Here is a 288,358-nt window from a genome sequence, read left to right as displayed (position 1 = left end):
CGGAGTCCACTGACGTTTTAAAAAAAAAAAAATTGTTATTCTCTTGATAACTTCTTTCAACAGTTCCGTTTCATTTGTAGACATTATACATAATCAACTTCAATAAGTTCTAATTGTTCTTTAATACTGAAGCATGAGGATTATGACTTCTGATTGTCTAGACTGCGCCATGATGTCTCAATTAAAGTGGAGACACTTCGGGAGGAAATGTATTATTGTCTGTATCAGCTTCTTCTTTGGTTTGTCTCTTCTCTTTGTTGTTTTGTTTGTTTGTGTTGTTTTGTTGTCTCTTCTCTCTTCGTGCTTTTACGCATAGGCTCAGTAACTCACACATAATATAAAGATAAATGCAATTAAAGCAATTTGGCTTTGTTGCTCACTCACATCCAGTCAAGTCGCCAAGTCCTGCCAATTGTCCTTCTTAAATACTTTCCATCTTTGTTTCATCTTGTCCAACCACCCTGCCACTGCATTGGACCAAGGTCTCAGCCCTTCCTGTCTGAACTATTGCCACAGCTTTTTTTGTCGTCAGTCATTCTCTAGGCTTTTCCACCCATCCTCTACTTAGCCACCAGAATGAGCTTTCTAAAACTCAGTTCAAAATTTATTAATTGCTTTCACTACTCACCATTACCTATAAAATAAATTTTCAAACTTTAACCAGGAAAGGAAGGCTCGGTATATCATATAAGACTTCCATAATTTGTTCTCAGCTCTGGCCATTCTTACCATCTTCAAACCCAAACAAACTGCCATCTGTATTAGTCTACTAGTGCCTCTGTAACAAAGCACCACACATTTGATGGCTTCAAAACAACAGAAATTTTTATCATCTCACAAATTCAGGAGGCAAAAAAGGCAAGATCAAGGTGTTGGGGGCCATAGAGAATAATCTGTTACAGGCCTTTATCCTTAGCTTTTGGATGGTTGTCTTCTTCCTGTGTCTTCCCACTGTTATCCCTCTTTACATGTCTGTGTCCAAGTTTCCTCTTCATAGAAGGACACTGGTCAATATGGATTTCGGTCCACCCTAATGACCTCAGTTAAACTTGATTACCTCTATGAAGACCCTGTTTCCCAATAAGGTCACATTCTGAAGTAATGGGGATTAAGACCTCAATATATGAATTTTGGGGACACGATTCAACCCATAATGTCACCCCTCCAGTCCCTTTCATACATCCATGTTTTTGTAGATGTTGGTCCATTTGCTTGGAATTCTTTACCACCAACTGTCTAGTTTCTATAAGTAAATATGATCATCTAAAGTTTGCGTTTCTTCTCCTTGTTCACTATTTTCTTGCATTCCTCATAGTCCTTCATTCAATGAATGAATGATATTTATTTGTTTCCATGTCTGTTTCCCCACATGTCTATTGCCTTCTCTATTGAGAGCAAAGATGGTGTAATTTGCCGTTTTGTTCTCAGTGCCTAACACAGTTCCTGGCACATAGTAGGATAATTAAGTCCTTGAGGAAATCTGAATTAGAAATGATGAACCAAAGGAAATGACACGTAGTCTGAGTCCCAAGGGAAGTCTAAAAATTATCCAAATGAACCAAATGAGGCCTGTCCAGAGAAGCAAGACAATGGTATATTTGTAGGACTATTAATATATAAAGTAATGAGTTCTAAAATTATAAGAAGTATGGTTAGAAATATAGGCTGAGGCAGTTCATGCAGGGTCTTGTGAGTTAAGGAGTTCTGTCAGTATCTTATACTTGTTCATTCATTTATACACACACACACATATGTATGTTATTTATTTACTGACTTACTAGCACATCATGTTAAATCATTGAAAAATTTTAAGCAAGAAAGTGACATGTCACATTTGTTTATTAGAATATTAATTTTGACAGCAAAGTAAAGATAGATGGAAGAGAGTTAAGACTGGAAACAGGGAAGCCATTGGAGAAACATCCCAGTCCAGGCCAGGGATGATAAGGGAATGAACCAGGATAGACATCACCGAGATTGAGACGAGGGGGTGACTCACAGTAATACTTAGAAGGTAAAAGTGGATACATTTGACGATCGTTTATACAAGGACGTAAGAGGGAGGAAGGACAGAAGGATAAATCCCTGGTGTGGCTGGGTGACCGAGTGGATGAGAGAACGGTTCATAGAAACTTCAAAGACAGAGGAGAAGCATGTTGTTATGCTGTTAGGTGTCAGGTGGGCTAGGGGATAAGATGTGGAGGAGGACAAAAGGTTTAGTTGAATTACAGGTGTTCACGAGATGTCCAATTGGAGATAGCAGATAGATAGATAGCCAGTCTCGGACTTGAGAGAGATGTTAGCTGAAGATGTGGATACTGGAGTCATCTGTATAGAGAATGTAACTGAGGTCATGGAAATAAATCCCATCACGCAGGGAAAATGTACAGAGTGAGGAGACGCGGGGACTTGGGATGGAACCCTGGGCCTGGTAGCAGCAATTCAACAGCTTTGGCCCTGTCCTATTTCTTGGTACCCATCTATTTGGAAGACCACAGATTTTCCAGGTTCATATTGAATATTGCTATCCAGGTACCCTTTAGTTTATGAAAATAAGTGCAGTCAAATCCATGGCTACAAAGAGTGATAGCAAGAAACTAGCCTTTGGTGATCCCACTTTATTCTCGTCACTTATTCTGCCAATTTTATTCTGTTTATTATTTGCCACTCCAATATATTAAAAATATAGCCATTATTCATAAACCAAATATACCCTAAGAACTCATGCAAAATTATAATTGCAATAATTAAGTTGAATAAAATCCAGCAGATGAAGTTTAAAATCTTCCCCTTCTCTCTGCCACCATGAAAGAAAAATGGAAGTCAATCTTTAGCTGGCAGAAATCCCACCCAACCAGCATACGAAATGAGAACACTGGGATCCTTCACTTTTAGAGATAAAAACCTGGAGATCATTAATGGGCGTGTCACAGTTGATCCTCATTACAAGTCAGCCAGTTACAGATTCTAGTCCATCAAGCTACATACCTGTGTTCCCTGCTCTCTCACCTCTTCATCCCTCCTCCACTGTTATGTGCAGCCATCCAGCCTAGAACATGCAAGAATATGGTTGACAAGCCTACTTTTCCTTAACAACACCCATGGCAGGTGAAGGCTATTAGTCTATTTCTTACCTGTTTTTGTGTCTGTTCTTAAATATCCTCTCCAAATTTTCAGTTTTTGATCTATAAAATGGAAACTGTACTGATTTTCCTACCCAATACTTTTGCATTACAAGTTGACTTTGGCTTTGACTGTTGTTCCCCTAGTAAGATAGATCATTAGTATGGTTGCCCTGCCAGATTAAGCCTTTCTACTTCCAGTGCCTTTGGTATCACAGTACCTTTGACCCCAAAACCCCACTTCACATTATACAGAGAAAATAATCCAAAAGAAAGAATAATTTGTGCCAGCGACATTCATTGAAATATTATCTATTATAAAAAGATATCTCACAATAGAAGATGAATTAAGTAAAGACGCATTCAGCAGAATTTCATGCAGCTCTCACAATGGCATTTTTATGAAGAAAGAACTAAAGGGAAAGTAGAAGAAATACCAAATGATATTTCTGTAATAATCATAGCTGTATGAAAATTATGTAGTCATGTAGATAAGAACTTTAAAGGCACTACCATAAATTTTTTTAAGTCAAATTTTGTAGTTACCTATATATATATATATATATATATATATATATATATATATATATATATATATTTGCCTTCTACTTTTTAGCTAAGTGACTTTGTGCAAATTACCAAGTTTTATATATATTTAAATTTTTCATAGAATTCCTATGTGGTAGATGTCATCATTGCCTTTTTCATTTAACAGAAGAGGAAACTGGACTCAAGAATTGCCCAAGATCATGTTGGAGTAGCAAGATTATGAATGGATTGTCTCCTCTGTATTTTGTTTTTCATGAACAATGTTGAATGATTTTATGCAATTTTTATTTTAATATTTGCCAGAAAGAAGAATAGAATAATGAGCTTCCTCTTGCAATAAATACCAAAACCAGTTCGTTTTAAATTCTGTGGTTAGAAATGTAGACTTTAGAATTGGGCAGTCTCCTTATTCCACTGTCATTGTGGAAAATGCCTTCCAATTTCTTTTCGTGGTGAACACCTCCACTCTCCATCTCCCGGGTTCTCAGATGGAGAACTTGTCCCGTAATCACTGATGACAATGGCTGAGAATCTCTGCTGATCATTAATTGGACACAAGAAATTGTGTTGAGCCATCACGTCCACTGAAATTGTGTCACTGTGGGCTTGTAAAATGCAAGAAGAAAGGAGCCCCATGGCCCTATCTCAGTTGGCTCCAGCCCCTTTAAGATTGCTAATGCAAGCCAGCTCAGTGCATCACGGAGAAAAGACTTGAAGACGCACTTAAATGACAGACCTATTTCTGGGCTCTCTGTTGTTGCGAATTACAAGAATATACTGTGTGCATTTTCAGGTAATTTGATACTATTACCTTAAAATTCACTGGTTCCGCCTCCCCCTTCCCTCCCCTGTTCAAATGGAATATCTGACCTTTTCCCTTGGCAGCCGGCTTCTCTTTTCCAGGTAACCGATGATGATTTTATACCCTGGATGATAATCAATATGTAGAAGCTGTCTTTATTGATTTGGATAAAACCACCAATTATGGCTATTTTGAGCAGAGCTCAATGAGATTAGATGTGATTATGGCCATGGGGTGTGAGCCCATTGGCTACCAGAGGCTGCTATGAGGCTGTTTAATTGTTTCAGATGAAATGCAAATAGGTTCCCGTAACCAGTGTCCATTCGGTGGGCACTGACTCCACCCTTCATAGGGCAGAACCCTCAGGCTGGGCCACAACATTTCAGACGACAAATACATAGGAAGGACCCCATGAGCCTGTGTCAGAGACAGCAAAGATAGAATGGCTCAAAGAGAAGCGATGGCCCACGTGAGTCCTGTTTACTCCAGTGTCCACCATGTCATTTACCCAGAAATCAGAGGCAGTCACATTTCCAGGAACATCATAAGGCAGCTCAGTACGAATGTCAGGAGGCAGTAAGAGAAAACACAGGCGCCCCTAGATCAGGCAGACGTCTTTGGCGGGGAAGTCTTTTCCCATGATCCCCACCCATCCTGATCATCCTGGAGTCAGACACCTCCTCAGAAGACTCTTCTTCATGTTGTCTGGACGACGCCATGATATTAGCGATTTGGAGCATGGGCTTTGGAGTTAGACTTTTACTTTTTAGTTAAGTGACTTTATGCAAATTTGCAAATCTTTCTCTGCCCTATTTGTAGAAGAGGGACAATAACAGAAATACTTAAAACTGTTCTTGGCCCTCTCTCCCTGGCATTCTGTTTGCACAGACAAAGTAATAGAGTCAGAGACCTAAGTGCATGCCTCTGCTCTCTACACTTACTGGCTACATAGCCCATGCCTATATTTTTTCACCTGCAGCAATTACAAGATTTAGTATGTGTGAGGACCTCAGCCCACAGAAGGTACTCTACCTGATTATTCGTTTATTCCTCTCAGTCAGTTTCTGAGTAGATCATCTGGGCCTCAGGCATCTGGGGACACGCTTGTCCTCCAGCCATTGAAGATTTCGTAGCACAAAAATGTTACAATAATGATAAAGAAAGAGCCATATTCCACTCATTGATTCATTCATCCATTTATTAAGTCAAGAAGTATTTACTGAGCATTTACTGTTACAAATGAGGCCCTTTTCCGTGTGTGGAGTACAGTACTGAGCAAAACAAATGAGGTCTTTGAAACAGTGGAGCCTACATTCCAAGGAGGGGGGAGAGTTAGTAAACATATGTAAACAAATAAACGGAACAAGGTAATTTAAGTGCTGTGGGCATAAAGAGCAGGATTATGTGGCTGAGAGTGACTAGTGCATGGGCATTGAAGAAAGGCTGCTAATTTGATTAGACAGTGTCTCCCTAAAGAGACGACATTGAAACTAAAACCTGAAGGCCAAGCAGGATCTCTCCAGAAGATCTGGGCAGAGCTGCAAGCAGGCCATGAGGTGGGAACACCAAAGCTAATCTGGAGAGTCTGTGCTAAGCAAGGGGAAAGAGTCTCCTGGAGCAAAAATCCCCAGTGCCTCAGTCCCCACTGAAGTCATTCACTCCTATTTTGGGGTTCCTGCAATGACTCAGGAACCATCATGACTCAACTTCTGTCTCTCTTATGGTGACTCTCCACAGAGTCATGCTGAATGTGGGGCCCAGTCTTTTTCCTGCAGCTCCTGCTACATTATACAATATCACCTGAGTTGGTAGAGTTCTAGCTATCACCCTGGCTAAAAAAGCAAGAAGAGGAATGCCTCTCTGGGTGGCAGAAATTTCCCCCTTTCTTGTGTTACACTCAACTCTCAGCCTAGCTGTATTCTTGGTGGTCAGTTCCCCTGCCAGCCCAGATAGAGTAGAGCCTATTTATGTGATGATGTCTTCAGTTCATTCAGGCTACCTTAGGAGTAGCATCTAGAACCTTCTCACCCGGTTTGGAGTCCAGGCCATTTTAAAAGGGTGGAATAATGCTCCACTCTGCATCACTCTTTTCTCATGTAACATGAGGGTAGGAACATAGGCTTTAAAGTCAGGGAGACCCAGGTCCCAGGCCCCTCTTATCTACTGATTAGATGTATGAACTTAAGCAAAGGACATAATCTCCCTATGCCTCATCTTCCTCACCTGTAAAATGGGAAGAATAATGATAACTATATTGTAGGTTATAAAACACCAGCACAGGGCCTAGCATAGAAAAAGACACAATATTTTTTTTTTTTTTTTATTTTTTTTTTTTGTCATTGTTACTTCTGGACCAAGATGTACACCTTGATTTTCTTTTAATGACAGTTCCTTCCCCACTTCCTGTGATGCTAAGATGTGATTTTATTCCCCATGGTTTGGACAAGACTCAGCCTGGGAACTGGCCATCCGCTCAATTTTTGAGTTACTGATTCCTCCAATGAGGATACCCACATTCTCTGTTAAGTAGAAATCTGAGCACCTGCCCAACAGTGTCTGAATTTAAAGGAGATAAACAGCCTAGACCCTTTCTCTGAACCCCTTACTGCTGCAGGAAACATAAAGCTCAGACAATACTAGCCACTCTGATTTGTGCACACACCTGGGTCTGCATTAAATTCATAGTGTCAGAAAACAAGCATGGAAAACCCACTGAAGCTTCCTTACTTTTTTTCTTCTTGCTTTTCATGTGCCTTTGAGTTGCCAAAGAACATTCTTGTTATGTCAAAAAAAAAAAATAAATGCTAGCATAGTTTGCTTTTGGAGAGAGCTTATTATACAAGCTGCAAGCTTTTGGGGCTGAAAGACAGAACAATTGGAAACTCTAAGAGTGACTTCTGACCCCATCATTTAAAGCTAAATTCTCCACTCTGAGACACAGTGATGGTCTCCATTGCATAATTTAGACTCCTGCCATGCACTTAAGTCCTATTCATATGAAGAGCAGCTCAGCTTGCAGCAAAGGTGGAATATGCAATAGGCTCTGTGGTGTTGTTGGAACAGAGCTGATGAGAGAGAATTTTCCTGCTAATCTTCTTTCCATTCTGACACCAGCCTGGCATTTGGGAGGTGGGAGGATGATAGAGGTTAGAACTACATGGGGTGAACAGAGATATGGAGCAGTATATAGGCAAGTCTCTCTTCTCAGATACAAGACTGAAAAATGGATCACATTTTACACTAAAATTTTGCACTGCTCCTTAGCATCTTGCCAAGAGCCATTCAAAAGATAGTGAATGTATTAGGATTACAGGTCTCCAAGCCTGAGAAGAATGGGCCCAGCCATGGAGTAGGTCAGCACTTCTGAGAAAGTTGTTTTCACGTTTGTCTCCATGTCATTGCCGAGGCAGGAAATCAACATTTAAAGAAAAAACAACAACAACAACAACAACAAAAAACTAATTTTGGCTATTTGACCATCAGATTATACAATCACTGAGATTCAACATGCTACAACTTATCTCAGCTACAAAGATAGCAAAATACAGCATCTTAAAAATCTACAGATCTTGAATTGCATAATGTCTGTAGCCTACCAAACCGTTTTCCCATCTTCAGCCTGACAAAACCAGACCACTTAGTACTCATTAGGTGATGTATATGGCTACTGAGAAAGAAAAAATGTCCATCCCTTGCTTGGTTCTCTTTTCCCTCTTCCTTTCTTTATTCATTCAAATTGTTTCCAACTTCATTACCACAAATGAATTCATTCCAATATTTACATGGTTTCAGCCACCACTGATGCTAATGGCAGTCCTACTTCCTCTTCTGACCTCCAAATGTGTATTGCTATCTACTTGATTGTCTTACAGTCACCTCAAGTCTAACTTAACACATCGCCTTCCCTCCTCCTCTTCCTAAATTTCAAACTGATGAAATACTGTCAGCACGTTTTGCCCAAGCCACAAAAGTGGGGGGTAATTATTAATTCTTCCAACTCTCTCACTAACCTTATGCAATTGGTGGATAAAACTAACTCATTCTGCCTGTTACTATCTCTTCATTCTGTGTCCTTCTTCTATTGTCACTTTAGGTCAAGCCAGTATGATGTCTTAACCTGGATCACCATGTCAGCTTCCCGTCAGTTCTCCCTATTTCGATTCTTGTACAGTTCCAATTGACTCTGTGTATGTATGAGTGATCTTTCTGAAATGCTTATCTGATTGTGACATTCACTGTTAAATCCTTCAGTGGCTCTCCTAGGCCCTCAGTCGAAGCTCCTATGTTTGGCTTTAAAAACCTCCCATAATCGGACCCTTTCTGACTGGCCCCATCTTTTATCAGTCTCTGATAACTCTCTTCTCTCTCTCTCCCTCTCTCTCTCTTTCTCCTCTCTCTCCCTCTCTCTCTCTCTCTCTCTCCCTTTCTCTCTCTCTCTCTTTCTCTCTCCCTCTCTCTCTCTGTCTCTCTCTGTCTCTTTCTGTCTCTCTCTGTCTCTCTCTCTCTCTCCCTCTCTCCCTCCCTCTCTCCCTCTCCCTCTCCCTCTCCCTCCTCCCTCTCCCCCTCCCCCTCCCCTTCCCTTCCCCCCCACTCCTTCCTGACTAGACTGTGGTCTCCTCAAAGTCAGAGCCCATCTCTTCCTCATTTCAGAATCTACAATTCCTAGCACAGAGACTCTCACACAATAAGAGTTCAAAGTTTGAATGAGAATCTTGATTTCAATGGACTAGAGTCAGAAGGGCAGCTTTAGAAGCAGCTCACCATCTTGCTCAGAAAACCTCAGAGACTTTATGAAAAAAATACCCCCCCTGTGTCCTCCTGGGTTCTCTGAGTCCTGAAGTGGGACGTAAATAGATCCCCATCAGTCATAGGCTATGAGCCAAGCCAACCTCTCACCCTTCTGGAAGCTCTCAGTAGTTCTGTTTTCACCTTGTAGGTGGGGTAATCAAGGTAAGAAGGTTGATGGCAAAAAATACCCTCATAGTCTTGGTCCCGTCTTCACATGTTATGATCTGGAACTTAATGGAAACATAGGAACCAAAAACTTGATTTACTATTGAAGAAAATGTCAGTATATTTTATCAGAATTTAGAGAGGAAAGACAAACAAAACGTCGAATGCTAATCAATCCCAAATAAGAATAAAATAAAAAGAGTCATAATAAAGTTACTATTAATAAAAATATCTCACATTTATCTCATTTAATCCTTACAACAGCCCTTTCAAGTAAGTGGTATTTCTACCCCATTTATCACAGGAGGGAATTGAAGCTCAGAGAAGTTCAATACCTAGAGCATGAGCAGCAGACTCAACATGTGAAGACAAGTCTTCCTGATTTCATAAATCTATATTCTCCATCATCAAGCTATATTGCTTCTCTAAAAAGAAAATTGAAACATTCAGGATGATTGTTCCTTCACATGTAGCCAGTGCAGTATATAGTAATCTGTTGAATGAAAATTAGTGAGTGAAAAATCCAGCTAGAATTCTCTGCTGGTTCATTTTCAGATTTCTTTTGTTCACAGAACAGACTCATCAGGGGTCCTTAAGCTAAATTGACAGCATCTCTGGAGATTTTTTAAGTAACAGTCTAACCATTGCCCATATTGGACAAGAACAAGATGCAAGTACATTGTATATATTGGTTCTGCAAATATCTGAGGCAGCCCTGTAAGTAAAATTTAAACCAGACAGCCCACATCAGGAAGTCTAGATGGGAGGGTTTCCCTCCATACCTCCTCTGTGGTAGCTGTGGTCACTGTCAGTGCAGAGAAGCCATCCAGAGGTGCACTGTGGGACAACATGAAGGGCTCTGGGGAAAAGTACAGGAAATGTAGGTGGCAGCTAGGAAAGGAAGAGGGAACCTAAAATTAGGTAATGGGGTCCACCCTGTACTAGGCAGGAGGTAAGGAATTTTACATTCTTTCAGTCCTCACAACCACAACCTGTACAGTAGGTATTGATAGCTTCATTTGATTTGTGATAAAACAGTCTCAAAGAAGACCAAAAACATTGCCCAAAGTAGTACCGCTAAGAAAGCAAGACAGGAACTCTTTCCATGTTACCCATCTGCTTCTATGATGATGGGTGAAATTCGGTGTGGGGTCATGGGAGAAGGAAGTAAGGGGGCCACCTGCTCTCCTTCTCAACTAATGAGAAGGTGGACATTTGGAGAATCATTTACATTCCACTGGCATCATCATTAGGATTTTGTGGGGAGGTGAAGGTTGTTCTGTTTTGCTGTGTTTTGGTTGTTGTTTTTTGAAATGAAAACTAAAGGCACCACATATTTTATCAAAATAACAAAGCTATTCCTTGTGATAAGAAAACTCACCACACCAAACCATTTCTATAACAAAATTCATTAAAGTTGCAAATTATTTTTTATTTTGCCTGAGTATATAAATTACTAAACTTTTCTGGTTTCTCTAGTAAGTGTCCTGTCAGTGCTATCATCTTGCCTTGGTTCGATGAGTCTTATCTTAAATATCATCTAACATTTATAGCAAAAAAATCTAAATAAAAAAATCTAAGGTCAGGGGGAGGAAGGTTGTCACTGTGTGAGGGATACAAATGATAAATGTCTAACTATTACATTGCTTTGTGCACCTGAAACTAATAAAAAAATAGTCATAAATAAATAAATAAATATAAAAGTATTACGAAACATTCTTAGAAAGTAAATAGTAAAAAAATTGAACATTAAAAATGTAAAAAAGAAATAGATGAAATGAGTTTTTAAATTGTATTTTGTTTTACTGATACACTCAAAATATCATTTCAATAAACAATCAATACAAAAATTAAAAAAAAAAAATCTACAGTCAATATTGTGCTGAAAGCAGACACCTGGCCTGAATGACCATGACCTCAGGGATGGTCAGTGATTCTCTTGATGTCTGCATTTTTGAGTAGAAGAAAATGGTTTGGTGGATTTCTATGTGAATTTTAAAATAACAGTAGCCGAGAGGCAGATCTCAAAGGCCTGATGTTGTCTTGGATCCATACTTTTTCCTCGGATCTATGCATCAGGTTCTGGGGATACAAACATAAATAGGACAGACATGTGAACCTGCCTTTTCAGAGCTTACAGTCTGGTAGGGGAGACCAAGAAGTGAGGGAAACACCGCTGGACTGACTCGCACAGCAGTCTGGGAGGCCTTTGGTATCAACTAGGAGAGTCACAGAATCCCTTAATCCCCGCTGAATAGACTTGGTCTTCGGGAGGTAGGATCATGAGTTGTAAACGTAAGTCCAGTTTTGCCCGTAATCCCTTGTGCGTGCATCAGCAGTTGGCCGTGCTCATCCACACACACTTCTCTTTCCTAACCCTTATAAATACAGATAAGATCAACATTAGCTGCTTCTCAGCATCTCTGGGACAATGCCAGTAGAAAAAAGAAAGAAAAGTGTTTTGAAATGTAAAATATGTTATGCAAATGCATGTTGCTAGTGTCACTATTTCTCTGGTCTCCAGGGATCATATTATAAGCAGTACTGATAACCTCCTGCCAGGGAGACAGCAGAAATGACTGCTCAGAACGATTTGTGGACAATGGAAGATGGGGGTAGAAGGGATGTGAGTATAGGCCATGTAACCACAGAGACCTGAATTCAAATCCTGCCTTCGCCATTTGCTACCTGTATAACTGTGGACACAACAGAAACTTACTTTAGGCCTGTTTTCTTACCTATAAATTATATCTAATAATATCCATTTCCTCAGGCTAAATAAGAATAAAATTCAAGAGTTATTACAGTGCCTGGTACATAGTAATCATGCAATAAATGGCAATAAAGATGATTTTAATTATGGCTGTCCTTATTTACCCAAGATAATAGAAGTAGTGTTACGGAATCAGGGAATTATAGAGCTAGAAGTGACCTCAGAAAGTTTTTTCTCTCCCTGAGAGTATGGTCTTCCAGCATTCCTCAATCCAAAAGCTGTGATCCTGTTTGTGCATTACCAAATTTCTTCTTAAGGTTAAGCCCATTTTGTCTTATTTAATTTCTGAATACAATAACAGGAGTAGAGAAAGAATCAGCTGGACAAGACCAAGACCTAGAGTGACCAGTTGTCCTAGTTTGCCTGGGACTGAGGGGTTTCCCAGGACACTGGACTTCCAGTACTAAATGAGGACAGTCCCTGGCAAATAGACGGTTGGTCTCTGTATATCACTTAGTGCAGTTTTCATCTCTGGTTAAGCTAGAAAAGCCAGACACTGTATAACTCACTACATTCTATTTCCTGCTATAAACAAATGCATACAACTATGAATAAGAAACAACTAGAGGCAAAAAGCCCCATGTAGATCAGTGTGAACACTATCACCTTTCTCCCTTAATTAAACATTGTCTTTTGATCAATCCACTGGAAGCCTTGACAGCATAGATGCACATTGCCAGAACTCTCTATTTTTGCAGTTGTTGTGACCTTGGAAGAAAGGTGGTCTTCCCTTCCCTATATCTCTGATGCTATTTCAGGTGGTGAATCTGACAACTCAGTGCCAAAGGGTTTTTGAATGAACCGATGTCTATAGTGAGGGGCCTATTTTCTGTCCTGTCTTATCAAATCTGGATCAGAATGAAAACATGGCAACCTCTTATTTCAGTGACTGCACATGACCTTTGTCTCCACTGGTTCAGGCTAAAGTCAAGTTCTTCTGTCAGTGTCTCTGCATGATTAATGGACATCCTCTCTTCTTTGGCTAGGATGCTGTAAGCACTTCACTGTGTGGCTTGCAAACCAAATATGGTGGCTGAAGGTGTTGCACTCTCCAAGATGTCTTCTGGATCTTCCTTCCAAAATTCCTGGTTCAGCTGAACATTATTTTTCATGAACTCAAAATAACTTAGGCAACCATTTGTTTGCTTTGAGATTTTCTTTAATTGTTCTCACAGAGACAAGCCTTGAAGTCAAGGAGCACCATGATTGGATACAGGGAAAAGGAGAAACACTCTCTCTGGAATGCCCTAAATACCTCAGAGAAACATGGGAAATGTGCCAAGAATGTCCAAGGCCAGTCAGTTTTTCCAGTAACTTGAATGACCCACAGTGGCATAAACCAGGTCCTGGTCAAGAAGTATTATACCAACCCCTTGTAACGATAAGTAAAGCTCCTTCATGAAGTCGTGCAAACTCAACTTTCAGCAGCAGCAGCAGCGACATAATCAGGGTCATCTTGAAGAACCATCTGAATTTTTAAAGCATTGAAAAACAGACCTTTTAAAAACATATCTGTAAGATATTATGACAAATAACAAGCTGCAAAGAAATTTGCAATACATATGACATACAAGTATTCTGATGTCCTTAATATATATAAAGCTCTTATAATTCAATAAGAAAAAAACAACTCAACAGAAAAATAAATAAAGGTCATGAACAGGCTCCTTCACAGGCTGCCCAAGTGGCACATAAGAATTTGAAAAGATGTCCAACTTCATTAAAAGCAAGTAAATGCCAATGAAAACAGAACATTTTCACCTTTCGGTGGGCAAACATTTTTTAAGTGTTACAATACAGGAGGTTAGTAAAAATGTGTAAGTACTATCTTGAAATCTTTCTTAAAGTATTAAGAGCAGAGCCACTTCCAAAAGGAAGATAAATATTCAAAACCTGTAAAGAAGCAATAGTAGCAGTTTATTTTATAATGAACTTGTATTCAAAGCTATATACAAGGATATACACTAAAACATTTTTAAATGGAAAAAGAATAGGCATCTACTAAATGTTCATCAATTAGAAATTATTAGGTAAATGTCACATACTGAATGTTTGTGTCTACCCAAATTTATATGTTGAAATCCTAACCTCCAATGTGATTGTATTAGGAAGTGGGCCTTGGGGAATTAATTCGGTCTGAGGATGGGGCCCTGATGAATGGAAGTAGTGCCCTTATAAAAAGAAACAAAAGACAGCTTGCTTCCTCTCTGTCTCTTCTTTCTGCCATATGAGGATACGAGGAGAAGACAGCCCCCTGGAATCAGGAAGAGGGCCTCCACCAAGAACCCAACCATGCTGGCACCTTATCTTGGACTTTCCAGCATCTAGAACTGTGAGAACTCAATGTTTAAGCCACCATATCTATGGTAATTTGTTAAAGTAGCTGGAACTAAGACTGTTATATAAAGAGATACAATGATGAAATACTATACAATTACTATAAAGAATGAGATAAATCTAGATGTACTGCTATGGAAATTGTTAGACTAAATTTTTAAATAAGAAAACCAAACGAAGAAGTATGTATATAGTATGGGGAATATATAAATAGATAGAGATATACGTTATATTCATACTCGTATGTACTTTTGTATATCTAGAAAATGCTGTGATGACACAAGAATATGTTGTAAGTTATCTTTTGGAAATTAGAATTTGGGGTCAGGGTGAGAGGGAGACTCCTTTCAATAGTATATTCTTTTATACTCACAATTTTTGATCCTTTCTGAAAGGTATGAAGATAATAACACAAACAGAGTGAACTTCTATGTTACCTTTAGTCATAACCATGAATAGGAACTATTTATAAGTACTAAATACCCAGGATGCCTTTCTTGTATTTTCTTTATATATTACTCTCCATGCACCCCTGATTGGTAGCACGTATCGCCCTATATAGTTATTGCATGTTGGAGGTCTGCTTTCCCCAGTGACCTGTGATCTCTAAAGGATAAATTGGTCATTTTTCCTGGAATGGGGTGGGGTACTGATCTGGCTTCCAGCTCTGCCAACTTACGTATCATAGTTCCTGTTTTACAGACGAGGAACCTAAAGTTTAGGGAAAGGACAGAGTAATTTTTGTCTGAAGTCATACAGCCAGTTGAAAGTCACACAGTTGAGTCATGACCAGAATATAAGGCTCCTTCCTCCAGGCTCATTTCTGCTTTGGAGTGACTAAGGAATAACCAAAGCTTTAGAAGAAACATTGACCTGACGTTCAACCTGGTATAAGAATGGAGATTCAGATATTCCTTCTTCAGGAGGGATCATCTCATAACCCTTCCTCAGTCCAAGAATAGACTTTCACAGATCAGTGCTTGGAGTGCTTATGTTTCCTTTATTTTACTTCCACAGATGCTAAATAGGGTTACTAAGGTCTTGTGTTATGGGACAAGGCAGTATGTTTGGCAGAAGTACTAGGGAGTCCAAGACTAGAGAATGAATCTAGGTTCCGCCACTTTCTTGCTCTGTGACTGTGGACAGGTCACTTAACACTCCTAAACTTAAGATTCTTCCTCTGCAAAACAGGGATACCAACAGTACACAGGGTTTTCAGGAGATTCGGATGAAATCATGCAAGTGACCTGCAAACTATAAAACACTATCAAAAGTGAATTTAATGAATCATTTGATAGACAATAAGTATATCTACTTGTCTTCGTTGAATCGTGGAGAGATCCTCCATGGCCATCCTAGGGTCAAATCTGGCCCACACTATGTATTTAAAATTTTGAGAGTTGTCAACATTTAAAACTCAAATTTCAGAGTTTTTTAAAAGTCTGAAAGATCTGGCAAACTTGAGAGCCACATTCTAGGGTGATAATAATGCCACGAGAGTGGCGCTGCCTCTTTCAAACTGGACTTCTACCCTCTAGCTGACCACAGTCCCCACTGCTCCCTTTGGTCTTAAGCTTCACTCATTTACACTTTCCGTCTATAGGCCATTGCGCTGCAAATCTGCAGCTAGTTTAACAACCATATTTTTGCAAAAGAAACAGCTGCAGCTCAGTAGAGTATAGTGTCTTGGCCACCATCACACACCAAGCACTCAAAGTCACCAACTTCCGCTTTAGAGTCCGTTAATCTACGATATGTGTATGCCTTACACACTACAGCAACTGTGGAGCTCTGTGCTTATCATCAAGCCCATTTATTTTCTTCAAAACAAGAGAGAAAGGCTCACTTCACCCCACAGCTGATCTGGACTTCCCCTTACTGAAAAAAAAAAAAAAAAAAAGCTAGGTTTCAAAAGACAATCCTCAAATGAAAGTCTGTCCTGATTTCCCTCTTTGGCTCAGCCACTCTTGCCCTCCACGGTTTCCATTACACAGTTCCTCTCCTGTAGTTTCCATTACTGCATGCTCACAGGCCCAAACAGTTTATCAGACACTTCACTTCAGTGGGGAGGTAACATCACATGGCAATAAATCCTGCAGGAGCCCTGCTACTGTAATAGAAACCTGCTCAAGACTCTGAGGGACCTTCTAGAAGACGCTCCTGGACTGGATTTCCCTGTCCCACAGGATCCAAAAGACCCACAAAATAAGGGTGTGTGTGTGTGTGTGTGTGAGAGAGAGAGAGAGAGAGAGAGACAGAGAGACAGAGAGAGAGAGAGATTTATGAGTAAGTATATTAGAATTGCTCACACAATAAGTAAGCAAATAGGATAAAAATGTATCTCCACAACTCCTCTACCCAAAGAATATATCAAGAGATACATGGGTTGACTCAGTCAGCACTGAAAATGTAAGTTGGTGATTTATGAAAGCACATAAATTACTATAGCACAAATATGTTTTTAAAAATATTTTGATAACTCCAATATTAATGCTTTCTTTTTGTTATTCTGTGTATTTCGTTTTGTACATTTAAAAACATTAGTCTGAAACAGTCTTTTGTCTTCTCCAGATGGCCAAAGAGGTCCATTGCCACAAAATTTTTAAGAATTCTTGCTTTTAGAGAAGTGGTTCTCATGCAGGGACAATTTTGCCCCTGTCCCTTGAGGACATTTGACAATGTTTGGAAACAGTTGCTACTGGCATCTAGCGGGTAAGGGACAGGGATACTGCTAAACATTCTACAATGCACAGGAAAGCATCCACATACAAAGAATTATGCCCATTTGTCAATTGTGCTGAGTTTAAGAACCCTGTACAACAAGAGGCCAAAAAGTTGCTAGTCTTTCCATTCCCTAACAGCCATTTACGTTCATCTGTTTCGATCCTCCTGCTCTCCCTTTGAGAAATCACGCAGATGAAGTAGGTTTGTTTTTGTTTGTTTTTGTTTCTAATTCTTGCACCCATTTCATCTCCAAGTATTACAAGTTGAGCCAGAAGCTCTGGGTAAAGGAGAGTTACGAGTGTTGATGAATTTGCTGGAAATGTAAGCAAGGAGTCTGTGTCCCATAGACAAAAACAAGATGGCCCCAAAACCCTCTATCTAGCTAACCAGGCCTTGTATTAACTATGATTAATTCAGTGCTTTCCACAAAGGGTGGCTTCTTAAAATGCAGGGCTCCTTTACAAGCCTGTGAGGGCAGCAGGAAGGGTGGAGGAGATGAGGGTATCCAAAATCTTCTCCACATGGGGACCAGTAATCCAACATAGAGCACAAGTGAGTCAGCCATCTTCTTCTTCCCGTTTTCCTCTCAGTAATATCTTCATCTTCAACGAAAAATCCTTCTGTGTTGATTTTTTTTTAATTTCTCAAATGGAAGAACAAAAATTAAAAACTCCAGGAATTAAAAAGAAAAAAAGGAAACCAGTACAAAGGGTAGAACTTCGAATAGTGGTTTTAAAACTTTTAGAGGAGAACCCTGGGCAAATACTTCATTTTCACTTTGGCACATTGTACATTACCTATCCAGGCTGTGAGTGACATTCCTTTCTGCTTAGAGGTTCTGAAAAACATCTGGCCCGGTCTGACATAGACCAGCCATGCTGGGAAATCTCTCTTGTTATGTAATACCAAAAAGATGACAAGTAACTGGTGGCCCAGGACGGATAAGTGCAAAAGATTCATCAGGGACTTTTCATGAGTAAACAGTTCAACTCCAGGTGTGCTGGTGTGCTGGTGAATTTTATCTGCAACTTGATTGGATTACAGGGCTCCCAGGTATTTGGCTAAATACTATTTCTGGATGTGTCTGTGAAGGTGTTTCCGGATGAAATTAGCATTTGAATCATTGGATTCAGTAATGCAACCTGCCCTCCCCAATGGTTGGGCATCACCCAACTTATTGAAGGCCTGAATAGAACAAAAAAGTGAAGGATGCTCAGTAAATATTTGTTAGATTAATAAATTCTCTAATGAAATCATGAATTTACTAATGGATAAACAAATCACAGGAAAGATTCATTTCCCCATTTTGCAGATACAAGAAGTCAAGGAATGCAAGTATGCTTGCCCCAAATCACAGAATTTCTAATAGACTAAGCCAGCACTTGAGTCCCAGGTCATCTGACAGGAAACACCTTACCCTAGACAATACTTTTTCTCTTAGGGCTTTATTTTAAGAAGGACTTAGTCTCAAAACACCTTGAATGGGCTAAAGAATTATCTGGCTAGGGCATCAGTCACACAACAAATCATCAGCATTGACAGCAATAGATAGCTTGGGAGATACTATGTTCAGCAAAATTAAGCAAGTTGCTTTACTGTAGGACTTATCAGACCCTTTGCTATGCCAATACATGGCAGGAATAAAATGTACCATTTCCCAAACCTAACTGAGGAGCACATTTTGGTTAGAACATAAACAAAAGCTGGGGAATACTCCTTGTGAGAAATATGGGGTAACCATTTTGACTCTCATCCTTGCTACCTGATTGGATGGTGGCCAGAATGGAGAAATCATCTCACTTCATTTCCAGAACCAATCTGGGGTGGCACCTGATCACCACCATCTGGGTATGAGATACCAACGTAGAGTATTTTCAGAATGAGGACCCCGCCCCACGGTCATCCAACTAACCAATAGCCAAACAAACATTTTTTTTTAAATTTCCTGTGGTAATTGCAAGTTGGGAACAGAACAGTTTTCTGGAAGGCTGAGCAGTGCCCGAATGCATGCTCGTCATCAGTCTGACACCAGCCGTCAGAGCACTTGATCAGATACATACGAACAAATGAAGTTGAAATCGTCTCTCACCTACGTTGCCCTCAGTGAGAAATGTGGTGTGAAGGACATTCAAAATGCTGCCAAGAACCTTATCAAGGTCTAACTGGGGATTGTTTGTGGCCTGATTCTTTCATCTTTGTTATGGGCAGAGATCATCTTTGAAGAGAGAGAAAAATGAAACTGATATAATGTTTATATGCCTGCCTTCCTGCTTGGCCCGAGGACTTTCAAGAAAATAAGAAGTCACATTCCATGATGTATGTATTAACTTCAAATTTAGAACAGAAAAATGTTTTCCAACAAATAGATACAGACCAAATTATTTCATAGGTTTTTCCTTTTCTTTTTAAAATTTTGATAGAAAGTCATGTCACTTCAAGGTATAGTCTCTTTTCAGATGTCATGTCATGATGCTGTATTGTCTTTGGAGGAAAATATTTGAGGAATGGGCATCTGCCTACCTAAAGCAATGCTGAAAATGCCCCCTGAAACATAAATCCGTTGGAGGGAAAGAGTAATCATCAGAAGTAGCATTGAAAAGGCATTTCAGAATAGTAAAGTGGTAAATAGTAAAGGTTGTGAGATTCAGAGTCCTAATTCAATCATACTTAGTATAGCATGGCAGTTAAGAGCACAAACAGGGAATCGATGTGAAGCCCAGTTTTGTTACTTGTAGCAATAAATAATATACTTATAGTTGTATAACCTTGAAAAAGTTATTTAAACTTTCTATGCCTCAGTTTCACTGCTGAAAAATGGAGTAAGAGTAATAGCTACCATATAGGATTATGGACTCAGAATATGTAAAATGCATGGAACAGTGTGCGTGGAACAAAGTAAACTTTCTATTAATGTTAGTAATAATGAGTATTAGTAGCTGTATGACCGCGAAAAGTCAATTCACTCCTGTCAGTCTCATTTTTTCCATCTATAAAATTGAGATAATCATAATTATATCCTAATATGATAATGAAGATCAAACAAGAAGAAGGACAGAAGCCAAAGTGTAAAACATCACCTCACAAATGTAAGGAAACTATTTTCCTGCTATGATCTGATGGTTCTTTTTTCCCCTCAGTGGAAGATATTTCCTCTTCTTGCCAGGGCCGCAGATTTCCATTCGGGACACTGACCTCTCTAGCGTACAAAGGGGTACACTCTTGGTCTGTGTGCTAAGGGAGAAACCCCTGGTCTGTCATCAGTCCTTTCTTCTCAGTGAGTGGCACCATCCACCACCATCCAGTGGCTGGAGTCAAAACCAGGGTGCCAACTCTTTTGCCTCACCCCCTTAACTCAGTTGATTGGCACTTCCTCTTGTGTCTACCTCCACCATAGATACCTAATCCTTCTACTTCTCCATGTTGACAGCTGCCATCCTAATGCATGTCACCATCATTTCTTGCCATTAATAACCTCCTATACTCCCACTTCCACACTTGTCTGATCCAATCCATTTCATCCTCCCCAATACAGATGGGGAAACCTTTCAAAAATGTCATTCCAATTATTTCTCTTCCCAGCTCTAAATCCAACAATGGTTTCCCATTTTCATATCTCTCCCCAGGACATAGTGCTCAACAAGCGCCCTGCCAACTTCTCCAAGTTTATCCCACACCATTCCAAAATCCCCAGTTCCTGCCCCTGTCACCCACTTATTTCTACACCCTATCCCATAGGCCTTTCTCAGCGACTCTTTGAATGCACTTAAGTTCTTTCCTACCTCAGGACCTTTGCACTTGCTCTTTCCTCTCCCTGGCTCCTTTGCATCCTTCATATCTCAACTCAGATTTCATCTCCGTAAAGAGGCCTTCCCTGGCCACCCCCAAATGCCCATTTTCATAGTATTTACTCCACAGTGTTACAGGATTAAATGAGAAACGCCTGTAGAAAGTGTTTGGCACAAAAGAAGTACTCATTAAAATTGTAAATCATCATCATCATCATCATCAGTCTCTACCTCAGTAGCCTCTTAAATTGCATTTTGCACATCCGATTGTTAGTGCCATATAGACCTTGTCTATTTTGTTTTCTGGTGTATCTTCGCCTCCCAGCAAACCAGCCACAGAGGAAGCTCTCAAATATTTACTGAGGAACGAATGGAAGTGAGTCTCTCTTGGCTGTCAAAGGAGTACAAATTGCTGAAACCCCATAAGGACCTGGGGCAATCTCACCTTCAGGGCAGCCCCACATCTGGCTCCAAGGGAATACTCCCTCCCTCCTGCCACCCACCCTGCCTCTCCCCTACACATCCCTGTTTGTATTCAACGTGTCCCTGCTTGTGTGAGAAAAGCAAAAGATCCCACAAAATTCTTTTCTTTATACTCTTTCCAGAAAAATGGGCCAATTCACAGCTGCAATCTTTGGGAGAATTTCCTGTCTGGAAGTCTGGAAACTGCCAAGAGTGGAAAGCAGCAGCCAGCCAGCAAAGGCCTCTGTTGTCATTGGCCCAAACAACAACAAAAAACAGCCACCACCACAACAACAACAAAACATGCCACGTGTGCGCAGGCATACACAAACACGCCCACAGAACCAAACCAAACGGACAAGGCTTCAGGGAAGCGCTGCTGGGATGCACACTCCGGCAGCGAGGCAGATCCCTTGGCACCGTGCCATGGCAGCCCAATTCCCAGCCCCCCCCACCACCATCTGTCATCAGCATTCTGCCTACTGTAAGTGTGCCGACACAGTACACGGAGGCTGACAAGTAGCAAATGGAGGGGAAGAAAAAACAAAGCCACCACAGTCAGTGGGGGAAAGGTGGCTACGGCTTTGACATAAACTGACAAAAAGCCGGGAAATTTAAACTGAAAGTTTGCCCTAAAGACCTTCAGCTGTGAGGGTTGGGCTGGGGGGAAGGGTGTGCGGTGAGTGAGGCTGGCGGTGTGGGAGAGTTGAGCAGGCCAGCTTTTTTCAGACTCTATGAACATGAGACATTATTTATAATCCGTTCTGACTGTTCATGGATTGCCCAATAAGGCTTTCTCTTACAAGAGAAAAAGAAAAAAAAAACTTTTTCCAATAAAATTTCTGAAGGAAACATTTAATCAGGGGAATCACATTTAATGTAATGCAGATTACTACATTCTCCATCAACTAATCATTCAAATTAATAACTTTCAAATTATTAAATTAATTAATTGTAATCTATTATAATAATTAATAATCTATCAAATTGGGATAACTTGTCCTTTCCTTATTGTCAAGAAGTTGTGGGGTTAGTTTTATGTTCTCATTAGAGAAACTTTTGGGGGGGGAAAGTTTTTGTCAAAGTATTTGTCATGTTTTACTGTTGGTAACAAAAATACTTTTATGAACCTATTTGTCTACCAAAAACTGCAGCAGCGAAAGAATTCAAACCAGCTAAGGTCCCTGCTAAAATGTCTACATTTTTGCTTGAGTGGGATGAGTTCTGTCCACACTTGAATGGACGATTGTCTTGGATTTTCATTTTTTGTCATGAAAAGCAGGGACTCTTTTTCATAAAAGTCTTAAAAAATATGGCCCCAGGTTACTAGGCACTTGATGTCCATTCCATATGCTTAACATTATTCTTCTTATGTTAGACATAAAGAAACTGAGGCTGAGAGAATTTAAAATACCCAATGCTGAAATGGCAGAACTTCAAAATCTTCTGACTTGAGTCCCTAGTGTTTTAAATAATGAGATTCTGCTATGCTGCTATGATTTCACTTTGTCCAATTAGTTTTCACCACAAAGCCACAAATACTCTAAATGCAAATTCCCATTTAAAAAAATATATTAATTAAGCAAACAAAATTGCAGTAAGTTTTAACCAAGATGACCAGAAACAAACCAGCTTTCATTCTATTTGCTCATCAGTTAAATGTTATTATTTGATCACTCTTAAAGAGTTGATTACCAAGAAATAAACTCTGGAAAAGAAGTCTCAACCCCTAAATAATTCTGACTGACAGCATAATAACTTGGCTCATTATCTCTAATCGACAGAGTACATATATATTTACAAATAAAAACACACACCAGATGTATTTTCATCCACAAGGTGATGCTGTCAACTACAATAGGGAATGTGCACCAATGTACAGCACCCATCATTTTTCACACAGATTCACCACAAGGTCTCCCACTTCGTGATGCTTGGATGAAAGCCTGTGTGTGCATGCAGGTGGCTGTGATATTGCCATGTTCACAAAGATGCAGTGAGGTACTTTAAAAACCACCAGCTCTAAAGTCAGGATAATTAGCTTTGAGTGCAAGCTTATACTCTTATGCCTAGGTGTCTTCATCTGTGAAATGGGAACAGTAATCGTATTGGCAGAATTGTTTTACACACAAAAATGAGATAGTGGACATGAAAATGTCTTGTAAATAGTAACATACTTACTAACATAGGTCTCCTTTTTTTCATATTTCTCCATTCCCTTCAAATGTCCTTCTGTTTCTTCCAAATTGATCAGTATTTAAAAGGAAACAGTACTTCTCCTACCTCCCACCCTCTCTTCAGACAGTAAAAGTCGGTTTGAAGGTGGTCTTGTAATATTTTGGTGGCCATCCTGACACTCTACATCAAAAACCCATTTTGAGTTTCACCTGGAGAGAAAAGTACATAGAAATAGCTTCATTTCCATTTCCTGTGGAATTTAATGGAATTTTCAAAAATTTTACAGACAGGTCTTCTAGGAGCATAATGAGTAAAGTAAATTTCCAAACTGTGCTGCATACATGTCTGTGAGCAACCAGTGTGAGTTAATACCTTATATCAACATCCATAACAGTTAATCATTCATTCATTCGTTTGTTCATTCATTAAACAAGTTTATTGAGTGCCTACTTTGTAGAGAGCAGTTGGCCAACTCCTAAGGTAATAGCAGGAAACAAATAGACTCAATGGGGGTCAGTGGCATGGTCTTGTCAGTAGATTTTCCTATTGTGTAAAGAAATAAGTTTTCAGCAGTATTTTAGAATTTTTAGAATGCTTTTGAATTTTTAGAAGATTCCATTCTTGTAAAAGAGCAATAAAATAAGAGCTTAGGAATCTGATTCTCTTCCTGACTTTACCAATATTTGAGGCCTTGAAGAGTCACTTTCCTGTTTGGGGCAGTTTCCATACTTTCCTGACCTTAAAAGCTTTTCAACCTCTTCTCTCTTTGTATTCTGAGTTAGTAGAACTCCTTCACCAAGAATTATTTGACTAAGAAGCTAACTTTGGGGAAAACATGTTTCACTCTTCTGAATTGTGCTTTTATCAAATAGAGTGTCATGGCAGGGAACTGGACGAGGATATAGTCCAACTGAAGCCTTTGGATGGGAACAACGAGGTGGGACTTAAACAAAAAAAAGAGCTTTCCAAGGCCTTTGCCAGGCTGAGGGCTCCACGAGGACAAAGACCAAGGATGACTTATTCCCCAGTGCAACCCTCCCTCTCGTTCCTAAAATGGTGCGGGCCTGTGATAGGCATTCACAAGTATTTGTGGAATGAACCTGTGAATGAATCAGCTTGTTATGAAAAATAATATCATAGCATAGAATAGTTGATATAAAATAAAATATTAGCTTATTAGAAAGCTTCCCAACTGCTTTAGCACACCTGTTTGCAACTCCCCTGAATAAAAAAAAACGTGATTCTACATGGCTGCAGTTGCCCACTGAGGCAAAGCCATGGTCTGTGCAGGAGTAAGGCTGATGGATCCCTTATGCTAATTAGCAATATCTCAAGACCCTTCAACGGTATCCATTCATGAGTTAGAAGATTGGGATAGGGTTAAAAAGGCACTTTCTGGAAGTCTGCAGTCTTGAATTCTGATCCTGGTTTTTCCCTCACTAGCCATGTGGCCTGGAGCAAATCCTGTGCTTCTCATGACCTAAGTTTTCTCGTCTGTAAACAAGAGGTTTAGATTTCTAAGGCTCCTTCCAGGAATAGGAATTTAGGAAGAAAGTAGAAAATTATACACATGTGGACATTTTTTTAAGTAGAGCTTCACCATCCAAAATGCCTCTGTTACTTTATTAACTCCATTCCTGTTCTGAGCTTGGAAAATTGGCAAAATGAGTGCAACTGTTTCAGAAGTTAATGTTGTATTAGATTAACATAGCAAATAGACACTTGCCTAGAGAGTAATACCTTTTGCCAGAAATGGGCTGGCTCCGAAAAACATTGCCCTGAAAAGCCCTGTCCAGCACACAGCTCTGCCTCCTCACAACTCAACCGGCCCCCTCAGAACCAACCTGAATTGGGGTTAGAGGTACAAAGCAGGGGTAGTCTTTCATCAGATGACTCAATGTTGACTAACCTTCTCTAATAGTTCAACCATGACCTGGTATGTCAGTTTAGATAACTCTCTTTCACCTTAACTCTTCATCCTGAGTCTGGGGAAAATTGGAAAGAGTGGTTTATTCATGTCATGTATTCATTTCCAAGTCCTTATTAAGTCCTCAGGAAGTGTCGTCTCCCCTAACTCATCCCTTGTGTACTGGACTCCGTCTCCCTCTCTCAGCAGGCCACCATGCTGTCCTTACTCACCTATTGCTCAACTCACTTCCCTCAATAATAACCCTTCTGCTGGCTGTTTCACAAGAGGAAATCTTGACTGCATGTAATTGACCTGGCCCGAAAACATCTGAAAACATTGACATTTCCGTACCTGGTTAAATATGATTTATTTGGACCTGGTGAGTAAGGGAAAGGCAACCTTCAGGGAAAGGCCAGTTGGTACCAAGCCGCAGCCTAAGGGTCATGATTTCATTTCTTCAGAGACTGCAGACTGACTGTAGAAGACCTCACAATGGCTAGGAGTCATCACCTGGAACTTAACTATTATAGTCCTGTAGGGAAAGACGCTGATGTGTTAAGGTTTTCTAATCAGTATTATTGTGACTGGCCTGCAGGCCCCCTGGAGCCATTAGAACCTTGATCCTGTTAGAACCTCACCATCACCATCTTCGGGAACTAGAGCTCAAACCCTGACCTCTAGTCCAGTAGCTTGGACCCTACTATCCATTCTCGATTCCCACTAGACATCTAGATTTTGGAGTATCACTTATTCTGTGTTCCCTGCTCATCCATCAGAAACCTTGTTGAAATCTTCTTAGATCGTTGATTCTCACTGTTTGCTCCTATTTCACCTATTATCTATTACCATATTCAAGAGCTGCTCAAGGAAATTGGCTGAAACTGGGGAATGTCATGCCCATGCCAAGGAGGCCTAAAGCAATGTATCTGAGTGAAATGAAGTCTTATAGAAGGACAGTCAGCTGGAACCGTAATACCCACCATCAAGTCCAAAGGGCAAAGCAAGTGGAGAAACAAAATAATAAGCACCAACGTTACTAGCAGGATGGATCCACAGCAAGACAGCATCAATGAACAACTGAGAGCAAGTGGTTGAGACTAAAACGGTGGATATGGGTGAGAGATGTCCTCTTGATGAAATATCCAGTACATGGGGCAGGCAGGAAAGCTTTCAGGAGGCCATGAGAGCTAGACATGACTATGCTGTAAGCCTTGCTTTTTTGCTGCACTGAACTTTCTTGCAGCATCTGTGGATGTGGCCCAGCCTCAGAGAGGGACTTATCCAAGCTGCCCCGTCTCATTGCAGTTTATCAAGCTGAGCCAGACTAAAGCTTAACTTATTTGATGCTGATAACATATTTGGTTCTGAATTTGTTTCCCTTTCTCTGAAACAAAATTTAAGATAGTGGATAGAAACCTCAATTAAGTTTTGATAAAACTGTACGTGTTTATTTGTTTTTCAGAAGGCAGGGGAAAATATTTTCATCTACTAATAATGCACTTTAGGGAAAGTAAGACTTGCTTTCATGGCTCATTCAAAGTGAGCAATAAGGAAACTCCGAGATCATTTGCCTCCCCCTATCCTTTTACAAAGGCAGTATTAAGGAGCAGAAAAGCTTATAACTTGTCCTAGATCCCACGGGTAGCTAAGGTTGGAATTAAGAAAGTTCATTTCTTATGATTGCCAGATAGTCTTGTTTCTCTGGTTCACTTGGCCAAGCTGGTCGTGGTCTTTGTTTTCAGAAGTATTTGTGCAGAGTGTATCCTCCAGTCGCAAACACAGCCATATTCTGCAAGATCAAAGGCGGAGTTAAAGGAAGTCATGCCACACAGAAAACAGTCAACTCAGAAAATTTTACCTCCATGGAGATTCATCAAACCCCAGCTGTTTCATGGTCAACCAGAGCCCCTGGACCCCACTGACTGCCAAGAGGCCACACCCGGAGGTGACAGCAACTCCGCTACATGTGTACAGCCCCATGACTAAAAGTGTGTGGAATATAGTGGTTGGTTGAATGGCTTTGCCAGTTTGTGCCTTAACTTTCTCTAGACTTTGGTTTCATTTTTCAATCCCTCCGCGGCATAGAACCATAATGCAATTTTGTAGAAGCTAAGCAAAAAGGAATACATTAGTCTCGTCACTTGGAACTGCTACCAGAGGAACCGTGTCTTCAACTGTTCCCTCATGAGAGTGTGTAGACTCTTACAATATTGCTCAGGGAGCGAAACAAAGAGGAAGAGAGAGAGAGAAGGGTCGTGCTTATTATAATTTATGGGAAGCTACTTATGTTACCAGAAAGCTGGTGTCTGGGGTTTTCCTCTTCCCCAGAGGAGCTGAAAATGGAAAGGGGGAAGGGAGGGTTATCTTACCAAGTTTCTGTAGCCAAAATCATCAGGGCCAAAATTCCTTCCTAGAAATGTCAGTGACAAGATTCAGACAATTACCACCAGTTCAACAACACCCAGCCCTGGCTCATTAACATCATCCCTGCCATTCAACAGTAATGTCACTCCGCCCATCCCCAAGGAGCAGACACATCTTAGAACCTCTTGCCTTAAAGCCATTCTGATGGGAGGCATCAAGGAAGGACACCCTAGTGTTAATATCTGGCTGCTGTGGTTTCTAAGGAGTTTTATTGTCCTTATTCTTCATCTTAGAGAATGATGAGGTTTCAAGTCTTCCAGTTAAAATTCTGTCCTGTGACGAAGGAAAACAAATGATATGGTGTGTTAACCAATTCTCTCCAAGGGTTATGATTTCTGCTAACTTCCATTGATTACATTCTGTCATTAAATGAGTGTCTTACAAAATGTGATTCCTGGAGTCACGGCACTCGTCAACATGGCTCCATCCCTTCCCTCCTCTCTGTATGGGTTCCATGACACAAAAGCCTGGGGCAGGCTAATGGCTACTCCTGAATGGATTGCCTTGAGGAACCCTATCTCATTCACTTTTGATTCCCAATTCCACAGCCTAGTTCATGGTACAAAAGACAATGTTGAATGAATGTCACTATGAGGTACAACGGAAAGGAAGGCTAACCACTTCTCTGTGCTTGTTAGCTCGAAAACTCACAAACTGGAAAGCCACCTGTTGGCTAGCCCATACCCCGGCACCGAAACATACAGGTTGTCTATACCAAACTAATCAATAGAAATGAAAATGCTGGTGTGACAAAGTTGCCCTGGAGAAAAGAAGTAAAGGGAAAATGGAGTGACTCTCTGCATAGGCAAATGTTGTCACCGTGAAGATGCACTAATGAGCCTATCGTAACACTGAGCTATGGACCTTTAAGTGGCCTGACCAACTCACCCAATTGTCTACACCCTGATGATGACCTTGCCAGTGAAATCCATCCACAGTATCTTTGCTGAGTGCCAGTCCGTGACCCTGAAGCATGTGGCCCTCATGTATTTACGTGAAGCCCTTCAAAAGTAAATGCAAGTTTATCCCAATTCCCCACCCAGTGGCTTTTACCCAAGAAAGCAAAAGGGCCTAAAAGTGATATAATTATCTTATTATTATAGATGAACTTGCAGGCATTTTTAAGTTTATTTATAAATTTATGAATGTTAATTTTGGTTAATAAATTTGAATGTATTTTTTTGCATTCATTCCCTCACTTCTCAACTCCCTTGACACACCTGTGGTCAGACTGTGAATCTCAAGGGTCCCATAAGTAAAAATTCTGCTCCTAACATTCCCCCTTTTCATCTTCTTTCCACCCAGCTTGGGAGCCTTTGCTCCGCTTTCCAGTTCTGGCATGGTTTCTACCCCCCCTTGAAATATTTGTTAGATTACTGTCATTTCCCTCACTCAAATTTCAGCACTTCCTAAAAATTTTGGCTCAGACTCACTTTCTGGTCCTTTTATTTCTGTTGTTTTTCAATGTGATTCTTTTCTCCTCAATATCCCTTCCCCACCACACACACACACACACACACACACACACACATACACATCATGACATCCATGCACTCAGGCCCCAGACCTAATCACCAGTGGAGGCAAGTACTTAACGGGCCTCAGGTGACCCAAACAAAGCAGGGTTTGGATACTACAGATGTCACAGGACAACTGCTATTTCATTCTACTGCCAGATTTCATATTCAAATCTCAGGAGTGAACAGGACTTGAAAGCTCATCCATGCCTCCGCCTCTGATTACACCAAAATATTAGCCATTAAGGAAAGATTAGCATTCCATGGCGTCCTCGGAGATCTCAGAAGTGGATTCCATCGCCTCCCTTAGTAATGCATTCCAGAGGCTCATCGCACTCAGAGATTTTCCTCATGCCGAACCTAAATCCTGCTGGAAGCAATTTAAACCATTCCCTTTTGGCCTGTCTTTGTGTGGAGAAAGAGGAAAGCTCTTTGCCACTGCCCTCGCAGGGTCCCTTCACAGATTCCTTGGCTCCCACAAGCACTTCATTTACTGATTGAGAGGAAAGCCGGGGCGGGGAGAGCAGGAGAAGGAGAGAGAGGTCGTGGAGAAACACTGGCCTTCCCCTCCTGGTCAGCTTTTCAGAAGAAGCACTGAGGGCAAGAGGCCCCAGGTTTAACCCAGTTCTGGCTTCTCATTTTCCCTGGTTAAGTTTCATTCCCCTTTTGCCGCGTTGTGACCTACTTTCATCATAAGCGAAGTTCTCCCCTTGAAGAGTGTAGATAACATGCAGCCTGACACAGGGTGATGCGGCTGAGCTGCACAGCTACTGTGACCTTGTCCTTCATCTCCCGAGTAACATGAAGGAAGAAATAAAGACGATCAGGTTTTCTACTGGCGAAATATGCTTTTCTTTCCCAGCAAAAGGACACTAGGAGACAAAGTATATTCTTCCACCCAAGACAGTAAATAAAAGAAAGAATGCTGTGGGTGTAGAGGACGCTTGGAACATTTCATTTTTGTAATTGTGCATTCTGACCAAAGAGCCACCACAAAAGACCAGTCTTTGGAAATCGAGGGGATTTGTGGTTGTCTTTTGGGGCTTGCTGGCTAGCCAGGATTCTGTTTCCATTTTTCCCATTAATCCTCAAGTTCTAGAAGAGGCCCCAAGATCCTGGGGCATCTGACCAGAGGCTGCTGCCAACATTTTCCCATGATGAGTACTGGAATGTGAATTAGCTGAGCACAAGGTGTTTGTGAAGTTTTTGATCCGTTTTTCCACCTGGATTGCTTTCTGGACCCAGAGGTTTATGGACTGCAATGTGCCACCAGGAACAAATGGAACAAATACTCTATTCGCTTCCTTGGGAGCTTCTTTTTTTATAACTTTTTATTTTTAAAATGTTCTTGCTCACTTCACTTTTGTTTCCTTTTTCTCTTTTCCCCCCGCCTCTAGTGTCTCTGTTTACACAGTTTAGAGATTGGGAAGATTTTGGGTAGTTTTCCAGATGCTTACGCACAAGTGTAATTGAGTCATTTATTTTTAGTGATGTCAAGACTTTGAGAACAGAAATAAAAGGAACATTGCACACTGACTAACGAAAATGTGAGAGAGTCCTCATTTGGGGAATGAAGATACAATGCATGTGATTATTTTCAAATGGAAAGCTCTCCTCTCCTCATTTCAAAACTAGATTTGGAATATAATGTTTTATTTTCAGCTTGTGGGGTCTCCAGTATCAAGTGAAATTATTCTATGCCCTTCTAGGGTGGGTGACTACCTGGTCACTCCTTCATGGAGAAGCCTCACATAAAGCCTGCCATTTTCTTCCCCTTTAAACAAGAGAGCCCTACTTGGATTATTTCCTGGATGGAAAATATGAGGCTTGTATTAAATATGTGTGGGACATCCTGAGATCCTCATAGCAAAAGGTCACTGAAACATCATCTGTCATTTAAAACAAAACAATTAAATAGATGCAATAACCTGTGTGTCTGATAGCTAGTACATTCCAAGCACATCAAGTTACTCTTCTATGCACCCAAATTTATTTTGATGTAAATCAAGCCTGGAATTGGAGAAGTATCATTTGTTCTTTACAAAGCTGTCACAAAGTGTTAATGGTATGAACACAGACATTCTTTACTTTCCTTTGATTCTCCCACCTTCCTCCTCCTCCCCCTTCCAAAAACAATATATAAGACAAGTATTAAATTGGCACAATATAAAACAGTATTTGCACATAAACTTCTAATTTATAAAATTAGTTAGTATCAGTTGAGTGTATGTTACACGCTAGGCACTGTTCCAAGTATTGTATATATCAAGGAGAGAGCACTAGCCCAATTTATAGATAAGGACAGAGATGAACAAAGATCTTGAGGAATTTCTAAGTTGTGCTATGAACCCAGAGAGTGCACATCTGGTGTCCTTGTTTGTACTCCCTGCAGTATGTGCCTCTCACAGCAATGAAACAGCAACTGACAAATGGAAGAAACATACAAGAGAGGTGGCAAACGGATATTATACTTAATACATGAACAACATTTGCAAAACAATGAGGACCAAAGCCAGATGCCTCCATAAAAAAAAAATGGGCAAAAGACTGAATGGATAATTCACACATAGAAACCTCCAAAGGGTTAATAAACTTTTCAAAAATATCAAATCATAGTAAAATCAAAGAAAAATAAATTCACACAGCGATCTATATTTCCTATTAAATCAAGTAAGATTATGAGAAAAAATGCTGTTCATTGTTGACATGGTGTGAGGAAACAGCCCCCCTCAAACACTACTGGTATGGGGTGTAAATTGTTGCAGCTTTTATGGAAAGCAAATTTTCAGTATTAACACAAATCTTTAAAATAAGTTTAATAACTCTACTTCTGGATATTTACTTCAAGTAAATAAAAAGGAGCACAAACATCCTTGTATAAAGATGCCAACCTTAGCATTATTTAACATAATGGTGCATCTTTATTATAAAATAGCAAACCATCACCAAAAATTATGCTTTTAAGGAAAATTAATAGAAATGGAAAATGCTCTTAATATATTATTAAATAAAAAGGGACTTTATATAATAGACTGTATAATTTGATTGTAACATTATAAAAAGCGTATTTATGCATAAAAGAAACACTGGAAGTCCAGAAAGTTAACAAGTGTTATTCCTCATGATGAAACTACTCAAGTATACATTCTTCTTCAATAAAAATGTATTATTTTATAAGCCAAACAAATGTATAGATTGTAACATTGGGGTAAATATAAGAAAATATTGATGTATCTATAATGAATGACCTCTTGCAAATTAAATTTGAGCCCTGACTTTAGCTCTAAGAGTCCTGAATCTTCAAGTGGACTAAACAACTCAGACAAAAAGGGAAATAAATTGCATATGTCATTTTTTTTTTAATAGAACACAAATTCATGTTTCAAAAACTTTTTTTCTCATATTAAATTCAAAGAGGATCTTATTGTCCATATTTATATAAGAGACATTGGGTAACATTGAGTGATGCCTTCGCTTTGCTGCTGAGAAAGACACAGGAACTTTGTGCAAATGCACAGCCTTATAGCGGCCAACTAAAAAGGTCAGCACTGAGGAAATAAGAGTGAATAACTCAGAAAAGACATTTTTTTTTTCAGGGAAGTAAAGTAATATAGAGAACAAATTTTCCCCTAGAATACCTAACCTCTTTATATAGGGATAGTTCTTAGAGAACCCTGAGGAACAGTCTTAGGTTGAAGAACAGTGTTTTCTCCCCAAAGTCATTTAGAATAGACAGTGTTAACAATGCAATAAACAACATTGTTCGCATATCAACAACTCAAAGTTTAATAGAACAAAAATTATAAGATTTTGGGGACTCAGAGAATCCTCTAGTAAAAATGTTTCTACATCCTATAGAATTAGCCTCAGATTAAAGTGAACAAGTATGAATTAAAGGGGTATGTGCCAATCCTTCTCCCTATAAAACATTTATAAGTAAATCTTACTACCCCCCAAAAAATAGATAGAAAATCAAAGAATGATAAAATGTTCAAACTTAAAAAGCCTATAGAGTTTCTATCATCCAGAAGTGATTCACTACTGGGGAGTCATAAAGTTCTTTGGAAATCTAATGAAAGCTATGAAGTCTCTCTCCAGAAATACACGGACTTGCACAAAATTTTACATAAAATTGAAGTGTAGGATTGACCTCACATTCATCCATAGTTCCCTAGGATAAGAACATTTGCCTAGTTCAACATTGTTTATCTGAGAGGACTTTAGAGCAAGATGCAGCTTTCTGCCTAATTAAAATTTCTTCTTTTATAAAATTAGTCCTTTCAAGTAAGTGAAGTAACTTACCCAAGATTATAAAGCAAATTAAATGGCAGACCCAGGATAGAAATAAATTCTTCTAACTCCCAGAAAACAGTCTTCGTTCTCCCACGTCCTTTGTTCATTTAGATTTTAAAACCTTGGTTTCCCACAATCCTGGTTAAAAAAGAAATCTCTATGACACACATCTATACAAACATTATGGAAGATTGAGGTATCACCTGGGAATACAACATTCAGGAAATACTTGGAGTAAATTTAGGCTCAAAGGGATATGACAAGTCACCAATACCCTGGTGTTTCAATGGACCAGAATTCATGACAGATACATATTTATTTTAGACAGTTTTCTCATTAATAAATCTGGAGCTAGCTTCTGATTATGGTCCAAACGTCCGAAAGTCAAACATGTCTTGCGCTGGTTTTGGAAGCAGCAGCAAATACAAAATTCTCCAGCAACCCCAGTAATAAGAGTGATGATACGCCTGAAAATTGGAGGGGTGGGGCATACACATCAACAATACCAAAGCCCTACGACTTATTTTCATGATAGTAATTGTTATTTTCTTTATTCACAAGGAGGAATATGTGACTCATGAGCAAAGGAGAACTGTAGGATGCTTTGGTGTCTGGGAACACAGACGGAAAATTTAGACCTTTCCTGTTACTTCACCAAACAACTGGACTGAATGTTCCTATCAATTGACTGCATGGTTATGTCTGTACACTGGTTTGGCCCAGAAAAATCCCTCTGAAGTGCCCTGTTTATTGGAGTCCTGCTCATCCTTACATACTCCTCACTAGATCTTACTGACTGCCTCATGAATCTTGTTTCCCTAACTAGATCATAAGTTATTCAAAGGCAGGAATCATGTTTCCCCTGCTACTTCAAACTGAGCATACTGCAGGTATTCAAAAATTGTTTGTTGATTGACCGATTAAAATGAGAAAACAGCCCCTTCCACCTGAATCCAGTCCAGCAGCATTCTGCTCGGACCAGGGTTAAGTTTTCCTGCCTGAGGAACCCCTGCTGATGCTTCGAGATCAAGCTGCAAATACCAACTCCTCTGCAACAGCCCCAGTAACAGAAAACTTCTGAGAACTTTTGGTGAAACCAAATAGCATGGTTCTTCTGCGGAGTTGAGGAACTCCCAGATACCTGGAAGGACAGTTCCCTCTACCCTTAGGAAGATTGTTTTAAACCAAAAGTACATTTCAAATGGTTCTCAACATTATCCTACTACCATCTTTACTTAAGATATAAGGAAGTCAGTGGAAATTCCCAGAGTAATAAGTTACTCTTAAACATCATTTTAATTAAATTGTGGGCCACCTGTATGATGAAATACCACACAGCCATTCAAAATAATAAAATATGTGGACTGATATGGAATTACATCTAAAATAAACTTTTACATTGAAAAATTAAAAAGTTATACATAAACATCGATTGCAATTGAGTAAAATTGTGAACGTACATATATAGACACATACAGGTGTTATATACGCATAGGAAATATTTGGAAGCGTCCATGAAAAAACCATCAATCATGATTCTCTCTGGAAGTGGGATTTGGAGCCTGGAAGAAAGGGAGAACTAGAACTTCAAGATTTCACTTCAAGTATTTGGTACTGGTCTTTAGATTTTGCAGTAAGCATTACTTCGATTACTTATGTTGTTTTAGAGTCAGCAGTTTTTATTTTTCCAAAGAGTCATGAGTCCAAGTTTTCAGCCCTCTGACCTCACCTGCTTCTCAGCAACCCCGATGTTCACTGGGCTCCTACCACCCACGGCAGGAATGCCTTTTCTCCATCTTACTCCTGCCAGTGCTCTTTTCTCTCAGGAATGACAATTCCTCTCTTATTTCTCTGGTGAACCCCCACTTACCCTTGAAGAGCCACCCAAAATCCCATCTTCTTTGTGACACTCCAGGGATGAAATAATTGCTTGTACTTCTGTGTCCTCAGAGCACTTGATACACATCTCTGCTAGAACATGTATAAAATTATATGTTTGAAAATTGCATCCATCTCTCCCCCTAGAGTGAGCTCCTTTAGGCCAGGATATGTCTGTGTTTTGTTCCTCTTTGGGTCTCTAGCACTTCACACAGTGCCTGGCACACAGTGAGTCCTTACAGAAGGGTTTAATGATTGCAAAAACTGCCAATCTGAATCCTGAGATCCCTTATATACAACCCTGAACACTCCAAATGTCCAAACAATTTTAGGTAGCAATCTGGTTGCTAGTACTCTCAAAAAAATGTCTTTGCCTTCTAGGCCAAAAAACAAAACCCCCATTTGTATCCCGTATGTTAGCTCCGGATAGTGATTTGATGTTACAATCTATTATAGGTCAACCCAAGGCAATCCCTTTGACTGAATTAAAGAAATATAATCAAAATATAATTTCTTATTTAACACATCACACAGAGGATCCTAGGAAGCCTTTTAAGAGAGGTTTCTTGAATCAACTTGATTAAAGTTAGGGTGTAGTTTCCATTAAGTTCACACGTAACAAGTTTTCTTTCCATGTCAATATTCAATAACTGACCTGATTTGAATGAGCTCCCTATTCCCAGTTACATGTCGCCTCTGAGAACTTCATGACCACCAACCTCCAGTGTTTACTCGACAGAAATACGGATTCCAGGAGTCTTGCCACTGAGCCTATAAACCAACAAAAAATAGTCTGAAATGAAAATAATAACTACAGCACACTATAGAACGTACTCTGTCATGTTTAATTCTTATAACAGCTCCAAGAGGTAGGGATTATTAACCTTGTCTTATGAAGGAGAACACTGAGGACCAAAGAAGTTAGCTGATTTGTCTGAGGTCACACAGCTACGAAGTGGCAGAGCCCCAATTAGAGCCACATCACTTGACTCCATTTCCTCGATTCTTCCCATGAAGCCATTTGGCCTCCCCCTAAAAGAGGTGCATACACCCAGTTTCAAACAGGAGACCTTTCGTAGTCAGTAAGACACCAAAACTGGAGGATTTATTTTTGTTATAGCAGCCACATATTTTTCTTCTTTTGTCATCAGCAACTGACCCATATGCTTATCTACTCATTAAACACTCAGTGAGAACCTACTGTGTACCAGACACTGTGGCAAGCACTTGGATGGAGTGTACTCCAAGCGATAGATAATATGTGTTTCTGTGTCCCCAAGGCAAGTTCATAGATGATCTGGTGATTAGAACTCATTGACGAGTATAACTATGTTTATCTCAACAGCAATTTTTCTATAAAAAGGACAATTGCTATTGACATGTAAATATTAATAAAAGTCAACATTTATTGAGGACTTACTATCTTTTAGGCATCATTCTGAGAGCTTTACATATACTGACACATTTAATACAACAACTCCGTAAGTTTGGTGATTTTTATTTCTCCCATGTGACAAATAAGGAAACTGAGGTACCAATGTGTTATCCAAAGTCAGATAGGCAAAAAAAAAAAATGGCTAAGCCAGGATTAAAAACCAAGCTGTCTGAAGATAGAACTTAACCGCTATTCTCTACAATCTCTCAATTTAATATATTAAATTAATATGTTTAATTTAATATATTTAGTATATTAAATCTAGGGTCACCAAGATGAATAAGGCATCATTCCGTCCTCAAGGAATGCGTGGAAGGAGACAAGTAGGTCGTACAATACACACTCTACAAGGAGCCGTAGGAGCACAGGGACGGGGGTCTGAGCAGCATCTGCAATAACCCATATGCTGCCTTCCTATGGGCAGAGCCCAGACTTCTTCTAGGTCCTGGGGCTCATTCACTGCCCAGACATCCTGGTAGGAGAAAGATGGGAGAGGGAAAGACAAGGGAAAGGATAGTGGGAAGAGGAAAGAAAGGAAGGGGCTGATAAAGGGGATGCGTGGAAACATGGTTGCCTAACCACAGGCATTTATTTCACCTTCTGAGACATTTCTCTCTCTCACAAAAGGTTAGAAGATAATATGTAAATCTGGTCAAATGTTAACAGAGATAGCGTCTGCGTAATGGGTTGTAAATGATTTTCACTTTTTTTCTTGATATTTTTCTACTTTTTTCTAACTTGTGATATCATTCATGTATTACTTTAAGACAATGTAAATTTGCTTTTGAAAAAAAAAGAAAAAAGAAGTATGAGCAGCCCCAAAATACACTCTTCAATATCAGAAGATACAAAGAATCATGAACCCAATTGTCCAGAAGAGGGAAAAAAAAATCTATTTCTGACCATCTGAAAAAGCAAGTTGTATGGTAAGGTCCCACCCACAGCTCACAAAGTTCATTTGTGGAGGTCTTTCCTTGAATGCATGCGCTTGTGGTTAGTAGGTAGAAGGACTTCCCTTCCCCTGCCTTATTTATTCTCTGTGTTTGCAGAGCCCTGACGTAATCTTATTTACATTGTGTCCCAGAGCTTTTTTGCCTAGACCCTAAGCCCTGTGACATAGTACTCTTAGGCAAGAACATAATAGGTGCTCATTGTGTTTATGGAAAGATCTAGCACCTCATGGAACGTGCATTTGACCTGGTGGCCACGTCTAAAACACAATCATATCATTAATACCAATAACAGGGAAATTTTAGATACACTGTGATGTCCCTGCAAAGCATGAAAAATCCCCAGTTACACATCGCATTGGAATGCACCTCCCCACTGTGGGTACACAGGAGGTACTAAACTTGAGGAAATACTTGGAAGCCATTCTCTATGTGATTCTTTATCTTCAAACAGAAACTCAGATTACAAGGAGTAACTAGTCCCACAACCAGCAGTATCAAAAAAGTTTAAGTAGAATATATAACATTTATCAAATGAAAACAAAAAGAGCTCCCACTTCTAGAATATTTATGTTATGTCATATCTTTACAGGGGAGTTTATGCATAGTATCTCATTTCTTCTTCACAAAACTCTGCAAAGTAGGTATTAGAATATCTATCCATTTCACGAGGAGGAAGGTATCACATGGTGTACTCGTTTGCCCCATTTCACACACCTAGAAAGAGGCAGAGTTAGGAGCTGAGTTCCAGGCTAATGAAGTCAAATGTCACAAGACAGATGCAGCTCAGATGAGTTCTAATCTGTGAAATATTAGAATCAAAACACTTAAAAAGCTCAAGTTGCAGCCTGCAGAGGCAACATCCTTTGGAGATGGTTTGGAGTGAAACATCAACTAATTTCTAGATCAGAGAGATGTTCAAGCCTGCCTACCTGTCGCAATGGAAGTGTGCGGTGAGACAATGAAACTACTTGTCTCGCGCTTTGTATGACACTCCCCTGTGGTGGGATGTCCTTAACCACGTGCAGGGATTCCAAGGTTTATTTGTACTTTTAAGTGGAATGCTGCAAAATTGAAAAGTTGTTAAACAGAAATAATGTGGTAATAAGAATGCAGACTCTGGAGCCAGAATTCTAGCTTTGCTTCTTACTAAAATATACCCTGGGACAAATCGCTTAACCTCTCTGTATCTTAGTTTCTTCATTTGTAAAAATTGGAATAATAATTTCGCCTACTTCATATAGTTGCTATCAAAATTAAGGGAGTAAATCCATGTAAATGAGTGAATTCATGCTTAAAACCATGCCTACCACATACAACGCATTTTCAGCCAAAGAAAACTGCTGTTTTTATTTTTTTCTTTAGTATATGTCATTCACATGCTCAGAACAGGATGATTCGTTCGGGATAATTAAGAAAAAAGTCTGCTTGAATTGTTAAAAAATGTGGATTACAGATTTTTTTTAGAATCCATTATGCTACTTTCAAAAAAGATACAGGTATTTAAACTAAACTAAATTAACTAAAAGGTATTACTGCATGAAGTTTTGTTGGGAACCTAGTTTAAAAATGTATGTTAACAGTCTGCTTATAAATGAATATGTCCTTTGGAAAGTGTCTTCTATTAAATAGTGTAAGTATTCCATCACATCACATTATTTACTTGGCTAACTATCACTTTCCTTACAAAAAGCAATTTCGTAGATTAAAAACAGCATTGAAAATCATCTTTAAGATAACTGATGTCAACCTTAGTCTGACCAGAACCCCAAACCACCCACACTTCATGTCACATGGATTCTGTGAAGAGAACTTATATTCTCATTTCAGTCCGTCTTTAGAAAGTGCTTCCTCAGATTGGGCCGTACTCTTTCTCCTTAAGCCGTTCACTCTATGTCACTGCTTCTTGGAGTCACGCTGAATGAGTGTCATTCCTCTTCTTGCTGATAGCAGTTTGAGAATCTGAAGATGGCTATTGTATCCTTCCCTGAAACCTTCTCCCTGAAAAACATCCTCAGATCTTTGGACTATTTTTCATTGGCATGACTTTAAATACATTATACACCTTGTTCATTTTCTTCTGGACTTTTTCCTTTTGACCTTTTTCCTCCTCTATTGGGATTACAAGAATTGAGCATGATATTCTAGGTATAATCTGATCAGAGCAGAGTAATAAGTAAGGTATTGCTTCGCTTCTTCTGGACCCAAGATTAATCTTGATGTTTTGATAGTCGTTGACTCTCTAAACTTATACCAAATTTAGCATCCTTCCACTCTTTTTCTTTTTTTGAGTGAAGGAGGGGGCGGTATTAGTCATGGTTCTCTGGGGAGATTGTAAATATATAATATAATATGATAATATAATATAATATAATATAATATAATATAATATAATATAATATAATATAATATAATATAATATAATTATAATATAATACAATACAATACAATATATATACATACATATATATAGCCAAAATTGTATGCACATTTTAAGAAAAAAACTATTAAAATTGTAATACTCAATATATACTGATAACAAAAGATGAATACAAGTCACGTTTGACTTTGCAATTACAAGAGGTGCTCAAAGTGGTTACCATCAGCATCCAGACACTTCTGATTACGGTGAACTACTGCTTGAGCAACGTTGACCAAAGTGTCCACTTGTAAACATTTTTTTGGTATCTCCAGATACACACACACACACACACACACACACACATTTAAATTTATATATATATATAAAATATATATAAATACATATATAAAAGGACTCTATAGTCTTTAGTGAAGTACAGACACATCAGAAGAACTGAAACCTTGATATACTATGTCTATAGTATTTCCCTTGTTAACCAATTTTGCAACTTTATTGAAAACGAAGTTAATCCATCATGACCAGGTCTCTGTGGCCCCATCTGGTCCCTAAGGATATGTGCGGAAGGAACTTGCCTTTGGGGACCCTCTGGTCCGTTCGCTTGCCTACAATTCTCTTCTTGCTTTGGGACTGATCTCAAGACTCCCTAACTTTCCTGCCTTTGCTTGGTTAAATATTCTTGACACTCTGACCCATTTTCTTCATTTCCTGGTTGGTTGATTCTCTGGCTGGTGACTTATGCTTCTTTAAATTGGATTATGGTCAAATTGGCTTTCCTTCTCCAATCTTTGGTAGCCATCTTCCACCATGAAGGAAAGCATTTCCTCTCCTGGCTCAGAACATTCAGTTATGCTCCCTCCCAACAAATGAATGCCAGCAATAACTGCCCCGTCCCGATGGCTCCCATACATACTTATTAACCCATCCCAACTTTTAAACCTTCTTTCTACAAATGAATCTGCAAAATCAAGTCTCTTTATCTCTTCAAATACAAATGAGAATTGGATCAGAAGTACAGTCTGATCTCAGCCCACTGAATCCATCTAGATGTGCTACAATAGAACTGACTGGGTAATGATTTAGAATAACCATGTTGACTAAATGTCAAGACTCTGGAATGAATCCCAGTTATACTCTCTGAGTCCTTGGCAAGCCATTTCTTCTCTGCAAGCCTCAGTTTTATAATCTGTATAAAAAGATGGTCTGACCAGAAGGCCCCCAAGGTCCACTTTAGCTCTCAAATTCTATGGATCTCTTGATCTACTGTAAAGTTGCCCATTATTAACTCATAACATTTGTATGGCATAGCCTGACCCAGCTATTAGCAGTATAATCACAACTTTGGAGGCAATGAAAGGATAGTTTTTAAAGTAATCAAACCCACTTTCCTTTTCTCTCTCTCTACTTTTCCTGTTTGTTCTTCCAGTTCCCCAAATCTGAATGTATTATGGTGAAGGAGGTGCTCCTTTCTAACCTGAATGACAATGAGGAGTACTGGAAAAGTCATGACAACGCCTGTCCTCAATTGATCCAGCCAAAATTGCAGATGCAAGAGCTTCAGATAGTCATCCCAACTTCTGGGTGCTTATCCAAACCAAACCTCGGAGTCCTTGGATTTGGGCCCTTCTTTTAAGCAGAAATAAATTGAGAGCTTGCACTTTCTTTCTGTCTCAAAAGATCTTGGGAATTTGGGGGTAAAACCAAGCCATAAACACAAATAGATATGCTGTCACACACAATGCGCACTTGTATAGATGTCCATACACATCCCAATGATTATTGGAACTGCATCATAGGATCCCGCACTCTTCCAAAACATCAAGAAGAGGCCAGTTTTCCAGAATATGAGGATGTCAATTTAAAAGCAGCTAGAAGGATGAGGTCTCCAGGAGGCTGCTGAATATTTCCAATGATGGCTTTGGCTGGAGTGACCCACGGCATGGTTTTGCCCATGATCTGATTACAAAGCATTGTCTTCATTTACATGCTATGTTTGAATAGTGGAGGCAGTTTGGCAGAATTAGGAAGAAGAGATTTCATTGCCATATATCGTTTAACACTAATAGATTAAAAAAAATTTTCTATATAACATACTATATTTATGAGACAGTGAAGAAGTAGGGGTCTGAGAAAATGAAATGAGAACAGAATTAAGCAAGAGAACACCAGTAGGGAGCTCTGGCCTTGATGAGACTAAAAAAAACGTTTAATTCTGAATTCCATCATGCTCTGAAAGCATCAGTTGATTTTCCAAAAGTTTCCATTCATTATATTCTAGGGTATTCTGTAATCCAAAGTCTAAACAATATGTTCTTTTTTTTTTCTATTTCCACATTCATTCAGTAAATATACTTATTGACAATGTATTTTGTACAAGGCATTATTTTAAGCATTGTGGAAAGTATAAAGGTATATAAGGCATTGTTCTGTTTTTTTGTGATCTAATTGTCTAATGGGCAGACAAAATAGATATACATGTGACTATGTTACATTACTCTGCATGGATTATTAAAGAATTAATTAAAGAAGAGGCATTTAAAACTATAAATTAGGCTGTGAAGGAATGGAAGAGAAAACCACATGAGCATAGATGCAGAGGCAAAAAGTACAAAGTTATTGTTAAAGAGAAAACCATAGGCCCAAAATGGCATTACTCATGCTAAAATCCCACGATATCAAGCGTAGATTTAATACCTGATCTAATTGCAACTTCAACTTCTCCCTGAAACATAATCTTAATCAACCAGCCTGGAGTTTTCTAGTCAAGCACCAGTAAAGTAATCTGCCCGAGGGCTTGCTTCATCCCCATACCCAATAGAAAGAAGACGCAATCTAGATGATAAAAACGATCGCCATTCCTGCTCCACCCCAAAAAAAGATGTCCTGGTCTGAAAATAATCCTTTCTTTTCTTTTGTTAGTAGCTCCCTTGCTCCACCCTCTTCCTGCAAAAACTTGGCATTTTGTACAAGCCCTTCAAGCCAGTGCCCTTCTATTTGCTATTGTGTTTCCCTGAAAATAAGACCTACCCGGACCGTCAGCTCTAATGAGTCTTTTGGAGGGAAAATTAATATAAGACCTGGTATTGTGTTATGTTATGTTATGCTATATAAGACCCGGTATTATATTATATATTATATTATATTATATTATATTATATTATATTATATTATATTATATTATATTATAATATATTATATTATAGACCCGGTCTTATATAAGACCCAGTCTTATTTTAATATAATATATATGAGACCCGGTCTTATATTATATTAAAATAAAACCGGGTCTTATATTAATTTTTGCTGCAAAAGATGCGTTAGAACTGATGGTCCGGCTAGGTCTGATTTTCAGGGAAACACGGTAGATGAGGTGCTGCCCAATTCACGAATTACTTAATACAGCCAATTAGATCTTCAAATTTACTTAGTTGAATTTTGTTTTTTAACACTATTTTAGAGGAGGACTCAATCCGTGTGGTAGAATGTTAGAGGAATGGAGGGGGAAAGTCTTAGAAAGTTAATAGTAGGTTGGGGCCAGTTACAACTTTGAATCTTACACTGACAAGCCTGGCCTTTATTTACTAGAAATGGGAAGTCAGTGACGATTTGGAGCAGGGAATGATTTGAGCAGAGTGTTGCGTTCAGAACACTGATGTCCAAGTTGGGTGCAGGGCTGATTGGAGTCAAGAGAGCTTGAGGCCACGGTGACCAATTACCAGGCTCTTTCAGTCAACTCAATGCCAGATAATAATGACTTCGCCAAGGTGGGTGGAGCTTGGAAGGCAAAAATAACAACTATAAGAACAAATGCGGAAGAATTAGACACTACATATAGAATGAGAAAGAAGGCGATATAGAAGATTCTGGAATTTTAAACTGGGATGATAGAAACAATATGGTTCTATTGAGGGACATCCAGTGTATGAGGGATAATATTAGGTCAATTTTAAATATTTAAGGCACTTAAAATATTTATCTTTCACTGAGCTTGTGAGAAATCTACCTTTTCAAACATAGACTTGAAATGTGAAATAGTGAAGTCTGGTGATACCCCCACTTTGTTTATAAACCTATTCTGAATTCCAAGCAAGGGAAATAGGAACACTTCATGTTTTCTTTGTGTAGTCACCAATAAAACTGATTACCCAACATCCATTCACTTCTATTGCCTTATCCACTTTGCTGACAATAATCAAAACAGAACACAAAATGGGTCCATGAAGCATATTCATCCTTGCTTTCACAAGGCTGCAAGTGATAGCTTGTGAACAACCAACAACTGGAGAAAATGCGCCCAGTCCGGATTGAGAAGTCATTAGCATCAAACCCAGAAAAGGACTTTCTAGTATCAGTGATTGTGGGAACAAATGACTCCCCAAGGAAATGGTGTGTTCTCTTAATAGCTCACACATTATCCAGGTTAGTTTGATCAAGTGAAACAGAGCTAGCAGGGATACAAATTACTGAAATGGTGGCAAAGACAAGCTTCTATGGAAAAGAAAATTTGAGGTACAAAGGAGATTAAAAGTTAACTTTTTAAATAGAAACAAGGAGGGGGCTTACAACTTGAAATATGTTTGTTTATGTTCTTATTCCATTCCAATGCCCAAGTACCTAAAGATGAGGAATTTCTGGGGGGAGGGGGGGGTTAGTGAAAGCCTGTCTGTACTCTCTAATCTTGCCCTGTAGTAACCTTTGGGGGTAGAAGTCTTAGCCCGTATGTCTTCTGAGGGAGAAGGGTGTTAGAACAAACCCCGAGACGATGAGGGCTCTTCTTCACTCTGGCTATCCTTCAGCGAACAGCGTTCTGTTAGGGTCAGAAGCACACATTTCATCTTCTGTCTGGAGTCAGCAGTAGAAAAGAATCTGCACACATAGGCAAACTGTGACTCAAGCGCACAGTTCTGGTTTGGCATCAATGAACTCAATTGTCCCATATCCTCTGATCAGAAGACATTGTGGGGAGCACATCAGAGCTCTTCACTCAGATGCTGTCAGGCAGTCATGATCCCAAAATAGCCATGAGGGCCCCAGAGGATGAGAGGAACCCACATTTTCTATGGCCTTCTGACAATAGTCAGGGGGGTTTCAGGATGACATATCTCAGTAAAGACTGGAGCCACTTCAAATTAATTAATATTCATAATTATTAACACCATAATTATAAAGTCGGTCATTCATACCACTCACTCATTCAACATGGATAAGAACATTGGTGACTAATTACATGAATCCCAACTCACACTTGCGTCCCCGTTGATGGTGGACAGTGCAATCTCACAGTCATTGCCAGCATATACTCACCAACCAACACCTGAGTTCTCTGTTGATGTTACCTCCACCTATAGGGGAGGAAACTGGAGCTCAGAGAGATTAAATGATTGGTCCAAGATCTCACAGCTAGAAGGAGGCAGAACTTAGACTTTATCCCAAACCTTCAGTCTGAGTCCCTTGGACTTTTTTATCACTATCCTACACAGTAAGGAGGTCATGTGCATTAATTGGTACATGCATCAAATCTAAAATCCACATCATCTCTAATTATCCCAAATACACACCGCACACTGGGCGAGTTCCACTAGGGGAAAAAATCAGTGATGCGGTTTTTCCGGCGTGATGTGGTCTAAATGCCCAGTTGAGCTAAGGTTTCCCACCTTGAATGGATTTCTTGGCAGTAGTCATGTGTTTATTCATTCCATATAAATCCAATATTTCCTGAGTATCTACTCTGTTCTAGGTATAATGCTAATTACATGAATCACAACTCACATTTGCATTCCAGTTGATGGTGGACACGTATTCTTTTTTCTCTATATAACAGGTAAGATTATTCACTCGAGTTGTAGGTGTACTGAGAATGGTACTCCGCAATAGGCGATGGAAACAAGCTTATCAATAACCGTTGTGAGCCCCCTGTTTAAGGCTGTCCTTGAAGGTGTGCTGTAGCTTTCCAACAGGCCTAATGAGTGATCTTCTGCTAGCAGGGAGCCCCGTGGAAAGAGGAGTGAATAGTCTTTAGACATGGCACAAAGACCAAAATACACTGCTAAGAGATCAATAATGAAATATCATTGAGGACTTGTTGTGGAGCAGGGAGGCTGAACACAGGTGGGAATGTAGGCTGTTCCCTGGACTTGGAGTCAGAAGATCTGGGTTTCAGCCTTGGCTCTAACCCTTTTCCATGAAGAAAACTTGGACAAGTTACTTAACCAGTCTGAGCCTCAGTTTTCTCCTCTATAAAATGGGAATACTAATGGTTCCCATACAACCAAGAAGTTACATGAGATAGTCAACATTCTTTATATTCCAGGAAGTTCTAATGGGAAACTGTTCAGATAAGCTTAAATCATACTCCAACGTTTGCTCCCTTACATGTGAACTAAGAGTTTGGTGAGAACAGGATGTCACAGATATTGCTTTCTCTATCCTTTAGCAGAGGAACTGGTACACTGCTGGCAATGAATAGGTTTTTGTTAAACAATAGTGTGCATCTTTCGTTCTCCTTTTTCTATTTGCTGGTCACTTCACCTCCTCTTAATTATCTCCAGAACTCACAGTTGCTTTATTATGAGAAGCAGAGAGGGCTGCTTTGGAAGGAATCATTATTATATCCTCTTTCTCTGCTTTGCCCTCCCTCTGGGCTGGTCAGAAAGCTATCTTGGGCTAGTTGGATAAGACCTCTGAGTACAGGGCATTGATACCAATCGAGTAGCTAAATCCCAGGCCTCTGGCTTAAATATGGCTACTGCAATTCCTTACATAAGTGAAAATCTTGACCAAAAGAGAGCAAAAAGTTTAGCCTGGCTGCATTTGGAACCAACTATAAACTAGAAAAAGAAGGAACAGGAAGACTGTCCACGAGACTGTATCAATAGCCCTAGTGTGAGAAGGCTCAAAGAGTCTGGCCTAAAGCTTGAGCTGCCACAGCAGTGAAACTGTTTCTAATTTTAGAAATATTAAATAACTGATAATGACATGACCTTGTTAAAGAACCATGTTGAGAAAAAAAGGGACACTGTTAAAAATAGCATGCAATCTTTCAGCTGAAGGTTCCAGGTAAAATATGGGTTCACATCCATAATATAGGCTCCAACACCCCACATTGCTGCCAAATGTGTCAAGTCCGAGGCTCTTGTGTATTCTGGAAGGCATCCATTTTAAGCACCCAGGAGGGAGCCTTTTAGCATCCCTAAGGTGTGAGAGAAGATATAAGCTTTGGGAAAACAAAGAGAAATCGCACTGAGTCTTTGTTCTTAAGGAGCCGAAAGTCTAGTCATCAGCCTAGTGGCGACTCCACAACATCATAATTTTAATATGTGAGGCTGTACTGCAGCTCACAAAACCTAGCTGGGGAAAAGCAGCCCCATGCCTTGCCTGGGAACGTCTGAAATGTCGCTGCTGGCATCGTATCAAACAGGAATCTGAAATGCAAAACCTAAATAAAGCCAGCAGGCAGGCCCCACTCTGGGAGGACAGAGAAATAGAAGACGTGGCAGGTCTGGAAGGTGGACAGAACCCCAGACAGCGTCCCTAGCCTGCCCAGCACCGCAGATGTGCACCTCTACGGCTTGGCTACCTCGAGGATCATTAAATGCTTTTAGCAAAGCTGTCTCCTAGGAGTAACCAGCTTTCAAAGCCAAATTGAAAAAGGTCCATCTGATCATGTAATTGGAGAGAAAGTAGGATCCGTGCCATGATAACACATTAGAGGCATTTGGAGATGAAAGAAAGTAAAAGGTGGTCTAATAATTAGCAGGGGCCTGAGAGTGGGGAGATGTGGTGCTTCTGGAGGCAACACTGGAATTCATTTACCTTCAGATGCCAGCAGTCATTCCCGATGTTCCCCTAAACACAGGAAGAATTTGCCGAGCATACGTTGGTGGGATCTCATCTGAATTTCTTCTTATCTACAAAACCTCCAACCCTACAGTTTAGAGGAATGATTCTCAGCAGAGGGCAGTTTTGCTGCCACCCTCACCCCCACCCCCCTGCCTGGCCCGGGGACGTTTGGCAGGCAATGTCTGGAGACATTTTTGATTGTCCCAACTGGGAAGGGATTTTCTCTGGCATCCAATGGGTAAACACCAAGGATGCTACTAAACATCCCATAATGCAAGACACAACAAAGAATTATTCAGGCCAAACGTCAATAGTGCTGGGGTTGAGAAATCTGGTTTAGAATAATGGATGTTTTCTCACGTTTCATGCTTTGCAGGCTTATTTTATTTTATTTTATTTCATTTCATTTCATTTCATTTTTATACCTTGAAAGGCAACACCCATCTAAAACAAAGGAACGGGTTTGCCTTACCATCATTATAGTAATGAAAAAGTCCCAGCAATTAAGAAGATTCATTTCCCTTAGGGGTTCTTATAGAATGGAGAGCTTGGGAAGGGGGACGGGCTACTATAACATTGTCAATGTCAATTTCTTTTTGAGAATTTGAGATTTCATTTTGTTCCTGTATTTGACGGCAACAAAGGACTCACTAGATGCTTCTGGGACCTCAAACAATGATTTGGAAAAGCCAAAATGTGAAGATGCATGATTTTCTATTTGCTGGGAGTGGGTAGGACCACACTAGTGCCTGAAAAGATCTTCCTAAATGGCAGACTGAATCATGTCATTCTCTTCTTAAAAACTTCAATGGCTCCCCACTGCCCACAACACAAAATACTATGCTGTTCTCTTTGCTGTGGTTCCTACTGATCTCTCCAACCATATCATTTCCTGGATCTTCCCAACTCACGTCTTTTACCCTAGTCATTCTGAATTTCTTGTCTTCCCCAGAACTAACAATCTTACCCCATTACCTTTCTTGTTTTCACACATGGCAGCTTCCTTCTTCCTGCAAGTTCCTCCACTCTGTTTTTCATTTAACTCCTAGCATTCTCAAAAACTTATCTCAAATATTTGCTCACCTGACATACATCCCTGCCCAATACCCAGCCTGAGTCCGGTGCACCTCTGTGGCCTCCCAGAAGCACCTATACCTACCTCCAAGATAACACCCATCATTCTGAATTTCAAGAAATTGTACATCGCCTTTGGGCACTTTGAACAGAGAGAAGCCCCTGTTCATCTCTGCACATACACCAACCTCTCCATCCCCTCTCAGACCTAGTGCGGGGCTTGGGTCCCAAACAAGCTTTCAACAACAATTTGGGGAAAGGAAAAAAAAGAAAATGAGAGAGGGACCGAGAGTGACAAAGAGTGAGAGAAGAGAAGAGAAGAGAAGAGAAGAGAAGAGAAGAGAAGAGAAGAGAAGAGAAGAGAAGAGAAGAGAAGAAAGAGAAAGAGGGAGGGAAAAAAGGAAGAAAGAAAAAAGAGAAGGAAGGAGAAAAGAAAGACTGGGAGGGAGGGAAGGAAAAGAAGAAAGGAGGGGGAGATGAGAGGGGGAGAGAGAGCAGAGAAAGGGAAAGAGAAGAAAATAGAAGGAAGAACTCTGCTCTTGTCTCTTGTTCAGAAAAGATTTCTCTGATCCCTCAGATTTAAGTCAAATCCCTACCTTAACTCTTTTTAAGAACCACATAATTCTTTCATAGAACTTACCACATTTATCATTTTAGATGTATTACCACGAGTATTTATTACTACTGTGTTTCCCCGAAAATAAGACCTAACCGGACAATCAGCTCTAATGCGTCTTTTGGAGCAAAAATTAATATAAGACCTGGTCTTATTTTACTATAATATAAGACCAGGTCTTATAATATAATATAATATAATATAATATAATATAATGTAATGTAATGTAATGTAATGTAATGTAATGTAATGTAATGTAATGTAATGTAATGTAATAATATAATATAATATAATATAATATAATATAATATAATATAATATAATATAATATAATATAATATATATCCAGTCTTATTTTACTGTAAGACCAGGTCTTATATTAATTTTTGCTTGAAAAGATGCATTAGCACTGATTGTCTGCCTAGGTCTTATTTTCGGGGAAATGGGGTATGTTGTAAGCTCCATGAGGTCAGCATCTGTGTTTCCATGGACCATTGTACATCAGTATGTAGTTTGCCTATCAAAGTTATTTGCTTAATAAATGAAAAGGTAGGCAGACTGGTGAAGCAATTCCAGCAGCTAATTTTACTAATAAAACGTCAGCCTCTCTGTTTTCTTTAGAAACAAGTCTGGGAGGTTAGATTTGGTCTTTTTACCTCCACGTAAACTCGTCCATATTAAAAAAAAAAGAAAGACTTCTGCTTCTCGGTAGAACTGTTCAAAAGCATTCAAGACAGTGGCATACACATTCTCACTTTAAAAATCAATCCCAGGAGCAATTTATTACAGGGAAATTTCCTGGACTCCAAGAAGCACCTTGAAGTCAGGAGATGATTAATTTGATATAACTGAAGAGCTGCAAACATCTGCTCCCCGTTGACATCTGCCTCTCATTAAGTTACAGCCCTCTGTCTCCCTCTGCATTGGGGGGCTGGCTTGTGTGCTGATCTGGTAACTCTAATTATATGGTAAGCCTGGTGCTCAAGGCACTTGTGCCAGCCACCTGGTGGGGGCTCAATAAAAACTTGCTCTAGTGCACTGTACTCCATAGCCACCCGAGCACTCTGTAAGTCCTCCATCGCTCCTGAAGAATAGAAATACAACATTGTAATGAGGGTGGCAAGTACATTTTCATCTCAATGACCTGGTGAAGCTGTGTCTGGATAAAATCAAACCCTTGGTTGATTCAAATTAACAAATCAATTCCATGAGAGATCTTCCAAATCTATTATTTTGGCATCAGGTTTTATAAAAATAGCTCTTTAATTGGTGTCTTACTCCATTATCCCTTTCCCACCAATTCTGCTCCCAATGTAATTGTCCTAAAACACATCTGGTATACTGAGCCATCCTATTCAGAAACCTCAGAGGCTCTGCCTTACCCCTGAGCTCGTACCACCTTCCTACCCTTGACTTCTAAGGCCATACACCTAACCTCTGTCCTAGTGTTTCCCTCCAAACAGCCTTGACTTTCAGGATTCAGTCTCACTTCTTGCTTCCCAACCCTGCTTGTACTCTTCCCCCTTCATATCTTAGCTCATGGAACTCATGTAAAGCCCAGGTGCCGTATAGTGCCATCTGGATACCGTGCTGTGCCAAAGGAACATCAACCCAGACCAAAAATGTAAAGTTAGTTAACTGTTTAGAGCGATCTTTCATGCAAACACCAAAAGGGAGAACATGCTCGTAGCACATAGAAAAACATCCCCAAACCTGTCTTTTCCCATTCCGTGCTCTCATTTTTCCCCGTTTGTCAAGGCTCATCCAAAGTCTGTCTCCTCCCTGACTTTAAGCTCCTACTCCAAGGTTTCCTTTGAACCCACATTCAGGTCTTTTGTCTCCCTGCCTAAGTTCTGCATATCTACAGTAGTCCCCCCTTATCTGTGGGAGCTACATTCCCCATTGGATGCCTGAAACTGAAGATAGTACTGAACATATACTCATATATATATAATGCTTTTCTCTATACATGCTCACCTTTTCAGTTAAAGGAAACACTTTTCAGCTTCTCTTTGGCATCTCCTAATGGCCAGCTTCACTACTCTCGCACTTTGGGACCATTATTAAGTAAAATAGGGTTGACTTGAACAAGTACTGTGATACTGGACTAGTCCACTCGATAACTGATAAGACTTCTGAGTGACGAAGGGGTGGGGAGCACACCCAGCGTGGATACTCGGTCCTAGAATGTATCCACAAAGGATGACTCCTATCCTAGGCCAGACAGAGCAGAATGTCATGAGATTTCATCACACTATTCAGAATGGTGCACAATTCAAAACTTACGGATCATTTATTGCTGGAATTTCTTACTGAATATTTTCAGACTGCTGTTGGACATGGGTCACTAAAACATGGAAAGTGTAACCACGGATACGGGGTACTGCATGTATCATTTCAGCCCTTCTGGCTTCTTTGAATTTTCCTATAAGCCCCAGAATTGACCCACCAAGCAAAAATTCTTCCTCATTAGAAGACAGGGTAAAGGGAAGAGACAGAAAAAAAGAAAAGGTTTTTCATATAGTTTGTCTTCTTCCCGTCACATTCTTAGTGCTCACTCTGCATGGAATGCCCTCTGCCCATTTCTAATTGTCAATAATCTAATCAATCATCAAAGCCCAGAACAAAAAATTCTTCCTCCTTGAAGCATTCCAAGATGCCCCCTTGGAGAACTTTACACATTTTGTCTTGTCTTTAGCTTTTGGTTTAAATATCTTATTTCCACTTTTGAAAATTAGGACTCAGGATCATCTGGCAAGCCCCTATTTGCTCTTCAATCCTCACATAGATGTCACTTGCTGGGAAATGACTTTTCTCACTGTCTTTCCATCTTTGGTTGGCCATCGCTTTGATGCCACAAAAACCAGGATGCACTTGATACACCACAATGAAATTCAATAGGTATCTTTGTCCATTAGGGAACCTATAACAAAATACCATGAACCAGGGAGCTTGTAAACAACAGATACGTGTTTCTCACGGTTCTGGAGGCTGGGAAGTCCAACACCAAGGCTCTGCCAGCTTTGGTGTCTGGTGGGGGTGGACTTCCTGGTTCATGAACAGCTGACTTCTCACTATGTTCATAAAGGCACTAATCCCATTCAGGAGGGCTCCACCCATGTGACCTAAGCACCTCCCGAAGGCCCCACCTCCAAGTACCAACACCTTGGGGATTAGGTTTCAACATGTGAATTGGGGGGAGGGTGCTGTGTACAAATATTCGGTCTATAGCAGTGGACTTTTTACTTATCTATATTGTCTCCTCTCACTCCAAACTCATGTACACCTTGGAAACAGAGAAGTCTCTTGTTCATCTTACATCCTTAACTTTATCTAAGTACCTGGCCAAAAAAGTATGTTCTCAGAAAATGTGTGTGCAGTGACATGTTTGCTAGTTTGGGTATTCCCCACCATATCTAGTTCTGCGCTTTACTCATACCACGTGCTCAAAAAGTATATTCGGAATTGAATTCAGCATCTATGAAACTTTCAGTTTGATTGAGTTTCCTTTTTCTTGACATAATTCTGTATGGTGGTCTAAAAATATTTTCAAAGTTAAAAAAATGGTAGAGGGAAAACAAAGGATTAAAAATAAACTGGTTTGACCAGTTTCTTGCCCTCTGGATACAAAGCCAGGCTTGAAGCTTTGTTGGAGGAAATCATAGTCTCAGGCAAAGCTAATAGTCTGAGTGTGGGTCCTTCTTCTGCAACCTGCAAGGCTGCAAGACCTTTCATTTCTGTATTAGAATATTCTGTTATACTAGGCTCATGTGGCTCCTTTGGTTAATGGTGACAGAAAATGTGACTCCAGGGCCACATAACTGTGAATACTACCAGCCTAGAAGCTGGAACAGATTGATACGATTGGCAAACCCCACCTAGGCTGCTCTTTGCAAGATGGGGGAGAAAATACAGTGAATAAACTTAATCACTCTTATGAACTGTGCAATTAATCTCCAGCACCCCTGGACTGCTCTCCAGGCTCCATAACTTAGACCAACCCACAGAGACGGGCTCATTGACTATGCTTCCAACATAATGCATAATGGGAAAAATTCACACACCAGAATTTATTCTTTTGAAATGCAGTTCTCCTCCTGCAGTGGGGGCTTGGAGGAAAGAGGACATATTTTTTTGGCCAAGCTTTTGAGTCAGAAGTTCAGGGTAAAGGCAGCCTGGGGAAAGCAGATACTGTTGGTTGCCTCTGCATGTTCTTAGCTCCAGCCCCAGGGATGGGTCATGAACCCATTCCCCTTGACAGTAATTGGTTTAGATGGTGGCATGGATGTAATTCAAGCCAATGAGGTGTGAGAAAATCTGTTGGAGGATTTTGGGAAAGCTTTCCTTTAAAAGAAAAAAGAAAACACACATAGGAAAAGCTGGTCTCTTTTTCTCTCTGGACATTGTCATGCCTGGCTGTGATATTTACAAGTACAGCTGCCATCTTGCAACCAAGAGAGAACTGAGCCTGAGGACAAAGACAGCATGGCAGAGGTGAAAGATAAAAAGACCCTGCTTTCTTGATACTAGCATTGTGCTGCTGAATAACCAATGTTAGGGCCCCCTTATCCCTGGATTTTTTGTCATGTGGAATAATACATTTCTTTATTGGGTAAGCCACTTAGAATTAGGTTTCTGCTGTTACTTGAGGCCAGAATAATCTTAATGCATTCAGTTTACTGAATTGGATGAAACTTTTGAAGATTTTCTTTTTTATTAAAAAGCATAGCTCTTACACATCCTGCATCATAACAAACATGTAAGACCCAGTACCTGTTTTGGTCACTTTCCCCTCATGGCCCTAGTCCTCTGTCCCTGCTGTGGACAGTGTCACCAGCTTTCATCCTCAGCTGAGTGACCCACTGATTTAAGGTTAAGGTCTACACTGAACTACTGAATCTATGTATCCCCTTAATTTCCTGCCCAAATCCCATACCACGCTTCCCTTAGACTTAGAGAACACGCACTTTCTAAACCAGCTCCCTGACATCTCTTGCAGGAAAGGGAATCTAGACCGTACGCAGGCAGAGGCAAGCTATGTGATCTTTTCCATGTCCATCTATTCCGTTTATTAAGTTCCTGAACGCAGCCAGCACTTGGTTAGGCATTTAGTGAATTAAAGAGACAAGTTACCTAACCTCCAAGGGACTTCAAGCTCTGAAGCACCATCCTTCAAACAACCACCTAGGCGTTTCTATAGAACGCATCAGTTTATTTCAGTTTGTTCAGTATTTAGTGAGCAGTAAATGTATTCCATGCCTTCTGTTAGACATTGAAGATACAAAAAGAAATGAGCCCTAGATTCATTCAACAAACATATAATGAGTGTCTACTTTGTTCCACCCAAGCAGTAGGAGTGAAATTGTGATGAAAAAAAATATATATGCGGATCTTGCCCACAGGACCATCTATGATAGAGACAGAGATTTATCATATATTCACCCAAACACTAGCTGAAAGGGAGGAGTAGGACAAGAGAGAACATTCTACGCAGAGGGAACTGCATGTACAAAGGCACTGAGGCAGAAGGTGGGATGATGCAATTCAGAAAAATCAAAGGACAATGTGACTGGAGAACAATGAGCAAGGGGAAAACTGTTTCAAGGTGTGGCTGGAGAGGCAGGAGGCAAGAGCTAGGTCACAATGTGCTCTTCATAACATATTAAGGAGTTTGAACCTTTTCCTAAAGGTCTTGATGTGACACCGGACATTTTTAAACAGGAGAGTAAACTGACCAGACTTTTGCTGTCAGGGCCAAGCCTGGAATTAGGAAAACTAGCAAAGAAATAAACATGAAATGAGGAATGACTTAACAAAAGGCGTGGCAATGGGAATGGAGAAGAGAGGATAGGCAAGAAACATCAGGTAGGTGGGAACAGCTGAAGATAACGCCCAACATGCTATTGGAGGAGAAGGTGAGGAAGAAGGATGAAGACGTGCAATGATTTTCAGATTTCAGGGGGAGTCGGTTGGAGGAAGAGTGGAGGAATTACAGTGCATTTAGTGAGTGACATATTGTGTCCGAGATGGAGCATCCAAGTTAGACATTAAGATATGAAAGATCAGACAATTAAGTTCTCGAACTTTCCACCATGTGAGTGCACATGGTAAGTTCATGAACTTAATTGAAGCTCAAGAGGAAAACCTGGGCAGGAGAAATTAATTTGGGCTCCATAGCAAATGGATGGTATAAAGGCATGGAAATGGATATCACCCAGAAAAAGGATAGAAAGTAAAAGAGAGGTGTCCTAACAGGGATCCCTGAGGGCAGTATATATCTTCAGAGCCTTGGGCAAAAGTACCAGTGGAAGTTCCCATGCGTGTGGTTAAATGTCTGCAAGTGAACATCAAACTAACAGGGTACATAAAATGTTTAACCCTCCTACTTTAAAAATTATATCTTTATAATCACACAATTTTAAATGTATAAAACGATGGTTTTAAATGACTGAAATTTGGTGAGAACATTAGTAAGACGACTGAGTTCAGTTATTATTTTGAACGTCTGCATGTTCTGTTGGTGGGTCAGGAATGTGCACATGAGGGAGTGAAAAAAAAGTCACGTGTTCTTCAAGAATTATTACAAATGTATCCCATGAAATTTATTTTCCTGTCTTTATTTCTAAAAAATCACGAATTATGTTGCTATAATCAAGACTCTCATATAATTCATGTTCTTTTCACAGCAGTGCCAATCTAGAAAACCGAGGCATTTGCAATGGAAATGTGAAAAAAAAAATTGTTAAAGTAATACTTCAGTTCAAAAATGAACTATTCATTTTACACATCATGTTCATACATTGCAACATAAGAATGTATAGCAAATATTACAAAATATTTTAACTTCATTATCTCTTAGAGTAGTATCTAGATCTATAGAGAAATATAAAAACTCAGTATCATATTTCACACCCATTACATCTAAACCTGCATATGTACAAATTTAAGAGTAATAGGAGTGGTTCGATATTATACAATGTTTCTCTGCCTCTATTTGATGCTACTGTAAATTCCACACTAATTCATAAATATTACTAGAACTTTCAATCGGAGAGTGAAGAGAAGCAAAAAAAAATGGACAGTTGGTACTTTGGATAAATGATACTTCGCTATATAAGAATGTATTGCATTCATGTTATCTTTGAGGAAAGATTTGACACATTAATTAATTTGTCGTTTATCTGAGCACTTTTGGCGCTCACATCCCCCCTCTACTCTGAAGCAGTGTCCATCTTTGGCTTCCACAGCAGCATAACCCACACACTTTTATGGCATTCGGACTTAGAGACCTTTTGTTTAGAAGTCCTGGCAAAAGATGCAGAGAAGGATTTCCCTGGGACCTGAACAGTGTTAGTCATGAGAATAATTGTTTAAGGCTATGAGACACACTATGTCCACGCTGAACACTGGATCCCAAATGGCAGAGGTCCCCTGTGTCGTTCAGTAAACTTATTGGGAGGGTGTGATGTGTGGGGCCTTCTGTAGGATGTTGTTCTGGGTAAGGATCCCTGTCGCTGAGTCTAAAGGGTGGTACTGTCTGAGGAGCATCAAGAGCTAAAAAGTGATTGGAAGGAGAGAATCCCATGAGGGAATCTGAGGTGAAGGGGTCAGAGAAATAAGAGGAAAATCAAAAGTGGTATTGCAGAAATCAACAGAAGAAGGACTTGCAAGGAATTACCAACAAAGACAAGTGTTGCACAAAGGTGACAAAAGTGGGACATTGGATAAACATAATGTGGCATAGCTGTAAAATCAAATCTTATTCAGCAATCGAAAGGAAGCAAGTGCATGCTACAACACAGATGAACCTCAAAAAACATTATATTAACTAAAATCAATCGCAAAAGACCACATATATTGTATGATACAATTTATATATATTGTCCACTATTGACAAATCCATAAAGACAGAAATTTGTTTAGCAGTTGAAAGACACCTGCAGATTTGGAGAAAATGAGAATGACCGCTAATGAGTACAGGATTTCTTTTTGAGGCGATGAAAATGTCCTAAACTTAGATTATGGCGATGACTGCACAGCTCTGTAAATACATTAAAAGCCAGTGAATTGTACACTTTCAACAGTTGAACTTTGTAGTATGTAAGTCATATCTCAATAAAGGTGTTTTTAAGAAAGAAAAAAATAAGAGATATTCACTATTATTTAAGATCACGTCAGATGATCTTTGTCAGATCCACCACTGTCCACCTAACTGGAAAATCAAATCTTGGGAACTGAGGAAAATCAAATCTCAGTCTTAAACAATCTTGTTTAAGACTAAATAGTCTACCATGGTGATTTGTCATTTGCCCCAACGAAAAAGAATAAATCTTCTCTTCTTTGAAAAACAAAAGATGAGATAGAGGGACCCCTTCCTAATAAAGGTCTTTCACACTAAGGTAAACTTGAAAACAGAGTAACATTTATGCAAAAATCCATTTACTGTGTCAGTAATTTTCAGCATTTCCCCTGCTGTTATTGCAGATAATTGAGTAAAAGCTTTTTCTTCCCTACATCAAGCATCAGTTTCCAACTGATTCTCTTAGAAATTCAGTTTTGAGATTTCACTTCAAGATCATGACTGCAGAGTTTATGGGAAATGCATATGTGTTTGGGTAAATGGAACTATTTCCTCTTCTTGAGGCAAACACTTAGAACAACTGGAGGAAAACAGAAAGAGGGCGGAGTAAAATCTCCCACCAAATTTATCAATACAGAATCACAACTATCTTTTTTTATAATCGTCCAGTTGACTGTAGGTCTAGATTATGAATCCACAATTCCCATCTTTCCCACCCAACCAACTATTTCACATTGATGTGACTTGGAGGTACTAAATGCTAATATATTTCTGTTGCTTATGTTTTTAATGGACACACACATTAGTTCTAAAGTCTGTAAGCTGGCTAACATTCTCATTCTGGCAACCATGCTGCATTGAATTTATGCCTTCTAAGAATTTATTTCTTAAAACTACAAGTTGGAGCTAAGATACCTACAGATAAGTAATATCTAATGGGAAGATTAATAACTTACAGGGGACCTTATCGATCTCACAATAACAATTCCAGGTAATAGGACAATTAACATTTACAGTTTGCATGAGGTAGTCATATTACACTACATTGTTTGCTTTTTTATGAAATGGGAGAGCAGGTTTTACTATATCTCCATTCTTTAGATAGGAAAACTAAAGTTGGTCAATCCATTAAGTAGTCACCCCTTGCTAAATATTTCCAGAGTACCCTGTGTTTAACACCCACTCAGGTCTAATTACTTGACGCCTGTCTTTGCCTCTAAGCTTTGTGGAAGCAGGGACCTAGCACAGCATCTGGCACACAGTATGTGCTCAATAACCATCAGTTGAATTGGACTGATGAAGTTCCCACAGCTAGTAAGGCAGGGACAAGATGTCAGACTCCACATCACATGTTCTTCTAAAGTCCTAATAGTGTTTTATTTACCCATTGTTACTGTCAGCTCATTAACAAAAGAAAGAAAGAAAAAGATGCTAACTGACGCAGCTAGACCGGGATACATTTACTTGTATACCCAAAGCCACCTGTGTGGAGCAGCCTTTCTGCATATAGCTCAGTGGTCATGTACTGCAGTGGTTAGGAGTCAGAGGGCTGCGGAGTCAGGTCTCTACCCAAAACTTTGTTCTGTTCTCTCCAGCTGTGTGTCCTCCAGTACATCACTGAAACTTCCCAAGCCTCAGTTTCCTTATTTGCAAAATGGAGATAAAAATAAAAATCTCTCAGGATTATTGTGATGATGAAATGAATCAAATCTGTTAAGTATGCAGCACAATGCCTGGCACTGAGAGAATTCAATATCCATCATTATTATCATCACTATTATTATTCTTATATGTCCCTAACAAGAAAAGCAAAAGCCTCTTGTGTTAAACACAGAATCGTCAACAGCAGAAAAGGCAATTTGCTGATAACCAATAATTGATTTGGAAATAGAAAAGCTTTGAACTCAATTTCCTACAATAACAGTTGAGTAAGTGTTATTTCTGTCATGTCTTTCACAGGACACTAAAGCCACCAGAGGCAAGGATGACCTCTCCAGCTTCCTGGAGAGAAGTTCATTGACTTGCCAGTTGAAGAATCTGGGGAAAGACCTAGAATCTTCTCCTCTAATTCTCTTTTACCAGCTTCAGGTCATTTCATCTCTGCATCCCACCTCCATTGCTATGTGCAATATTTTTTTTTCTAGGCAACTACAATCCTACTTGATCATTTTAAGAAAAGGAATTCTTAAATTCCTTTGCAGCTCAGAGAAGTGTGTTCTTTCATTTGCACATACATCTTTCCCTTTACTGCTAGATGTTATTATTTCTGATTTCAGCTGCTTTTTATGAACACAAGGATTCCCGACTTGTGCCCTGAAGGGCTGTATTACCTTCCTCTCTACCCTCTTCATCAGAGCGTTCTCCTTCCCCCCCATTTTTCTGCTCCTCCTTGCACCTCCCTCAGCCTCTGAGACAGCCAGCAGTTCAGAATGTGGTTGAATCACATTTGCACAGACTGATACTTCATGTTTGTCTTTGTAGATACGAGAAAGAGAGGCCATTAAGAGTCAGAGACTTAGATGTGAACTCTAATTTAATCGTAGATTAGGTGACTGAGTTTTGGGCAAGCTATTTCATGTCTCCATACCTTGGTTTATACATTTATAAAATGGGAATAATAATAACACCCACTTCATTCATTTGTGATAAGATCACATCAATAAAAAATGCTTTGCAAAAGACATCATTCTTCAAAAAAGTATTTTGAGTACCTGGAATGATGGTAGAGGAAAAGAAAGGAGATGAAGAATTAATATGAATTTAGGGCCCACTAGATGATGGGTGATTTAAAACTTTTAAAACGTTACTCTGTTAATTTCTGGGTTAATGCATTCTCTCAGGCTGCTCCTCTATTTCTTTTTGTTCAAGAATTCTTCCTCGTTTCTACTAATGTAGATGTGATGGGCAATGCTCTCTCTGTATTCCTCTTCTCCCTTTACACTCTTTCTCTTGTGAAACGTGGCCCTGCCATTATTTCAACTATCAACTGTAGACAAATGTCTCACAAATCTACCTTGTAGACTAGGGAGTCATGAAACCATTAAAATCCCTTCACCTTTACCATATAATGTAACCTAATCATCGGAGTAACATCCATCATATTAATAAACGTGTGACATCCAACATATTAACAGTTCCCGCCCACATCCAAAGGGAGGAGATTATATAGGGCATGGACACCAGGGGGCAGGATTCTTGGGGACCATCTTAGGATTCTGCCTCACACAATCTATCATCTGCCAAGCAAGGGCCTGGCAGAAGAGATACAAAAAGAATTTGACGTGTTCTTTACCTTCAAAGAGTCACAGATTGGATGATAATCCTCCCTACCTCATGGAGCTAGATGGATAGGATCATATGGGGGGAAAAATACGTGTAAAGTGTTTATCACAGTGCCTGACACAGGAAAATTAGTGTTCAGAAAAGTTAGTTATTATCATCAAACAAGTGGAACCTAGTCTTAAGAGCTGTACGGAAGTTCTGAACAAAGCCTAAGTTGAGAGAGGGAATGCTCAGTTGTGGGGAAGATCATAAACGGCTTCAAAAAATAGAAACTACTTGACCTCAACCTTCCCAAAAATCTTATCAGATTGTCTGTATGAAACCCTTTTTTAAAATATTTGAAAACTGAAACTCAGTTCAGGAACTTATAGAAGGCCACCAGCTAGTAAAAGACAAAGGCAAATTTCACACCAGGTCTTCTGATTGGAATGCCTAAGTTTCACTGTCCGTGTGTGCATGTCCAATTTAACCATAGTGAGGAATATTGGGAGGGGAGGGGACTAGTGGAAAATGTACTTACACAGATAGCATGGGTTTACGTCACTGAGACTCAGGGAAGGGTTTAAAATTAAACACAACAAAAAGGCAGGTGTCTTTGACAGGAGAATTACCTACTAGCTAATCAGGCTGTTATTTTAAGAAGATTGTCCTGGCTTTGATGGGAAAGATGCATTATAAGGCAACAAGAAAATGCATGATGGGGGATGAGCCAATGAAGCTGCCCTGCTACCTCAGGCGGGAGGCAACTGAAACTAGAAACTAGAGCAGTGGAGAGGAGAGTTGGGAGAAATGCTAGAAATGGAAATGAGCAGTAAATAGGAGTTGAAAGAAAGGCCTGGTAAAGTTCAATCCCTCCTTCGAACTTGCCAACCCTTCAGGCTATAGGCTCTCTTCCATCTGCTGTCTCCTGTTCATGTATCATAGGTCAGCCAACCTAGACCACGCAAACTGTTCGCAGCACACCCTGAACTTAACATGCTGATATGTTTGTTCTTGCTGTTTTCTTCCTTGGGAATAGTCTTCCTCATTTCCCCCTTTGGCAAAATTCTAACCTTCTTTCCATGCTTATTGGAAGTGTCTGCAATTGCAAAGAACCATGTGATCTTTTCCCCTTCCCAAACTGATGTGATCTCTGGCTCCTCTGAACGCTTAAAAATCTGCACCGTCCTACTCAGCACTTCGATAGTGCCTTATAGTGATCTCGAATTGATTTCAACTCAATACAAAGAAGACCTTTCCAACAATTAGAGTGTTCTGACTGCCTCTGAAGAGATGAGCTGCCTCTGAAGGCAGGGAACTGGTCCTCATGAGAGTTTGCCTGCACTCGCAGTAATTGTCAGGGAATTGAAATGAATCTCCAAATCTGCTGTGGAGACTTTAACATCGAATGGGAATGTGGGACTGGGAAATAGTCGAGATCCTGTATCACTCAGAGATTACGGATTACGTATAGCAACGTATCAATAAACATCTTCTGAGTACCTATTTTGGACTTCAGTAGGAAGCACAAGCTCAAATGCCTACAGGTGACATTTGACTTACATGTAGGCTGAGTACTGGGGAATCCCTGGGGAGTAGTGAGGAGAGAGACACACTGGAGCAGACACGCTATGTTTAAAGGTAGTACTTACTCCTCAGCCTTCATCCGTTGTTGCTGAGTAGGAATGGAGGTTCAGTATTACCAGCCATTCTAATTATTCAAGGAAAACTTGAAAAACGGATTTTGTATGAAATGTCTAGATTTTAAAAATTTTGACCAACAATTCCTTTTATTAAAAAAAAAGAAAAGCAAAAAGCAAAAACACTGGGCAGGAGCAACCAAATGCGTCCAAGGGTTGGAGTCTGCCCTTGGGCACCATTTTGAGACCCAACACTAAATATTACACTAGATGCTTGGGATAACAAAGATAAACCTGACTTTGAAAAACCCCACACTCTCATGGGAAAGACAGGCATTTTAACAGATCATTGTAATAAAATGCACATTTAGAGTGTTTCAGGTTTTTCTTCAAACCTAAATGAAGTTTTTTGTGGCAAAATGAAGAAAGAGAGAAAGAATGAATGTAGAAGCGTGCCCTCGGTGTGCATGGGAGTACAAAGAAAACTTAGTGAGGGGGTGAGGAAAGTAAGAAAGCGAGAAAAATAAGAAGTGACTTTCCAGTAGGGGTGAATATAGACCTGACTCCTTGTGCTCGCATAACTGGACAAAGGAGCAGTTTTTATTTAAAGAGAAATATGATGCATTCAGATGAGAAAAACTTGCACTTGATGTAGTCACAAAACATCTGGAAAACAATGTTTAATTATCCAATTTCATATAGGGAGTTGGAAGGTTGAAAGAAAAATGGAAATGAGGGATGAGGATTTGGGGGTCCTCTATAGAGGTACAGTGTTTAAAGTCATGGATGTGAATTAAATCAAGAATAGAGGATGGGGCTCATATCCTAGGAGAGAAGCATTTAGGTACAGGTGGAGAAGAAGAAAGTCCAGCAAAGTGAACTAAAAAGAATATTGGAAAAGCAAAGAAAGGCCCAAGTCCCCAAGGCGAAAGCAGGGGTATTTGCCGAGAAGTCATTCTCCTTCCATTCCTCTTAAACTAGGTCATCCCAAAGTACAGCTGGTAGAAAAAAAAAAAGAAAAGAAAAACTGTACACTCTAAAACCAACAGGACGAGGATGGTTTCTAACCTGGGCAGGAATTGTTACCCAGTAGAACTGACAGTGAGTCTTGAGAATATGGCTGGGTGGCCAACTGAGCCTCTCGTTTCGAATTGTCACCAGGGGAATATTCTCTAAATGGCTGAGAGAAAGAAGGTTTCTTTTCATTTGAGAAGCAACAGATTTTTTTGCCCGGGACTCTGCAGGGGCAATGGAAGTCATGAGGAAGAGATTCATTATTTTCAACTGCAATCTTCCCACATTCCCAACACACACGTCAGTCCACACCCAGAGACATTCAAACCAACTTCAGAGCAGTTGAGCACATCCATGTTCTTAGGTTGCAACTATTCACCACAGTAAACTTTCTTTTTCTTAAGAAAAATAAATTCAAGTCTCCTGGGAAAAGAAAGAACATAAAACAGGCCAAATTAGGACTTTAGTGGACTTGAGATGTGAATTTTCAGATACTCCCTTTTCCCCCATTAATCCTTCTTTTTTTTTTTTTTTTTTTTTTTTTGTCCTTTATCCATTATGTGGGATTAGTTCTTTGTAAATTTGGATTTGTACTGATGAATTAAATTCTTGGCAACCGCTGTTCCTGCTGACTGGGTGCTTCTTTGTGGTCTTTGTAAGATCTATAACTCATTGCACCTGTTGCATCTGAATAGTCTTCTGCAGTTGTGTGTGTGTGTGTGTGTGTGTGTGTGTGAGTGTGTGTGTGTTTTCTTTAAAGCATTGTACACCATTCAATGTAAAAGGAAGAATTCTAGTAGATGAGAGGGGTTGCTAAACAGTAGACTGAATTAGGAAGGCAAGTTGTAGAATCTCTTTCCTTGGGGATCTGTTAAGAAAACTGCCAGAAAGAGCTCGAAGCAGCACAATGAGCATTTGGTGCTCATTTGGGGGCAAGAGGTCATAAAAGATGAATTCTGAAGACCTTCTCAGGCCTCAAGAGCTACTATATACTTTACACCAGCTATCAAGAAAGAACTTTCATGATACTCTAGTCAAAATGACAGTTTACGAATGGGGTAAGTCTAGGTCAGAGAGATGTAGGAGTAACTTACCCAAGGTAACACAGCCAGTTAGTGAGAGACAGGGGACCAGAATCTATACTTCCTGATTCCACCCCACCCCAAACACACACAGTCTCACTTTACACCCTTTTTTGTTTTTTGTTTTTTCAGATAAATATTAACCAACTGGTTTGCAAGGCCTTTGTAGAGAAGCTATTTTCATCAAGTTTCACATTTCTGAAAAATTACATCAGAATTTATGTCAGAAGGATGTTGTATTTGTTTCAATGAAATAGATTTTTTTTAATGGGAAAAAGAGAAAGTGGCCCAGGGTATATATCTTAGCAGCTGAATAAACAGGTCTACAGAACATGCATTTTTGGCTTTATGTGTTATATATTATTTATAATGCAATCATTCAATTTATTAAAGATTGGACCATTAGTTTCATAAAATAATACATTCTCTCCTTTTATTTTCCATCTAGAGCTCCTTCTGAGATGGAAGTCAGCCAAATGGAGTACAAGCATCTTTCTTGTAGGTTCTGTTAGACTTTCTTCTTTCTTATTTTTCCCTATTCCCCACTGCCACCCCCTACCACCATCATGTATAAACCTTTTCCCACACATGCTTAAACCCACCTATAAATTATCCATTGATTGTCTGGGCCTCCAGAAAGGTGGAATGGGTCTAGTTCTAGGGATGGGAATATTCTCAATATCATAGTTTTTAAAAATTCAACGGAGTAATTTCTCATCTATGTCTTCTAAACCCATTTCCACATCTCTTATGGGCAAATATAAAATATTAGTGGATGACAAGAATAAGAAGTTGAAAGATTTCATTATCGATTAAATCACCTGAGGGTCAGAGTGAAGATCTAAGAAAATGCTAGTTGAAACTTTCTAGCTTTCATTTCTTCCCTGAACATAGTCTGACTCAAGAACTTCAAATTCCCTTACAAGTTACTGTCTTCAACATGGAAGTTCAAAATGCAGGAGGTCAGATCCACCACACGTAAATCAGATTACATCTAAAGCCATGAGGGACTACACATTTGGTCCATGTTTGGTGGTGATGGTGGTGAAGAGGTGCCTATCTCAAGTCTTACCTCCTACGAGAAGCTGTCCCTGATAAAGGACAAGCTCTCCCACTTGACGCCTAGAGCACAGGATGTTACAACCACCACTTTGTCATTCATCAGACTTAAACACTTTATTGCCTTCTGGTTGGCCTCCCTGGTACTGCATTTGGAAATGATCACATCTTCATTATCTAAATAAACATGTGCCGCTACTCACCCTGAGTCTGCAGTGTAGAGTTGTCCACATAAGAAGCAGCTCCATTTCTATTCCACACCTGCATTTCAAAGCATCTTCCCTTATGATTTTTATTTTGGGCTTATATTTAAAATCAGTGATATTTTCTCTATCCATGCAAATTTCTCTGTCCTGTATAGGCTGACCATCCCAAATATACCGTCCAAGTTTGTTGAACATCTGTCTATATATTTTGCTTAACAGGATGACAGATAAGCAATAAATAATGTTCTTTATGTTAATTCAGAAATTAATTCATTAAATCAGAAAACACTATTGAATCCTTATTCTACGTTAGGCCCTATGCTAGAACTTGGGAGTGGGTGAGACAAACATAGTCCGTGCTGTGAAAATACTCGCTCACAGCGTCCTTGGCAAGTCAGGCAAATAACGAACTCACCTCAGTATAATATGAGAGCTGTAACCCAAGTGCAGAGCCCTGGAGAAACAGAGCAGAGAGGGCGATGGGTTTTGCCTGGAGCGATAGGATGACAGGCTTCATAAAGAAGGCAATGTTTGAGCTATGCTTATAGGATGGGCCAAAGTTTTCTGGGCTGGGACACAAAAGATGGACCTTCCGGGCAGAGGGAACAGTGTGGGAAAAACACATGGAGGCATAAAGCAGCTACTGTGAATTGTCCAGTGTGACAGGAGTGTGTCATGCATGGGTGAGCAGAACTGTTAGACAGGAACCAGGCAAGGGAGGTTGGGTTCAGATTATAAAAGGCCTTGAATGTGTCATTCAGAGGTGTTTGACTTAGCCCAGTAAGTATTGGCACCACAGAAAGATTATCTTGAAAGATAATTCTTGTGGCAGGGCTGAGAAAAGGTCCAAGGAGAGAAGTGGTTAATGAAGGTAGGACAACCAGTTGCTTACAAACATCCAGAAAAGTGGTCTGATCTAGAGATATGGAAACAGATTCCAGAGACATTTTTTGGATTAAAATTGCCAGCCCCTGTTGATAGGACAGATACGTACTTCTTTGTGTTCACCATATACATTTTGAGTGTACAAAAGTCCATAAGCTCCTTAAATGTTTAAGACATATAGTTCAATGAATCGATCCTCCAAGATTATAAATAAACATTAAGGTGCTAGGAGAAAACAACTCTTCTGGACTCTGAGCCATCAGTGCTTGGGATGGCATTCTGGCACTGACTCTCAGTAACTAGCTGGACGTTAGACAAGTCCCTTTATCTCTCTGAGCCTCTCTTGTGTCCCAAATGGAAGAGCTGGCTGAGATGACTTACCTCCAAGGCTTCCTCCTGCTCTCACATTCTGTGAGTCAAACCCTTGTGATAGAAGCTACCAGCCTTGGCCTTTCCTGAGCTGAGTCACCTCTGAAGCAGAGATTATTCTGGGGCTGACCCGGAAGTGTGAGTCCAGTCATTGCAGTAACATCCCAAGGTCCATTTGCAGGAGTTGGGGACCAGTAGGGTTTGTGTGAGGCTGGGGCAGATGTCAGAGGCAGCTCCCTGATCACACAGGCCTCTCCAGGCTTCTACTTTTCAAAGGCACAGCCAGACTGGGTCCGAGAGACCTGCTAGGGTCTCTACAGAAGAAAGATTCTGAGAAGCCACTTCTCATAAACAGCAAGACTTGCTCTTTGGAGCCCCAACCAGTAGTGAGTGCCACCTCTGCCTTGTTCCAGTGGCCTAACTCCTAGTGAGCACTTACTGTATGCCACCAAGCTCTTCTGCAAGTCAAGGATTCCACACAGCATCCCCACAAGGTGGATGATTGACTTCCCTATTTTAATGTGACTTTCCTATTTGACAAAGGAAAGGTGGCTCACCCAAGGCTGTCCTTCTAGGATGTGCCAAACCAGGATTCAAACCGAGTTCTGTATGATTTCCGGTCTGCTGCATTCCCCTTCCTATGACCAGCGGTAAGCTCTAAATAACATTATACCTGAGTGTGAACTGTTTGCAAAACCTCTAAGCACATCTACACCTGCTGTCTTTGTTACCCAAGGAAGGCACAGTCAAGGTTACTTCAGGCCAAGATACCAAAAGAGGGCAACAGGTCATAATTCGCCTAACCAAGGGCACTAATGTTAGAATCCAGGTTCCTTCCAATTTTTCCCAATAAAGTTGTGATTTACTGCTACCAGTCAGTTCTGCGTAGTCATGAAAATGAAGATACCCTGTGAATCAGGCTGCCAGGCTTTGAATTTGAATCCCCTTTATCACATACTAGCCAAACAACTTTGGCCAAATTACTGAAGCTCTCTAAGCCTCATTTTCCCGTGTGTAAATGGGGATGAGAATAATACTCCCCTCCTAGTGTTGTTATGAGGAGTAAATAAGATGATGCATGTCAAGTACTTAACAGAGTCTGGCATATGGCGTGAGCTCGATAAATCCCAGCCATTATTATTATCATAATATCTTTGTACATAAATCTATCTGCAGCTCTGATTGTTTTCCTAGGACAGAGTCCAATGAGTAAAATCACTGTATCAAAGAGTGGCTGTTCACACATAGTGCTTAATTATCTCCCAGAAACTTTAGAGGGATTTATACACCCAACACAAGTGCCTGCAGGAGTAAATGCAGTATCCTTCATAGCAGTGGATTCAATATATCAAATGCAAATGACTGTAATACAATAAAAGATGTTTGAACAGCCTACAGTTCTCACAGATAAGGACATAAACTTTCTTTTCTTTCTTTTTTTTTTTTTTTATTCCTCTTCAGTCATGGGCATAACCAAGGCCTGGGTTGGTCATCCAAAAGGCTTTTGATTAGAGTTAGGGAAAATGAGTTCAAGTCCAAGCTCTGCCACTTACTAGCTGTGAGATTTGGGGGCTAGTTTATTTTCTTCTCTGTACTTCGATTACTTCAACTGTTGTTTTTCTGGTTTTTTTTTTAAATAGGAATTATATCTGAGCAGTATCTTCCTCTTGTATGTATTGCAACTACATATGCAGAATATATGTGACTATGCCTGGTGAGAGCTGTCAGTGTTTTTTGCACATTTTCCTATAAATACATTGCACTTACAAACGCTTTTTTGCTTTATTATTATGTAGATAGTCCATGTGCCAATATCCATTGGAGTCTAAATCCAACTCCATTCAAAATTTTGCTGTGCAATCAATAGTAAGTGACTTCACCATTCTGGGTCACATTTTCCTGTCTTTAACCAGGAGAGCCTTGGTCCAGATTAGCTGCAATAGATAGCTTTGTTCCTAGCATCCTGTCTTCCCGTGCATCAAGTCTCTTAACCTTGGCACTACTGGCATTTTGGGCCAGATAATTCCTTGTTGTGCTGAGGAGGGGTGGCTATTTGAGCATTGCAGGATGTTTAGCATCCTTGGCCTCTGCTACCTACTGGTATCCCCACCCAAGTTGTGACAACTGAAAATGTCTCTAGACGTTGCTAAATATCCCCCAAGGATCAAAAGCATCCCCAGTTGAGAACTACTTGGATATACCTAAGGGTTTCAGGTATTGGGTTTTGCTTGAAGAGCCAGATTAGATGGATTCTAATATCCCTTCCAATCACCAGATCCCAAAGGCCAGTGATGCTGTGACTGACCTGAACGCAAACCCATCCACATGACCCATATTTGAGAGAGGCCCTTGTCATCTCTCACGCCTCTTCCACCTGCTGAATTACATGGAGGAGACTGACTCGGGCATCTACCTCTTCGCTAGCGGTGACAGGTGAAAGATCTCAACCACAGGCTTCTAGTCCATCTGACCCAGTGCACAGTCAGGTGTCACTGGGCAAACTGTTTAGCTTGTCTGAGTTCTTTCATACGTTAAATGTGGATGATACCTCAAAGCAATTTGGAAAGGACTAAATACGACAAGTGTGAGTATACCTGGTACCAAGTAGGAGGAGGAGGAACTCCAAATGTGAAGCTCTTGTTTTCATGTTTCCCTACAGACAATGATTAGCACTCAATCATTTCCCAGCCCTACGCTTGGGGTTTGGACCAGATTTTCTTTTGATTTAGGTGCAATCAGCCAGAATCAAGGAGCAGCTCCTGAGGAGTGGGGTTGGACAAGCGATCCAGTTAGCAGTCAGAGGAATGCTATGGACCAAGAGAGTGACTTCAATTCCAGCTGAAAATGTCAGCAGAGTGCTGGGAGAAAGGAATCTGTTTAGCAGGTGTGTTTGGAATCTGGCAGAGAGCACTGGGCCCCGGCCAGGACCACTGAGCTGGTCTGAATGCCTTCTATGTTGACTCCCTGGGAGTGAGACCCAGGATTTTAAGGGGAGAACGTCTAGGGTAAACACACAACGGCCAGACAGTGGCTAGAATTTTTCCTCAGGCCTTCCATGTCTCTTGCAGAACACCAAGAGGCCAGCAACAGGAGTGTGGCCTAAGTCCTTCACCCACCCTCTTTCACATCACCTGATCTGAAAACAGCTCCGAAAATAGCTCAGAATCTGGGCCTGCCTGGGAGAGACATAAAGATCCATTTACATGGGAAGGTGACTGCTCTGAATACCCACAGCAGACCAATCTATGCTAATGGCTCAGTCTCCCTCAAATCTGGGATTTATATAACTGGCTCCTACACTCTGCAGTTGCCAGCAAAAATGCCTGAATTATCTTAATTCCAGAATGTAAATTATTCCAATTTTGAGGCCATCATTTTAAAGCTGTCAAAGTCAATATTTTTAACAGCCTAGAAAAAAAATTACAACTGAAAAATGTCTAAACAAGTTGTGCTTGAGGTCTTGAGACAACTTCTGGCAAAAATCTGTGCTGAGATGGAGAAATACCCCACACTGACTCCACCACTAGGGAAAAGCAGCAATTCGTCCCATCACCAATTTGTCTGCAGGAGAGCCAATGAGTCAGTCTACTTGCATTGATCACTTTCAATCTGTTACCTTCCATTTATGAATTAGTCATTTGTCTTTTGGTCCTAAAATTTTTTTAAAGAAATTCATTCTCAAAAGAATAACATGGTTATAAAGAAAGGAGGGAGGCAATCCTGCCCTAACCTTTACCCATCCCAAGTTTTTATTTCATTTGTACTTTAATTCACTTTATCCATTATTCTCTGAGAGCCACTGTGTGCTGCGGTGAGCGAGAACTTCTTCAAGGTGAGGGAAGAAGCTTTCAAACAAACCACCTTACACTTGGTCAGGAAAGAAAAAGCAGTTCTTTTTTTTTTTTTACACATCAGTTTCCATCCAGTTGAATCAGCATCTCTACCTTATGAACTCTCCCTGACAGAAAGCTGGAAATGAAGGAAGCGAATGTGCAAGGAGAAAAATGTGCAAAGCAGAATCACAGTTATGGTTCACCTTTGGGGCAGAGCTGATTCATTAGCACCTGGAGAGTCAGCCAGGTTGGGAGAATATGGCCCCACCCAAGTGGGTACCTTTGCTCACCACTGGCCCGGACACCAGGCTGAGGGTGATACTCGTGGGATGGCACTGGAAAAATCTCTGTTATGGGCCCATCTCCTATTCAGAGGCTGGAAAACACCCCATTCTTTTAGCTCTGAAGCAGGATTAATTGATTGGTCTCATATGAACCTAAAAGCTGTTAAGAGCAAGGAGGATGAAAAGCAATTCAAATTGCTTTATTACCATTTTCTAGTAAAGTACCAGTTTAGTCCTCAGCCCTACTGTGAAGCAGCGGGTTTCCAGATATCGACTGTGTTGGCATGTGCTCCTAGAAGAGAGGAAATGCCTGGGTCTGAAAAGCAGAAACATCTGTTCAGATCTCCGGAGGGTCTGCTGCTGGAGCCATGGTGGGCGGGGGGGGGGGGGGGGGGAGGTCGGTCCCTTCTAGGTGGTGTCACTGCAAGCAGGAGATGGGAAAGCACTCCCCAGAAGGGAATCTCAGGCTGTGGGTGGGGTTCTTTCCCATTTTTTTCTAAAGACCTAGTCACTTCATGTAGGTAGGAGAGGAAGACATTATAAATGGTTTTATAAAGTAGTCTGTAGACTTTCTGACAGAGGCAGCCTAGATGATTAGAGTAGTTATAATGAAAATAATAAGAGTCATCATGTAGTGTTTATATATGCCAGGCACTGAGCGCTTTACATATCTTAACTCATTTAAACCTCAAACAACACTAGGAGGTAGGTGCTACTATAATCTCCTCTTTACAGATTAGGCCACGGAGGCACCTGGGTTAAGTAACTCACCCAGGTTTACCACCTAGTAAGTGGAGGAGTCATGTTTTGAACCCAGCAAGTGTAGCTGCAGAGTCCGGGCTCTTCATCACTACCCATGGTCATAATTACTGTACCGTGCATCATACTGCCACTCATACTGTTTTCTTTGGTCCTTATCAGATACCATGAGTCAGCTATTACTGTCCCCAATTTTCAAAAGGACAAACCATACCTGAGAGTTATGATTGTGCAAGGTCATGAGGATAAGAAATGGCGAAGCTTGGATTCACCCCAGGTCAAGCTCTTTTTACAATAATCTGGTCCCTGTTCATGACCTCAAAGTTTGAACTTCAGGTATGCTTTCTCGGGCAGGGGTGGGGGGAGGGGAGGGCGGGGCGGAGGGGGATCTAGCCCAGAATGTCAATAACAAATCAATCAGTAATAATATTGTGATTATTAATAATAGTTACCATTCATTGAGCACCTGCCATTTGATAAGCTCTTTCCTAGACATGAGTTTAATCTTCACAAATCCCCACAAGTAAGGTTTGTCTTGATTTTCCCCCTAAATCAAAAAGAGAAACCGAGGCTCAGAGATATGAAGTGATTTGACCAAGGCAACATAGCTGGTAAATGACTGCACTTAACTATGAGCCCAAATTGTTCTGGTTACTAAGTACAAGTGCCTACTAATTGTCTTTTTCTCTTAAAGCAAAAGAAAAGAAAAAGAAAGAAACTGAAGGGTTAATATTTGATATTTATTCAGTGCTCTAGGGAAATTCACAAGTCACAAAATATTTGCCGTGTCCGTAGAACACGAAGTCCACGTGAACAGGGATTTTTGGCTTTTGCATCCTCTCCTATAACCCCAGCCCCTGCAATGATACTGGTAGACACCTGTTGAATGAATGACTGAATTTACATTGGGTTGTGAAACGAGTATCTTAGGAAGCTCGAGCGAATCACAGGAGGAGAGTTTCATGACACTTCTAAGGACAAATTAATACTGGGCTACAACTAATACAAAGAAATAAGAGGTAGCTTTTCCAATAATGATTACCCCAAATGTGGCCATCTGATCTAAATATTTATTTACATGAAGAGAACTCAATCGGCCACCATCTCTCCAGTTGCTCAAACCAGAGACTTTACCCCCACATCTTGGACTATGCTACTGTCATCTCTGCCCTGAGCTAACACAAGATCCTCCCATTTTAACTCCCTGCTTCCACTTGATCTCTTTAATCCATCTTCCATCCAACAACCAGCTTATGCCTCCCAAAATAGAAATCGGATCACGTTACACACCCTACTGGAAAACCTTCCTATTGAGCTTAAAGTGAAATCCAAGCTTCTTCCACTGGCCTCTGCCTTCCGCTACCACCATTTTGAACCACCTCCCCTTACTTAGAATGCTCTATCCACATTGGCCTTCTCTCAGTACCTCTAATAAATGTCTTCTCGCACCCTGGACCTTATACATACTGTTTCTCTAACTGGGTTATCTTCCACCTGCTCTTCCTATTCCTGGCTCCTTCTCCCTTTTCTAGCCTCAGCTTTATGTCACCTCATGACCAAGATTTTCTTTGACCATCCAGTCAACCCCTCATTTTCTATTATTCTCTCCTATGGGACGCTACTCCTTCCATAGCTCTTGTGATGCAATATTCAGAGTTATATATTTACTTATTTATTTATTCTCCATCTCCCCTAGTAGGTTATAAGCTTGTGAAAGCAAAGCCCATGTCTGTTTTGTGTGTGTTTGTCAGAGGCAAAGGGCTGTTACCATTGTCAATTCAGCACCTAGCTTTGTGTCTGCATGTCTGGTCTATACTAGACATCCCAAAGTATTTACTGAGTAAGTTAATGAATGAGAAAAATTATTGGAACTGGAAAATGTCATAGATACCCATAAACTGTAAGCATCTTGGGAACAAGTTCTATGCCTTGGTTAGCTCTGTATTTCTAGCAACTTGCCCAGAAACTGACAGAGGTAGATGTTAAATGCATGGCTGTTGAATGACAAAATGGACAAGTGAACTAACATTTACAAACAATTACTATGTGTTCGAGGCAATCGATATGCATCATGTCATTTAATATGCTCCCAAACTGTGTGTAGTAGATACTATTATCTCTATTTTACAAATGAAAAATCAAGACCCAAAGAGTTTAAGTCATGTATCACAGGTCACCTAATGATACAATTCCATGTTCACCATACTGAATGAGTCACCTCATTCAACCTCTTATTTTTATAGATAAAACAGAGACTAATAAAAACAGTCAAGAAACTAGGTATATAAAGCAACTACCTCAACATAATAGCAGCCATATATGAAAAACACGTAGCTAACATTATACTCAATGGTGAAAGACTGAAAGTGTCTCCTCTAGATTAGAAGCAAGTAATGACTGCTTTGCCACCTATATTCATAATAATATTGGAAGTTCTAGTCAGAGTAATTAGGCAAGAAAAAGAAACAAAAGGCATCAAAGTAGGAAGGGAAAAAGTAAAATAATTTCTGCAGATAACACTATCCTATGATAGAAAATCCTAAAGATTACACATGTCCACGTGCGTGTGCGTGTGCACATACACACACACACACAAACTATTGGAACTAATAAACAAGTTCAGCAAAGTTGCAGGAGACAAAATCAACACACAAAAATCAGTTGCATTTGTACACACTAATAATGAACAATGAAAAAAGGAAATCAAGAAAACATTCCATTTACAATAGCATAAAAATAATAAAAATACTTAAGAAAAAAACTTAACCAAGGAAGTGAAAGACTTGTAACATGAAAACTGAAAAAAACATTGCCAAAGATATTTAAAGGCACAGATAAATAGAAATACATCTGTGTTCATGGACTGAAACTTAGTATTGTTAAAATGTCAATACTATTCAAAGCTATCTACAGTTTCACTACAATCCCTACCAAAATCCCAATGATGTTTTTTTGCAGAAATAGAGAACCCTTTCTAAAATTCATATGGAATCGCAAGGGACCTCAAATAGCCAAAACAATCATGAAAAACTAGAACAAAGTTGGACTTCCTGATTTCAAAACTTATTACAAAGCTACAGTAATCAAAACTGTGTGGTACTGGCATAAAAACAAACATATTGGCAATGAAATAGAATAGAGAACCCAGAAATAAACTCTTGAATATGTGGTCAAATGATTTTTCACAACAGTGCTAAGACCATTCAATGGGAAGAGGACAGTCTTTGCAACAAGTGGTACTGGGAAGATTGAATATCACAAAAGAATGAAGTTGAATCCTTACTTTATATCATAAACTAAGTAATCTAAAATGGATCAAAGACCTAAATATAAAAGCTAAAACTATAAAACTCCTAGAAGAAAATATAGGGGAAAAAATCTTTATGATGTTGAACTTAGCAATGATTTCTTGGATATGACACCAAAAGCACAGGTAACAAAAAATAAAACTAGATAAATTTAACTCCATCAAAATTAAAAGCTTTTGGTCATCACAGGACACTATGGAGAGTGAAAAGGCAACTCACAAAATGGGAGGATATATTTGCAAATTATACACCTGATAAGAGATTGATATCTAGAATATATATATAAAGAACTCCTACACTCATCAACAAAAAAATAACCTGATATAAAAATGGGCAAAGGATTTAAATAGAGATTTTTCCACAGAAGGTATACAGATGGCCAATAAGCACATGAAAAGATGCTCAACATCACTAATCATTCAGGAAATGCAAATCAAACCCCAATGAGATACCACTTCACATCCATTAGGATGGCAATTATCAAAAACAACAAAAACAAAAAACAAAACAAAATAGAAAATGACAAGTGTTGACAAGGTTATGAAGAAATCTTAACCCTCGTTCATTGCTGGTTGGAATGTAAACTGGTACAGCCGCTATAGAAAGCAAGATGGTGATTACTCAAAAATACAACATAGAATTACCATATGATCCAGCAATTCCACTTCTGGATATATTCCCAAAAGAATTAAAGGCAGGGATTCAAACAGATATTGGTACACCCGTGTTCATAATAGCACTATTCACAATAGCCAAAAGGTGGAAACAACCCAAGTGTGCATCAAAAGATGAATGAATAAACAATATGCAGTATACATACAATGGAGGATTATTCAGTCTTAAAATGGAAGGAAATTCTGATTCATACTGCAACATGGGTGAACCTTGAAGACATTATGCTAAGAGAAATAAGCCAAACATAAAAGGATAAGTATTGTATGATTACATGAGATACCGAGAATAGTCAAATTCATGGAGACAGAAAGTAGGATGATGGTTGCCAGGGACTGAAAAGAAAGGGGAATGGGAAGTTATTGTTTAATGGGCACAAAGTTCCAGTTTGGGATGATGAAAAAAATTGTGGAGGTGGATAATGGGGATAATGGGTTGCACAATGTGAATGTACTTAGTGCCACTACACTGTACACTTACAAGGGGCTAAAATGGTAAGTTTTATGTTATATAGATTTCACCACACAACAGAAATCTGAAACCAAGATGAGAAGACCTGTCTAAGATCACACAGCGAGCATATTACCAGCACAGCCTACACTAGAATTCCTAACTTGCTGAAGCTAGTGCTGTTCTTATCTTTGCTTTAAACTAAAATAGGACTTATAGTTACAAAGCATTTGCAAACACAGTTAAACATCAAGCAGCGTTAACACAATGAACCAAACTCCTCACTTATTGTTTTCCCTAGGCTCTCCAAGAAAAAGAAGAAACTCACAACCAAAACATAATTGGTGGTGGTGGTGGTGGTGGTGGTGGTGGTAGTGGTGGTGTTCATAACAAACCCTCCATGCACTGAGGCGTGGGCCAATGGGCATTGAACTCAGCTCCCTGAACTTTATCCTCTAACTATAAAAATATTCCAAGCCCCTTACTCAACAAACAGGCGTTATTTTTATTTTTACCTTGATAAGATGGGCCTAAGTAGAAACTCAATTAATCAGAAACCCACTGATTCCCTAGTTAATGGTAGTGTTGTTTTTCAGGTCCTGTGTAGTAATGTCTCTCTTAAACAGAGAAATCAAAAACTACCTGAAATCATTTAAAATTTCAGGGCTGGAGTTGGGTTGGCCTCCTTTTTCTTCTCTTCTCCTTTTTTTTTCTTTCTCCCCACTGTCAGATTGACACTTGTTAGGCAATGAAGATACTATTTAGGTCATGCTAAATACCTGTATTTCAAAGACAAATAAAATGAGTATATATGTTGTTTGTCGTAACTGTTTGATCACTCAGCCAGTGTCCATTTCTCTTAGTCAAGGTATAGGAAAAAGGAAACAGCAAGGAAAACACTTGTACAATAGGATTACAAGAAAAACTGGATCACAAACTCCAATCAGACAATTTTAAGTTAACACATACTCTTCTGGCACAGACCCTAAAGTAGTGCTTTCAGCAACACCCTTGCTGACATAATGGATTTGTGTCCTTATAAATGTCCAGAGTTATCAGAAATCCCAGCTATGACATACTTTCAATAAATAAATTAAAACATTAAAATCCCAATTACATTTTCCTTTAAGCCAAAAACAAAACAAAACAAAAGAAAAAAACCCTCAGGATCTAGCCTTATGTGAAAAGTGAATTTTAATTGTTCCATTTTTCCACAACAACCTGAATATGGTTATTGATTTTTCTTAAACTGGGTTTAAGTGTTTGGAATGATAAAATTGTTCCTGCCCTCCCCTTTCCACTTAGTCTCTGGATACTTCTGGTCCATTAGGGATATGCGTTAACTATGAAGAGCATTTATGTTATCAAAGTTGAAACTTTAGGGGAAAAAAAAGAACCTTGATTCATTTTTTCTTAAGTTCAAGGCCTTTTTATTGAAATTTAAAAGGAAAAGAAACTTTCATGTGTCATATAATTCCAACCAGTTATTATTCATCCCCTTCATCCCAAAGATGTGGATTGTTTTGCCCTTTTAAAACATTGACGTTCAAGGCCTTGAAAATCCCTTCTGACTCTAGGGATATTGCAACCTCCTACTCTTTATATCCATGAGAAACATCGGCTCTTAATTTCAGCTTTCCTAACTCAGCTCTGTACATTGTTGCTTGTGTCTACCATTGTTGAGCAATTAGGTTACCTAGAATCATTCTGCTAATGGATGGGAGAAATGCTCTCTGAGCCATTTACTATTTTGCAAAATGACAACCACAGTAAGGTTTGTTAACACATCCGTCCCGCACATAGGTACCATTTTTTGTGTGTGGTGAAAACTTTCAAGGTCTCCTCTCTTAGCAACTCTAAGTATATAATACAGTATTATTAATGATAGTTACCATGTTGTACATTGGATCCCCAGGACTTATTCACCTTATAACTGCAAATGTGTACCCTTTGACCACCTCCTACCCATAGACACCACCGATCTACTCTCAGTTTCTATGAACTCAGGTTTGTTTCCCCCCACATATACGTGAGATCAAACAGTTTTTATATTTCCCTGTCTGATTTATTTCTCTTCGCATAATCCTCTCAAGCTGTATCCATGTTTTCACAAATGGCAGGATTTCCTTCAGCAAAACTATACCTTGACCATGTGGGTTACATGGCTCTATTCACTTGTCAAATCATCACCCTGTACACTGAAAATGTGTACATTTTACTCTCTATAAATTACACTTCAGTAATGTTTATTAAAAATGTTTATATAATGATATATTCATTAGGAAATTCAAGTAGAGCTCCTATTAGTTCAATACGCTGGGTTTATTTTACTTTTCCCCTTCCCATAGCCTCACTAAAATGGTAGTAAGAATGGATAAAAGACATCCAAGGATAAGAAGAATGGGGCCGGGTGGAGGGGGAGGCTTTAGACGATGAGAATCCAACAGGTTTCAGAATTTAGCAAAGTTACAAACTCAATGTTTACAGGTGGGTGAAAAAATTCATGAGAAGTTAGTGGGCAATTTCCCCTGCAGAAACCCTGAAGGGAAAGAGGAAACTTAGAACTTGTGGGAGGCGGTTGAAATATAAAAATAAAAGCGTGATTAGCTAAAAGTCTGTATGGAGAGTAATGGGACCCCACCCCTCACCCCCCTGCAACTCCTCCTACATTCTAGGCAGTCAGATACTTACCCTTTCTTCACCTTCCGTAGTGGTAAGACAGAGGTTTGCTTCAGAGGACCTCAGACTCAGGGGCACTAGGCCCGATGGAAAGAAGGGGTGGGTGTAAAACTGAAGCAGGCCATTTATAAGTAAGTTGACCTACAACTGCAGCCCCCACAAGTCAGTCATCTAAAAAGTTACAAAGATCTATCTCTGGAAAAATTGAAAAGTTCTAGAGAAAAGGCCATGCACACACATCCCAAGGTTTCACCAATGGTGAGGCTGCCTTAGTTCTTGATCTCCCTAGACTGAAGCCCACCAGTTCATAAACACTCTCTCACTACACACACATAAACACACACACACACACACACACACACACACACACATCCCTTCAAGATAATGGCTTGATTTTAAATAAGAACAGAGTGGAGGATCATTAGGCACTTAAGAAATACCATCGACATGAAGTTTTATAAAAGAAACTTGGGGAAATACAGACAACATAAGGAGTTTAAGAAAGCTTCATCAAAAGAACCTTGTATTTAATATCTTCAAAGTGATAAGAGATGATACTGCATCCATAAAACAAGAAATGCATGTTATAAAAAGGAAATAATCAGAGAACAAGAGAGAGCTCTCCAGTATTTAAAACATGTTAATCTATCTAAGTAAAAGTTCATCAGAAGAATGGAAGTAATGAAAATCTCACACAAAGCAGAACAAAAAGACAGAGATGAGAAAGAGGATCAACCAGGAGGAACAACATCCCAATAATAAAAATTAAAGCAAAATAGAATCAAGAAAAAGGAAGACAAGAAATTATCAAAGAAATAGAGGGTATGAATCTTTGAATTAAAGGGGTCCATGCATACCTAGGACAAAAATGAGAACAGATTTATATAAATGCAAATCATAATGAAATTTCAAGATGACAAATATAAATAGAAAAGGCAAAAAGCTTCCAGAAACAAAATGCGGGTCACAGACAAGAATCAGATAAAAGAAGGCAACCTTGATTTTTAGTCAGTGAAACACGGTCTTGAAATTTGTGGGAAATTATATGACCTAGAAGTTTATATCAAGCTAAATTAGCATTTAGTTTAGAAGGAAAAACAGAGAAATTTTTATATATGCCAAGCCTCAAAAAGTGTTTACCTCTTAGACCTCTCTTCAGAAGTTACTAAAGGATGTGTTTCAGCAAAAGAATGATTGTGTCAAGAAAATGGAAGTTAAAAGGTTTAGAAATAAAGGAGAGTGGCAAACAGAATTTTATGATGTGGACCAGGCCTAGAGAGAAACTCATCCAGATTAGATGAGGGGTATTGAGAACTGTAAGAAAGAACTCCCCCGGGAAAATAATGTTGACTTGATAGATTTTTTCTTATGTGGAAGGTATGGAAAAATTACTGCTGGGTGTTTGATGTCGGCCTGTGTAGAAAAAAAAATAGTGTGTTACGTAAATAGAAAATTAAACAAATGAAAAAAAATCAAGGTAATTTTTAACCACAGGAAAAACAAAATTTCATAAAGACTCTATACTACATGGCTATCTATAGATTAGGTCAAAAATTGTTATATAATTATATCAGGAAGCTAGGAAATTAGAATGGGAAAAAATGGGTTTATAAGAGTGATAAATCCTCAAGTAACATAATAGAAATCTAATATATAATGTCAAAAATAACACAATAGCATATTATTTAGACATTTGAAGATAAATATCAGAAGAAACAGTTAAAAGAGTTTAAAGTAGCTCCCTCTGAAAAGTGGACTAGTTATAGAAAGGGTTGGGGCAAGAAACCATCATATTTTATACAAGCTATTTTATGTTGAAACTATGTGTATCACATATAATTTTTAATAGAAAAGAGAGGCTGTCTCCTGTTTTTATTATTCAAATAATACAAAGCACTTTTGCTTCCATTGTCTCATTTGGTTTTCACAAGAATCTGGTGAGATAGAATTTACTGTTAGCCCTGTTTTATAGATGGGGGAATTGAGAATCAGAGAAATGAGGTGAGTTGTGACAAATCTATTGATTCTAAATCCTTATGCTTTCCTCCACCCAAAGGTTAAATATCAATATTGTAATATGTGTATTAGCAAATTTGCCTGATTCCAAAAAGGTACGCAAATTTGCCTGATTCCAAAAAGGTACGCAATGTAACTTATGAGAATAAATGCAGCATTGCCAGATAAATTGAATTAAAAATAAATCCGTTGAGAAGTACATAGGAGAAGAAATAAGGATAGCAGATTCAAGAGCAAGATTAGTTTATTAAATGCAGACCAGCAAATCTTCTATATCACAATAGAAGTGAAACTAAAATTTGGCCCTGAGCTTTCTAGCAACCAATGCAACAAAATTAACAAGTTAGAAGATTCACTGTATCCACAAATTAAGATCAAATCAGATAGTTAGAAAACAAACAAACAAACACCTCATCGATTCTCAGTGGTAAGGGAGTACTTTCACCCACTAAGCTTCTTAAGGAAGAAACGACATAAGGTAATGAGCAATAGCCTCAGCAATGTTCTTAAAATAAGTCAGCGACAGGTAGAATTTGTGTCCTTTAATATAGACTAATTTCATCACACCAAAAACAGTTTGATTAAAAATAAATTTGCCGGGACAAGAGGAGGGGCATCAAAATAATGAGACCTAGGCATAAGAAAAAATTCAAAAGATGTAATGTTCCCATTAGCCCAGTACACGTGTACATATACACATACACATATAAACACACATATATATGACATCTGTAAAGAGTTTTGAAATAAATTCCTAGTGTCTTCATCAAGAGAAATGTATACAACCTAATGATTTATGCCACTTTTTGTATAGGATTATTCACCATAAATTAGTTTAAAATTGATTTATCTATTCAAAAGAGTAACGGTGGTTTTGGAAGGATTGATAGGCAGCTATTCTGTTAGAGACATTTGTCTCTTAAATCCACTCCTGATCCATGATAATAAAACTATCTCCTCTGTTAAATGTTGATTCTGGAAGAGAGAGGTTGAAATTACCTCTCCCGTTATACCCCTTAATTCTGTGTCAAGGAGGAGAGTTGTCCAAATCCTGTGACATTTCATTGGGACACAGTACCAGAGAGTGCTGATTTGATTGAGCCAAACTGAAGAATGTGTGTGTGAAAGATGAAAACTTTCTAGAGGATAGAAATGGATTCTCATTAAAACAATTATTTCAGTAGGTCTGGCTCTACTTGCTCTTCTATCACTTCTAGGACCCTGGGATTATTTTCATCATTTCTCCCAGTAGTCCCCTCACATGCACTCACTTCCTCATTCTGTCTGCTCCCACTACATACCTTGTCTTCCCTTCCTGGTCCAGAACAACACCCTGATGTCCATCACCTTCAGAGCTGTGTAAAGGCACCCCAATAATGTTGCTAGGATACACCATTGAAACACCTCCCATGGACCCACCAAAAATGCAGCTAAAGTCCTATTGTTCTGGAGTTGCCAAAGCAGCACTTTGTTTCCGTAAATCTTTACTGCTCTCAAGTCAACCTATCTCTGTGCAGAAGTGAAGGGGAAATCCTTTAAGTTCCATTATAATTGGAAGTATTATTATGACAACTATAATGAAGGTATATTTATGTTTATTTGCAGCTTCCTTTCTCTGGAGTTCAAATAGGAATCTACACAGGGCTGCCTCAAGGGAGAATTCTTTTTTGTTTGTTTGTTTGTTTGTTTTTTATTAAATACACAATGGAATACTATTCGGCGGTAAGAAAAGATGATATAGGAACATTTGTGACAACATGGATGGATCTTGAGAGTGTAATGCTGAGCGAAATAAGTCAGACAGAAAAAGCAGGGAGAATTCTTAATGGCAGACACCATGGGTGACAGTGGGTGACAGCGCACATCCTCACCAATAAATTCCAAGGCGTAAGTATGGGAATAACCACATCTAACTTTAGAAATGAGTGCTTCTTTGGAAGGGTCTTCCGCTGCACATAGAACACAGATGAGCCATCCCATCAGATTTCCAAATAAACCCAGCTATGCCTGGGTCTTAGGAGAAACAGAGATTTGGCTCACGCTGTCATAACAATACTGCTTAACAAGAACCTCTGTGCACTTGTGCTGATTCCTTCATTTAATACAAGAATCGTGGAAGTGGAATATGATTTTCTCCATTTTGAAGGTGAGAACTGAAGCTCATCTCTTCATGATCTTCTCCAGAGCTCTTCTCTGTGGCTCTGGAGGTATGGACTATGCAGGGGTCACTCCAACCCAATGCTGGAAACTAAGATAGGCCATATGGCAGGACCCAAATGTACCCTCAAGAAACTGTGACCATAGAAGGAGAAATTAAACATAGATAAATCACACTATAAATGGTAGAATGTCACATAATAGTAGATAGAATGTTGTAGCTATGCTGAGGAGGAAGTGGACAGTATGCCACACAAAGTAGTCGTGCTATAAACAGCCAAGTGATATTCATTCATGCATGCATCCATTCAACAAGTAGAAACTGAATATCTCCTCTGGTCTAGGAACTGTATTGGGCACTGTGAGAACACTCATAGTCTCATAGAGAAAGAATTAAATAGTCCCACTGTGTTAGGAGTTTCCTAGTACTGCCATAACAAATTGCTAAAATGAGAATGGCTTAAAACAACAGAAATGTATTCTCTCACAGTTCTGGGGACTAGAAGTTCAAAATCAAGGTGTTGGCAGGGTCATGCTCTCTCTGAAGGCTCTAGAGAAAGAATTCTTCCTTGCTTTTTCCCAGGTTCTTGTGGGTGCCAGCAATTCGTGGCACCCAGCCATTCATTCCTTGTAGCTGTGTCACTTCAATCTCTGCCTCTGTCTTCACCTGGCCTTCTTCCCTGTGTGTCTTCACATCATCTTCTCTTCGTGTCTTCATATGGCTTTTTTTATAAGAATATCAGTGACTGGATTTTTGCCCCATCCTAATCCAGTGTGACCTTAACTAGTTACATCTGCAAGATATTTCCAAAGAAAGTCATAGTCAGAGGATCCAAGTGCACATAAATTTTGAGGAGACATTACTGAATCTAGTACATCTATGTTTACTAAAACTCAACAAGTGCCAGTAGGAATATAGAGGGGACTATGACAGTACACAAATGGAGACATAACTCATACCTAAGAGAATCAAGAAAAGATCAGAATCCAGGAAGACAGTGAGTTGGTGAATGCCCAAACCAAGAGTTCATTTCTATGGGCCAACTTAACCACTTCTCCCCAAACACACCCACCGGTAACTCCTAAAGTCTTTCTATTGCCCTAACACCTCATTCGTCCAAGTCAAGCCCCCAACCTACCTCTCCACAAAACCTTTTCTGACTCCTCTCTGTCCAGATCACTTCTCTGCAACACTACAGCTTGCCACTTGTGACCTTGTTTAGAGAAATGGAAGCTAGTCCTCACTGAGTGTCTTCTATGAACCAGAGATGTGCCCAGCAATTCCCCTAAAGCAGATTCCTGATTTTAGAGGTGGAAGAACTGAGAGTTGGAGTTAAGTGATTCATCCAGGAACACACAGCTCCTTGTCAATCTGGCCCCGAAGGCCGTGCATGACATTTTGATGTACACACTTCCTGCATGGAGGACCTTGGTGCAGTCCTAGGCTTCTGCTTCCCTAGGTCTGAGTGAACCAGCTCAGAACAGAAATTGTATTTTACTCCTGTGGCTTAGAGGAGATGCTGCTAGGACACAGCTGAATCTCCCGTCACACTGAATGCCCACAGGGGTTATGAAGGTCCATGAGCTCACTTATGGCTCTCTGCATTCTCAATGCACCTCTAGCCAATCCTTCTTTCCTCCCAAGAGAAAACCAGATCGTCTGGGAGTGTTTGCACCAAGAAAAATCCCTCTCATAGCAAACATTCTTTCAGTCCCCAAGGATTCTTCATAAGAGCTTTCTACTGTACCCGCTCACAGGGCAGACAATGTGCTAAACCAGCTGTTTAACACGAGAGGCTCCCTGTCCCCAGAGACCTGAGACAAGCTCCTGAGACGTGCAATATGTCTCCATTAGCCAAGCAACCAGCTTTGGGTGTGTTTTCTAATTCCATGTTCCTGTGTTCTTAGCTGCAAGCCTGCCAGACACTCAAGGCTCATCAGCTTTTCCAAACAGAGAAGAGAGAAAAGTTTCATATGGTTTGCCTTATAGATCTGTTTCTCCTGGGACCTGGTGCAATAGTGGCTTGTCACCACCATACCCTGTGCGGACTTAGCTGCAGAGCATGTCCATGCTGAGTCAGCCGACAGAGATGAGGAAGCAGACACAGGCATGGCTGGGAGAGGGGCTGACCAAGCTGCGGGACAAGTTCTAAAAAAGATGGCAGTCATCCAAGTCCTGATGTCCAGAGTGAGCAAGAGGACAGGGGGAGTAGCACAGCAGGTAAGAGCTCGAACTTCAGAGTTAGACAGAACTGGGTTTGAATCCTGGCACTGCCACTTGGCAATTCTCTGACCTTGGGTGACTTACATAACGTCTTCTGCGCCAGAGGTAATAAAAGAACCTCCCGATTGTCCTGAGGATAGTATGAGACAATGCTTTTAAAGTTCTTAGCACACAGCCTAGCCCAGGATAAACTATAATTAATGCTCTTCGCAGGCTGATTTCAGTCTCCAAGGGAACAGAGTGGCTGGGCTGGTGGACGGTGACCTCGCATTAGCAGTGTCTTCACAGAGGAGGGCAGCTCCCTGACTCTGGGCTCTCCTTCCAGACTACAACAAGGTCTGAATTAACCAGTGTTGGGCCAGGGCCTACATCATCCCACGTGGTACCTACCAGCCACATGTAGCGATTGAGCATGTGAAGTATGGCTATTCCACATCGAGATGTGCCATAAGTATAAAATCCACACTGGATTTGAAAGGCTTAGTGTGAAAAAAATGCAAAATAGTTCATTAATACTCTTTCTTACACCACCTACATGTTGACATGATACTATTTTGGTTATGCTGGGTGAAATTAAATATATCATTCAAATTAATATCACCTGTTTCTTTTCACCTTTTTCAATGTGGCAGTTACAAGACAATTTGAAATTATATGCGTGGCTTGCATGCAGGGCTCGCATTGTCTTTCTGTTGGACCACGCTGGTGTAGGCTGGCAAATGTTCCAGCTGATAGGTTGGACTGCGATCCCACCTCCTGTGTTAGGAAAAGTGGAGCATAGTCAGGAAACCAAGACAGGTAGGGTTCTGAGCTAACACACAGCCTGAAGGTACCTGGGCCGGGCCCAGGTCCCCTGACAATAGAGATGATGATGATGATGATGATGATGATGATGATGATGATGATGGCAGCGAGACACATATGAGACCCACCTTCTGTGGAGGAGGAGCCCATGACAAAAGGACCAGTTCAGAGCTCACTCTGTGAAGGGGTGGGACTGAGTCTACGAGCTTCAGGACGTGCACAGGGCAGGGCTGAGGTCTCCAGACACATTACCATGTTTGAGATTATTTATAAACCCCGTCACAGGTAGGCACATCACAACACCTTGTGTTCCTCCCTCACATGTCGTTGGCAGAGATAAGGAATCAAGACACCTCACGCTAATGAATTCACATCCAACTCAGCATCCTGGGCAGGAGAGAAAGCCAGAAAAATCAGGGAGGAGGAGCAGAAAGGTTTGGGAGGGAAACTTTCCAAATACTGAGTGTGTCCTCAAGCCAAGTTCGCCACAACCAATTTCTAACACGGACATAATACGCCGTCTTGGAGAACTCTCTCTCTCTCTCTTATAGCCTCTTGAAAACATGATTGTAGTTAGAACCGTATGGAGGGTCTAACATGTGTAAGGAAACTCCTGCCTATGTCCTTCGATTGCTCAGTTCCAAGCAGCCTCTGAAATAGGATTAGGGGAAATCGACACTAAGTCTCCTCAGAGGCAAAACATGAGAACCTGCCGCTGAACCCCCAAAGTTACAGTTTTCCAAGAATATGTGCTGTCCTGTGTTGAATGAGGGTGAGCACTTGTCAAGTAATTTCTCCCGTTTAGAAACTGAGAACTTGAGCATCTGATCTTGCCTCCGTGAAGTATAAGCCAATGAGCTTAAACGACGGAGGCATGCAGAAAGCACTGCAGACTGAGAGGAACTAAGACGGCTTCTCAGCTGATGCAAACTCTGTGATACGCTGTGCTCTGGGCTGGGATTATTTTTAGGCTTTGGCACTAAAATCAGGATTACTGTTTCACTCCCTGGCCTCTGAAGACACTCATATGACTTCGTCTGTCTGGACATAGCATGTGTTCTGGTACAGGTTGTGTCAAGACCACTATCGGACTCCACGAGGCCGCCTCATCCCTGATATAATGTGCGAAAAGCAAGTCTGATCCCTGTGGATCATGCGGATTTTAGAGGGCCACGTGGCCATGACAAAAACAACAACAACAAAAACCAAAACCACTGTAAAACAAACTTCTACAAGACATACAGAAACCTTGAATAACCTCTGGAAACTACTGGAAGCCACCCCAGTGGCATACCTCCAACATGTCTTACGAAAAATCTACCACATTCGACCGTCATCCACGTTTTCGTGTTGCCTGTTTACTTCTACAGCATGGATGACTCGCCCCTGTAACGAGCAACATAATTGGCCCAGTTCTAACCAACAGACTGGGACACAGGTGAAGTGGGGTGGTTTCTTCTGTCCTCCCTGAGGCCGCTGAGCTCACCCCCTACACATACCTGTGTTGAGACTGTCCACTAACTCGACCCACCAGGACCCCTCGTTATTGTCTGCTCCATTTAACAGAGCCTGGCACACACTGGGCACTTCATAAAAGTGTGTTAAATAAAAAAGAATGGATTACTGCCTAAAACTCTGAGCTTCATTTTTCCCAGTGCACCCCTGCACTCTGCTTGCAACAAGGAGAAATAAGTCACTTAGCAATTCACTAGGTTATAAAGCTGGCCCCTAGTAAGTGCTGGAGAAGGCTGGGGGAGAGGCAATGGAGAGATGGGACCGGGCTAAGGGCATCTGAAGGTCAGTGTTGGTTAAGGAAACCAGAGATGACCAAATTCAGGGTGAGATTAAGAGGTAGAAATAGTCCAAACTCCCCAGGAAACACTTTCCTTATCATCATATTAAGGATGCTAATAATAATAACACTAAGAATATTCACTTACTCTTGTAGTACTGGTGACTCAAGTTGCTACAATGTTGCAGACATTGTTCCCAGTGTTTCTGACAGAGCTGTAAACAAAATAGGCCAACTCCCCATTCTGGGGGATGCAGGGAGCCAATGTAAAGAAGCAGATGTCTAATGGAGCACTTGAGAGGGAGTGTCAGGAAACGAGGGGCTGTGATTTTATACAAGGTAGCCAGGGCAGGCCTCAGCTGTAAGTTGGTATTTGAGCAGAGACCTGGAAAGAAGAGTTCCACGCAGAAGAATCAAGGAGAATGGACCTAAAGAAGCCTCGAGTCCTGGGAGGCAAAGTCAGAAGGTCAGCAAGGGGCACATCATGTAGCTTTTTCACAACAAGGCGCCCCAGTCCACTGCTTCCCACACTGAAAACAGATGATGGTGTGTCTCATGCTGTGTTATACAATTAATAAACATCCACTGCCACATCAGCAAAACTTCTCACCAAACCTAAGACCTTTAGAGGTGTCCCCTCTCAAGGCCTAAACAAAGGGACAAGAGTAATGTCAACACAGCTTTTTGTTTTTCTTTGTTGACACTTGGTAATAAGCATACTACTGCTGTAAAAAGTCTCTCTTAAACTCAAGATACCACCTTCTGTCCAGTCCATGGTAAACTACACACAACAATCCAGGTGGGCCTGGATGTTTCTGGACAGTGCTGGACTATGTCAGGCTTTTAACTCTTAACTTTCATTCATTTAAGCCTCACGATAACCCTATCAGGTAGCTGTTATCACTCCCATTGTGTCAGCAATAAAATGAGGCTCAGAAAAATGATTTTACCCCCAAATTACTCAGCTTATCAGTAGCAGCATCATAATTTCCACCCGGATGTTGCCATCCACTCTCTCTAGAGTCTTTGTGCCCTTCTGTCCTATTTCCCCAGCAGGAGGTCCCATGAGTGAGTGTTGGGGGAACTAGGCACAAGATTAGCCCTCTAACCTGGAGATTCAGAAAACTGCCAGGATGCATTCAGTCATTAAGAGAATAAGCCACAGGAAATGCGACTGTTTACTTCCTTGAGTGGTCAAGAGCATTTGTGGGGAAAAGGAAACTTGACAGAGTAACTTTGCAAATCAGAATGAAATAAGATTTTCCAAGATTACCAGGTATTAAGGAGCTGAACTAGGAAACTACTAAGTATTGCACTCTCCAGGCTTTTTCTTTCATTTATTCCATTCATTTGTTCATTTCATTTACTCATTTAACATGTATTGACTGCCTGCTATGCTATGTACTCACCTCCTGCAGCTCGAATCTCCAATTTGTGGCTTGGCCCCTGATAAACTCGCTTTTCTAGGAAAGACAGAATGGCATTGAACCTGCTATAGTTAGAAGCTGTGGATTTGACTCAGAAAGTTGTTGTTAGTAACTGTACAAATTGCCAATATCGTTCTACTTCTTCAGATGCTAAAAAATGATAACAATAGTATTAGTCCCACGTCATACATTTGTTGTAAAGATTTCCTAAGAGAAAGTGTGTGAGATCACAGTTGGAAATCAGGACATGTGAGCTAAATCTGAATTTGTGGGTAAATGCTCTTCTATTGGGGTTAAGGCTATTGCTGGTTTTTAGAGCAAATTCCAGAATGTGGCATTAAAAGAAATAGGATTGCAGAAGGGCAGCCTCCATTTCCCTAGCCCGCTCTTTGTGCGTGTGCTTGGGAGAGCCTCATCTTGATGGCACTGCCAGGAAAAGGAAAAGCGCCAGGAACCTCATGTGGTCCTGCCTGAGACTAGGGGCTAAGGCTGCAAAGCCTTGGTGAGAATGGTAGATGCTAAAAGAACCAAAGACAAAGCAATTTTCTTTTGTCTTGTGAGAGGCAAATGTTTGAGTACATCTTCAGTATTTTCCCTTTCTTCTGCAAGAGAAGCCTACAAAAATGTATTTGGTTATGCGAGTGTAATGCTGGTTCCTGGCCTCTGTTCTTGGAAACCAAGTTTGGAATCTCTTCACCAGCCAGCATCTAAAATAGAGATGCTTGAGAGCTGTATGTTTAAAGAGTGGAAATGTTTTCTACGATCTAAGAAATAGTCTATCCGGTTCTGTGCAGTAATGTAAATGTGGGGTATCTTTAGGCTGAGCTGTGTTTCTGCATGTCTTTCTGCTATTTCTTGTGAAGTGTTTCTTCTCTGGAACTGGTTACTAAAACAAGAGCTGAGATGGTCCCAAATGCAAAAATATGGAGAACTGATAAAGCCCTTACTGCAGGGCTTCAGACAGAAGATTCGAAACACGAGAGAATGCACGAGAACTGAGACCAACTAGTTTTCTAAGGGAATCCTGAATTTCTGGCAGGAGCGCACCACAACAACTGAGGAAGGGTAGAGCCTGCTTCCTCTGAGTAAATTATTTTATATAGCTCAAGCAGCATTTGAGTAACTGTCGCTTGTTCTTATGCGGTTGTGTTTGTTCTTGTGGAGGCTATGCTCACAGCGGGTACTGGAGCCAACCCAGAGAAATACAAGGGGAGGTACTGAGAGATCTTCCCCTTAGACTGGAGAAAGCACTGTACAGATGAACTGGCCTCCGATTGGTGAAATTCCTCAGACGGATGTTTTGATGTCCTATGCATGGTGCTATACAAGGACGGAGGATGTTTTTGATAAACTTTAAAATTGTAAGAGCTTGGTGATGGCCGCACATTATCTGTGAATACACTGAAAACCATTGAATGGTATGCTTTGGATTGGTGACCTATATAGTAGGTTGATTATGTCTCAATGAGCTGTCTCTTCGTGTACTTGAAAACGGAAGGAGGTAGCAAAGAACACCCCTGCCTACCCCCATGCTGTATACCAGGGGTGCCAAAAAAAAAAATGTATACACGTGACTTGTATTCATCTTTCGTTATTGGTATATATTGAGTATTACAGTTTTAATACAGTTTTTTCCTTCTTTAAAATGTACATACATTGTTTTGGCACCCTCTGTGTGTATTTCTTCTATGACTGGTGAGCTTGGTTTGATATCTTTGGTAAGGGCCATAGAGTAAGGTCTTAAAAGTTGGTGGAAGAGCCTGCCATTAAGCAAGTGACACCCTCCCCTCCACCACACACCCACCAGTCAGTCATCCCTGCAAAAATGAGGCACCTATTTGTATCTTGCCATGTTCCCTTGGTTATCCCTGAACCTCTAGTCAAGTCTTATTCGTGAATCATCTTCTTGTCAGCTGGTCGAGTACTCCTAAAACAAACAATAACTTACATTTATCGCGTCCTCACCTAGAACTTCATTATTATTTTCCCACAAGAGCTTTATTACACACTATTTGTATTAGTCTGCTCCGGCTGCCATAACAAAATACCACAGACTGGATGGCTTAAACAAACAACAGGTATTTATTTTCTTGCAGTTCTGGAGGCTAGAAATCCTTGATCAAGATGCGCACAAATCTGGTTTCTAGTGAAGGTTCTCTTCCTGGCTTATGGACGGATGACTTCTCACTGTGTCCTCACATAGCCTTCCCTCTGTGCTTTTGTAGAGAGAGAGAAATCCCTAGTGTCTCTTCCTCTTCTTAGAAGGACACCAGTTCTATCAGATTAAGGTCTTCATTTATTATTATTATTATTAAAGTTATGAACTCATTTAACCTTCATTCCATACCTAAAGGCCCTATCTTCAAATACAGTTAGGGTTTCAACATGTGAGTTTGGGGTGGGGGGAGCACATTTCAGTGCACTGTTATTTTCCCCATTTTACACTTGAGAAACTGAGGCTTAGAGAAATGATTTTGTCATTGCCAGAAGCCAAGAGAAGAACCCAGGGTATCTGATGGGAGAAACACATCTTTTCTACTTCAGTCATACCACTGGAGTGAATTATGTGTGTGTACACTTTGGCCAACATATTGCTAGGAACACAGGCTGGATGGTGCCTGAGAAATCGATAGGGGAAGAGAAATCTTAGCTCGGCTGAAGTCACGGCAACCGGGTTCTGCCAGCTTTCCCCACCTTTGGGGCAAAAGAGCCTTCCCCCTCCATTGCCAAACTTGGAGGTTCTCAGTCTGAGGTTTATTAAGAGAGATGACGGTTTGCCTTACATGATTCTTATAAAGAAGAAACATTATAATGCAGACACTAGAGTCCCCAAGAGTTTGGATGATAGCCACATGTCTGGTAGCAAAGTAAATAGCCCGTGGTTCAAAGTCACCCTGTTCCTTTTACCACTGAGAAGTCTCAGTTAAGCCACGGGGATCGTAGAGTTCCTTAGTATCGCCACAACTAGACCTAACCATCCTGTATGACCCCATGCTCCCAACTTTTTCTCTTTTCCCCTAACATCTCAATGTATTTGCTGCTCAGTGCCCTATTCCCTCTGCCTGGCCTGCTGGGTGAAAAATAACAATTTTAAAAATGCCCAGTGGTAATAATGGCTGAGGTGTCTTCTAATAGTATTTCACTGATTCATTCAACAAGTGTTTGTAGCCTCCCTACTGCAGATCAGATACCATTCTAGGCACCAGCAATACTAATGGTGAATAAGTCAGAAAAGACCCTTATCCTCCAAGCACACGTGTTTTATGAAGGACCTTATATTATTATGAGGATCTTAACTTTTATCTTAAGGAGAGCATCTCTACTGCTAAACCAGTCATGAGCAGTGGGGAAAAAATCAGCAGTCATGCTTAGAAGATCTGGTGTCAAGCCCCAGCTTCATGGCTTTCAGTTATTCATGTAACATCCTCTATGTACTAGGAATTTTGCTTAGTGCTAGTCACATAGAAATGACTAGGGGGAAGTCTTTTTCATACCTGCTGGGTAGGTAGGTATATTTTATAAATGATAAAAACTGAAGATCCAAACAGCATATTGCAGAGTCAAAAATACAAACGAGTTCCTCTTATTTCAAGTTTGACCCACCTTTTGCTATACCTCATGACCTCTCCTGCTGTTTTTAGGACAATATGTAGTCTTGCCTAATGTAACTCAGATATATATCACCTGAGACTTGACACTCAAGATCTAGACATTTGACTGGAATCCCATCTTAATGATTTGTGTAAAGTCAAATCCTTCTCCAAGAGTTTTGCAAATTCCCAGAGGGCTTATGAGCCCAAGCCTTGGTCTGCTTCCTGGAATCTTGATTCATTATTCCACAGTTATAAAATGGGAAAACAAAGGTTAAACTGAGCGCCTCTGCCAATTTCTAAAAGAAATCAACAACAACAAAAACTGCACACACACACACACACACACACACACACACACACACACACACACACAGCATTGGGTAAAGGGATCTGACAGCATTATCTTAGACCAAACAACAGAAAATACATTAGACATTTCTAGTCTTTGAAAGTCCTTTCAGGCCACTCCACCCCTAGGGAGAGTTCCTTTTGGGACTTATGTCCTACAAGACACCTAAATTCTCGACTGCCCCTAGCTTCTTTTTCCTCTTGCTCCTCCTGTCTCCCTCCTGGGTTTCCCCTAGAAATCCAAATCCCTGTCCCTCTACCATTCAGAACAAGTCAGTTCTCTCTAGTTCTCACTTCCCGACCTACATAATCAAACTCAGCAAGGCTTGCAGCCATCCATTTAACAAAACTACTCTCTTTAACAGTCAATTTTGGTTATTTTTAAAAGCACATCTCTGTTATGCAAACTTTTTAAATGTTTATTTTCAATCTTCCTTGATGTTCTGTATAGCCTTTTTGAATACGAATAGAGGACCAGTTTTAAGGCGATGCTTATTCCATTCTCTCACTCAGTACCGTAATCCACCATCAGCCACGTCTTGAGAACTGAGCCAAGCAAAGTAAAAGATGAAAAAGATCTAGCCCCTGACCTCAAGATGTTTACCTTAGAGTGGAAAATCCACGATAATGATTCATAAAATCTCCTGGAACTCTCTCAAGTTGTTATCTGCATAATAGCATTTGTGAAGGCAACGTGGGTTCAGTGAAGAGCTAATGGGGTTAGGCAAGGTTGCCTGGGGAAACTGGGATTTGAGAAAGGATCAAACGGACATGCAGGGTAGGAGAAATATACAAGATGGAAAAGTTTAATCAAGATAGTAGACAGAGTATGTGGAATAGACTCTAAGTCAAGACAAGCTTGTGGGAGACATCTTGGTGTGTGCTAGTGACATTTCACCCCATTCCCAACCTCTTTCTGGTCCACCATGCCTAGTGTCAGCTAGCAATCAAGCAAAGTAAAAGATGTATCAACCCAAGTGTTTTTACCTAAAGCCCAAGTCTCTTTTTCATGTCCCAGTAGTTCTCAAATAGTGATCTCCCAAAACAAGTTTATTGTGAGTTACACTAATGGGTTCTGCATCTAAAATCTGGTCTTTTTCTAATTGTTGAGGAAAAGTATTACTGGAAAATGTTTTGTTCAATTTTTGAGTTTTTCTTCTCCAAATTTTAAAATTCTTTTATTCAATTTTCCCCTCATTGACAACAAAACAGTAACAAGTTGCAAATAAGTATTAATGGGAAAAATAAGCCACATTCTAGGCTCTCAGTTTTGCTTGGTTTGTTTGTTTGTACTTTCATGAATAAGTACTCATGGAGGTAGCGACTCAGGCCTTGGAGCCATTCTGCTTAGGTTCACATCTCTGCCTCGCCACTTAGGAACTGCGTGTTCTTCCTTGGGCAAGTTGTTATATTTAAACTCTCCTTACCTCCTCGGTTTCCTCACCTGGAAAATTGGGATACTTAGAGATCATTTCACAGGGTAATGTGAGAATTAAATGAGTAAATTAGATATTATGTGCATTAAGAACAACCCTAACATCAGGAATTTTGATGGCAGTATAATAATAATAAGATAAAAAAATAATAGCTAACATTTATTAAGAACTTAGTATGTGTCAAGCCCTAATTAATTAATCAATAAACGACAGCTAGTACTATTATTATTTTTTTAATTATTATTATCATTATTATTATTATTTTGTCATCAGTGTTCCTGATGGCAGAGTTATTCCTAATGTGATAATGAAAAGCAAGAAATAATTATCGCACAGTGTTCTGAAATGAGCCCCATGACCATCTTGTTCTCTGCTACCTGAAAAACATTTGAGAAGCCCTACATTGTTCATCAAGGAGGTTGATGCAATTCTTCCTTCACACAGACTTTCATACCAATAACTTTCCATCCAAATTTCAAAATAGAACATTTGCTTCTAGTTGGACTAAAGTCCCTGTTCTGAAGCCAACAAGGCATCCAGAATTCATTGACTGTTCTGGTGTATGCTAAATAAGGGGGGTGGGGGGGAACCGTAGAGGAAAAGGCTTAAAATGTTCTACTATTGTTGTTGTTTGGAGGTTTCTTTATGTGTGTTACAGAGAGGGGTGCAATTATGTAGTTATGTAGTTCTCAAATGTAATGGATTTCAGCATTGGAATCATGGTCAGAGATTCTTTCTATGGTTTCAAATCCTACCATGTAATAACAAGACAAGTTCTTGTTAAAATAAGAAAACTGAACAAGATGCATTGCAAATCCATTTTAAGATTCTCCTGGTAAGCAAATTAATCCTGACATCACCCTGAAACAGAGAACATTCCGTGCTTAAATAGTTACCTGGACTATACTGAAGAGTTCTTGTAATAATCCTTCACAGAACTCATGGGCTGGGATGGTTTCATTCCATCCTCAAACGACCAGATAGACACCTTCCAGAGGTAAGAATTCTCATAGATTCTGCTTTACCTAAAGCGAGGATACAAAATCAAATGACCAGATGATTAAAGCAGCATTTTTCTTCTAACCATTAGTCATTGTTTAGAGATCGACGGTTTACAAATACAATTAACATCCTGCTGAGGGCATAGCTATTTGCATCACAGAGGTATCCCTTCTGCCTGAAGACTACTGATATGGGAATTTATTAATATACGTAATTCAAGATTATCCTGTTTGAAAAGACCACAATGAACCAACTCCTGTACGGTCTCGTGGAATTGGAACAGTATGGTCATTTTTAATGGCCTAGAGAAAATCTCTACATTATCAACAAGGCTGCATGATTAAGTCTTTCAGAAGCCAAGGAAAGAGCTTCCACAAGAAGTACTTTCTACAAAGCATAGACAAAAATCTTTTAATAACTAACTTACCAGAGCAAGGAAAGTACCCATCCCAGAATCTCTACAGTTAATTTCAGTTATAGCAAAACCAACCAAGCTGCAGAGACTCACATTAAAACTCTACTCACAGATTTAGCAATGTGAAGTGCAAGTTCTCCAAAAAGAAAATGATGTTAGCCGAGCATGGGCTTCAGAGTCCATTAGACTGGAATCCGGAAACATTGTTAGCAGTGCTCCTAACCTGTCATCAGGAGTTCTTGATTATTCAAATATAATGAATGCCAAGGGTTGGAGCATATCCAGGGAATATAGGTCATGCTGCTTTTGATAAATACTTAAGAATAGTGGTTACTAATGCTAAAGGCTTCATCTGAGGCACTTTCAAACCAATCTTATTTCCAACCCTTATCATGAATTTCAAGGTGAGTAGTACCATTATCATTTTACAAATGAAGCAAGTGAGGGTCAGTTGTGGTTGGCCATCGTCTGAAGGCCTAGGACAGAGTAATTGGCTGAGCCAAGGAAACTCAGGTTTGCTCAACTCCAAGTCAGGTGATTTCCCGATGTATTGAACTACCTCCCCAAAGTTTGCATAGCACTATTCTGTATATTAATTACCCCATAGGCTCTAGTCAATAGCTCTGTGATGTAGGTATCACTCTCCTTGTTTTAAAGAGAGTTAAACTGAGGTTCAAGAAAATACGTAGCAGGTGAAGGCCATACAAGGAGCAAGTGGCAATTCTCGTCCAGTGGTACCACAGTGCAACTGCCTGAGAATTAGCAACAGGACTCCATCATCAACCAGGAGGGTGAGGTTCAAATTGAACTGAGTTGTGTTAGGTCCTTAATCAGACACATTGCATTTAACTTTTTTCAAAATCTGTTGCCATGGTTGTTAAGACCAGCATGCAGCAAAATCTGTTGCATGGTTGTTAAGACCAGGGAAACCCAAAAAAAGGTAAATTTAGTTGATAGCAATTAGCTTCAGTGCCCAAGGCCACTGTTCCATTTGGAATTGTATTGAAATATTTTACCAACCTTTGCAATTATTATTATTATTATTATTATTATTGTAAAAGAAGTGTATGGTCTTTATAAAAAAATATTAAATATAATAAAGTAGAAGGCAGTTGGAAGAAAGCCCATAGTTCCAGCATCCCAAGTCAACTACAACTAACACTTTCTTTTCTTTCTTTTTTTTTTTTGCTTCTTTAAATGTGTATGTAGTTTTACATGTCTTTTATAAAGTTGTCATCATACTGGATATATAACTTTAGGTCTTACTTTCCAATGTATGTCTTACATTGAACATTATAACATGGGCATAACCAATACCAGGTTAATGTCTGCTTAATTATTTATTGAGCATGGCTATGATTTGTGCAATATTTTTCTCAACAGAATAGTCCTTTAAGCTTTTATTGATCTCTGTTATAAAGAACACTGCAATGGGCATCTTTATGCATAAAGATTTTATTTTTTAATTAGGTTTATTTCATTGGATAGACACTCAGAAATGAAATTAATCATTTTAAAACTCTTAGTAGATATTGTCAGACTATTTTTATAAACGTATGTATTTCTCACTTGTAATATCATTGGAATATCCCAAATTCAACACGTTGACAGAAAATCCCCCAAAGTATTCTCTGAAAACCTGTATCAGTTGGTGTCATTCATTCTGAATTTAGCCTTTGCACCTCACTAGCATGCTAGAAATAATTTTTGGCTCCAAAGAAAAACATTTTTTGATGACTTTCAATAGACAATCAGTTATCTTCGAGCCAGAACTGCCCTTTCTGCCACGCCCGTCACTTTACTATTGCCTAATAACTGGGCACTGTGGAGAAGGCAGCTGCAACCACAAACTCTTAAGCAGCACCATACACAGTATCTTAGAGGACAATCTGGTTCTGGGTGTTCTGGACAGTGGTGAGGACTTTGCAAAGCCTAGCCTTGTCCAAGTTGGTCAACAGCTGATGTCTGATGAAGCAATTGTCACTTATGAAAGGTCATTTCGGGCTACATGCCTTCCCTTTGGGAATTCTTTTCTCCATAAAAGTTTCCAGTGTTGGGATAGCTTTGAAGAAATAGATCGTACAAGAGATGGAGTTAGGGCCTCACTGAGTTTTCAAAAAAGAGTATTGAAGCAAGTATCTGTAAGGAGATAGAGAACTTTATTCACCAGAATCCTGCTCTGGGCTGAGGAGTAGGAGGAATATTCCCAGAATAGGAAAAGGAGCATCGTCTTGACTGGGAAAAGGAGAATGGAGGGGCAGGGGACACAGGGAAAGGGACAGAGCTTAAGAGAGGAGCAGAGATTGAATTGGAAACATAAAGAGGGGACATTTTTTTCATGTCTTTGAACAAATGGATGAGTGCAGAAAAATTTTAATGTATTTCAGTGATGATGTAATGTGTAAAGTTCTGGAGTAGCCCTTCAAGAAAAGATAGTAAAGATCTACATTATTTTCTAGTCCTTTAGAGTTAAATTTGTAGTGGTTTGGGGTGGTGGCGGTTGGCAGTGAATTGTACTTATTGAGCTGTTTTCTGTGCCACTTGGCAGAAGCAGGTCTAAGGTAACTTACCTATATCTAAATTATGTAATTACCTTGCAAAAAAAACCACTCTGAACTGATTGGGCTTTCACCAAATCCCATATACTTTATATGTTGATATGTTCTGATTAACTTTTACCTTACCCATTTTAACACCAACCCCAGGATTATGACTGTCACTTGGGAAATCTAGAATATCACTTTTGCTCTCCTGATGTTGATTTAAGCCCTGACAACTACTCCCAACTATCATCTCCATATTTGCTCTTCTCACTAGTATGGGCTTTGCTATTCTGTCTACCCTACGTGCACTCCCATAGCATTGCCAGCCCCACCTGATGGCTACTATTTGGCTCAGTAGTTTTAGTGTGGCCTAGGCAGCCAGCATCCCTTATGCAGCAGAGATAGCACACCAATCACACAATCAAAGGAAAACAAACTCATGAAAACACTTTTTGTTGCCATATATCATTTTGATAAATTATAAATCAGAGGGGGATACCTAGAAGTCAGATTGGAAATTCAATATCATCTTCTTAAGCTAGTACTCTAATACTCACCACTCAATAGGAGTAGAGTCACATCTTATTTGAAGGTTAGTTTCCAGTGTTAGTTTTAGGTAAAACATTCAATATAGTGGAAAAAAAAAATTACTTCCAAAATCGCTTAAAGTACCCATAAATTTTTATGTAATACAATACTTCAACAATTCTAGAAACCCCCCCAAACCAGTTTTTCCTCCAGCATTAAAATGGATTGCCAGTATTTCAAATGAGCACAAGAGAAAATCATTAGCATGTGTTTAGAGGCCTTGTATAAAAATATAACCTGTGTCTTAAACTCTTGACATAGTATCAGCATGACGAGATGCTCCCACTAGAAGAGAGACATGGCAACTTGGAGAGACATAGGAGCACCAGAGTCGCGGCTTCCAATTCACACTCACTCTGAGGTAGAAGCTCACTGAGAGGAAATACGAACAGAATAACTATGCATCGTAGTAGCTATGACATACCTACTCCTAGACTACAGCAAGGGTGTTAAGCCTTCTTAGAGTATTCATTCACTTATTTCAGAAGCACACACCGTATGATCACTCTGTACCAAATAGTATGTTGGGTACTATAGCACTTACATAAAGGAACATGGAATATTCTCCAGGAGCTCACTGTCTGGTGAAAGAGACAGATATGTGAGCCCGTATTGGTAACTCAGTCCTCCAACAGAAATGGAGGCATGAATTCATGGGACACAGTAGACGGCCTTGTTAACCTTGCCTTGGATGGGTTGTGGTGGTGATCACAGAACCTTCAGAGAAGAGGTTCACTGATGATGAGTTTACAATTCTCAGTGCAAAAAAAGTGGTGGTAGCTCCCACCCGAAAGGCAAAGAATATGTAATTCATGCTCTGGTTTCTCCAAAAGCAAAGCTTATGATCTTCCTAGTACTATTTATTCATTCATTCGTTCATTCATTCACTCATTTATTCACTTAATTTTTTAAGCACTGTGCTGTAGAGAAGAGTGTGGGCTGTAGAGTCCCTCAGACTACATAACCTGCGCAAATATGGTAATCACCCAAGCTCTCTAAATCTCAATTATCTCCTGTTTAAAAGGTGAACAATACATCTTGGAGTTTTTTAAATTAATTGAGATGATACTTGCAAAGTACTTAGCATAGTACTTGAAATAGAACAAATGGTCAATAAATACCCCTGTTATCAGTCACTGTGCTGTTTTTAAAGATGGCTAGGAGCTCTCTGGGGAAAAGTAGAGTGGGGATTCTAAGCCGAGGGAAAAGCTTATACAGACAGAATGAAGAGAACATACAGTGTGTTAAGGAAACAAGACAGTCCGTTTGATTGTGTAGAGTGTGTGGTTGCAGGGAGTGGCAAGTGATGAGATTGGAAAGATAAGTTGGGTCCAGATTGTGAAAGACATTATAAACCATATGAACAAGTTTGAACTTTATCCCGCTGGCAAGGAGTAGACAATAGAGGTCTTGAAGAAGGAAAACAACATTATAACTTTTTTTAAGGAAGAAAATTCTGACAGCAGAGTATATGAGAGATTGGAGAGAAGAGAGTTGGAGGCAGGGATATCAGTGGAATACGTTTGCAATAATTCTGGCAAGAAAACCCCAATGTCGTAGTAATGAGTGGGGAAGGAAGTGGAAGAATTGTATTTGAGGGATATTTCTAAGGTGGGATTAACATACCATAATGATGGATCGAATGTGGGGAACAAGAAGGAAGAGTCTAGAATAATTCTAGCTAGAATTAAGAAAGATAAGAAAGCAGTGGCACAATTGATTTTGTTGTTTAGAGAAGTGGTATGTGTATGCAAGACATACTAGTGGAACTGTTGAACAGGCAGTAGAAAGTTGGGTCTGGAGTTCATTGCAAAACTCTGAACTAAAGATATAAATTTGGGAGTCATCAGAGAATAGTGAGCAGTGAAAGCTCTGGGAATGATTCCAGGAAGAGGAGTTCAACATACCATCTTCTTAGTTGATTGCATTACTTTCCCTGGTATTCACTCTTCTGAAATGAAGTGAAGAGTAATCCATGTCACATGGTCTCCAAAAATAAGGTCTTCAAGCCATCCTAGAGCTATTCAACTTTCACCACATTTTTATTCCACAAAATGCATCCATGGGTAAGTCACCGCACTTTCCAATGCAGAGGAAGTATCCTATGGCATTGAATTAATGAAAAGAAACATGTTTCTTGGACTTTGGGGCCTTTACTACCTCTTGATGACAGATAGAAACCATGGCCTCGTATTACAAGTAAGTCGCCTTCATTTTGCTCAGCCACAAAATGAGAACTAAATTGCTCATTGTTTAGAAGGCAAGAATAAACTCATCTTCAGAAAGTAACTGCATACACATTGGCTATGAATGAAACCCATCTTTTTATTACAGAAATCAAAGTTCAGAGGTTCTTCTATCCCCTTACGATTTGTCTTCCTCTCAAGTCTTTCGGGGAGGGGAGGTATTTTTGTCTCTACATAAGCCCAATCTCTTTATTGTGTCCCAGATCCATGATAACTTTGCATGATTCTTCTAGGACAAGAAATTTTGATTGTAGAAAGTGTCTCTAAAAGGGGTTGTGATGATCCTAGTTCCACCTTAAACATCACCCCTAGGCCAGTTATTTGAAGCAAATGAATGACCAAACACTAACATTGTTTTTTTAAATAGTCCACCATTTACTTTGGCTTAGTGTAAAGAATTTATGGGCAGGAGCATTATTAGAGAAACATTATTCCTCATCACCCTCAAGCTAAGTGTTGGGCAAAAAAAAGGGTACAGGAATATAGTCAATGGTCTTGTGATAGCCACCCTGTTTCCCCGAAAATAAGACCTAGCCAGACAATCAGCTCTAATGAGTCTTTTAGAGCAAAAATTAATGTAAGACCCAGTATTATATTTTATTTTATTTTATTTTATTTTATTTTATTTTATTTTATTTCATTTCATTTTATTTTATATTTTATTTTATTTTATTTTATTTTATACCTGGTCTAATAGTAAAATAAGACCGGGTCTTATATTAATTTTTGCTCCAAAAGACGCATTTTCGGGGAAACACCATATGTACAGTGTCACATGAGTAGTAGACTTGTTAGGGTTATTATTTTGGGAGGTGTATAATGGTCTAATCACTATGTTGTTTGGTACACCTGAAGCTAACAATAAAAAATAAAAGGGTGCAGACTACTAAGGATGCCCGCACGCTGATGAGATTAATAAATGGACGAGATTAATCAGAATGGCGTGGTGGTTTCTTCATTGCTCAACATTTCATATCTTATTAACAATAAAAGTCAGTTATACCAAAGCACCAATGAAAGAACATGGAGTTAAGATTTTGAAACATCCAAGCTCCTACTTTGACCAAATCAATTAAATTTTTGAGGGGGTCAGGTCAGTGTCTCTATTTCTAAAACGCTAAAAATAGTACCACCCTTACAATTTATTTAAGTATTAACAGGATATGTGTGAAAACACTCAGCATGCTACCAAGTAAATAAAGACTTGCCCCAAATATCAATACTGGAACTGGATAGGAGCTTGAGATCTAGATAAGATCATGGCCTGCTTATACGAGGGCCTGAGTCTTTGCTCTAAAGACTTAGTGAGATGGAACTTTTGAAATCACAGATCTTGAGTCACGTTAGTTGTAGAGTGTAGATGACCCATCTTTATAGTAATCATCAGTGAACATATTCCTATTGGAGTCACTAGAAAATGTAAGACATTTTAAGGAGTAGTTGCTCTTCTGATTGTGACTTTTAAATAATCTATCAGAGAACATATATTTACCTCAACATTAAAAAGCTGTAATCAGCTGTCTAGACAACTGGTGAAGTGAAAAAAATTTTTTAGGTTTTTCTACACTTGCAGAACCTGAGACAGAAAACGTAGAGCACCCCTCAGATTTAGTAAAGTTTTGTGTAGAGAACTAGCTACCTGTAAGACTCTGAACTAGAGTTGCCTTTATATTGTAACATAATACGCATGACCAATACTGTACTTAATTTGCAAACTGATTTCTAATCCCTAGGGAATTTGACTATGTATATTTCTCTCTCTAGTATAAAATTTTGTAAGGGAAAAAGTCCAGAGAATATCCACTGAATACAAGAGATTGAAGAGAGCAAACTTAGCAAATAAACCAGCTCATAAAAGGTCAAAGGACATTTAAGGGAGCTTGCCAAGATAAACAGCATAGGTTCAAAGAAAAAACAACAAAACAATGAATTAATATTTTAGAGCTCTATCTCATAGCCTAGTATATGTCACGTTCCTTATATATTAGAATGAAACAAGTTCATATTTAGCAGATACTCACCAATGGGAAATTGATTTCTGGGACCTATCTGCCATTCACCTCACAGCTTGTTGCTGGTACAAAGAAAGATTAATGTACCTGGTCCCACAGAGCCAGTGGAGGAGGTTTGAGGTTGTGTCTTATTCATGACCAAATCCTCTCCAGCCAACCATGCGACTTCCTGGAACCATCTGTGAGAAGCTGTGGACTTTGTCATCCTGGGCCGTTTATCCAGGCATGATGTTTAATTAGTGCACACAAAGTTGATGTGAAAGGCTTGGCAGCTCATCCCCTCACCCCTGTTGGGTTCATTGCCTCATTAGAAAAGCCCTGGATGGCTGACCAGCTAGACAAAACTAACAAGCACATTTTCCTAACCATTCACAATAGCAGTAACTAATATTTTCATAAAGATTTAAGGTGTAGAGAATGCAATGCTCTCTGTCGCAGTATTGTAGAGCACCAGACTTGAATTGGGAAGTCTCAAGTCTAAATCCCAATTGTATCATTATGTGACATTGGAAAAAGTATTCTGTCCTCTTTATATCTCAGTTTTCTCCTCTGTGGAACACCTAACTTGGGAGTTGTTTAGATTGACTGAGATAGTACATGTGAAAATAAGTATACCTTTGGAGGTGTTCAGTCAATGGTTATTGTTGGGACTCAGTCTACGGCCTTCCAACTTCTCCATCCATTTAGTTTAAAGAACAAAATGGTCTGCTACACATCTGGCCCCAGAGAGACCCTCCGAATAGATCGGACAGCCAATAGACTCTAGAAGTTAACTGAGAAGACCGTAATAGGAGATTCAGGTGGGAAGAGTGTAGGGGAAGATAGTTTACATGTCTTCAGATAAGATCTCATTGGCAATCCAGACTTCCTAGAAATAATTTTCTAGCTAAGCAATATGCTTGTTGGTTGCTGACCCAGCATGGCTATGCAGAGTCCATGTGACCAAAGCAAACACTTTGGACAAAACACAGGAGACTGTTACAGTTTGACTCTAGAAGAAAGATCTTGCCTCTTGCATCTTTTCTTCCCCATGTTCTGTTTCCAAACTCCACAACTGAGTCCTAAGCTCCCTCAAGAAAAGGGGGCTGGAGCTCACAGAGGAACTGTATTTGAAGGAAAGCAGTGATTACCTCTCCTATCTTTCACAGTCAAATAAATATTTACTATGTAAGGACACACAGCATACATTAAAATTAATGCTTTGCACAGCTTTGGAAATGTCTGTCATATCTGTCAATGTTTCAATAGCTCCACGACTGTGAATGGCTCTGCTGTCTCTCAGTGAGAGCTGCCATTTTCCTGACGGTGCTCAGCAGGAGACTGGGCTGATTACACACTCAGAGCCAGAGGACAGGCAGCTAAGCAGAGGAAAGCCCAAGGGAGGGAGAAAGAGCGTATAAAGTTTCTGCTCAGTGAGGTCTGCAGCCGTTCTGCAATATTTTTGGAGAGTAATTTAATGGTGATTTCAAATAAAGAATAGGAGTTGCATCTAATAGGGACTGCGTGTTTATGGACTATTAACAAAAAAAACACTGGGAAAAACTGACAATCATCTTTCCTTGGTTAAATAGCCTATGCAGAGCTATGTCTTCTGTATGTCAAGTTGTCACCAGCCTAAGGGTTTAAGAAGGGACAGTTTGCACTTAAAACATATCGATGCACATGTTTTCCCAAGTGTCATTCACCCAACGCCTGTGCAGTGCGGCAATATTTGGACTTGGGTAATTTTATTTTAGTGCTTGCCCCTCCTCTAGGAACAGTGTCAACTCCTGACACTAATCTGGCTGCTGAAATGATGGCTTCCAGTTTCATTAATGGTGTATTCATGATCCCTTTAAAATGCCAGAGATCTACTCTTCTTGGAAAATATACACAACCATTAAAAAAGCCACATTTTTCAGCCATTGGTCTTTCCATTGGCACCTTGGGTCCTACTGTGGTTACAGTAACCAGAAGATGAAAGGAAATTTGACCAGCTATTTTGGGACAGTGAGAGCAACATATCTGGAGAGCTATAGAAATGGAGAAAATAAGAGGTAAAATGGGAAATAGCAATAACAGAGAGGCATGTGTTACTCAGTTGACTCCATTTTCCCAAGTATTCAGAAATGAATTAGTGACATTCTTGAATGTGCTGGAATGTCTTGCTTCATTCCAGCTGTGTTTTCTCTGTGACTCATACATTAGGGTCCCATCTCTTCAGTTCTAATACTTGAGTGATGCAGTTTAAAATTAGTGCTAGCTTCCTGGTTGTTGTTGTTGTTTTTTCTTAGAAACATACACTTCTTTTGTTAGGAAGAAAGCCGATCCTCTCAATCAATATATTCATCAATGGATATGCTTACCCATAAAAGGTATTTTACATCCTAAAAATGGGACTGGAAAAATCATTATGGGAGCTCTAGCTCTAAAACCTGTTGAAGTTACCTGGATGTTTGAAACATTGTTTTCATTTCAGTATATATTGCAAAGAAACTTGAATGCATAATTCCAAAATTCAGAATCAACACAGGTGTTAGTTTGGGTTCCCCAGAAGCAAAACCCGAGATGAGGACTCTTACAGGGGTGATTTATTGAGGAAGTGTTCTCAGGAGAAATTGGTAAGGGTGGGGAAATCGGGACAACAAAGGAAAAGAAGCCAAGCCTGGTGTCAGCTCAGGTGACGTTCCAACCTCAGCCTGAACCTGTGGGAGCTCTGGAGGCTAAATAATGCTCCAGAGTGTGTTCCACTTTGAGGCATGGGAGCTGGAATTTCATACCCCTGAACCAGTAAACAACTAGCTCCAGGATGCCCCTGAGAAATGTAAACTACCAAGCACATTCTGCTCTTGGAAGGTCTGGGCAGAGTACCCAATGGCACAAGGGTAGTTCTCTCAAGAAGGTTGACGGTCTGAGTTGTTAAGAGCCACATCAATGTCCAGGCGCTAAGGGACGGTCTCTGAGGGAATGTGTGAAGCACCAACAGCATCCACCATGATCATATGGTTATTTATTCACTAAGTAATCATTTAGTGCCTACTATGTGCCAGGTACTGGGACAAGTGCTGGACTTATAAAAATGAACAAGAAATGATTTCTTGAAAAAGCTCAACAGCAAGAGGAAAGGACACACATATGAAGAGGTCACAAATTATAATGTGCTTGGTGCTTACAAGGATAAAAGTGCTATGAAATCACAATGGAGAAGTGCATAGTGGCCAGGAGTGGATGTCATTCCAAACTTCAGAAAGGACATCATCTTAAACATCAGACACTTGAACAAATAGAACTCGAAATCTCATGGTGAAAGGATGAGGTTCTGCACACTCAGCTTAGCTGAACTTTGCTCACACCCTGCATTATTGTTGTTGCTTTTTTCTGAGACATTCGTCAGGTATTGACCCAGAAAACATTTACTGAGAACCTGATATGTTCCAGGAACGACAATGAGCACTGGGGAGACAGAGAAAAAGCACAGCCCAACCCAGGAAGAGCTCAAGTCCTGAGCTCTCCTTTCCCATGGAGAAATCCAGATTTTCCCATCGAAAAAATAAAGGTGTAAAAATTCCTGATACCTGTTTGTACCCAAGAATAATACATGAGAAACATGAGCTGCATGGAAGTGCTTCAAATAATTAAGATCTCAGAAACCTCCGGGGAAAAACAAAACAAAACAAGCAATTTTTCTTCTCTCACGTTTGTGGACGATGTGGGCACAGTTAGCCACAGACTTAAACTCAACTCTTCGAATAAGTGACTATTATCCCCAGTGAAATATCTAAAATGTCTTAATGTATGGCCAAAAAATAAAAAGTAAATGAATCGTGAGCTCCCTGAGATAGTCACTACCCCAGGCAGCCACACAAAATAAGAACATATAAGAAAGTGCCAGAATGAAGGATGGTGACACCCAGGGCCCACATGTGGACATGACTGTCAATACACAATGAAGAAGGGAAGCATATAAGGTGAAGGAAAAGAAAGTCCTAAATGATTCTTACCTCATGTTGTCTGCCCCAGTCCACCAACTATATGCCCTTCCCTGGCCAGTCCTAATCTTGCCCAAATTACCCCAGCTGGCCAGGTTCTACCTCTATTTAAACAACCTAAACACTTCTCTTAATTCAAACAGTTCCTGTGTCTACACCATTCAATGAACTCTTTGCAAATCATCTGGTCTTATTTCTTAACTGTCTCTTCTATCCCCAACAAGTATGCAACCACCTTGAAGGTAAAAAATTCTTCTTTTCAAGCTCTTCACACTGAGTGCAAGGTCAATGGGAGACATCAAAGCTCATACTTGCTAATGGAGGAACAGGCAGAGTGTCCTCAAGTTCCAAGTGCACCCTCCAATTCTGAAGGACAAAGAAAAATGTGGGTGCAGGGAGAGATTAGATATTGGCAACAAGGCAGATGAGTCATCAGACTTAGACAGATTAGCATGAAAATGCAACAGAGAACAGGCTGAGATCAGGATCTTACTCTGGTGAAAAAGCTCACAACCCTAATCAAAGGTTGGCAAAAAGCAAATGGCAAGAATCAATTTGAGGAATAAATCGAAATCAGATCTGGCAGAGGCTGAAAGGCAAGAAGTTAGGGAAATAAAATTTGGAAGTTAGATCTGGGCTACATTGTACCCACAATTCTCTGTGGACAGCAGCCTTAAAAAAATTTTTTTTGACATACAAAAGGCTGTACATAATGAATATATATAACTTGATGAATTTATAGATAAGTTTGGTTTGGTGAAACTAGCACTACAATTTATGCCATAAACTCATTCATCACCTCCAAGTTTCCTTCTGCCCTCTTATTAGTAGTATTATTATTTTGTGATGAGAACACTTAACATAAGATCTACCCTCTTAGCAAATTTTTAGGTGTACAATACAGCATTGTTAACACTATGCTATACAGCAGATCTCTAGGACTTACGCATCTTATATAACCAAAACTTCGTACTCTTTGACTAACATCGCCTTGTTTCACCCCCCAACCCCGCCCCAAACCCCTGTCAATCGTATTCCACTCTGTGCTTCTATTAAGTTTGACAATTTTAGGTTTATCACATAAGTGGTACCATGTAGTACTAATTTTTCTGCCTGCTTTATTTTACTTAGCATAATATCCTGCAGTTTCATCCATGTTGTTGTAAATTGCAGAATTTCCTTTTTCTTTAAAGCTGAATCATATTCCATTGTGCGTGTGTGTATGTGTGTATGCACTACATTTTCTTTATTCATTCATCCATTGATGGACATTTAGGTTGCTTCCATGTCTTAGCTAGTGTAAATAATGCTGCAATGAGCGTGGCAGTGCAGATTATCTCTGAGATCCAGATTTCAACTCCTTTGGATATATATTCAGAAGTAGAATTGATGGATCAGGTGGTAGTTCCATTTTTTCAGTTTTTTGAGGAAGCTCCGTATGGTTTTCCACAGTGACTGTACCAATTTACAGTCACACCAACAGTGTACAAGGGTTCCCTTTTCTCCGCATTTTTGCCAACATTTGTTATTTTTTTTTTTTTTTTATAAAACGCATCCTCACAGGTGTGAAGTAAATGATCAGCCTCTTTTGACGACAAAGCCTCCACTCAGTAATCGCTGTTGAATTGCATTGGCCTCCTTGAAGGATGAAGGATTACACGTCTTAATAGTTTATATGAAATTCCAGTTTCGAGAATAAAAATCTTAAGGACTACAACAACTCTCTTTCTTCAACTTAGTCTGCTGAAAAAATTATAGAAACTACGAAATGGCTATGCCCAAGGAAAAGAGCATGTGCTCCAACTATGTAAATAATTTAAGACATTTCTTTGTTTCAAATGAGTATCTTTGACATTTTTATTGCAATAAAGGTAGAAAATTGGTAGAAATTAGCTAAGCGGGGTGTACTTAAAATGGTAGAAAAATTGAATACCTAGGTCAGCACTGTTTATAGGACTTTCTGTAGTCATGGGAAACTTCTGTATCTGCACTGTCCAATCGGTATGGTGGCCACTAGACGCAAGTCATTATAAAGCAATTGAAATGTGGCTAATGCAAATGAAAAGGAACTGAATTTCTTTATTTTCTTTCATTCTAATTAATTTAAAGTAAAATAGGCACATGTAGCTAATGGATCCCACATTGGTCAGTGCTAACTTATATCTTATTAATAGAAGAATGAAGAGAAAACAAAATAATGAGGTTGACGGAAGAGGGAAAAAATAATGACTAAGATTGAAAAAGTGATGAGAATAGATAGCGAAGTTGGTCAATAGAAGGGAAGAAGGAACAAGACCATCTGGGAGATCTGTTTTTATTTAGAAGAAGATGTGTTGCTAGGAGATGTATCAGCCTAAGACCAGAGTTAAAATAGCTAAGCTAGGAGAGGTTAGACTGACAAGAGGCTTTGTCAGGAAACATCAACCAGCTTCAACAATCTGGAAAAATGTTGAGCTAAGAACCCCTTCCATGTCAACTTCCAGGCTCCTAAGTAAAGCCATGTGCAGTGTCTGTTTCAGTTTTAGATTAGCCCAAGGAATATCCCTAGAAGTCACTTTATTTGATGTTACTTCCCGAGGAATGGTAGCTATCATTCTTCGAAAGATGATTCTGACTGGTTGAGCTTTGAACCCCAGAAAAGAACATGATAGAAAAATCACACTAATCCTTGAGTGCATTTCATTGATTTGCGGAATATGTTGGTGTTTGTAGCACTTGGTCCATCATTCCACAGAAAAGCAGATGATCTCACTGCTCATTGGTGAAATGGGGAACTCTTCACACAGATCCATAGACCAAACTAACCAATCTACCTTGTTCCTGTTCAACCAAAGACATTTTCTGAACACTGGAAGACTCTACTGAAGTCACTAGAAATTTCAAGGGTGGGGAAGTTCCTGCAGGAGGAGAGCAAGAAGAAACATGCTTTCTGTCTGCACAAGGTTACCTAGCTGGTGAGTGGGAGACAGAGGGTGACCCAAATTTCTTTCAGCCAAATCTTACATTTGAGCACCTGACCCAGGGCCTGATCTCATGGGCTCCCTTCCTTTCTCAAGATCACAGAGGAAACAGAATCGATATTCCTTGGGCCAAAGGAGATTTTCCACACTACAGTACCTAAAAGTCACTAGCAGGTAAGGAAAGAGGCATCCATGCACTAAAATACTCACTGTTAGGTCCGCTGTATGTGAGACAGAGATGTGCCAAATCTTGACCAGAAGTAAGAGGAAAGATTTAGGCAAAAAATGATTTTTAAGTAAAAGAAAGAAGGTGCAACAAATTAGAAATTTGAGGTGGGCATTTTAGGTTTCATTAGTGGCTGATTAATAAAAAGAGCTCCCGTATACTTACAATGTTTCAAATAATGAGCTATGAGTTTTACAAATAGTTTCCTTAAAAAAATAAAATGGATTTGGTAGTAGTTGTGGTTGGCTCTCCAGTATTTATTTATCCTGAAATAGTTGGTCTGTGCCAGTTGTGCAGGTTCCGTACTTGTTACCACTTATTCCATTAGGAATTAGCTGCTAACCCAGTAGTCTTCAGGTAAAATTTCCCTCATTCTTAAGCAAGAGAAACTGGAAAAATGTGACCTTTATTTTCCCTCTGCAAGTAGTGAACCCTGACAATGATAATGTTAAAAGATGGAAGGAACATCACTGAACCATTGACTCTCACCGCCCTGGAATCTACTGTGCCTTTGAACATCTTGCAACGTGAAATAGCCAATTAGCTTACTATCAGAATGTCTGTTACTTGTAGCCAAAATTATCCCAGTTGATTTATTTCATTAGCCTCATTTAAAGACAAAAAAAAAAAAAAAAAATGAGGCTAGAAACATTAAGCAACCAAATTACAAAGGTAGTAAACATAATAGCAAAACTGGGATTTGTGCATTGATTCATCTGCTTTCAATGCCCAATCTTAAACAGAAAAGTAACTAGACCCATTTTGTTAAGTTTCCCAAATGTTTTCCACTGTCAGTCATTTTACCAAAAATCTCTTCACCTCACATTAGAAAAGTGCCAGACTTAACGGTTACCAAAAAAAATTACTTGACCAATTTCCTTTTTAGATCTACCAGCCCTAATTCTTATGCATTACTCTTTTCTTTTTCATTCAAGTGCAGATGCACACCCTCAAGAAACTCAGCATCGAGTACAGTAGCTATCGATTCTTTTTGCATTTGTGATGCACTTTTACATACTAAAAATGTGGGTGTGCTTTTGAAGGGATTGACTTTCTTCCATCAATCACAAAGTATTGTCTCACTGTTGGGTTAGAACTGCAGTCTGGCTCGACAATTTCTGGTCTTCATTCATTCTAGTCTGCTGATGACAGCTCTTACCTTTCCTTGCAGCACATAATACCACATTGCACAACAGGCTCGTCTCATCATACCTTCTGACAGAAGTCCCTGTATTCAATGTGTGTACTCAGTCGTAGCAAAAATAAACCTTATTCTTGGAGCAAATGTTGGTAGTACACCAAGGAACTGTTCATGAGATACCGGTCAACCTCGACACAATCGTCAAGGAACACCAATCAGGTTTAAAAAGACAGTTTTGTAAACAACTACTTACAATATAGTCTCAGGGAATTCTAGAAAGGAAAATCAATGCAGCGGATGAAACAATTCTTTCTAAAGTGTTACCAGAGAAGGCTTCACAAAGGTGGAGGCTCTTGAGCTGGACCTTGAAAGATGAGTAGGGTTATGTCTATCTGAGAAGGCAAGTTGGGAGGAATGTGGGGGAGAGGATGCCAAGAGGGAATAACATGGGTAAAGTCATAGTGGCTTGGCCTTTCCTTTTGTAGTCACAGAAGAGAGGGTTGCTCAGTGAAGCTGGGTATTGCTTGTACTAGGAGAAAGTCTCAGTTAGTTCATCCCCAACAATGAGGAAAGGAGAGCTTTATAAAGATATCTGTGAACTTCAAGATGAAATTACAATAATTATTATTACTGAACATGTAAAACACCCCACACTTTAAAATAAATATTACATACATTATCTAAGTTGGCATTTACAACTAGTATTATTACTATTTACCCTACACTGATGAGGAAACCGAATTTCAGAAAGGTTGGTGATAATCACATAGCAAATATGCAGCTTAAACTTAAAGTAAAATGCTCTTTCCCTCAGAGATCCAGCGTCTCCCCTCGAGCATCCCAGAAACTAAAGGTCATGGGGAAATTAATGTTCACTGATGCCAATGAACATAGGTCAATGACTGAGTAAATCAAGGAATTGGGAGATAGTACATTTTTGTTCTTCCTGGCTGTGTTCTCCAAAAACTACACTCTTCTAATGTGAAAACAAAAATTAGAAACACTGTGAGTACATTTAAGATGTAAATGGTGTTATTTCTCTAAATTTCAAAATTTTTCTTTGTTTTATATCTAAGAGTATTGCTTTCTTGACTACAAAGTGATATATACTCACTTTATAAAATTTGAGAGAGAAAAAACTCATTTTAATCCAATCACCTGTTAATATTTTGATGAGTTTTTTCTATGCATATTTAAATGAATGTATATGCGTATGCATGTACCTCATGGGCCACCAATTTCTTCTTCAGATTGCTCGTTTACTGAGGTGGAAGAGAAGACAAGCAAGCTATCTGAATTACCTAAAACCCTTCATGCTGAAGGAGTTAAGTTTAATTATTGGAGCAAATAGAGTATAGAAAGCAGAACTTGACCCAGTTCAACAGAAGATATCTGAACATTGAGAGCATATCTAAGTTACTGGTCCTTCTCAAACCAAAGATCCCAATTGGGTATACCAAAGCAAATAGTGTGGAGATCACTTTGAGACATGATCTAATAGGAAGTCACAGCTTTGTGGTCCCCATAAGGATGGACTTACTTCATGAATCTGAGACCTAAAAGCATAACTACCACTTGCTGGTCCCCACGATGTAACCTAAACACTAGGTCTACACTGCCAAAAACATACGGTCGTAATGTATTAAGATGCAAGTGTAAGCAGTGAAATCTGGGACCCATGAAGATGGTTGTCAGCACCAAGATAGTGGTCAGTAGGGAATTCAGAAACCAGGAAATCAGAAAAGATCCTAAGAATGGGACGACCCAAGATGTTTTACTGAAAGGCACATGATCACCACTTGAAATAAACGTTAATCCATGAATCATATCATCCACCTCAATTGGAAATACCACACCCTCCATTCCACCTGGATGGAAATAACTGCCACCTCCCTGTGTTTGTGCCACCACTAAGCTTGACCTAATTTCTGCAGTTAATTTCTTCCAGCTTCAGGATCTGGCTCCCACTCTTAATGAGTAGAGGGCCGAATCCTTACACTTCACAGATAAAATTCCCTGACACCAGAAGTTGTAAAATGAAACTATTTTCATGGGACTTGTCTGTGTTGAGAATGTTTTTTATCTTTTGTAGATGTCAGCTCTGGAAACATCTGAGGTTTTTCATTCATTCCTACATGATATTGTCAATCACTTAAGAAATATGAAGAAATGTATTGATCACTTATATGCCAAGTTTTGGGTAAAGTGAATGAATTCAAAGAAAGTTTACTCTTTCTGCTCTCAACAAGCTTGCAGCCTGTTAAAATATACATGAATAACCCAAAGTCAAGTGTGTAAGTCAGGAGGAGATATAATTAAATACTGCATGGTGAAAAGGCCACACTAATGTACTAGAGGAAAATAAGACCCTATGGGCTATAGGCAGAGGTGTCCAGTGGAAAACATCTGAAGTCAGAACCTAAGTCAAGTCTTGGCAGCACTACTTTCTAGTTGAGTGACATTGGGCAACCTCTTTGAGCCTTTGAACTAGATGGCTTTGTCTTCTTCCTGCCATAAAACTCTATAGCTCTCCATGACTCATCTTGAGGTACAATGAATATAGAAAATTTGTATAAGTAGAGGGTAACAAAAGGGCATTCAAGATATGAACAACATTAATCAGGAGAGAAATGAATTGAGTATGGCTGGGAAGACCCTAAGGCATTGACAGTAGTGCCTTCTGGATAGAGATTTAACAAATACAGACTATTGTCCAGGCCAGGGCTCCCATTTGTTCTCTTCTCCCAACCTGGAGCCCTCTCTTGATACTATCAGATCCACACATATCAAACCCTTACCCAGCCACACCTAAACAGCCATCCAGATGGCCAGAAACTACAGTTCAGAAGGGCTCCAGTCTGAGAACTTTAACTTTGTCAGGAATCATTTTGTTGCTTATAGTAAAACCCCATTCAAACTAACATTAAGTAGTGAAAGGTTTATTGAAATAATACAGGAGGATCCTATTAAATCCAACTGTAGATGTAGTAACCAGGCCTCACATGGGCTGGAAGGTCATCAGCGTCAGATACCTACTTTCTCCATCTTGCTCTCTGGGCCATGTGATTTCTTTCTCTATGAGGCATCTACATCATTCTCCCCTTCCCAGCTTGTTCATTCTTGTCCCATCCATAACATGGCTATTTAATGGAGTCTGTGTCTAACAGTTCATGAGTGTAGTGTCTCAGTGCCCAACATAGATAGGCTATAATTTTTGTAACTCATTTCTAATTCTAGGGAGAGCATCTGACCACTGGCCAGCTGATAGATTTATAAGTTCTCTAAAATTTGTCAAATTATCAGTGGCCAATAGAACTTGTTGTACCCAATTCTGGCTCTTTCAGGGCTTTGAGTGGAATAGATTAAGCTAGAAGGAGAATTTAGCTATGGCAAGCTAATCAACTACTGTCTTTGCTATCAGCTACTATTATAATTTAGACCTCTTGTGGGTTAAAAAGATTGTGTGAACTAACCTAATGACCTAACTATCACTCATAACATAATTTTAGAAGAAAGCATGCTTCAAGTTCCGAATTTCAACAAACTTTTGGGACAAAAGGTATTTTTAAGTTGGGGGCTGTTTCCATACAATGTCTACCAACTAAACATGACATATGAAATAAAGGCATTGGTCAGACTTTGTCTCAACTTGATTCCAAGGACATTCCTTCAAAATGTCTAACACTCTTGAAAACCCATCTGTGCCTTCATGTGGAGAATAAAGGCCCATCACTTAGAAAAGAATTTACTTTTAGAACGGTAGCTGAGTGGCTGGGGAAAAGGTAAGATGGCCAGCCTTCCTCCATGACATTAGGGAGAGCTTCAAAAGAAGGAAACTAACCTTTGTTGAATGTCAATCATATGCCAGAAACTATAACAAGGGCTAGACATGTATTTTCTTATTTAATTCTCATAAATCCTAAAAGGAGGCTATTGTTAACCCCACTATCCAGACAAAGGAACTGAAACTCAATGAAGACAACTAACTTGTACAAAGTCACAAAAGTTGTGAGATAAAGCCAATACTCACAACGGCCCATCTGATTCCAAAGTCCATGCTCACTCATTTCCCTCACTCACTCTAATCAGCACAGAGGTTATGGGCATGGGCTCTGATACCAGATTACTGGATTCCTACCCAGCTCCATCCCTGACAAGGCAAGTGAAACTGTGCCTCAGGATTGTTAGAAGAACTAAGTGAATGTAAACACGAGGTGTGCTTAGAAAAATTCCTGACACATCTCAAGCTACTCACCATTCACTTTGGTATATCCAACGGGGATTCCTGGGCTTGAGAGATACCAGCAACTTAGATATGCTCTCAAGGTCCAGATATCTTCAGCTGAACTGAATCAAGATCTCTTTGCATCCCCTATACGCTCTAATAATGAGGTTTGAGCAATCCTATTTTGTGGCTCATTCAGCACACAGAGCTTTTCAGAGTTTTTCCGAGTTTTTCAGAACTCAGATGATCTGTTTGTCTTTTCTTCAGCCTCTGTTGATGAACAATCTGCGAAAGAAATTGGTGGCCAATGAGGTACCTACATACATAGATGCGCAGAAGCAGAAAATGCATCAAAGCTATTGTTATTATTACCTACCCCAGCCCGACCTTCCCAGTTGTTTTGAAGCTATGATCCATGAGCAGATGGTTAATACTATGAAGGGGGGAAAATCATTTGTGTAGATTTGATTACAAGCACACACTAGTATTTGCAAACTAGAAGATATAGCAAAATGAAGAAGAAATGTAAGGAAATCCAGGAGAACATACTTACCCAAAGAAACAAGCTGAAAATCTGTCAGCACAGATATTTTAGAAGGAGGGTGAACCAAATACTGAAGAAGCAGAAGAAGGAATAAAATATGCTATCAGAGTAATCTTCAGTGCTGGCCCTAGGGGGATAAACTAAGTAACCTAATAGGTGTTTTCCATCTTTGAATTCTATGCCTAGAATAGCAATGAAGGTTTTAGCTCAGAATTGGGATGCTACAGCCAGCTTGGAAGGTCTGCAGAAAGAAGCTTTTATATTACCTACCCACACCATGTCTGGCTTAAACTAGTGCTGACTGATTTCTATTTTCCTAAGTGCTCACCTACCATAGCAACGTTTTCCCACACTATGTGCAATCATCGTGTACACATGCATGCAATTATGGCTTGAGATACATGAGCATTTGTGTATAGATAGATTTTGAAAGGTAATGTTCATTCCTGATGCATTGGTTCTGATTTACATTCAATACGTAGAGAATGAAAGCATATTTCTTATAGAAAAGAAAGAAAAAAAAACGGTAGCTGATGTAGCTTGGAATTTATGAGTCAAATATTAATTCTCTGAATATTTCAGTAAATGAGTATTATACTGGTAACTTGCAATGTTTATCAAGGATGATAGTGTGCATTGGGGGAAAGAGGCCGGCGGGGAGAGAAAGCTATAACTTGCTTCAGACTTCATTACCAACATGACTTGGACTACCTATTAAAATTGTTATGATTATATCTTTAAAGGTAAAAATATGTTCAAACTGATCATATTAATTTCCTTATGGTGGTAATGAGTTTGAGTTACAATGTCAAAATATTGAAACTAAATAACCATTAGAGCCCTTGCAAAGGTTATTAGAAGAGAAGATTTCTCCAGATGATCTAGAAATTATGCCAGTTAAATCATAGTTGAATAATGTACGGGTCAAATTCCATGTTCTTAAATTCAATAAAAGTATATTTTTATCATACGACTTTTTATGATAGTACATGAGTAGATGAATATAATATTAAATAAACAGATCTGGTGATTAAAATGAAGAGATTATCGTTACCTGGGACTTTTTTATCTTTTGCAAACAGGTATTTGTTGAAATGGAATCTGACCCACATAAACAAATTTATCTTTATGGATGTGAATCAGATATGGCAAAAACCCTTTCAAATTTCTATGCCACTTGTTCTTTCCATTACTAACCACATACAAAGATATGTTCTACGTGCATGTAAAAGTTATTTCCATTGAATATGGCATTGAATTCTCAATGAATCTCAAACTGTAGTAAATTATGAAATACTAACTGAAACTGTTCCATTTAAAGGTACTCATTGTAAAATATATGGGTGCGTGGGAAAATAGCTGAATAACTATGTCAACATTTAATTCCCTCAAAATGCAATCCTTCATTTGCAGATGATTGGTGCATATTCAGGCTTTTCACTTTTTCTTCCCCCATTGTAGTCTAGTGACATTAAAAATAACTTCCTTGCTTAGAGTCTCCCACCTTGGATTTTCCCCCAAGGTGCTTGAGTTTACCAAAAAAAATAAAAGTCCTAGGAAGCTTACTACATGGAGACGATCATTATACAATTTATCTCCAGATAGAATCCTCTTCTGTAGGCAACAGCCAGATACTGTGTTTAGAGTTGGTGCAACCCTCATTCATCCACACATTCTTTTTTTTCAACTAATAGTTACTGGTTGTGCCAGACACCATTCTGAGTGTTTCATGTGGCTAAAGACGGAATAACAGTCAAGGAAAGAAGAGAGAAAAAATCTTACATTCTTGAAGCAAGGCTCTGATTATACAGTACTTCCTTTGTTCACAATAATTGCTTGTTACCTTATGACACTATCCTTTAATTAGAAATGCCAATACGGGAAAACGTTAACTAGATCTCGCACCTATTATCAAATGTAAGATACGTCAAAATTACAAGCAGTTGTAGAACAGCACACTCATAATAACAATGATAATAGTAATATAATAATAATAGTAACATCTACCACTTATTAGTGTTTAGCATGTACTTGAGAAAATGGCAAACACTTTACATTTAACCACCAGACTGTTGATTCTCAGGGTAGGAACCATGTATATGTCTTGTTCATGGCTACATCTCCAGTGTCGTGCAAATTGTAAATATTCAAAAAGTACTTTTGTCAAAGAAATGCAATTAGATAAATAAATAAATCTATCATCTCATTAAATGCCTAAGAGATGGATTACAAACACACAATTGTATCATTACTTATCATTACAAGATGAATAAACTTAGGTACAGAAAGGTGAAGTATTCGTGGCAAAACTAGGATTGAAATGCAGCTCTGATTGACTTCAAGGTCTGTGGTTATAACTACTCTTCAGCAATGTCTCCTTGTATTGTGGGTCCCAAGTCTCACTTACTCATTAAATTAAACTTATTCCTGATTAAAACAAGCATACGATTCTCTTTTATTTGATAAATAGATTTGATCACCTACTATGTTTCTCATTTTTCATGCCATCCCTCTATAAAAACCTATTCAGACTTTTTTCAGACACCTCTAATTAACTTTCAAAATAAATGTACCTTAAAGCAAGTCTTCTTTGTCCCAATCCCAAGATTCAATGCTTGTATTACCAAAGGAAGACAGCCTCTCAGCGATGCACATATGGTTTCCATAACCCAAACCACTCCTCTGTACTTTGAAACCTAGTGTATGGTGAAATTAACTAGCACGCCGGGTAAAGCAAACCTGGGCTCTTGTCCTCATTCCACTACTTTACTAGCTGTGTGACTTCAATAGTTTGACTACTGTGAGCCTCAATTCTTCAAATGTAAAATGGGAACAACTGGAAGAAACAATGATATAATATCTGCAAAGTTCCTAGAACAGTATGGCGTATAAGAGGCTCAATAAATGTCAGATTCCTTCAGAGAACACATTAAAAAGATGCAAATAACAGGAACAATCAGAACGGACAGAAAACGCAGGTTCGTGGTGGTTATACCATGCTGGAGAACAACACCAAGGAGGCAGGCAAGAGGGTGAAACTGGGGGACTCTACAATGACGCCTGCTGCTGGCCCTGGTTTATGGACAAGTCAAAGCCATGACTTTCTCCAGTAAAGGTGCTCAGAGGGATGGTTCCAGTCCCTCAGGATGAAGCGTGGAAAGGGAGACTTGCCCACTGACACTGGGCCTGAGTTTTCCTCATTTGGAGAGTCCACTGTCATCTCAAGTAAGGGAATTCTGTGGAGCAGAAGGTCGTAGAGGATCTGACGTGTGGGACTAGGTGATCTCTGAGGTTCAATCCAGCCATTGCATATTATGATTCTAACTTCTGACCAATTTGCTAAAGTAATGTAAGTGATCTCCAATGGCCTGTGAGTGCACCAAGGCAGAACACCACAGTGTTGAAGGAAAGAAGGGGAAAAAAGGAAACTTCTCATCACCCAGAGTACAAAACCTCTAAATGCAAGAGAAATTATTCTAAATGGAACTAGGAAGCATAGTCTAGCTGACTTCAGAGAAGGCACTGCTCTCTCTCTCCCCAGCACCCCAAGAAAAATTCAGTCTGTGCTTATTGAATCTTCGTAAATATATGTGAGTGCAGCCTCAGACACAATATTCTAAAAGCATACAGGAAAAATAATCTATAAAATTTCAAATTGAAAAGAGAATGCTCTGCTCTCTAGGTTGGCAAAGAACATCAACAATATACTAAATACCTGATCTGTGCCTTTTACTGGAGAGAAATACAGAAACAAATATGAAAATATCATGTAATTAAGTGGGGAAAACAACACTCAACATGACAGAGGAAACTGATCACTAAATAGAAGGACAAATAATGTGCTGTGGAAAAACAGAGATTCAAGCTAAGAAACTAAAAGAGAGTTCCATGGAGAAAGTTCCATTGGTCTTTGAAGAATAAGCAGAATTTATAACAAAGAACAAAAAAACCCAGAAAAAAACAACCTCCCTACTTTAAAAAAATGGGCAATTTCTATGGACAAGCAATTTCCTCCAAAATGCAATATAAATGACAAATAAACATGAAAAAAGATTAATCTTATTATACTGAAAAAATGAAAATAAAATAATGCAAAATTATTTTTCATCTATCAGAGTGGCAAACATTTTGTAAATGATAATATCTAATATTGACACAAATAAGAATATTTTATATAGTTTTTATGAGAGATCAGGCAATATATATCAAGGCCCTTAAAAATGTTAATACAATTTTAACCAGCAAATCCAAATCTAATCCAGTCAGAAGGGACAAAAATTAAAGAGACACGTAAAGACATATATCAAGGCATTATTTATAAAAATAAAGTATTAGAAATTATTTAAATGTTCTACAATATCTATATAATAAATATGAGGCATCTATTACATATATTTTAAACAGATATTTAATGACATTGGAAATTTTTTATTATACATCAATATATGTTTTAGAAGGTTTCTAAATCATATATATTTATATGTATGTATATGTAATATGTATATATGCTTTGATGTAAAGACTAGAAAATACATAGAAAGATATAATACTATTTCTGAATTATGGGATTATGTATTTTATTTTATTATCTCTGTAAAATTCCAAGTTTTTAATTAAAACAATAATGTTATTTAAAAAATTTTTTTTAATGAATTGGATTTAGACAAGTGACATGTGGAAAAGTGAAAATGACATTTTAGTCCAAAGAACAATACAAGTAAAGACAAAAAGACAAATGTGAAAAGTGTTTTGGAAAAGGTAGAATAGAAGGAATGTAGCAGTAAATAGGACTGGAAAAGTGGTTGGAATCAGATTACCCAAGAGCTTGAATGTCATGCTCATGAATTAGTCCTATGAAGAGTGAAGATCCTTAGTAGGGTGATTGCGTGATCACATTGCTTTGTAGAAAAACTATTTGATTGACAATTTGGGGGGTGGAGGATGCATCAAAGGGAGAAAACAAGAAGAAGAGAGATTGTTGTCTACACACTATACCCTAGCAGTGGCTTCCAAACTTTTTAGACCATGCCACATAGTAAGAAATATGTTTTATATTGTGACCCAAAACACACACACACACACACACACACACACTTACCCCTACATATGGTTTAAACAAAGACTTCATGAAAAGCCATACTCTTACCTTATGAAATCTACTTTCTATTCTGTTGTGTCCTATTTCTTTCCACTTTATAACATTATATATACATATATATGTGTAAAAAAAATTTTTTTTTTTTTAAATTCTGGTCACAACCCATGAAAATGATTTCATGACTCATGATGTGACAACACCACTCTGGGAGAAATCCAAGCCTCCCTCTTCTCTCCCCAGCTCCATCCTTGAGGAGCAGACCAAACCCCAATAATGGGTTAAGACGAAGAACCCATACTGGGCCATGATACTAGAAGCTGGAACTTTCTGGCGAAGAAGCAAAGTGGGAAACAGCTTTTGACCCCACGTGGAGAAATATTGTGGTGGGGGTGGAGTGGGGATCTTGCTCCCTTGAGCTCCCTTTCTTCTTGGAATGCTTCTCTGTTCAGTAAATTACTTCCCATAGCCAGTGAGATAAGTAGGTGTGGGCCTTGTTTGGACCCTCCAGAATGAACCCCACCCACAGAGAGCCAATAGAAAATAGGGCTTAGCCTAGAAGAAAGGAGTCTGAGGCAGATGAGCATCTAGCCCAGATATAAGCAATCCTTTCAGCGGCATGTCTAATTCCTAATATAGGCATTTGGAACAAAAGCCCAAGCCAACAGAAAAATATGGTAAATTGGCAGGCTGCTCTTGGTATAACTTTCCTTTGGACACAAATGTGTAGGCAGTGACTGTGGATGGAAATTGTGCTTCCACCTATCCTGATAGAAAAGGATTCAATAGTCCTAGTAAGAGATGATCCAGGGAAGGTAGAGCTAACAAACAGGTGATAGAGTCAGCAGGATTTGAAGCCCTGTTGGACTGGGCAGGGGAGAAATGACAGAAAGAGAAGGGCTGAGGGCGGTGGAGAGTAGCTCCAACATTTCCAATTCGGGAGATTGGGATGGAAACTGAGTGTATTCTGACATCCTCAACAAAGATAGAGTTATGGGAAGAGGAACAGGTTTTACTGAGAAAATAATGAGCTGTGTTTTGGTAGAGGTTCATATCAGAGAAAATTCAAACAGCAAAGGGGCAAAGACATTATATTCTTCTTGAAGTGTTCCTATTTCTTATGGAAGAAGGCAGAAGAAGGGCAGTGAGCCAAATAATAAATCAATTCATAATTACAAATTTCTGGATTTAGAGTGAGCTAAGGTATACCCCACTTCGTGTGGCAAATGCAAACAGCAGCACCTGTACATCTAACCACCTTTTCTTGTGGAACTTTTCACTTATCTTCTCCTAACAAACCTCACAACAGGGACATGTAGGGGTCATTACTTCCAGTTTGCAGATAAAAAGCCTAGACACAAAGATTTCAATAGGCTTGCCTGAAATCACATTTAGTTCTGGCACTTTTTACCACTGCCTGTTCTACCCTGCAGCCCCCTCTTATTAAACAGTGAACCTATAAATTCGATCATAAGTAGAGAGGGGAAAGAGCCAACTGAAGAGGCCCAAATGGAAGAGTCATCTCTAAAAGAAATGTGGAATATTCCAGAAGCCAGGAGTAAAAGACATGCGTTACTCAACTTGGAAAGATAGAATAAAATTATTGAACATAAAACCCAGGCCATTAGAAAATGTTTCCATAATTTAATGCTAGTTATGTTATGAAATACAGCTCCAGTTGAAATCAATCTTATGGCTTTACACTAAAAAAAAATAATTTTAGGAAATGATAGCAAGGCAATTAAAATGTTTTCTGCTTTGACCACTCTGTTGTGTTTTAGCAGTTTCAGTAAGGTTAGTATGTATGAATTATGTTTTTTTTAACAATTAGTTTAATCCTTTTGATGTAGAACAATGAAGTCAAATTTTCCCCCAGCAAACCAGTGCAGTGGAGAAAGAACTTTGGATTTAGAGAGGACAAGATTTTAATTCTGATTCTACCACCTACTAGTTTGGTGACTGCAATTGGACAAGTTGTAGCAGAGTTTATCCGAGTCTCAGTTTCATCATCTGATAAATAAAAATAACAATACCCACCTTACATAATGGATGTAAGGATTAAAAGAGATAAAAATGTATGTAAAGCTCTGAGTCCAGTGCCTGACATAGCAGAAGTTCAATGAATAGTAGCTACGATGATGAAAGAGAATGAAGAAAAAAATAACACTATACTCCAGCTTTGGAAAGATGAGGTAATTTTTTAGGTCACGAGGGCAAAATTCTTTCTGGAGGTTTCAAACTTTTAATAAAACACAGTATATGCTTACAAAATATGTGTTTGGTTCTAACACATTTTGTGCAACCTGAGGAAAGACACCTTGTCTTCTTTGGCTCTGATTTTGCAAAATACCAGGATAAATACACTTCTGACCTTTCCAGAAATATAGTGAATACTTGCTTTTCAAAGATCAGCCATGGTTAGAAGTTTCCTATATCAGAAGTCAGTCAGTCTAGCCCTTGTCTTCAGATAAACACATACACACTCATAACCATGCGTACAAAAACCAAACCATTTCAGGAAGACACAAAGTAAGCCTTTTCGGTGTAGGTTTTCAGAAAGGAAATGTGGCCATCTTTCTAGGGAACCTAGCAAGGTATTTAGCAATTTATCCTGTTGGGAAATTTTTCCTTAAAAATAAACAGAATGTCTACATTTCAATTGTATTTCCTTATGTTCTCATCTTAGCAGAGTTGAAGTACAATTGGTTGCCATCCTCTGATAATACCCCTTTAAATATTGAAGGATTTATAGCAGCTTCCTCTCCCTCTTCTCTTCTCCAGGACAAATATCCTTGTGCCCTTAACCTCTGCACAGCATGCTGGAATGCCCTGATTCTATTAAAGTGCTTGGCACCCCATGGACCTTCATAAAATACTCTGGACAAACTGGCTAACGTGTTGACTTTTGCCATAGATCTTATTTCCCAAACTTCTAAACATGCCTGTAGCTTTCCTGTCCAAGTTCAAATATAGTATGACACATCACAAGTGCTGAGAAGCAGGAAGTCCATCACTGAATCTGGCACCGCAGTCCTGAGTGGAAAATACCATTTGTTTCCTTGACAGTCTATCCTTGGAAACTGGACAAAGTGTGGAGTGAAGGGTTAACGCTACTGTGGAAGAACCTCTACACTCTACCAGTTCTCAGAGCACAGGGAAGGGTGACAGTGACTGGAAACAGGTTAAATTCCTGGTGCTGTTCAACAGGAAGCTGGAGAAAAGGTCTAAAGGTCTAATGGCCTCATAATTAAGGGCTTCTTCTACTCCACAAGTATATAATCAAGAGCCGTCCTGCAGGAAGAAAAGGAAAGGACAACAAATGGGAAAGTCTCTTTTGCACTGAGAATTGGCTAGCAAAGAGGATGGAAGGCAGAAGACCTTTCCAACATGTTAAGAGCCAAAAGAGTACCTTTTAGTGTTTGTTTTGATTATATTTGCCTGTAACCCAGCAACTCGGCCCAGATGCCAGGAGCCCAGAGAGAACACTGCTGATGACTGGTGTATGAAAAGAAAAAGAATTCCTTTTATTTTCTTACTTCTATGGTTCTTCTTAAGGTGAGTGGAAAAGGCTAGTCAGGACCTTTTGAAACTGTTGAGAACCCTTACTCATTTTTCTAACAACAGTCGGATGATTTATAACACCACATGTTCTCATTGGTGGTTTCCTCTTTTTTTTATTTTTGAAGACAAGACACAAGTGGGAAATGTGAATCTTGAGCCAGTTAAGTTGATCTTTTAAAGCAACCAAATGAATTTTCCAGTCACTATCTCCCCCATCTTGAGGCCTTTCTCCCTGAATCACTGAGTTCTCCTCCTTACAAGGACAACCATTCATATGCTCAGTGTCTCTCTAAACTTCTCAATTCCATGTTGCTGAATATGTTAAGTTGTTTTTGCTTAATACTTTCTCCCTCTCTGTGCTGAAAAACAAAAGTTATGTATTCAGTATATAAAATTCATTAGATCTATTATAAATGACACCAAAATGATCTCAGAAAGAAGTATATTATTTCAGTAGATATATAGAAAAAGAACACAAAACTAAATCATTCTTAATAATCTTTGCAACCAGGTAAGTCTTCTCTCTTCAAACTAAATCCCACCTCTTTGAGTGTTTAGGTGTTGGTTTATTCTAATTTAACCCTCACCACTTAAAGGCATTTAAAGATAATTGTTAATACAATCCTTAACCTCTTTTTTTCTGGATGAATTAATCCAAGTTCTTGATTCTCCCTCTTCCTGCCCTGCCATGTGTCTATTTAGTATGTTAGAAAATAAGCCTGAATTAAGTATTTCCTTTGTGTTAGTTAATTCAAAGGCTCTTAAAATTTCCCATGATTTGTTGATTTAAATGGAGACATTGCAAGTAAATTTCATCTGGCTGACAAATTTGGTGAATGGGATTTTCTAGATAATCAAACGTTCTCTATATATTAATAGTCAAACATTTTGAAATACAGCTAACAATAAAACTGTGTGCTACAGAAGTTAACCACTCTCATGATTCAGAGGGCATTTTAGAATCCTGCATTGCTTCAATACCAGTTTTGAAGAGTCCATTATGCACCTCCATATTGGTAGCTTGAAATCAGCCATGACGGGAATATTTGTACAACAGGAAGTAGTAAGTTCTACAAGGAGACCCATTTGTTAAACATTTACCACTGGCTTCTAGGTCACTATTACAAATATAATTATCAATTACCTATACATTTCTAATTGTAAAATGTATGCCCTCAAATATGCCACAATGTAGTAGAATAGAGAAAAAGTGAATAGCCAGTCTGCAAGTATCACACATGCTTAAAGTTGCAAATATGCAACCTGATTTCAATTATCGTTAGTAATCATTTTCTAAATTTTTAAAATAAAAAAGTTTTCTCCTTAAGTTAAAAGTGAGTAAAACAGTAATACATGTTGAAATGACAGAATGTTTTAAATCCTATTTAAAAAGGTTAAAGGAGCTTTACTATGTAAAGAATCTTTGAAAATCATTAAGTAAAAGATATGTACCTCAATAAAAAATTTTGGCAAAGAAATGCAAATAGCTACTAATTTTGAAAAAAAAGAAAGACATATTATGGCACAGAAATAAAATAATAAGATTCTATTTCATCTATAAAATTGGCAAAAACTTAATTTCTTAATAAAAACATCCAATGTTGGTACAAGTCTGGAGAAACAAGCATTCCTGCACTGCTAGGGAAAACGCAAAATTTGTATTACTGCCCTTTCCTCTTTTTCTCTTGATTTTGTAAAAGTAGCATATGGATGGATAAACATGTTTAGGAAGAAGGTCCTATTCATGATTGGAACAGGAATTCTGACTCCATTATGCTCCTAGATACAAATCCTATTGGGAATACAATGTATCTGGGGAAAATTGGAGTGCTTATAGAAAAAAAGTAAGAAGAAAAGAATGAAAAAAACACTATGTTGGCCTAAAGTCCTTTGAGATATCTATATAAACTTATAAAATCAATTCTTTTTTTAAATTTTATTTTATTAAATTTATTGGGGTGACAATTGTTAGTAAAATTACATAGATTTCAGGTGCACAATTCTGTATTACATCATCTATAAATCCCATTGTGTGTTCATCACCCAGAGTCAGTTCTCCTTCCATCACCATATATTCGATCCCCCTTACCCTCATCTCCCACCCCCCACCCCCCACCCCCCATAAAATCAATTTAACTTAAACATTCTAATAGATATTTCCCCCAAGGAATGGAGAAATATCAGTTGACAGGTAGTTTTTGGACATTAACAATGATAGTGAAAAACAAGTCTTTTGTCTGATTAAAAAAGTTATAGCACATCTTTTACACTTTCATAGTCAACAAAGATCATGTAATATTTGAGTGAAAGGGAGATTAGTGGTCTTGTAGGCCAATCTCCCCTGACTTACAGCTGATTTATTACGTCACTCACAATACTCTATGTGTTGGGTGCCTGATTTGTGCCAGAAACTATAGTTGGTGTTCGGGATACAGCACGGAACAAACCAAAGTCTTTGATCTGAAGGAACTCAGATTTTAGCTGGGAAAGAAAGGTAACATGCAAATAAACAAATGTGTAGTATGTCAGGTGGTGCTGATAGAGATGAACAGTGTATGTATGTACACCCTTGAATGTATATGTGTGGATTTGTGTGTGAGGTGACTGTGATAGAGTGGTGAGGGAAGGCATCTTGATAAGGTGACATGGAAGTAGAGACCTTGCTGAAGAGAGCATGTCCCTGAGGATATCCGATTGCAGAGAATTCCAGGGAGAGGGAATAGCATGTGTAAAGAATCAAGTCAGAAAAAGGAGGCCAGTGTGGCTGAAATGGCCTGAGCAAGAAGAAGAAGAAGGGTAGTAAGACAAAATTACAGAGACAAAAAGTAGGGGAGACAAAACCCTACCAGGCCCTATAGTCCGAGATAATCCAATACACTTTGGATTTTATTCTGTATGAGTTGGAATACCACAACGTATCAGTCACCTGATCTGTTTAATGTTTTAAAAGATCCACTCACAGTAAACATTGAAAGGTCAAGGGTAGGAGCAGAGAGGTCAGTCAGAAGACCATTGAAATCATCCAAGCAAGAAATGATGGTGCCTTGGCCCAAATGAGCAATAGAGGAGGTAGGAGCGACTCATGCAGGGATTTGAAGTGGAAGGATAGGATTTGATGATGGATTGGATACTGAATGTGAGACAGTGATGTGTTAAAGACAACAGGTTTTTGGAAAATGGAACTGCCATTTACTATCAGAAAAGGCTGGGGAAGGGAAAACCAACGATTCAGTTCTGGATGTGATAAGTTTGATGCCTATTAGACATCCAAGCAGAGATCTTGAGTATACACTTAGACAGAAGGGTTCTGGAGTGCAAGGGGAGAGGTTCAGGCTGAAGATGCCAATTTTGGAATCATGTAGTTATGGTACTTAAAACACATGGCTGTATGAAATCACATTGGGAGTGGGTTTATACAGCCAAGGGAGGGAGTCTGGGGACTGAGCCTAGATCTCTCCAATAAATAGAAGTAGGAAAATGAGAGTCCAGCAAAGGAGACTGGCAGTATATGGCTTGTGAGATGGGAGGAGAATCAAGAAAGCAGTCTCAGAGGTCTACTGAAGAGCAAGTTCAAGGAGAAAGCAATCTACTGAGACAAAGATCAAATCTGATGAGGACTGAGATTTGACTAGAAGTCATACATTTATAACTTTTATGCTTTTCTCATAACACCATCTTCTCTCTATTCCATTGTTACCTTGCATGAGCTACAGATAGGAGGGACTCCCTTCTCACTCTGGGGAGCTGCTAATTCATAATCAAGTTCACTGAAATTTCAATAGAGATAGTAAAGGAGGATGTCTTAGTCTGTGCTTTCCTGAAAGTAGACCCTAGACAAGGAATTGGGAGAGGCCAATAGAAGGTGTATTAATGGCATGTTACTACTCTTGACAACTAGCTCAGTTTCACGAGGACCCTCTGAGGAAGTATACAGGATATGCTTTACCATTATGAGGAGGGTCAAACTAGGGTAGTTATTCACAAACTCATTGGTTGAGAATTGCCTGTCGGGGTGATAAAATACCTACCATTTCCCAGGTTGCCTTGTGCATGTCTTGTGGTGCTAGCAAAAATCCCTAGGCAACTAAACAGAAAAGCATGGGTACTTGAGATAGGAAGCTGTCTCCACGCTCAAAAAATGCCCATCAGCTGCAAGGGAACCCAGAGGGGGTCTGAGTGAATATGGTTATCTTCTACTGAGGATAATGCACCTGTGGTAGCATTGGTTCACACCACCCAGTAGCAGATTGTCTGGACTGTTTCTTTTTGGACTGTGAACTAAGCCTTTTAGGCAAAGGATCAAGTGGTATTTTTTTAAGGACTTGCTAGATTGGGGAAAAATATATACTGAGTGAGAGATTATTTTTTAACAATATTTATCAGGTCTTTGAGTGATAAAACATGGCTTGATTAACGTAAGAAAGCATAACACATTGCCTGCATTTTTTGGTCTAGATATATCTGGAAAATCTTCAAGTTTCTGCTGTGTAAAAAAACAGAAAGAAAATTACTCAAATATAAATATTATAAATAGCATTCTGTTCTTCTTTTTATTTTAAAATTTATTATTTAGATCCACCTAGAACCAAAAAGGATTTCATCTGGCTAAAATAAATATTAATACCTTTTTTATGTGTTTTAGTAGTGCACATATCCATGTGAATATCTCATTAAAATGAAATTATTCATAAGTTCATCCAGTGCACTACCGCCATTATCTCAAGAAGCTATATTTCTCCCCTGATAACCAATGGGTCTTTATTAAATAGATGATAGATGTATGTCTTAGTAAGGTTTCTTAACTTCTACAAGGAACTTGTCCACATCGATATGCCTTTCATTGACCACACAGACTATCTGAACTCCAGGTTCTCATTAGAGAGCTCAGTTCTTCCGAACAAATAAAAAACGTGGTTGCAAGCCGTGACATTCAAAGGGATTGCGTGAAGCACAGGAAGTATATTCTTTCCTCTAGGTTCTTTGGGTTGTCCTGGATGAGGTTAGACTGCGAGAAACATGCCCATGAAGATGGAATGACTTTGGCCTTTCTAAAACTACTCTCCACCAATCAAGATTTCATGGTATCCCACTGGCCTACTGAGGGGCTGCAAATGAATCCACAGAAGTAATGGCTCTCTTAAGTGTTTAAAAAGTAAAAATGAGAAAACAAATGTTGTTTTGCCTTTATCTTCTGAATGCTGTGTCATTAATGATTTGTCTTAACCTGTCTTGGCCTACCCCAAACACACTTACAGGAGTCTACGTATATGGCATGCATTTCTGTACGCTAACGTGAGCATACATAATAGTCTGTTTCTCATAATATAGTAGATCAGATACTAACTTTGCTAGGTGAAGTCATCCCTGATTGGGCAATGATAACAAAGAGGATTGATTCATGAACCTATTCCAGCTTGGAAGAGGTCATTAATAACCCCATCCTGAACTCCCTCTTTTGCCTTGATTTTTCAAAGAGATCACAAAAACACTGGGCTTTGAGGACTTAGGATTTCGTAAAGCTGGGAGAGATGTCTAATAAATTGGAAAACAATAACAAGATTGAAAAATACTTTGGCAGTCTGAAATGATAGACCATTTTTTAAATAAAGATTGTGTTTAATGGGGATAATTTTAAAATCTTGATTTAAAAATTAAAAATTCTATTTCACAAGTTCAAAGTGAAGGAGAAAATCTAACAGACCAATATGTGTTAAAAGGATAAAAAAGGAGGAAGAAGCTGAGTGGTAGTAAGTTGACCTAATAGAAGTAAATAACACTAATGCTAGCAAAAGCTAGACCCATTTTTGCAAATATTAACTGAACTTGATATTCAGCATGATATGTCATGTTTCTCATGAAAGTCCGTGAAACTTCCTCTATACTGCCATAGCATTGAACTGTTTTTGTTCACAACCTTGTCTTTCCAGAATAGCATCAGGAACACATCTGGGGAAAGAAAATTGAGTTGGAGAGGCTCTGGAAATCTAGATAGTTAATGTGGAATAACAACAAAAATTTCAGTCAGATGTAGTGTTTTTTACTTAGAAAGCGTTATGGATGGGTTTGTTTTCAGACTTTTGAAGGGCTGTCAAGTAGAAGAGAGCAAGCATTCCATGATCCTCCAAACATCCAAACAGAAAAGGCAAGATTATAAACTATTTGAAGGTAGAGACCATGTCTAAAGCATTTCTGTATTCCTGGCAAGTCCAATTGCACTGGAGTTGTTATTTGATCCTTATGGAGGTATAGAATTGATGTTGCAAGAAGACAGATTTCAGCACCATATAGAGAAAAACTGTACAAGAAGTGAAACAACAACCTTTCAATATGTTGAGTTTCTTATCATTGGAAATGTCACAGCTCTGAAAAAGTAGGGTGTAGTGGTTCAGATTAAGAACATGGACTCTGGGATGAGGCCAGCCGGATTTTAATTTCTGCTCTGTGAATTAGCTGTGTGACCTCAGACAAATTACTTAACCTCTCTGAGTCTCAGTTATTGTCTGTAAATTATGTACAGTGGTGATTAGCTTTCAGTTTTGTTTTGATGTTTAAGTTGAGACAATGTTTGTGAAGAATTAGGACAGTGACCAGGACAATAGTAAACATTCAATAAATCACAATTATTTTGCAGTCTTCTAAGAATATCGTGGAAGGGATTCTTGCCTTAGATGGAAAGTTGAGTAACTGATATCTTGGTCTTGCTCAATTCAAAGATTCTCTAATTCAGCACTAGTCTTTTCTATATCCTTAGCATTTTATAAAAGCATCTAGAATTGCATTTATCTCACAAAACTGAAAACATTAAAGTAACCCTCAAACTTCTCAATAGAAAGGACTGGCTCTTTTTCATCATTATAGCTCCAAGTGCCTAGTATACTGGCTGACGTATAGTAAATACTACTACATTCACTGTATAAATGAATGAATAATCAAATAATTATTTTATTCATCTCAAAGCATAGACCATATCTACCATCTTTTAATGAAAATTTCAAGTACAAATGCTTGATCAAATCATACTTCCTTTAAGCCCAAATAAGAAAAGCAAGTGATAAAGATTATAATTTACTTACCTTAGTCATTTACGAAACCAATTTACCTTAGTCATTTACGAAACCAACATTTGTTGATCACCTGTTATGGGCCAGGAGTTTTTCATGAATACTCTCATTTGATCTGTTAATGCATCTATGAAGTAAGTATTATTTTACATAATTTGTAGATAACGAAGTAGAGTCTCTGAGAACTTATTCAAGTCACACAGTTAGGTGTGATATTATTAGGTGATAGATCCATGATTTGATCCATGATAGAGCCAGAATTTGGATGGATTCTTAGAAGTATACTTTTTGGTCAGAAATCTATGAATATTTTAAATTTTGATAGATATCACTCCATTGTCCACCAACCCACTGTACAGATTTACATTTCCACAAACTCAGTACTTGTATGTTCACATCAACACTGGATAGATTTGAACGCTATACTTATTATATACTAATCCTCATTTGTACACAGGCCATTTTTGGACTTTGTATTCTTTATTATGCCCCATTCTGTTCTGCTATTTGTATTCTATTCTTGCACCTCTACCACACTCTTTTGTCCCTGTATCTGGATAATAAATGTTATGATACATGATGAGGAGTTAGGCTTCATACTCGTCTTATTTTTGTAAATGATAATTTCCTCCTATAGCTAGACTTTAGAATCAGTTATCAGGGTAAAAAAGAAAAAGGTATTTTGATTGGGATGACCATGAATTTGTGGGTTACCATATAGAGAATCAACATTTTACTATTGTATATTGAAACTTCATACAAGAATATGATGTATCTCAGTAGGATCTGGTCAAGATGGCGGATAGGTGAACACTGTACTTACCTCCTCTCATGATCATATCAAGATTACAACTAAATTACAGAACAACCATCATTGAGAATTGCCTGAAGTCTAGCTAAACAGAAGTCCTACAACTAAGGACATACAGAAGAAACCACCTTGAGACTGGTAAGAGGGGCAGACACGCAGAACGGGCTGGTCCCACACCTGCATGTGGTCATTAAAAATTAGGAGGAATATCTTGGCTTCAAAGGTTCCCCTTGCTCCCCGAGGAGTGAGGGGTCCTAACCCCACACCAGGCTCCCCAGCCCAGGTCTTAAGTGACAAAGAGAGAAGTCTCCATAACTCCTGGCTGTGAAAACCAGTGGAGATTGTGGCTGAATGAGACAATGGCAGCTGCAGTCCCAGGTGGTCTTAAAGGGCCTGTGCATGGACTTGCTTTCTGACAGACTCACTCACTCTGAGCTCCAGTGCTGGGCCAGCAGCTCGAAAGGCACCAGGGACACATGAGGCGGAACTGAATTGTCTGCCTTAAGAATGAGAACTGGAGGGGCAGCTTTCTCTGGGACAGAGGAGCTGGTGGAAGCCATTGTTTCTTTGTTGAGCCCTCCCCCCTCCTGATGTGCAGATGCGGGGAGAATGCCATATCAGAGTCTCCATCAAACTGGCTATCACCTTTCATCTGCCCCACCCTAGTGAGTCCCTAAGACCACACCCCACTCAACTTTCAGGCACACCCAAGCTGCTTTCAGTGGCTTTCCCATATAAACAGCCTGCTTTGGCTCATGCTGTGGACTTTTCTAAAATCTCTCAAAGGTTCACAAAACCCAAACAAGCAGCATCCTGCTTTGGAGTGCCCCGTACCTCTGGCTGACCACTTCTCCTTTGCTAACAGGATCCTAATTTTATGTAGGGGTCAGCAGTGTGTCCAGTCCCAGAAGATGAATCAAAATTGGTCTGAACCAAACATGGCAATCCAAATGGTTGTGTCTTCTGCTACATGCTCACTTTCCCTGGCACCCATGCCGCCAGGGTTGGCCATAGTACCTAGTATTATACAATATGTAATAAGGGAAATTCTAATAATTTTTACACCTTGATACAAGAAAAGCCCCTTTGCTCCTGTCCCCATTCTCTCTTCCAACTTTGAGTGTTGATGAGCAGGCTCAACACCTGTTTGGGATAGCCATAATGTGGCCACGAGGCCACAAATATGAAGACAAAAAGACAGCAAATTGAGATGATAGGGCAGAAAGTTGAAAAATGTGTAACTCCTTGAAGACATTATTGAGCCACTGAACATACCAATAAATTGCCTTCCTCCAGATTCCCTTCTCAGTAAATAAGTTTTAACTCTTGATTAATTCAGCATTCTCTAACTGAAGCTGAAAGCATCCAAACCTATTTAGATATTACTGGCATATGGGAAAATTATTGATTTTTGTATGTTTCCCTTGTCCTCAGTTCCCTTATTGAACTCTGAGCGCTATTAATTTTTAAGAAGATTGTTTGAAAGATTCTAATTTGCATTTGCTAATAATGACATTTTGGTCTCAACCTTTGTAGTATTAATTCTTACTATTTCTTTAATTATCTCAAAGTCTGAGACCTCAGTGAAATGTTGAATTGTATTAGTAGAGAGCAAGTATTTCCTTTTTAACTGTTGACTTTAAGGGGAAACTTCTACTATTTCAGTAGTAAGATTTTGCTGTAATTTTCTGATAGGTATCCTGGTAATAATAATTTTAAAAAAAAATCCTTCTAGTCATGGATTACTAAAAGTTCCATTTTGTTTTAATTTTTTTGGTTCTAATCAGAAAGCGATATTAAATTATATCAACTATTTGTTTGGTAACTCAAGATGATCTTATGCTAATTCTAGTGTGTTCAGTCAATGAGCTACATGAATAGATTTCCTGGTTTTGAGCATTCTTGCTTTTCTGGGATAAGCTTATTTACTCATAGTGAATCATTTCTTTCATACGCTGTTGGATTTTTATATAAAATATTTTATACAGGAGTTTTGTATCTATATTTACAGTAAATATTGATATAAAGTTTTGTTATGTATTTGGTTTTCTTTTTTGGACCAAGGGATGGCAAAGTAACATTAGACACAAAGAATGAGAACAAAATGTTTAAATATCGTAAGACTTTTATTTCTAAAACTTCCGGTATTCTTTAATATTTCCATGAACACCTATTACTTTATAACAAATGTTTAAAGATAAATACATACATATAGTTTACAAATAGGAGTTATCAGTTTCCGTAAGATATATTAGAATTTACTTAGTATATCTGGTGTGGTTTTGGGGATTTAGCTATGTTTTCTCTTACCTCAAATAATTGGTTTATTTTTCTTCTCTTCTTCCTCTTGAGTCAATATTCAATATTATATAGATTTTTGGAAAATTATCCTTTTTATCTAAGTATTTTATTGATATAATAATTTTATTTTCTAATTTAAGTTTTATTGATATAATATTCTCCTAAGTTTTTAATCTTCTGTGTCTGTAGTTATGTATCTTTCCTTATCTTATATATTTGTGTCTTCTTTTTAAAATAAGATTTATTTGATTTTTCTGTTGATACTTAAATCGATTAAGTGTACTTATTAATTTTCATAGAATTCTGCTTTTAACACTCAATAGTTTCTACTTAAAAATTTTTTTTAGCTCCTTCAGTTGAAGGTATCTGTATATTTTAAATAGTTTCTGCTTCCTAATACATTTCAGGAAATTAATTTTTATATGACTACAACTGGGTCACATCACACAAGTTTTGATACGTGGTATTCCCACTCTTGCTTATATATAAGTAGTCTGTAATTTCAGCTTGGTTTTCTTTTTACCCAAAAGTGATTATGAAAGGTATTTTAAAGTCTTTTAGTATATAGAGTGTGTGTGTGTGTGTGTGTGTGTGTGTGTTTCTGTTCTTTGGCAGTTAGTTTATAGTTTTATTGCACTCTGATTTGTATTCCACTTTCAATACTTATTGAGTTTATAGCTCTTTTATTTTTGTGACTGAATGGTCAATTTTTATAAATGTTCCATGTATAATGGAAAAGAATATTAGGCACATAGTTCTATACATACATCTATATTCAAGTTTAATGAATGTGTTATTCAATCCCTCTATATTCTTTTGTATTTGAGGGCCACTTAATTTGTCCTTTTTTGGTGAGGCATGTCAAAAATCTACAATTATACCACTATAGTTTTGTAAACTTCTTATAGATATAATAGATTGTATTTCACATATTTAAAACTTATTCGGTACAAAAATGGTGAATTATTTCTTTTATCAACTAAAATATTTTCTCTTTCATTTTAGTATTTTTAACTTTATTAACTAGACAGAATTTTACTGTCTAGTACTACTATATTTCTTCTGCTTTCTTTATAGTACTTACCTGATTTCTGGTTACTCCTTTTTATTTCTAAAATTTCTGGTTATTTACTTTTATTTATGACATATTTATATAGCTATTTGCATTTTCTGTTTCTCAGACTATCATGTTGTTTAACATACCACCTACTAGAAACTGACAGATTCTGTGAACCTGAGATTGAAAAAAGGATATAAAAGAATTGTACAACCCATTTAGTAAACTTGATTAGAGTTTATGGTTATTTATTGGGTTTAACAGTACGAGAGTCTCTATATCTCATCCATTAACATATGTTCTGAAAATTGACATGTGCATATTAATCAGTTTTATTTCTGACCTCTTATTCTTATTTCTGATATTGCGTTTTCTACTATCACATCCTCTTGTTTGTTTATATCATTTTTCTTTTACTGCATTAATTGAATTTTCTTGTTCCTCTTTTCCTTTACCAATGTTAAAGTCACTGCTTTATTACCTTAACTGATTTCTTAGTGAGATGAAACAAATGAACAGTGAACAGTAGTGTAAGACATTAGACTCAGAATCCTGAATCTAACTATATTAAGAAAAAAGTTGATGTAAAGTTTTGAATATATTTGTAACCCATTAATACGTCTGTACGCAATTTTGTAAAGTGATAAAGCCACCATTTGGGGACCTGTGCTAAACAATAACCTGTGTACTTATTGAGGGAATACGGGCTGAGTTAATTTATATATACATATGCATATATATATGGAAATTTTGCTCAAAATTTTAATCAAATCTAAATAACACTGTGATCTTTTTCAGTTTAAAGGGATAAATCTGATAATAAGAGTAAATAAGAACCAATAATATAATCAACACACATTTACTAAAGTAGACAGATAAATGGAACAAATGGATAACTATCTTACTACATCCAAAATTGTAGTGTGTAATAAAGGTGGCATTTCAATTAAGTGGGTAAGAAAGGATGTTTTTTTTAAACAATGTTGTGACAATTAGTTAATGATTTGGCAAACAATTATGTTTAATACCTACTTTGTATCACATGTTAAAATAAATTCTACATAGATGGTAGAGTTATATGTAAAAATTAAAATCTTGGAATTATTAAAAAAAAATTTTTTTTGTCCTATTAGGAGTTTTGAAGGCCTTTCTGATATTATACCAATGGTAGAAAGCATAAAGAAAATGAATGATGAATTTAAACACAAAAATTTTAACTCCTGTTTATCAAAAAGCATCATTATTAAAGTTAAAAACAAATAGACAACTAAGAAAAATATTTAATTACATATATAAAGGGTTAATATCTTTAATCTATAAATCAATGTAAAGACACACACACAATCATACTAATAAAAATAAGCAAAGGACATAAGTTACCAAGTCACAAAAGGAGAAATACAGAAAATAATAGTAATTCCCTTTGTGTTTTGGGACTCAATATTATTTTTCTTTTTTAAAACTTTTCTATATTTGCTAAGTTGGATACAACACATACTACTTTTATCAGGAAATATATCTATATAGATATAGATATATAGAGAGATGGAGATAAAAAACATATTACTATGTTATGCTGGGAGTTTAATACTTGACAATGAGGAAAGTTGGTGCACTCTGGAATCAGAAGTCCTGAGTTCAAGTCCCAGTGCTTATTGAATGATCTTGGGCAAGTCACTAAACTATTTTGAGCCTTGGTTTCTTCAAACATAAAACAAAAAAAATCTTCATGTCATAAATTGTTGTGAAGACTGGATTTTAAAAGTGAATGTGGGAGATGCTTTGTGAGCTCCTTTACAGATGTCAGTGATTCCTATTGCTGATCTAGAGCGTTAGCACTTTTCCAATCTCCAGACAAAAATCTGTGCATCTTCTCTTACACACACCATATCCCTTTGCCTGATGAAGATTTATGTTTCTGACTTATTGTCCAGGTGACAGCTGGAGATGTCTTGGATTTTGCAATCTCTTCAGTGAATGGGACAGGTGCGTCTTCTAGATCTTGACTATGGATTATAGTCAAATAAAGCTGTAATAACAATCACTATTGCTTTTCTTTTCCCATGTTATATGCTTTAACACTTAGTTCTGGTATCCACGGAGTTAATTTGATTACCAAGTGGATACTTTAATTCCATGTTCATCACATTTAAAAAGTCCCTACTAAGTTCCAATTCAGTGCTCTATCCTAAGTCAAATGAGAGCACTGGCCAACGGCCTTTTTCAATAGTAGGAATTAATTCCTGTGTGAATGCTGCATGATATAGAGTGAATGCAAAAGGACCAGAACAATCAACTTTTCATATGATCCCTGATATGCAGAATAGTGCTATGTGTCTCCATTTTTATCTCCATGTGTAATAAAAGCAGAATTGTCATTTTCCAGGTGAAAAGCCTTAAGCTCCCTTTGTCTTTTTTTTCCCTTCAGATCCTAAGCCTATAAAAACCATTTTAGATTGAAAGATGAGAAGAAAAGGGAGGAGGAAACCTCTAAATATTCCCAAGGAACAGAAAATATTGATATATGGAGAACACAATTAGCCATTCTACTAATCCTCTGAGATTAGGAAAAAAAAAATGAAATGAACTGAAAGTCATCAAAATAACTTAGAAAAATCATGAAAATTATTTATTGATTGAAGTTGTTAATTATTGTTGGTCATGTAAAGTACGGGATCTCATTTCTGGAAAACCTTAGGAAGTAAGGGAGAAAGAACAGAAGGTAACTGAGTTTTTAATTCAATACCAGCTCAAGGAAATTTCTTTCGCTGGGATAGGCAAATTGGATGTAGTAGAAATTGCCATGCAGAAGAACTGAGTAGATTCTAGATGTTCAATAACTTGGTATGTAACCCTGGGCAAATCACTGTTCCTTGAGACCATTTTCTCAACTGGAAAACATCAGTGGTTTTCAAATTGTGCTTCCATAGAACACTGCTGATCCAGAAGGTAGATTAATGAACAGTGGTGGTCTCTACACAATTCACAGAAAATGGAGTGAAATAAATGTTCCCCCCTTTGCTGTAGTTTAGTTATTTATGTTTGTTATAACAATTCCTGCACTGGATGGATTTTTCTGAGCACATACAACTGTTTCTTCGATTTGGGATATCAATAAACAACATCTTTCTTGATATTAAGGTTTTCTCTTCTACTTTTAAAAATCCTTCGGCCCTACTGCCACATATCTGGTAGCTGAGTTCTAGCACTTGACAAAGGGAACTAACAAGCAGCAAATAAATAGGAATAGGAGAAGTTAGACACAGTCAATCATGCTTAGGTTTTTTAATTTTTCATTATTGTTGCTGATATTTTTTAAATTGTTTAAATAGTAATGGATTGTTTATTTGTCATGTGTACGTATTTTGGTTTTGATTTTCCTACCTAAATATCTGTTTCTTGACTCCAAGTCATCCTTCATCAATGCTGCCTCACAGTAAAGCTTAAATTATAGACTGCCATGTTCTTTATATGCATTTTTAAAATTCTCATAACAATCTGATAAGTATTTAATTATTCTTCTTTTATAAATGTGGAAACTGATTTATGAAGACCAAGGCCTCCACTGGTAAGAGCAAGAGCTGGAAACTAGATGTTGATTGCTAGATTTGGTTTTGTCTTTATTTTAAACATTAAATCAATAAATACTGAGTTAAAATCTGCTCCTTGGGCAGATTTTCAGGATAAACATCAGAAAGATACTAAAGAATAAACTTGTTCTGCATTCCAGATACTTAAAAAAAAAACATGTAATCAATGAGTAACTTTTGTGAAACACTATTCTTAGCAGCTTGCTGAGAAATCTAACCCTGACCTAGTAGACAGCAGAGAATATGTGTGGAATCCATATTATGGTGAAAAGGCAACTAAGATGGAATCTACAAGGGGTCAGTCATGGGCTGGTGGTTAGTGAATGCAAAGGAAGTCAACTTGGTGCTGGCTGTTCCTGCCAAAATCCATAGTAGATGCATTGAACTCTGAGTAAAGGCTGTTTTGGAAATCAAATGAATATATGCAAGGATCTTAAGGTATGATTAATACATTTCTTTTATCAACTAGACAAATATTTGGTTTGGTCAGTCTTTATGACATAAGAAAAATTTAGTGCTGGCAAAATTTATTTGCAAGTTTTAAAACTTTCTTTCTAATTGCAAAAGAGATATGTTCATTGTAGAAATGTTTAAAAATCTGAGATACATAGTGAAAAAAAGATATACTATACCCATAATTATGTCACCTAGAAAAAAATTACATCACCTGGGAAAAACTATTAACACTTTATTTATACTTTTCTAATCATTTTTCAATCCTGAAAGACACACACACACACACACACACACACACACACACACACAATGTACAAATATGAGATAATGTTATATATAGTTTTGAAATCTGTTTTTCCCTTATCAAAAAATCATGTAAATATTCCAATATCATTTAATATTTCCTAGGGAATTTGATAGCTAAATGGCTTTCTACTACATAGATGAACATAATTTCTTAAACCATTCATTTGTTGTTGGGTACAGTGAACCTCCTTGTACATTAATTTTTGATGACATTCATGAATATTTCTTTAATTTCTAAAAGTTAAATTCCTGGGTTAAAGACTTTTAATATATCCAGAATGACTGAAACTTTTCACTCCCACCAACAGAGAACCAGATGGTCTATTTTTTCACATCTTCAACAACTGGGAATTATATATATCCTCTTAACAATTGGGAAATATAAACATATATATGTATATATAGGTATATACACACATACAATATATATTTCTGCCAGGTTTTCAGTATAAAAGAGTATCAAAGCTTTCATTTGCATAACTTATGAAGCTGAACGTTTTTCATATTAGCTGTTAGTCATTTTCTTTTGATAATATTTGGTAATATTTTGAGATTGTAGTAGAATTCTAGATTTCAAAATAGAAGAGTAGAATTTAGGAGAACTGGATTTTAGTCTTCTTCACACCATTAGCATTGGGAGACATTGGTTAAATCATTCAATCTCTTTGGTGCTATATTTCCTTTTGTATATAAAATGTATTCAAAATGCCCACTCGAATCGTCCTATTGTCCCTGTGAAAGCAAATTATCTTTGTGGAAAACAGTTACTATACCACAATTTTATTATAAGTATTAATAAGCTCTTTGAAACACATTTATAATGATCAGACACATAAAAGTAGTTTCTATCATTTAACTTTAAAATGTTTTTAAATAATTAAACAGATAATTGATAATTCAGTTCAAACAAAGCAGTGAACTCCATAGTATGCATATATAGAGGGTGCCAAAACAACTGTATACACATTTTAAGAAAGTAAAAAGCTGTATTAAAATTGTAATGCTCAATATATACTGATAACAAAAGATGAATACAAGTCTCGTTTGACTTCTGCAATTACAAGAGGTTCTCAAAGTGGTTACCATCAGCATCCAGACACTTCTGATTACGGTGAACTACTGCTTGAGCAACGCTGACCAAAGTGACACCTTTCCTAAAATGTGTATACATTTTTTTGGCACCCTCTGTATATGGGGTGGGGAAGGAGAGGGGGCAAAAAAATGTATACAAATGCACACTTTGGTCAACATTGCTCAAGCAGTAGTTCACTGTAATCAGAAGTGTCTGGACGCTGATGGTAACCACTCTGAGCACCTCTTATAATTGTAGAAGTCAAACGTGACTTGTATTCATCTTTTGTTATCAGTATATATTGAGTATTACAATTTTAATAGTTTTTTCCCTTTCTTTTTGGCACCTTTTGTGTGTGTGTGTGTGTGTGTGTGTGTGTGTGGTATATTTATAATTATAAAACATGGATTATATATAAGTTCCACATTTTCTAAATTTTTTGTAATAAGTCAACTTACTATTGACACAGTATATTTACTTTCAAGGTGATTTCCGTGTGTCTGTACATTATGAAAAAATGATCAGTGATCATAATTTTTGCATCTAGGTCTTTCACCTAGCATGAGGCCATTTTTCTATTTAATTACAAAATCTTCATAAACAATTTTAAATTAACTAGTATGTCATCATGGGAATATATTATTATTTATTTAACCATCCCTTTTATCGTAATCTCATATTTTCAATTACTTACTTTACCTATACAATTTTTTGTATAAATCTTTTCTACATTTCTGACTGTTTCCTTAGGGTAGATTCTAAGAGGAGGAATTAAGGGCACAAAAAGTGAGAGCATTTTAAGACTTGAAATATATGTTATTAAATGGTGCTAAAAAGACTACTAATTTTTAATTCTTATTAAGGATATATAATGAGAGGCTTAATTAGGGGGTATATAAGCCATCACTAGACCACATAATTTTTTTCTTATTTTTTTCAGTTATAAACGTGATTTATGTTTGTAGACACAAAAATAAAAACATTTTCTTTTCCATCTCTCTCACTCCTTACTATTAACAGTTTGGGATGTATATAATTAGGCTGTTTTTTAATCAAAAAATGTTTTTGTTATTTTAATTTTAATAATAATATATTTATTTTTTATGTATATTGAAATGTGTATGTAAATAACTCATCAAACCTGTGATTTTATGGGTATTACTGCCTCTGAGGTAGCTAAATTTTTTTAACATTGATTTTAAAATAATATATATTAAGTAAATATATATTAATAAAAAGTAGTATGGAAGTATGTAAAAAAAAGAAAAGAAATATTGAAGGTGATATGAGAATGATAGCTTTAGGAAACTGCCATGGAGGCATATCTTCTAGAGCTGACTCTTCCCCACTAGGTCTGTGTTCTTGACCAAGTCACATCCCCTCTCTGAGCATCAATTTGAGTGTAAGCAGTAAGAATCTGGAGAAACCGGTATTTCTGCTATAAGGGATGCCTCAACAACTGGGCAATCTTGCAGTCGAGTCTCTTTCTTCTGAATTTTTGGTTAATCTAATCATAGTTGACCTAAGGTTGCTCTCTTTCCTAAAAAATCTTCTCAGGTAAGAACATCATGTTAAATTATGAGTTAAGGGAAGACATTGGCTTTAAAATTAAATCACAAAATTTTACCTTAAAATACTTCTCAATAATGCCATAGTAGAAACAGAAATGTTCAAATTAATCGTAATCTCCTTATTGGCCAAATTCCTGTATTGCTTTTAAGTAAGTCAAAAATCTAAAGTTCTGTGACAAAGTGATGTGATTTTAGAGCTAGTGGTTCATCTTTGTATCCCTAATATTCATTTCTCTGAGTATGGCACACTGTAGGTGCTAGACAAATACTCAATGGTTGAATGATATTACTCAGGAATGTTCCATATTACAGTAGCTAGTTTAATAGAACTGTAAATTTAACTCCTACCTATGGGAGACTTTGTTTTTTGAATTTTAGAACATTGCTACTGAGCATGTTCTTTGGTATCCAAAGGTATACACAAAGATTCATTCAGAGTAAGTTTAATGTAATTACAATTTCTCTTCCTTTGAGAGCTTTTCAGAATTATGAATCATCTACTTTTGTCTTCTTTTAGTGACTTCTCCCTAAGCATGGACATATGTTTGAATATGGGTTTATGAGAATATACTGATTTTTCTGTAAGGGATCAGAAAGAAGGTGTGCTAGTGACTTCACTTTCTTGATATTTGGAGGGTCCATAATGATCCAATTTGGAGTTTTCACATACACAAAATTTCAAAGAGTGAAAGATCTCGAGAATCCAGAATAAAACAAACAAACAAACAAACAAACAAACAAAAAAACCACAAAAAACACACCACAAACTCAAATTGTAAAAGGACTATATTGCAAGGAAAAGGAGTTTTACATAGGCAGGCAAATATCAAGTTCAAGAGGTGCATCATGGGGTGGCTGGTTAGCTCAGTTGGTTAGAGCGCAGTGCTCTTAACAGCTAAATCACCAGTTCAATCCCTGCATGGGCCACTGTGAGCTGCGCCCTCCACAACTAGATTGAAACAACTACTTGACTTGGAGCTGATGGGTTCTGGAAAAACAAATTGGGGGGGAAAAAAAGAGGTGCATCACAATATGGTCAAATGTTTAAGGATGAAATAATTAAGACTTCTGAAAAAGCCATACTCTATTCATCTACTCTTTGTTTTGCCAAAATCATCAGCTTGAACAGTTTTCCAGCTGGAATTTAGAAAGTGGGGTTATAAACGGAATTTTTTTTTTTTTTTTGGGTATGGTTTTCAGGAAGAAGGAGTTTTTCTTTTTTATAAAATAGCACGTAAAAATTGAAATAATGACATTAAAACATCTATATGCTCTTGTTTCAGTTGAAATTCTACTTTTTAATGTAACCTCTTGATCAACTCTTCCTTCTTTCCATGATATCTTCCTGCAGGTAATAGAAGCCCCCTTTCCCCCATAAACACTTTTCTTTGAGAGAGTTGGGTGCTTTTCCCCCTAAACCTTGAAAAACCAAAATGATTTATAGATTATCCATATCCTGCTCGAGTTGAGCAAGTAAGTGGATCATATTTGCACGGGTCATTCTGATTATAGGACTCCACAGTTTCTTGAACTAAAATTGCAAGATTTATTATTCTATTAATGCTCATAAAGTCACTCTTTTGATGAGCCATAATTTCCCTTTATGAGGAGACTGTATGCCAGTCACTCATGATAAGGGAGAAGAAAGTCCAGACTTCCAACATATTCATATTTCCTGGAACATTAATAAAGTCTTGAAATCCCTTATGATTCCAGGGGAAAATGGCATAGGGTATAGTAACAAAAGGCAAATTTTGCAGAGTCAACATGTCCCCCTGAGGCTTCCCTCACATTGTTGACTGTGTACAAAACCTAAGCTTTTCCACTTTAATTAAAAAATTTAGAAATTAACCCTCCTGGTGGAGAAGCTAACCCACCAACTAGGCTTGTATTATCTTTGTGAATATTCTTAGGGAATTGGAATAGCAGGAGGTGTAAACTTTCTTCTGTTTATCTTAATGGTCTGCTAATGGCACAGCATAATTACAGTTACTTAAGTGCCAAGTTTATCAAGATTTTCCCTAAAACCTCCAGCCACACTGCTTTCCTTGACTGACCCAGCTTTTATTTATGCAAATGCTTTGCTATCATTTGAAAGAAAACTGCCCTCAATAAAAACAAGCGAACAAACAAAAAGCCCACTCCCTCATCATGTTTAATTTCTTTCAATTATTTTAGTTGGACAGTTAAGACACTTGTAACTCCAAAAAGTCGAAAAAAATATGCACAGCATCAATTAATTGAAATTTCAGCCTTCCCACGTTCAAAAAGCAGGGCTATAGGGGAGTTTTGCAATAGTTTCCTTCACGGCTTTGGGAGATCAATTTGCTTCTAAACCAGAAGGTGGTCTTCTAAAGACCACCCTGTATTTGGGATGGAAACTTAGCCATTGTACCTTCCTCCCAATGCACCCACATGAGAAGCCTGAAAGCCACCTATCTCCCCATCCGTCTCTGGATCTCCTCGCTGCCTTTGTCCCTTCTAGACGTGGAAGCTTGGAGAGGAGGTTTAGTTTCCAAGGATTGGAGCGTTTGAAGGGCGGGGCCATCTCCAAGTCCATCTCCCCTTTTTGTCCTCTTCTCCTGGGACGGGAGGGAGGAGCCAGGTCCCCCCGTGGCCGGTTCGGGAGCTCTGTATCTCGGTCGCTCGAGGTGAGTGTGAAAGGGCGGCAGCCCGTTTAATTGTAGCACAGGTTAATTTCTGGAGTTCACCGCAGTCGGTCCGCCAGCCGCTTCCCGGGTCTTTGCCAAGAGGGTTTATGAGGTCTGAGGCGTGTTGGGGCGCGCTCACGTTCTCGGGAAAGGCTCCTCCCCAGGGCTCATTCCCCGACTGCGGGAAGCCCTACGGTGCCCCAGGAGCCTTGGGTTTCCTCTGACCTCGTCGCTTCTTCCTCCTTCCCCACCGCCTGGTTCCCTGCGCCCCAGCCCCCGGGGAAGGGCGGCCCCCATCTTAGGACTTCCGACCCACGCCAACCTAGAAGGTATCTCCACGTCGATGAAGATTTTATCACAGCCTCCAAAACCCAGCAGTAATAGGAGCTTTCAACCTGAAATACGATTGTTATTTTCCCGGTGCACAGCTTGACAGAAAAAGTCAGCTTTTTTTTATTAAAGACAAAGAGGTAAATTATCAGCCGGGGCAGTGAAAGGGACGGCGGAGACCTGGCGCGTTTCCTCTCTTTGCCACGAGGAATTTATGGGGGAGCGGTGCATCGCTCAGACACCCCTGGGGTCCCGTGGGGGAGGAGCTCGGGTCAGAAGGACTTCCCCAAGTCCCTCCAGGCACCTGAAAGGGGGAGTCCTCCCAATTCTGCACAAAGCCAGGGTCATTTTAGTTCTGAACAGCCTTACCGTTCTCCACTCTCCTTTCTTCTTTTTCTTTGACTCCAGGCTCCCTCTCGCCTCTGTGCTTTCTCCTCCTTGTTCTCCCACCCTACTTTGACTCTTCCCTCTCCTCGTCCTCCCCCTCCTTTCTTCACCGCACGCGTAGAGTGTCATTTATTTATTTATTTATCACCCCGCCATCAACACCCTTTTAGGGCTCCCAAGCTTTTCAATGTGAGTGGGAGGAGAAAAGGGCAGGAAGTGTTGACTCGGCGGGGGTGAAATCGTGCCTCTGGGTGAGAGATTCTGACCCAGAATAAACGATTGGGGAATCTCTTGGAAAACGAGGATTCAGATCTGCTTATGAAACCCCGCTATCCGATGGGAACCAACTCCGCGCGCGTCTCCTCCTCCCCCTTTATTGTATGGGTTTATGGATGTGTCTTCCCGGACTGTTGTTTGGAGGGGGGAGGGAGTGAGTATTAAAGAGCGCAAATCTTGCCCTGGATCCTCAACCCCGCGCCTTCCACACCGGATGCGCGCTCCCCAATGCAAAGGAATCCAGCAACATCCCCCAATTCAGACGCGGACAAAAGAAACTTTAATTAAGGTCTCTGCCGCGCGCTGCGTGTTTCTCTCTCCTGAGGCTGTTGATGTCCAACTCGAGGATGCGAGAAATAGAAATGGTACAACCAGCCCATGCCCTTGAACTTCAATTGCTTCTGACTTGCAGTATTGATTTTTTTATACTGTAAGCACCCCCACTCCCTAATCAAGCCTTAGGAGATATTCGACCTGGTGAGAAGGGCGGGGTGGGGGGGGTGGGGGAAGCCCACTCTTGCAAAAGAGGGGTCAAAACGATTTTGGGAAAATTACACTAAATAAAAATTCAAGGTGTGAAATCTTCATCTTGGCTCTTGTCTTCAACACCATGACACCTTATCATTAGGAGCGCTGATTATTACTTTCCGAGCCTTTAGATGATCAGCCAGAAAGTGCAAACAACGTGGGGCTGGAGGGTGTAAAGTTCTTTAAGTAGGCTTTTTTTTTTTTTTTTCCTTTTGGTGCGCCGTCAAAACATTTCACAAGTTAGGAAAAGAAAGTGGTGGTTCCGAGCCTCGGAATGATGGGTTCTTTCCCTCCCCCACAACCCCTTTCCATATCAGAAAAGAAATAAAATGCACAATGAGCCTTTATTTCGGGAGGGGGGGAGATTTCAAAATACGTGCCAGCAATGGACAATTTGAGCTTTTCACTGAAGATACTCACACCGCAAGCTGGAAAGGGATTAAAAAACCCCACGTGGTTGATGTGGACTTAGACTTGCAACCTCTAGTTCCCCATGTATGTTCTTTACAAAGATTGGCCTCTAGATGGATGCGTGTGAGGGACTCTCTGGGGCCGGGGCTGGCCGCCTCGGGCAGGGCTGATGGTGGGAGCGCTATGAGCGGCGGAGCAGGGTCCTCACGGGGGGCTTCCTCTGCGGGCCAGGGCGGCCAGGCGCCTCCGGGACGCGAGCGCGCACGCCTCAGCCGGGCCGCCGCGCTGCTCGCACCGCCTTCTCCGCAGGTCTTTATTCATCTCATCTCCCTCTTCCCCTTCTCCTCCTCCTTTGCCTCCTTCTCCTCCTCTTCCTCCTCCTCCTTTACCACCACCTCCTCCGCCGCCGCCACCTCCTTCTCTTGCATCTCACTGGTCTGGCTCTGTGTTGCTCTGAGTGACAAAGACAATGTCCCAGCCTTAACTTTGCAACCACCTTGCCTCCTTCTGGGGTTCAGCGGGGGGGAGGGGGGACAGCAGCCGCAGCCTCAGCATCTCCTCCAGCTTCTCCTTCTGCTCTTCTCCAGCTCTTGGATAATCCTTCCCTTTCCCCCCACCCAGCCCTTCCCTCATTTCTTTCTTTCTTTCTTTTTTCTTCCTCTCTCCTGCACGTTGTTGTTGTTATTAGAAAGGCTTCGCGCACCCCCTGGTGCTCCGGCGTTTTGTGTGGCAGGAGAAGATTGTCTTCCTTCTCTCTTTCTGTCTTGCTTTCTCTCTCCCTCTGGTTGCTCATTATTCAGAGAGAGACACAGAGGGAGGGAGAGAGAGAGAGAGAGAGAGCGCGCGAGGGAGAGGGAGGAGAGGAGAGAGAAGAGGAGAGAGAGGGGAGAGAGTGAGAGGGAGGGAGGGAGAGGGAGAGAGAGACGGATATCTCAGGTCATCTGCAGCTGCAGCGAGTCTGAGGAGCCGAGGAAGGCAGGGAAGATGGCGATCCTCCATTGCTGAGACCCGGCAGAAGCACATGAGACTCCCAAACAACTTCCACAACAATAACCCGAGCAGGAAGAGGAGAAAGAGAAAGAGGATAAGGAGGCGGTGGGGCTGGAGAACCCGAAACACCTCCCGGCGCCGGGACGCTTCTTCTGTAAGTTCCTGCAATTAACGGCCACCTCGGGGTGGTCCGAGTGCTCCGGGAAGGAGAGCGCGGGGTGCTGGAGGCACAAACGCGCTCATTCATTCGGCCAAGGAGGGTTGGTGGAGCGGGAGGAGAGGAAGTCCCCTGCTTGGACTGGCTGTTGGAAGAGGAGAAGAAGCGAGAGAGAAGAGGAGGAGGGGGGAGGAGGGAGAGCGGGAGGGGGAGGAGGAAGAGGAGGAGGAGAAGCGAGGGAGGAAGAGGAGGAGGAAGAGGTGGAGAAGGTGGTGGTGGTGGCTGTGAGGTGGCTGTGCTTTTCCTGCTGGCTGCTCCTTCTGCTGGGAGGGGAGCGGAGCGCTGTGGCTTAATTAATTTCGTGTAGTTCTAGGGAGAGAGGAGAAAATGAAAGATGAGTGAGAAGAGAGCTGAAGGCTTAGGACGGATGCTCGGAGCGTGGGGACAGGAGTAGGGACAGAGAGGGGGCGGAGGGCGGGAGGCGAGGAGACCTGAGCCGAGAGCGAGAGGGAGCGAGCGAGGGGCAGAGGAGGGAGCGCTCCGAGCCGCCCCGACCTGAGCCGGTTGACCTCTTTCTTTCTCTGCCCCTCTCCTTCCTTTCCCCCCTCTGTCTGCCTGTCCCCAGCCCGATGGCAAAGCCGTGCGGATTGGCACCCCCCTCCCCTTTTCCTCAGGTATTTGGCTCTCTCTCTCTCTCACCCTCTCTCTCTCCCTCCGAAGTTGGGATGCGGGGTCGGGATGTGTCGGGGGTGGCTGCTGGTGCGGCTGGTGAGGACAGAGTCTAGGAGCGGGGGAGGGGGGCACGGGCCGGGTTGGGGGCGCAGGTTCAGGAGCAGCTGAGGAGCTGTCTCCAGGCTGGGGGTTCAGAAGCGTCTGGTGGAGGAGGACAACGGTTTCTGGAGAGGAGAAGCCATTACACACGCTTGGCTCTCCTCTGAGGAAGGCAGAAAAGAAGGCAGGGGTCTGGGGGGTCGACTCACTCCTAGTGCAGTTCCCAGGGGTCTGCCCTCCTTCCAGGCACGAGGGGAACCCGCAGCCGCCCCTCATTGGAGCAGCCCCTCTTTCCCTTTCTTTATCTCCCTGTCCTCCATTTGCAAGCTGTCTGCTTTGGTTCCAGTCCAGACTCCAAAACACAAAGCTCCTTCTCACGTTCATTCTCCAGGCTTTTCACCATTCCTGAAGGAACCCTCATTTTCTTTTCATTGTAGCTTCTAACCTACAGAGAGGGAGGGAGGCTGCCTGGAGTTCCTTTTATATTCCTCCCCTACTAAAAAAAAAAAAAAAAGTTTCATTTTTAAGCACGCGTCTGGGATGGGGAAAGACCAACCAGTTGGGGTTTTCTCCCAGGGCTCCCGGGGGCTGTCTGAGTGTCTGTGTTGGCTGTTTGGTTTGCTTTGGTTTTGTTTCTGGAGGTGGCTTGCAGGTTTTGGAGGAAGTGACTAGTTTGGTTAAGAGCTGGGAACTGAGTCAGGTAAGCCGTGTCATGTTGTAACTCCACCAGAAAATGGAGGAGAGCGTGTTTCCAGGAGACAAAGCTGAGATGAGAAGTGTTTATAAAATTATGGATGTCTCCATTTTGAAGCTCTGTTGGTGATGGCTGGAGGACGAGGCTTGCCTCCCTACTCCTACTCCCTTTCCTCCGGGAAATCTTATGGTGGTTCCTCACTGTCTATTCATTATGCAAGGAAATGAGGGGCTTTTAAAGGCTGCTCAGATTTTTTCCCACCAAAGGAGTGCTTTCACAAGTTATTGAGATGTTTGTTTCCATTTTAAAGTAAACTTTTGGAATTTTTTTTCCTATTGAGTGGACCTGAAGGGTTTTGACCTGGTTCAGGAAAGGCAACACAAAACCTTAAAACATTTTCCACTGAGGTCTTCACACAACTTTAAGCTGCTCCAGGTCTCCTGAAAGTCACCAGGAAATGTTATTTCCTCATTGTGAAGATGGTGGTGGCCCTAAGCTGAGATTTTGGAGTTCTTGGGCTTGGTTATCATCATGTTTTGATGCATTGCAAGACTTTATTGTCTGGTTTGGGTTGATCTCTGGTTAAAAAAAAAAAAAGCCCAACAACAAATCCTACAAGATCTCAGAGGAACTCTGACTGACACCAGTTTCTCCAGGGTCTACATTTCTCTTCAGGTTGTTCCATTTGTGTATTAGGCCTTCTTTTAGTTCCTTTGTTTTCCCCCTTCCCATCCATTCTGCTTTTTTCCCCCCTGTGTTTTCAAGTACTGTAAGTCTTTAGAAATAGCAGATATCTTCTTAATGTCACTATGGAAACAAATTTTAAAAATATGTCAGTTGAGAAAGCCTTGTGCCCAGGTATCTTCACCTTTTTAATTGGGAGGAATTTATTAGTCTTGTAGGAAGACATTTTGTGAGCATGATTTGAAGAAAGGACCCATTCCTACCTCAGTCCACACACATTGATTGGAGTTCTTCACGGATTAGTTCTAGAGAATGTATGTAATTGATCCAAGTAAATAACTAAATCCTGAAATGCTTGAGGATTTTATAAAAGCCAACCATGAAGATGTTGCTTTTCCATTAGGTAAGGTAGCCATCTTGAGGATAAGGGAAGATGTTGGAAGAATTTTAGATGGACTATTGAAGATAGGTGAGGAGGGCTCCACAGTGGAATGAAAACTGGGAGGAGATTCAGAACCAATTAATATATAGTGAGGAGGCTGATTAGACCTCGTTTTCAACCAAGCAGAAATATAGAAAGGTACCAGCTTCAACAGAAATAAGGAACACATTGGTGAGCGACTTATACCAGCCTGTTTCTTGCTTTGCTTTCTCACTATGTGTCAGATTTTTGTGTGTGTAAAGTTCCTTATGTCTACAATATATTTGTGCATGTAGAAGTGGTTTTAGATTCCAGATGCAGTTATATTCTGTTGAGTAGCTGGTAGCAGTGTCATTCAGTAAATGCACAATGCTGTCTATGACAACATCACATTTTTCAAACCAAACTGTTGTGTCATTAATTGAGGGTTATTGTTCTTCTGAGGGGTGTGAAAGGAGAGGGGGAAACACATGGTTCTTTAGCTGATAATTGTCCATGGTCAATGAAGTAAAACCTGGTTTTTGCAGATGAAGATGTATGGTTTTCAAGATTTTCAGTTGATGTGTATGCTCATTTTAAAATACTTCAGATCTCTGCTTCGTATTCAAAACCTAGGCCTCTCCAAGAGCACTTTAAAAATCTTACTTGGAATCATACCTGTTATTATTTCTTTTTTAATGCTATCTTGTGATACTGTTACTTTTGCTCTTAAGTGGAGCGTCATCAATGTTAAATTTACTAGTGCATATATGGATGCTACATGTTCAAACTTGGAAGTTCAAATGCAATGGAATAAGGAGTTATTTGGGAAAGTAATTACCAGATAATTTTGCATCTAATTTACCATATATGTTTGTGTAAGCATAAATACATTAGACATTGGTCTTGAAGCAAATGTCCATGATATCTTTTGTTGTTGTTAATAACCAGTACAACTGCTTAATTACTTATTTTAGTGGGGTTGGGGGGAATCTGACAGACTGGTTGCTAGTCCAGCGTCTTGACTCACCACATTTTTTCACTTTGCCTCCAAATATTTTAAATGTCTTTATAGACAGTCTTAGAGTTGAGCATTCTGGAGGGAAAAAATTAGGTGTCTAAGAGGTATTTTGCAGTATGAGAATATATTCTGAGACCCATCCCATCTCTGATGCCCTTCATCAACATGAGAAGTGCCATAATAATAAATACATGGTTTCTTGTATTTTTCTAGACATAGGCATTTGAAATGGGACACGTATCTTGGATAAACCACTATGGGAGAAATAAAAAATGTCAAATTGAACATTCTCATTTGATGTCAATTCAGAGATTCTTTTTGTTTTTGAGACATCAAGTTGATGAGGCTCTTTATGGAGATTTTTTGCCTTATCTCTAATATAGCACAAAGAGAAATCATTCTGGAGAAATATATGTGAGCTATGATGCACTCTATCATAAAAAAAGATTTCTGTTGAAACTTCTCAGTCCATAATATCTCTCAGATTTATGTCCATCTAATTCATTGATCACATTCCCTGAGGACTTGTTCCACCCCTCCCCCCCCACTCTTTGGAGTTAGAGACAACTTTTAAAATATAGTTGTCTATATTTTGTTGAGACAAAATAAAATAAATAAAAATTGTATATATGTATATATATAAAATCTTCTAATGAGTCTTCCGGAAGACAGTAGGGGAAAAGAAATCCAGCTCTACTAATGGAGTTTAGAGTACTTGTGGTCAGTTTTCCTGAAAGAAAAGAATGGTAAAGTTGCCTTGGGAAAGAGTTCTGTTTTCTGTGTGATGGAGTTTAAGAGGGTGTAGTCTATCTTGAATTCTTTCCTGGTGTTGCATTTTTTTGGTGAAGGTAACCTTACTTATCTTCTTTGTGGTGTGTGCCTTTATCAGACTTACAGTTTACTGCCTCATGGGACAGAGCATTGACAAAGCTGTATTGAATGTTTCAAGTTGATGACTGGAGAACAGAGGTGCTATTTCACAATGCTACACTCACAAATTAGGAAATATATAAATAATGAACTCAGATTGCAAAGGATCTGACATGAGTGTATAATTGGATGATTGGTACATGGAAACTAAGGAAATTCAAAAGAAGTGGGGGAAAATATTTCCAGGGTCTATAGCTAAAATCTAGTGAACTGGAAAAAAAAGTCAGCCTCTATCAGTGTGTGTGTGTGTGTGTGTGTGTGTGTGTGTGTAAGCAAGTATCTTTGGTGAGGTTCACATACTTTTGAAGTTGGTGGCTTTGAGAAACATTAGCTGGTGACCTATTAATTGATTATGAGAAAATGGAGAGGAGAGGAGATAATGCTAGAAGAAAATTCCTCTTCTTGTGTGATATGCCAAGACATCTGGCAGATGTTATGTTGGGCCCTAAGGAATGGACAGTTTAATTTTAGACCTAGCAAGGAAATGGGAAGTTCTAAGCTCTTTTAATAGCACAAGTCTTAGTTTGGAGAAGGTTGCTTAAAAAAATAAGAAAGGAAAAGAGGCATTTATTATAATATGAAAAGAACTGCAGGGAGCACAGAGGTGAAGCTGAGGTTTTGGGGTGATGGACAAAAATATTATTTCCCAAATAGAAATTAACATGAAAATCATTTAAAAGTTGAGCAAGAGGTACACCATAAACGATGCATATTAAGTATTTCATCTTCACCAGTCAGAACTTCTAATTGAGAAGCTAGTTGTTTTGTGCCTTAGAAAGAGATCATGGATATCAGTCTCCCCCCTCCCCCCACATTTTACTGAAGAGGAAACTGGCACCAAGACTTGAAGTGACTTGCCCAAGGTCAGAAAGTTCAGTTGAAACAAAGCCAGGCCTAGAACTCAGGTCGGCTGACTCCCAACCCAGTGCCCTTTCCTACTGTCCCAGAGCGCATGATTGTAGCGGTTTGTGAAACACCAGCTCCACAAACTGTAATCACCAGTGGGGCAGGAGTATTGATTTTTATTAGCTGGATTTAACATGTTGGGGGGCCCAGGGCTGAGCATGGTTTCATGTATAAAAGTGATACACTCCAGAGGCCAATTTTGTTTGTGTGACTTTCAGTCAAGTTTTAGCTGTTGGGTTTGTAGCTGTGCTTTTTTTTGTCGTCCTCTCCTCCATAGTTCTGTCACCCAGGCCTTGGTAGTCCTTTTCAAATGCCCTTCTTTGGAAGTTCGTCTGGGTCAGTTGCAACTTACAAAAGTGCCCACAATTGGTCTCTGAGGATCTGTCTTGCAACATGGTACAGATTTAAATTGCCTTCTTTCAGAGATGCCATTTTGTAATACTGATGGATGTCCAAGAGAGTGAAATCCAGTCTAAAACAATTACTGGTGATTTTTCAATGTTCCGAACCCATCCAAAAATGTTCCCTCCATACATCTTCTAGGAGTCCAGTTCTCTCTTGCAGACCAATGGCTTAGCTATTTCCCATTCCCCCATATACATGAAGTCATCCCTAAAATGACTTTTTAACAAACGAGTAACATTTAACCGAGAGCAAGAGATGGGTCAGTACTTCAGGAAGGGTGAAATAGGTTTCCATTTCTGATTCCTCTTGGACAAGCATAAGTAGTTTTGCAAAGAAGACTGATGTTTGGAAGTTTCCACATTTTCTAAGCCTCTTCCAAACTAAAGCATAAATCTTAATCCAGGAGGCAGTCTGGAGAAGGTAGTGCTGGATGTGGACTTCTGGCAGAAACACAGTTAACGCTATAAACAGTTGAACCTCAGTGTGGCACTCCTCCAAATGAGTTGACTGTCGAAAATAAAATGTTCCAGAAGAACTGGGAGAACAGGAAAGAAGTTAAAACAGCATGGTTTGCATGCCAGTACTGAAGGAAGAAAAAAAAATTTGGGGGGTGGGGGGGTGGACATCGGAGAGAAGATAATCCTAAACTGAACTGTCTCCTAGATTTATAAGATTCAGGAGGAGCAGTTTCCAAGTGAGGGAAAATGGATTTTTATGAATTTAGATTGTGTTTGCAGTTTACTAGGAAGCTCTTTTGAATCTTTTGTCCCCTTGAACTTTGTATCTTGAGAACTGCACACACTGATAAATAGAAAGTCAATTGGAAGTGCTTTGCAAAGATTTACATTTTCTGCTTGGAAACACTACCACAAATTTTATCTACTTTTTAAGGGTTCCTTTCTCAACCGTTGAAGCCTATATAAGATTTTTGTCTTTGGATGTGAGGGTCCAACACAAAGTTGGTTTTTTTAGGGTTTGGAAAGGCAAGAGGTAGAGTGAAGTTGGTGCAAGAGGTACCAGTATGGTCACCTGCAAATGTATTGTCTTTTAATTCTGGTGAGCAGATTACTGACTTGGTGTCTTCAAAGCGTTCTTGCCTAATTCCTAGCTGGAGACATTTTTTCTTGAGTTATTCTTGGATGGAAGGTTTCTTTTTGTGCCAGGTCATGGGTATTTTGGTATTGATTTTCTTGCTTTCATGTGTTTGCTTGTTCAGTTCATTGCATGTTGCTTCTGGATATTAATAAAACACTTCTGCCGTGCCTGTCCACATCTTAACCCCAAACTTCATTCGAAGAGTAGAGCCTGATCTTGGGGCTAAAGGAAAGTTTTGTGGGTACTTATTTGTTCAAAAATAAATACTTGAGATGAAGGTTGCTTAATTCAGAAAGTTACTTGCCAGGCTTTTTGAGTAGCCTTTAACAAAGACCATGCAAGGAAAGATGGGGAAAATTCTACTAAGAACCAATGGATCCTGATTTCAATGTTTTAGGATCACTTAGTAGGAAATTAAGCATTTATCCAAGATGAGTAAGCAAGGACTTACCTTTGGATTCAGATTGGTTTGAGCACAAAAGGAGCTGGAGGCCCAGGCGAGACAACTGTGTCAGAAGTAATTAAGCCCAGGATTTGTGGAGAGGCTTAGCTGCCACACAGCCCAGCTGGAGAAGGCCAAACTCGCTCCCTAAGCCCTTGTCTGGCCAGTTGAACCAGAACATGAGCTAAGGCCTTCAAATTTTGGAATTCTTCTCTTCCCTGTTCAGATTTAAGAACAGTATTCTTCAGTTTTGCTCTTGTCAGTCAGCTGAGTGCTTTCCTCTTGAGCTGGGAAATGCCAGAGGGGGCGGGGGCGCTGGGAGCTGATTCCCTCTGAGGGAACGTTCTTCCTTTAACACTACAATGTGCCAATAACATTGTATTTATTACTCAGAAAATAATTGTGCCGTGGCACAATGTGGGATACTTGAAAGATGTTTGCTGCACAAAGGTTCCAATACTCACCTGCAGATTAAGAAATGGGTTTCTAAACCATCTCATTTCTATTGCTAATGAAAAGCTTTGGAAGGCACCTATGAATTAGAGCTCCAGCTGCTATCATGGTAGGGGAAGTTAGGCCTTGAAAGGATACACGGATTAGCCCGTCAGAAAAGCAAACAGTAGCATCAGCATAAGTAGAAAATAGACAGGGTTGTTAAGCTAACAGAAAAGTAGGCTAAAGCATTACCGTAATTATGTGGTGGAAAGTTGCTGGGAAGGGGAGAATGCTTGGATGGGAGAAGGAAAAGAAGAGAGGCAGGGTAATGATTGACAAGTCAAAATAGAAGAGGTCTGTCCACTGGGAAGAGCCTACAGGAAGAAGAAAGGCATTGCTTTTAAGAAAACAATAGAGCAAGTGGAAAAAGACCTTGTAATTTGGTACCTATTGCATGTGAAATATGAAGACCAGTGCTCAGACCCACATTCTTTGGTCAGTTCTTATTGTAAAAAAATAGAATTGGGCTTAGAAAACAATTTATGTGACTCCTGTATTGCAAATACGGCTTTTCTGATAAAGGACAGATGGAAGCTTGAAGGAACTGGTTAAGTAGGCCTAGGTGGAGATTTTCTTGGAAAATGAACGAAGTAGAGAATAGAGCACAGCAGAAAATAGCTGCATTATTAATGGGCAGAAAATGTGATAGTCCTCTCTAAAGTTATCCATAGAGCTTCTCTTCCTACGCTCTGGGTGTTAGAAGACATGAAAAACAAAGTCATGCTGATTTCAGAAGGGAAAGGAATGGACGGTGACAACTACCTGGTGTCCAGTTTGGGATTAAACCGTTTGCTTCAGCCAGGCGTCACAGGCTGGTCTGTCAATCCAATCCTGGCATTTTAAAATCCAAAATAAGGCCATTGTCCAGAATGTTTAGCCATTCTGATCCATAATTACATCATCCCTCTCTGTTGTGACCAATTAGTCGGCAATTGAGCATCAATCACTCAGCCCAGATTGGACCTGATTTGGGGTTCTTCATGTGGGGTAAAATTCGAACACTGGATTGTAGACTGAAGATGGCCAAAAATAGATACCAGCTAGAGATTATGTAAAGATTTTAATAACAAGTAGTTAATCACCCAGAATCTTTTCAATGGTTTCTATCTTTAATGGTCTTCTCTGAAAACTGTGAATTATTATTTAATAATGATAACTGGGAAGGGGGTTTGTATGGAAGAGAGACCATTTTCATGTAGATGTCAGAAATCAGTTGTAAGAACCTCTCTACCTTCTGTGTCAATTGAATACTATCCCTTCTGATATTGGGTAAGGACACCATCTGTAAGGAGGATAAAGATGATTTCTTCATCAAAAAGTTCTGCCACTTCCTCTATAGAGTAGGAATATCACATAGACCTTCAACGAAATGCTATTTCCCTTCCTAGAGTGACTCATAGTTCATATTAATGTTAGGTAATATTTGTTTAACGCTTAATATGAACCAGGGACTGTTCATATGGTCGAGAAAACTGAGGTTTGGGGAGGTAATTTACCCAAGGACACGGAGCTAAGAAATGTGGGAGCCAGGTTTACACACATAAGGACCACCTCCTGGCTCTCGACTGGTGGGAACTCTTGCTAGTGGGAACTGGCCTTGGTTACTTAGCATGCTAATAGCTCCTTGGTTACTTAGCATGCTATTAGCATGCTAATAGCTTTTTTTCTTCCTGTTTTTTTTTTTTTTAATTTTATTGGATATTATTGGGGAACAGTGTGCTTCTTCGGAGCCCATCAGCTCCAGTCATTGTTCTTCAATATAGTTGTGAAGGGCGCAGCTCAGCTCCAAGTCCAGTCGCTATTTTCAATCTTTAGTTGCAGGGGACGGGGTGCAGCCCACCATGCCATGTGGGAATTGAACTGGCAACCTTGTTGTTTAGAGCTCACTCTCTAACCACTTGAGCCATCCGGCGCCCCTCCAGGAGCTCAGCGGCAGCTCATTGTCTTCAATTTAGTTGTAGAGGGCACAGCTCACTGGCCCATGTGGGAATCGAACCGGCAACCCTGTTGTTCAGAACTTGCTCTAACCAACTGAGCCATCTGGCCACCCTAATTGCTTATGTTCTTGATGGTTTATCTCTTCCAGCTGCTTATGCCGGGAGTACGTATATCCCAGTGTTCTGGAAGGATATCTGAGCATAATGGAAAATTAATTATAATATATTAGTTAATATGAGAGATATAACATATTGTAATAGCTTGACAAAGTGTGTTTAACTAAAGAGTACCCTCTGTGTTCTTCTGAGTTATAGAGGAGATGTTGAAAAACAAAAAAAAAGCAGGAGACATTATAGGGGGAAATTTAGAGAAAAAATATTTTTAAATTGTACTGTATCAAGCTCAGGAGTGGAAAGTAGTTATACATGTGGATATTTAAAAAGAGCACCTACCACTAATAAAAAAATTTAATCAAATAAATAAGTAAATAAAAAGAGCACCTACCTCTCATGACAGAAAGATATGCTGTATGGCTTTTTTTTTTAAATAGAGAGGGTATCTTACTTTTTTCCTTCTTAGGGCCCCCTTTGAAAGTCTCAGTGCCCTATATTGGCTCTGGTTACTGTAAACACAAGAAATGTTTTCAAAAGTCACACAGACATATTTGAAAATTAGTTCCACTGTCTAATGGTCATTTTTGGAAAATAGTGCTGATACTCTTCAAAGCATGGGCGCTAGTGCCCCCCACGCCCTGCAGTGATCACCATGTGCTCTATTTAGATCATGGAGACATGATGAATGTGTTGGTTTTATTTGCTTCTCCCTCAAACATCACAGTACAGTAAGGAAGCTGCTGTTCATGGATGACCACAAATGCCCTTAATAGAGTAACAAGTTGTACTAAGGGAGATGGAACAGGTCCAAGTATCCCTAAGATACCCAGGACAGTAGCTTTTCTGTAAAACAGGGAATTAAGCAATAATTGCTGACTAGACTCTTTAACCTCGAAACAACTAGTGGTGGTTTTATAAAATCCTAACTTTGCTGTGGTGATCTCCTATCCCCAGGCAGACTCATACCCAAAGACTTAGTAGACAGATAAGCATATGTCCTCTTTGTAAAGTGTACAAGGGGAGGCCAGAGAGTCACCCATTTTTACCTGTCATCCGTATCATTATCTACCAAACTTATCAAAACCGCGTTTTCTTAGATAAAAGCTTTTAATGGGAAAAGGGCTCAGAAAACATAACTACGTAGTAGAAGAGAATGAAATGGAACCCTATGGAAGCATGTAGTTCTTCAGGTGGAATTTCTAATTTTAGAGTAATGGGGACTCATCTACTCAGCCTTAAGTAGCATCAGCTGAGACCCTAGTCAGTGGTGCCTAGACATCTAAGATACTCGCCCGTCTCAATGACCAGTCCTTCACATGTTTCTTCGACCTTCCTCTTAATTCTTTGACGAGAAATCTATCCAGGCTTTGCAGAAAGTGAAGGTAAATTGAGTCTGGTATCTTTGTGTGTGCAGTGACATCCAATTGGGAATAGGACGTTGAATTTGAGAATACACTCATTGTGAAAACGGGAGGAGAGGAAGCCTCAGAGCATGTCTAGGAGGTAAATGTATAAAGTCTATGTACTAAGGTCTAGTGGAAGAATCCTCCATTCTACCGAGCTGGAACGAAAATCACCTCTTCAAAGACAGAGTCCATTGCAATGTGAACAAAGGACATTATATAGATCACATAAAATAGCGTGTGTTTAAGAAAACAGAATTGTATCCAGAACCTGTGTGGAAATTCTCAGTCATATTTTTCTTCTCCCGTGGCTTTGCCTCTAATTAGTAATTTTGGGAGGTGGAGAAGTGAAGTGGTATTGAAGAACAGATGTCAGCTGTCCCCGAAAGTCATCTTTACCCGTTGGTTGACTCAAGTGCCGGAGTGCCTCATCCGTTCCTTTTCTGACCAGTATCTGTAGCTTGTTAATATGAATGAACGTCACCCATAGGTCCTGAAATTAGCAAGTGTTAAATGTTATGTGATTATTAGGGGAAAAACAAGATGATCTAGTCAGTGGGCTTAATTAGGTTGTGATTGCCCAGTTGCTGCTTCATATAATTATATTCATAACCTCGTTTCTAGGCGTCAACTACAATTATCAAAATTGACCCCAGCACAGGTAAGTGTTAGTGATCTTTTTTTGAAGCAGCTTCTGAACAGTGATTTTCCAATGTTCCCAGTGTGTTCCTGCCTGTTCCTTTTTACCATCTTGACACCTTCCATCATCTTTACCCCATTTCAGTCGAAAGGATGGTGGCAATATTTTATCTGTGAGCACGCGAGTACACATATAGTATAGCTTGTTGTCTATAGAAAATTCTTAAGTTTCTAAGAGTCAAATATAACTGAAAAACGTTAATAAACCAACAAATGGGAATCTTGAAACCATAAAAGTAAAAAAATTGGCTAGACTGTGTTTTTCCTCTGCACATGAAACCTGTTCAGTAGATTTCCTGTGATTCATTTGAATAGATCCCTTACTTTATAAGGCGTAGTCTCAAAATGAAAAAGAGAGTCATCTGTCTTGTAGATACATGATCGTTAAGGTCTGAGGAATACAGAGTGAGAGCTTTGAACTTTATTTTACCCCATTTCTTCCCCCCAAATTCATGACATTTGCCGTCATTGTGTTCTAGAAGAAAAAGAACATGCCATTGCCGGGGACACTGTTTACTGTTTATCTCCCAAATGAAGGCCATGCTTTCTAGGAAATACAGACAACAACCTGTATCAGAAGTGGGTATGTTAGTGTGACACTGAATCACTAGGCCAGATTGTCACTTGGCAGCCTTCCCTTTCTGACATGCGATTGTATGGGAAAACAATGCACTTAAAATTTGCATACCATGGCTAAACTTCATTGCCGTTGAACTGTCTGAAGAACAACTAGGAACTTGGCTATCATGAGTATAAATGGGTGTGTGTATAAATACATATATGAGTGTGTATAAAGATGTACATATATATACATATATATGTTTATATATATATTTAACATCTGTGGTTGGGAATCTGTATAAGCTGAAGGGTTGACTTAAGATATACATGAATTTTCAACTGTGCAGGTGGTTGGTGCCCTTTGTCCCCTTCAAGGGTCAACTGTATGCATATTCTCTGGGAGAGATGCTTACTTTTTGCTGAAACATCAGCAGTGCAAATTTTGAGAATTTCTGGGTGAACATGCAGTTCTTTGTGCAGGGGACTTCGTTAAGAAAGTCGTGTGTAGTGGGTGGAGCATACTCTTTGGGACTGCACAAGCATGAGATGAAATTTGTCTCTGTCCCTTCCTAGAAGTGTGACCTTGAATAAGTCACTTCTCTGTCCCCACACTTTCCTACCTAATCAAAAGGGGATAATAGTATGAATCTGTAGAACTGACATAAGCACTGAAAAATGTTATATGTATCAGGGTCATGCTTGATAATGGGCACTCGAAAGATGATAGTTTCCTCCCTCCTCACTGATAGAGAAACTGGGGTCGAGATCTCCTAGAGCTTTGCCAGATGTGAATTATTTTGTCCTTGGTCTTAAACTCAGTGTTTTGAATCCTGCCTGATTAACTTTGTGCCGTGTCTGCCTTAATTGATAAGCGGGGCTCATTGCTATTGCCCATTCACAGGTCGACTTTTCCAGATTGTAAGCCACTGGTCAGCCTGGCTATGGACCCCGCAGCACTCCACATCTGATGTGAATGCATTTAGTACAGATATGTAAATGACCTGAGGATGCTGTCATGTCCTCTTGGACAAGGACGTTTATATGGTAACAAAGCCTGTCCCAACCTTGCAGAGTAATTCCCTGGAGTGTTGTTGGGGGACAGTTTTTAATCACTGTGATCTTCTGTGAGCTTTTTGGAAGAAAGATGTTATTGCTGTTCCTATTGTCTGGCATCATTCTGGCAAAAAATGATATGTCTAAGAAAATTGTACCTATTGCAATGAAAATACTGGCTATGAATGCTGTTTTATATAAAGGTTGGATGCCTCTTTGTGGCTTCACTCATTTGATAGCTCTGAGCCAGTTTGAGGATTGTCCTGTGGCCTTGGTTAGAATTGCTTTGGTCTTCTCTTTGCAAATGTTTATTTTAATAGTCCGTGTCCACTTGGGCTTACTAATGTCCTGTAATACCAGATGCTTTGAGACCTCAGGGGTAAGGAGGCTAATTTTAGAGTGCCTTAAGGGGAGATGATATTTCAAAATGTGGAATCATGTTGGTAGGGCCTAACGAGACTTACCTAACCCAGTTTGCTCCAAGTCAGAAGAACATTCATCAGTGGCCTCTTTGATGGTAAGGTCGTGGTGGTGGTGGTGGTGGAGGTGATGGTGATATTAATAGTAAAGATAAAGAACATGTAAGTGATTCTTTGGTGTAGTGATTTTTTTATTTTTTTTTTTGCCTTTAAAAGCAGCTTATCTAAGAAGATTTATTTTCACATTTTGAAAATTTCCAGAGATAAGGTGTCAGTGGAATTTTTGTTTAATTATAAGAAACTTTATAGCCACCACTTAAAAATTGTGTCCAGGGACATTTGAGGAGAGAAAAAGAGACCACACATTTATTATTGGTGTTCAGATCTCTAGGATGATTTCACATGAGAGATTTGTGGCTTCAAAGGGTGGACCCCAAAACTAAAGGAGTGTGTACCTTTGGCTGTGGCAGTGGTGATAATAATATGGAAGCCCTCAAAAGAATAAGAAATGCGGGAGGAACAGTAGGAACTGAAACTAGGACTTCTGGGAATGCCTGAAAAGCTCTGCGAGTGGAAAGATTTTTCTAGTCTCCTTGAGACTTAGGTAAGGGATGTATTTGGGAGTGCCACCTTCACAAGTGTTCAGTTCTTTACAAATTGTAGGATCCTTACTTAACCTGTGACTACAGAGTAGTAGGAAAGTGATTGGCTTAATTTGGGTCAAGCTCCTAATTTGCTCCTCGCCTCCAGTTTGTCTTTAAAACGGCATTCTCTCTCTAGTGAAGGAGAAGAGGCATAGTGTATGTAAAGCACCCAGCACCCTGCCAGGTACCCAATAAAGGGGCACCTCTGCGGTTCATTTGCAATGATCAATTAGGGCCCAGCCAGTGCCTCTGGTTCAGAGGCTTGCTCCTTGCCGTTCTTCTGCCGCCCGGCTTTGCATGCCTAGTTAGCAGTTGTAGGATAACGATAGAGTTGGAAAGAATTTAGTGTTTCAGTATAAAAATGGGAATCTTGAATTGTTATATTTAAGACATATATGCCCATTCATCTATTCATTCATCAAAACATGTATTGAGCTCCTTTTGAGTACCTGGTATGCCTGCAGTGTGCCTAGGTGGTGGAACCCAGGGGATGTGAGATCTCTCTAGGTATCAGTTGTGTCAGGCTCTTTGTTTTGGTAATTAGAGTGATTCTGATGGAGATGAGTGTCCTTAGCCTCTCTTAAATAGCTTGGAGCTCAGAGATGGTGAACTCTGGAGGAAAGCAGTGGGAAATGGATTCCTCTTTAGTTGCATGCATTTCTGTGTTTTTGTTTGTATATATTTACAAGAAATCTGCTAATCGTGTAGCCAGTGCTGCTAGGGTACGTAATCTGGCAGATCGTTTAAATATTTACTCTGAAATATCTTGTTCTCTGTTGGTGTGAAGTAGAGTTTCCAGTTATTTTTAGGTCATTTTCATCTTAACAACCCTGTTGGAGATGAACCAGACACACTACTGTAAACTGTCCCCCACATTTTGATAGAATTTAATAAAGTTTAATGGTTTGGTCCCAAGAGGCAAACCGACCATCTGGTTAGCAGAAGGTTAGGTTGAGTATTGCATGGCTGCTGAGAGGGCCACAAACCTGCCCTGACGCACTGGTAACACGTCCAGTTGTTGAATGCATTAAGCATTGAAATGGTGCTTTCAGGTCTGCCGAGCCAGCAGTTCTGTTACCACCGCTGTGACGCAGGAGATAATTCAGCTGGGCAAGCAGCAGCATGGGGGTGGATCTCCAGTACAGGATGTGTAATGTCAACATGAATGATTGGAGCTGGCAGAAGGAAGGGAAGCATTCATTTCATGCCAGTGCAGGAAGCCTAGAGAGATGCTTCCCGCCCCCCTTGCATCTTGTCCTCTTCTGGAGCTTCCACCTTATGTGTTAAATGATTACCTTGTGCATGGTCCATGGCAAAACTTCAGCTGATTTTCTGCCTCTTTTGGAACCTGTCAGCATAAACAGTGAAGCACGTTCTGCACACATGTAGGGCAAGGAAAGGCAAGAGTTAGCTGCACAGACTGCGAGGAGGAGACAGGGCTTCGTTAGGCAGGAGCATCTTTGTGCCTGAGATGGAATCCCATTGTACATCCCTTTGTGCTCGGATTTGAGACCGGTCATCCGTTCAAAGGCTGCAATCATCTCGGAACATTGTGCTGCAGCTGTAGTCAGTAGAAGGCTGCAGAATGGTTCCAGTGATTCTGCAGAAGCTTAGCAATTACATAATTGCTATGTAACTGGAGAGAGCCATCAGGATTGTCTAGTTCTCCTGGAAAGAAAGCTTCTGCAATTTGAGGGGTCGATTGTTTTCCCTTGTTAAACCTGAAAACTGATGAGCAAGTACATCAAGCCACCAGGCTGGAAGCAGGTCCTCTCATTGGCATGAGAGGGGAGGACATTCATAAGTACCCTTGCAGCACATACAGTGGACTTCCCAGCTGTGATAAAGGGAGAACGAGAGAGAGAGCAAGTCACTGACTCTTGGAAAAGTGGATTCTTGTATCAGTTGAACGTAATATCTGACTTGTTTCTAATAGCTGAGGCTATGTTCTGTATGCATTCAAGACATGGAGTATTCCAGAGCTTTCCTAGGGATGGGACCAACGGAGTGCCACTTGATCACCAAGAGCCCTCTCAATTTCTGCTGCCTGCTCAGGAGGATTTTCGCAGCCTCTCTTGAGTGAATACTCTCAGATGCTGATCAGCAGAAACACTGCGAGGCCTGACTAGCATCAGATGTTCCGAAAGGCTGAATTCCTTGCAGCGTCAACCCATGGAGCAGACCAGACAGTTTGTCTGTGAAGACCTAACAGCGCAGGAATGAATTCCTTCTTTCAGTTTGTTTTCCATAGTTGAGAAAAATTTGAGGTGGAGTTGGTTAAATGTAGGCATTGAACCAGCGAAAAGTCCAGGCTCCGTTTCATCAGATAGTCATCTAAAATTAGCCACATCTCCTGAACCAAGTGTGGACTTCATGTTTGTTTATGTTAAATAGCTCTAAATTTCAGCAATCTTGCCTTTCTGGGGTTGGTTTGGTGGTGCTGCTAAGAGTAGAGTGGTTTTCGGGGTACATTTTTATTAATGGTGTAATTTGGGCCTTTCATAACTATGATATTCATTTTTATTTCTCTATTTAAATGTGGTTCTAGTCAGAACTTCAGTAAAAGGGAAAATAAAACGTTTTGGCTCCTTTGTGAATTTAAAATGATGGCCAGCCAGAAATATAAGGACTTTGACTTTCAAGATGGATTGGGTCCACAGATTCCTAGACCTTTTACCTTTAGACTTCTGCTTTACTCGGTACCTCCTGGGTTTAACACTGAGATTGACAGATGCAAATGGTGTCTTTAACAAGTGTGATTCCTATGAAACAATGTTGGTGGGTTTTCAAGGAGCCAGCCTGTCTCAGCACCGAGCTTTTATTTTGTAGCAATCTGGAGGGGTATAGAATCACTCATGGTGACCGGTGTCTGCGTCATTCCAGGCAGGCCTTGGCACGCTGTAGCAGATGAGTGAGGACAAGGACAATTGGCAGGAGGACCCAGAGTTCATCTTGCTTTGTATCTTAGGAACTAGCCTGACCTTGTTCCATCATCAGTGTTTAGGCACTCTGAGAAACATTGGACCATTTCTCAAGGGGTCTGGAGATGTGTTGAGAGCAGTGTGCTGTCATACTCGGAAGGAGCACTTGACTCTAGCTCAGAGACCACATATAAGGGAACTCTGCTATCAGTGTTGGGAGGCCCATGAAGACCTTGGCAGTGAGGGCCATGGTATGTAGTGGAAAGAACATAGACATCTGAGCCAGAGAGTAGCTGTGTGACTTTGAGTGAGTAATTTAATCCCTGATCCTCAATTTCCTTATCTGGAAAAAAAATCCACTTTCTAAGCTTCTGGTGGGGAATAAATGAGATCATGAATGTAAATCTCTGGTGCAGAGCCTGACATACAGTGGGCACATAAAAATACTAATTCCCTGTTCTCCCATCCTTAAGTTTTTATAAAACAGTTGTTATAGACAGCGCACTGTTAAACAGTGACTATCTGATTAGGAATCAGAATACACTTGAACCCACGTGAAATCCCTGTGAGGGGGCTCCTTGAAGCTTGTACTGGTGGGATTGATAAACATTTAACTTTTTGGCGTTGGAGGCTAAACAATATCTTTTATTATGTGGTGACTTTTAAAAGCCAATGTGTTCCTCCATGAAACGTGACTCCAAAATCTGGAAATGGGTAAGAAAAGTACCTTAACTTCCTGTTTGCGCGATCTTGAACATTCTATAATGGATTATTTATTAAATTCCTTAGATGACATTCTGTGGGCTTTTTTGTTATTGTTGTTTGTTTTGACTATGGTTACACAACTGACTTCTTTAAAAGAAAAACCTGACAGTTCCCAAGAATGGCACAGACGGGAGGTACTTGGGTACCTAGAATCCCAAAGACTGAATGATCTGAATGACTCTTATAAGCCTCTTTTCTTTGACCGCTAGCCCAGTGTGCCATTCGTTATGTTGGTGCTCAATGAAGCCTTGTTGACTGTTTGCAGGAAAAAAGGCCTTCGCTAAAATTTAGCCCCATCATCTTTCAAGGCCAACCACAGGTTTGTCTCCTGATCAGGTACTGAATGGGACTAGCCTAGAAGCTATAGAAAGTCAACTGCAGGGTTCCTCATTCATCAGTGCCTTGCACAGCGCCTGGGGCAACTGTACATAGTCTGTAAGTATGTGTTGAGCCAGTAACCAAATCCAGCACTTTCTAAAACGTCTTATTGCTCCTAAATATCTTCCCTAAATACACCTGGATTTCTGAAACCAAACATTAGCTCTTAGTTTCTTCTAAACAGTGATTGCTACTCCAAATATCACTAGACATTCAACATTCAACTTGAGTAAGTGGAGATTTGGCACTGACATTTTAATTTTAAAATGAGAGTTAATGTAAGTTCTTCGTCAAGGGAAACTCCTCCACTCTCCCATCCATATTAAATATATTTTGGAAGTAAGAATGTCAGATTTGCAGTCTAGGTTCAAGAAGCCAAGGAGGGTGTGATTGTTGGTAGTTTACTGGTATGATCCTGAATGACCCTTCAGGGCATTATAAAGTTAGGTTTCCTAGAACTGAATCTGAAACTTTGGAGAGGAAAAATTCAAATTCAGCAATACTCAGCAATTCAAGGCTGGTGGTTCTGGAGGAAACTCATTTGCAGTTTTATATGAAAAAGGAAGACATCTTTTTCCAAGACTTTATTCGACCTATTAAGTCTAAAGGGATTGTGGCATGTATTTCATGGGGTAAATTGATGGCATGGAAGCCTCGAGGAATATAGGGTAGAAAAAAATGTTAGAGAAGGAAAAAATGAGCATGCAGTGTTTCCTATGAATTTAACAGAATCGAAAGAATGAAGCAATGGAACCGGGACAATAGTCACGTTCTTTGAAGATCGTCAGGCAGGTTCAGAAAACATGCTTCTTCACCTTTGACCTTAGTTCTTGAACATTTCAATGGAATGATTTAGACCACTGGAAGTCTAGTATGTGCAGAAACCTTCTAGGTATGAGGTGACCTTGCAGCATTAAAGAAACCCATGGCTCCTGTTAGTTCCAACTTCACTGAAGGACATATTCTGAAGAGCCAGCTCATTAAGCAAGCTTTTGAAGGGTGTGCGCTGCAGAGCAGTTTCCTGTTATTTGGTTAATGGTTGACCTAGTTCTATTGCCATATGCTTCCTGGAACGCATTCTAATATAAAGTATGTGTTAAAGCAAGACTAGGATAATAGCAGGAAAGTCAAAGCCTTTCTGAAGCAGAGACCATATTTGGTCCAATGAGGACCGAATAGTATGTGGACGGAAAGTGAAGACATCTCTTCATGGTCCTGTTTACTAATTCAGATTTTAATCCTCACATTTCATCCCAGCCCATTCTAAGGAGTTGCATTTTCCCAAAGTGCCTTGTACATAAGGCCGGCGTCGTTAGTTCATTTCTTGTGCGTGCTAGGCCAAGTGTGATCTTGAAGTACCCTGAGTAAAATCATTACTGCAAGCAATGATTAGATTAGATTTGGCTAATGGCAGGTGATTTTGTTTTTGTATTATTAATTTTGTATTGCCAACAAGGGATTAGTAAATCTTTTTGTCTGAAGTTTGGATGGAGTCCAGAGTCTAAGACTGAAGCTCATTTGACTTATTTATCATTTTACCTGGAATCAGCAGCCTTGTTCTTTCAGATGGATAGGGTAGCCCACACAGTCATGGGGGCTGCTGAGCAAACTTTGCACCAGACACACAGTGTTTATTTTAACAGCTTCAGAATGTGAAGAATCTGTGGGTCTAGTCTGCTAATTGCTTGATATTTGGGTGGTAGTGGAGGAAGCTGTTCTGTTCTCTTCATTACTTATAAAGAAAATCTTTGAGGAACCACAAGTATGTCGGGTGAGATGGGATGAAGTGGACAGTTCCTTTCAAATTAATTTTTAAAAAAATCACTATAGTTATGGTATGGGGCAGTGATTCCTAAACCAGGCTGATCTTCAGAATCATTTTAGAACTTAGAAACAAAAAGGGGGTTATTAGGTTATTAAAAATAGATGTTTAGTTTCTACCACAGGAAAATGATCCAATAGGTCTAGGGTGGAACCCTAGAATCCAGATTAAGGAACCACTGTTCTTGGGAATTCAGTATCATTAAACCAGCAAGAGAAGAAGAAGCAGCCACAGTGCTTTAATGTCTCACATGCAGGAAGTAGGAAAAGGAAAAGAGATGCTGTCAGAACTTGATATTTGTAGCTGCTAATAATTTGAGCTATGGAGTAGGCTTTAGTCTTTTCTTCCCAGGAATTCAGTACCTCCAGGGCACCTTAAGGGTACTGTATACCAAGTGATTTAGGTTTGGGAACTGTCATCTTAGTGGCAGGTTACTTACTATGCTCCTCCACCACCACCATTCCCCACTGCCCTGTCACCTTGCTCCCACTATGGAGACAATGGTAGCAGAATATCTGTCATTCATCAATTAAATTGGATGCAGGTTTTCACATTAATACCTTTGGCAGAAACAAAGGGAAGTTATATTATGTTGATTTCTGTATACAAAGAAATTGCTACTGATCCACCCCACTAGCTTCTGAGTGTTTTCTTTGTTTTGTTTCTATTAACAATAAAGAGATGCACTTGGTGACCGAGGACTTGCTCCATATGGCTGCCTCTCTGGCCTGATTTGAAGCTGTTGCCTCTGATTTGGGGTCGCAGCTAGCCGACCCATTGGGAAATCAGAATGACCTTGACTACATGATCACCCTGATCTGGGGTCTACTAGTGTGCCTGATAGATAGTTGATCTTCAATATGTGGTTAGTGGATGAATGAATGACTGAACCAGCTTAATACTCATTGCCTCAAGAAATAAGAAGTAACTTGGAGAGAAGATGCTGCTCAAAGACGTGTGTGGTCAGCATAACCTTTTAAGGATGTTTTCTGCGTTAATCACCACAGAAAGGAAAAGGATCCTCTTGTAAAATTTGACAGATCAGACACTGGCTTCCTAAGAAAATGCAGGGAAATTTTTTCTTTGCATGTTGTCTAGCCCCAAAACACCTATCACCACTACTACCACAAGAGACCCTGCATGCATTAATGAGAGTGGCTGCAGAACAAATATTGTTAAAGATATTTGATGTTCTTTCTCAATTCTTCCTTCAAACCTTAAAGGCCTCATAGGGAATGAGAAGAATGTTATTTTAGAGGTAGAAGAAACAATTGAGTAGAAAGCTGAAGACATTTTTCTCATTGCCAGTAATTTATTAGTAACAGAAAACAGTGGTCATGGCCTAAGAACTCATGGTCATGTCCTTGGCATGCTTAGAAGCTCCAAGAATGGAAGATAGTCTCTTCAAAGCTATTTTGAGGAGTTGGACACTACCTACTAGGCTTCAGATGCTTACAAGTTAAGAGGTTGAAGTGCCTCCAAGGCTTTAAGTAGCAGCCCCAACATGTGATCTTGTTAACCCTGAGATGTTGCTGAGAAGTGACTCAGATCACTGCAAATGATCCTGTCCTGTTCCCACTGCCCTAGGAGCAATGGTATTAGGTCACCCTTTAGGCTTAGGGTGCAGAGCTCACGCTACCATCAACACTGTAGAGCCAGGACAACTTGAATTGGCTATCCTGCGCATGGGACCAATTTCGAGAGCTGCTTGTTGTTTTTGGATCCGTCTGATTCTTAAGCCTTTTCTGTTCTTACCTTCACCCCTACCCCCGACCCTTACATAAACCACTAGACCAGAGAGAGTCATGAGTTGTGATGATTTGCTCTTTGGATGTTTCCTCATCTAGATAGATGGAGGCTTTTGTTTTCCTCAGGAAAAGGTAAAGTATGCTGAAAGTATCAATAGCCTAAATGATGTGTGATGACTATCTTAAAGAAAGCAACAGACTTGAATAGTTTGTGTTTTACTAAATAATAAACGAGGTAACTCATACCCAAGAAGGTGGTTTGTCAGCCTTATCATGAGAGGAGGTCGTTGCATAAATGGCTCATTGACCATTAGTGATTTAGTACAAAAGAAAAATGGGGATGGGGTGGTAAGAAGGTGGTTGAGATTGTTATCTCACCAGAACACTGGAAGCTTTCTCTGTCTTTTCATGACTCGAGTATGTGCATGTAAATCCAAAATTATTTTAAACTCTGTTTTTTCATGACTATAGTATGTGCATGTAAATCCAAAATCATTTTAAATCTTGAAATGTCTTTCTGTTTTGCTGAGCAAACGTTCTGCCTATTTCGAAAGTTGATAATGACTCAAGGGTATCCAGCTCTCAGAATTCAAGCCACTGCATGTTGGCAATGATACTGGATCCTAGTTTTATAAATAAAATGCCGGGGCACTGCCTTGAGCATCCAGACATAGTCTGGGAGCACATTCTAAATCCTGATGCATGGGTATACAGCAGTGTCATCTACAAAGAACAGGAGGAGGTGGGGTCCAAAAGGAAAGGAGCTACTATCACTTGCCGTGATGTCAAGTCCCCCGCTAGAGTCAAAGACATGACATCCCAGGCTAGAAGAGACCTATGACATCATTGTGTCCAGCCCCTTCATTTGGCAGCTCTGGAGAGGCTCAAGTGATCCGTCCAAAGTCCACAATGTAAGAAGTTCGTTCGTGAAGTCTGGAATGGAATTGCAGTTTCCTGCCTTGGCCATCTATGCTTATTCCACTACAACAGTGTTGGCAAATACCTTCTATTTCTTGTGCCAATTTTGATTGATTGGTGGAGACTGCCTGGAGCTCCGCTTGGAGGATTCTGTCTGTGCCTTGTTCAGGCTTGTTGGAAAAGAGCGTGGAGATCAAGTGGAGAAGGCTGCGGTAGGCGGGAGAGGGTGAATGATAGGTGGTGGCACTTGCCCACAGTTGCCTTCCCTTAAAATTATGTGTTTTGAAATCACAGCCTTACTCCCTACCAAAACACTGTCTCACTTGGTGTTCACGGAGACTTCCTATTTCCAAATGTTTTAAACCAAAGAAGAGGATATTTCGTCAGGAGGAGACTCTCCTGCAGGTTATCCAAGTGACTTAGCCAAAGTAACTAAGTTGTTAAGTAGCCATTTGAACCAACAGTCGGGTTTTCACCGTGGTTTTTATCAGCGAACTGAAGAGCTCACTTTCTGTGTTGTTCGTGTAGTCCAACCTTGATACTGGTGAGGGGTCACTCAGCTCCCTGTTTCACTATCACCTTCTTATTGTTCTACATCTTGTCCGCCGTTTGCCTTTCATGGCCTGCCCTGTGGGACCTCATGGACCAGTTATTAAATCCCTTCCCTCTGTAGGTGGTTCACAAAAGTCCCAGACTTGTCCAGGGTCATGCAGCTAAGGTGTGGAAGAGAGTCATGCTAGACCCCTGGTACCCTGACCATTATTGTTCCAGGATATTTCCTTAGAGGTTTCCTGTTTATGATAACACCTGTGACTTTGAAACTGGAAGGAACCTTAGAGGTTATTTTATTTAATCTCATTTTATGGCTGGAAAAATTGAGTCAGTCCAAGAACATTTAAAGGACTTGCCCAAGGTAACTACGTTGTTAAGTACCACAAAAACCCTCTGGATCATGAGGAACAAAGCCAAACCCACACTGGACATTCCCCACCCCCCATGCCTTCTCTCTTCTCTTTATTTAAATGAGGAAAATGAATTGTTTGTCACAAAATCCACAGGGGGCATGATTACCTTGTAATATATTAGGATTTATAGATGCCATATAGTTAGAATGATGCAATTGCGATTAGAGAGGACTTTTTGGAATATTCTTCTGTAGTTTATGTAGTAATTGTAGAAGGGAATACTTGGGTCATAAATTCGCTTGTAATATGACCTTCATAAGGTTTTAAGTGTAATTTTGGAACCCTTTCTGCTTCCAAAGAGAAGCTGTTTTGAAGACCCATGTGTGGTATAAATGTGCCTCACAGTCTAAAGAGTGCTGTGAATTTGATTGTCTAGCTCAGTGCTAGGCACATGAGAATTGTTCTATAAATGTGACTTTTTTTATCTGTAGATATGGGGTACCTACTACCTGAGTTCTGCCATGATTAGCCTATGTATGAACAAAGTATGTATGGTGATACTTTGCCCTGAGTAGGGTCAACGTTTGGCAGGGAGGGAGCTGTGTTTCACAAACAGAGCAATCTGTTAACATCTAATTTGAGATGAATGCCCTTGATATCAACATAGAAAAGGCCTTGTCATTTCTTCATGCAGGTGCATTCATTTGCCTCTCTTGGCTGGCCTGGAAAACAGAATGGAGGCTCTCCTATTTTTCAGCATCTTCAGCAGCAGACAGCTCCTCTTAAGCAATTCCACTGCCATCTGTTCCCATTGGCCACTCCACACCTCTTCCTCTCCCCACCATATGAGCCAGTGAGGAGGCAAAGGTAACTAGGTGTCTAAGAGACCTTTGTGTGCAAGAGTGTTCACTCATGGACCTCTTAGCAAGTAGGCGAGGTAGCCCACCTTGGACCTTTTGCCCTCTGCTGAAACATTTTCTTCTGAAGTACCACCACATACAGAAGCATCAATAAAAATGTTTCCCTTGCTCCTTCTGGAACTTCAAGCTAACCTTGAGCCTTTGTTTTGGAAGCTAATGGTATAATTTCTACACAAAACTGGGAACAAACCATTCATAATTCCTTTTCCTCCCAGTCAGTTGTTTCAGCAAAATGATCCCCTTTCACTTTAACAAAAAGATTCTCTTTCTCGCTTAAAATATTCCGGATATGCTTTAACTTGCCTTGGGGTCATAGCACATGTCTCCTAGGACTGATGAGTCTTGTCAGTTGCCCCAGGGTGAGAACTTTAATAAGCAAATTGCGCACACCTGGTTTTGCAAAATATTGGCCTAATGGGGCACCTAGGTGGAAGTCCGGACTTCCACTCCCTGGGAACACACCCTTCCTCCCCACCCCTTTTAAAAGAGAGGCCTCAGAAATTGCTGCCTCTCCATTTATCTTGTAAAACTTTCCTGTCTCTTTGCTCCCCTGTTGTGATCCTTAACGAGCTCAGGTTGTTGCTGTCGCTGCTGCTGTCTTTTGGATTTGAAAGTAATGCCCGTGATGGGATGTGGTATGTGTAGGGGGGACTGTGCTTAAAAGGGAGCAGGGCTGGCGAACTCTCTTTGTCAGACTGTGCATCTCCTGCCCTTTCCTTTGATTTGTGGCCGCCATTGGTGTTGCACAGCATTTCGCTGCTCAGACTCTTGGTTAGTTGTAAAAAGACAGTCTGTTTCTGTTTTTGAATGCTGGGCACCAGGCTTATTTGTCTTTCACGCCTATTCATTCATTTGATCATTCATTCAAACATTTATTGAGCATTTGACTATTTGATAGGCTGTTTGCCAAATGTTGGAGATTACAGAAATGAAGGACCCAGACCCTGCCTTCTAGAAGCTCATAATCTAGTGCTTACATCACTAATCGGCAGGTGTGACACATTGCCACATTCAAATGGTGCACTGTAATGCATTTTCTTTGGTTTCACTTCTCTCTCTCTAATTGCTGAAAAATCAACTCCTCCAAATAATGATATTTGGACATCTTTCTTGTCATCCGTTCTTTCAGACATATTGGGGTACCCAAGTGGTCAGGATGCAGGATCACTCCTTCAGCTGTGAGTAGCGTTGATGTATCTGTATCTCCAGACCAGCTAATGAGCATGGCTATCTTTGCGTGCTTTATGCTCTAGACCAGATTCTACACTGATCTCATATTCCAGCTGCCATCCTTCCAAAATGCCGACAGGATTCTTAGATTAGTTTTTTTTTCTGCACTGGTCAACCTATATGTCATTGGATGACATTTTTATACAAGTTTATAAAATGTATTGATGGCATTTAGCATTCTAGTCAATAAAAACTATATACTATAAAGCTTTCCTGGCTTTGACTAGGCTGTGGATGACCTTACTCTTCAAATCTGTTGTCAGCCTATGATCCACCATCATCTGCATGTATATACTTCAAAAATTCCAGTCATCAACCCAGCAACACCTAAAGTTCCTCTTCCAGGAACACTGGTGATCTTCTAGTGTTTTGGTTTAGAAGACTTCCCCAAACACCTTTGGGAAAATTTTTTTCATCCACTTCTAGAGTCCCTTTTCGGGCATATAAAAAGCTAGCACACTACATGGCACATGAAACCACCTAACACAATGTCGTAACTACCTTCTGCGTTTCTTTCTCTATGTATGTCGATAATAACGATGGTTATACATCTGTTTTATTATGCAATTAGGCCACATACTATTTGTGGTGAAAAATAGTTGGGTGTCGTCCCCACTCACACTGACCCTTAGGCTTAACTGCGTAGTGTGGGTGAATGTCTCAGGTGAGCCCAGTGTGTCTAGGTCAGAGGGCATATGCTTTGATACGGAATTCCAGAGGTCATTCCTTGTCTTTGTCTTCTACTCCAAAGCTCATGTTGCTTGCATCATGCTGTGACATGAAATGATGTTGCATCATAGGGACTGCATGAAGGACTGTGTTGTCCAATTATCATGAGATTACCAAATATTTTTGCCTGGCAACTTGCCAGCGATCGTGAACAAAGAGATGCCCCAAGCCACTGTCACACCTTTATTCCTGAAGACTAAATGGCATTCTTAATATCCGATGGTTTCCTCTGTACCCTTCTGGTTGAGTAAAGAATAAAGCAAGCGTTTTTTTTTTTTTGTTTTTTTTTGACAAGAATATGGCTAGTACAGGAAATCAAGATTTTGAGCTAATTTGATGAAAATTAGTAAAAAGCCAAAGGTGGAACAGAGAATACACTGGCTGGAAAAGGAAATGATCAATTTCTAGGAAATTGGAGACTGTTTGATATTTTTACAGTAATGAAGAAAAGGTCTTCCTGGAACAAAAGTACTGAAGAAATAACAAAAAGAGGCAAAAAAAAAAAAATTCCCTAGCACACAAATTATGCAGCCGAGGCTTTTTGTTACTGGAAGTTCTGACATTTCTTGAATCTCCAACTTTCTTGATTTTTAAAATCTAACATTTAATTCCAAAGTAATCTTTATTCATCTCTGTGTTTTCATTCTCCCTGAGTTATCTTGTCCTCTGAAAGTTTAAAAACAAGTGATATTTTTTTTCTCATCTCTGTTGGCAGAGACACACAATGGGCTGCCTTTCCCCTTCTCTGTGGAAAGAATGGAAACATAGTAAGCAGCCAGCGCAGCTCCATACGGGTTGACATTCCTTGCTTCTGCTTCTGAAGTTAAGATGGTCACGAGAGAGAAAAATATTTTCGGTTCCAAGCCTAAGAAAAGGACATTCCTTTTAGTCTTGGCACTCTTGTTTTCATGGTTTTGATTTCTCTCAGAATCATCTTCAGTCCCATTAATAAATCACATCTGAAAATGAAATCACTTTTATAAGTTCTTTTCCTCTCCACACCCTTCATTATAGACAAAGTGATGTTTTCTTAGATTTATCTGAAGTAGCTTAGGATATATTTTCCTGGCATTTTTTGCTCTGGATGAGTTCCCATTGTTGATCAAGCACATTCAAGACAGTTTTCCAGAGCCCTGAGAGATCCATCCATGCCGATTGTTCTGTTCAAGAAGGGCGGGGGGTGGGGTGGAGGTGGGGGGTGGGTGGGTGGGGGTGGGGGGTGGAAGGGTGGAGTTTAGTTTTCACCTTGCTTTAGAGAATGAAATCTCAGAGGAATCATTTTCCTTTCAGGAAGACGGGTTTGTAGGTTAAATTCCACATTATACAAATTCCCTAATGGCAAAGAAGTTAAGTGATCAACAACCTTTCTTCAAAATGCATTTCCCTATTGAAAGAAGAGGGGGATTCCATTTGCGGCTGTTGATTAAGACATGAAGATGAGGTCTGAAATTGGGGGTGGCCCAAGGTCATTGGTAGAACTAATGGACCATGTGAAAATTATTAGCCGCTGATTTAATAGAGTTGTATAACTACAGCTGTGTGAGAAAATCCAAGCACAAGGTATTTGGAATGTCCTCTTGGAGGTCCTTTCCTACTGTTCTAGAATAATCCTGGCATCCATTTAACAAATGTGCAACTTGGACAAAAGATTAGGTATCTGTATACATGAGCATGTATAATAATACAGGTTTTATTGGCTTTAGGGTTTTTTGACCATCTTTTAATAAATTGTTATTATTATTATTTTTAATTCTGGAATCATTAAGCTCTTCCTACCACCTCTTCCTGTCCCACCTTTTAACACCACAACTTCAGAGTCTTATGATATTTGAGAACTTTAATGGCTTATCTAAGGACTTTTCTTTCTTTTCACTTAGATTTTTTTTATTAAAAATTGTAATCATATCAAAGGATTTAATTTACCAAACTCTGAGGTAGTGGAGAAAAAGACAACTGGAAGAGATGCCATACTTTCTAAAACACATCTTTTCTCAAAACATAAAGCTGGTTTCTGGTTTTATACAACCTAATAGAAGAATGATTTGCTTAGATCTTTGCATCCGTATCTGGAGGCATACTCAGACACACATAGCTATGTATGTAGGCATATATAAATAATGTTTGGTCTGCAAGGAAATATGCTTATTTCTTCCATCTGTCGTGTACCTTGCTAACCCAGAGACTTGACATGGAAGAGAAATGCAGAGAGCATTCCACCCATTAATGAATTCCACAGCCATGAGTCACACCGGCCCCAGGCTTCTTGCCTTTAAGGCACCCTATTCCTGCTCTCAGTCAGAGGTCTGGATCTCCAGTTCTGACTTTGGGACTGGGGAAGAAGGTAGGCGATGTCAAAGGTCATATAAAGTGAGAGTCCCTTCTACATCTCAAAGCAAATTCCCAAAATAGACTACCAACACACACACAAATGTGGAAGTCTGCTTTAGATAACTAATCCTTGCCGAACATTGATGTTCAAAGCTTTTTATAAATTAGACCAAGGCCTCTCAGTATACATTAGGTAAATTGGTTCTGTACAACAATTTCATGAAGTAGATTTGCTCTCTGGGACCCACAGAGGTCAAGTGACTTCCCCAAAGTCACAGCTGGTTGAAAGCCAGGACAAAATCCCAGATCTTGTCTTCTGACCAGCTCTTTCCAGTACTCTCCATGGATGACTCACCCACAAATGACAAATGCTTTGTAGCCTTTTAAAGGAAGTTGGGGATATTCAGGAGACATCCTCTAACCTTGTGAGGATGTATCATCATGGAAGGAAATCACCACGCTCTTCATAGAATAGTCCTGAGAACCAGTGGCCAAGCTAGCCTGCTATGGCTTATGTAGGATGGATTTTAGTGATGATTAAGGGCATGGTGAAGATTTGGTAAGGTAACAAAAGTCCACTGAAATGGTAAACAGTCCCGTCATAGTAGTTTCCCTTTGCTTTTACTTCACTCAGAAGATAAGTATCCCAGCTCATTCCCAAAGTAATGTGTTCAAAGCAACAAGCTCTGATGAAGAAAGGAAAAGAAAATGCTAATGATACTCAAGGCAGGCACTATATTTTCTAAGGCTCGATTATCTACTGTGTGTGTTGTCTGATTTCATCTCCACTGTATTATTGTGCAGTGGATGCAGTTTTGTTGTCATTCCTATTTAGCCAATGAGAAAACAGGCTCAGACAGGTGGAGTCATTTGCATGTGTTCACATCAGTGTTAGGTGGCAATGAGGCGACGTGAATGCAGGTCAGCTGTGCTCTTTTCATTGTGCAACGTTGCCTACATACTTCTCTGAGGTCGTTGAGAAACATGAGTTTAGCGTTTCTGAAGGATTAGAGAAGTCCATGAAAATAATGGCTGAGGAATAGTTTTTTATATATTACCTCATTTTATCCTTAATAGAATCCTATGAAATGAGTACTACCTTTTTCTTTCTTTACACCATTTTTTACAGGTGAGGAAACAGAGGCATCGAGAGGTTATATCATTTACCAAGATCAGACAATTAATTAGTAACTGGATTCAAACTCAGGCAGGTGGGCTCCCAAGCCCATGCTCTTAAGTACCATGCTGGGTGCTGCTAGGCAGGCCAACTGCCAAGTTCAGAATAGCCCTCGTTGGCCAAAGGTATTTTTCAGCTCAATCAGCTCTTTGGTTGGCGTATTACGAAAATGACCAGCTTGACAGTGTAGGTAGAGAAAGTGCATTTTGAGGAAGGTCTTCGTATCTTGAATCTCTATTATTACAGAGATAAGATATCAAGATATGATTTCAAGAATCCATAAAACTTGGTGTGACAGACTCTCTCTTTTGAATGGGAGGGACCCCTAACTGATTAGTCTTTATCTTAAGTTAAAGATACTGCAGGGCTGTAAACCTGGGAACAGATGTGATTAGATTAGCATTTTAAATCTCTCACTCCAGATGTTCCCTGCAGTAGGTGACCACCTCAAGGTGAGTCCCAGTGAAAACTATCAAATAAGTACTTTATTTAAAGGGATTTTTGAAGGTTGTCTAAGTATACACTGTCCGAAATAGTAGCCCTGAGCCACATGTGGCTATTGAGCATTTGAAACACGCCTGGTGAGAATGGAAATGTTGCTGTAAGTCCAAGATACACTGAATTTTGAGACTTAGGAGAAAAACAACAACAACAACAAAAAGAATGTAAAATATCTCATTAATATGTGTTTATACTGATTGCCTGTTAAAATAATATTTTTGGATATATTAGGCTAAATAGGCTTGTTGAAATTAATTATACCTGTTTCTGGCTGTTAGACACTAAATTTCAATTACATACATGGCTTGCATTATATTTCTCACAGTGCTGGTCTAGGTAATTTCCTTGCTATGTATTTAAATAAAAAATATATAAGAATGCCATTATCATAGGTTGATGCCCTATGTCTGAAGAACCAGCTGGTTAAAGTATTCCAACCTAAAGACTGTTGGCTTCTTAAAGTTCTTGGGCAGTATTCTATACTTTCTTTGGTACTGGTCTTTTCAAAATGTAGTTAAAAGTATAATTTTTTTTTATCTCTTACTGGAGAATTAACTGTTCTTGACATATGTTTAAAAAAACTGAGCTCAGACTATGTCTCATTAGTTACTCTTGATGGTTTAGACAGTGGTGACCTGGTTATTAGATGGAGTTCGCGGAAAGAATTAGCCTCTGATGTGTCTCCCTTCTAAATACTGTTTGGGTTCGACCACCTCCTCTTCACCCCCAGTGCATCTTCCTGGCCCAGACCTACCTTATCTCACCCCTGGACTACCTCAGCAGCTGCTTTAGCAGCTTGCGTCTCACCACTCTCCCTCCCCACCTCCTGCCCCCAGAACGCCTTCATGGTGTTGCCAAAATAATCTTGAGAGGACACAGCTTTCATTATATCACATTCCCCTGATTAAGGACGATAAGAGTTCCCTGTCCCTCTCCAGTGAAGGGAGGGAGGGAAGGATCTGACATTTGAGACTCCGTAGATGTTATCTTATTTAATCCCTGCTGAAGTGGATATTTTTAGTCCCATTATACAGGTGAGGATGCAGTTCTGCATCTTGCCTGAGGTCAGGTGGGAGGCAGTAAAGCTAGATCCCAAGTGCTAGGGTGAGGTGCTATTACAGTTTTTTGCTAAAACCTATGCTAGTTCTACTGACTAGCTTTCAAGAATATTTGTTATCAAACTCACGGACCTACCATGTCCTTTGCTTTCCCAGCTGCCCTCATCATCTTAGTACTTGGAAACTCTACTATAACAAGCCACCCTTCATTATAGAGTATTTATAATTCTTCATTCTCTTAATTTTTTTACGTTAGTCTTGTCCCACCTGTATTTTACCTTCTATGGGAAAGAGCATGCCTTATACCTAGGTGCCTTTTGTCACCACATGTTTCTTGTTTTTCTCCCATGTCCAGAACCATACCTGCTACCTACCTAGTAGGCACTCAAATGTTCAGTAAATGGATGGTATTGGCACGTGGTAGCTGGTCAATGAATATGTGTTTTGGGCTCAATTGAAAATGATTTTTCTTTTAAATGAGGGCAGAGAGGGCCAGGTCAATGACTCCCTCTTCACCCGTCTGGATGTGGATGAAGTGGACCTTGGCAATGACGAGACACTTCTAAGCCAGACTTGACCTCATCCAGTCTCAGATTTCCCACTTATCTTAGTTGTGGGGTGAGATGGTCATGACTGGTGTCCCATATATCTCCATGGGGTTATGGATTATATTGCTTCTGATATTTCCTGGAGGGACATTTAAGATGTTTTCACATGTCTTGGAGTGGAGGTAAAGTGGACAGTCCCTTCAGGAGAGAGCTTTGCCCAAACTCCGGAGGGCCTCATGGAACAAAACCGAGCATTAGATAAAAGAGTCAACTGGTTGATTAAACTTTGTTCAGATATGTAGATGTTCCTGCTAAACCTTGCTTTCTCCAATCGTGGGACACACCTGCTTCTGTCTGAAGGTTGATGAGAAGAGCTAGCAAAGCGTTGACAGTCGGTCCATTTGCTAATAGGCGGCTGGTGTTCTGTGGTCGGTCTTGGCTGTGCCACTTTGGTTCACGGGACCACAGTATTGTGTGGACACATGAAGAATTTAACCACTAAAGTGATCACACACCCACACATTCCCTAAAATGTGGGCTGACTTGTTGGACCTGGGGATTATTTTTTAAGGGAGATTGTTTAGCGTGTTTACTTATTTCTCTAAAAACACTTCAACTTTAAAAATAATTTCCAGCTTGTAAAACCAACATACTAATAAAAAATACACAAACATTATGGAAGTAGTTAGAATTCAGAGGAAGTGAATGTCCTTTTTAACTTCACCTCCAGAGAGAACTTCACTGTTAAGGGTTTGGGGAAGATATCTTCTGATTGTTTCCGTATAGTACCGTGTTTTCCCGAAAATAAGACCTAGCCAGACCAGCAGCTCTAATGTGTCTTTTGGAGCAAAAATTAATATAAGGTCTGGTCTTATTTTCAGGGAAACACGGTAGGTAGTATTACAGCATTATTTAAAAAGCAAAAGACAATGCATTCTGTTTTACAACTTATTTTTTCACTGTCTGTAAATGTTAGGGAATGCTTCTAAGAACTCCTTAAGGAGAAGCACAGGTTTTACAGTGCGGGCAAACGAACTGCATGTCTGGGGTTCATAGCTTTGTTGACAAGAGAACTTTGCCACTGCTGTTCTGAACCTTGGCCATCAGCGACCTCATTCCACTTGAGCATCATGTGGGTCTTTAAAGACTTACTGTTTTGAGTAATTCCATAGAAATAAACTGTTTGGGGACCCGTGAGTTCTTTTTCATCCTAACATTTCTCATCTCCCAAATAGACCAGCCTTCTGGAATGCAGTGCTGTTTGAGGAGTGAAAACTGTATTTTGTAAGGACACGCTTTGAAATTTCATTGCCCGAGGCAGGAACAGTATAAGGAGCATAGTCATGTGCGCAAGGAAAGGAGAAAGGGAGGATGGAGATAGAAACATATCATTAAGTTCAAAAACTCCAGATCAGCTAGGAAGTCTTAGGCAAGGACAGGGGAGAGATTAGGGAAGGAGGTGACTTGTGCTTGAGAATACAGTGGGAAGGAGGCCAGCAGAAGGGCCCTGCTGACCTAACTCATGGCCACATGGGACTGAAGCTAAAGCCTGTCTCTAATTCTGGTTCTCAGCTCCTCCCCCAACACACCTCCCCCAAGCCCCGCCCAAATACAGAAGGCCCATCAGCTCAGCCTGATTTCCTTATTTTGGAGTACTAAGAAACACTTTTTTAAAAAGGGATACATGTTACAATCAAAGTTTATATTTAGTGTGCATGGGTTGTTGTTTTTTTCTCTTGAAAATCTGTAGTAAAGTATGTCTTACAATAAATTTCTTGCCAAGTGGAGGAAGAAGTCTGTCTAAGTTCCAGACACTGGCCAGGGCCTGGGTTGAACAGCACACAGTCCCTGCTTTCAAGGAACTTAACTTACAGTTCGAGGTAGGGACACAGGCAGTTATGCAGATGGTGCTGTATGAAACAATGCTTGGGAAATTCAGGAACATCTAGAAAGGGTCTCAACCCAGCCCTGGAGTGCCGGGCAGGGCTTTCTAGAGGAAGTGGTTCTCAACTGAGGATGATTTTCCCCTCTGTCTATTGTGAGACCAATGGAAACACTTTGGTTGTCCCTACTGGGGGCGATGGGGGTTGGGAAGAGAGATGCTCCTGGCATGTAGTGGGTACTGGCTGGGGATACTGCTAAACATCCTCCAGTGCCTGGGACAGCTCCCCACAACCATCATCTGGCCCCAAATGTCAGTGGTGCCAAAGTTGGGAAACCCTGGTCTAAATTGAGACTGAAGGATGGATGCAAATTGGTGGTGCTGGGGAGGGAGTCAGGTTAGAGAGGGTGATAAGTATCCAGGGAAGAGAGTTATTTAAACAGAGTGTGGGCTATGCATGGTGGAGAGAATGGCGTGGAAGTAATAGTCTAGTTAGATAGGATTTAAAGTGTCCTTTCATTGGTCCGAAGGAGGTCATTCCTGGCCATGGTGAATTTGTTTTAGCAGAATGGTAGTTACAAAAGCCAGATGTAGAGGACTGAAGGAGAAGTAAGGAGCATGAAAGCAGTTTGTCTGTAAAAAGGAGGATTAATGGTAATAATGGCAATTAGAATTAAGTCCTCCTATATACCAGGAATTATGCCAAATGTTTTGTGTTCATTATCCGGATTATTGCACACAACAACCCTGTGAAATATGGATTTCTTTGTATGGACGAGGAAATAGAGGTTTAGGGAATTTAAATAGTTTGTCAAGGATTCGTATAGCTCATAAATCATGGGGTTGGGATTCAACCGTAGGTGGCTTTGACTGTGTTTCTGTTGTTTCCCCTGGGAAGAAGATAGGCCAAGGGACATGGGTGGGGGTGGGGGTGGGGGAAAATAGGAGGTTTTCTTCCTGGAGAGGAGAGTTTAAGATGGGAATGACTTAGCTAGCAGTCAGAGAGAAATTGAAAATGAAGATCAGATGGGATGAGACGGGAGAGGATTGGATCAAGAGCCCAAGTTGGGGAATCAGCCTTAGGTCACGGGGAGTGGGGAGTGAGAGCTATGCCTTCCACTGTGGCCGGAGAAGGGGGAAAGGATAGATACCTGTAAGGATGAGGAAGGGAAAGACAGACAAGATAGAAACCTCTTTCTCTTCTCAATTAGACACGGAGGAATGCAAGATAGGTAAACATCAGGCTATTGGGTGGAAACCATGAATTTGCAGGGACACCAATCTGAGGGTAGGCAAAGAGAAGCTTGGAGGAAACACTGATTTAGACAGATCGAAGGTAGAGCTTTTCCTAATCATTATAAGGGAAGGACAACCGGTTAGACCAAATTATGATTTGGTTTCAGGAGTTCATTCTTACAATTTTCTCTCCACCTACTTACATTCCTTTAAGGAGGAGATGGAGTGTAGCATTTCTTTTCACAGAACTAGAAGACTTTTAAATGCATAGGTGGAGCAATTTGTTTGAGAATTGAGTATATGCAGATGTAATCAATTAAAAATGGTCTTCATGACCTTAAGGTTGGAGTTCCTAAAATCACTGGATATGAATCATCTGAGATTATTGACTTGAGGAGTCATTAAAACGTTCTGAACCAGGGTAGGGTAAGAAATGCCCAGTTGGCAGGATTCGTGGACACTTGGTCCTGTCCAGAATGTCCACAGAGACATTTGGTCCACGCCAAAGATCTTTGATATTTGGTCCTGTCCAAAAAGTCCATAAGTAGTTTTGGGCCATGCCGACCCACCCACCTAACCCCATGTGCCACGAGCACAGGCTGCTACCTTTTTGGTAACCATGAAGGGTTATTATTACCAATACAACCACAACACCATTATTGGACCAGTAAAACTTGATCGTATTGTTATGTATTAATCCTGTAAACCAAAAGTATAAATAAACGTTATGGGTTATTTGAACCCAGGGATATTTTCTAGGCATGGACGTTTTTGACAGGAACAAATATCAAGGACATTTTGGCTTGGACCAAGTGTCTCCATGAAATTTTGGACAGTACCAAATGTCCTGCAAGGGTTGGCAGAAGAGTCAACATTCTTAGTAACCTGAGGTATTAAACCATTGATAACCAATACCTTGCCAGATCACTCCAGTGCTTTACATTCAATGATTGTTTTAAAAGTTAAAGTAATAAAATCTTGTTGAAAAAAATTTAAATTATTAAGTAGAAAGTGAAAATGTTTACCTGGGCTGACACCCAGGTAATTTACCTTACTTGTAAATTTTGGTAATTTTCTTTTTCCAATTATTATTTCTCTTTATTTTTTTGTACAAGTGCATTGGCTAGGATTTCCACAACAATAGTGATAATCCTTGTTTGATTGTTGGCTCAAATTTTTATAATGTTTTATCACTAAGTGTGATGCTGAGTATATGAGAGGGTGTGTGTGTGTGTGTGTGTGTGTGTGTGTGTGTAAGTTATCTTACTACACCATTTTTATTAGAAATGGACCTTGAATTTCATCAAATGCTGTCTAGCCTCTTCTGTATTGTCAAACTATTTTTTTCTCCTTTGATTTTCTAATAAAGTGGAATACAGATTTTCAATATGAGAAAATCTATAGTATTGAATATCTATTGAAAATCCTGCAGTGAATTCCATTTGATCACGGAATCATATTCCTTTGATGTGCACCTGGATTTTATTTTGAATTTTTGCTTCAATATTTATAAGTTCATTAGCTTGCTTTTATTGTTGTTGTTGCTATTATTATTATTAATTGTTTCAGAGTAAGCCTTGGTATCTATGTCATACTACAATGTACTTGGGAATACATTGGTGAAACTCTTATGCTTTAGGCTTTGGACCAGTTTAAAAAGTATCTGATTTACTGATTTCTTTGAAGACTCTCTTGTGGTTAGGTTGGGTCTTTGCTTCCTAGTCTTTCATTGTTGTGGTTTCTTCTTGAATTAACTTAGGTAATATGTGTGTCTCTAGACAGTCGTGTATTATATTTAACTTTACAAATACTACTAAGAATTGTACGTAGTCATTTTGAATTATATTAGGTTGGTGCAAAAGTAATTGCAGTTTAAAAGGTTAAAATTAATTGCAAAAAATCACAATTACTTTTGCACCAACCTAATTTTCCTTTACATTTGTGGATATTTTCTGCTCTTATCCTTAATTTTCTATATTTGTGTTTTGCCCCCCCCCCTTTTTTAAATTAGGCTAGATAGTGTTTTTTTAATTTTATACTGTATTGTATTTTTTGAAAAAATAAGTGGTTGCTTGGTTAGTTTTATTGCTTTTTGATTCCTAATTTTCTATATCTTAATTAAGTCCTTCCTTTTTTTCTTCTTACTTGAGTAAGATGTTTAATTCATTTAGTATTATTATTTCTTGATTTGTAAGAAGTATTATTTCTTCATTTATAATTTTCATAGAGCTATGAAATTTCCTCTAAGTATAGGTTTTAGCAAATTTCACATTTTATATACATAACATTTTTAAAGTCACATTCTGCAATTGAGTTTTTATTTCTGGTTATAACAGAAATTGTTTAGGAGAATGTTAAAAAAATGTTTCCAAGTGTTTGGAATGTTTTGTTTTCCTTTTTCCCTAAGTTTTGTTGCATTGTAAGTAGAAATTACAGACTGTTTTTTCCATTTGTAGTTTATTATCTCTTAATTCTGGCATTATAAACTCTTATAAACCTCCACGGGCATTTGCAAACCTTTGCAAATGTCCCACAGTTGCTTGAAATGAAATATGTTTTTTGTTTCCAGGGTCTGGAATTTGAAATGTGTCTCTTAACTCATTTCCATTAATTATATTAATTCTACCCTTAGTTGTCTTTCTCCATTTAATCTATTAAGTGCTGTGTCTGTTTCTTCTTATACCTGTTGCCATTTTTTTTTCTTTATTTGGTGATGGGGGCATAATATGATAAATCTTCATTGTGGATTGTACATTTTTACGTTATTAAGTATTCATCCTTAAACTTTTAAAATTATAGTTTATTTTCCTTTACATCTGTGGATATTTTCTGCTGCTTATCAAGCTTTTTTGATAAACTTACAAGCTTTGATATCTTGAATTTGACCATGAATAATATTTATTATGATCCCTACTTTTCCTTTCTTGAAGATCTTAGATATCATTGCTTTAAAACGTCTTGTGTCATTTTGTATGTATGTGTGGGTCTCTCGTAGACAAAATGCAATTAGATTTTGTTTTTGAATCTACTCTGGGGATATTTTCCACAGGAGTTGTCCAATTCACATTTATTGATATAACATATATACTTGATTCTAATTAAATTTTTGTACTTGCTTGCATATTTCTGTGCAATTTCCTCTGTCTTTTAATACATGGTCTGTGTTTTCTTTGATTAAAAAAATTAAAAGCTATATAGTCTGTTTTTATTTTTATTACTAATTAAATTTTAAACTTTAATTAATGTGCTTTATACCTCTATTGGGGGAGTTTTCAACTTCAGAAAGAACGACTGTCAAGTACTTATTTATGTCCTGCTATGAAAGTTGAGAATATTCTCCTACTTATGTTTATCTTCTAATGCTGCTTCACCCTCACCTCTTTGTTTTTGTTCTTATGCTTGAGGATTTTCCCCAGTTTTATTGTTACTATTATATGGAATACTCTATTGTTACTATATTTATAACATTTAAGGGATTATAATTTTGTTTTGCAATTATTGTAAATTATTCCATCTTAGCTCTAAATGTAAGTGGATTCAGTGCTCACGTCCTCTGCTTACGTCGAAATCCCTATTATTGAGATCTTGATTTTGAATCTTCTGTAGGTTGGATATATTATATCGCTGAGTAGATTGTGAAGGAGATTTAACAAGTGCTGTATTCCCTGATGCTTATTGGAAAATGCGTTTTTATTACTTTTATACATGGATACGACCTTCGTTGGGAACTGAATGCTCAGATCATGCTCTCTCTTTCTCAAGCCTCTGTAGACACCCCTTTGCTGCTTTCTATCGTTGAATGCTACTGTGAAAAACTCAGAGGCTCTTTCCCCTGTAATTGACTGATTTTTAAAAATCGTGATTTTATGGAATCCAGTGTTTATCCTTGAAAATTCTATTACTTTACCAAGATGTCTCAATTTTGATGATTCTGTTACTTTTTCCTGGAACATTAGATGTTCCTTTATTTCAACGAAGGTATTTTTCATCACGGATTTGAGCATATTTTGTTTTGCTCTGTTTTGTTTTGCTGTCTACTTCTAGAATACCTTTTATCTGTATGTTGGATCTCTATTTTCAGACCTTCTTATCTGTCATCTTCTCTACTTGCTTTCATCTACTTGTCCTTCTCCTCTGCATTTTTGTCAGTTTTTTGAAGACTGTTTTTCACATTATCAACTTTGTTTTTGGATTGCGGATTTTTACCTCTTATTACTTTAATGTATTTATTGATTCTGCAACGATATTATTTTTGTCATCAGTTTCTTTCTTCAACTGCCAGCTCCCCTTTCATCTCATTGTGATGTCTTATCATCTTATCTTTGATCTTTTCTAGTATCCCTGTTAATTGTTGTATATAAATTTCTTCTGTGCCCTGTTCTTTCAAAATAGATTATTCATTGGTCTTTTCCATGCCCTGTTTCTTTCTGTCGCCCCTTTTTCCTCCTCAGTTCATTTTTTTTTTTCTAACTTAATTGTCTTCGATTGGGACATAACTATCAGAACTTTCCCTTGCCCCCTAAACAATGATGGTAATATCTCTTTAAATTTCTTCCTTGAGTCCTGCTTAATTCTGCTTTAAGAACCTGATTTTGGGTCTTTGTGGTGTGTCTTTCTTCTGTAGCCCTGCAGCAGTGTACAAAAGTCGTGATGAGGTTTCTAGGCAAGACACAGTTGATGAATTTTATCTCTGTGATTCTAAGTTTTAAATCCTACTTTTGATTTGAGGGCCTTATTGGTCTGTTGGTTTGGTGTGGCCAAACTTTATTTTTCTTTGTTTATGTTTTCCTCTTTCTTTTCCTTCAGCCAAGCCTTTCTTTGTTTGCATTTTGAGACGATTAGCCACCATCTTCCCCAGAAGTCCCTTGGTAGGCTTAAAGCACACATCCTTCTTCTGAGGGATTTCCAAATGTGAAAACACATCTCTGTTCTCAGATGTTTATTCTAACTGTGAATTTCGTCTTGCTCTGTACCTTTAGTGTCATAATCAAATAACTGCTCCAAGTTTGGAGGTGTTTTCTAGTGACTTCATCCCGAAAACCTCCGGTCATGTTAGAGTCTAGGGTCCCGAGGATTTTCTGAAACTCTTAGTATTTTCTTGATAAAATACTCCAGTTCTTTCCTTTGTGGATTGCCACATCCCACTTTGGAAATATCAAGGACACCATGTCATGAACGGTTCTGAGGTTTTTAAGGGAGATGAATATCAGCAGCGTTGCATTGTACAGTTTTTACTCTTTCAAAGATAACAACTTGGTCTTTTGTGAGTGTGCTCTCACTAGCTTCTGAGGCTGGATTCTGCAACTTAGTGTTTTCCCATTAATGGCTAAAAAGTGAAATATTTGTAAACATTAGTCCTCCTAGGCTCTTTACAGACTTCAAAGCTATTATCATATTCACTCCATCAATAGCGTTTGTAAGTAGGGTGCCCATGCGATAGAGAAGGGGACTTGGCAATTATCGCTGATAGTCCCAGGGACCATTTCATGCAAGAAGGAAGTTTTATACTTGATCTTAAAACTTGAATGGACATCAGAATCACCCTGCTGGATTGTTAAAATAGATTGCTGGGCCCTACCCCCAGAGTTTCTGATTCATTAAGTCTGGAGTGGGAGGTGAGAATTTATATTTCTCATGAGTTCTCGGGTGATGCTGTTGCTGCTGCTTTAGGAACCCCTCTTTGAGAACCATTGTCTCAAAGGATGGAAATTCCTTAGATCCTCAAAGTGTAGGTAAAAGTATTCTACAGGGAGGCCAAACATGAACAAACATGCACATTTCTGCATCTTCTTGATTTCTAAGCCATTCTCTTCATTATGATAAGAGAGAGACTTTTTTTTATAAGAGACCCTTATGGAGAGTATTTCTGGTACATTTTGTTTGTTTATATCTAACAAATGGATATAGATATTTACTAGGCATATAGGTAAGTAAAGGATAAATAAATATATAAATAAATACATGTATTAGTAAATGTGGTAAAATTCTCCAAATTGCAGCTGGTTTCAGAACACCGTCTATCATTTGATGTGAAGTTTGTTATCAATAGTATTCTGGAATTAATTGGGCTGAGCTGCCCACTAGCTCTGCCAGGAGAAGACTGGCTTCCTTGCCAGGCGTTTGTGGGACTGACTGCTCTTCTCCTCTCCGTTTTAAATGAACTGACCCTGGTATTTCCAGATTACCCCTAAGGCTCGTTCAGCCAGCCCCTTCAGCGTCTTTGTTGGCAGTGCACATTTTCCATAAGAAACAAGACGATGTTTCTCCTGGGGTAGATTTGGCAGGCATAAAGCTACTATATAACCTTGTTCTGATTCCATGAGGTTGGATTCTGAAGAAAGATAATCAGTGTTATAGCTCTTGTTCTTCTGTGTATACCTTTGTCAGCAACTTTCAGTCTTCCAAATGCCTTTCCAAAGTATGAGCACACTGCTTGCATGCCTAAGGAGATCTTTGAACAGTCAAACTGCAGACGATGGATTTTGCACCTTTGCAGTTGCTCTCCTGAGTGTAGAATTCAGAGCAGAGGAGACACTGGGGGTTATTCTGGAATCTGTCTCTGCAGTGAATAAATACGAGTGTTAGTGAGAATATATGTGGGGCATGGACTTTAAGTGTGAAAGCTATTAATGAACCAGGTAACATTTCTAGAGTGTCTTTACTGCCGATTTCCATTCTCAAATTATAGAATTCAAAAGACTTTTTTTTTTTTTTTCTGGCTTCAGAGAGTTTGTGTTCCAGAAGCCTTGAGCAGGTGACTTTTCCTGAGACCTCAGGTTCATTATCTGAAAAATGAAGATATTGGACCAGGTTGGACTACATGGTCTTTAACATCTCCTCTTTAATGATGCTATGAGCCTATAGATAATTACCTTTTAGACTTAATTCTTCGATTTGATTTGAGGAAGTCACGAGTAATATATTGTTTCAGTACTTTTCAAGGAAGCAAAGTAGAGAAAACGCTGCTCCTGCCTTCATCATACTTCCCTCCACTGAAAATGTTTATATGGTATTGGGCTATAACAGAGAACGGTTCCTCAGACTTTCCAGAATCCTGGCAAACAAGAATTAAAAGGTTTTTGTGGAGGGAGGGCAACCAAATAGTCTCAAGTGCAGCCTCAGGTGATGATTCCAAGCGTCATATCAGTTCAGGGTAGCTTAGCAGAGTTGAAACTGTGTGAGTGGGATGATGCAGTCAGAGCACCTTCCTTGTGGATGATGACAAGGAGAAGGAAGATGACCGCTTAGTCAAATATCAAGGACAAGTGGGGACTTAGAATTCTTGACACGCCAGTAGTCAGCTCCTCATTGTCATGTGGCTTCAGGAGCTTCATTAGTTGGAGTGGGCGAGTGTCACGTAGCATTCGTTCAGTTTTGTTCCGTTTTGTTTTTCTGGCCATGGAGACTCTCTGGAATTGCTTAGGTTCCTTGAGTTGGTACCACTGGTTAATACTGTCCTGGAAAGCAGGCCTGCATACACTCATTCATACCGCAAATCTCATCAGGGCCAGACCTGTGCTGGCCCCTGGGGATATACGAACCAAAAGGAACACATTACTCGTCTTCTGAAGAGTGATTTTGAGTAGCCTGGGGCACCATCAGTTGGAGAGAAGATAATTTTACATGTTGAACAGGAGAAAATGTGCATCGTGTTTTTCACAGAAAGTTTGGTTGGAGGCCACATGCTAAATGTAGAACTTGACCATTTTTAATGACATGGACTCCTTACCCACAAAGCCTCAGGGTCATTAACAGTGAAAGGACCTTATCACTCAAAAAAAAAGGATGGACTGGTCATATGCTTTAGTCTTGGAGTTTTCTTGAAAACTGTTCGGGAAAACACCCAAATCAGAAAAATAAAACTAAAAACTTGTGCTATCATATGACATGAAGGGCTACCAGGATCACTTAGAAACATAGAGTCATAAAATCTTTGAGCTGCAAGAGAAATTGCTGGTCATCTAGTACAGAGATTCGCCAGCCAGGGCGCCATGAAAGGCATATAAAGGCAGGTGGGTTATATGCAGAGACTGAAAAGATCTAGAGACTATTTGTGCCTGGATTTCCAGCCTCTGCACTGTTGATATTTTGGACCACATCACTCTTTGTTGTTGGGGCGGTCTTGTGCACTGTAGAATGTTTGACCGAATCCCTGGCCTCCAGCCACTAGAAGCCAGTAGCCCCCTCCTACAGTTGGGAGAACCCAAAATGTCTTCCGATACTGCCAGATACCCCTGGTCTGGGGAAGGAGAGGGTGTAAAACTGCTCTATGGTAGCATAGGGTTAGTAGAAGAATCTAACGATCATGACCAATCTTTTAATGTTTGATTAGAATCCTATAATTCAGAAGCCCTGATCCATTCACTTGTTCATTCGTTCAAGACATTTGCTGAGGACCTGTTGTGTGAAGTGTCCCCAGTGCTAAAGATATCAACATGAATAGACAGGCGTGGACCTGATCTCAGCGTGCTTATGTTCTAGCGGAGGAAGACAGACCATAAACAAACAGGTATCATGTCAGCACTGAAGGAACTAAAGCATTGTAACATGATAGAAAGTGAGTGTGGTCAGGGTGGTGGATAGGGGACTGGATTTCATGGAGGTGGGGAGTGCGGGCTATTGTTACATGGAGTTGTCAGGGAAAACACCTTGGAGGATGGAACCTTTGAGCCCAGACTTAAATGATGAGGAGTCAGCCATACAAAATTGGGCATTTGTCTCTGAATAATAATAAAAAGTAAGGGAATGAATTAAGTCAGAAAAAAAATCTTTCAAAATATGAGAAGGAAATCTTGTAAAACACATGTCCTTTGTACAAAAAGGTTGAACTTCATAATTTAATCTCTTCATTTAGCAAAATGATGCGAGTAAAGACTTCAAAAGACTTGCTCAAGGTGAAGATGGCAGGCAGTCATCACACCTGCTGAGAACAAATTCTTTTATTTGCTAGATAGGCTTTCTGTATCCTTGTCGTCTCCTCCTCCTCCTCCTCCTCCTCCTCCTCCTCCTCTTCCTCCTCCTCCCCCTCCTCTCCCTCCTCCTCCCCCTCCCCCTCCTCCTCCTCCTCTTCTCCCTCCTCCTCCTCCTCCTCTTCTCTCTCCTCCTCCTCCTCTCCCTCCTCCTCCTCTCCCTCCTCCTCCCCCTCCTCCTCCTCCTCCTCCTCCTCTCCCTCCTCCTCCTCCTCCTCTCCCTCCTCCTCCCCCTCCCCCTACTCCTCCTCCCCCTCCTCTCCCTCCTCCTCCTCCTCCTCCTCCCCTTCCTCTCCCTCCTCCTCCCCCTCCCCTCCTCCTCCTCCCCCTCCTCCTCCTCCCCCTCCTCCTCCTCCTCCCCCTCCCCCTCCTCTCCCTCCTCCTCCTCCTCCTCCCCCTCCCCCTCCTCTCCCTCCTCCTCCTCCCCTCCCCCTCCTCTCCCTCCTCCTCCTCCTCTTCTCTCTCCTCTTCCTCTTGCTTCTCCTCCTCCTCTTCCTTCTCTTCCTCCTCCTTTTTTTTTTTTTTTTTTTTTTTTGAATAGCCCAGTAGTGAATACATAAGCTGAGAATCCTAAATTTGTTGGACAAAAGTGAGATTTACCCTTAAGGATTCATGGAATGTGGGCTTGGCCAAGTACCTGAGCACTCTAGTGTTTTCACATGGTGATAAATTCTACTGTTATGTTGATAGACAAATGTCTTAACTTTCTGCTTAGAAGTTCTTGGGGTTCAGTGATTTTTAGGAGTAAACTTATTTGCTGAAAGTAAATTGGGGGGTGTGAAGGGGCAAGGAATTTTTTAGCTATCTTTAAAAAACAAAGATCCTAGTTTTGGGGTATCTGCCAGTTCCATACATAAACACATACTGTGTTCTCCCTATTATATGATTCTATTAATTTGTTGGAACATGGGTGGGAAAACTAATGGATCTAAATGGGCCGTTTGGTTGGCTTAACAAGGAGGAAGGACAGCCTTCTAATGGCTTCTGCTATAGGTAGAGAAAAAAAAGTCACGGTATCCTTGGGTAGGAAGGATAGTCACAGTGTTTATAATCCACACAAGCCCAGCCATTATTGACCTGCCAGGAAGCAGTCTGTTTAGGGGCTTTATTCTGACAGGGTAGTTAGATCAGGAACCGTGGTTTGGAGAGGGACAGATAGACCTAGGTGACAGGCTTGTGTAATCAGCTTTGTCAGATATAAAAAATTAAATTGGAAACGTCCATGAATTGCTTGGTTCAGGGCTTCGTATGCCACTGATATAGGCAGACTTGGGACAATTCTCATCTAAAGGAAGTAACTTGTCTGAATTTTCTGAGCAAACCAGGAGTACAAGGTGATGAGCAAGACTCAGGAATTAGATTGGGATTTTTATGGGATTTTTCCCAAATAAAAGAAGTTCTTCTAGCAAAACTTTCTTATGCTCTCCACAAGTTAACCCAACATCATATTTGGGTCTATTTTCTTTTCTCTTTCTTCTCTGCATGGTAATTAAGAGCAAGGTAAGTTGTTAAAATGGTTTCTGGATTCATTCACCAAAACTAGAATTTAGACCTTGTGTGGTTGGTGGGACCTTCTGTGCCAGGAACAGTTAGGGCCATGAAGACACACCCAAGGCTTGAGGTCAGTCAAGCTTTCAAACCCTAAGAGGAGGTACTCAGTGTACAGTTAGGTCTTTTGTGATGTGGAAGATGACTTTCACTGCAGCTTCTGCTTACTTTGCGTCTTAATGAAGACCCAGCAGCATATCTGCAGCTTCCCTTTAATTTTACAATTTTTGTAATGAGAGTAGAAACCCAGCCAGCATTCTGAAGAATCTATAAAGGAACACCGTGATTTTCTGTCTCTGCCTTTTGGGTGAGGTTTGGCCCTAGAGGAGAGAAATCAGTTATCTCTTGTTCTAAATGCTAGGGCAAGAATGGCTTCCAAGTTTCCAAGGAACTTCTACTGGGATCATGACATTTCAGAGAATTCATTCAACACCAAGAATGGTTTCCATCATTTGAAAGAACCAGATGAGCTGAGATCTCATTTGTCATGGTTGCCTTTGAGAATTTTCGTGTGAGGAGGCGTTTTGTTTTGTTTTGTTTCTCAAGGAGAATATCGTGAGGACACTTCTCAGAATTAGAGTTATCTAGTGAACTGCTGGTTCCCCTCTGCAGACAATGAAGCCTGAAGCTACTGAGATACCACCCGGCTTCCTCCCTTTCTTTTCTAGTCCCTTCTCTCCTCTTTTATCTCTTTGTTCAAATCACACGCTTCCTTTTCTAAGGACAGGGGAGCTGGCAGACTGCCTATTGGCCTGTTGGCCTCAATTAGCCTTATATCATTGCAAAGGAATGCATGAATTCTCCAGAAGGTATGTACTATCTCTTTCTGTATTAGACACTCACTACCTGCTTTCATAACAGGTCACTCAGCCAGAATCGCTTCTTATTTACATACCTGAATTTTTTTTTTAGTTACTTGGATTACATCCCTATATATTCATGTCATTTTAATGATGATCTCAGAGGTATCCGTTATAAAATATTACCCCAACATGCTCTGCAATGCTTGAAAAATTTATACAGGAGACAAAGCTAAAACAAGGTAACCTGAAGACTTACATTCTTGACCAGAAGGTGACTGGGTTATTCAACTGCAGATTGCCTGCTTCAGACTAGACGCTTGTGTACAAGGTCCCACAGATGGACCAGGCCAACCACGTAGAACAGAGGCCACATGCATTGGCAGGATTGAAGGTCTCATGGTATTTCTCTGCTACTATTTAAATTCAGTCTCATGTTGGGGGTTACATATGTGATTGCAAATTAATTCTTTCTCTTCTGAAAATTTGGTTTTGAAGAACAGCTGTGTCTCCCTTCTGAATTCCTTAATTATTTATCCTCCCTGATATGTTAAACCTTTCATTAGTGTGGTGAATTGCCAAGAGTACACAGAACTGCTTAGATCATGTAGCAAACAGTATAAACATTTGATAGGACATTTGAAGACACCACATGGTGAGCCAGGATCTGTAGTAGTACCAAATGCTGTGGGATTGATGGAGGTAGCTTGTTGTCAGAAGTTCTTGGTTGGTTCATTTTGCTGGTTTATTTTTTTAAATCTATAACATAGGAATAGTACATACGTCATTTATACTTGAATTCAGAAGGGGACTGACTCCTAACCGACAGGTCTCCTATTAATTTGGAGTACACATGCTCATATACTGAGTTCAAATTAAATAAAAAATTAATTATTTATATATGTGTGTGTGTGTGCATGTATGTGTGCATGTGTGTGTGTGCATGTGTGTGTGTGTGTGAGAGAGAGAGAGAGAGAGAGAGAGAGAGAGAGACTATGTTTGCTTTTGTAAATCTGATTCCTTAACCACTTACTGTTCCTGTTACTGGAAGGAGATTGATCTCGCCTTAGTTTTTCAGTCTGGCCCTCTTTGGAAAGATGCTTTAAATGATTTTTAAATTATTAGGACTCCCACTTTGACCATGACAAGAGTAGATGATAAGTAGTGATACAGAACAACCCTTGTTGCTAAGAGTCGCAACCCAACATTCAGAGGTGGATTAGTTAGTGATCAACCTCCCCACCCATTTTTCATCTAAAGCAAGAAAATTCCACCCAAACCAAGGTCCTGGGGCTTGCAAATAGAAACACTAACCTCGCCACACACCCCATAGCTCTTTGACCTCATCAGATCAAACAATTTCTGATCTGCAAATATGTTTGTAAAATGATATTTAGGCTCCTGATTTTTCTGTTTTTCTAGTTGAACTATTTATTCCAAAGTTTATGCATGCCACTACCTGTCCTTGGATAACTGGGGTTTTTTTTGTTTTGTTTTGTTTTGTTTTGTTTTGTTTTGTTTTTCGCTTGTAGGAAAGGAAAGTAAGAAAAGCACAAACAACAGGTGTTCACTAAAGCCTTTTATTAGAATTGTGATTCAGGAGAACTGGGGAGTTCAGTGTCTTATAAAGGAAACTAGGTTTCTGGAGTGGACAGAGGAAAAGCATCTGATGGTGTTTCTGGTTCTGTTTCTCAAAGGCTTTGAAGGTTATAATTAGTTGCTACTGAGTCCCTGTGGCTGGGGTGCTTCACAGCTTTATTTCTGGTCTGCAGTCCTTCAGGCAGAGAACGGGTTAGATCCAGGCAAGGCTTGCATGTTTAATTTGGACCCTTCCTGGAGACAGTTGGGATTTTGATGACTTGAAGACCACTTTTATACTTCTGGGCCATGCACACTTAAAGAGCAAAGCTCCTTGAACTGGGCGAGGGTGGATGGTGGCAGGATTGGGAGAACCCTGTGAAATGTCAAAGGCACCTCCCCCATCTCTAGTTACTTCTGGACAGTGAGTTGGAAGGACTCAGCATGAAGCTGTGGATTGTCTCCTTTCACCTTCACAGGAGGAAAACGGAGGCATCATGGATCCCTGGGATTCTGAGCACAGAAAGTGTGTGGGCAGACAGTATAAATTAAACTTGGTGTTCTTAAGATGGAGAGAGAACAGCCTGTGTCCATGACTTCCCTTTCCCCATTCTCATGTATATAGTCCAAATGATTAACAAAAATCTTTGGATTTTTTAAAAGCTATGACTTAAAAGTGCTTGTCAAATATGGAAAATTGGATTTAGGGTTTCCCATTGAAACCCCACGTTTTGAAATCCCTGAACTAAATGGAATAAACCAACAACCGATACTAAGTAGTACCAAAGAGTAATGGATAATTAGAATGGGGTAGGGCTTTCATGTTAGGAGGACTGGTCACTTTGGGTGCTAGGTTATTTGAGAATGAATCCATATTCACCTAGCAGGTGTCATTATGGGTGGTGTTTAGACTCTAGTCACCTGCTGGAAATATTGCATTGGGGGTAGGTCATGGGGGTGCTTGTTTGATTTGTAAATTCATCTCATGACCTTTAGAAATAGCATTCAGAAGCTTCCTCTTCTGCTTTTGATTTTTCTGATTTGGTCAGTGAGGGGGAAGAATTGCTAATCTCATTATCACAGAATTTTTAAATGAAGTACATATAAGATTTAGGCTTCTGACTTTAAATCATCATTTGGTAGCAAATCAGTCTAGTTTAGCCTTTTAGGGTTGCTGCTTTTTCGGGGTTGATGAAGCAGTCAATTATGCAGAGCTTATTTCTCATCTTTTTCCTCGTTGTTGGTTTCTCAGAGGATTACCATCTGCTGCAAAAAACGTACTCTGGTTGACGGACAGGGCGTCCTCAGGTCCAGTTTTCATTGTCTCTCTCTCCTCACCTATTCCCTTCTTCTCCTATTTCACTTCTCGCATGTGGGTACATCCTCAGTCTCATAACACATTAAGTCTCTGTTTCTTTGATTGTTTAGGCCATGCTGCAATTTCTGTGTTCTTCTCCTGTCAGTGTCTTTGGGAGAAATGTGTACACAAAGGCAAAATGGCTTTCAAAGGAGGCGACATCCTCATTTCAGTCCTTGGTGCAGACATCAAATTGAAGGCCATTCAGCTGTACCTGATGATGGTTCTCTCAGCAGCCTGGAGATTAACCTCTTCTAAGGCGCTGAGCTATTTTTGAGGTAGAGGATGCAACAACATTAAAGCTAGAACCCATTAGGAAATCACTTTCATCATCTCTTCTTTTTCCAAATCAGTGCCTTTTTTTTTTTTTTTTGATCTCATAACCCTTTAATCTCCTTTGTAGCAAGCAGAACAAGGAGACTATTGGTTTGTGTTTGCATCTAGCGAAGTTAGGATCCTTGATAACAGCATCAGAAGACACCAAGGTATTAGAGAACTGTATAGAGAGGTGAATTTCATCTCTAGGTAGATGACTTAATGCAGAAGGTGCCCTGCTTTCCTTGTGCAGAACCGTAGTTTTTGTTGATGTTGTGCAAACCAGGCTCAAACTTTCCAAAAGACACAGCAGAAAGGCTTTTGTTGCATTATTTCTAAAGGCTTGAAGTTTCGAAGGGAAGAGATTTTGTTTTCCTCTCAGCTACACAATGGAGCTTTCAGAGAACCTCTTTTAAAAGGAATAGCTACAGCCTTTGTGTTGAAGGGTGTGTCTGTTGGCAGGGTCTGCTGATGCAGACAGACTGGCTGGTGATTAACAAAGGTCATTAGACTTTGGAATCTGGCACGCAGAGTCGGATGGTATGTCTTCTGTGTGTGGAAGGACGACTCCCAAGAAGCCAAGGCATTCTGGAGGTCCCCCCACCCCACCCCCAAACCCTTCTATAGAACAGGGTCTGGTCCAGATTGTCCTGCAGTAACCAGTGCTCTGCTGGGACTAAGGGACAAGCATATCAATCATGGGATAAAAGAACCTTCGGAGATCTTGGTGAATGACATTTGAGGAGGAGAAAGGTGCAGCTTTTCGGAAAGAAATGAAAACAGTTCATTCTTTGTTGGGAGAAGAAGAGCATAGGAGGAGCCCAGCCTGCTCTTCCACCGCTCATTTCTGATTGTCAGCCTAGCAGAATCCCAGAGAAGCCATGTTGTGCACGGAGGAGAAGCTCTGAGCTAAAATGGCTGCTCCTAAGCTCAGAGGACTAGGGCAGCTTAGTGAGTCTTAGAGCTTCAGTGACGCAGGAGCTCATATCTCTTGAAAGTGTGATAAACACATTCAGCAGAGCTGTGGCTTGTTTGGCTGAGATGAAAGGACTAAGCTTGGGGGATGGGGAGTGCACACTGGATGATCTGCTTTTTTCTGTGAAGTGTTCTAAATGCAGGAGTCGTCTGCACCATGGAAAAATTTGTTTTCAGGTCTAATGGACTGTGCGAAAGGAGAAGTGGGGTGGGGCCTCAGTGACTGCTGTAATTCGATCCAGAGCTGATAGCAACCTCTTCCACACAATTTGGGTTGGTGCTTAGACATAAAAGCTTGTGTATCTGGAATATTGAGACTTAGTTAGCTGAAAAGACTGGTGCACAGTTCAATGTTTATTGAAAAAGGATAAATTTCTGGGTGAAAGAAGAGGAGGTAAATATCTGCGTCTCACTGGGCAAGCTCAGTCTGTCCAGAGCTGGACCTGCCAGAAGTTATTTTAGCAGGCTATCAGCAGGAGTATTCTTTCATAGAAAATCCTCCTGCAATGGCTTCTTTTACTCCATTGACATATTGCTAGACTTTGTTCCCCTGCAGGAATAATTTATCTTTTACAATGAAAGTAGAGAAAGTTTCTATACAGTAAAAGTACAGATTTGGTTACAACTTTAGTTCTTGGCCATCTGGTTCTAGATTTCAGTGACTCAGTAGAGTTTGCGGTGAGCTCAATGAAGTAACTGACTCATTAAGATAATAACTGGGTATCTCAACTCAGGATATAAAGATAGGAAGGACTACACCTTCTAATACATTTTTAATTTAATGGTGGGACTCTCCATTGAGTTAGTGTGAAGCTATCTGTATATTTCTAAGCTATCTATATATTTCTGTCCCATAGTAAACAGCAGAATGAAGGTTAGCTGGGCAAGTTTTTCTTTATTCTTCATCAGGTTCACAGATTTTTATGCCCAAGTGTACACTTCACATTTGTAAAGGAAAAGAAGTAGGAAAAGATAAAGTCATGACTTAGAAGCCCCTCTGCAAAACCGTGAGTTTCTGTTGCCTTAATGTAAATGGAGGTACCAAGGTGCAACTTTAAACTAGAAACTGGATTGTCATCTAAAGTTGGTTGTTTGAGAATCTCATGAGAAATATTTTATGACCTAATTAGATTGGAGAAGCTAAGCTGTTAGGTTATAATTGGTAGGTAGTGAAAAGCAAATAACCATTTAGCTCATGGAAAGAAAAAAAATAAAAACCCCAACAAAAGCGTTTGGGGAATGGAGTAAAGAGGTGTATCCCAATATCAGTTACGATATTAAATTAAAATTATTTTAAAATTCTTATTTCTTAAAATTACTAAGATTGAAATAATAAAAGTTCTCTCTATCACCGCTCTGAGATTCAATACTATTTCATCATTTGGTGATAAAACATCAATGTTATATTAAAACAGCAAATAAAGATTAATATTTGTCCTTTCTTCTGTATGAACGTCTTTTTTGCTTCTGAGAAGGTTCTAGTTCAAAAAGAAAGTAGGTCCAATACAGAACTAAAGTCAGTATTAATTTACCAAGAAATTTGAATTCAGTCAAGAAATTCAGAAAATAGTAAAACTTTAGGCGATTTAAGGGTTTTTCTTTACAAATAGCATTAGAAGATATATTCATATCAAGCCAGAAAAAGTTTATCTGCTTTTCTTGATTCCTTCTTTGAAGTTATGAATCGAGGACATCATCCCTATTATGTTTGATTGCCTTCCTTTGGCCAGTGTTCCAACTGGTAGAGTTCAATAAGAGAAATCTGCTGGTATTAGAATTTTCCCGTTAATGGACTGCCGCCCCATCAGCTTGGGGGGTATGCGTTTAGTGCATCACCGAAGATGTTCTGTTCTGACTCCTGCCACAGGTTCCTAATGTGAGAGGGTAGACCCAGATCATGGAGGTGCTTCAGTGTGATGGCTGTGACTTCAGAGCCCCGTCTTATGAAGATCTCAAGGCGCACATTCAGGATGTCCACACAGCATTTCTGCAGCCAACTGATGTTGCCGAAGACAATGCGAATGAACCACGATCCGGGTCCATGAATGCCAGTAATCAGACGGAGGTGGAGTTTTCTTCTATAAAGGACGAATTTGTGATTGCAGAGGATTTATCAGGTAAATCTATACTAAACTCGGCATATCTGATGTATAGCGTTGCTCTCAACTATTTTGAGCCTGTTGTGCCCATGGTTCTTGATATGCTTGGTTTCTACAAAGTTTCTTGCTCTTTTGAGTCATTTTCATAGTTTGGGTGTCATGTTTCTGTTCTTGAGTATCTTCTTGAGTAGGTTATTGTCCTTTCAGCTTCCTTATGTCTCTTAGTTTCCTTTCAGTTTGGAGAACAAAGTAGTATCTCGAAAAGTTCTAAAATATTATAGTTTGTGAATAGTTTGTGAAACTTGTACTTTTATAGCTATGTGGCACATTAATGGAGATGAGATGACTGTTGTATCTAAAGTTGAACACTGCATCTTTATCTGTGAGAAGCAATATATGTATGTTCATTAATGCTTCGTTAATATTCTTCAGGGCCTCATCTTGAGCTGGTAGGCCTTTTGAGTGTGATGTTTATTAATGAAGAATAATTGAAAGGAAAAATTGATTTGCATGATTAAATTTCTTAATTCTCTTTGGCTTTGCTTTTCTCTTCCCACTTACCTTATGCTTTCTCTTTAGGTCAAAATGCAGCTGCATTGGGGACCGGAAGTTACTATGGCCACAGTCCAGGATATTACGGTCAGCATATTGCCCCCAATCCCAAACCAACAAATAAGTTTTTTCAATGCAAGTTCTGCGTACGCTACTTCAGGTCAAAAAACCTCCTCATAGAACACACTAGGAAGGTCCATGGAGCTCAAGCTGAAGGAAGTTCGGCGGGACCCCCTGTTCCAGGATCCTTAAATTATAATATCATGATGCACGAGGGATTTGGAAAGGTCTTCTCTTGCCAGTTTTGCACATACAAGTCACCAAGGAGGGCAAGAATAATGAAGCATCAGAAGATGTATCACAAAAACAATTTGAAGGAGGCCACTGCTCCCCCCCCTGCCCCTGCTCCAATGCCAGACCCTGTGGTCCCACCCGTGTCCCTGCAAGATCCCTGCAAGGAACTGCCAGCGGAAGTTGTGGAACGCAGCATCTTAGAATCCATGGTCAAGCCTTTGACCAAGTCCCGAGGCAACTTTTGCTGTGAGTGGTGCAGCTACCAGACCCCCCGCCGAGAACGCTGGTGTGACCACATGATGAAGAAACACCGTAGTATGGTCAAGATCCTTTCCAGTCTCAGACAGCAACAAGAAGGGACGAGTCTACCCGATGTGCAGAACAAGAGCGCCTCCAGCCCCACGCCCAACTCTACCTATCTGTCCATGAATGCTGCAAGCCGGGAGGTACCCAACACAAATGTCTCCAATTTCAGGGGCTCCATCAGCAACTCCATCATGAGACCCAATTCTTCTTCAGCTTCCAAGTTTTCACCTATGTCTTATCCTCAGATGAAGCCGAAGTCACCTCACAATTCTGGCCTTGTAAACTTGGCAGATAGATCGCGTTATGGAATGGCTGACATGACCAATTCTTCTGCCGATCTGGAAACTAACAGCATGCTGAATGACTCTAGCTCTGATGAAGAGTTAAATGAAATAGACAGTGAGAATGGTTTAAATGTTATGGATCACCAGACATCCGGCATGTCTGCAGAGCAGCTGATGGGCTCGGATGGCAACAAATTATTGGAGACCAAGGGCATTCCCTTTAGAAGATTCATGAACAGGTTCCAGTGCCCCTTTTGTCCTTTCCTTACCATGCATCGACGTAGCATCTCACGTCACATAGAAAACATCCACTTATCTGGAAAGACCGCTGTCTACAAATGTGATGAATGTCCGTTCACTTGCAAGAGCTCGTTAAAACTGGGGGCTCACAAACAGTGTCACACGGGTCCAACGTCAGATTGGGATGCTGTGACTTCCCAGAGTGAAAGCCTTTCCTCATCACTGAATGAAGGTGTAGTGTCCTACGAGGGCCCGAGCATCAATGGTAGAAAGTCAGCAGTCCTGGTGGATCCCTTACAGCCACCCCCACCACCCCCACCGCCTCCCCCGCCACCCTCACAGCCACAGCCACCACATCAGCTGCCACCCCAGCCCCAGCCCCAGCCCCCGCCGCCGCCACCACCCGTGCAGGCCCCACCTCTGCACCCTTACAAATGCACCATGTGTAACTACTCCACCACGACTCTGAAAGGGCTAAGAGTCCATCAGCAGCACAAACACTCGTTCTGCGACAACTTGCCAAAATTTGAGGGGCAGCCCTCCAGCCTGCCACTGGAAAGTGAGACCGACAGCCACCCCTCTTCCAGCAACACTGTGAAGAAAAGTCAGACCTCAATTCTTGGGTTGTCCTCCAAGAACAATTTTGTCGCTAAGGCCTCTAGGAAGCTCGCTAATGACTTCCCTCTCGATTTATCGCCCGTGAAAAAGAGAACCAGGATTGACGAGATCGCAAGCAACCTGCAGAGCAAAATTAACCAAACCAAACAGCAGGAAGATGCGGTGATCAATGTGGAGGACGATGAGGAGGAAGAGGAAGACAATGAAGTGGAAATAGAGGTTGAATTGGACCGGGAGGAGGAGCCAACAGAGCCGGTCCTGGAGGTACCCACTTCTTTTTCAGCCCAGCAGATTTGGGCGAGAGATGCCAGTGAACCCCAGAAGGAGCCCAACTTCAGAAACGTCACCCACGATTACAACGCCACCAATGGGGCCGAGATCGAGCTCACCCTTTCTGAAGACGAGGAGGATTATTACGGCTCCTCGACGAACTTGAAAGATCACCAAGTTCCCAGCACTGCTCTGCTGAATACCCAGACTCCTATCTACGGAACGGAGCACAACAGTGAAAATACAGACTTTAGTGACTCTGGAAGGCTTTACTATTGCAAACACTGTGACTTTAACAACAAATCTGCCCGGAGTGTCAGCACCCACTATCAACGAATGCACCCGTACATTAAATTCAGCTTTCGGTACATCTTGGACCCCAACGATCACAGTGCGGTGTACAGGTGCCTGGAATGCTACATTGATTACACCAACTTTGAAGACCTACAGCAGCATTATGGTGAACACCACCCAGAAGCCATGAATGTCCTCAACTTTGACCATTCAGACCTGATCTACCGGTGTCGCTTTTGTTCCTACACGAGCCCAAATGTGAGAAGCTTGATGCCGCACTACCAAAGAATGCATCCCACAGTGAAGATTAACAATGCCATGATATTTTCCAGCTATGTCGTGGAGCAGCAGGAAGGGCTGAATGCAGAATCCCAGACCCTGAGGGAGATTCTGAATTCGGCGCCCAAGAACATGGCGACGTCCGCCCCCATGGCTCGTGGCAGCATGCCAGCTACGTTTAATAAAAACACTCCTTCAAAGACCTTTACTCCAGAATGTGAAAATCAGAAGGACCCCTCGGTGAACACCGTTGTCGTTTACGACTGTGACGTTTGCTCATTTGCAAGCCCCAACATGCACTCTGTCTTGGTTCATTATCAGAAGAAACACCCTGAAGAAAAGGCTTCCTACTTTAGGATCCAGAAAACCATGCGAATGGTGTCTGTGGACAGGGGCTCTGCCCTTTCTCAGTTATCATTTGAGGTGGGTGCTCCAATGTCTCCCAAAATGTCCAACATGGGTTCCCCACCCCCCCCACAACCCCCGCCACCAGACCTCAGTACTGAGCTTTACTACTGCAAACACTGTTCCTACAGCAATCGGTCAGTTGTGGGAGTGCTTGTCCACTACCAGAAAAGACACCCAGAAATAAAGGTTACTGCCAAATATATCAGACAGGCTCCTCCCACAGCTGCAATGATGAGAGGGGTTGAGGGGCCCCAAGGCTCCCCTCGGCCACCTGCCCCCATGCAACATCTGAACCGAAGCAGCTCTGAGAGAGATGGCCCCCCTGTGGAGAATGAGATGTTCTTTTGCCAGCACTGTGATTATGGGAACCGGACGGTCAAAGGGGTACTCATTCATTATCAGAAGAAGCACAGAGACTTCAAGGCCAATGCGGACGTGATCCGGCAGCACACAGCCACCATCCGAAGCCTCTGTGACCGTAATCAGAAGAAGCCTGCCAGTTGCGTGCTTGTCCCCTCCTCTAATGTGGAGCGGGACAAAACGAAACTTCGAGCACTCAAATGTAGGCAGTGCTCATATACCTCCCCCTATTTCTATGCACTGAGGAAGCATATCAAGAAAGACCACCCTGCCCTGAAGGCCACAGTCACGTCCATCATGCGGTGGGCGTTTCTAGATGGTTTGATAGAAGCTGGCTACCACTGTGAGTGGTGCATCTATTCCCACATGGAGCCCAATGGTTTGCTCCTACATTACCAAAGGAGGCACCCAGAGCATTACGTTGACTATACTTACATGGCTACCAAACTCTGGGCTGGGCCAGACCCATCCCCTCCCTCTCTCACAATGCCAGCTGAAGCCAAAACATACAGATGCAGAGACTGTGTTTTTGAAGCTGTCTCCATCTGGGACATCACGAATCATTACCAAGCATTCCACCCCTGGGCCATGAATGGTGACGAGTCCGTGCTGCTGGATATCATCAAGGAGAAAGATGTGGTTGAGAACCCCATCCCTGCCTCTGAAGAGTTGGTGGGTCATGTGAATTGTGAAAACAGTGTGCCCATCCCACTGCCCGAGCAGGAGCCAGAGTGCCCTGAGGACGCGAGGCTTTCCCCGGAGAAAAGCATCCAGCTCTCTTCAGCGAACCCTGCCATCTCCTCCACCCCGTACCAGTGCACGGTGTGCCAGTCTGAGTACAACAACCTGCATGGCCTTCTTACCCATTATGGGAAGAAGCACCCTGGCATGAAAGTGAAGGCTGCTGATTTTGCCCAGGATATTGACATCAACCCGGGTGCCGTCTACAAGTGCAGGCACTGCCCGTACATCAACACCCGCATCCACGGCGTCCTGACCCACTACCAGAAGCGACACCCGTCCATCAAGGTGACCGCCGAGGACTTTGTGCACGACGTGGAGCAGTCAGCTGACATAGCCCAGAATGACGTGGAGGAGACCAGCAGGATCTTCAAGCAAGGATACGGCGCCTACCGCTGCAAACTGTGTCCATACACCCACGGTACTTTGGAGAAACTCAAAATCCACTATGAGAAGTATCACAATCAGCCTGAATTTGATGTCTTCTCCCAGTCACCCCCGAAGCTGCCAGTCTCCCTTGAGCCCGAGATAACCACTGAAGTGAGCCCCTCCCAGATCTCCGTCACCGAGGAGGAGGTGGGAGAGGAGCCCGTGTCCACTTCTCACTTCTCTACCTCGCACCTGGTCTCGCACACTGTGTTCCGGTGCCAGCTCTGCAAGTACTTCTGCTCCACGAGGAAGGGGATAGCCAGGCATTACCGCATTAAGCACAACAACGTCCGAGCCCAGCCAGAGGGCAAGAACAACCTCTTCAAGTGTGCCCTGTGTGCCTACACCAACCCCATCCGCAAAGGGCTGGCGGCCCACTACCAGAAGCGCCATGATATTGATGCATATTACACCCACTGCCTGGCAGCCTCCAGGACCATCAGCGACAAGCCCAACAAGGTCATCATCCCGTCCCCACCCAAGGATGACTCCCCGCAGCTCAGCGAGGAGCTCCGGCGGGCAGTGGAGAAGAAAAAGTGCTCCCTGTGCTCCTTCCAGTCCTTCAGCAAGAAGGGCATTGTGTCCCATTACATGAAGCGCCACCCAGGGGTGTTCCCCAAGAAGCAGCACGCCAGCAAGCTGGGGGGCTACTTCACCGCCGTCTACGCCGATGAGCACGAGAAGCCGATGGTGCTGGAAGAGGAGGAGAGAGGCAGCTTTGAGAAAGCCGAGGTGGAGGGAGGCGAAGCTCAGGAAATCGAGTGGCTCCCTTTCCGCTGCATCAAATGCTTCAAGCTCTCCTTCAGCACCGCCGAGCTGCTGTGCATGCATTACACCGACCACCACAGTCGGGACCTGAAGAGGGACTTCATCATCCTGGGGAACGGCCCTCGCTTGCAGAACTCCGCCTACCAGTGTAAGCACTGTGATAGCAAACTGCAAAGCACAGCGGAGCTGACCTCACACTTGAACGTTCACAATGAGGAATTCCAGAAGCGTGCCAAACGTCAGGAGAGGAGGAAACAGCTTTTGAGCAAGCAGAAATATGCAGATGGTGCTTTTGCAGATTTCAAACAAGAGAGGGTAAGGATATGTTTTGATTTCCCTTCCCCCAGGAGGCCTCTCATCACTGGTGCCCACATGCACTTCTTCGTTGCCAGCCAAACTGCTACAGGCTTCCTAGCGACTTAGCTTGCCAGAGAGCTCAATAAGTCAATTAAACATTTCGAGCTTGATTATCCCCAGTCTGTGCTCACCCTTCTCCACGGTCCCGTGCCCCTCCCTCTCACTCCTCCCGAGGCTCCCAAGGGGAGGGTTGGGGTGGTTTCTCTGGATTTCTCTCTGCCAAGTACCCTTATTTGAGGCCTAGTTCCGCGACGACGCTCGCTCTCTTTCCTAAGGCAGTTGTGGGCTGTCTCTGGGTCTCATTAGCGCTTCTCAGCCATGTCTCGGTCTGCAGTGTTGCTACATGAACCTAACATCTCAAGGAGTAGAATTTTTTACTTTTTAGTTTATTTTTTTATTTTTTTGTCAAGAAGCTCACTAATGGCGTAGCTATGCAACGGTTCACCTGCGTAGTTGAAATTGGTTTGAAAACCAGATAACTTGGTGGCAGTGACGATGAGGCTTCTGCACAGAAATCTTCTCTCCTCACAAGTCGTAACGTACTTGGGTTCCAGAGACTGCATAGCACGCAGGGTGCCACGACTCTGACGCATTCGTTATGTAAAAATACTCACATATATCTCCCTTGGTTTTTAACCTGCTAATCTGCTTTAAAATAAAATCTGCTAGTAAGCTGCAAGAATAAATGCCGGCTATGGAGGGAGGGCTCGGAGTACTGATGGCTACCACTGTATTTTACCAGCCTTTTGGTCACTTAGAAGAGGTGCCAAAGATCAAGGAGAGGAAGGTGGTGGGCTACAAGTGTAAATTCTGTGTGGAAGTGCACCCGACGCTCCGCGCCATCTGCAATCACCTCCGAAAGCACGTCCAGTACGGCAGCGTCCCGGCCGTGTCCGCCGCCGTGAAGGTGAGAACTGGGAAGGTCTGGATGAGCATTCTTGTGTGCGAGCGATTCGAGTTACTCATTAACCCCACTGCTCAAAGCAGCTCAGGAAAGGGCGTCCCCGAATGTGGGCATTCCTGAGTTATGCTTGGATTGGTCTGGCTTGTTTTGATTTCTTTGCAGGTTGGACCTTCCTCATCTTCCGTGTTTCGACCTGGTCGCGTTTCGGTCTGGTTCTCTTCCACGTGGATAGTTTGGTGGCAACAGAAGACCTGGGCCTCTCGGTACAGGAGGCTTTGGGTCACCCTGCTATTCTGCATGTAGTGCCATTAGGTGTTTACTCTTCCAAGTGGCTCGAGCTCTTGAGAGGAATCAAGTGGGTTCTGCCCCCATCATCTTCTGCCCCTCCCACTGCCTGACTCCTTACTGTTCTCATCTGGCTGACGATGCAGACAGCCCAGGAGAATCCGTCTTTACTTCTTATCCTGGGTCCTCTGAGGAGCGGAAGAGACATTAAATCTAAAACTAAAAGCCTTCAAGTCTCAGTTGGCCCTGAAAGCCTGTTGACCTGATTTATCTTCCCCACCCCCTCGCCTGGTATGTTACTGACAAGTGCCTTCCCTCTTCCCCCGCCGACCTTTATTAGGCCACCTGTTTTGAATATCATAATCCTAATAGCTACTGTTTCAATAACCACACTGCCATCTCTGCCTTCCAGGATATGCCCAAGCACTTGTACTTTTTGAGCAGAGAAGTTAGTTCAGGGCTCTGCTCTTTCGGGATATGTGAATATATTTTTTGTCATCTGCCCTTCCTGATCTTGTGTCCTGTTTTGCCAGTGTGGCATGGAGGTAAAGCTTCTCCTTTTCTTCTTTGAAGACTGAAGCCTTCTGGCTGTCGGCAGAACAGTGGCACCCAGGGGCAGCGGCGTCAGCTTCTTCCATGCCACTGCGGTGTGTCCCAGCCTTGTTTCCTGGACTCACTCAAGGGAGACAGAGCAGCTCTTCCTGTGTAATCAGTAATCCAAGGAGCCACCTCGAAACATGAATAACTTAAAATCAGGCTGCTTCCTAATATTTTTGAATTGCTTATACAGCAACCTTCCGTCAAGGGGTGAAGTCACAGTCTGCTGGGGCAGGGATGAGTGTAGGGACAGGGCAGGGTCTTTCACTTTCCTTTTATTTCGTAAGGAAGGCCCAAGGCTCCTAGATGCCCAAACTACTTGGCTTTTCCCCTTCTTCCCTCCCTCCCTCCCTCCTTTCCTTCCTTTCTTTTCTTTAAGCCATAACCCTAACCTTGCTTTATGTCAGTTTAGGTAGGATCACAATTTGAATTTTCTTTTTAAGATGGGAGATAAGTGAGTGAACTGTCTTCAAATTGAGAGAGCCCTTCTCTCACATTTCCCGGGTAGTAGCACCTTATCTGTTGCCTTAAAATGCCACCACTGCATGAAGAATGGCAGTCAGGTTTGCCCTCCCTCTTGGGGGAGCCGGAGAGGCAGGGAAGAAAGCTCCGACAGAAAGCGCTGACGAGTGTGGGAGAATGAAGGGAGAGGAAGAAAGCCTGGGCAAATGATGATGGATATTTATTTTGTTGGTGGGGCATGTGTGTGTGTGTGGTTCTCTTAGCAGGAGGCTGAAGACCCTTCCCACTTGTTTCTGGATGGATTGGAAGCAGCCAAAGATGCCAGTGGCACCCTAGTGGACCGGGTGGATGGTGAACACTGCTTGCTTGATGGAATGTTGGAGGATGAAACCCGGCCGGGGGGATACCATTGTAGTCAATGTGACAGAGTCCTGATGTCCATGCAGGGGCTGCGTTCTCATGAGAGGAGCCACCTGGCCCTGGCCATGTTTACCCGCGAGGACAAGTACAGCTGCCAGTATTGCTCCTTTGTTTCTGCTTTCAGGCACAAGTAAGTGCTATCGAGTGGTTGCAAGTGGTAACTGGGAGGAGGTGTCGTAGTGAACGGCAGTTAAATTAGAGCAGGAGAAGCTTGGAGGAGTCAGAAGGCCCCATTCATGGTTCACTCCTGCTGTTTAGTTGCCTGTTACCTTGAACCTCAGTCACCTCATCTGTCAGATGGGGCTAAGAACAGGAGATTGCTTGGTTGACATTAGATTTGACTAATGCAGGCATTTTAAAAAATAATTTTGGAGGTATTGCTGTGATTTACACAAAGAAAAAACAGAGAGTAGGTACGTTTACTGGTGTATCTGTCAAACATTCACCCAGAACCTAATCATTAGTTGAGGAGTAAAGTTCTATTTGGGAAATTTGAGTGGCTAGGAGGTAAAATTAGGACTGTTAATCCACTATGGGATGAAAGAATGATTGCTTGATTTATTTTAAAAAGACCTTGAAAGGGAGTTAAGTGGATGGACACCAAAGAGGTACTTGACGTACAGTAGATGAGAGGGTGCTTCCTGTTGCCCATCAGAGCTTGGAAATTGTAAATTTGGGGTCTTGTGTAAGGCTTTTCAGGGTGAGGGGAAGAGGGGTGGCTCTGAGAAGAAACAACCTTTTGTTGCCTTTCTCTTTTCAACTGTATAAGAGAGATAAATGTTCAATAATGTGTTCTACAGTCTTGGATGAAGGTGACTGATTGTAAGACTGACATGCTGTTTATTTTTATGATAATTGAAAATAAATGATGGGCTGTTTGCTTCTTTAAAAAGATAAAGTGATAGTTAGTGGATGTTGAAAGGCAGGACGAGGCAATGCTTCTGCAGAGGTTAGAATGGGTTATAAACTCTTTATTATTATTCAGAGCCTAATATCTAATCTTTGTCATCAGTTCCAGGCACTGGCAGAAAACTTGAGTAGTTCTCATCAATTCAATAAGTATTTTTGGTACAGCGTCTGTCACATTTTCTGACACACAGTAGAACCTCAATAAATCATTGTGAATAAATGAATATGCCTTGTGCTAGGCACAGTGCTAGAGCCTTTGGGGGAATATAAAGATGAGTCGGGCATGGTCAATGATGTGAGGGAATTTAGATTTGAGTTAGTTGGTTTATCAATAAAGCAAGCATACAAATAAATGACTTGGCAAAATAAGGCACATATCTTTAAAGTATATACATATATACATATATATGTGTATGTATATATATATACATATTGTGTGTGTGTATATATATATCAATAAAATGCTGTGAAGTTTCAAAGAAGGGAAATGTTACGACTTTGGAAGAATAAGAGAGGTTTATGGAGTCGGGAGCATTTGAGTCAAGTCTTAAAGGAGGAGGCTAGGACTTGAGTTGCTTGGAAAGGACAAAGGGTGTGGAGGAAAAGATGCAGGAGCACAAGCCTGAGGCAGAGCGTGTGGGGTGGGGAAGGGTGGGGGCGCCGCAGCTCAGTGATCTGTAAATTACGCCTAAAGGAATAGTGGAAGATGAAACCTGAATACTTGAGTAGAGACCACATTTGGAGTGTCTGAATGAGGCATTTGTACCTCATCACTTACCTTACGGGCAGAGGAAAGCTCTGAGATGAACAAATTCACCATGATTGCTAATTTTTGTTGACACTCACTGTGGACCAGGCGCTGTGCTAAGCGCTTCGATGTATGATCTCATTTTATTCTCAAAACAGCCCTGTGAGGTATGGTCCCGTTATTATCCTATTTTATAGAAGAACAGTGGAGGCCTTTTAGTATCGAGAGCTTATATACCTTGCCCAAGGCCACACAAGGGGTAAGTAATAGCTGGGATTTGATCCCAGGCAGTCTAACTTCATAGCTTATGTTCTTGTGTTGAAATAAAAGAAAGAGGGAGACCAATGAGGAGGCAGTGATAGGAGCTAGTCCAAGAAGTTAGGATGGAACTTGGGGAATGGTTGCGGGAACAAGGATAAGCCTGCCTTGGAGAAAATGATTTCAGGGAGGGGATGAGGGACAAAGTAGAGTACAAATGGCACCTAGGTTTTCAGTCTGGTTGGCTGAGAGAATGGTAGTGCCCTTTATAGAAACAAGGGGATGAAAAAGAGAGTTTGTTTTGCAGAAAAAAGGGGAAAACAAAATTGACGGTTTAGGGAGGGTTGAGTTTACAGATAGCTAAGGGGCATCCAGCGGGAGACGCCCAGAGGCGGTTCAGAGTGCGGCCTAGAAGTGCAGGAGGACTTTGCAGGTTTAGATGGTAAGCAGTGCCAAGCCCAAATGAGTCACGTAGAATGGGATCTAGTTCTTTGGGGTAGCAGAACTTCTTCCCACACCTTGTTTGGTCGATTGATTTATTTCTTTTAGACTAGTAATACTTATAAAGTGCTGGGAACGCGTTATAATCAAGTGCCTGCCTTACAAGTTGCTTCTGGAAGACTGATGTCTACAGCAGCAAACATGATTGCGTTTATCAGAGGTATAAGCAGCCTCTAAATACACCTGCGTATTTACAAACACATTGGAAACAGACAGCCCCCTGCAAGTAGTTCAGTCACTGAGAAACCTCCCTTCCCCACTCAAATGCTCACCTCTTCTTTCCTTTAGCTTCCTCTCCTTTTAGAGTAGGTACAACTCTTGCCTTTTTTTATTTTTATTTTTGTAAGCGCTCTCATTGGAAAGTAACAAAACGACTTTGAACAGCTTAGAAATGGGATTTCTGGAAAAGGGCGATGAGAAAATGTTGTGCGCCATTTTTAATCCTGTCGTTTTCCTCTTTTTTCTCTCCTTCTACATCCAGTTTGGATCGTCACATGCAAACCCACCACGGACACCACAAACCATTCCGATGCAAACTCTGCTCCTTCAAGTCCTCCTATAACAGCCGGCTGAAGACACATATACTCAAAGCTCACGCTGGTGAGTGGGTTTTTGTGACGCGTAAGTTCTCTGAGTTTGAAATCCAGGGGTCTTCCCTGAGTGACATTTTAAAAGTGTCTTGCCCCCACATGTGAAAATACATTATTATTGCGGTGGTTCGTGTTTAGTTTTATTTTCATCTAATAAGTAAAAATTAACCACCCAAAGCCAACATAATACCAAGCTTGTCACCCACGTCACAGTTGATTCATCCTACTAACAGGTATACCTACTAACAGATTCATCTTAACAACTTTTGTTAGAGAAATTTCTAAGTTCCCTAGTCTTTCTAATGGAAATACAAGGATTGTGACATCCACTAAAGATAATTCCCAACTAAAATAACATTATAATCTTGAGGAAGTTCAAAGGGGCAAAGAGAACTCAAGACACGTAAGATTTCTCCTGAGATGCCTTAGGTACATTTCCATACCAAGAGGTGACTTTGGGTGGTGAATGTCCAGGAACCGTACTGGTCTCTGTCACTCTATCGTTTTGTCTCCTTGTGCTTGCCTCATAAACTACCTACCAGGCTCTGCACTAAGCATGTTACATTCATCATTTTGTTTAATCCTCATGACAATCCCAAAGGGCAGGTGGTGTTGTCACCCTCAGTTTCAGATGAGGAGAGACGCAGAGTGAAGTGATCTGCTCAAAGCCGTATAGTCCATTCACTAAGAATTTGACTCCAGAACAAATTCATCCTTGTTACTGACAAGATGCTACCCCTCTCTCTTTTCTGTTCTTCTCTACTTTGCATATGCTAGAGGATGCCCACAGGTAGCTAATCAGAACTCAGCCAAGAGAGAAAAGAGGCGATGTAGGAGTGACAGTGGGGTGGATTCAGCCGAGAGAAAAGAAGCGTGATGTGGGAAAGGCAGCAGGGCGGGTTCTGGGGACTTGTCCATGACGTTCTCCGTCACTCTCAGAAGCCCAGCTCAACAGCAGACTGTGGCCCTCTCAGGTTTTGCAAGCCTTAGAGGAACTTGCATCAAACACAAAGGAAAATTGGGGAAACGAAGGCCTCAGCTAAGGTACTTAGAATTCTAGCTGAAATCTAGTTTTAAATTTGTAGTCAACTAGAGTTCCTCTGTCTCATTAATTATTAGCTTCCCTTGTGTGGTTATAAAATTCATCCAGAACCTGAGTCATTCACTTCTGCCATTTTCTCATTCCCTATGGAAATAGGATCTTGTCTCTGCTGTCTCCTGAGTGTTGAGTCCTGTTGAGCTGGCTTAATGGAGTAAAACTACTGAAGTCTTCCAGATACCCTAAGCCCCACTGGGGGTGGAGGGTGGGACGGGGAGATTAGCCAAATGTGCTTTTCTCTGTTAGTATTTTTGTATCTCCAGGAAAATTCTACCCAAGTCTGTGGAGTAAGAGGCTTCAGGGTTCAAGTCACTCTTTTCTAATTCTATATTGTAAATTATTCAGCTGGGAAACCATCCTAGTGAGTTTTTTCCTATAGGCCTCAGCCTTGTCAAAGTGCTTTTACCAGTGGGAGTTGGGTAAATGATTTGGCCTGTAGGAAGGGCTTTAAAAGAGTGCCAGGGGCTGCACACTGGCTCCAGGGCACTGAGCTGAAGTGTATGTTCTTAGAGCTGACCAAGCAGACTGGCCTGTGCTCACTGATTGGAGAGAAGGAAACATCCAGAGAGACAGAGTAGGAGCAATGTAATTCAGCTCTCTACACACCTGGAACCTTGGTGTTCATGACATGGTTCTTAGCTACCGACAGTGGCTTAGCTTGGAGAAAGCCAGTACATTTTCCAAAGGGACTCTTGACTCATCTTGTCTGTTCTAGATGGATTATTTTATTTTATTTTAGAGGATAAAAAGTTGTATAAACTAACCCAAATAACTTGGATGTGAATTCTCTCTCAAGTTGTGCTACTTAAAACCACCAAACAAAATTCATATAGCAGGCTTGCATTTAAAAAAATTGAAAAATTGAATCAGGAGAGCAGCAGTGATACACACACACACACACACACACACACACACACACACACACACACACACAACATATACATGATTAGTAAATCCCGTTATTCACGGTCCAGCTTTATCCTGTAACTCCTGTGGTTGGGGGTACAACAGACGGGAGTTCTGTTTGAACCCTCTGACTTCTTTGAACTTCTGTTCTGCCTTGGGCTGTAGCATGTTACATAGCTCAAGGTTAGTTTAGAGACTTTCTTGAAAATACAATCTCTGGGGCTCATCAGTGATGAAAAGGAGGCTTAACGCAGAACTTGGGGTGCTGGGCTCACTTCACATGCAAAAACATTTAGTGGCAGAATAATGACCATCTCAGCTAGGTGAGGCAAAGGTGGAGGTTTACCTTCTAATTCCTGCTTCCCTGAGTGAACTGGGAACCATCAGCTCCGTCCTCGGTTCATCTTCACTGGTCCACAGAACTTTCATTACTAAGGATCCTTTCTCCTCTCATTCCTCTACTTCCTTCTCTTCTCCTCTGGTTTTTAAATTTCACTGTAAAAATAAATTTAAAAAATACACGTTTATTAGAGAAAATTTGAAATTGAAAGCAATATAATCAATCATATATAATTTTATTATCTAAAGACCACTGTTTTTAACATTTAATATTTCTTTTTGACCATTTCCACTCTAACTATTTTAACATTTGTGATTATAATTTAAACTAAAATATATTATGCCTTCCTATGTATTTTTCTGAGTGTAAGCATTTTTCTGTTGTTATAAACTCTTTGAGAATTTATTTTAATGAACAATAATTCATCAAGAAGATAGGCCCACATTTACTTGAAATCATTTCCCTATGGTTGGAAATGTAGGTTGTTTCATACTTTTTCAAGCAGAAATAAATGTTTATTTCTAAATAGAGCTTTCTATGTATTAAAGGATATTTCCTTAATATAAACTCTCAGAAGTGGAATCACTGCATTGCAGGTATGACCATCCAAAGCCTATTGTTACAAAAAGCAAAATTGCTTTCTGAGTTTATCTGTCCAACAGCATAAATGCCCATTTCACACTCTTGCTTCTTAAAATGCAGTTAATTGAAAAGCTGACTTAGGGCAAAGGTAAATCATACTCTAATTTAATTTAGTCATAGTGATTTGTCCTGTATCTCAGTGCTATAAAAATAATTAAAAGAAAAAACTTATTTCTATGTAACTGTCCTGTTTATTGAAGAAAGTGGAGCTATACATACGTACGCACACGCATTTATATATATATACAACACTCCCTTAAAAAAACTTGTTTTTTACCCATTTCTGTACTATTGATTACATAGGGAAGTAGAGTTTTATGCTGAGGTTTGTGAATTGGTCCCCCCGAAAGCCCATTATGGAATGTGTGGAACTGCGGAGGTATATAGTCAGCAAGGAAGTGAAGAATGAGAACAGCACGTTAGAATTTGCACTGTGTGACTTTGTGCTGGAAAGCCACTGATAGACCCCTGGAATAAGAATTAAGCGTGTTATTTTCTGCAGATGTTATAGAGGCCACCTTGAATGAAAACTGACATGGCTGTTTCTAGTATAGAGAGGGAGGAAGAGAGATGGGAAGCCTTTCTGACAGAGGTTTCATAGACATTTGGTATCATTCCCTGTGAGGGAACAACCCATGAGCTCTTCCATGTAAGTAGACCGTGAAATGAAAAGGAACCAGGTCACTTGATTATGGAGCTCTCCTAAGAGTCTCAATCCCAAAGGAGTGCTGTGGTTGTAGGAGTGGGCAGGCGGTTGGTCTGCGAGGGTTAGACTGTGAAGCGCGAGAAGCACTTCTCTAGTGTGAATTTACCACGTTATTTTTCTTTTGTTTTCCACCCCTCCTTATGTCCTCCTCCCTCGTTTTCCTTTTCTGTCCCTTGCCCCGATCTTCTTCCAGGTGAACATGCCTACAAGTGTTCTTGGTGCTCATTTTCCACCATGACAATCAGCCAGTTGAAGGAACACTCCCTCAAGGTCCATGGAAAAGCCCTGACCCTCCCCAGGCCACGAATTGTCAGCCTTCTCTCCTCACACACCCACCACTCCTCCCCAAAAGCTGCCCCGGCCGAAGAAGTGGAAGACTCCAATGGTAAAAATGGGCTTCCAAGCCAGAATGAACCACTTAGGGTTGAGGCGGGCTGGGATTAATTGCCAGTCATTCTTTCTAGAGAAAATCTGACACGAAAAAACATGGCAGCTCAAGGGAAGGAAGAAATGTGAAAAGGTTGGAACAGTATAGAAATTGGAAGTTGAAAGTGTTGTGAATTCTGAATGTCTGGTGTTGACTTGTGTGCGCGTTGCTTGTGGAAAGAGCATGATGTGTGCAATGGGTTAGTGTTTGATTCTTCCACTGTATTTGCAAGCAAGAAAGCAAAAGGAATACCAGACAGGTTTATTTCCTTGTTTACTTACTTATATCCTGTCTTGTTCTAAAAAAAATGTATGTTTTATGAAGTGTTTGGGGTGTGAGATGTGTAAGTTAACGACATAGAATTCAGAGTAGGAATGGAAAAGGTGAATGGGTGGGGCAAATATGTCTGATTGGGTCACAAGATAATTTAGGGGTAATGCATTGATTTCTTACAGATGAAGGATGTTGAGAAAGCATCAGGGAGGAGGGTTTAACTGCCCAGTTTTGGAGCCTCTGGAGAAATACAGAAAGTCATGGAGGGGTCTTCTTAGAGAGAGATCATTGCAGGTGTGGCATAGTGAGCAAAGGGATGGTTGTTTTGATTACAAGAAACAAGTGTTCTGATTACTCAGCTCACCCCAAGAGAATGCAGAACCAGGTGCTTAGAGGAGGAAATCTAGATTCTGAGAGATATAGAAGACCCTAGAGCTATTCTCTTTCATGCCCCTCTATTGCCCAAATCCCTTCTGCAGCATCTGTAGTAACCAGTTATTTACCACCAGCTTGACTACTTCCTGGGTCAGGGAACAGGCTGGGCTGTTTCCCAAGGTCTACTATTACGTTCTTGGGAGGAGCTTAGTGGACTGGAAAGAAAGTTCATGGTCTCTTGGAAACAAAGGCTTGGCTTTGAATCTTAGTTCTCTCAATGCCAGTTGTGTTTTCCTGGACAATCTTAGTTTCCTAAGCTCTCATATAAATAAAATTGGATGAAGATAACTACTTCAACCAATTACCTTGAGAGATTAATGAGAATGCCTCATAAAACATCTGATATATAGTAGGTATTTAACAAATGGTCATTTTGTTCCTATGATTTTCATCCTTTGATTGAAATTCTGGCCTTTGGGACCATTTATAACAAGCATGAGTTTTGGGTTATTTTTAATGTAAGGGTTTAAAAATATAGACTCTTCAGGTAATCTGAAGATCTGACAGCCCAACATGTCAACATGGTCTAATTATCAGATTATCAAGAGAGTAAATGAGTGATCTTTATTCATGAGGTCTATAAGAAGACAACTGTGGGAGGGAAAGGAAAGGTAAGTCCTGAGGCTAAAAGCTGCCTTTATTGAGTTGCAAAACTTGGTGGCCTTTTCTTTGCAAATCATTAAACACAATAGCCAATAGCTCCTCACTGGTATCTCTGTCATAAAGGACTTTCGTTTAACAGAGTAGGCTTGTTATTATGATTATGGCTTGTGATAAACGAGGCACACTGTCTCCTCAACTGTCGTGTGGTAGTTTAAAATGTAGGAGGAAGTGTGTTTTGTTGTTGTTTTCCAGGAAGACTTTGAGTCTCAGAGCTAGGGGTGGGGGAGAGCACATGTGAAAGGGTTCAGAAAATGGCCCCCTGTGCACCTTGAGATTCTGTGTATTGGAAAAAATTGTTTGCAACAAAGGGCAAAATATAATTTGATGTAAATTGTAAGATCTTTATTAACATGATTTTTAATTAATTGCTTTCATCTGAAATGGAAGCTACACCTGTGGAGGCGTTTGGGTGAAACTGATTCATCCAAATACCATTTCCAGCAAAGACTTTACCTGGGACATTTCTCTCAATGTTAATACCTTCTTTTTCCTTTGTCCTTCTCACTTGAAAGGTGGGTCTCAGTCACAGGACAAGAGAATCCCACAGACCATCCACTGCATGGATTATCTTCCTCAGCATAGGCTAACAGAGTTAAGTTTAATCAATTTCCTGAGTCCAGACTCATCACCAAGAGCTATACTATGCATAGAATAAAATGAATACAGTACCAGTACTATTCTATTCTTCCATCAGCTTAAAATATTTAGAAGATATTATCAGTACCTACGTCTGAACTAACCACAACCCTAAGCCTGAGGCCTAACCTTTTTTGGGGGTGATTGCAGATTCTCGGAAGCTAGACTGGGTTAGGACCATGGGGAGGGAGGGTGGAGACAGAAACATGATGATATGATTTTGAGTCACTCTCTGTGTAACACAAATTGTCTTTATTCAGCCACGGGAAGATAATTTGCAGTATATAAAAGCGGGATTTTAATTCCTTCTAAAGGAAGAACCTAGTGACTGTGAAAGCCCAGGTTAGCAACTCTGTAGTGAGGCGTCCACAAAAGTCATTGGACCTATGCTGTTTTTAACATAAATAACCAACATCAGTGGGTCAAAGTGATTTATTTAATTTGATGAAAACAAAACTTGACTAGAGAGTAGGGTAAACAGAGAGGAGGCGTGGAATGGGCTATTCTCATGAGTGGATAATTCCGTGGAAAAACTAATTAATAGATGATTCATTCAATAAATCTTTTCTTGAATCCTTACTATCGGTCTTGCATAGTTTTGGATGTCCAGGAATGGTAGAGGAGGTCGAAAATGAGAAAACTATGTATTAGGGAGCTGAGTGGCAGATTCCTAGAAACGGCTAAGTCTGGGGGATGAAGAAACAGCTGTGGGGCTAGACAGTGGCCTGTAAATCACGCCTTGAATGGTGTTTGAAACACACATGTGAAATCCAATTGCACGTTTTAATAGGGAGAAGCTGTGGGGCTATTGGCTCTCGGTTAAGGTTTCCCACACTGCGGATGCCAGGACACTGTGAACATAAGAACCAAAAATGTGTTGCAAGCCTGGGGGGAGTAGAGATCCATAAAACCAGGGAAATCACTAGTGTGTCCTTGGCTTTCTGATTCCCTAATGAGGGATGTGAATAAAACGAGTTGACATGCTCAGTGCTCTTGCAGTGGTCAAATGCTTGCAGTCTTGAGAGTGAGCCAGTCTTCTCTGGCAGAAGGAAACAGCCTGAGAAAGAAGGTTGTTCCAAAGCTGCTCTCCCTCCCAACTCGGAGGGAGGTACCGCAAGGGCGGGAAGCTGAGGAGGCCGAAATGAGAAGGTAGAGGGGAGATTTCACCCAGCTGCCTGGCCGCACACCTGTGCATAAATAGAGCTTTAGGCTCTGGGCTGTCAGTCTTGACAGGTTTCACTAGCACGTGAATTCTCTATATATTCTTTCATGTTCAGTTGTTAGAAAAAATGAAAAAAGATACGGCTGTGTGGTATTGGTTCTGTGTATAGGATAATGGAAAATGACACGTAATTGCTATTCTAAACAATGCGTTAAGGGGAAATCATAAGGTTGTCAGCAAAAAGAAGATCTCTGCTGTGTGTGTATTTGCTGGGTTCCTTCTCCTGCCATATAAAATATCGGGCTTTTTCCAAGTCTCTGCTTTCAGCATTGAAAACGACATATGCACACTTCTATAAAATAACAAACTGGAACAGAGTTGTTTAGTTATGAGATTTGTTTAGGTCTGAGACACTACACAATGCATGGGCCGTGCGTAAGTAATTTAAAATTCAACTGTATCATTTATAAGAAGTCATGCCAATGGTAGCATTCCATCTTTTTACTTCCTCAAATTTCTCCCAAAGAATAGATCATTTCTTCTATCCAGTTATGCTGTATGGAATTGTTTGTTTTAGGAGATAGCTTCTGTGATGTTTGAATAAAAAATAAGACACTAAGACCAAGTACAGAATAAAAGACGAATGAGAACAACATAGTTTTTTTTTTCATCCATGCTCTGGTTAGCCACCCAGGGAAAACACAAGAACTCTTAGTGGCAATGCCCTTCGCTTTGTAATATAGTCCGCCCAGCAGAGAAATCTTTGCTATTATGAGTTAATAGAAAAATGTTATAAGGAGTTTTGTGATTTTTTTTTCCCCCTAGGGAAAGATTTTCTGTTATAACTTTTCAATTGGCTTTTCTATTCTAAACTCTAGAATAATATTTGATACAAACACTATTTTTATTAAGACGCCTCTCATCAAAGAACCACAGGCACTTCTTACTGTCATATCAAAATCGAAGTCCTCTGCATTGCATTCAGAGGCTACCGCCCTTCCCCCATTCCACAGTGGCCTCGCTAAGAAATACTAATGTTTCTAGCCATCTCTGTACTTGCTACCCCGAGCATCTAACTTTTTCATTTCTATTCCTGTGCCTTTGAATGAGCTCTGCTGGGAGGTTGGAAGGATTTCCTCCCTGTCTGCTTCCTTCTATGAATCTGACTTCCACATTCTCTAAAGACTGACATTTACTGGTCCCAGCCCTCCTCTGACCACTCTTCTATCGCTGAGCTCAGTGCTCTCTTTGCATTTACGGATACACTGTTGGTTCTGTCCCCTGATTTTTCAATGGCGGCTGTTAGGTAGGTCCTTATTAAATGCTGACTTCTTTTTTCTGACCAGTGATTTCTGCAGGCATCATGATTTTTAATTCCGTTAATTGTACCGAGCCTCCTAACATGTCTAAATCTACATAACCAAATTGTACAAGGGTACGTTTCTTGCATTTCCATTTAAGAGGCAAGTTCAAAGATAACCAATGCAAAGATGAAACCTTAGGGACTGCTCTACCAGAAATTTTCTGACACATCATTCTGCCAAGAGGAAAAGATCTTTTTTGACAAAGCATTTTAGATATTGTCATTGTTCCTTGCATGAGACTTTCTGTAGAGGTGGGAAACTGAAGATTAGACAGGGTGTAAGTCATTCCAAGCCTCAGAAGGAGACAGAAAGTGTAGTGGAGTTGGAGCGATAGCATTACTGGTGGGTCACCTGATAGCAGAGCCCCTTTTTGGACCAAATGCAAACAATTGACCCTGGAGTGAGCTGTTTTGTTCTCTGCGTCTTTGTCAAAAAAATATGTGTTTGGTTGTAGTTAAATCTGCATTCAGAGAAGCTATAGTGTGAAACTGAACAACAAACTCATAGATTAATGAAATCTTCTATTCTACCTGAAAATTTTATCCCCTGGGATTTTCACATACTATAATGGTTTTATGAGATTTATACTGGTCAGTTTCTCTATACCATAAATAAAGGGTTAGAAAACTTTTTCTGTAAAGGGCTAGATAGAAAAGATTTTCAGTTTTGTAACAGTCTGTTACAACTACTCAACTGTGCCATTGTAATGTGAAAGCAGCCATAAATAATATGTAAACAAATGAGAATGGCTGTGTTCCAATAAAACTTTATGTACAGAAATAAAGGGGAGACCAGATTTGGCTCATGGGCATTATGTCACTGACCTTTGTTATACATGATTGGAGGAAAAAAATTATAGTAATACCCATGAAATTAATCCAGCCTTTAATAAATGTCATTATAGACCTTTCTATATAACATATGGACTACTCTTAGGTGTCACTTAAAATGTAACTTGACCCAAATATATCCTTTATTTTATATGTGAAATGTAGGGTATTACATAGAACTTTAAAAACATTAGCATGTGAGTTACATTGAAACTTAAAATATTCTCTAAGAATTATGTTGCGTCTAGCGCCAAACTATCAACTCATTTAACCTTGACTGCAGCAATACTTGACACTTCAAAATTAAGATCTGAGATGCCTGCTTTTCAAAGAGAAGCTTTTCAGATTTCTAAATAGGTCAGACATAAAATTCAACCTTTAAGAGGATCCAATTAGTTGCTAGGGCATCAGACCTTCCACACAGGTTCCAATTGCAATCAGATTTCTCTTGGGGTGAAAGAAAGAAGAGGTGGTTTCTTTAAAAATGACAATAATGAAATGGAGACTCGAGTGAATAGTTATGAAGTACAAAGAGTTACATCATTTATAGCACATGGGATACAAGGCATAATTTTAATGGCTTGACCATAATGTTTAATAGGTTCTGCTGGTCTCAAAATTATCTGACCAGAGAATACTAACCTTCCCTTTTCGACATCAGAATTTCTACATTAAAATGTGATCTGGAGTTTATTTTAATGCTTGTTATGAAGAATGGCATTTCTACTACCAATACTTAGAGGTTTATAACTCCAGTGGTGCAGAAGTCTTCTGAGGTTAAGTTATTAAAACTTGGCCTCAACGGCAAATAGGAAGCCTCCAAAATTATCACCACCCTGAAGTTGAATATCATGTTATATAGCCTTCCCAAGAAACCCCCACCTGCCTGAGATTTCTGAGACTTTTTGAATTAGCTGCAGTTTCATATGCCAAGGATTAAAAAACATTTCAAGTGTAAGCGTTCCATGTCCCGGAAACCTTGTCAACTAACCATCTCCCTTTGCCCATGCAAAGAAAAATATTTGTTCGTCAGACATATAAGCATATATTACCAAAGTCATTGAGAACCAGTGCCTAGTAGCACCAGAGTTTGCGTCATAATTCCACATCCAACTTTTGCATCTTAGGCCTGGAGATGACCTTAAATCCTCCACAACCTCAATTATGAGAGGTAGCTAACAGACAGAAGAAATCTACTTTATTCTTTAGCAGAAAATATATTCAATTGTTAGTCAAATCATCTAAAATGACTAATCTCTTCTTCTGAAAAAATTTTCCCTTATCTTCTCATTGCCTCCTCCCCCCGAATTTTTCCTTGGAACTCGATCTAGATATTTTAGCCCAATTATATTCGATATAAAATTCTTCAAACTCTCTTGAGACTTCTTATGACTCATAAGGTCTCTCTTCTCTTTCAAATACTATTCCGCGTTAGAGGGTTTCACATAAGCAGAAAGAAGGGTATTGGATTGGAAGAACTAGCACGAGTGAGCTGTGAGTGAGAGGTACAGATCCTGGGACAGCCTTGCTGGAGAAGAGGGTATGGCCTGGGCAAGATGAGTATGTGAAAAAAAAAGAAGTTTTTTAAATGCAGAGCTGAGAAGAAGATGCCAAACATAACTTTTTAGAAACAACTGTTACGTAATTTTCAATGTAAATCATGAGTTTCGATGATGGTATGGCCCAGGAAAACCTGTCCAAATGATGTACACATCTTCTTGTTAACTCCTTCATAATCCTAAATAATATCCCATGGAAATATCCCCGCAGTGGTGGTTACATAAAAATGGGGAGATAAGTAAAGAATGGCCAAAGTTGACATGAGAAATTCACGTAGGAGGATCTGTTTGCTTTTTTGCTGGATTCAGTTCTTTGCTGTTTATGCCCAGAAAGGGAGGTGTTCCGACCATAGGGCTCTGCTCCTTTGCAAGCAGTTTCAGAGCTATCAAGCTCAACCCAAAGGAGGTGTTTGTTTGGCTGAGAGTGCAGGGCGCAGCTAAGGTTTTATTTACCAGTACACTGCTCTTTGAGAAGTCATTCCAGGACTAGGTTCTTCAGTTTCCTCAGGGACACAAAATATTCTTAGATGACTCGTGTGCAAGCCACCCTCCTTATGTCATCTTTTATTTTCATGCACCATGAGCCCTCCACCAGAGCTGCAGTGACAGCCACATCAAGCAACGTAGGACCTTCTAAACGCTTATTCGAGGCCTTGATTTTTTTTTTTTTTTTTTTTTTTTAAGCGTTGCTAGCTATTTTTCCCCCTTGCCCAGTTTGCAAGTCATTCATTCTGGTTTATTACAAGGATGCTGAATGACTCTTGAATTCCTAAGTAATAAAATTAGTCATTATTTTTCTTTTTAAAATTCTGCTGATGGATGCCTTAAATTTGTCATCTGAATTAGTATGTCTAATGAATTGGAGATACAAATTATTAGTCTCGTTTAATAGAGAAGGAAACTGAGACCCTGAGGAGTGAAATGATGAGTCCAAAAATCACAAAATGTGTATGTGGTGGAGCCGGTGTAAATCCAAAGCCCGTGTTGTTAACTTTTGTGCCAGCTCGTTGAAGACTCAACAGAAATACATATCCGTAAATGATACAGAGTGGCCTGGGCACAGCCTCGTCTAACATGTCTGGGGTCCTGGAATCTTCCAGAGGAAACTAAAGCCAAGTTTAATAATATTTAGAACTTAATTGATATACAGATAGTATGAAGTTGAAAGAATGGAATAGAATGAAGTGAGAAATTGTGCGTTTGGATTTTAATAGCTGAAGCCATGGGAAAGAGAAGGAATTGACAGTCCCAGAGGGCTTCTTGGAAGAGGCGGGGCTCAAGCTGGACCTTGACAGGTGAGTAGGATTTTTACAGGCAGAACAAAATCCATTCCAGGTGGAAGGAGTATCATCAGAAGTGAGCAAACGTATAAAGGAAGGGATCCTGGGACAGCAAGGAGGCCAGTCTGGCTAGAGTGGTGGGTGTGTAGGGAAGTTAGTGGGAAGACAGTTGGTGAGGTGAGGAGAGGTAGAGGCAAACTACAGGGCTACTCAGTACCAGGAAGAGGTCTTTGGATTTGTTATGAAGCACTTCTGAACAAGGAAGACCAGCAGCAAGGTCCCTGTCCCTTTTGGAAGCAGAAGGGTACTTTTCAAGTCTTGGTGCATTAAGCTAGCATTTGTAGGTCTTCAGGAATAAATGTGCATTAAAAATAGTTATGGGTGGTAGTTATCCCCTTTTAAGATACCTGCATAGATTTTCCTTCCGATTGCAAAAGTAATACCTACTCATGATTAAAGAACAACTTTATGGCAGTACATAACAAACTGTAAGGGTCACATAATGCCAGCCTCTTTCTGTTAGCACCCAAAATAATCTCTATTAACAATTTGCTGTAGAGTCATCTAGATGTTTTTTATGCATATACAAACAGGTTTTTTGTGTGTTTTTCCCCCAAAACTGGGACCATAAAAACAAACTATTTTTTTCATGCTTTTGCTCTCATTGGAAAGGTTCTCTCACTATTTAACTCACTGTAGTTTTAAAACATGAGGGTCCGTATCTCAAAACAAACAAAAATGATTCCCCTTAAAATAACAAGTATTGAGTATTTAAAGGCGTATTTTTGGGTATATGTGATACATGCATTTAAAATGGCATTCTCAGAATTATATAAGGCCTTAGAGGTTTCACCAATCAAAAATTCGCTAATTTGTTTCATTTTAAGGCTCACTGATCTCCTGAAAAATAACTTAAAGGCTTTTTTGCTACTGCTTCATACTTAATACATTTGACATATTGGCAAATGGTCCATAAGTTAAATGACAAAATCAAGATTACAGACTGTCTAGACTGTTCAGAGTAATGAGCTAAAAATGAGATTTTGCAAGGGGATAAATATGAAATAGGTTGGGTGGCTTCTGACCCTTGTGTTCACTTCCATTACTAGACTTGCCGAATAGTCTTATAATTGTCAGTTATCATATCTGTCTCCCCAGCTAAACGGTGTGCTCTCTGAGGTCAAGGACTGTTTCAGAATCCTAGCACTTGGCAGGCCATTCAGTAAATATTTCTTGATTTGAGTTAGGGCAGCAAAATCAACCACACACGAGGAGAACTGACAAAACAATAGTTTATGTGTGGAAAAGCCTGGGAATTTTAGTGACTGCCAGCTCAGTTGTGTCACACGATGTTTGGAAATAGCCAGTGGAACTGGGCTGCGTGGATGCCATGATGTGCTGTCCCCCACTGTTGCACATTTGTTTGATCACACCTCCCTCCCCCGTTAACTAACTTTGGCCTCCCCCGCCCCCAGTGGCAACACCATATCTCTTTCAATTTTCTGTAACCAAAGTGACTGACTAATCCCTTCGTAGCGGCCAAGAGAAGTGAGCACATGCCTTACTTTCTGCTTTCTTCATTGGTCAGTCCCTTTTTAAATACTTGCTCTCTGCGTATTTCCTTCTCTTTATCTTCCAGAATGTTCTTTTAGGTTTTTCAGTGAACTCGGTGCCAGGCTCGCAGTCTACCTTATTTCTCCAACGTTACCATCATGCTGTGGAATTCTAATATACTAGACTCAATGATAAATGACCCAACCCCTACTTGCTCTCTTCTGCTAGAGATTTACCTCCTTCCCGACTGTACTCCAACCACCATTCATCTGTGGCTGAATTCACCATAACTGCTCCACCATCAGCATCTCAAACTCTTAAATTCTCTTTGCAACTATCCAACCCTTCTCTACCCAACCCGCACCCTAGGGGTAGCTGTTCCAGAGGTGCTTTCTCCAGAGTCCTTGTATCGCTGATTCCCTTGTCCTTCTGCTTTCCAACTTGCCAGAGCACAACCCTGAATAACTTTTTACTCTGCACTTCCTCTGATTTTAGCCAGTCTTCCTGGCTCTCTTCTCAAGTTTTTCCAATCTGCTTTCAAGATTATCTTTGTTAACCACAAGTCTACTTTTAAAAATAAATTTGAGCTTATTCAGATTTATCCCTCTATAACGTCAATTTACTTGTAAGTATTCCAAGGTAGCTTTTTGAGTGAAAGAGACAGAAATGGATTCACAACTGATGTGCTAGAAACAGGGGTGTCCAAACTGTGGCCCGCGGGCCAACTGTGGCCCGCAATCCATTTTTAATTGGCCCACAGCAAATTCCAAAAATATATTTAGTTTACTTAAATAAACCAGGGGAGGCAATACGTACGTCACCTCGAGTAAGTGGCCCGACTGTTTGTGTATTTTACCGCATATGGCCCTTGGTGAAAACCGTTGGAAAAAGTTTGGACACCCTTGCTCTAGAAGTTGTAAATCACTTCAGTCTATCTTGCCTGCCCCAAAGCTAATAGTGAAGAAACGGAGTGAGGAGATAGATAGTTAATAGCTGTGTCAATCGCAAATTATTGTACTTGTGAGTTGCAGTTTCACTGTTACTCCAGTTTTACAGTATTTTAAAATTTTGCCCATGGGTAAGTTTTTAATTAGGAAGACAGAGAAGGAAAGATGAAGCTATCCACAGCTGCCTTGCATACAAGCAAGAATAATGCCACCAACGTGTCTGTTGGAAGAAACAATAATCATGATCACTAAATCAAAGGCAGACAGGAAAATGTAAGTAAAATTCCTAACTAACGCATTAAAATTAGTAACTTCTGTGTGTTGTTATGTTAACAATAAAATAAGATCATTTCTGCTAATACAGCCACAGTTTACTTCAGCACCTTGGTTATGTTACCTACATAATGGAAGACTGGAAGAAAATAACTCTTAAAAGAATAAAATTCAATGTTCAAATAAAAGATAGAAAGATTTGCTTTTTTCTCTTGAAGTTATTTTCTTCCAATGGTTTCATTATTATGTGCCTCTACCCCTGTAGCTTTTAACAAAGATTTACAATACTTTTTGGTATGTTTCTCCCTCTTCTATAATAATTACTCTGGGGTATTATCTAAATCCCTCAGTATGCCAGGGGAAGAAAGCTGACTACAAAGATGCCTTCCCATTATGAATTGCCAGAGCATTAAAGAGTCTGAGAACTATAGGATGGAGGGATGGTGGTTCTGTGCAAGTCAAGTGCAGGCTTAAGGTTTTATTTATTTATTCAGTTATTTATATTTATTTACTTGTTATTTACCATTTTCAAAATTGAGAGGTGGCAAAAACAATACATGAGAAATTTTAAAACGATAATGTACTGAGCAAACTGGTGGTTGTTTTATACTGCTCGTCATAAAGCTTGTCAACGAAGGGACCCTGCTTGAGCTGGCCATCTAAAACCACATAAAGTGAAGAAGTGCTGACGCCAGCCCAGCGCCAGCACCAGACTCTCCTTGCAGACCAGGTGACACAGCTCCTTGTGCCCCTCTCCCCTGGGCTTCCTGTATGCTGAAGGGGAGTGAGGGTTATTGACTTTACAGCAACAGGTCTGTACATCTGATGACTCAGCGAGCCCTTTCAAGGTCTGCCACAGGATTCTGGTGGTGGTGGCTTCCCTTGGGCACTCCCACTCAGGGCAGGCATCCAAATGTTCATGGAACCTCTTCCTCAACTCTTAACCTTTTTTGTTTTTCCAGTGGAATATTGGAGTTGCGCTGTAGTGCTGGCATTGAGCGTGACTTCCTCTGTGTCTTTGGGTTCACTCTGAGTGAGCAAATGCTAGGAGGAACCGTTTTCACACAACTGGAGCTCGTGAAAATTAGACGCAAATGATCCTTGCGAAACTGGTTCTCTGAATAATCATCTTTTCTTAATAGTCTGCATGGAGATGTTGAACCCCTGAGTTTGAGGTTTGGCTTGAGCGTGGTGGTAGGCCCAAATCCAGGAAATACCACTCACACTGTAGGCCGTGAAACACCCAGCCTGTGCAGGCTTAGGCAGAGGACCTGACAATGTCCGTCTCACACGGTGTGCTAAGATAAATCATGTACCTTCTTTGAGCCTCGGTTTCTAATATGTAGTGATGATTATGCCTAGTTTAAGATCAAATGAGGTAACATACGGAAATGCTTTCATAGTGTAAATTACTGTAGAAATGTTAGATATTATTGAAGTAGTATAGTAGAAGCAAATTTTGTGTCGGTTTATGATAATTTGTCATCAACCCAAGGTTGATGAGGATTTTTCTTTTCTTTTTTTTTTTTTTTTTAATGGAAAAGGAAGAAAATTGCACGTCTTGCCTTGGAAGCTGAATGAAATTTCTTTACATCATGAGCTGTTTCTTAGGAGTCTAAATAATTCACTGTTTGGAAAGTGATACTTCATCTGGAGCCTTGTGCATTGAAATTTGTGTGAACTTTGGGGCTTAATTGAAACCACGCAGACAAACTGCTTAGTGCTTGATGTCCTAATGGGCTGGTAAAAGGCATTGATAAGTCCCGGTGTCAAACACCATTAGTGTTGTTATTATTGGCGTTAATCAATATGCATTTTAAATTAATAACTGTTATTAGCGTTGCATATCTGCTGAGTGAGTTCTTTACAAACATCGTCTCATTTCATTTAAGACACACGACAATCTCATGAGACTGTAACGTCCATGGCTAGCTTCCTACTGTTTCGGAAGTTGGGAAATGATTTGTGGACATTTGGTCCTGTTCAAAATGTCCACTGATACGTTTGTTCGTGCCACAAGGTCTCTGAAATCCAGTCCTGTCCAAATTGCCCGTGCTTAGAAAATGTCCCTGGGTACAAATAACCCATTGTGTTTATACTTTTGGTTTAGAGGGTTAATACATAGAAAATACTGTCCTCATTTATGGGATTAGGGAGATGGGATGTGGTTTGAATCTTGCAGAAGAACAGGATTTAAATATCAAGGACCTTTTGGAATGGACCAAATGTCTCAGTGGACATTTTGGATGGGACCATATATCTGCGAAGAAGAAGAGGAAAACAGGCTTAAGAAGGGTCACAGTTAGCACCTGGCAGAGCTGGTGTGAAGGTGCACAGCAGCCTGATGCCAAAACTCTGTCCACTATGTCACATTGTTTTCCTAAACCTCAGTTTTAGATGTGTTATTTTTCCTTTCAAAAGTCTGAAAACGGGAGTTCCATGAGCCCCAGGAAAGTGATCTGTGTTTTAAACATTAGAACCATTCTTGGATAGGACCTTCTGCAGTTTCATTCCTGTAATTACAGTTCTAGCCTTCAAGTCTCTTGAAAGAACCAGTATCCCAACTTGGATTTCCTCACCATTCATTCTCTTCTTAAACTGCTAGACTCTGTGTTCCGCCTTCAGCATTTTATTGAGACCACTCTGATGACGTGGCCTCCTATTGGCGAACTCCAGTGACATTTTCTCTGGGAAGGAATCGTTCCTTGCTTCTTTACACCTGCTGCTGCCTCCTTTTCCTCCCACTTCTCTCTCCCTCTCTGGAATCCCTTGTAGTGTGACTCGCCCCCCACCACTTGAATGAAATGGCTTTCACAAGGGTTGACAGCAGCTCCAGACATGGCCTCTGCTCCTGTCTCATCCTTTTTTTTTTTTTTTTTTAATCATGGCATTTAAAACTGCAGACCTTCCTCCCAGGAAAGTTCTCCCTTGGTTTTGGGCCTGCTGTGTGTTTCAGGCTCTCCTCTGGCCTCTCTGATAATACCTTCTCTTTACCTTGTTTTCACCGTTTTTCCTCCAGCTGCCATCATCTAGAGTGCGGTCTGGGCCTTAGTCCTCTGCTCGCGCTCTCCCCCCTCACAAACACAGGGCATCAGCACTCACTCTTCTAAATGATGCTGCCAAAATCTCAACCGCCAGCCCTAACCTCTCAGGTTAAGCCCAGTCCCGCTTTTCCATCTGCTCCTCACTTTCTCTACCTGGAGCTCTCACACAGCCTTTCCCTCCAAGGTTCTAAAATGGAACTCATTAACTTCCTCCCGGACCTGCCCCTCTGCCAGGCTCCTGGTGCCCAGCTGGAATTCTCTGCGTCTTCAGGTCTCCTTGGATCCACAGTCCATCAGCCAGTCAGTTGCCTCCTCAGTCCTGTTGTTTCCATCTCCTTACTTCCTCTCACACCCACCCTTCTTCCCGTCCCCATCTCTTACCTAGCCACTGGCACATCCACCCTCCCTGCAAACTCCTCGCTCCAATCTCTAAGCAAGGTTAAGAGTCATGTCATTCTCCTATTCAAGAATCTTGAACAGCTCTGCATGGCCTGTTAATTCCCACTCCACATTCTCCGTGCCCATCCCCCAGCGGTCCCTCCTTTCCTCTGTTTCCCCGTGTCCAGACCCTCCTTGTCCTTCAAAGCCATGTGCAAATTCTTTCACTTCCATGATGTTTCTCATGATGTCCCCCGATGTGGGTCAGCTCTTCCTCTGATAGGTGCTATGCCCTGTCCCTCTCGGGGATATGTTGTCCAATTCCATAGTACCAGAAAGGAAGCTCATTAGGGACAAGGTTTTTGTCCTGTTCCTCTTTACGTTCTAAACGCCTGGCACAGGGCCACTTCCTCCCTAGAGTGGATGTCCTATGAATGTAAAATGAAAGTTAGTTGTGTCCTATAAATAGTCATAACAGTTTAAAGCAGTAAATCAAGATTTGATTTTTTTTCTGACTCCAGAGTCCCACTGTCTGCTGGCTACTCTGCTAACAACGGCTCGAGGAGCCCATGGGCATTTGCTCTTTCTTTGAGCACTCACTCATTTTCCTGTGTGTCGCAGTCGTCTCCTCTGCCAACCTGAGAGCTCTTGAAATATGGGACTAGGTGATCTTTGTATCTGTCCAATACCTAACGTACAGTAGATAAAACATTTGTTATGATTAAACAAACCATTTATAAAAGCTAATGAATCCAGAAGAATATTAAATCACTTCACAAAATCATATTTTGACCATTGAATTGAGTCTAAAGGAGCCCAAGAAATACATGTTAAGTGTTCTTGGGTTGCCACATGAGTGTGAAAGCTAACGAGTGAAATACAGATCTAGAAACATTTTGGATGTTCCTGAGATCCTGTATTTGGAAAACAGGCCACAGGATCTTGGCTGATGCCTATACATTTTCGGTGTTGCCAGCACATGGATGTACCACTTAGCTTCTTGTGATGCCTTATAATTTTTTTGCACAAGAAAGGTTGGTAGCAAGCAGAGAAGGTAACCTACTGAGTTTCCATCTTTCATTCCCCTATGCAAGTATAATACGTTCAGTAAAAATTGGGGGAACTGAGTTTCAAATGAACAATCTCAGCCTGCTAGTATAATCCAGAAAAGAAACGATATTGCATTGGTGTTTTCTACTTAACCAATGGAATCATAGGCTGCTGATATTCCATCATCAATGGGGAATGTGCTGTAACTTGATTTTTCTCACAGTGGGGATGCATTTATTCCAAGCTGCCTTCCCCATCTGAGAGAGTTGGTCAAGGCTATGGGTGCAATTTATAGGCACAGAAGGTGAAAATATGAGGCCTCCATCTCACCTGCTTCCTGCTTGAAGCCCTCCAGTGGCTGTCGACTTTGCCATCAGGATCAATTCCCAGCTCAGCATGGAAAGCTATTCTTTGCACCCCCCATTTCGCCCTGGGATCATTCCTCTCCTTCCCTCTTTCCCGTGCTGCATCCATGCTGCCTGCCCTGTCTTTACAGACTCCTGCTATCTCACACTCCAGGCCTTGCTAGTCCTTCTTCCTGGAACACCTTTCTCCACTGATTTTCACCCTTCTTCCTCATTTTTCCATTCAGTTGGCTAATTCCTATTTATCCTTGAAAACTCGAACCTTGTCTCCTCCAGAAGCATTCCTGACTCTTCCTGTCTGGCCGAGGGGCTCCTTTTTGCTCCTTTAGATCTTTGAGCTCTCTTTAGTATCATAGCACTGATTATAGTCTGTTGTAACTGTCTTCCTATCTCCCCCAAGACAATCAGCTTCTTAAAGGCAGAGGCTATCGTTTCATTTTTGGGTCCCCAGAGCATGGCGATGACGTTGCACGCTGTAGGCCCTTAAAACGAGTTATCTGAGTGAATGAGTCTGGTCTCAAGTGTTGGTGTTTATGGTGCCACACACTGGCCACGACACTCAAAAGGTTGAAACATGTAGATGGACAGTGGCAGGTCTAAAGCACAGACCCTGAGGTTTCTCATATTGAGTATTGGGGAAATGCTTCATGCTCAGCTGAGCCTTCCCAAGAAAGTTTAAATGCCCTCATCAGTCATGAACTAAAATCCAAAAATCCATGCAAGCTAAGAAGTTTGAGACAAAATCCCTCACAAATAGTAGGGAGAATCAGACAGTCAACCAGTTTGTATCTACTATAGATAATGTGGCAAGTAGCACTACCAAGAGAAAGAGAACAAGGTAAAGGAAAGAGGAAAGGACAGTGTCAAGTCGGGTGGTTTGGGAGACGACCATTGATGACGGGGCTGGTTGCTGCATCTATCGATTGGATACCGAAGGATTTTGCGCAAAGCTGGAGGTGAGCTTGAAAAAACTTTAAAAAGAAGTAGACCCCAGAATGTTTGCCAAGAAAGCCTGTAAAGTTTGGGAATTAAATTTGCTCTGACAAACCTTTTTATAGCAAGTTGATTTGTGACCATTCTGTGTGCGTTGTTACCCAACCAAACAGGAGTTTTTTGGGTAACTCCTGTTTTGAATGGAGTCTGTGGTATTATTCACGCCACGCCTGCCTTCAGACCTTATAGTCAGTGCCCTCCTCCTTGCAGCCTTCTCCATCTACAGAATAAGCTAGTGGGTTGTTGCCAGCAGCAGTAGTGCAGTTGGCTTTGCCCAGAATCGTTCATTCAAAAACTAGCTGCTTATAACCCATCACGTACTTGGAGCTGGGAGGTATGTTCGTTACATCTGTTTAGAGCAGCGTAAGAGATGCCCGTCCCACTCCATCCAGCTAAGGAGACCACATTCTTTCACCTCTAGAAAATACAAACACTAAACGGCATTTTATAATTCAGTATAAAATTATACGATGTAGGCTTTTAATAGCTGTAGAACTGAGGCCCTTAAAGCATTCCCTGTGTGCCAGGCACTGTGCTTCACATCCTGGTCTCCTGTGCTCTCTGCAGCATCCTGTGAAGTTGCCAGTTTTAGCGTCACCATTTTACAAACGAGGAACCAGAGGTCTGCTTAACTGAGAGTCTTCACAGGGTTAGGAGGAGGCTCATAGGCATGCTCTGGATAGCTGAGAAATGGCGTGTTTTCCAGTTGCTCCCTTAGTTTCCCCATCTGTACAATGGGGAGTCGTACTTCCTGTTTCGTCAGGTCATGGTGAAATCAGCAAGTAACCTTATAAAAAGCACCTGACACAGTTGCTACACGCAGACCTGGCTGAGACAGTAAAAGGCGAACCTGGATCTCATTACCAGATCCCTCTGGCTTCCTGGAAGCGTACACCCTACACCTGAAACCAGCATCGCTGAGCAGTGTTTCTGTGGGTGAGGTTGGAGTGGGGAAGAGCTAGCCTAAAGGAACAACCTACTGCTTTAATGGTGATTCAAAACACAGCTTAACCCAGGGCCAGGATTTTCTTATACTACGTGGGAATAGGTGAAAAGAAAAGGAAAAAAAAGGTAAGACACCCAGTGGGTTTGTTGGTGCAGGGACTCCCGCTGCTGGGGGACAATTTTAGAATAACTCAGCGTTTGAAGTATGGCTGTTCGTTCCTGTTGTTAATCAACCGTCACCTTTCTCACCTGATATCCACGTTATCACGTAGAGCTCTATGTGTATCCAAATATATATGCTTACAGTCAGATGTGTTCTTTCCTCCTGATTATCTAATCTTTTAAGAAATCTCTACAGTGGTTCCCTATCTGGGCGCTCACTGTCCTGCTCACGGTGAGCCCGACATTGTAAACGAGTCCTTGAAGTCCGTAGGCATCTCCTCTCCAGCCGGCTCTTGAGGAGGTGGCTCTGTGGCCTTGCCCACGGCCTGTGAGCTCCAAATACCATCTGAAGTTGCTAGCAAGCTCTCTGTGGTCGAGGCCAAGTCACTGATATAAAGAGGCTTTTGTTCTCAACGTGTTTCGCAGGATTTTCAGTGTGGTAAAGACATCTATATGATCTAAACGAACAGCAGGAAACATTACTTCCTCATCACACAATTCAAAAGAGTCACAGGTGAATTATGCATTTGGTATTGTAAGAGCTTCTCAATTAACAATGGCAGATGCCACCCAGAGTTTCCTCCAACAAATATTAGAAAAAGGCTCCTTCACCACACATTTCGTTTCCCTACAAATCTCCAGGCTGTTTCCAGGAGGTTTTTTAGGAACACACACTTTGAGTTCCAAATACTGTTTCGTGCAAAAGGAATACCTACAATGTTTGCTATTGACTATGGCAGAAAAGGAACATGTTTTCGAAAGTAGGGCATGCAGATGCCTCAGGTTATGTTCCTATTTCTCCATTGACTGGCTGGGTGACAGGAAGCCATCTCCGCTTTTCTGAGCCGCCACAAGTCTTTCTGCAGAATGGAGAGTCTGTATACTACATAGCTGGGATGAGAGTGCATTACTGATGGAGGAAAATTGGTAAAAACATTTTATACCGTGAGAATGTAGTGCTAAATATCTAAAAGTAATCCATGAGTACCTTCACAGGGATTGCAGCGAGCCCTCTATTCATGGGCTTAGGGGTTGACTACAGAAAGTCATGGTGCATTTAAAGGCATGTACCTAATACACCTGTGCATTTCACAAACGTCTGTGCTGACCAATGGGTTCAAAAAGGAGGGAGAGAGAGTTGCATGTAGAAATATCTAAAGTGGTTCCCAGATGTCCTGATATCCTTTGTTTCGGAGTTTTAGGCTTATAGCAGATTTAGAGTCAAACCCAGAAATTATACCTTTGGCTTTTTTGGATAGCCATGGATTATGAACTTCATTTCAAATTCTTAAACGTTCCAGAGGCCAGGTAATTAAAATTAAGACCTAGGTTTGTTTCAGTGAACGTGGGTCAGTGTTTCAGTGGAAAGTCTCTATTCACCTCAGTGTCCAAAGAAAGAGGGACATTTGGTTCGTTGGATTTTTCATTTGAAATCTGGATTTTCCAGAGCACCTTTTCAGTTGGAGCTCTTTGGATTTTTGTAACATGTTCACTGAGCACCTGTTTTGGGCTAGGCCCTGAGTGAAGTTCTGGGGAATATGAACTTTTAAAAAGTTATAGATGAATGGATGGATAGAGGGATATCCTGCTTGTAAGGAGATTGTAGTCTGGTGGAAGAAAAATATATTAACCTCAATGTAGCATGGTGAGTACTAGTGGGAGAGCCCGGAGGGGGAAATGGAATAAGTATCTCTAAAAAGATCAAGGGAGATCTTCATAGTGATGGGAAATTTGAACTCACTTCAGTTTTGGAAGATCATAAGAGTTTGCTAGGCTCTTATGATCAGAAAAATAGAAGAAAGGCATTGCAAGAATGTGCAAAGATTCAGTGAAAAAGAGCAGACGGAGTGAATGTTAGGAACTTTGCATGTGGTTGGCAATCAGCAGTGTGGGAAGAGTGTGGGTGTGGAGTGGAGAAGGGTCTGGGACAGCGGAGAACCAGAGTTTGGGCCTTTCCTGTAAGAAGGGGGGAGTACCATGACTATATTTGCTTTTAGAAAAGAGGGAAATCTTAGGGGAGAAGAAACTTGAAAGGCAGTTAGGAATGTTGTGGTGTAGAAGTTCACACAAGCAACCATGAGAACCTGAACAAAAGCAATGACAGTGGAACAGTGTGTGGGTCACAGAGTAAGAGCTTTTCAGGAGGTTGAACCAACAGGGCTTTTTCACTCATCAACCGTGTAGGATGAAAGAGGGAAATGAGTCAAGGATTTGTTGTGATTTCCTTAACTGGGTTGTTAATGATGCCACGGGGGTGGGGAATCTACGGAGAGACAAATGGCCTTGTCCCTAAATACAGGACCTAGTGAATTCCAAGTCCAGGAATCCTCTCTGTCTTAGGTCAGACTTGCCTGGATTCCCCCAAAATATAGAGAGTGAGAACGTGAAGCTTCATGCAAAACAGACCTTTGAGAGACCCTTACAATGAACTTATGGAGGATGGGACTCTAATCTCAAAAAGAGAAGTTTGCCCATTTTTCTGCTGTGTTTTTGTGATTTTGAAGACATTTTTTTGTTTGGTTTTGTTTTTAGTCTCATCTATTCCATGATCATATTTCAAGGTTTTGTTTTTACTCGTCAGAATGACAGGAAGTTTTCCGTGTGTGTTTCCTTCAAGTTTGGCCTCAGCCGTATTTTCAGGATTAGGCGTTTGTTTTCCTATTTGCTTCCATGACAACCAAGCCCAGAATTCCTATATATAGTTATCCAGTGCCCATTGTCCCCCTGGCCATTGTATCATAATCTTGTGCATCCAGGCCAGAGAACGCCACTGGTGATAGAAGACAAGGAGGAGCCAGAGTCCTTGGCCTGGAGATTTTCAAGGCATAATCGAGAGAAGGAAATAAAATAACATGGCTGTCTCTAGAGATTTATGTTCCCGTGTAGACATTATCCAGAAGGAGTTGAAATGGCTTGTGTGCCACAGCTTAGTTTCTAATACAATTTTCTTTTTGGAATAGCCCATAGATAGAGAACATTTTGAGACTCTTTGAAGGAAATACTTGGAAAGCTGCATTGGCAATTTGTAGTTGGTGGTTTTCTGGATGCCAAATTCCATTCTGTTAGTTTAATAGCACGAAGTGAACAACAGGTATCTTGAGAAAGAAAGGGAGTTAAATAGTGCTTCAAAGGAATTCAGAGAGAACCTAAGAAATCTTTTAAAACAAGGAAACTGCTTGAGTTTGTGGATCATCTTAACAACTCTATGCTGCATACTGTTTTCATAACCGAAAACAGACAGACAGACAGACAGACAGACAGGAGAGACAGACAGACAGACAGGCAGAACTGGAGGTAAGGACGTTGTCCACAAATCCAATTCAGCAAACATTTTCTCCAGTACCTTCCTTTGTGAAAGGACCATGAGTCTTTGTGGCTATATAAGCACATAAGGTACAGTTCCTGTCTGTGGAAAATGTAAGCTCCACAGGGTCCTTGCTGGGTTTTTTCACTGATGTATCCCAATTGCTTAGAAGTGCCTGACACATAGAAGGTTCTCAGTAAATATTTTCTGAGTTAATATAAAATGGGGGCAAGCATTTGGTAGGTACAGTAGAAACTGTTCTTTGATACGATCAAGACCTACAGTTTCTCATTTATATTGGAAAGCTTTTTAATGCAGGGACTCCTTTTAAAACGAAATTTAAGCATTTTATTTTCACTGAAAAATCTAAATATGTTCATTCACCAGTATTGTGATGTAGGGTCAAGCCTGTGTATTTGGGTTTGGGTCTTTTGGTTGGACTTCCCCATTTACTCTCTTGCATAAACCAGTCACCAGTCATGTGCTACTCCCAGTTTCAATTTTTTTTTAGTAGAATGATAGTTTATACATACATTTGTGGAACAGTCTTAGAGCAGAGTCCTTCTAGAATTTTATGTTCTCCTCCATCTCTTACAGTTGGTTTTGCCAAAACATCATTTGACAGTAATTTTTTTTTAGCAACTTGACTTTATCAAAGTCTTTTCAAAGCATTCACCATAGCTTTCATAGAAATGACAATTTTTATGCCTACATTTCTTCATTGTAGATAATATTAATTAAATTGAATAAGCTCAGTAACAAATAGAACTGACACAAAGAACTGTGGGAGCAAATAAAACTGATTCTAGTTGGTATTCACTCAACTGCTGGAAGCAGAAATGAATGGGCCTGCTTAAGAGTGACCCTCAGCACCAGTCCAGACACTGTTTGCTTTGGTCAGGATGTGTTAAGGTCAAAGGCATTGATTTGGGTATGGTGGTGGAGACAGCTTAAGAAAACATGTACGTGTAACGTGAGGTACAGTGAGATCGGGTGAAAATCATGATGTGTATGTGTTGCCAAAGCCCAGCGAAGAGCAGACTTCTGTGTGGATTACTGGGGGAAAGCTTCACAGAATAGGTGACATTTCAGCTAAGTTTTGGAGGGTGGGTAGGAATTTGCCAGAAGAAAAGAGGAAGAACATCAGGTAGCCCTGATCCAGGATTCCCGGTGATGAGAAAAGTATGCAAGGAGTCAAGAACCAGCTACAAGTGTGAGGCCGGAGACATGGGCTGGGACTAGACTGAAGAACTGTATATACCGAGATAAGGAAAAGAGACTTTAATCCTTGAGCACTGAGGCCGAATCATGTAAGTGATATGTGGTATATGTTTGTATGTGTATGCTGGCCAAACTAGACTAGATCTCAGAGGAAGGAGGACCAGATAGGAGGCTGTTAGAGTTACCCTTATACAATATGGGGACCTGAATGAACAATGGGTAGGGAAGGCGGGGGACTGGAAAGGAAATGATTGGAGGCGGGTCATGACATGTCTCTAAGACATGGTACCTGGTTAAGTGTGCTGCCACAGAAACGTCTGACATTTTCAAGGAAGAGTCTCACAGTTTGAGCTTGAACAAAGTGGTGAGCCATTCACTAACATTCAGAACACAAAAGGAGATGTGTGGGCAAAGATGATGTCAGTTTTCAGCTTGTTGAGTTTGAGGAGTCTGTCAGACATAAAGCTCGAAAGTTTTTCAGCTTTAGATGAAGACTCAGATCACCTCAAAGCTCACTGGGTTACCCTTTGCAGCAGAATTCTCTGTCTTGTCACGGTAGGTAACCTGGGTCGTCACTATCCCACACATGAAACTTTAGTAGCAGTTGGATGATAGAAGTTGCATTCCACTCCAAAATTCTCCTGGCTATTAACTGAAGTATGTCTTTAGCTGCTCTCTTGTCGTTTATTAGTGTGCCTTTCTCAAATTTTCTGCAATTTCTCAACTAGAAATAGTGGATGGTATTTCCAGCATATTTGAGTCCCATCCCCCCACCCTCTATACTTTGGCTATTTACAATATTTATGGTTAAATTATCCACAGGTAATAGTCTGTTTCTGGTTCCTTATACCACCAACCTGTGTTGCCAAATCACCGACTTTTCTGAAGAAAAGTTACAATCCATGCATTATTTTGAACTTTCTATGCTATTTTAGAACTTGAAGATTTTAAATTCTCCTGTATGCGACATATCCCACCCTCTGCTGTACATAATTTGTTGTTGTTGTTGTTCAGATCCATCCTCTGATCTCCATTTCTTTTCCCTATAGGAATTAAGTCCATTTCTTTTTTCATCGTGATAAGAATGTAGTTCTGTTTTTACACCTTCACTCACGCCCTCTACACGGCTATATAACATCTATTTATGGCTTAGGGTGGAGGTATGGTGCATTGAACATTTACACATCTTCATGTCTAGGGTTGATTTCATTAATTAACACACTAATACTAGTTACATTTATTAATGGACGCTCAGGGGTCTCTTGATATCCTCCTTCCATCGCCCTCACGCCCATATTCCATCTGTCACCAAGTGCCGCTGTTTTTGCTTTCCTCTCCACTTAATAGATGCCAGTATTAAGACTTTATTTATTTATTATTTTGGCATTGTATCACAATCAGTTATTTACATGTCTGTCTGAGACAGGAGTTGCTTGAGGGCAGGGACCAAGTCCTGCTGTCCCAGAACGGAGGATGGGAGACATTGGCTTAGATGTTCAGTACATATTTGCTGAATGAATGGGTGTGATTTAATCATTTGCCCTCTGGGCACCTCTAAAATTTGCTTGCATAATATCCTTTGTCTTTTATTTTTCTCCTGGTACTTGATTCACACTGACCATAGGGCCTCTCTCCCAAGTCTGCACAAAAGTCTAGCTCAAATATAATTAAATGTAGTTGCTAGCACCGAGACACTTGGGCTACTTGTTCACCTTCACTCATGCCTTGCAGAAAATTGAGAATTGATCCTCTGGTATGGCTTCCTTTCGGGATCACTCAGTGCACAAGGGGGCTGTCCTCTGCGGCTCCCACAACTTACTGCCCGATTGATTATTGCTCTTCGTTGTGTCTTCCTTAATCTTGCAAGAGTTAAACTCTCGGTACTATTCATTTGTTCTCTTTGCTTCTTTTATTCCTTCAATCAATGGAGTAAGTTTGCTCAACATGGAGATGGCCTGTATTTTCCTACGTAGCTCGGCTCTGCTCTCTTCCTGAGTAGATCTGAGTTCCTAGAAGGCACCCCTCATGTCTTCTGTGACTTTGCAATCGCAGAGCCAGCATATGGCCCGGCGATTAAGAGGGTGTTGACAAAATGTTTGTAGATTCAGAATATTCAAGAAAGCTTCATTCTGTCATGCTAACTGTTCTTCCAGAGTTCACTTGTTTGTCATTTGCCTTTGTAAAATCAAATTCCCTATGATTGTGCTGGCTAATTTCCGGAGAAAAAAAAGAATTAAAAAACCCTCGAACTGATACTTACCTGGGTTTGGCTGGTATTCTGGGGAGCTGGAATTAGAGCAAGAAATTTCCCATTTCTCTGGGGACATGACTGAATGAGAGGGATAGGAGGCCACATTTGAAACTCAGCCCTTTCCCTGGTTTGAAATCCTGAGCTAAGAGCCACCTAACTGCACCCATCTCCCATTTGTGTACCTTTCTTTTCCCAGCCACATCCCAACTGAGGAATTTTAGAGCATTATCATTTGTGAGGGCAATTTATCAAGCATCTAACTACAGCATGCCATTTGAACAGGTGGATTTCCAGTTCTGGAAATTTCCTGTGCTTACCTGTGCAGCGTGCTTATAGAAATGTCTCCTGTATGGCTCCCTCCCACCCCCTTTTTCTTTAAATAAAGCATTTTTAAATTTTGAGTATTCTTTTTCTTTCTCACGAATCTTACTTGGTTATTTCTCCCCGTGTGCTCTGAAATGCTTTTTTCAGTGTTTTCTCATATTCAGTTTAATGTTATTTCCTGTCTGTTCTGTCATCTTTTCTATCAATTCTAATGCTATTTCCTCAACTGTTTCAGCCTTTCTACCACATTCTCTCCTCTGTGTTACATGTTCATTGCCGGCATAACACTCAGACACTATTTTGCACTCTTCTGACTTGCATTGCAGGACCCCAGAGGTCACCACTGGGTACAGCTATCGACAGACAAGACTCAGGCTTTAGAGTCAGACAGATCTTTGTTCAACTCCTACTTCTGCCTCTTAGTAGCTGTGTGACCAACCACTCTCGGGCTAAGTTACCTCACTGGTAAAACTGGGATGAGAAACCATACCTAGTTGTGAGAATTAACTGCTGGCTGCTCAGTGAATTTCAAACTCACGCCTGCAAGCAGTGTGACCATCCGTGCTAAAATTCGAGTTAGATCCTGATTTTTCAAAATCTAATTATTTTCTGATCATAGATAATTTATACAATATGTAACTACATATAATTAAATGTATTTTATAACTGTAGTTATAATTCAATTTCTTCAGTTTTGCCCATAATAAAGCTACAAGTCAGAGAATGAATGTCTCTTCTGAGACTGATGTCCTCAGTGCTGGGTTAGGAATGGATGCACCAACCTCATCGTTGCTGTGTGTTCCATTGTAGATATTACGGGCAATACAGGGATAGAGATGTAATGTAACTGTGTGACCTGCAATTGGGTACAGAGTTTCGCACTAGATTCCCAGCCTTGTGTTTCCACTACTGTAATTTCCCCCTGGCTACAAGTCTGGCTCTCCAAGCACTGAGTGTTTTTACTTTCCTTTCCTTAATCTCAGGATGAAAGAAAATAGTCTTAATGATAATGACCTGTAACGTAGGTGACATGCCCGTCACTGCTAACAATCTGCCTGTCTTCTGATTCTAACCTGGGCACAAAATGACCCTCTTTCTGCTCTTTAGGCTTTGCTTGGTGAACAAACTGCAATTTTATGTAGCTTAGCAAGTGGGCTTTTTTAAGATCGGCAGAATCATACATGCTCACATTTTTGTCACTTCAGTGCCCAATTGTTCATTATTCACAAACTCCAAGTGAGAGAGGAAGAGAGAGGATGTGTCTTGGCACCAGATAAGAAAGTAAAGCTCTAAGAAGACCCCAAAAGTTGTAACCTGGGCATTGTTACAAATGTATCATTAAGTAGTGGGATTTGGTGATTTTTGTAAATAAACCTGTCCATCTGATTTTAACCAGGGAAAAAAGGAATTTAGACTGAGAACACATTGAGCTGTCCTGTTGCATTGCCATTTGAGGAGGGTGAGGAGCCGCCCTCTCCTGGAATGCTTTCCTCACTACGTCTTAATGTTTTTATCTTTTCAGGTTTCATGTAACATGTAAATACTGGAGTTAAAATTTAGAATTCATTTTTTTTTTTTTTTTTTTTAAGATTTTATTGGGGAAGAGGAACAGGACTTTATTGGGGAACAGTGTGTACTTCCAGGCCTTTTTTTTTTTCCAAGTCAAGTTGTTGTCCTTTCAGTCTTAGTTGTGGAGGGCGCAGCTCAGCTCCAGGTCCAGTTGCCGTTGCTAGTTTCAGGGAGCACAGCCCACCATCCCTTGCGGGACTCGAAGAATTGAACTGGCAACCTTGTGGTTGAGAGCCCCCGCTCCAACCAACTGAGCCATCCAGGAGGCAGCTCAGCTCAAGGTGCCGTGTTCAATCTTAGTTGCAGGGGGCGGAGCCCACCATCCCTTGCGAGACTCGAGGAGTTGAACTGGCAACCTTGTGATTGAGAGCCCACTGGCCCATGTGGGAATCGAACTGGCAGCCTTCAGAGTTAGGAGCACGGAGCTCCAGCCGTCTGAGCCACCGGGCCTGCCCTAGAATTCATTTTCTGAGATGAGTGGAATAATATGCAATTGACCCTAGAGACAATAAAAATGTGTTAAGTTAAAGGAGATTCCTTCTCCTGGAGTGGGGGTCTACCTAGGAGATTAGTGCATGTGTCAGTTTGGGGGTAGGTGGAAGGGAGGAAGAGACAAATTTACCTGGCTTATCGTCTGATTAGGAGCCACTTTGTACATCATTTTGCTATAAAGGGATGGAAGCTGTCAGGTGCCTGGTGTCCCAGATCACTGCCAGCGTCCGTGCTAACCTGTGGGACTCACTGAGGTGGGTACCATGTCTTGAAGGGAGTTAGGCTGCTAATAGAGAAAAGGGCCGTTCTAGGGATACGTGTTTTGGTCTCTGGATAGATTTATGGATAGTGGACAGCTCACGGGCAGCAGGACCTGGCTTTGGCCTTGTTGGTCACGGAATTTGTAATTTGAAAAGCTAAGAGGAAACCAGGACCGACCCTGCTGAGGGACTTGTTAGGGATGCTGGTGAGGCAGTGGGAACCTGTAGCTCAAGCCTGTGTTAACAAGAGAGGCTGAGTGTGTTTTGTGCTTCATTGTGCGTGTGTTAAGCAGAAACTAGTCTTGAGGGCTTACATAGAAACCATCTCGGAACAATCCATGAAATGGTAAACAAACCTGCTATTGAAATGAAGAATGAGAAGTTAACAATTGTATTATTGGATCCTGAGTGGGTTCATCAGCGAGGGTCGAGGAATAAAGAAAAAGGAGATAAAAGAATCAGGTAGAATGAATTCAGTTGTGTCCTTCCTTTCTTCCTTTGTCTTAACTTTACACCTGGTAATGAACCCAGGGAGGCTCGGAGGTATTGTTCAAGTTTCCTTTTGTTTTATATTTTTGTGTGTGGCAGGTTTGTTTACAATTTCCAATGGGGTTTTTCTCAATCTGAGGAATACGAATTGAGGAGGGGGAGGAGGAAAACAAGAAGGGACGGTGTTTTAGTATTTTGAAGGCAGGAGGTGGCCCCCCAGTAAGGGAGGCTGCTCTGATCTTGATTTTCTTTTCGGAGGGGCCAACGGGATGGATGGTACTAGTTTCATCAAATGTGGGTTGTACAGAATTCCTCCATGTCCTGCCTGGGGGATTCATGCTTTGGAAAATTAAGTGTCCATCAAATCAGGAGGAGACTGGTGCAGTTCCTACCCCATTTTCCCCCCTGCTTTTTGAAAAGCTTAAGAAAAGAGCCTTTTGTTTTCTTTTCAAGGGAAGTTATACTAAAATTCATCTGTGTGGTATTCATGGACTTCGTCTGTGTTATTCATAGGCAGCTGTAGGTTACGCGGGACAATGTTGAATTCCTAACCTCAACATTCAAAGCAGTGTGTTGGGAAAAGGTTCAAGACCTTTCGTTCACTTTCCCTCTCTCTAAAAACAATTTTTTTCTTAATGTAAAGAAGAAACTCAGGTTTCTCCTCCTCCCATCCAGGTCCCATTTCTCCACCACCTGCCATAGAAGCTACTCAGGGCTGAGATTGGTGCCTGTCATTTCCGACAGTTTTCTCCGAATTGTGAACTTTAAAATACCGTTCAGGGAAACTTGTTTGGAATTTCATTTTAATGGGATTTATGAATAAATCTCCATCTTAATGCTGACTAAGCTTTAAACATCCATTCCAGGAGAACACTATTGGATTTTTATATTTTAAAATTTAAATCACTTGACTGTGAAGGCATAAAACATTTTTATATTTGTGAGTGCCATGTGCTTGAGCATTTCTGTTAAAGAACTTCTTTTTTTTTTTTTTTTTTTTTGGTTTGCTTGAATAATTCTGGGCTGCAAAGGAGGAGATATTGCATCATCTACTTTCCCTTTCTCATGTTGACTCCTGTGTACATTATGCGGGTTTATTTATCTCACCTACAAGGGCTGGTATTCTGTGGCAGCCTGTTGCCACGTTGCAATTTCCTTTAAAAAAAAAACAACAGTTTACTTTCTTCCTCCACTTTGAAACCTTTAACCTCAGAATTTTATTTTTAAATGCTATGAGCCCTCAAAGTCGGACTAAAAGAAGTGACACTTCCTCCCTACCTGCTTTTCCCCAGATAAGTGTTATAGAATGTAAATGAAGGTGAAAGATGGGTCTATAGCCATCCCCTTCAAAAAAAAGTACTCAAAGCTAATGTCAGGGGTTTCAAGTGTTAAAACTCCAGTGTGTTCTCTTGTGTCCGGTGTCATTTCCCCCCATCTGTCTACAGACTCGTCCTACTCAGAGCCTCCAGATGTTCAGCAGCAGTTGAACCACTATCAGTCCGCTGCCCTGGCGAGGAACAACAGCCGTGTCAGCCCTGTGCCTCTTTCTGGAGCTGCTGGGGGCGCTGAGCAGAAAACCGAAGCTGTTCTCCACTGTGAATTCTGTGAATTCTCCTCTGGCTACATCCAGAGCATCAGGCGTCATTACAGGGACAAGCATGGCGGGAAGAAGCTCTTCAAGTGCAAAGACTGCTCCTTTTACACAGGCTTTAAGTAAGTGCATGAGGAACAGCCTCGAAAACCAAGGTAGTTGCACTTGCTCTGCCCGTCACCACACTCTTTCCTGACACTCTCCCGCCTGGAGCTCAGGGGAGGCCCTGGCCATAGGATGATGCAAGGGTGGGATCCAGTCTTTATACAAAGAGGCTAGCTCCAGAAGAGTGCTTTGGGGTTTGTGGAAGGGATGAAGAGCTGTATCAGAACAAAGGAATTTAAAAGTCTTAGGAAATGGGCACCTGAGCAGTGTGAGATCACAGGAAAGGATTTCCCTGACCCAGTGCATGAAGCAATGAACGTTTTCCCTTCAGAGCACTACTGCTTGGGAAAAAAAATATGTTCTTGGAAGCAAGGTCAAAGTCAAGGGCGAGAACATCCAGCAATAGTGACCTCCCTGCTGCCCTGGTAGAAAAGTCTTTTTTCTTAACATGTTATTCAGAGAAACCCAGAGACTCAAGACTCCAGCACTGTGAAAACTGACCTTGAGCGATCGTAGAGAGATGGTTCCAGTCTAGAAAAAGAGATTCCAAAGTCTTCTTTGCTCCTTTGCTTCTTTGCGGAACCGATGAACTCAGAGAATGGAGTGCTTCCTGTCACTTAAGCTGAACTCCTGGGATTTAATCTCATCCTGTGAGATACCCTGGAGGCTAGTGGTTACACGTGGAGGATGTGGAGCCCGACTGGGTTTGAAGCCCAGTTTTGCTGCTCACTCTCTGTGTGACTTTGGGCACGTCGCTAAGCCTCTCTGTGCCTCTAGTTCCTTATCTGTAAAATAAAGATAATAACACTACCTACCTCACAGGGCTCGTGTGAGGAATAAGGGAATCAATGTACCTAAAGCACTTAAAATAGTGCCTGGCACAAAGAGAACACTAGTAATTATAATATAGGTAAGAATAATAATATTAGGTGCTGCGTTACAGATATAAAGCTATTACTGTCTGCTCCTGCTGCCGTCCGGACCTGAGCCTAGGGCCACCCTATACAGAGAAGCCAGCAAAAGTAGGCTTCATGACCAAAGTAAAACATGAATCGGTAGAACAAGTCTCTTTTCCACCAACATCTTAGTTGCTGGGATTTTGTGGAAAATGTGTTATAGCTCCCACTGTTAATTGGGCTCAGTTGTTTTTCAGATAAATATGGATGTGACCTTAGAACTGAGAGAAGGCTACAAGGACCCAAATAACAAGGGCCTCCTGACAGGTGTACATGTTTCCCCGGAGAGAAGCACTTGGGTTAATAAGAAGGAGGCCTTGCCCATTAAGCTCTTGGTTTCATCCATTTTTATGAGACATTTAAGGCTTTTTAAATTTTGAAGTGTTGAGCAGGATGGAGGGGAAGGCAGCAGTACCTCTCTGCCTTCTAGCTGTACAGCAGCTCTGAGTTTAGGTTACCTGATTGTCAACCGCCATGACTTCCTAACCAACTTGTCCTCCCCTCCTTACCTGTGAAGAGTGACACAGGCAGTTGGTAAATCAGCTTAAATATAACCCCTCCGTTTAAGCATGATGGAAATTTGTTTTGTTAGGGATGTTGTTGTCATATTTTTAATAGGCAATTGCCAACTTTTAAAGAACAAAATGTTTGGGAGACTCATAGAAAGAGACCAAAAGGATGATTGCCAGAAGGGAAGCAGTAGGGGGAGGGGTGCGCGAAAAACGTGAAGGAGAACATAGTCAATAATATTGTGATAAGTTTACATGGTGACAGATGACTCCTACAATTAGTGGAGTAATGACAATGCAAGGTAGAAAAATACCGGATCCCTACATTACACACCTGAAACTAATATAACTAATATATGTATATAAACTATACTTAAAAAAAAAAAAGAATAAAGTATTTGGGGGAATCCGTTTTTTTTTAATGCTACTAAGCCCTGGACCCAGACAAGTGGCAGAATGTCCAAAAAAGGAGCATCCGTGACCGACAGTATTCAATTATTGGATGAGTGACTGAGGAACTTGTGGTCAGCACACAGGATTAACAGCCATGGTTTGGGCCCCTCGAGCAGGGGTGTCACCCCCGGAAGCTGGGTAATAGGGTGGTGGGCAGGGGACATACGAGTGAAATGGTCCCTGGCCGCTCTCATCGCCTGTCTCCCTCACCCCTCCCCTAGATCTGCGTTTACTATGCACATGGAAGCGGGGCACTCGGCGGTTCCGGAGGAGGGCCCCAAAGACCTTCGCTGTCCTCTCTGCCTCTATCACACCAAATACAAACGCAACATGATTGACCACATCGTACTGCACCGAGGTAACCTTCCTAACGCGGCTTTGTTGGCGTGCAGGGGGAGGGTGGCACGGGTGGCATTATCGGGCTGTGCTCGCAAGGTGTCAGTGGTGCCTTGGCCCTGGTCCCTTGTTCCTCACCTTATCTCCAGGCAAGAAATCACAGTGATAACCACAGTGACAGTCAACAGGATAAAAACACCTTCCTGCCGAGAGGATTTCCTCCACCTGGAGGGAGGCAAAGGTGATGGATTCTGCGGTGAGCACTTCTGCCGGCTTCCCAGCGTGTGGGATGTTTATATTCTGAGTCCTCTGCTCTCACAGCCTTGTAACGAAGGAGTGAGTGAGAAAGAGAATGGGTGGCTGACGACTCATTCTAAAATGCGAAGAGCTATGTGTTGTAAGCAGTTCTTTGGAGGGAGACCAAAAGGATGATTTCCAAAGCAAAATGGAATTTCTCTTGAAATGAAGAGAGAAAATTCTTAAAAGTAAAAGTCGCCTGATATATATTAGAAAACCCATAGGGTTTGGATTTAAATCCTGGTTTTAAAACCTCGTATGCCGAACCTCTCTCTCATCTGTAAAAAGAGATGATAATTATGCCTGTGAAATGACAGTGTGTTCCCTAGTGGATGCATATTGGGTGTTTCGTAAATGTTGGTTCCTATTGATAAACAGGGATCTTTCTTTTAAGTCCTCTTTGGTTTTTCCTTGAGTTGAGTTTGCTCTTGGCCAGTTATGACACTGTTAAACAACAGGCTTCCTCTGCATTGGAAGGAACAATATGTCTGTGTAAAAACTACTTTACTTTGTCCTGAAAAGATTCAAGCCGAAGATGGATGGGAAAAGATTACTAGAACACCCACTGCCAATCTCTTGCTGTTTCCGTCTACTGAGCTTTCCATCTCTTCTTTATTCACCCCCTCCCTCCCTTCTTTTCTTCCTGTTCCTTTGCCTCTAACCTGGGAAAGCTTTTCAGTGTTTGCCACACGTGCCTCAAAAGCAAAGAGTGTCTTCTGCTGTCCTTCTGAGATGTCACTCACTCAGAAATGTTGGATATTTGAGGGCATTTTCAAAGTTTCCCCATTGTCACTGCCTTTGGCCCGTGCGGTTTGGGACATTTTCCCTTATCTGCAGCAAACTCTAGAAGACTCGCCATGGAGCATTCTCAGATTCCTCCCCTCCCCATGGCACTGCAATGAGATGTGAGATCGTTGCTGGCCAGGAGATCCTCCTGCAAGCTGCGAGACGCAGGGTAGGAACATTCAGGCAGGAATGCTTGGCCCGAGTGGTCCCACCTGGTGTTCCACCTCAGTCACCTGCCTCTGGCCCCCAGGACCCTGTGTTGCGGTGGCTCCATGCCCCCTCAGCTTTGGGAGAGGCCATGAGTAGTGTCACTGCCAAGCAAACAGAAATGTTGAGACCTCACTTAGGTGTTGGGTCCCTCTCTTTTCCCATATTGCTGTGTGCCAGGATCAGGGCTTTGATGCCTAATGAGCTCTATACCTTTCCTTCTCTGAGCTGGGAGTCCAAGAAAGGGAAAGGCCAAGAGAGATGAAACACTGATGCCAGGAACTGACCCTTAGAGCACTACGTGTGACAATGTGCGTCTTCCTCACACACAGTCTCTTCATCTTCCCACAACACGTGAAGAATAATACTATTACTTACAGTCCTGTTTCACATACGTGAACCTTGAGGCTGAGAAAAACAACTTTTTCTTTAATTTTGTGTAGTTATTTGGGATCATTTCACAAAGGATTTGAGGTATCTTAAAGATATTCATGCAGAGCTATAGGATAGAAAAAAATGAGAAAATTGGGGAAAATGCAAAATAAGGGGAAACCAGTTGCAAGACCCCTGAAAGTATGCTAACGCTCACCACGAGTTGGGTACTCAGTGTATGCCAGGAGGTGCTGTGCGTGGGTTAGCAGTGGGCTGCAGAGTTGGCCCCGAGATTCCTGCTTAGTGTAGGAGAGAAGAAAACGACATCAGTTGGATTTAGAGTGCTAGGTAGACTTCAGGAATTTTGTTCAGGAAATTTTCAGGAATCCTAGACTCTGAAGCCTGAAAGGAATTTCTCTAGTGGGTTCTCCTGAAGGGACCATGCATGATATAGTGCATATTGCCCTCCATAAATGCAGTGGCAAGTCCCACAGGGCCCATGAGAGCTGAAGCAGTTTAACCCAAGTCACCCAACCGGTAAGCAGTGAAGCTATGCACCAACCCCAGTCCTCTGATCCCCTGACCCATCCATCGTATTGCCTGTCACTGGTTCCATACAGGCTCTTCTGCTTGTTTGTAGATATAATTTATATCGAAAGAGGCATCTGAGTATATAAATATTGTCCTCATCTGGGTGAGAAAGCGCACAGTCTGGAATGAACATGAGCATTTGAGGACTGATAGTGGTAATGGCAACGCTAACAGTAGGAACAGTGGTTACTGTTCCTGAATGCTCATTAGGTAACCGGTGCTGTTCTATGTGTTTTCCAAGTGTCATTTTATGGCATTCTCACAAAACCCTCTGTGATGGGCATTATGGTTATCCCTGATAAAGGAAAAATCACGTTCAGAAAGCACCTTACCTAAGGTGCATGACTAATAAGTAAGCCAACAGGGATCTGAGCCCAGGCTTTTCTGACCCATAGCCCCCTTTAACCACCAGGCATCACTGTCTCACCCTTGGGAAGGTGGTTGGTGTCATTCTGTTGAGAGATCTAGTGGCTGTGGCAGCTGGGCCTGGCGATGGAATTATCTGTGGGGCTGCAGGTCAGAGATGAGGCCCACTGAACCACAGATGGCAGGGTGCTTCAGGACAGCCGTGTCTGCCATCTGTGTCTTGGCCTGGCTTTGGTGTCCATCTCAACTCAAAATGGCTGCTCAGTGGGAAGCTGGTCTTAACAAGTCAAAAGACAGGGTTCGGTGTCTGCCTTACAATTTTGCAGTGGGGCTGATCTCAAAGTAACAAGATGTAGCTCTCTATGCACCTGTGCCCTCCTGGTTCTGAATAAACATCTTTGGTCTCTAGGGCCTGCAGGAAGAGATCTTTCTGAGGCCTTAGTTAATTAAAATACTTGGGATGAAAGGCAAGAAAAACATCGGCTGAACTGGCCCTGCGAGTGAGCTACTGCTTGTAAGAATAGAGTTTCCTTTGCTTTTTGTCCAGACAAATGGATATATTTAAATAGGAAAGGAAAGAGAATCCATTTCACTCATGAGAACTCTGAATGAGAAATGCTCATGGATTTATGTTGGCTGGGGCCGCAGAAAGCACACTGTTCGTTCGTGCATTCAGCAAGCATTCATTATTTGCTTGTTACATGCCGTGCTATGCTGGGTTCTTTGGGTAAAACAGGGCAGATAAGACCCAGCACCTGCCCTCCTAAGGAGATGAAGTGTGTGCATAAGTATGTATGAGATAATGACTGTTAAGTGTCTGGGAGATTCACAGTGGCAGATATATTTCTGCTTGGGATTGAGAAAGGTTGTGAGGGAAGCTTGGCCTTCAAACTGAGCCATGATAACATTTCAACAGGCAGAGAACTTAAAGTGGGGTATATTAGCTTCCTGGGTGGCTTAAAACAACTCAAATGAATTCTCTCACCATGGCGGAGCCTAGAAGTCTGAAATCAAGGTGTCAGCACGCTACTCCCTCTGAAGGCTCTAGAGAAGAACCCTTCCTTGGCTCTGCCTAGCTTCTGGTGACTCCGACGTTCCCTGCCATTCCTTGTCTTGTGGCTGCACCATTGCAATCTCTGCCTTGTCTGTGGAGGCCCTCTTCCCTGTGTGTGTCTGTGTGTCCCCTCCTCTTCTCATAAGGTCATCGATCCTTGGATTTAGGGCCTGCCCTAATCCAGTGTGACTTCATCTTGACTAATTACATCTGCAAAGACCTTATGTCCTAGTGAGGTCACATTCTGAGGTTCTAGGTGGACACCCATGTCTGGGAGACACTATTTGATGCACTACATGGGGTGGAGGGAATTTAACAAACCATCAGGTGCGTAGAAGAAAGGCGGGTTTACAGAGAGGCATTAGACTGTTCTGAGGGGGCCCTGGAGGGAATAGGAGGCAAGGCTGGAAAAGCATGCTCTGGCCAAACTACAGAGGGCTCGTATAGCAATGTGGGAGTTTGAACTTTACTCAGTAGAGAGATGGGAAGCCAGGGGACTGATGAGATCCCCGGCAAATACTCATTTAGCAAAGATTGGAGCAAAGGCTTGGTAGCACCATCTCTTTGAGGAACTATGAACTTAGGTTGGACCAACACTTGGTGAGGTTGGCCATGAGGGAAACATTAAGCCCAGGGGCTTTTGTTTCAAGGAGAAAGTTGGTGTTAGGACTTTTGATGGGTTTTCATTCATGCAACAAATATTTATTGAACACCTACTACATGCTAGCATTATTTTAAGCTCTTGGGACACAGCCATGAAGAGTCAGGCAAGGTTTGCACATTGAAGGAACTTGAACTTTAATGGGAAATGAGACAGTGAACAAAGGAATCGTTTCATGAATACATTTCCATTGAATTTGTCATCATTGGAAGCAGGATGTCTCATGCACAGCTTTGCCTGTATATACTTTGCATATCTACAGTGAACCTGAAAATTTGAGCATAGATTGAATTATAGGATGAAACACAGTTTTGCAAAATATTTATATTATAATTATGGAGCTATGAAATCACTGATACTGGTCTCCAATTGACATATTAACCTCAAGTCTCTGTTTCCCAGTCCATAACCCCTGTACTTAGACAAATGCTGAATTGAACCAAATCCTGCAGGTGGGCGTCTTTTTGAACTGGTACTAATCTCCTGTAATTTGTATGATCATTTTTCTTGAGAAAAGAAATCTACAATGGGATGGCCAATCTTTCATTTTATTCAGTGAAATTACATGTTTCCTTCCATCCCCATCAGATACATTTGCCTGTTAGAATTAGAGGTGTGGTTCTCGGCTCTCTCTGGCTGAGGGTGGTAGCCTAGCTCACGTCGAAACTTAATAACTTCTTACCAGGAGCAGTCGTACTTATGTTTATGTCTCTTTGTGGTTATGTTTTTTAAATGATTGGTTTTTGTTTTTTTTTTAGAAGCTATTGTTATTTTCTTAATGGCTTTCTACCGTGTTTCCCCAAAAATAAGACCTAACCGGAAAATAAGCCCTAGCTTGATTTTTTAGGATGACATCCCCTGAACTTAAGTCCTAGTGTGTCTTTTGGAGCAAACCTTAATATAAGACCCGGTCTTACTTTTTGGGGAAACACGGTAGTACTCAGCCCTTGTCACGTGTTTGGCCAAGAGGGAGTAATTAGTGGGCCTTTAGTTTGGCCCAATAGTTTGGCCCAAAGACGGTCCAGGTCTTCTAGCATGATTACTTACATACGAAGTTTGTTGGAGTGAATACCTTCCAAATCTCTCCCTGCTTCATTCAGATTTGGCACGCTGCGGGAGGAAACCGACGTGTGAAGTGGTCTGCCTTTCAGGAAGAATTTTTACTTGGTGATGCTGGACTCCACAGGGATGTGGTTTTCATTGTTTTGAGCAGAAGTGACCCCCACTTTTTAGTTTAATTCTGCAGATTTTTCCACCGAATACCACAGGAGCTTGACGGCACATACTTCTCGGCCCTGGTTGGACCTTGGTATTCACGTGCTTCAGTGTGTCATTACTCTGAGGTGCAGCCTCTTGGGTTTTATGTCCAGCTGCAGCACCAAGCATCTTCTGAGTAGGAGGAGATGCGAGACATGGTCTATCTTAGAGTCAAACTGCTGAAGTCATAATATTTTTGCAGCCAGTGGTGGAAGCTGATTCACAATGAGTGTGATTCAGGCCTTAATTTCTTACCCAAGGTAATTTTGAGAGGTGTGAAGTCAAGAAAGACCCACAGTTGTCGCTGCCCCTATAGAAATTAGCCCTGAGCGCTGAGCTTCTGTAGCCAAGACAGGGCTCAGCCCGTACCTGGCATCGTCCCAGTCTCTAACTTTATGTCCTGCACTTTGCCTCAATGAATAACCTCATTCAGAAAATGTTGTTGGTCATTTGCCTGCCTTTCAACGTCTGTCTTGTTTTTTATCTTGGTCATGGTAGCCATGTTTTTAGAAACAAGAAAAAGTTAACGTTTTTCTAAAATTAATCTCTTAGTAAAAGTCCATGTGGAACTAAGAGACTTGAGACTCTGGTAATGTCTTAGTTTGGAAATGGGAGGTCTTAACATTTCAGAGGAAATAAGCAGGGAAATGACCTATCAAATCCAGAAGGTAATCAAAAGAAATTCAGATAGAAATCGTTGCCTTCGACATCTATGTCTTTTGCGTTTTTAAACGATTAGGGGAAAAGAGGCTTCTAAGAATGCTGCATGCAGATCGGATGAGCCCTGTTCTTTTCAGAGGTGAAGGAGGAGGGCACCGGCCAAGGAGGGCACCGGCCAAGGTCGGGAGGGCACTGAGCTAGAGGAGGGACTTTGAGGAAGTCTTTTAACAGATCAGCTCTCAGTTTCCATATCAATAAACTGAAGGTAATAAAACTGACTTTGCAGAGTGTCAGGAGGAGAAAAAGTAACTGTGAGGGTAGAGTACCTAACCGAGATTGAAACGTACTGAGCACTTAAGAAATTGCAGCAATCGTTCAAATTTATTTATTATTTTTAAACTGCAAGGTATTGTTCTGAGTGCTCGGGACTGTGTAAAATTCACTTAGACACACAGTGTGAAATTGGAAACTGCAAAGAAAACTGAAGTGGTAGAGGAAAAGGAGACATATGAAAAACAAGTTAGAAAGAAAACCGGAAATTTATGGGGGAGAAGGGAAGACTCGAGGATGCTTAAATGACTGTCTTTGAGGTGTATGAGACATCACCATATGGAAAATTATACCCAGCTATTCCCCATCTCCACTGAGGTCCACAGAACCAGGGCACCCGGCCCAGGCCTGAGCCGAAGAATGAAAGTGGAAGCAGTAGAAATGACAAAATATAAATCAGGAACAAACGTGGAGAGAGCCCGAGGAGGCGCAGGCTCAAGGAAGGTGCCAGAAAACTTCACGTCAGCCCTTCCTATGAACCCCTCAGTGTGTGAGGGCTGGTGCCTGGTTCAGCCTGTGTCCCTGCCTCTTGCTGGGCACCAGCCTCCTGGTGGTTCGTGCCCACACGTGCCTTCCCCAGAGCAGCGGGAGTTCATGCTTCACACTTGGCTTAGAGCAGTGCTCAGTCTTGCCTCCTCAGGGTACATTTGTCTGAAGGAATTTTGGGTTGTCGCAACTGGGGAGGAAGGTGGTGCGTGGAGGCCAGGGACGCTGATAAACACCCAACAATGCACAGGACAACCCCACCCCATCCCCCACACATGCCCCCCACGAAGAATTGCCCGGCCCCCAAATGTCAATAGTGCTTACTACTGAGAAACCCTGGGTTAGAGGAGTAGAAGATGGCAGGATGGGCTTCCTTAAGGCTCACTGGTTTACCCAAAGCATTTTTCCCCTTATACCAGCCCATGGAACTGAATGGTTAGAAGACTGTTAAACATTTGCTATTCTAAGAAAATGTGTGGATTACATTATAATCATGTGTTTCTTAGCTGTCTGCTATACTTTGGTTTAAAAATATTTATATTTCTAAATAAGCAACTGACTCTTTGTACAGGGAAAATAACATATGCATTAGAGCTCCAGGGGGAGTATGTTGCAGACACCACCTTCCACGCTCCCTCTGCCCAGCTTTTTTGCTGGCCAATTAATCGCCTCATTCAAGGACTCCCCAGGCAGTGACTGCCCTGCAGTGAGAATGTGATGGCTGAGACTAAGGCATGACGTTGGGTGGGGAAAATCCCCAGGGGCCCAACACAGGCCAACAACAAAGGGAGGTCTCACCAAGTGAGTGGCACCAGCGCACAAAATCCCGATGCTCGGGAAACATTGCTACTCAGTGACTCTGAGAATAAATCAGGCTTTCTTGACTTAATAATACATTGCTGTTTCTAAATAATATAAGTATATGTTGTGTGCGTCCATTTGTAAACTTTCAGAGAGTCTCCTGAAATCCAGACACAGCGTGAATACACACACTATATTTGATCCTTGCATAAATAGCACAGATTTTAATTTTATCCCAGTTATGGATCTCTGGCGCGTGTGCCCATACTCTGGGCAGACTGGTGTGAAATTTAATTTGAGCAGCTAAACACAAGGGTGAGAGAGTGCAAAATAAACAAGCGCACGAGTTTTCAGCCCTACAGCATTTGGTATGTTAATGAGAAAAGCACCCAAATCCACTCCCTCTTTTGTTTTTACCCTCCTGACAATCAGATTACAGATTGAAAAGGCACAAATCCACCATTTTTCCCACACTACGCATTCTCCCCCTGAATGATGCCTGCAGCTTTTTCATTTGTACAGTCTTCATAGTTAAGAGTTGGAGTTTTCAATATAGTCAATGGAATTGTAACAGCTATATATGATAACAGAGTAGACTGGGGCGGGAGTTATCACTTTGTGAGAGGTGTAAATGTCTATTACATCGTTTTGTACACCTGAACCTAACAAAACATTGTTTTTTAAATAGAAACAATGTTGGAATTTTCGTGAATGAAAGTATACATACAGATTTCTTTGTTTTTCTATTTGATACTAATTAGAGATTCCCTCGGTGTCAGGAAAACGAAAACGGTCTCCTTGAGAACATTTTGGAAAGGGGAACAGGAATGGAATTGGAAATGGTGGGAAATAATGGGTTTGCTGTTGGACAGACAGGGATACAGATCTCAGCTTGGCCAGTCTGTGACCTTTGGAAAGTGACTTGAGAGCTCTGTTCCTCACTTTAGTAATTTGTAAAAAACGGGAAGAACTCCAGCCTAAATCGAGTTGCTAGCAAGGTGTACAGTGGCGGCACATAGGTGCTTGGGGAATGACAGTTTCCTTGCCCCTTGAAGACATCTGTAAGTCCAGCCTCAGTAACACTTGGTGAGAAAGTAGGAAGTGCTAATGGTTGCTGTTGATAATCGTTAATATTGGTCAAAGTGGCAGCCACTTCCATTCTTCTCCCCTCCTTTAATCACCTCCATTCAGGAATTAATTAGCAAACACCTTTCAGCCTGCCCACCCCTATTTATAGGTCATTCTGAGTATTAAGTACACAATGAGCTTCTGGCCCTAACAACACTGACTTGTACCAGAGGAATATGTTGTTTGGGGGTTGGAAGAGGGTATCATACGTCTGTGTATACAGTTCATGGACCCAAATTCATAAGAAGTTGCAAAATTGAGTGGGTGTTTCTTTTCATAGTCCAAAGAAAGGACATCTGCTGATCAGTAAAAATTCCCGTCTTTGTATTCAATTTGTCTCCACAGAAGAGCGAGTTGTCCCCATTGAAGTGTGCCGTTCCAAACTGTCAAAATACTTGCAAGGAGTAGTTTTCCGCTGTGATAAGTGCACCTTCACCTGCTCCAGTGACGAGAGCCTCCAGCAACACATAGAAAAGCACAATGAACTGAAGCCTTACAAATGCCAGCTCTGCTACTACGAGACCAAGCACACGGAGGAACTGGACAGCCACCTTCGGGACGAGCATAAGGTACTTGTCTGCGACTTCCTGGCTCCCAGCCTCGGCAGGCATACCTGTGGAAAGGGCCCGCGTGGGCTGGAGAGCTGAATTGAGTCACACCCACCGGGTGCACGACAGAGATGTGAACGAAAATAATGTTTATAATAAGGTTCAAGTTTTTTTCTATTATAAAAGACATATAAGGTCAATTTTTTAAAAATTGGAGCACACTGATGGCGATAAGGAAAATCACCCGTAATGCTAGCACCCAAATCTGAGTGCTTAACATTTTTGGTCTCTTCTACGCCCACTTTCTTTTGTTTTACATAATTGTGATGATGCGATACATGACTTGCTGTATTTTTCCACATTAGTTGACAGGCTAGATAGTAAATATTTTAGATCTTGTAGGCCAAATGGTCCTCGTAGCAACTACTCAACTCTACCCTTGTAGCAAGAAAGCTACCATAGACGAGACATAAATGAATGGGCATGGTTGTGGTCCAATAAAACTTTATTTACAAACATAGGCAACGGGGTGTGGACCCATAGTGGCCATGTCACTATGCCCCTCAGTTGTGTAGGTTGTTTCCAACACTTGGCTAACTAGGAAGATTTTCCAAGGCATCGCTATTCATGTCTAAGTAATATAAGGACTGTAAAATGTGTATTTCATTTGAGGAGGGGGATTGATGAATAACAGATTCGTACACGACATAATAAAAGGTTTGTGAAAAGAAAATTCTCTTCCAAAGATCTGGTTGTAGGGTGAAATCATGCAGGAGCTTCCTCATTTCTCAGTTCCTTAGTTTGGGCATATCGGGAATTGAGATGATTGTTTCCGGTATTGCCCAACTTGGTGGTGGGGGTGCTGGTAGGGAGTGGGGGTGGTATGAGCCTGTTGAAACGCTTTCTAATTAACCAACAAATCCAGAACATCTAGTGAGTGTTGACTTAAAGCACAATGAAAAGCACTTTTGATATTGTTTCTTTTGTTCCTTGCTCTGTGTCCTCTCAGTGGAAAATACAGGCCCTCTTTACTTGCCTTACAAACCCAAGTTATAAATACTTTAGTTTGAATCATCTGCACCCAAGGGTTGAAATTTTTCTGTGGGGTGCTGAGAGAGAAGGCTGAGTTTTATCACCCATCCACAATTTAATGATTTTATGGTAACTTTTCCGCTTTGGAACACATTCATTTTCTAATGTGCCTGCCCAAAAATGAAAGCAGAGAAGAAAAGCCTGAATTACCTCACTTAAAAACTTTAATGTATTTTCTTACTCAAACTTCCTGGGCATTTCTGCCCCCAAACTCAAAGGAAAATCACTCATCCATTTCGAACCAAGCTTTCTACATTCATGTACGTGTACCTTATATATGTAACCACCTCAGATCTTTTCATTATCTTGTTCAAGCCTTCAGTCTCATGTTTTGGGACACAGCAAACCAGGAAGATAAATTCTTCCGCAGTTGTTGCACAGTGGCTTGTGAGTCACTGGGGAAATCCAGAAAAGATTAGAAACTGTGCAGATGTGGAACCAGAGGCTTCCTGGGCAGGCGTGGAAGGTTAGGGCTTCCGGATATGCATCAGAGAAATGGGTTGCTCAGGAAAATAGGGGCCTGTCTTAGAGCTTTTTGGAGCCAAACAGACCTGGGTTTGAATCAAGTCACTTAAATTTCTTTGTCTGTTTTCTGATTTCTAAACGGGAATCTTTATACCTTTCTCAGAAGTTGTGTAAGGTTAAATGAAGTCCTGGTATTTCCCACATTTTGAGACCCACTGTGTTCTTCAGTCCATGTGAATTGATTGCTCCTCAACTATACAACAATTACACTTATCACAAAGGTAGTTATGTTCCTGAAGACCTAAAATATGTTATAAAATCACTTATTATACCTTGTGTTCAGACACGTCTTTGATATTATATTGTCACTATGCCGAGATGTGCTCTTTAATTTTACTTTCTCGTGGTTGACCAGTTTATTAAGTCCAATGAGCGCCTAATTGAGGCTGTAGAATTGCCACTTGCAGCACGCCTAACGATTTTCATCTTCGTCTCAGTTGTTAAGTTTATGAGACTCATGCTTATTACTGATAGGAGCACTTTTTCCCATTTTCTGTTCCTTGTTTTCTAAATGCTGAGTACAAAATGCAGTTTGAATTCTTGAAATAGTTATCCAAACACTATTTTATAAACAAAGATGGCGGTGCGGCTGAAACTGAATTTTTGACTGGTAGGCAGTGACATCATACACGAGTTAAAAATGTCCATTCATCAGGGTACAGGATATACAAAAACCTGATTTCAGCATTCATGAAAGGGGTATAGGAGTGTCGGTGTACAATGTACTTAAGAGAAGTTTGCTAATAATTCAAATACAGAAGTCAAGGACCATAAGGCAAGAACAAGAAGTTAAAGGCGTAAGAATTGGAAAGGAAGAAATAAACAGTTTTTGTTCAGAGCCAGTGTGATCTTTGTAAGTAGAAAATCCTACGTAATCTACTAAAAAAGCTACTAAAATATTAGTGAGTTTAACAAAGTTGTAGGATATAAGATCAATATATAAAAATCAATTATATTTATAGATACCAGTAATGGACAGTCCAAAAATGAAATCTTAAAAAGATCAATTTCATTCACAATACGTCAAAAAATAAAATACTTAAGAATAAATTTTAACACAAGAGCTGTGAAAGCTGCACACTGGAAATGACAAAATATTGTTGAGAGAAGTAAAAGAATTAAGTTAATTCAGTATATACCATATTCATGGATTAAAAGACTCAATGTTGTAATTCTTCCCAAATCGATCTACAGATTCAATGTAATCTCTATCAAAATCTCAATAGGATTTTTTTCTTTGGATATTTTCTTTGACAAACTGATACTAAAATGTATGTAAAAATGCAGAGGACCTAGAATAGCCTAACGGTGTGGAAACAGGACAAAATCAAGGACTCACCCTTCCTTATTTCAAAACTTACTATAAAGCTAGAGTAATCAAGGGCATGTGCTATTGGCATAAGGATAGATGCCTGGATCATTGGTGCAGAAGGAAAAGTCCAGATATAAATCCTCAAATGTGTGGTCAGTTGATTTGCATCACAGGTGCTAAGGCAATAAGGAGAGGATAGTTTTTCAATAGAGAGTGCTGGAACAATTGGACTTCCATATGCCAAATAATTATTATTGACCCTTACGTCACTCCCAACACAAAAATTAAATCAAAATGGATCGTAAACCTCAACATAAGAGCTAAAAGTATAAAACTTCTAGGAAAATGTTAGAAAATTTCCCTTGGGTTAGGAAAAAATTTCTTAGCTACAATACAAAAGCTACGGACATTAAAAGAAAAAATATCAATAAATTGAATGTCATCAAAATTAAATTTTTGCTCTTCCGAAGACACCATTAAAAAATGAAAAGGCAAGCAACGGATGGGAAGCAAATATTTGTAGAGTAATTATCTAACAAAAAAACCATATAAAGAACCTTTATAACTCAATAATAAGATAATTCAACTTAAAATGAGAAAACAGAAATTGAATCGACACTTTACTCATGAGGATATATAAATGGCAAATGATCACATGAAAAGATGCTCATTGAGACTCATCATTAAGGAAATGCAAATTAAAACAACAGTAAACTATCACTACCTACACACTAGAATGGCTAAAATTAAGAAGATGATCGTGTTAAATTGTTGGCATGGATGTGGAGAAACTGGAATTTTCATACAGTGCTGGTTGGAATATAAAATGTCATGTCCACTTTGGATCACTTTGGCAATTTGTTTAAAACTTAAACATACACTTACCATCTGATCCAGTAAGTCTTCTGCCACATAAAGTTGATGGATAAACAAAGTGTGATATATATATCCCTTCAATGGAGTAAATACTGCTTATCAATAAAAAGAAATGGGCTACTGATACATGTAACAACATGGATAAATCTTTAAAACATCATGTTGAGTGGACAGAAGCCAGACACAAACTCCTACATGTTGTATGATTCCATTTATATGAAATTTCTAGAAATGTAAAACTATGGAGACAAAGCAGATCAGAGGTTGGTTGGGGCTGGAGATTGGGAATAGGGGAGTAGGGATTGATTGAAGAGAGTATGAGGGAACTTCTTAGAGTGACAAAGGATTCTTAAACTGGATTGTGTTGAGGGTAGCACAAATGCACAAATTTACTAAAATTCATTGAATTGTTCATTTGAAATAGGTGAATTTTTCAAAAAGAATAGATGAATTTTATAGTAAGGAAAATATACCTCAGTACCTAAAAGGTGCAAGTTTCCCAGGACCTGACACATAGTAGGTGCTCAATAAATGTTCATTTCCTGAAGTCTTTTCTTATAACGTTGAGCCTGGGAACACATATATCTACAAGATGCTCAAGATCCAGATTAATGTGTAAACTACCAAAAGTAAAATGTGCAATAGAACTTAGCAATTGGTTCTAAGCTAAGGTTTACTTTTTGTTCTCTCTCCAGTAAGACTTGCTGTTGAGTGCGTTACTCATTACATTCTTCCACGAGTAGCTTTAGGTGATTTTGTGTGGTGGAAAGAATCTATCGAAGAAACTAAAAGACACTGTAGGATGTATTTTCAGTCAGGATTTTGTTAAACAGAACTGGACATTCAAAACTGGACTTCTCAATTCTGCCTGCAAACCTTGTAAACCTCAGAAAATGTCTCTAAAGATGTCAGATGGTATCGTTCATGACTAGACAAAATACTGGTACCAGCAGGAAGAGTCCTTGAAGTCAAATATACTATTCCTTTTAAGCACCAAATTCTCCAGTGCGCTGGGTTTACACTGCCCTGTTTATCCTCAGAAGCCAAGGTAACACACTGCATCTTGTCTTCCTAGACCTTTATCTTTGTGCTGGGGAACAAGGAAGCACTTGTTATTTCTTGGAATCTAAAGTAAACAGTGCAGGCTCTTTAGATTTTTATTTTTTCATCTTTCAACTTCCTGTCTTGTTTTGATCTCACTAGATTTTCTAAAAGACAGACTATTCTACTATTTCAATCCCTCCCTTCTTCCTCCTTCCATGCCCCTCCCTCCCCCCCTCTTTCTCTCTCTCTCTCTCTCTCTCTCTCTCTCTCTCTCTCTCTCACACACACACACACACACACACACACACACACAATCACCTACCGGTAGTGCCATTTATTAGCAATGCCAGTGAAAGTTAATACTTAACATTTTTAGGAAGTTTGAAGTCATGAAAAAAAAAAACAAACCTTGCACTTGCATTAAAAAAAAACAAAAAAACCCACATTTTTTAAAAAGAAAGTGTAAGTGTATGCAGTACCTTGTTAGTGTTCTTTATAGTCCTGAAGTCTCTTTGCTAGTTTAAGGAACATAAAAATATATTATCTCTAACTTAGTTTGCTCATAAAATTGTCATGTTCGGTATATTAAATTTAGAAGGATAGTCTATTCAGGCAATACACATTCACTAATTTAATTTACTTTGAAATGTTTTTAATTTTTTATACAAATGGAGCCTCAGGCGGCTGAACTCTAAGGAACTCGTATCTCTCACTTTTTGCCAGTTTGGGGAAAGCAGCAGAACATTAAGCTCAGAAGGAATCACCAACATTTTCGTCATTCCAATAAAATTGTTCAGCTTTCTGGACTAGTGAAATCCACAGTGGCCTAACAGTCACATGAAACATTTGTTTCCAGCAAAGAAAATGAGAAGAAGTATGACAAAAGAAGGACCTTCCCCATGCCAGATCATAAACACACCGTTGGCCATTTTTTCGGATTCCGTTTAATTTCTGAACTAAGTACTAGCGGCTTTAGCTTTATCAACTCCAAGGATTTTTGCAAGCTGAAGGTTTCTATATAAGATTATTGTGTCATTTCACCCCCGTTTTCCCTCATGTTAGTCTGGCTTCTTGATTTATCCACCGTAGATCTGTTTCTTTGTGTATTTTGGAAGACAGAGAAATCAGAAGTAGATGAGCAAGAGGGGTGACCGTTATAGAGGGATGTGCCCGGCACAACCTTAGATCATATTTCTCAGGTAGACATTTGAAGATGTTCTGTGCCTGTAACCTTTGAATTTATCCACTAAACTCTCCAGTCAAAATTAATTGTTGCTGCTTCCAAGCTTCCATAGGGCTTTCCTTCTTCCTCTCTTCCTCTATAAAGGCATTTATTTCATGCTGCCTCAACTCACACTTAATTCTTAACAAGTGCCTGTCTTGCCATTGGGTGCAATGTTCTTAAAGTGGAAACCACATTACGTATTTCTCTTTTCTTCCAAAATCTAGTATAGTACCCTGCGTACAATAAAGGCTCCAGGAGCTGTGACATAAATCAATAAATGAAATCACTTTTCAGGTAGGAGATTTTAAGGATCCTGTTTGTTCAAATAAGCAAAATGCAGCAGCAGCATCAGGATCTCTGCCTCTGGATTTCCAGCCCACGTGACTGGCAACAGCTCAATTGGCCAACAGCGAAGTTCTTGGACTTCCTTGATGATACCTTTCACCTTGGCTTTTTTGACGGGAGTTGTGCTTAGAGTCTCCAAATGCGCTGATTTGGTTTGTGTTGCTACGTAGATCTATTCCTTGACTTCTGTCCTCCATATCCTCCTGGGTACTTGCCCATCTTTTATTCTTACTCTTCGTAGGAACATTTTTCTTCTGAAGAAAATGTCTCAAAAAATTCTACTCCTCTCTGCCATCCAATTTTGCAACCGAACATTATTGTCACAATACTTTTTCCTTCCTTCTTCTTGTGTTCAGCCAGTATACCATGGATAATATTTACTTATTTTGTGAATAATTGTGCATTTCTACAGATGATTTGTATTATAATGGGGAAACTGGAGCTATAGCATCTGAAGATGTGAGTTCTCATCCTGGCTTTATTCCTTACTGGTTTTGCGTTCTGTTTTCCTCATCTACAAATAGGGAAGATAACAGATACCTTACCCAATGGTCATAAGGGTTAAGTGATAACATAGAAAAACTACTGGATTAATTTTTAGCACATAGTAGATATTTGGTAAGAATCAAAAAAGTCTTTTAGAGAATGTCCAATTTTTTCTCTCATTAGCAAGCAAATTTTTATCATGGGATGTACATCTTATGGCAATATTATGAATTTTTTTATACTTTGTGATCTCCCATGGGTTTTTACGTTACCGGTAAATTCACGTAACACTTATTGGGTGTCAACTACATGACTGACCTGTACCCTGCACTGAGCATATAAAGCTAAATAAGAAACAGTCACTAGTCACTACCCTGGACGAGTTTATAAGCAAGTGGTCAAGAAAAGCTTACCAAAGAATTACAAACCAGCATGTTAAATGCTTGATAAAGGTATCTATAAAATGGGAAGGCAGAATAGAACAGAGCGAATATGGTGACACAGCTCTTCCATAGAACTTTTGTACACTTAGCTATCCTTTCTAGAAGCTTGATTGAATTCCGATTGAAATGCTCTTATCTGAGAATTCAAGATTTTTACCTGCACTTTTGACCACCTTCCTATAAGAAATTGTAGAGAAAATGCTTTGCTGATTTCCTTCCCTCGTTCCCATGCTGACTTTTAAAGATGAGCAAAGATCTGCTGCCTAAACCACCTGATATTATACGTGGGGTTAGTAAACTCTGACCATGGACCAAATCAGCTCACCGCCTGTTTCCATATGGTCCACCAGCTAAGAATGGTTTTGACATTTGTGAATGGTTGAAAAGAATCAAGACTAATATTTCGTGACATGTGAAATTATATAAAATTTGAAGTTCAATGTTCATAAATACAGTCTCGTTGGAACACAGCCAAGCTCATCCATTTCCTTATTGTCTGTAGTTGCTTCCAAGCTACAGCAGCAGTTGAGTAATTGTGACAGAGGCTCTATGGTCCAGAAAGCCTAAAATATTTGCCTACCTGGCCCTTTACAGAAAAAGTTTGCCAGCCTGTGCTATAAATCCATTAAAATCTTCACTGCACTATACATTCTCAGTTTGTGGCTGAAATAGGCATTTCTGATATAAGAGCCAGTTTTTCTGGTGTCCCTGTTTCTAGAAATAAAACATTCACTTTGGCCTTTCTTCATAACATGGACATGTACTCATAGGTGATGTGGCTATCCTGATTGGGTGTTCCTTTTTGAAAATACAAATGTTAAGTCAGTGGGAACTCTGGAAATATTAAGTGGATTTTTCTTCATCACTGTCTCCCCCATTTAATGTCTGCTAAGTAATCTGAAGACAAGTGTATCCAATTACTTTTTTTTTTTCATTAACAAGCAAGTTTATATCAGTCTCTGCTATACAACTGGGTTTACCAACCTAGGACAATATGAAAATGCATGTTCAACTTGGTTAATACTTGTAAATCATGTAATGCTTCTCCCCTTTGAATAAGCCTCAAGTATGGAAATTCTTTTGTATACTAGGGACAGATCCAAACCACTTTGCTGAATGGTTAAAAACCAACAAACAGAAAGACAAATGTAGTTAGGAAGCTTGAACATTAAGCATGAGGGTTTGAAGTACTGTCACTTTAAGAATAAAGTATAACTTTAAGGGTAAAGCATTTGCTGGTCGATGGCCCTTCATCTCACATTCTTATTGGACAGCAGACTTCACCATGACTCTGGGTTACTGACCTTCACAGGGCAGTTTCGGTTTTGGACATTCCCAAATACCTTTCACAGGATATAAGGATCTGCATATAGTTTTACAGTCTGAGTGATTATATATTTGAAAAGTCTACCCTTCAAAACCATGGGTAGCTTCTTTTGCCTTCAAAAGGCTGCAAGGATCCAGGTTCTAAATCTTACATTCCTAGCCTTACTTTTTTGTCTCTCTGTTGTGGGCCTTTGGGGAAACGAGATAATAAATATTTCTTATCTCCAGAGAAAAAGGTGAATTTCCCTCAATATTTCCTCAGCACCATTAAACAGGTAATCAGAGGCCCACCAATCTCCAGGACCAGAAAGTAACTCGTATGTCATTTTAGAAGCCAACTTCGAAATATATTGGAATTTTAATAAAATCCATACTCTTTGACTTTGACCCTGTAATTTCATGTTTGGAAATTTAGCCTATAAAATTAAAACTAAACATTAAAGAAAGGTTTATGTAAAATAAAGTTTATAACTGCATTTTTAATAAGCCAGAAATAGCCAAAGGTAAACTCATAGGAATAGTCAAGGAAACTAAAATATAATGAAACATTATATAATGATTAAAAATAATACTTACACAGAGAATGATATTTAAGCCATGCCAGACTTAAGAAACAGGATATACTTGCATATGTGTTAGTATGATTACATCAGTGTAAATAATCTATGCACAGAAAACAGGCAGACAGAAGTACACAAACTTGTTAACAATTAGTATGTATAAGTAGTTGGATTGTAAATGAGTTTTTTTTCCTATTTTCTAAGTTTTCTTTGTGAAAGTTCATAGGAAAGGAAAATCTTATTAAATTAAAATGAAGACCCCCAGTAGCCAGGAGGTGAGAACAGCACCGGCTCTGACCTGGGCACTGCAGTGTCCAGTGGCCATCCAGCTGTGAGTCAGTCAGATGCCGCGTCCTCATGGTGTGCGGTTCAGTTGGGGGCAGGGGGGGTGCTGACTAAACAATTACTCAGTGGGATGAGTTATAAAGGGGGAGTGTAGGGTGCTGTGGCAGCACAGAGCAAGGGTATTTAACCAAAGACAAGTTCAAAGAATGTCCCCCTGTGACATTGAAGTGAGGCTAGAAGACTGAGGAGTCCCCGCATGAAGGAGAGAGAATTTTAGACAGAGGACATGGCATGTGCAGAGAGAGAGGCATAAAGTCAAGAGCATGGCATATTCCAGGAAGCTTAGTAAGTTCAGGGTGGTGGGAACCAAGGGGAGTCAGCCTGGAGAAGGTGAGCCAGAATAAGATGATAGCCAGCCATGCAAACCACAGTGAAAAATGAGGATTTTATCCTCAGGGCAAGCAGAGACTGACATGAACAGATTTCTTTTTTTTTTTTTTAAATCACTCAGAAGGCATTGGAGAATAGATGCAAAAGGAACAAGAATGGATGGTGGGAACCAACAGGGAGGGAGGGGAAGAGGGAAGGGCCTTACAATAATCCAGGTAAGAGACAGTGGCTCAGAAATGCAGCAAGGAGTCTTCCCTTTGTATTAAGATTAATATTGGATGGCTGATTTCAGGATTTAAAGTAGAGTAAGAACCCAACACTATCAAGAGTTTTTATTGGAAAATCTTCTAATTACATAGCAGAATTTTCAGTTCTTACTTTTAAATCTTTTAATTGCCTAGAAAAGATTTTAGAAATCTTTCAGGGCAACTAAATCCTGAGTCAGCCTCAGGTGAATATCATATGGTAAAAATGTCTTGTACTCTTTTAAAACTGTGTATCATCCAAAATGTTCACAGTTTTCCAGTGAAGGGAAGAGAAAGAGGAAGGAGGAAAAGAAAAAAGAACATTTGGTTTGGTGACAGCTCTTCTGTCACCATGAGCTCCTTGAGAAGCAGGGGCTGCAATACCTCGTACAGAGCTGGCTTTTATATCATAAAAATTCATAGAGGTCCGTAGGAGTAAGGCATAGCAGATATATCCCTAGTTAGGAAGGTGCTACAAGCAAAGGTGGAGACTGTTACTGTGAACTCTTAAGATGGGAGGAAGGAGAAATAAAGATTCAGAACGCTTCTTCCTCCTCCTCCTCACCTTAATCTATCCATTTTTAAAACGTTTTTTAATGAGCAAAACAAGAACTTGCCTTCCCTGAGTGTGTAGCATTGAGATTGAGGCAGACATCTTTTCCACCCTTGTATTGAGTTTTCGAAGTAACTGATTTCATGGACTTCATTATTATAGTTAGAGCAATGTATTGTCTCTCTTGTTTTAAAAGAGCTTTTATCCTGAGCGTTCTTCCTCCTGTTCAATGCTTCCTACCTCTTACCATGACATTGGGACAATATTAAGCCTTTCACAGGGCTTGTCTGTTGGCCCTGATACTCTGAGTCTCTCTCTCACATTTGTCACAGTTGATGATGATGTCCCCATCTGCCAGGCATATGGAATCAGTGGTGCTCAGCAAATCTCTGTCCTAGAGAATATTTTTGAATTGTCTTATCGATTCCCCTCTTCCTCTTCTGAGCCCTCATTACACTCTCTACTGCAGCAGCTTTGGAAATCTGCCTTGGAATCTAATGAATGATCTCTGTCTTCTCTCCTCAACTATACTGTGAGCCTCTGGAGGCCCAAACCGGGTCTCATTCATCTTTGTGGGTCCCTCTCCTGGCCCCCAACGGGGAACACAGTGCCTTCCACAGAGGAGTAGCCATCACTCTTTATTAGAATCAAATAGTTGTCACCTGGCCTTTGCTGAGACAGCCCACAGCCCTCTGGGTTGAGTGTCATGGAGAAAAAGGTTGTGACTCGCACTGCTAGTTTTTAGGATACTTACAAAGCCTCTTCACTTCCAGAAGTATCTGGAACTAGGGTAGTTTACAAAAGTTACCCCTTTGAATTCAACTCAAAAACTGCTTATTAGTCACCTACTCGATTCCCCAGGATTCATGATACTTTTGATTTCCTGTTGACTGTAGCTCACATTTCTTACTAAGCTTGGTAAGGAAGGTCCAACGTTGACAGTTCCATGGAACATGGTGGATTGTGGGAGCAAAGGATGGATCCACCTCTGGAAAGGTCGGTGAAGAAAAGGACCTCTTAGGCACTGATATTTTTGGTCCTCGTTCCAAAAACACAGTCACAGGAAAGTGAGGTTGACAAGAGCTCTCCGCCAGGGCGAGCTGCATTCAGTCTGTTGTTCATTGTCCCATCATTTGTTTGGGCCTTTTTCAGGTAAGCCGTAACTTTGAGCTGGTTGGACGGGTTAACTTGGATCAGTTGGAACAGATGAAGGAAAAGATGGAGAGCTCCAGCAGCGATGACGAGGACAAAGAAGAAGAAATGAACAGCAAGGCTGATGACAGAGGTTAGTCTCATCCCTGCCCCCCCGAGTCCCAGATGGCAGCCAGCATGTCCATGGGGAGACAGAAGGGAGGCAGAGGTTGTTGAGCAACAGAAGGAATGATCCTTCTCAGTTAAGTAGCAGAACAGACTAACGTAAGAAACATGTCAGGAGCCATGTCTTTGTAAACTATTACCAGCTATAGAAACTCCAAGGCAAACAGGCGTTTTCTCTCTAACTGTAGCTATTTGTTTATTAAAAACATATAGCGGTGATTTGTTTTTAATAAGGAAAACTGGTGTCTAGGGAATCCTTAGAATAAGGACTGGCAGACAACAAAACGGATGACACTGTAAAGCTATCGAGGAACGTAAATGAGCTTCCAATTGAACGCTTATTTAAAATTGCTGCTCTGGGGCATACACTGCTGAGGTTTTGGGGGAGGGTGCAAGGGGCATGAGCCCTGAGTCCTCGGTGTGGCTCTTTTCTGAATCTCTTTGTTGCTGTTTTTGCATTGTAAAGAGGGAGAAAGAGACCAACAGCTTTCATGTAGCTGTGTATTTACAGGGGATGCAGGGGAAGGTCTCATGGAATGTTTGTACTATTTTTCCAACTTCCTCTTAGTCTGTAATTGTTTTCCAAATGAAGGTTTTCAAAAGTATATTTAGTTACACATTTATGTGATCTAGAGTTGGTTTTATATATTGTTCAAAATAGAACATTGTGGCAATGCCAAGACAGTGCATATAAGCATATAGGTTGGTCTATGTTACTTGAGTTATTGCAGATTTATCAAAAGCACACAGACAACATCAACATGAGAAACAAACACTACAGATGTCATCCTGGTGATGAGAAAAATGGTATCAGTGGCTGCTGTTGAGCATCATCACATGTGAGGCCTGGTGTTGGTCGTTTCTAGATAATTTCATTCTTTAATCTTATGTAGTGTAGAGGGTTCCGCAGTTGGCCTGCCTGAATTTGGCTCCCTGTTCCATTACTTACTAGCTAAATTGGTAAATTATTTTAACTCCTTGTGCATTTAATAATAATAATAATAATAATAATAATAAAATATCACCTTCCTCCTTTACAAAGGTTGTATAAATTTTAAGTGAGATCATACACAAGACATTACCTAGTTCCTGAAACATAGTAACCACCTAATAAATGATAACCCTGCAATGTAGGTGGTGTTACTGTTATTTAACAAATGGGGAAATAAAGGCCCAGAAAATTTAACAGCTTATTCAATAAAAAAACAAAACAAAAACAAAAAAAACCACTGGAGGTTAAAGTTAGTCTTTTGGCTCCAAAGGCAGGATCCCTTTTACACTACGTACCATTTCCGCAACCCTTTGTCAGTGAGACGTTCCCTGAAGGAAACCTGACCCTGAATTGTGTCACTTCAGTGGCGCTAGGGCCTCACTCAAAGGTGCACTTCTGCAGAATATCTTTGTTTTTCCTGCTTGGTCAGTCCGCAAGCCTAAGAAAGCCCATTAGCTGGCCTTTTCCCTCTCTCCCTGCTCTTTTTTCTGACCTGCCCCTGCCCTCTTCCCCACCCCCACCACAGCAGTACACCACAGGTTTGCACAGTGGGGGTCCAGTTTGGCCCCTGAATTCCCAGCTAAGACCACTGCCAGCCAAGCTGTGCCAGGGTGCCCATGGTCAGCCTGAAAAAGAAATGGACAGATGAAACTTCTTCACCATATAGGTTGACTGTCGTTGTCAAGTTACAATTTTAAGGAGCCATGGTCATCCATTCTTACAAGGAAACTGGCTGTGATCTGAGAATCACGGTTTTTCATTTTCATTTTTGTTAACATTTCACAAATACGTTCTTGGTGATGAGTTCTTTAACGTCTGTGCTCTGTGACCAGAGGAAGAAGGTGCTTTTGACACAAGGTAGAGAGGCTCTTATTGTTTCATGATGCTCTGTGTCCTGCTGTTCCTCTTCAGGATTTCAATTATTCTTCCTTGGCTTCTATGACTTTTTAATGTCTAACGCTGACCACACGTGATTTTAGAGGCATATAAGCATTGCATAAGCATTGCAGAGGCGAGAACCCCGTTAGTCCTCCCCTCCCCTGTGACTCCTCCAAAATAAAAGCATAGAAAATCAGAAGAAAAAAGATGGCAGTTAGATGTGTGGGGCCCCAGAAAATGTGTGTATGCACAAATTTCCTTGCTTGCCCGGCGTGGCCACCCCCCTTCGCACGAACACTGTGGCATCAGACCAGCTCCGTTTGACTGGAAAGAGCTTCATGGTGTCTGATCACTTCTCCCTGGCAAGTAGCGTCACATTCATGAGCCTTAACCACATGGGGGGAAAAGTCTTGGGGCGGAGAAGCGTGTATTCCTCTCTCAGAGGGTGAGGGATTTACATGAGTAACTTCTAGTAATGTTAATGGGAATCATGAGCCGGAAGCTTCCGGTCCCCCTCGCCAATCCTTGAAAGAACAGCCTCCTTTGTCTCATCTCGTTTGAATCAATTTGCCACCATCTAGGTATATTCTTGCCAACAAGAAGAAACGACACACCACAGCCTCGGGGTGTTTTTGCCAGACGGTCTGTCTTCTAGGAGTCGAGAGTGGGAGGTGGCTTTAGCCAGGCTCTGGGGGCTGATGGAGAGCTATTTGATGTGTGACACGTAATGATTGGCCTCTTCCTTTGAGGATGAAACAGCATGAGCCATTGGAAAGAATAGATGACTGGTTTCATGTTTCCTAAGGGTAAAGGAGCAAATGTGCCAGGAGCATGCCCCTCGTTGGCAATGTCAGACTTTCATCAGGCCCTCTCAGTTCTGGGGGGCTCACATCCTCGTAGTTACCCCATTCTCAGCATCCTTCCCCAACACAAGAACTGGAGAGAGGACTGTCTGTGGCCACGCTGCAGGTCCTGCCTAGAAAGCTCAGAGGGAATTTGAAAGAGAAGAAACCAGGCATGAAAAAAATCAAAATTAACCCAAGCAGAATCCTCCCCACCCCCTCTCATTATGCAGTTGGGAGGAGCCAGGAAGGCATTCTGTTGATTTCTTGCCCAAGATAATCCCTGCTAAGGAATTAATGCGCAGAGCAGATGGTGCTGTCTCATTTCCAATGAAAAGAATCAAGGAAGATAGTCTGTGCAATTATTTTTAATGGCTTGTGTGGTGATCTTCTTAATTTGTGAGAAAATGTTTCATCTTTTGTTGAAACTGGCCCCATTCACATAGCTTTTTGTGCTGAAGATTAAGGCAGCAGAGAGGTACCTATCCTGTTAACGTCATCCTGAGGATTTTATTAGATGGACTATTTCAACCAGGAGACGTCTTCCTGTAACATCTTGTATGCACAGGCACAGACTGATCAAATAGTGGAGACGATCACCATTTCCCTGTGCACTGCCCTCATTTTGCAACGTGGCTGCAGAACTGTCTAGGTGCTGTGGTTTATAACCCACAGGAAGACTTGGCCCTCTGTGGTATAATGAAAGACATATGGATCACACAAAGGCTGTGTAAGCTCTCATCTTTGAGTTTGCCAGGAGGAGTAGCCTGTAAACGATTAGCCAGCCAATCCACGTTTATCAGACCTCTCACATGTGCCCAGAACCGTGGAGGAGACAAACAATGACAATCAATATTTGATGTTTACAACAGACCTGTCCAGAACTGTCTGTATATCCCCACATTCATGAATTCCACCAATTGAGTAGATACCGGGCAGCTGGCCAGGCTCCCTGGTTAGCTGAGGACATGCTTTCACACACTGGCCTCCCCATTGTCCAGGATTCACGTTCATGCTAGATTCTTTGCTTGTGGCTCCCATGCAGTGCTTGTAGCCACCCTGGGAGGTGTTGATTATGATATCCATGACAGATGACCACAAGTTGTGAGTCAGGAAGGCATTCTCACTCGGAAGGAGTCGGAACCCTGAGGTCTACTGTGCATAACCCAGTCCGGGGCTTTCAGTAGTCTGTGTTCTTTTTCGTGAGCAAAGTAAACCTCTGTCAAACAGAAAATGAATAGGTGCTAAACTGTGAGCCACTGATAGAACATCACAGGAGGGAGAGATTCAATAGGAAAAAAAGCTGAGACACCCTTGGAATGGGCAGAAGGCGTTCTTCAGGCAAGAAAAACCCAGATTATGTGTAATAGAAGCAGCTGGGCAAGTGAGGCGGAATGGGGACGCTTGGGGCCTGGGAACCAGGAGCGATTCTTGAAATACCCTTTGGTGAAAAGCCAGATAGGAGAAAGAATAAGAGATCTGGAAATTGCTTTCATGAATGGATTTTCAAGTGAGGGAAGGAGAGCAGGTTTCCTGATGAATGTTGACTTATCTCTTCTGCCTATTCCCACAGCACACAGGTAACGTTTCTGTTTTCTCCTTACAGATCTAATGAGATTTTCTGACCATGGGGCTGCTATTAACCCTGAGAAGCGTTTTCCATGTGAATTTTGCGGACGGGCGTTTTCACAGGGTTCCGAGTGGGAACGGCACGTGCTGAGACATGGCATGTAAGTTGCGCTATCCCAAGAATGCTTTTGCCCCAAGTGAGAGGTGGCAGGGAGACCAGGTTCTTTTTTTTGGTTCCCCTGATAATACCCAGAGCCCTCTGTGTCACATTTCTGGGCATGGGAGGAGAGGCAGTTGTCAAGAACTAGGTTTCTCCGTTTCTGTTGGTTTTGAAAATCGTCACCCAGACACAAGTCAAATGAACAATCATCTTTACGAATGACAAATCCTGCTCAAACCTTCCCTCGCGTAGAAGTTTTGCACTTTCTCCAGCCAGTGTCCCTTCAGCTTTCATTAGCGTGACATTCTCTGATAGAGCGTGGACCGGGGTCAAAAGATCTGGCTTCTGCTCCTGCCTCTGATGACTCATTCCTTGAGTGGCCTTGAACATTCCCACGCACCTCTTGGTGCCTTCCGTGCTCTGCCTCGGGGACAGAGCCAGCTTCTGCCTGCCTCCCAGGTAGGTGGGAGCATACCTGGAAAACACTTGTAAGATCCTGGAATATGAAATCGTCCCTTCCACAAAATGCTCTTAGTCCACCAAACACAGAACCTACAAGTTGGTCCTTTCAGCAGGAAATGCCCCTGAAACCTGAAGCGTCTAAACTTCAGAGAATATATATAAGCTTCCCATGGCATGGGTTCCAGCTTCAGGTTTTTGCTTTTTGTTTCTCTGATTTGCCTCTGGACCTGTCCATTACATCTTTAATATCTGAGTTGCTCTTTTCATCTTAATAAGTAGCCAATCTCCTAGCTTCCGCGTTCCACTGATGAGTTTGAGCGTAAGACAATTCTTGCTATTTTACCAGTTATGACTTAACACTGTTCCCCGAGGAGGGAACATAAACCAATTATGTTCATCTAGAAACAAAGCATGATGTCATCCAAGCATAGTATAAAAATGGATATTTTTGTAAGTTCAGATCTTTGATATGATACCAGAAATACTTGACCTAAGCATAACAGGTAACAAGGATAAATCACAGTGTAGTCATACATTTGTGGCATTTGTTCCAGGGAAACCCCAAGGCCTTTTTAGGATGAGGGAAATAAGGACATGACTCTTTTCTTGTCGTTTCATTAGGAAAATAAATATATTCATCTGTCTCTACCATCCATGTTTTTCTAGGGCGTTGAATGACACCAAGCAGATGAGCAGAGAAGAAATCCACCTGAAAGAGAGTGTGGAGGACAGTATTAAGGTGCCCTCTATAGAGGAAAAGGAAGATGACGAGGCAATTGGGATAGACTTTTCCCTAAAGAATGAGACAGTAGCCATCTGTGTAGTAGCTGCTGACAAATCTCTCCTGGAGAATGCAGAGGCCAAAAAAGAATAAGTGTTTTGGTAAAATTCTTAATCACACCTTACTTGAACCATGATGAAAAAGTGGGAGGGCCAGCTTGGGCTGAGAAGTTGGGGACAGAAAAGAGAAGACAGAACAAAGCTGCTTTTTAGGACTGAACAATCTATTTTCAAAGCACTGGTACCTGTGTGAGTGAGTATGTAAATTAAAGTTATTTAAATGGTTGGAATATGTGGCTCCTTTTCCATCACTACATCTTTTCTTCCGGATCTTCATCATGGAAGCTTCATTTGTTACGGAACATGAAAGTACCTCCCATGCGCACGGTGTGCTCTGTGGTGGTCTTGGACAGGATGTGGAAACAGAAACTCCGTGACAATAGAAGACTTCTTAGGGGAACAACTTTTTGACGCACAACTTTCGGTGCGTTTTTCTAGTTTTAATACCTTAAGCTTTTTCAAGACCTAACTGCAGCCGCTTTGGGGAAAAAAACAAAACAAAAAAAAACAAAAACAGAAAAGAAAAAACTGCTTTGCATAAAACAGTCACCTGTTTCCTAGTACCTCAAACTTAACCAAGGGATTTCTCTGCATTTGTCAGTACTACCTGTCGTCGTTGTGGTTAAATGTAGAGAGAACTGCTGGGCAAGATGGTGAATGGAGAAAAAAAAAAGAGTTTTAAAGAAAGGAACACAAATTGTGCTTAAAATCCCCATGTGGGTTTTATTTCTTAAAATACTGTGATTTTTTTAATTATTTTAGTAAAAAACAAAACAAAAAAAAGAAACAGACTTTAATTATTAGATAACTGTTTGTGAATTGTCATCCTTTATTCCAGGTAAGCTGTTTATTAGTGTTCAACTATAATTTAGAATTTGGTAGATTCATACGAGCTAATTTTAAGGTGACTGTGGAGTTTTGTTTGCCACATGTTTATTTTCTATCAATTTGAGTGTTACAAACACAGCACAATTCAGTTTTTCATATAAATTGTTTTTTTGTGTGTGTTGTTACTGTTTTAATTTGGGGGCAAAGGAGATTTAGTTTTTTGTGAATAGGAATGTTTTTATTTTAAACATGGAAATAACAAAGAAATTAACTTTCTTTTTTTTTTATTTAACTGAAGAACCAAACTTTTCGGCACAGCTATGCAGCTTGTGGGCCAGACGAGGAAGTCCTCTTCACCCTTTTGTTGCTTGTCAAATTAACACATTATCCGTCTCACACAAATAATTTCTGTTAGGATGGGCTGGATTTTGTGTGTGATTTAAAATCTGTGTTCTGTTTTTGTTTGCGTTGTGTTTTGTGGGGGGTTCTCATTTAATTTGGGGGATAAGGCAATCCCATCCCTTTGGTGAGAGTGGACAAGAAATACTTATATCCTACAAGGAGCCTGGAGAACTTTTTTTTTTTTTTTTTTTTTTTTTTAAATCTAGCTGCCAGCTGCTCTGTTTCCCCATATTAGCTTTTTCAGGAGGGAGCAGCTTAGACTAAATCGAAGTCTACATTTATAATATGTTCTGATTGTGAACAGAGGGTTTCGTTCCAAAATGTAGAAAAGAACTTTCCTTGAAGCCTAGGTTTTAGAAGCCTGTGTGCGTGTGTTCTTATGTGCGTGTGTTTTCATGTGTGTGTGTGTGAGTGCCTGTGTGAGTGAGTCCTTTGGTTTTCATGTTTTGTTTTTTTTTACTTGGAAGGGTTGAGGGAGGGGGAGGGAAGCAAGGGAAAGGGAATTGCTGAGATGACAGTGTCCCACACAGCTTCAAATAAAATCCATGGAAAGATAATTGCATTTGTGGAATAAGTGCTTACTTGAAAAGCATGTTCTTCTTTTATTTTCTTGCTGTTAAGAATTTTTATTTGTAGGGCATTTATTTTAATTTAATTTTTTTTTTTTTTAGGGATGAGGGCCATCATGTGGAAACCAGAAAATGGGGAAAGTGTGAACTATCTAAACAAAGATTCATTTTGTGTCCATATTTGTTTTTAATTGGCCTCATTTCAAATGTATTAAACAGTTCCATACCTGGATTGGGTGTTTGTAATGATTACCAAAAAAAAAAAAAAAAAAAAACAAATGAAAAAAAAAAAGAAAGAAAGAAAAAGAAAAGAAAAAAAGAAAATAATTGTGACATGCTTTTATCACTACTTTATTTTTCAAATAACATGTAAATATTGTAATCCATTGGATTTTGTTTTGCTAACCTGTTAATAAAAATATGGGACCATTATCCTTTTAACAAGGCTAGAATGTCATTTTTTTTCTTTTTTCAAACATATACCTGATATTTTGTGGCCGCACATTTTGGATGCATTATTATAATTCTGTTGACTGTAATGACATAGAATTTACAACTTTTTTTTGTTTAATTTATACAGAGGACATTTTTTTTTCAGAGCTTGAGAGAAGAAAATAAATAGCAAAATGATAACCTATTGACTCCAATAATCAGTGTTTCCCCATACTTGATAAAAGATAGGGGATCCTGAGTTCTTGAAGCCAAGGGTTTAAAAAACAACAAAAAACACACAAGTAGGTTATTCAAGTTGTTTGCAACATACATTTTGTAATGAAATGTGAGAAATTAATAAAGAATTTTTTTCACATGTGTCTATGTGCATCTGTTGTAGATCATTTATAGCTATAACTACAGATAAATGTAGAAATAATATAGTATTGCCTTTCAATGCACATACATGAGATACTTCAAGCCATTGAATCGACACAGATCTGGAAAGCAAAGATAAAATTAAGGTGAAGTGTGAGCTGGGATTTAGAAATGTTAATATTTCTATATCAGATATTTATCAGCAACTGGGGAAATTTCATGGAGGGAATGTTTTCCATCAAATATACATATACAGTGGTGTAGGAAGCTTCAGAAGGAGGAAGTCTCAGTCATCTGGGGACCCTGAATCCATGTGCCAGGTTATTTTAACTGCAAGTCACAACCACTGCCTCAAACTGTTACTGTGCATCCTGCACCAGTAATTACCATGAAGTTATTCTTTGAGCTACCTTGTTGTAAATCAAAGGAAAACATAAGTCATGAAACCTAGAAGAAGAGTAAAATAAAATTAACTGCACTGATTGTTAAATTAAACTCAGAGCTGATTGACTTCCTTCAGTGTTAGGAGACAAACGGATCATGTGTCCTGAGCTCATTCTAAAAATTTGGTTCTCACCCTTCATCTTTTTTATCCCCTTCACAAAGGAAAGTTTTATTTACATGAATGCAGAACACAATTAGAAAAAACAAATCAGGACCCAAAGGAAAAATGAGGACTGAGTAGCAAAAGGAATTAGCAAAATGCATTCCCTGAGGCTATACAGAAGCCACATACTTGTCTCTGAGCTTCCTGGTAAGCAAGACAAAAAATGACCAAGAATCACAGTAGTAGTAATATTATTATCAAATGTTCGAGAGAGAACTACACATTTTCTGGAATTACAGATTGAGAAGTTTCTTCTGTATGTTTTTCTAAAGAAGAGAAAGTGACAAGAACTTGTCTATTGCAAAGCATAGCTATTCCCTCATAGCTTCCATCAAATATTTAATGAGCAATGTTTTTACTGAGTTCATGTCTAAGCCATACTCCCTGTGTCTTATGGAGAGGAAGTAGAATTTACTGATACTTGTATTAGTCATAGTAAGACTGCAACAAAGCAAACCTTTAGCACAATAGAGGTTTAATTCTTACAAATTCCGAGTAAGTGTGTGTGTGTGTGTGTGTGTGTGTGTGTGTGTGCGCGCGCCGGGGAGGGCGAGGGGGTGCCCTGTCATCTGATGATTGAAGAATCCAAGCTCCTCCATTGGATCTCAAAAAATGAGTTCCAGGGTCATTGATGAGAGCTTGGAGGTGGTCTACCGACTCAAATGTCTCATCCAGGAAGTAGTACACATCACTTCCTGCCTTGCTTCATGGGCTAGACCTGGTCCCAGAGCCCCACCTTCCCATAAGAGGCCTGGGAAATGTGTGGTCTTGTCTGTCTACCAATGTACCCAGGAGGGACACTAGCTGGCCACCTCTACCACAATCAGGAACTCCCAGAAGGTGTTCCTTTGAAAACAGTAGGGGAGATAGAAACCCTCTGTTTTTTAGAAAAGTGCAGGATGCCGGTCCCGTTACCCATCTACTTAACCATTATTTTTGAGCAACTGTTTGTTGCTCGCCAGCGTATAACAATGAGACGCGCGGCACCAGTCTCCAGACAAATAGGATAGAGGTGCAACGTGGGAGAAATGACAACAAGTGGAGATGTTGGGGCTTGCTGAACCCTTAACTTCCCTTTGTGAGGCTTTGCCTCCACCTCTGTGCTGATGCTGACAACCCTGGGGAAAGGTGGCCTTGATTGTGAACATTTTCTCTGTCCATCCACACGCGTGCATTTGATTTAGGGAGGCACATGAGGAATTGGTTGTTCATACACAGGGTGACTCTTTAGCCCTAAGCTCAACAACACTTACTATGAGATCCTCGCTTTTGCAGCTCTCTAGATTTCAGGGCCAGGGGTGTGATAGGGGACAGCACTCCTTCATAAGAGACTAAGGTGATTTGAAGTACTGTGTTCATCATTTCCTGAAAATGTCTGTTCTTTTCCAAATGCTCTACCGTGCACATGCCGTTCCCTCTGCCTTCAATGTTGAACTCCTTTTCTTCACCGGAAATTACTTGCCCTTCAAGACTGAGCCTAAATATAACTTTGGACGTGAAGCCTTCCCTGATTTCCTACATGTCACAGGATATGGACAGTCACCCTACTTATCACCTATCCCGTCTTCACAAACATTTATTGGAGACTTCTCTTCGCCACTCCTCACTCCTACTCGACTTTAAGTAGCTGAGACACTGCTGTCAGATGCAGCTAGCCTTTTTAAATTCAAATATATTCCTGTTGATACCAAGTGTTAGTGATCTGATTTGGCATCAACGTTACATTTTCTTTCGGAGCTTGAGATTGCTTTTTAAAATATCTAAGTATCTAAAAATATGCAGTCTGGTAGATGAAAAATGTCTTTGAAACTCTAGGCGCTCTCTCTGAAGACATGTCAGACTACTGAACACCAGCTCCCCCTCAAGAGGTTACTTCAGCCACCGTCCTCCTCTCCTTCCCAGAGGTGAAAAGGAAATGGATAGGGGGTTTCACTGGGTCTGATAATTAGACATCAGTGGTGACCAGCTGCAGAGTATGAGGGAGCAGAAGCCAGAAATGGCCATGATGGCAGTGGAGATACGTGGCTGTGACAAGTGGGATAAGACGACTGACAAGATGCAAAAGCAAGCAGACAAAGGTGAGGGGAGGGTATCTTGAGAGGCAGGGTGGAGGCAATGTTTTCTAGAATACGAGTGATTTGGATGTTTGTTACACTGGAGGGAAGAAGCCATAGCAGCAGCAGGGTAACTGACAAGCCAACTCATACTGGGATCCAGGACACAATAGAGCAATTGGCTTTGCAGATGAAGAGGGATCCTTTTATCCTGGAGAGGGAAAGTAAGAGGAAAGGGAACGGGCTCTGTGTGTGCATCTGCAAGGGGTGACTGAGTTCAGGCTGATGAACCTTGTCTTTGAGGTGGAATCCAAAGTGAGAGGTGGGGGAGGAGTGAGCAGAGAGGTTAAGATTTGGAGCTGCTGCTGAGGGCCCTGTAGAGGAGTAAGTGGAAGGGACAGGGAAGCTGAACAGAACTGGCAACAGTTATTACTATGGTCTCCATATGACAGGAAAAGCTTATTCAGAGGGTCCAGGGCAATAAATCTTTTGTTAGGACTTCCCTCACAACACCCACATACACACACTCTAACGAGGGGGGGGGGAGAGAGAGAGCTCATGGAATCAGAAGGGACGCTTCCTTTCTCCGCCCACTTAATTATCCGGCTTCTTGAATTAGGAGTGGAAAGCAAACTTGCCTTGTTTCTATTCACATTTCTCTCCTGAGTTCGCTCCCGTTAATGAAGCCGCTTAGTTGGGTTTAGCTAACTGCATGCATGACTTCCAAAAGGCACATCACAGTGCGGGAAGAATGCAGCCTCTAGCTACGCTACAGCAGCTTAACCACATTGTTTAAAGAGAGGAGCAGGGGCAGCACCAGTGCCTCTGAAATCCATTTAAGATGTGTGAAAACACAAGATTGCAATTCTGACCTTTTCCTGAAGCTGAAAGAACCTACTCCAGAGGGCTGTTTGAAAGACTGCAGCTACCCGCCTGGGCCCATACACGTCTCCCCAGGACTCTGGCTCTCAGTAGCCTATCCAATAGGAAGCCCTGGCTCTGTGTGTCCTTCTGTCTCCGACATGACACCAGCCTGAAGGCTGCTGGACATTTTGGAAGGGGAGATGCTGCTTAAGGATTAGTCATTGAGGCCCAAAAGTGGTGTGGGGGGGAGCCGTTAAAGGGCAAATAGGGGAAAAGAGAAAAACCTCTTCTGAATCATGTGGGTCTGGGTCTATGGTCACTCACTTCCTTTTCAGATTTGGGTCAGGGAAGAGACTACCCTAGTGGACTTTCTGGTGCTAACCCAGATGCCAAAATGTCGGAGGCATCGTGACGCAGGAGGAAGGTTATAGGAACTTGGAATTTGAAGAGCATGACCAAATTTTTATTCTATTTCATGAGTGTAGACGGTACATAAATATAGCACAGCTGGCTAAAAGCAGAGTCTGCGGCCAGGCTGTCTCATTTCAAATCTTGACTCCTCCAATTACTGTGTGACCTTGGGCAATTAACTTCCCTCAGTTTCCTCATCTGTGTAATTGAGGATAAAAGTACCTAGTCATAAGTGATATGAGGATTAAATATGTAAGGAACTTAGTATAGAGTCTCTCCCATAGTCTGTGCCCAACAGATATAATCCATCATCATCCTCTTCGTTGTAGGTAACTCTTTACGGACTTGGAAGCTTTGTTTCCCCATCTGTAGGGAAGGGACAGTGAGGTCTCTTTCTTAAAGCAACTTAAGATAAAAACAGATTAGAGACAAGATGGCATGCTTAGCCCATTGTAGGCACTTGCTATGTGAACACTGAATCTACACCTACTGATTTTTCTCTGGCTGAGCCCTGCGAAAATGTGAAGGGCTTGGTTTCTTCAGACAAAATGTGTAGCAACAGAAGATATTTAGCTGACAGAATGGGCTCTGGGCTCAAAGAGCGTTCAGTTTTAGTTTCTAATCCTCTTCTTATTCACTTTAAAACCTTAGACAGGCTGTTTAGTCTTTCTCTGCCTTGGTTGCTTCATAAAATGGAGAATACTAGTATCTACTGTGCAAATGCAAAGAGATAAGGCAGAATCTGGACCAGAGGAGGGCCACCGAGTGTGAAATGCACGCTTGTTGAGGGAAGAGGCTCTCTTCGGCTTCCCGTGGTACTATGAGCACAATTGGCCCCCTGTACAGTGCTCAAAAAGTATTCGTGGCCTGACTGACCAAGAGGTGAGGCAGGAGCACATCCGTGTCAATTTCTGAAAGGAGGCAGGGCCCAAGGGGACCTCGTGATACCACCGGTAGTTCAGCTGGGATCTAGCTGGTGCCCACATCTTCAAGGCCTTTGGTATCAAATGAGCAGGTGTAGGGTTTCCAGGCAGGAATTCCCACCCGTTCTCATGAAGTTTTTTTCTCTTACCCATTCCCGAATCCCGAGAAAAGTTGGTCGGGAAATCAGGAAAATCAGCTCCTTGAACCCAGGTGGTTGGTAGTACCGACCGTCACTTTGTGGAAACGATTCATCACGGAGAACAGAAAACAGTTTATATCTCGGGATTTGGGAATGGGAAAGCGAAAAATATTCCTGAGAACGGGCAGGAATTATCGCCTGGAAACCGTAAGCAGGTGCTATTGGTAGATGAGTCTTTATTTTTTTAGTGCAATTATCTTCGAGTCTTCTAGAAACAAAAGTATTGCTCTGCGAAAAGCTTCTCTGCAGGTGTTCAGAGGACACTTTTAAAGTTCCAGCAGCCACCCCGGATCCCACCCCTTCCTGCTTGCCATTGCCAGGAGAGAGGCGTCCACTGCGTGATAGAGGGCCACGCTTTGGTGGAAACAGCGTGAGGAGATGTCTGGTTTCTATTAATTATTCTAAATCAGTTATTCAGTCTGGCCAGAGGTGGAAATATGGTCCCTGCCCTGGTTTAAACATAAGCACTGCACGACTCTTGCTTACGATTGGCAAAGATGCTGGAAGATCCTAACTGGTTTCTACATCGCACTTTGAGAGCCCTTGGAAACCAAGTTGCCAAATCATTGAAAAATTTTTTAAAAACTAAAGAGGTTTCAAAAAACTATGATGATGATGATGATGACAGTTAATATCAATTGAGCACAGACTCTGGGAGAGGCAGTGTGCTACACTTTACCTGTATGAGTGCTCAGTGCTATATGCTTTCTTCGCATCTAGAAGAAAAACCTTCCTTGTAATCTGATTGCGTCACTGAGGTTGGCCCACACATATAGCCCTGGACCTTTGTCCAGTGATCACCATCATCTGATTGTCTTGGGCTAATCATGATTTCCATCTGGAATAGGAAGGGGATGAGGGAAAAATCTTTGTTCAATTAGGAAGGAGGAAAGGGGGACTAAATGTTGGCTATCCAACCAGCAGTACCCCGTACGTAGGTGCTGAATGATTATTTGGTGAATACTAAAAATGAGAGCGTGACCTGATGCTCCCAGGAGTGTTCCAGTGGGGAAGTCCACCGACAAAGTAGGAGAAGCTGGGGCTCCTGTGGTGGTTGTCCTGACACTGGAATGTCCTCTGCTTCAGGAACCTCTCACAGACCTCGGCACAACTGGGTCTTTTCCAATGCAATGCTTCTACTCCTCAAAGGTCCTCTTACTTAGAAATGATAGTAATAAATTTCTCCATCCCTAAAAGAGTTTTGAGAGTTTTGCAGGCAGTAGCCATGTCTCCCCGTCTCAGGCCATTTCCTTGACTCTGGAGAAGTGCTTAGCAGATGTACTGCTTTTGTCTTCCTTATGACCCAGCCTCTTTAGTTCTCATTCATTTGCAAGAACCAGAGTCTCTCCTTGGATACAATTAAAGAATTACAGCCCTTTTCCCCAAGCCTGTGTCCTCTAATCTACCCAACCTACTTCTCAGGGAGGTGGTGAGGGCAGAGGGTAATACAGGTCTTTGGGATCTGATATGTCTGTCTTAGAACACCAGCTCCACTAGTGACTCTCAGTGGGACCGTGGGAAAATCACTTACCCTCTCTGAGTCTCCTTTCCTTTATCTGGGATATGGGGTGATCATAAATAAAGCACTGCCTCCCCTACCTCAAAGGATGGGATTCTGAAAACTGCCATAGTAGGAGATTTGGGGTTTAGAGAAATTAAGACCTTACAGAGAACTGTGGGGGATAAGGGGTCAACATCAGCAATAAACCTATAAAAGGTCTCATGCATATATATTTTTTTGATTTTTCCTAAAATAGACTTTAAAAAGATACAAAACATCAGTGACTTTTTTTTAACACATAGTAAAACACTAATAACAAGTTCTATCCAACTAATTTCTACTTACCATCCCTGGCTTGTAAGACTATTTCAACATCTCCCTCCACTTCAGTTTTCTAGAAAATGCTAAAAATTCAGATTGTGGTAAGAGGCAGATGAAGAGGAGGTTGTGGGTTTGTTCTCATGTTTAGGTCTCCATCCATATGTTTGTTGTCTTTCTGTTGGTTTGCTTGGGCATTGTTTCTCCTGTTCCCCCGAGACCCAGGCTCAAGTCACCTCAAAGAACAAACCCCATGCACCATCTGTCTATACTAGTCCTGCTCCTCCCCCGGGGCTCCCAGTCTCAGGAAAACACTACCATTTACACAATCAGCCAAGGAGAAACCTGGGCACTGACCCTGACCCCTCTGTCACACTAGCTCCTCACCTTCAACATATCCCCAGGTCCAGTCGTCTACTTCACACCACACCATGAATCCATCTGCCTCTCTCCATACTCATTCCAGGAGCTGTAGCTTAGCTCTCATGAATTATCAAGAGCCCTACCACCACTTCCTGTCTGGTGTCCTCCAGGCCTACCAGACGACATGAGGC

General features: G+C 40.5%; 1 protein-coding gene and 1 long non-coding RNA gene across 8 annotated transcripts; one reads left to right on the top strand and one right to left on the bottom strand.

The window, feature by feature from the left end:
- Positions 1 to 144,897: 144,897 nt before the first annotated feature.
- Positions 144,898 to 148,830, bottom strand: LOC141571165 (uncharacterized). Its single transcript, XR_012495877.2, has 2 exons — positions 147,480 to 148,830; positions 144,898 to 145,117 (listed from the first exon to the last, which is right to left on the bottom strand). It is a non-coding gene; the product is annotated as an uncharacterized LOC141571165 (long non-coding RNA).
- ZNF462 (zinc finger protein 462) lies at positions 146,427 to 280,922 on the top strand. 7 transcript variants are annotated; one of them, XR_012495875.2, is made up of 14 exons: positions 149,069 to 149,856; positions 203,008 to 203,257; positions 203,819 to 209,397; positions 210,182 to 210,346; positions 211,951 to 212,237; positions 215,005 to 215,123; positions 219,000 to 219,191; positions 248,502 to 248,769; positions 250,892 to 251,028; positions 260,348 to 260,571; positions 272,410 to 272,542; positions 276,893 to 277,016; positions 278,144 to 279,155; positions 280,219 to 280,922. XR_012495875.2 is itself a non-coding variant. In XM_074330792.2 (13 exons), the coding sequence occupies exons 2-13, from the start codon at positions 203,038 to 203,040 to the stop codon at positions 278,349 to 278,351; spliced, it is 7,656 nt and encodes a 2,551-aa protein (XP_074186893.1). In that variant the 5' UTR covers positions 146,427 to 146,780; positions 203,008 to 203,037; the 3' UTR covers positions 278,352 to 280,922. The 7 variants fall into 7 exon arrangements, 6 of the variants coding, with proteins under 6 accessions (XP_074186893.1, XP_074186899.1, XP_019589766.2 ...); XM_074330792.2 differs by lacking the exon at positions 149,069 to 149,856 and adding an exon at positions 146,427 to 146,780 and having other exon boundaries at positions 278,144 to 280,922; XM_074330798.2 differs by having other exon boundaries at positions 203,819 to 206,799; positions 212,134 to 212,237; positions 278,144 to 280,922.
- Positions 280,923 to 288,358: the final 7,436 nt, after the last annotated feature.

This window comes from Rhinolophus sinicus, chromosome 16 (assembly GCF_057876585.1).
Source record: "Rhinolophus sinicus isolate RSI-liver-muscle chromosome 16, RSI-T2T, whole genome shotgun sequence".
Lineage (NCBI taxonomy): Eukaryota > Metazoa > Chordata > Mammalia > Chiroptera > Rhinolophidae > Rhinolophus > Rhinolophus sinicus.
The sequence above is the reverse complement of the archived record's forward strand: the minus strand, read 5'-3'. Positions and strand labels throughout refer to the sequence as shown.

Excerpts from the sequence above, each read along its gene's own strand:
- ZNF462 (XM_074330792.2), top strand. The coding sequence starts at position 203,038 with ATGGAGGTGCTTCAGTGTGATGGCTGTGACTTCAGAGCCCCGTCTTAT. Across the intron at positions 210,347-211,950 it reads CCGTGTCCGCCGCCGTGAAG|CAGGAGGCTGAAGACCCTTC; the intron begins GTGAGAACTGGG and ends TGGTTCTCTTAG. Across the intron at positions 248,770-250,891 it reads TCCTTTTACACAGGCTTTAA|ATCTGCGTTTACTATGCACA; the intron begins GTAAGTGCATGA and ends CCCCTCCCCTAG.